This window comes from Bubalus bubalis, chromosome 23 (genome assembly GCF_019923935.1).
Source record: "Bubalus bubalis isolate 160015118507 breed Murrah chromosome 23, NDDB_SH_1, whole genome shotgun sequence".
Classification (NCBI taxonomy): Eukaryota; Metazoa; Chordata; class Mammalia; order Artiodactyla; family Bovidae; genus Bubalus; species Bubalus bubalis.
Window position 1 is genome coordinate 15,207,747 of NC_059179.1, and position 269,815 is coordinate 15,477,561.

General features: G+C 42.3%; 6 protein-coding genes, 3 long non-coding RNA genes and 1 other non-coding gene across 17 annotated transcripts; 4 read left to right on the forward strand and 6 right to left on the reverse strand.

Annotated features, from left to right (window-relative positions):
- Positions 1-450: 450 nt before the first annotated feature.
- Positions 451-21,111, forward strand: FFAR4 (free fatty acid receptor 4). The gene is made up of 3 exons (XM_006071970.4): positions 451-1,017; positions 9,473-9,601; positions 20,451-21,111. Exons 1-3 carry the CDS (start codon positions 451-453, stop codon positions 20,838-20,840), a joined length of 1,086 nt encoding a protein of 361 aa, XP_006072032.1. The 3' UTR covers positions 20,841-21,111.
- Positions 11,183-12,605, reverse strand: LOC123331338. Its single transcript, XR_006547906.2, has 3 exons — positions 12,490-12,605; positions 11,979-12,094; positions 11,183-11,438 (listed from the first exon to the last, which is right to left on the reverse strand). It is a non-coding gene; the product is annotated as an uncharacterized LOC123331338 (long non-coding RNA).
- Positions 21,112-24,366: 3,255 nt separating the features above from the next.
- On the reverse strand, positions 24,367-30,670 carry RBP4 (retinol binding protein 4). Its single transcript, XM_006043495.4, has 6 exons — positions 30,512-30,670; positions 30,176-30,304; positions 29,944-30,080; positions 29,663-29,769; positions 26,249-26,461; positions 24,367-24,697 (listed from the first exon to the last, which is right to left on the reverse strand). The coding sequence occupies exons 2-6, from the start codon at positions 30,284-30,286 to the stop codon at positions 24,660-24,662; spliced, it is 606 nt and encodes a 201-aa protein (XP_006043557.3). The 5' UTR covers positions 30,287-30,304; positions 30,512-30,670; the 3' UTR covers positions 24,367-24,659.
- Positions 30,671-38,721: 8,051 nt separating this feature from the next.
- Positions 38,722-43,180, reverse strand: LOC112581634. The gene is made up of 3 exons (XR_003106252.3): positions 43,050-43,180; positions 42,354-42,566; positions 38,722-38,856 (listed from the first exon to the last, which is right to left on the reverse strand). It is a non-coding gene; the product is annotated as an uncharacterized LOC112581634 (long non-coding RNA).
- On the forward strand, positions 41,589-95,128 carry PDE6C (phosphodiesterase 6C). 3 transcript variants are annotated; one of them, XM_025274330.3, is made up of 23 exons: positions 41,589-42,068; positions 48,698-48,850; positions 48,951-49,040; positions 49,974-50,114; positions 50,795-50,869; positions 51,820-51,884; positions 51,989-52,055; positions 59,184-59,231; positions 63,865-64,014; positions 64,575-64,718; positions 65,857-65,925; positions 71,288-71,434; positions 71,679-71,786; positions 72,295-72,404; positions 74,065-74,152; positions 87,467-87,567; positions 89,244-89,366; positions 89,452-89,515; positions 91,987-92,061; positions 92,177-92,260; positions 92,653-92,806; positions 94,534-94,607; positions 94,802-95,128. In XM_025274330.3, the coding sequence occupies exons 1-22, from the start codon at positions 41,604-41,606 to the stop codon at positions 94,587-94,589; spliced, it is 2,577 nt and encodes an 858-aa protein (XP_025130115.1). In that variant the 5' UTR covers positions 41,589-41,603; the 3' UTR covers positions 94,590-94,607; positions 94,802-95,128. The 3 variants fall into 3 exon arrangements, with proteins under 3 accessions (XP_025130115.1, XP_025130114.1, XP_006043550.1); XM_025274329.3 differs by lacking the exon at positions 94,534-94,607; XM_006043488.4 differs by lacking the exon at positions 94,534-94,607 and having other exon boundaries at positions 89,259-89,366.
- Positions 57,395-58,588, reverse strand: LOC123331449. The gene is made up of 2 exons (XR_006548094.2): positions 58,450-58,588; positions 57,395-57,595 (listed from the first exon to the last, which is right to left on the reverse strand). It is a non-coding gene; the product is annotated as an uncharacterized LOC123331449 (long non-coding RNA).
- A 2,199-nt stretch (positions 95,129-97,327) lies between the features above and the next one.
- On the reverse strand, positions 97,328-136,867 carry LOC102413289 (protein FRA10AC1). Of its 6 annotated transcripts, none has more exons than XM_044935381.2 (15): positions 136,726-136,867; positions 135,880-135,949; positions 133,318-133,394; positions 131,872-131,967; positions 131,715-131,760; positions 127,426-127,502; positions 126,294-126,377; positions 125,616-125,700; positions 119,794-119,839; positions 117,730-117,843; positions 115,847-115,889; positions 113,537-113,655; positions 108,411-108,449; positions 99,807-99,885; positions 97,328-97,513 (listed from the first exon to the last, which is right to left on the reverse strand). In XM_044935381.2, the coding sequence occupies exons 3-15, from the start codon at positions 133,392-133,394 to the stop codon at positions 97,471-97,473; spliced, it is 948 nt and encodes a 315-aa protein (XP_044791316.2). In that variant the 5' UTR covers positions 135,880-135,949; positions 136,726-136,867; the 3' UTR covers positions 97,328-97,470. The 6 variants fall into 6 exon arrangements, with proteins under 6 accessions (XP_044791316.2, XP_006043553.3, XP_006043552.3 ...); XM_006043491.4 differs by lacking the exon at positions 136,726-136,867 and adding an exon at positions 136,139-136,298; XM_006043490.4 differs by lacking the exon at positions 136,726-136,867 and adding an exon at positions 136,120-136,285.
- A 17,817-nt stretch (positions 136,868-154,684) lies between these two features.
- Positions 154,685-154,790, forward strand: LOC112581675. The gene has a single exon (XR_003106296.3). It is a non-coding gene; the product is annotated as a U6 spliceosomal RNA (small nuclear RNA).
- Positions 154,791-172,486: 17,696 nt separating this feature from the next.
- On the forward strand, positions 172,487-212,953 carry LGI1 (leucine rich glioma inactivated 1). The gene is made up of 8 exons (XM_006043486.3): positions 172,487-173,258; positions 173,648-173,719; positions 193,449-193,520; positions 193,622-193,693; positions 204,967-205,038; positions 207,574-207,743; positions 208,016-208,180; positions 211,761-212,953. Exons 1-8 carry the CDS (start codon positions 172,624-172,626, stop codon positions 212,594-212,596), a joined length of 2,094 nt encoding a protein of 697 aa, XP_006043548.2. The 5' UTR covers positions 172,487-172,623; the 3' UTR covers positions 212,597-212,953.
- A 7,005-nt stretch (positions 212,954-219,958) lies between these two features.
- LOC102411307 (mitochondrial intermembrane space import and assembly protein 40-like) lies at positions 219,959-220,979 on the reverse strand. The gene has a single exon (XM_044934944.2). It carries the CDS (start codon positions 220,961-220,963, stop codon positions 220,562-220,564), a length of 402 nt encoding a protein of 133 aa, XP_044790879.2. The 5' UTR covers positions 220,964-220,979; the 3' UTR covers positions 219,959-220,561.
- Positions 220,980-269,815: the final 48,836 nt, after the last annotated feature.

Here is a 269,815-nt window from a genome sequence, read left to right on the forward strand (position 1 = left end):
TTTATTCCCAGACCCCTGAGACTTCTCTGGTGAAGCCTGAAAAGCACAGGACAGAATGATCTCCAGAGTCCAGCTCAAGCACTCCTAAATCAATTTTAACTATATCAGTGGATTAAGGTTGTCCTCCGGGTGCCCTGGCGGATGAAAGGGGCTGGGGAGGCTTTGCGGGGTTTCTGGGGGTTCAGGTGCTCCTACTTGGGCCGAGGGCGTCCTCTACCTAGACTGCCGCCTCCCTCACAGCCCGGTATTTCCAGCCGGTGTCGCTGGCACTTCCTCGTTCCCGCGCGCCCCAGGCTTAGCTTGCAACGCCCAGCTCCGGCGCTGCTCGGGCGGGAGGGGGCCAGAGGGGAGATGTCGCAACCCTCCCCCTCCCTCTTTCCCCGCCTTGGCATTCAGTCACCTCCCAGATGAGCCCGCTCGCAGAAGGCTGCGGGCCGCCGGGTGCCCGGCATGTCCCCTGAGTGCGCGCAGGCGGCGGGCACTGCGCCCGTGCGCAGCCTGGAGCGGGCCAACCGCACCCGTTTCCCGTTCTTCTCCGATGTCAAGGGCGACCACCGGCTAGTGCTGAACGCCGTGGAGACCGTGGTGCTGGCACTCATTTTTGTGGTGTCGCTGCTGGGCAACGTGTGCGCCTTGGTGCTGGTAGCGCGCCGACGGCGCCGCGGCACTACCGCCAGCCTGGTGCTCAATCTTTTCTGCGCGGACCTGCTCTTCACCAGCTCCATCCCGCTCGTGCTGGTTGTGCGCTGGACGGAGGCCTGGCTCCTGGGCCCGGTTGCCTGCCACCTGCTCTTTTACATGATGACCCTGAGCGGCAGCGTCACCATCTTCACGCTGGCGGCAGTCAGCTTGGAGCGCGTGGTGTGCATCGTGCGCGTGCAGCGTGGCGCGCGGGGCCCAGGGCCGCGGGCGCGGGCCGCGCTGCTCGCGTTGATCTGGGGCTACTCGGCGATCGCGGCGCTGCCCCTCTGCATCTTCTTCCGCGTCCTCCCGCAGCGGTTACCCGGCGCTGACCAGGTGAGCGCCGCGGTGTGCGCGCCGGGCAGGTGTCCGGGAAGGGCTGGCAGGCGGAATGCGACGGAGAAGGTGATCTGGGATGATCATCAACAAAAACAACAAAACAATAATAGGCCATTTGTGCATTTAATAGTTGTGTCACCGTGCTCGGTACTGTTAAGTTTTACCTGTTAAATTTCACTATGACCCTACGATGTAGATTACATTAAACGCCCGCCAAAACGTTGTGAGTGGAGTCCCCAAAATGCTTGTAAGGTGCACTATTGCGAGGTTAATGGAGTAACGCGGGCTTAACGGTTAGACAGACGGAACTTGGAAGACCTGGAATGACTGATCACATTATAGTAAATTCTGCTTTCTCGCAGTACTTATTATCGCACGTATTTACAGATGAGGAAGCCAAGGTACGCGGAGAGTGAATTGCTCAGAGTATCTCACCCTTAGAGGAGGAGCTGAGATCGTACTCAGCAGATTCGGTGCGAGGTGAATGAGGGTCTTGCTTTGAGAATCGCGGGCATGTGTGTGTGGATGGGCCGGAGAGAAAGGGCCTTGGAAACCCAGAGACCCAGCCTAGTGCTGCCTCTACAGGGGTTGTCACTTCCTCTCTGGAGTCTCAGTTTTTCTAACTGCAAGACGGAAGGGACTGAACTAGAGGCATTAAATTAGACCGCGGTATCTTACCCTGGGAGTTTTGGATGAAGAGTGACTTCAGAGTATCCTGGGCGCCCGAAATATTCCGAAGATTCTCAAGGCTGAGCCCCTGAGCTTTACTCGGGCGGCGCACCCAGAAATGCCATTAGGATCTTTGTGGTATAGAACAAAGCTTCTGCTTTGTTCACGACATTGGCTCGAGTCTGCTCCAGTCCCACGGTCCGGAATTGCCGGCGCGGGTCTGTTCTCTTCGGTGTGCTGCCGCGCGACTGCAGGCAGGGCTTGCGCGCGCGGAGATTCAGCCAGGACACCAGACCTGGACAGAGGCCCGCGATTCTGGCTGTTATCCCGGCGTTAGGTTCTGTGCGCCTCTCGGGGAGGGCCAGGGACAGAGGTCTTTGAGCCCCACCGGAAGGCGCCTGGGGGGCGGGGGTGGAGGGGGCGTACTATTTCAGGTACACTCCTACTTAACCGGCAAATGACACTAAAAAACGAGGCTCTTGTCACCTCCCAGCCAACAACCCAGACTAGAACTGCTTGCTGACGTGGACACAGGGGTTGTTTGAGTCAGAAGGCCTTCGCACAGAGGCAGGACCTTCCGTGCCTTGCCGCTCTGTATTTTACCCCAGGTATGGCACCTGTGGAGGCTGGACCCTCCACAGCCCTTCCGGGATGGCGGGAGTTTTACCGTAAGATGCATCTGTGGAGATTGGCGTTGGGGTGACCTTCCTTCAGTCCCTTTTGGGGCTGGGCACACACCCCCCCCCCTTATTATTTTAATGCAGATACACCACTTTGGTCTTAAGAGCCTTTGGAGAGGGAGAGAGTGGGCCAGAAGATTAGGGATAGGTGAGCTGGCTGCGGGAGCCATGTTCCCCAAGATGGAACTTGTGGAACGTGTGATGAAAGCCTGGGACAGTCCTTTCCAGCCCTCCATCCTCTGTTGTTTTCCCTACCTGCTCCACACTTCCAACACACACATACCCACACCTCCCAACAAACAGAAATCTCCTGGTTCCTCAAGGGCTATGCCCGGAACATGTAGGAAACCTCTTATTTTATAGGTGGGTCGACTGAGGCTCTGCAGTTAAAGGAATAAGTTGAGAAGAATGAGAATTGGGGTGGGGGGGAAGGGAGGGGGAGCATTAAAAAAAAGAGAGACAGAGAAGGATCTAGTCTAGACTGAACTGAGAGTCAAATTTAAAATTAGCAAAGGCTTGTTTTCTCAATCCTCTACTCCCAGCTTCCTGACTCTGCCTGCCCCCTCCCACTTGGACACTAAATATGGAGGTTTTGGATGGGGGACATTTTCCTACCCAAACCACCAGCTCAGAGAACTAACTAAACCCAGGCGCAGACTGGCTCCCTCCCCTCCAGAAGAACAGGCCAGGGAGACAGTGTCTCTCAGAGTTTTCTGCTTATCTGAGCTCCACCCCTGGTCAAACCCAGTCCCCAGGAACGTGATTATCTTTGTCCATTTGGGCAGTGGGTGCCCAGCAGTCAAGGTGATTACAGTCTCGCAAACTTAGATGAAATGGTAGACATTCTAGAAAACGCTAGATAATTTGGTATTAGGAATGCAGATTTTGGAGTCAGATGATCTGAGTTTGATTCCCATCCCTGCCATTTAGGAGCTGTGAGACAGAGGCAAGTGGTCTCATCTCTCTTATACCTCACTTTCCTCATTTGCAAAATGGGCACAGTAACAATATTACCCTTATTAACATCGTGGTGACTATGTTTAGTAAATGAACTAACACCTGGCACACACAGAGTTAACCACTCAAGAGTTGCCAGCTATTATTAGTCTCCTTATCTTTGGTTATAAATATTTTAAACATTTTTCAAACAGTATAATTCTTCTGATTGCTAGAAAATAAAAGACTGACATAAAAAACAAACAAGCAAAAAAAACACTGCCAGTTTAGGAGAGTGGACACATCCTAGCAACTTAGCCATCACAGCAAGGTCATCCCAGCCTATTCCAGTAGGATTCCTGTCTGTGCGTGCTATGGTCCCAGCAGGGCGTGACCCTCATCGGCAGGTGGGGAGGACTGTCCACCCTGGGCAGAGTGTGCTGCCCATTTATTCTGCAAACATTTACTGAGCACCCCTCCCTCCTGCCCCCACCATGAGTCACATGACCAAGACACTGTCCTTCTCTCCAAGGAGGTGCATGTAGGTCACCCAGCTTCTGGTCTCAGATCCTGGCACAATTCAGTAACCCCACAGTAACCCCACGAGTGGGTGTTCTCATGTTTATTTTCTGAAGGAGAAGATGCTTAAAGTCACAGGATGAACAAAGGATGGAACTGGAAGTTAGCCAGGATCTGTTTGTCCCTCCAGGATCCCCTCCCATGAGTTCACACTTCCGGAGGAGCACTTGGTCACACTGCTCTCTGCCCTGTCCCGGTTTCATTTCAGGCCAATAATGCCATTGTGTCTCTACTGTGTGTGGACTGACTGAGGAGACAAGTTTGCTTACGTTTGCTAATATTAAAGGATACTTTTAAGATACAGGAAAGTAAGTCCATTTCTTGCATGGGTATGTTCTTTCTTCTCAGCTGGGAAGCTGAGAGGAGCAGAGATATATAACTAGGATGCCTAGTTTCTTAAAACAACCTTGAGGTCTTCCATCTTGTTTGAAGAGGTGGGGCAGGGAGAATTATTTACAAAGGGATCCCCAAGGGTGTTCCAGGAGGAGTCATTAGAGAAGCTGACAAGAAACAGCTGAAATCAGGTGGCCTTTGCAGATGAGTCAGCTGGTGGGGGGAGGGACCAGCTCTTGAGCAGTAGATAGATGTCCCCCAGTCTCAGGGGAGTCTTCCTGGAAAGCCATGAGTGACATGGGGGACTGGAGGGATGTTACAGCAGAAGAAACAGCCCACATGTTTGCATGAGATGGAGCTGGAAGGGTTGGTGGAGGCCAACTAGAGAAGGGCCAGGTACATACCCTTTAGGGCATTGGGACTTACAAGGTGAGAGATGACTGGGTCTTGGGGGGCAATGAGAAAGAGCTTGTGGTGAGTTGCATAGCTGTTAAGACAGAACCTGGAGTTCCCTCTGAGTGGAGAGAGAAGAAGGTGGAAGGACAGCTCTCAGGTATCTGACAGCTTGGAAAATGGAGGCTCTGTGCCTGGATACTATGATGCAGGAGGTGGAATCGTTGGGGTGTGACACTGGAGGCTAGATGTGCCTGTGAAGCATCCTATAGAGATGCTCTTGGGGTGGGGAGGCCAGTCTGGGGTTCAGCGGAAGACTGGGCTGAAAAGAGTAGACGGCAGCAGCATCTGCAAAAAGCCACCGTGGAAGTAGATGAGACTGCCAGGGGGAGACGGAGATTGGGACGGGAATACAGGTCACCCCCAAGCACATTTCACACTATTGTACCTGGCCTCCCACCTACATCCTTTCTGACTGGGACATGGAGCTCCAGCCTCCTTGTTCTCTTGGCCAAAGCCCCGTCTTCACAGGCATGGTTGACACTACCCCTCCTGGGTGCCGCGTTCGCGGTCACTCCACAATCCCATCACCGGTAGCTCTCTGGGCACTTCTGGTTCACTGCTCTGTACTGAAGTTTCCTAGTGCTTTTCTCCCCCTTGACTGCACCACAGCCTCCTGGCCCATTCCCTCTGTGGCCTCTCAGTGGCTCAGCCACGGTGGCTTGAGTCAGCGAGTGGTTGGACAAATAGATTCCAGGACACCGTCACCAGCTGAGCCAACTCTGCTTGTGTGGCTCAGTAGGAAAGTAGACCCAGCGCTTTTGGTTTTAAAATTTCCTTCTTAAAATCAGAAAACATTTTAAATGTGCATAAAAATTACAGAGAATATTCTAATACTCACACCCCAACCTTCCACATTTGACTGACTGCCAAACTCCTTCTACAAGTCACAGCCTATGAGAATATCTAGAAGCAAAATGACTTATGTCGAATGGACTTTCCCACAGAAACAAACTTATAACACCATGTTAGGTCTTGGACTGTGGGCCTGGTGCCTGTTCTTTTTTTTCTGAAATGATGATAAACACTGCATTTAAACAATGCTACCATATAAAGCTTTCTAGAGTACATGTAATTAGTCATTTAGTTCACGCAAGCCACCCTCACTGTCTCTTAGTTCATGGATGAGGGTGCCTGGCAGAGTTCTTATCTTACTTCCTTACACACTCCTATCTGGAGTGAGAGCCACAAATCAAAACGTCAAAGAGCATCTTCATCAGTGTCACAGAGAGTCTTCCTGGGTTCATTGTGTTTGTTGAAAAAAATAGCTGTTCAGGTTTCTCAACTATCATGGTAATTTGTGTTTCGTATTTGCTCATCATTTCTCTTACAAATAAACTTTTACTGCCATTTTTTTCCCTCTTATAAGAGTCACATAGATATATTATAGAAAATTTAGAAAATTCACGTAAGTCAAAAGAGTAAATATAACTTGAGTCCTACCTAGAAAGAGACACTGTTAATTTTCTGGAGTGTATCTTTCCAGTCTTCCCTGCCCCGCCCCCCCAGGCCTATTTTAATGAGCACAAGAAAATGACGGAAGCATCATTGTGCTACAAATGCCCACCGAGTCACTCAGTGATGGGAAGCCTTTATCTGTCTTTTCTGAGCATTTCTTAACACCTTTCACCTTCCAATCACTGAGCATCATTATTAGCAAAATATTAAAATTTACCTGGTACTCATTTGTACAAGAAAATCTGAAGGAAAATTTCTCAATATTTTGAATCACGGGGGTTTACATACTTGACATATACCATTCCTGCATCAAGTGTCTGTGTGCTTGGCTTCTTTTGGTCTTTTTTATTTTTAATTGGATTTCCAGTCTTTTCTATGCTTCTCTGTGTGGGTGTGTGGGTAGATACCTGTACATTCACACCTACACATTTTCCTCAACATGAGGCTGATACAGGCATATTATTTAAAGATCTATATTTTCCCCCTAATTTAGAAGGAACACCTTGTTCTATCATTACACATTCTTCTACAAAATCTTTTTAAGCCTGAAGAAATTAGGGCAGACATTCTGGAGAGGGTTTTTGGAAAGAGTCTGGGGTCTCTTGGGGGTTTTAAGAAATGGTTCTGGGGTCATCTGTTTCTCTGTACATTTTCCCATCACAGGCGTAAGAATTGGAGACTAAGTCCCACTCAGGGTTGGAATCTGTTTCTCCTGATTGCCGCTTCAACATATCTGCTGATATGTGTTGCCCACCAATGTACCCGGAGTGAGGGGTCCCTGGTGGGGGGAGGTCTGAGTACAAGCAGAGGTTGCGTGGATTTCCCAAAGAACCATGGTCACACTGCACTGCCAATATTCAGAAGATCCATGAGAGATACAGATTTCTTTCCAACTACCAAAATGTAGACAGCTCTAATAAACTTTCTTCCATCAGGTGTGCACAGCGGGGTGAGGATAGAATAACAAGTTTCTAGAATATTCAGTGCATTTGCAAGTCATCTGAATCAAATAGAAAAAGGAAGCAACATTCTCACCCCAACTGCACCCCCCATCTCAAGGTAGGAAGTGCTAGTCACTCAGTCATGTCCGACTCTTTGCGATCCCATGGACTGTAACACTCCCAGGGTCCTCTGTCCATGGGATTTCCCAGGCAAGAATATTGGAGTGAGTTGCCATTTCCTTCTCCAGGGGATCTTCCCGACCCAGGTATCAAACCCGGGTCTCCGGCATGGCAGGCAGATTCCTTACCATCTGAGCCACTGGGGAAGCCCACCTTAAGGCATAAATATAACTAAATCATTCTTCCCTGCCTGACTTGCCTTAGAGTTTTCTTGGTAGATCCCTGGATATCCTTTATAACCACCCAGCTCTTTGGAGATGATTAAAAATGACTATATCTTTAGTGTTTTAGACTAATATTTTAGGGGAATGTTTCTAAGCCTTAGTTCCCTCCTCTGTGTATTTGGGGAAAATAACTATGCACTTCAAAAAAGGCTGTATTGAACATTCAATAAGATAATGTGTGTAAAGTGTTTCCTGGCCAAGAATAAATGCTCAGTGAATTTCAGATGTTACTATTGTTTGTTAATACCAAACAGGAAAAGGGGTGATTACTTGATTGTATTTTGAGTTCAACCACGCAATTTTGATACATGTTGCTGCTGCTGCTGCTAAGTCGCTTCAGTCGTGTCCGACTCTGTGTGACCCCATAGACGGCAGCCCACCAGGCTCCCCCGTCCCTGGGATTCTCCAGGCAAGAACACTGGAGTGGGTTGCCATTTCCTTCTCCAATGCATGAAAGTGAAAAGTGAAGTCGCTCAGTCGTGTCCGACTCTTAGCGACCCCATGGACTGCAGCCTACCAGGCTCCTCCGTCCATGGGATTTCCCAGGCAAGAGTACTGGAGTGGGATGCCATTGCCTTCTCCTTGATACACATTAGAAAATGATAAAACTTCTGTCCCTTTGCTTAGTCTCCGTTGTTGTTGTTTAGTCACTGTCATATCTAACTCTTTGTGATCCTGTGGACTGTAGCCCTGCAGGCTCCTCTGTGCATGGGATTTCCCAGGCAAGAACACTGGAGTGGGCTGCCATTTCCTTCTTCAGGGGATCTTCCCGACTCAAGGACCAGTGTCTCCTGCATTGGAGGCAGCTTCTTTACCACTGAGCCACCAAGGAAACCCTTTTCTTAGAATAACATTCAATAAATATTGGTCAAATGAGTGAATGATACTGTGGCTGATGATACTGCTTTTGGACAGGGGTTAAGATGTCCTGTCCACCAAAAATCAATAATGTGGTCTTTTCACAGAGAAAGTGTTCTTCAAAATCTGTTCTATGTGTTTGAAAGTGTGAAGGGCTCTTGTTTTCTAAATAGTTTTGTCCTATAGTCAAGCAGATGCTGGAGATTTGTGTTTGGGAGGATAGATAGATAGATAGAAGTCTTTTCCTTAACCTATTTATTCGTTGGAAGAAATTATTGTAGTAGCTCTTGGTAACTATCCAGTGAGTTCCCAAAAGGTTTTGGGGTTTGTAATTAGTGTCAAACATTTGAATTCAACACAATGTAGTGATAGCAAAAGCAGCGAGGTCACAAACCTACACACTCTGCCGTCCCGTCTCAGTGGGTTTATGTCTTTAGCTGATGTCTGCAGCTGCACCTTCGCTTCAAGCCTGTTGGGTGCTTCCCTGCAGGAGAGGAGCACGAGGACAGAGTTCCCGAGTCTGGGCTCCAGCACAGTTCTGGAGTAAGCCATGACTGCCTTGATACAGTTTAGACATTTGAACATCCCCCAAATGACCACTAATGCCCTAATGGAGACCATGTTGCCTTCAGCAGTGTGGCTGTACTGAAACCTCGCTCCTGGTTTTATATGTTTGCGTGTAGCACATCTCTTCCAATCTATGTAAACTTTCAGGGGTCAGATTCTTCTCCTGTAAAATGAAGGATTTGGAAGAGAAGCCTCAATGGCTCTTTGCAGCTCAGTCCAAGGAAGTAGAGCACTGAATCCGGGATCATGCCTTTGGACACGATCCATGTGATGGAGCCATGATCCAAAATCACGCCTAGGTCTCCCCAGCCTTTGGACCCTGAGGCCCATGTGCCTCCACTGGAGAATGGGAATAATAATCACAGTGATTCTGAGGCAAATCACGCTTTGAGGCAAATGACTTGTAAGTGGGGTTGTGTGGGCAGTAGAAGGGATTCTAGGGTTTCTTGTCATACCAGTTGTGTGACATCAGAACACAACAGCATAACAGTGCTAGATAACCTCAACTGGGCTTGAGCTAAAGGCCAAATAAGAATCCCATGTTAAATGACCTTCTCTTCCTTTTTGTATGTAGGAAATTCCTATTTGCACGCTGGTTTGGCCCAGTATTGGCGGAGAAATCACCTGGGACGTGTCATTTGCTATTTTCAACTTCTTGGTACCAGGACTGCTTATTGTGATCAGTTACTCCAAAATTTTACAGGTACGTTTGCTTCAAGCCCAGTGGCTGAACTTCATTCAGGTTCAGATGGAATCTTAGCATTTCTAGGTCAGAAGTTACCTTAGAATTCACATCAGCCCAATCCTGGCTCACTCCCCAGATCCATCCCTCTAAGGGACATAAGTGTGGTATTTTTAAAAAGTTTCATCTTTGTGATTGTTATAATTATTGCTTTTGCTGATCACTAAGGTAATATAACTCATTATAAAAAATTAAAGACATAGAAATATGCAACACAGATACTAAAAATCTTGTCTACCCCCTTTGTTGGCAGTTTAAAGAATATTTTTTTCAGGTTATATTTTATTCATTTATATATATACATACTTATATGCAATGTGAATATGTATATGTACATGCGTGTACATATAAACATACACACACATATATATGTATGTATGTATGTATATATATATATATACACACTGAACCATATAAAATGGTCAACTATTAAGTATCAACTATTTCCATGGTTCAACCATTTTATTTTCAGATTTGAGATCATGCTTTCTACTTTGCAACTCCCTTTTTTTGATGAGGACTATATCGTGACACCTTTCTGTATCAGTTCCTGTATCTCTGCCTCATTATTTGCAATGACTTCATGGTCCTCCATCATACAGATGTGACATAATTTATTTTATGAGCTTTTGGGTTGGGTTGTGTCCATTGTTTCCCTATCACAAACAGCGATGTGGCAATAAAGAATGTACACTTTTAAAAACTTTAATTGAAGGACAGTATAAACACAGAAAGCATATACACACAGCTCACAAACTGACCACACTCCTAGAAGCAGCTCCCAGAAGCTGAGCCTCACCAGAAGGCCCGCCTGTCTCCGTGCATTGCTACCCTTCACACCCAGGGCTTGTGCCTTTCATAAACGCACTGAAACAGGAAATGATTTCCTCCTTCAAGTGTGACCATGTACAGGGATGTAAAAAAGACCTGCCAGCCTGCTTCTTTCTTACCCCTTGAGGCAGCATATTTGCATATGAAATGCTGGCCCAGGCAAAGGCAGCGTCTGCCTGTGTTCACGCTCGCTTTAGAAGGTTTAATACAAAACCTCCGAGTCCTCTCCAATGTTTACAGTTGTTGAATCTTGGTTTTATAGCATATAGTGGGTCATATGGTAAATGAGCATACTGAAGTGGGGCCCTTAGGTCCTGCTTGCTGTCTGGCCACTTTTATGGCCCTTTCTTTGTAGCTAAAGATCTGTGACCTGCTTAGAGGTTTAGAACCCCAAACCGAGCCATCTTCCATCTGAGTCTTGTAGTCCTTGGATTCTGTCACAGATGACCACCACGTTCATCCCTAGGCTCTTTCCCACCAGTTGACTTGTGACCCATTTAAGTGACGCTCCACCTGCGGCTTGTTCAAGGGTGTGAGGCAGATTGAAGCCTGGCACTGAGGTCTATAAGGTGCTTACAGTGGGAGTCTGGCATGTATAAATGCTCTGTGAGCTTTAGTTACTATCATTATGTTAAAAGAAAAAAGCGAGGGAAAAAAGAGAAATGTAGATTGCAGTTTTTTTAAGGTTTATTTATTTACTTATTTCTGGCTGCACTGGGTCTTGGTTGCTGCACTCCAGCTTTCTCTAGCTATGGTGAGCGGGGCTACTGTTCGTTGTGGCGTGCGGGCTTCTCACGGAGGCGGCTTCTCTTGTTACAAAGCATGGGCTCCAGGCGTGTGGGCTCCATAGTTGTGGCGCTTGGGCTTAGTCGCTCCACAGCACGTTGGATCTTCTGTGACTAGGGATCGAACTCATGTCCCCTGCATTGGCAGGCAGACTCTTAACCACTAGACCACCAGGGAAGCCCTGTAGAATGAATTTATTAAAAAAAAAAAAAAATTTTTTTTAACAAGTGGTGTTTACATGTGCCAGGAACTCATCTACTCCTAACCGGAATTACTGATGAGGAAACATAGGCATAGAGAAGTAATTTATGAAAGCTCACACAGCTCATAAGCAGCCATATCATGACATAAACCTAGCAGTCTGGTTCTAGAGTTCCAACACTTTAATTCTTCAGACGTTTGTCGAGGATCTGCTGTGTGAAGTGTCGGTGTGGGGGTGGAGAGTGGTCAAGAGCAGGTCACAATCTGGAAGGAGCTTTAACACAAGAAAAGGAAGGGGGAGACACAATTTTCACTGCTCTGCAATGCAGTGAAACCCATGGTGAGGCTTTGTGTGAAAACACTCTGCAAATTGTTAAAAGAGAAAAAAGAGGGAAAACGGAGAAAGGCAAAGGGCTGTAAAAGACAAAAGGATGTAAAAGAAGGAGACTTGAAAGTGTTGTTTTAATAACCAGTCCTGAATCTGCCCCTTACTTGCTGTGCGGCCTAGCAAGTTACTTACCTTCTTCCGAACTTCAGTTCCCTCGTCTGCAGAATAATGATCAAAAGTCCAATAGTTTCAGATTTTGGTGAGAGACATCGGAGTTACTCATGGTGCGACTGTGGTGAGCGTCACACCTGCTTGTAGCAGGGGATGAAGAAATTACTGCTGCTGTTAATTGTTAGGCAAGGCTGCTCCTCTCATCCTCTCACAGCATGCTGGGAGGAGGTACCGCTGAGATTTTTGAGAGAATGAATAGCAGGGCCCAGATTTGGGGCAAGGCAGGAACTATGACCTGGTGGTGGGGCCAGGCTGGTTGGTTGGCTGGGGCAGGGCTGGGCAGATGCTGGCAGGGGCATCCATGTCTCCTGCTTGGGCGGTCCCACCCCTGAGCCCCGAAGAGGCTGAGAGGGCTCCGATCTGCCTCTATTCACTTATGTCTCACACTACTCAGCCGCCTTCTGAAGAAGGATGACTTCTTCTCTGGAAAGGTTTCCCACCCCCGCCATCTTCTCCTCATGCCAGGGCTCACCTGGAAATATCCTTGAGCCCTGAGGAGCTGGGGGGGTGGTCCTCTTATCCGTCCACATGTAACTGCAATTCCAGACACTGCGCGTAGAAACCCATGGCCAGCCTTCCTTCTTCCCATCACAGATCCCAAGACGGCTCCTGGATGAATCAGATTGTCCGCTGTGACTCACAGTTATGAAACGGCGTTCCGAGCAATGAGTCAAAGATGTGATTTAGATCCCATCACTTCCCTCACACACTCAGGAAAAGCTAAAACTCTCTGCTCAAGGCCCCGTGTGATCTGGCCCTTGCCTGCCTCTCTCTCTCACCTGTCTTCTCCCCCCATCTCCCTTGTGTCCTTGGGGCTGTTCCTCACATATGCCAACACACTCTGCCTCAGGGCCTTTGCACCTGCCATTTCCTCTCCTGGATCTCTACTCCCAGGCTTCTGTGTGGGCCACGCTCCCACTTCATCTAGGTCTCTGCTCAAGAGACTCTTCTCCAGAAAGTCCCCCTCATTCTCTAGTCCCTCACCCTGATTTCTTTTCAAAGCACTTCCAACCATGTCATATTCCATATGTGCATTTTTACTTGTTTATCATCTGTCTTGCCCACTAGAATGCAAGCTCTCCAAAGGCAGAAACTTCATTTTGTTTACTGCCATAGTCCTGTTCTTAAAAGAGAGCCTGGATTATTCGTTGTAGGGGATCCATAAACCCTTACTGAATGAGTAAGAAACAAACTTGGATCACCCTGAAAGGGCCAACAGCAGTGGGAAAACCACAGGACAGAGTCATAAGATACCAATTCTAGTCCAAGCTTTATTACTGCGTGACCCTAGAAAAGTCACTTGATAAATGTGGGCCTCAGTTTCCTCTGGAGCCAAATGGGTCCCAGGGCATTGTTTAACACAATAAAATGAGAGTGCAAATATTATGTTTCGAATAGACTGCTAGACTTTAATACGAAAGAGGTAAAATGTGATTTTGAAAATCACAACATTCATGCAAATATAAGACTTTCAGAAAATTAATTACTTTCCACTCCACTGGTAAAACTGACTGTTGCCCCTTTCCCAGGAGGACTATGACATGCGTCCTCAATTTGCCCCTGTGGGCAACTTGGAAGCAGGTGAGTTTCCAGGTGGAGAACCTGGGCAGAGCCTCCTAGCTTGCATCTCTCTCTCCCTCTGAAGATATTCATAACTGACAGACTGAATCAGCCTTTTTGCCGAGCTTTTTCTGTCAAGAGTGGAACTCTGGAAAATCAATTGAATATCAATGTTAATTAGCTATATTTATAGAGACACAATTAGCATATCATTTGGAGCCACAGGACAGGTAACTTTCCCAGCAGCCCCACCTCACACCTGTCACTTCTTCTAACTCTTAACTCTAACTCAAGCACCGTCTCGAGGCCTGAGAGGCGTTGCTTTTTTTTTTATTATTAATTAATTTGGTTGTGCTGGGTCTTCATTGCTGTGTGGGCTTTTCTCAAGTTTCAGACAGTGGGGCTATTCTTTAGTTGCAGTGCCCAGGCTTCTCATTATGGTGGCTTCTCTTGCTGTGAGTTCTAGGATGTGTGGGCCTCAATAGTTGTGGCTCCCAGGTTCTAGAGCAGAGGCTGAATAGTTGTAGTACAAGGGCTTGGTTGCTCTGCAGCATGTGGCATCTTCCTGGATCAGGATTTTATCTCCTGCATTGGCAGGCGGGTTCTTCCCCAGGGAGCCACCAGGGAAGCCCAAGGTGTCTGTTTCAAATCATCCTGACTTCTATTCCTCACAAGCAGTGGGAAGTGTTCTAAAGGAAGGGTTCCATTATCTTAGAAAATGCTGGATTAATCAAGGTTAAGTGGGCTTCTTTGCTGCAGGCCTTTTCAGAGCCTTTATTATGCTAACAAACTTTGAGAATCTCCAACTCCAGAACAGAGTAGGCAGCACTGCTGAATCTGACTGCAGATGCCTTTTCCCCACAGAGCTCTCTCTGGGCTGGTGCTCCACGGACTCTCCTTTGAGAACAGCTGCTTTCAAGTCCTGCTTTGGGTTGCTGGCTTGCCCTGGCTGAGCGTTGAGAGCAAGCTTCATCCAGGTTCTTCATTTCCGGGGCTGCTCCCACTGCTCAGGGCAATGGCCTTTTCCACGCTCTGCCTCCCTAGATTCCTCTTTCCTCCTGACTCAGCGTGCTCTACATCTCCAGTGGCTTTTTCCAATCAACAGTTTCCCAGGGTAATAGTCTCCAGGCCACTCCCCAGTGCCTTTGATCAAGCTGACCTTGCTCATGGGTGGGGCTTGGTTAATACTGTCACCCAGTAACCATCACCATGGCAAGATGAGACGCTTCCAGGATTTGTGGGACAGCTTGTAGGCTTGTTGGTCCCCCTCCCTTCCCTCCTATACTCCCCGCACCAACACTAGAGTGGAAGTGCAGAATGGGCAGGGCTCCCTTGCTTCTTGCTGTGCATCCAGCACCTATAAGAGTGCTGCCCATAGAGTAGGGGCTTAATAAAATATATGTTGAAGAGAGAGTGAGTGTCTGGCCTGAAGTTGGAAAACCTTTACCTAGCTCAGGGCTTGGAAGAGAAAGGAAATCCATTTCAGCTAAAGGTGAAGGTGTTACGTAGTAAGCACATGGCCCTTCCTTTCCCCATGCTTGGCCGTCATTCCTTAGCTTTGGGGCCTGCTGGCCTGTGATGGAAGAAGAGGTGGGCCCTCTGGAAAGATGGAGTCTGTTGTCTAATGATCAGGAGGGTGTGGATTGACCAAGCAACCCCCAGAGGAGACCCAGGGGGCTGGAGCTGGGTCACCGGGAGTGACCACCCCCACACTCACCTGTCTGCAGCCATGGTCTGGTGGTGTGGGGTGGGGAGAAGCTTCGCTCAGCATGGCCTTCAGGTGCTCAGTGAATGCGAAGGCAGCAAGTCAGACAATTTAAAAGTGACTCTTCAAAGGACTCAGGGGAGAACCCCAAGCCTATTGTCTTAGATGTGTAGTTCTCATACTTTAGAGATTGAGAAGCACCTAGGGAGTTAATGAACAGTGCGCATTCCTGAGGCCACTCGGATCCACAGAATCGATGTCTGAAGGGGAGGCAACGTATGTGCATTGTATTAAGCACCAGTGACCCTGATGGGGGCGGTTGTGGGCCACGTTCCTGGGAGCTCTGTCCTCTGTTCTGGAAGCTGCAGGATGTCCCGGGCAGTGAAGAGCATTCCCCCTGAGGTGTGCTTCTCCACCTTGACCGTGAGACCGTGAGCAAGTCACTTTACCTTGCAGAGCCTCGTCTCTTGTCCCCAGAATAATAGAACATACCTGAGAGGCTTGTTTTAAGGATTAAAGTTGATCCTCAGAAGTTAATCGAGCATTTAATTTGATCTAAAAGTACATCAAGCATTTAGTGTGATGCCAGAGACACTTTAAATCCTGAATGAAAGTTGGTTAGTCATGTCATCTAAAGTAGGGAAGGGAGCAGGGGAGGAGCCACATTTAATTATAATGGGCCCATTTTCCTTCTTACTCCCTTAAAGCTGTGGGAACTGTGGATGGAAGGAAATGGTAGCATCAGTCGGTGCTAAAAAAAGAGCCAACCACATATTCACTTGGCTCATGAGTCAGTCTGTTTCGCTGTCTGCTCATAGTCATTGTCAGGCCCTTGCCAGAGCCCTGGACCACAGAAGCCACAGGGCGGCCCAACCCCCAGGGAGCTGCAGCCTGTGGGACTCAGAGGTAAGAATGATGCTTCAACATCTACCAGAGAATATGTGGCAAGTGCCATGTGATCACCTGAAACAAAGCACTGCAGGATGCCAACGGGAGGTGAACCAGGATGTTCCCAGCATTAGAGCTTGGAGTTACAGGCTGGACAGAAGGACGGCTACTGTTGGAGATATTAGAGGGTGGGAAGGAATTAGTTTAAGCATGGACAGACTGCCAAGGTTTGAAGTCCAGCTCTGCAGCTGCCTAGCTGGGTACTGTTGGGCAATCTCCTTAACCTCTTTGAGCCTCAGTTTCCTCCTCTGTAAAATGGGGATCATCAAAGTACATAAGTCACAGAATCATTGGGAGAATTTAGAGAGATAAGCCAAGTGATAGGCACAGAGGCTTGGCACATAAGAAGTTCTCAATAAATACGAACTTTCATTTACATCATTCACTCAAAAACCTTCTAGGGAATTCCCTGGTGGTCCAGTGGTTACTCTGTGCTTTCACTGCCAAGGGCCCGGGTTCAATCCCTGGTCAGGGAACTAAGATCCGGCAAGCCACGTGGTTTGGCAAAAAAAAAAAAAAAATCTAAAAGACACTGTACCAAGGACTCCATCCTACTTGGCAGAGCAGTGTGGACGGCACTAGCCCCGAGGCTGCTGCTGGAATCACCCTTGTGTGCCCACCAGGCTGCACCTAGGCTATTCAGAAGTGGTACCATTTTGCCCCATTTTGCCTGCAGCCGTTCCACCTTGGGCAGCTGTTACCCTCCCAGGTCTACCATCCAAGATCTCAGATTAACCAGCTTTCACCTGAACACATATTCTAATTTTGATTCTACACAGCAACTTCCAGCTTGGATGTGCCAACATGACTTCTAGCATGTGGGTCTCAGATGGTGGGTCACATCTCCTGGGCAACAGCCCCACTGCAGAGCACAAGAGCCAGGAGGAAGGCAGCCCTGTTGGAGCCATTTATGATATCACTAACGATATCACTAATCTTCAGGTCAGCTGAGCTGGATTTTCCCAGATGGTGGCTTTAGCCATTTAGCATCAGTGGAGTGAACTTCAACAAGCTATTCAAATTTCTTGAGATTCAGTTTCCTCATCTCTGAAGTGAAGATAATAATAGTACAAATCCAAAGAGCAGTTGTGAAGATGAAATGTGATAATTTATAAAATAAATGTATAGCACCGTGCCTGGCACACAGGGAGCTTCCATAAAGCGTGGTGATCACAATTCCTATTATTCATGGTGGGAAGGAAGGGGTTCTGTCCATTCAGTGTCTGTTGCCCAGACCAAAACTATTGCACAGAAGCAATTGCATGTAACCATAAGACAATTAAAATGGCTATCCTTTAGCTGAGGAGGGCGCCACAATCCACGCCACTGTTCTTGCCTAGAGAAGCCCATGGACAGAGACTGGCGGGCTATAGTCCACAGAGTTTCACAGAGCCAGACACGACTGAAGCGACTTAGCACGGCACAGCATGTCCTTTAGCTAGTTAGAAGCATTCTAAAGAGAATATTTTAAGCCATTCAGATCTTAGAGTTAATCTGGCCCCAAATTTGAATGAATCTAATTACTTTCTAATTGTTTCACTTCTTGAGATTCAAGAATCTTAGGGCAATGGTCGTAGGAAGGCCAGGGCAGAGCTAACGATAAGACTTTAGGCTATTAAAATGTCCAGACATGTAAGCACTCTTTGTGTGGCCAGAAGACTGCTCCTGCAGGAAAAGCAGAAGGACACAGGGCCAGACTAAGCAAAGGAAAGTTAGCAAGCACCACAAATGTGGTAAGACATCCAGGGTTGGATCTCTTCCCTAGGACAGAGGTCGTAGACTAGAGCAGAGCATGTCAGGCTAGTAGGTCCAGGGCTCCACTGGGCTAACTGCACCAGCCTACCCCCCACTCCCACCCCAGCCTCTGCGCTCAACCCCCACCTCTTGGCACCCCCAAAGCTGAGCAAGTGATACAGGAGGGCAGGCCTCCTGCTTTCTGGCTGTACTTAGAGGACAACTAGAAATAGGTGGAAGGGCAGGACACTGTAAGTATGCCCAGGGCAGCCTGAGCCTGAGCACTGGGCTCTTTGGAACCTCTGGGGAGGTCAGGCCAGCCCACCGCCCTGTGCCTGGAAGGCACAGTTAAGCGGCAGCCCCACCGCCTCTCTCAGGGACTCGGCTTCTGTAGGGTTTTTGCTCCCTGACATGAATAGTTCCACAGCTCCTGTTTTCAAAGTACTTTAAATCCTCTCTCGGGGGCCTGTTGCCCCACCTGTAGAATGAAGGGTTGGGTAGGCCTTGGCTACTCAGAGTGTGGTCCTTGCAAAGTCAGAATCTACATTTACACGAAGTAGTGCCGAAGGCCTCACGGGCAGAGTGAAGTCTGAGCAGTGCTACTCCAACCCTGCGCAGGCCCACCCAGCGCCCGTACGCTGGTTCTGAGATGTTAGGAAACATTTGTCTCTTCCAAAAATACTAGTTTTACATGGGACAGTGGGATGAGGGGACATGCGGGGCTTTATTTTAATCTGGTCAGCTTGCCTTAGTTGATGGACCATTTCCACATGCAAGGCTGCCCACTGTCAACCAGTAACCAGCCTCTCTGACCGACACTGAAGCAAAACCCTCTAACTGAACAGAACAGACTGGACAGAAGACCCAGACAGCAGTGCCTGCAAGGGCTCCTGACAGAAGAGCCCAGAACACCCTTCTGAACCCACATCACCAGAGTAGCGTGCTTGCCTGCAATCCCTCTGCTCTAGAGCTGACCCTGCTCTTTAGTACAAAATATTAGAGATCCTTGCAGTTCCAGTCTTGGGAATTTATTCTACTGATATTGCATCTAGGTGTGCAAAGATATGTACAAAGATATTAATCCTACCTGTTGTCATCTCGCACCTGGGTGTACAAACAGGACATGGTTTCAGTTTTTCAACACATATCACTAGCAGTGATCTGACCAGTTCTTCTTTCTTACTGGGAGCAGGAATCTTTAAGGACACCTCAATCTGATTTCAGAACTTTCTAGTCACTTTTTTGGATATGCCTGCTTGGTTCAAACAATGTATTTGAGGGCCAGTTTAAAGCTTCCCCATCTCTAGAGCACAGAGCGGGAATTGGGGGGTGGGTGTGTGGAAGGGGAAAGGAAGCGCTGTTTTGTCAGTGACTCCCATCTCCCTCACAGACAAGGAACCTGCATGCTTGCCCGTGTAAGGGGATTGTCTCTCTCTGCTGGCAGTTTCCTCTGGTCTCCATATAGCTGCTGGTGGTGCCAACAGACCTTCATGATTGGAGATGGTTCCAAACAGCTTGTACCTTTGAGCACATACTGATTTTATATACTCAATTACTTAACACTTTCAGAAACAGAAATAACGGGAGAGAGGTGTATCTTTATCTGTTTGGGCTGACATAACAAAATACCACAGACTGGGTGGCTTATAAACAATACCCCCCAACTCCCACCAAAAATATTTCTCCATTTCTGGAGGCTGGAAGTCCAAGATCAGGTTCCAACATGGTGGGATCCTGATGAAAGCACTCTTCTGGGTTGCAGACTGACTTCTCTCTGTCTTCACAGGGTGGAAGGGCTGAAGGAGCACTCTGGGGCCTCTCATAAGGGCACTGATTCCCTTAACCTAATTGGGGCAGCTCCTAAAAACAGCTCCTCATAACATAGCCATGGGGGTTAGCTTTCAACACATGGACTCGGTGGGGACACATTCAGACCACAGCAGTGTGCTTCTGTGAATGATCACACATCTCTCTTCCAGACCCTCCCATTCTGGCCTTTCCAGGTGGGGCTAGTGGTGAAGAACCTGCTTGACAATGCAGGAGATGTAAAAGATGTGGGTTTCATCCCTGGACTGGAAAATCCCCTGGAGAAGGGCATGGCAACCCAATCCAGTATTCTTGCCTGGAGAATCTCCATGGACAGAGGAGCCTGGCGGGCTATAGTCCATGGGGTCGCAAAGAGTCGGACACGACTGAAGTGACTTAGCACAGCACACACAGTACATCAACACTATTTGCAACGTGGATTTACTTTGGGATTCTCAGGAGGCCAGCTGCCCCATTTCTCCAGCACATCCTTAGTGCGGGAGGAGAGTCAGGCCTCTGAAGGAGGGAGCCCTCTCCGCACAAAGCTCCAAAGCCAAACAGTCCCAGTGCAGTGAGGATGGCGGATTCCAGCTCCTGGGGCTTCTCTGGTCCTCCTAGAGCGACACCCGCTGATGTCCTGCCGTAAACCGTGGCTCTGGCTCTGTTTTGTGTTCCTGCAGATCACGAAGGCTTCCAGGAAGAGGCTGACGATGAGCCTGGCCTACTCGGAGAGCCACCAGCTTCGCGTGTCCCAGCAGGACGTCCGGCTCTTCCGCACCCTCTTCCTGCTCATGATATCCTTCTTCATCATGTGGAGCCCCATCATCATCACCATCCTCCTCATCCTGATCCAGAACTTCAAGCAGAACCTGGTCATCTGGCCGTCCCTCTTCTTCTGGGTGATGGCCTTCACGTTTGCCAACGCGGCCGTCAACCCCATTCTCTACAACATGTCCCTGTTTAGGAACGAATGGAGGAGGTTTTTTCACTGCTGCTTCTTCGCGGAAAAGGGAGCCATGTTGACAGACACATCTGTCAGGAGAAACGATCTGTCTGTTATTTCCAGCTAGTTCATTTTTCTCTACAGGCATCTGTGTGTCCCTCTCTGGCCAGCCGTGGTGTGTTTTCAAAGGGAGATCGTTTCCACGACCCTTGGCACCAGGGTACCGGCTCTCAGAAAATGTAACCTATACAAATGCCCATTTTCAGGACTGGTAAATTAAGGGGTGATCATTCAGTATAACAGTTATATCCTGTATAGAAAGATTTGCTGTGGGTTCCTTTTCGATGTGAACTTCTTCGGTGTGCAATATGATTAAATGTATTAATTTTTGTTTGTGATATTCAGCAATCTCATCTCCTATATGTAAAGCCACGCTGTGCAGGTTTCTGAAGTGAGGCTTGGACTCATGACTCAGTCTTCTCCTCCAAAGAGTCACGGCCACCCTCGCTCCCCACCCTGGACCTGCAAGGCTGCAGGATCATACATCAGTGTGAAGAGTGCTTGAGGAGTTTCCAAGGAACAAGAATTTAATTTCCGAGGAATTAACGGTGACTTTGTTCGTCATTGATAATAGGAGAAGCTTTGTCATGAAGTCACAGAGGAGGTCGGATGGCTCTAAACATTTGAAAGTCAGAGCAGGAGTGACTCCCTTCATTGATTTCCGTCAGATGCCTCTTAAGCACGTGCTGTGGTCAGCGTTCTTGGTGGTGGGAATACAGCAGTGAACCAGACAGCCACGGCCCGCGTCCTCATGGAGCTCACTTACCTTCCAGATGGGGCAGAGAAACACCAAACATGGCAATAGATCACATAGTGTTACAGAGCGAATTAACATTATGAAGAAAATGGGACAGTGATGACAATTTAGATGGAGTGTTGAAGGGTCTGGGAAGACCTTTCTGAGGGGTGATATTTGAGCCAAAAGGGCAAACCACAAGAAGGAACCAGTCACGTGAATCCAGGGAATGAGGCTTTGCAGACGGAGCAGACCCTGGTGCTGGTGCAAAGAGGCTTGTGTGCTTGTGGGACAGAAAGACCGGTGTGCACAAAGCGAACTATTGACTGAGCTTCCTCTAGGCCAGGCCCTGTCCTTGAAACCAGAACAGAGGGATGCTCTGCTGGAGGCCATCAATGGAGATGAGAGGGGTTACAGGGCTGGCTTATACCGGGCTAGGGAGGTTACCATCAATATTTGTTCTGTGTTCAGTGGGCAGCCACTGGAGATTTGCATTTGGATGCGGATATGACCTGCTATTTGTTTTTAAATACTCTTGTTGCCCTGTTCAGGAAATGCACTTTGTGGAGCAAGAATGAAAATGGACACCAGTTAGCCAGCTGCCAAAGTAAAGAAGGAAGATGGGGAAGTTGGAGGTGGATGACATTGCTGTTGTTGTTCAGTCATGTTCAACTCTTCATGACCCCATGGACTACAGCATGCCAGGCTACCCTATCCCTCACCATCTTCCGGACATCAATGGGGGATTGTGAGAAATAATCTTGGGCATACTTTGGGAAGGCAGAGCAAACATGACTTATTGGTTGACAGGATACAGAATGTGAGGGAAAGAGAGGATTCAACAGAGACTCCTGACAGCCTTAGGATGGAGGGCAGGCAGCACAAATGGGGAAGGCTAGGAGGATGAGTCCATCCTAAAGGAGATCAGTCCTGGGTGTTCATTGGAGGGACTGATGTTGAAGCTGAAACTCCAATACTTTGGCCACCTGATGCGAAGAGCTGACTCATTTGAAAAGACCCTGATGCTGGGAAAGATTGAGGGCAGGAAGAGAAGGGGGCAACAGAGGATGAGATGGTTGGATGGCATCACCGACTCGATGGACGTGGGTTTGGGTGGACTCCGGGAGTTGGTGATGGACAGGGACGCCTGGTGTGCTGCGGTTCATGGGGTTGCAAAGAGTCGGACACGACTGAGCAACTGAACTGAAGTGAGGAGGATGAGAGGTAGAAGAACAAAGAGTTTCATTTGGGGCATCTGCATGTGCAACCCCAGTGAGAACCAAATGGAGAGCTGGTAGGTGGATGCAGGGCTGTGGGGTACAGGCCTGAAGATCAGTGTTGGGAGTCATCAGAGTGTTTGCAGATCTATGGTTTTATGAAATAAAAAGAGAAGAAACCAGAGCGAGAGGGAACCCAGGGACATGCCAGCACTTGGAAGCTGGGAGAATGGCTGGAACAGTAGCTCGGGGCCTGGTGCATAGTGAGAGCGCACCAATCTGTGTCACCGAGGAAGTTGGAGCCAGTAGTTGTCTGCTGGTTGAATTTCTTGAGCAGCTCACTTTCGAAGTAAGATTTATCACAAGCTTGAGGACAAAAGGACAAGGATCCTTTGTTCATCTTTAGTTAATAAATTTGGTCAATTAAAGTTGCCTTTGAAGCGATGTATGACTGTCTTACAGGTCTCTGGGGTGACAGCCACTGCTGAAGAGCCCAGCTCTGGCAGCCCCTTCCTGGTGAATGACAGGCAGAGCTCTCCTGTGCGTGTTCCCCTGCCTCCTCCCCCTTTGGTGGAAGAACGAAGCACAGTGACTCAGAGCCCTGGGAGCCTCCTGGCCCCTTGATACGGCAGCACCCAGGCAGAGGTCTCTGCACACACGGGAGGTTCCCCGCCTCCAGACACACCTCATAAACGTCAGCCTGGCATCCGCCAGTGTTTGCACAGCTCCTAAGTGCACTAACTGAACCCTCACTTCAGCCCAGCAGGTGGACACTGCTTCCCCATATTTCACAAGAGGAGAGTGAGGCTCAGAGAAATCATACAACCAGCCCCCAGTCACACAGCTAATTATAACTGAGCTGGATTTTGATGCAAAACCAAGACTCTGGTACCAAAGCCTTGATGCCTTTTCAAGATGATAAAAGGCTCTTAGGAGCTCCTGGGAAATTGAGGCACACAACTTTGCATGCAGTTACGTTATATATTTGGAGAAGGAAATGGCAACCCACTCCAGTATTCTTGCCTGGAGAATCCCATGGACGGAGGAGCCTGGTGGCTAGTGCTGCTAATGGTATAAGACACTGGTGTCCTTCCCAGGCCGGGCTACTTCCACCCCCGTCACCCCTTTTCTCGGACACTCCAGGTAGGGGGTGCCATGATCTTCCAACACACGTGGTTTCAGGGTCCCATCTCCTAATTCCCCCAGGGAAGCCTATGACCTCCTCTCCCACAACACTTTGCCCACACCTGAGATAAGAAGTGAGTTCGGGGCTGGACAATAAGGCCTGGGGACCTTTCCTAGAGCTTCCCAGACCCAGGCCTGTCAGACCAGCTGAGGCTGAGCCACCATCCACCCGCCTCACGGGCCTTGGGCTGACTGAGGCTGGAGCTGCTGGCCTGGCCCACATTCACCTCTTTAGGCCTCAATCATTAAGGCCGTCCTGCGTTAATGGGGAAATCCCTTTTTCAGGAAGTTGAGAGAAGACATAGTCATTAATAATGGAGATTAGGTGCTAGAACAGGCCGAAGGTCAGAGCTGGAAGAGAAGAACCCCTCCCGTACATAAAAGTGCACCTACCCCACCACCAGTAGGACTTTTCACTCTTACACAGACGTGGACACAAATAAAAACCCAAATCATTGGAAATGGGTAACTATACATATTTTAATAAGTCAAAGTCTGGAATCCTAAGCCTCAAATGATTCCTTAGAAAACTCCAGAGAAGACATACATTTGAGTACAAGCAGATTCACTGATCCCCATGTATGTTTTTTACGTATACTGAAGGGTTTTTTTTTTTGTTTACAGAGGGGAGGGGAGGGGAGGGGTAGGAGGGGCAGGGAGGGGAGGTGAAGCAAACTAAACTCCTAAGAGTTGGAGGCTGAGTAAGGTTAATGGGAAGTTTCCTAATGAAAGGACACCTTCCATGTTGCTACAAAATGTTTCTTTCTGACTTGCCATCACAGTAACCTGAAATATAGAAAACAAAGCTATTAGTGACAGAAAGATGGGCCCAGTATTCAATGTAGATAGTCACTATCAGGATGGCCGTGGGACTTGGCATTGTTCAAATGCCTCTTGTCAGGGGACAGCTAGATATAGTTGTAATACATCAACATCTTCGAGGTTTTCTGAAACCCTCTGATTTCTCTGGGGGCGACCGGTATGGGCTGAGAGCACAGTCTGCCGTATAAAGTAGCGTTCTTTTTGTCTTAAATTTGCCTCGTTGCATTTCAAAGAGATGAGGGTACCTCCTCCTGACTCAGGAAGTGAGGGCCAAATCAGCCTGGCCGCGGCTACTCCTTCAGCAGTTTTACGGAACGTTCACTGTGCCCTGTGTTATGTCACCAGGTCGTGACACAGGGGATCCAGAGTCACACAACAACCTTGGTTTACATCCAGCTCAGTTATCTACTGAATATCTTGGGTAACTTTCGTAATTTTTTCTTAGCCTCTGTTTTCTCATCTGTAGAAGGTGGATCATGAGAAAACCTACTTCATAAGGTATATCCAGGATTAGGTGAGATGAGGCAGGCAAAAGACTTGGCAGGGAGCCTGGCTGGAGTGAAATCCTTTGCCTGCCCTATATTTAGGCTACCCCCAGCTGAAGCATCAAAATCTTATTTATGTGTTTGGTCTGGGTTCATATCTGTTTGGTATAGTGTGGGTTAGCTAGTTAGATGACCGACAGAGAAGTTCAGTTTTGTTCTCTGTTTTCCCTTACAATTTAGCATTACTTTATTTGGATTCTGAAATGCAGGTTCCCATGGGAATGTCTGTTTAAAATAAAATGTGCAGTCTCCTCCAGAATGCTACTGGGTTTTAAAGCAAGATTAGCCAAGGGTGATATTCATAAAAAGATTCAATGGGGCTTCCCTGGTGGCTCAGACAGTAAAGGATCATCTTGCAATGCAGGAGACATGGGTTCGATCCCTGGGTTGGGAAGATCCCCTGGAACGGGAATAGCTACCCACTCTGGTATTCTTGCCTGCAGAATCCCATGGACAGTGGAGCCTGGTAGGCACAGTCCATGGGGTTGCAAACAGTCGGACATCACTGAGCTACTAACCCTCTGGTCTGGTCAGGGAATCTCAAAAAACGTGAGAAAACCAGCTAGTCAACTTGTCTCTCTTTAAGTGTTTACACCAATGACCACATTCAATGCCCAGCTCTTCACTGGGGCCACTCAATCCCCAAACAATATTAATTTGGTCAGAATGGTTTTTTGGGTAGCGCAGCCAGGAGCAAAATCATGTGACTACTCAGTGGGCCTGAGGTAGCAGATAAAAAGGAAGAGACTGTCCCCTTTACTTAACTTAAAGGGCCAGGGTTTTGGATAAAAAGGTTTTTGCCCACTCCTTCTGCATCAGCCCCATGAAAAGGCCAGTGAAAGATCTGGTTATGAAGGACGAAGACTTGGACTCAGAGGGGCACCCAGGTTCCCCTGTTTCCTTCTGCATGCAGATGTAACGCATCTCAGGGCCTGCAGACCCAGGGAGCCTGCTCCCACCCACCACTCACCGTTGTGAGGGATCAGCCGGTACTGCCTGGCCAGGCACAGCTCCTCCTGCCTCTGCCGCACGACTTTCTGCACTTCGGGGGAAAAGCCGCTGGGGTCTCGGGCAAACACGAAAGAGTAGCTGTCAGCGCAGGTGCCATCGAGGTTCAGGAGGCGGCAGGAGTACTGCACGGCAAAGGTCTCGTAGTCCGTGTCAATGATCCAGTGGTCATCGTCTGCAGGGCAGAAAGCCGCGGGGACTCTGTATCTCCCTCAGACACTCAGATGTCAGGCAAACAGCGCCGGGCCCCAGAAACCAGCCACTTCCCCAAACTGGGTTCAGAAGTTAGGAAGCCGGAGACCACAGGGAGTTCTGACAGCAGTTGGAAAACTGGGACCATGAGAGAGGACCCCTTGGCCTTCACAGGAAAAACTCCTGGAGTTGGTGGCAGGGGCGGGAAGGACCACATTTACTTTAATGACTGTTTCTCTCCCTGATGATAAATGTGATCATATCTTTCATAAGAACAACCAAGAATGTGAACCCATCAAAACCACAGGCTAGACCTGTCTGCTGTTGTCTTCTCCATCTACCCTGACAGCATCTTGTGCCTCTGTGGCTGACGTTGATGGCCACCAACATGTGTGATCCGCAACATAAGCATGCGTCTTTTGCATTGATCTGTATCAGCCAGTTCCCGTTCCTCTCGCTACCCACACTGCCCTCCTGCCTCTCAGTCCACTGGGCGATCTGGTTCATGGCCTTTCTGGCTCCATCCTAATTCTGGCTCGGTGACCTGACTCACTTCTCTCTCCAGGCTGGCAAGAGGGTAGAATCTGCCTTAGGGGCACAAGATGCCCACCTTTTGAATCAGATATTCTTCCTTAGAGAACTGCTCAGAGCTCTCCTGACAGAGGCAGAGTTGAGCCCTTGAAGAATTTAGATTATATTTCTTCCTAAGACTGGGATGTAAGCCATGCAGAGTAAGTGTAAACAAAGGTGGTAATAAGGTCAACAAAGGCAGGATGGGAAACCACGTTCATAAGAATGTAGGTGAGAGGTTTGCCATGGAGAAAAACAATGGGGATAACACCTTTGTTATCCAAACACCTCACATTTGGTAAAACGTGTCACACCTCTACTTAACATTCTTGTTGATATATAACCATGACCAGGGTTTTCTGAGCTTAGTGTCAGTCAGTTACACTGTGGACACTTGCCGTGCTTTCTCAATTATTTTTCACGGCGACTGAAAGTGCACTCTCTCATCCTCATTTTCCAGATAAGAAAACTGAGGCACAGAGAAACTAAATCATTCACCCAGGATCACAAAGAGCAGGACAGAATTGAGCTCCGATCTGACTCTGGAGCCCCCATGCCTAACCTCTACAGCACACTGTCTCCAGGCATTACGTAAACTGGGGGCCACAGGGGATAAGAAACAGATGCAAAGCCTCTGTGTCTTCATTCCACACCCAGGTCATGAAGCAAGTGATGATCTCTGCTCTATTTCATGCCCTGTGCTGGAGGAACGCTCAGCTCCCAGCACTAAGGGTGTAAGAGAGATCTCTAATGCTTGCCTAAGTCACCTCTGGGTGTGCCTCTTGGCTCTGAGAACCCCAGGAATCCCTGCCAAGGAGGGGCTCAGCCTGAGACCAGGCCTTGCAGGAGAGCTGCATCAGAGTGGGTGGGGAGCCCTCTTTTCAGCTCACTGCAGGCCCTCCACAAGGAGGACTGAGCCACTCCTGAACCCCCCAGGCTTTCCCACAGGGCGGGTGTCAGAGGCTGGGGTGGGAAGGGCCAGACATATGACCGCTCAGGGGTGGCCATGTTCATCTGTTAGATAAGATGCAAATTCTAAAAATTACTAATCTTGTGCCCCCTGGTATCGATTTTTATAATCCATTATCAGAAGTTTATCTTTTATCCTAAATAGATCACTTTAGGAAGTTTTGCTGAGTTATTTGAAAAAACTTTTATTATCTCTAAGGATAAAAGCTTTTCCCCTTATTGAATAGTAAGTCCTTTTATATAGTGTACATCAATACTGAATGAGCAATTTGGTAAAAGATAAAATTTCATCTAACACAACGGTAGAGGAAGTCAAGGAGTGTGCGCCCTGAGTACATGGGCTATGTGAAAGGGGCTGGCTCACCAGGCTAAGCGTACCCCTGAACAGGCCCCTGGGGCCTATTTCCCAGGAGAGCTTCAACAATATTTTGTAAAATTGTAAAAGTTGATTGTATTAGGTTCCTGCTGTTTAGGACCACCTAAATTTTGACCTGGGAGCTGGAACCCCTGGCTTCTGACACTGTCTCTCACAAACTTGTTTGCATGACCTTGGACAAAGCACTATCTTTTCCCCTCTCCCCACCCTTTTTTTTTGGCCATGAGGCATAGGGGATCTTAGTTCCTGGGTCAGGGATCAAATCTTCACCCCCTGCAGTGGAAGTGAGGAGTTTTAACCACTGGGTCACCAGGAAGTCCTACCACTGCGCTGTCTTGACTTCGGTTTATTCATCTGCATATTGAACCCCCTTCAGAGTGGTAACTCTCCATCTTTAAGATTCCATGATGGAACTTCCCTGGTGTGTTGGGGGAAATTAAACCCTTAGGTTTAATCCCTGCTGGGTGATCTAAGATCTCACGTGCCATGCAGCTTGGTAAAAAAAAAAAAAGTGAGATTCCATGATATGCCCCTCTGGCCTGCATTCTTCTCTAGGTACCAAGTAGACTCCAGATTTGAAGCTTAGGAGAAATGAGGAAAAAGTAGAAAGAGCATGTACATGCATGTTCCCACAAATTTGTATCAGGTTAAATTTTAGGATGCTTTTCTGAGAGTCCTTAACACTCTGCTCCCCATATGAGTTTCAGGGCTTGGGAGAAAGGGAAAAGGTCACTGTCACCCAGAACACTGTGCCTGGCTCAGACCTCTCAGCACCCAGCACGGGCAGGTAGGGTACCTGGGTGTGAGCCAACCCTGTGTCCTTTGATGAGAGTCTCTGAGCCTTTGCTGGGGCGCCTAGCAGTCAAGCTGTTTCCGGGATTCAGCCCAAAGAAATGGAGGAAACGCAGCAGCCACAGCACCAGGCTAAGCGGTGATGTGAGCTGGGTCTCGAGGAGGTGGGAGGTCTAAGCAAGGGGAAGGCCACACACGCTGGTGCTGGCAGGATGGGTGACCGGCAGGAGGTGGTCAGGTGACAAACCCAAGGTCCTTTTGAGCTTGGGCCAGGTTTCTGAGCTGGGAGAGGGTATGGGAGGTGGTGAAGGGGCCTAGCTACTTCCAGTCTCACCCCTCCAGACTCCAGCCGTGCTGAGAGTTCTGGCTACTTACAGACCATTCTTCCCTAAAGTGCCCCTGGAGAAGAAACCCAGCCAGTTGGCTATGTATGTCTTCGATCCCCCTCGAGACAGTCCTACTGAACTGACTACTCACTTCCTTTCTGGAGAAAGGACGCTACGCCCCAGTACTTCATCTTGAACTTGGCAGGGTCCTCAGTGTCTGTGAAGGTGCCCACCATGTCTGCACACACGTCCCAGTTACTGCAAAAGCCAAGGGGATTCTGAGCCAGGCCGGGCAAAGGGCTTCCTCCCTCCATGCCACCCCGGGCGCTCCCTTCCTGGCCCAGTCGGGGTTTGGCGCTCAGCCTGGGGACCCTGCCGCGCAAAGAGCGCAGCCCCCGCCCTCCCCCACCCCCGCCCCCAGAGGGCACTGACTTTAAGAGACGGACTCGGCCCTTGGCCGTGGCGCTCATGTGGCCATTCTCGTCCACGGAGAACTCGGCGACGATGTTGTCTTGCAGAAAGAGGCCCTCGGGGTCCTTCTTGGCCATGGCGTACCAGGTGCCGGCGAACTGGGGAAGAGAGGAGAGGCGGGTTTGGTGTCCGGGAGCGCCTGGCCGGCCTCTGGGAAACGGGAACGCGGGGCGCCCGGGACACCGGTACCTACGCGAGCCTTGTCGAAGTTCTCCTTGACTCGGAAGCTGCTCACCCGGCAGTCGCGCTCCGCCCGGGCGCTGCCCAGCGCCGCCAGTAGCACCAGCGCCCACACCCACTCCATCTCGCTCGGGAGTCCGCCCTGCGGGAACCGCGCGCCGTGAGCGCCTGGCGGCTGGACCACTCGGCCCTCCAGCACCGGTCCCCAGGCTCCATCTTGCCCGCGAGGGGCCCTCCTCCCGCCAGCGCCCCGGGTTCCCATCCCGCCCGCCCCCAGACCCTCATCACACCCATCCGGGGCCCCCATCCCTCCTGCGTCGGCCCCCGATCCCGCCGGGCCGCCGCTCACTGTCGGGAGCTGCGCGCAAGCCTGGCCGCGGGTCCGAGCGCGCTTGGAGCCAGCAAGGCGAGCGCGCCGCGGGGGCCGCCGGGCGGCTTTATAGCTCCGGGGGGAGGGGGTCGCGCTTTCGTAACGGCGCGGGGTGAAAGACCGAGGGGGAGGCGCCGGGGCCGGCGGGCCAGCACTTGCATAACGCGCCCTGACTCACCGCCGCCCGGGCGCAGGGAGGGCGCCTTGGGGCGAGAGCCTCCCCTCCAGCGCCGCCCGGGGCTGGAGCAGCTGCCGCGCGGGGTGGCCTCGGCGGAGCCTCCGGCGGCGGCGAGCCGCGGGCACCAGCCCTGGCCTAGTTACCCGGCGCCCGTGCCAGCGGCCGCCAGCTGCGGCCTGGGGTGGCCTCGGGGCCCTGTTGCTCTGGCTGGAGGCTCGGGTAGGTCTGGCGGGAAGACCAGACCGTGGCCTCCCAGAACGAGGGACATCTGCGATGCTGCCCGGGTGCGTTAGTGCTCGGGCCTGACCGTGCCAAATTGGCCCCTCGGTCCTCTGAGGACTAGTTGCGCAGGAGTTTGGGACTGTTTCCGCCACATAGTTTTTCATTTTATAAAGGATGTCTTTTACTCTCTTTCAGGGGAGTTGTGGTGCCCTTGGATCAATATTTGTTCTTTAGTTTCAACATCTTTAGAAGTATTAAAACCCTCCCTGTTAAATATTCTCCAGAAACGCAACTCTGGTCAGGAAAGGAAATATTTTAGCCACCTCGGTGGTCGCCTACTTAGTCTGTGGCACTTCGCTCAAACCGCTTTGAAACACACCTACCAATTGTTTATGCTGCAATTTGATTTCAAAGCCATAGTGGCATCTTGTTTTGTTTCCAAACCAGCTAAGGTGAATTGACTGTGAGCGGAGGGGAGGGGGAGGGGAACAAACGTCTGTGACGTCAATGGTCAATTAAGTCGAAATGCTGTGACTGGTTGTGTGATTTTACCAGTGGCACAATTCAGGGCCATGTTTTTCTCTTTCCATTCAGAGTTAGAGCTCCTCTAATCTGATCCAAGCAGTCGGAAGACACAGCTTTGGACTGAATGAGAATTAGGGATAGGGCAAAGAGGTATCACCTTTTTATAAGATTCCTTCCATCAGTTGTGGCCCAAACTGGAAAAGGCCAAGATGAATTTGGTCCATTTTGCTACCGCCAGACCTGAAATAAGAGAGGGTGGAGGTGCAGGAGGGTGGCAGCCCAACAGAGAAATAAAGAGTTGATGGTCTTTGCAGGGCACTGGGATTACTTCTGAGCCTCCTGAAAAAAAATACCTGTGGCTCCTTCCACCTTCCTGTGACCCCTTGGGCCTGTCCCTGCCTGATGGTCTGCTTTTACTTTCCACCTTCCCCTCCACTCCTGTTCTACATCTGAGTCTGGAGGTGTCTCTGGAGTGCCAACCTTGATGCAATTAACTCCTTACTGCCTCCTCCTTTCTGCTAAGAAAGCCCCGTTTCAGGCCCACCAGCTAACTAGGAGCTCTTTGGTGAGGTCAGTTTTATCACAGGATGTATAATCCCAAACAGAACTGCACCTGGTTCAAAATTGGGAAAGGAGTATGTCAAGGCTGTGTATTGTCACCCTGCTTCTTTAACTTATATGCAGAGTACATCATGAGAAACGCTGGACTGGATGAAGCACAAGCTGGAATCAAGATTGCCAGGAGGAATACCAATAACCTCAGATATGCAGATGACACCACCCTTATGGCAGAAAGCGAAGAGGAACTAAAGAGCCTCTTGATGAAAGTGAAAGAGGAGAGTGAAAAAGCTGGCTTAAAACTCAACAATCAAAAAATTAACATCATGGCATCCGATCCCATCACTTCATGGCAAATAGATGGGGAAACAATGGAAATAGTGACAGATTTTATTTTTCTTGGGCTCCAAAATACTGTAGACAGTGACTGCAGCCATGAAATTAATAGATGCTTGCTCCTTGGGAGAAAAGCTATGACAAATCTAGACAGTGTTTTAAAAAGCAAAGACATTACTTTGCCAGCAAAGGTCTGTGTAGTCAGAGCTTTGGTTTTTCCAGTAGTCATGTATGGATGTGAGAGTTGAACCGTAAAGAAGGCTGAGCACTGAAGACTTGATGATTTTGAACTGTGGTGCTGGGGAAGACTTGAGAGTCCCTTGGACTGCAAGGAGATCAAATCAGTCAATCATAAAGGAAGTCAACCCTGAATATTCATTGAAAGGACTGATGCTGAAGCTGAAGCTGTAATACTTTGTCTACCTGATGCAAAGAGTGACTCATTGGAAAAGACCTTAATGCTGGGAACCATAGAAGGCAGGAGGAGAAGGGGACAACAGAGGACGAGGTGGTTGGATGGCATCACTGACTCAATGGACATGAGTTTGAGCAAGGTCTGGGAGATGGTGAAGGACAGGAATACCTGACGTGCTGCAGTCCATGGGGCTGCAAAGAGTCGGACACGACTGAGCAAATGAACAACAACAACATAATCCCAAGCAGCTCCAATAAGGTCTGCTTCAGAGCCACTCCTGCAGGGACACTGTGCCCATACATGTAGTCATTCCCTATGCTCCCTAGTTATAGGTAGGGTCCCTTTCTATCTCCTGTCCAATGGGTGGTTCTCCTCCTTGACATTCCAAAATAGAGGTCTATCCACCTCTCCTCCAGTACCTCCAGTGCTGGAGAGCTCCTGGCTGAGCCCAGTTGCCTTTGGACTGTTATGACTGCCAGAAAAGTTCTCCCAATACTCCCAGCCCTTGACAACTGTTTCTTCCAGAATGATTCTTGTGATCCTTGCTTATGCTGTATGAAAAATAAATATAGGGGATTTCAGTGCATTTTTACGGGGATTGTTTTTGCAGCAATATGTTTTAATGTATTCGTTTGATGCTTAAAAGTTGATATAACTGTTCTTCCTCCCCCACCTCTCTCTCTTTTAATGATATATTGTAACCCTCGGTGTCCCAGATACCAGCAAAGAAAAACAGTTTATTTTGGCATTCTGTCTCGAATTTCTTCATGATTACAAACATGTGAGTAGAGGTCAACTGGTGTTTTTAACTTTGGTTCTTTGAAAGCTATCTCATAAAATATTTTTTTTCAAATATGCATATATGTGCGTATAAGATCCACAGGAAAACTGTTCACAGTGATTACCTGTGTGATAGGATTAGGGATATTTGAGAGTTTATTGTTGATTTCTACCTTTTTAAAAATATTTTCTAAATTTTCTTACAGTGAAAATATTTAATCAAACAAATACTCTCTTTGCAGACTTTTTTCTTCTAGAAGTAAAATTATGGTCTAAATTACATCTTGTGGGCTGTATATAATATACACAAAAGTTCATTTCCTTGTCTACATCATGGAGAGACAGATCATATTTCCCTCACCTTGGTATGCATCTCACCCCCAACTTTTCCACAGGATTTATCAAGAGACTTACACAAAGTAGATGCTTGATCAGTAGATATTGACTTAATTTGTTTTACTGAAATCAGTCACTTTAAGTAAGCTTTATAAAATATGTATTTAAAAAGACCCAGTCAGAGGTCAGTCTTTCTAAAAAGTAATTTCCCGTATTTATTAATTGTAGCAGGGAGGGCTCGCTGTCCTTTCACCTAAAAAGTTTTCACTCCCCTTCCATGGGGGCTGGAGTTGTTGCAAAAAGACCATCCTGCCAGAAGACAAGCTCCCTACCCTGCCACCACCCAACTTCCTACAATTCTATAAGGCCACATGCCTATGTTCTGGTCAATGGAATGTAGATGAAAGTGCTGTGAGTCATTCCCAGATGGGGCTTTTAAAAGCTGCCTATCTAATAGTTAGTCTTTGCTGTCTTCCCTCATCTGCAGGCTGGTGAAGCCTCTCAGCCTGAGGACCCCACCCATGATTAACTTTATGTGAATGAGAAATAAACTTCCATTTGATTAAGCTGGTGAGATTGGGAGTTACTGTAACAGGAGCTGGTGTTACCTTAACTAATACAGCAGCAAGTCATTAACTCCTAGGAAATACTGAAAATGTTTTGCTGTAGTTAAAAAAAAGGACAAATGTGAGAAATTTGTGTCCTTAGCCTCATAAGAATTAAGCATGTCCAACCAGCTCCATGTTGTGCAAACTGATGTTTATATCCATATCTTGACAGAGAAGCCAAGAGAAGTTATAAACAAGGAAGTCGGGTAGCATTTATCTTCTGACTGCATTTAAAAGATGCCAAAATAATTGGTGGGAAAAAGGACAGTTTAGCCAGTGTTTTCAGGTACAAAGAGTCAAACTAATTTTTTTTAATAAGGACTTTTCCCCAGGGGTTATAAAGCCATCAGTCAGTTTCATCAATTTAGTTGAAAGTAACATGGATTCCACCATATAAATTATCTGTGAGATACCTGGCATACCCATCAATTACGTGCAGGCAGAAACTGTCATGAGAGCAAATGTGCCAGGTGAGAGGGACCTTTGCAGGGTGACTACTGGGGTATACCTGAGGCCACTGCTATTAGGGGGTGTCTTTGAGTGATGCATAATGGCAGGAGCAGAGAATTTGGCTAAAGTGGAGCTGAAGAGTGGGTCCAATATGATGATTCAAAATGCACTTGGTTAATCCAGCATATTATTGTTAGTTTTATGACAGTACTTCAACATTATATGAATGTTATTAATACTTTGGCTGTTAAATAAGCATTGCTTCCTGCAGAAATAGTTAAGTGTAGTGGAGAATTTTGGAGAAGGCAATGGCACCCCACTCGAGTACTCTTGCCTGGAAAATCCCATGGACGGAAGAGCCTGGTAGGCTGCAGTCCATGGGGTTGCTTAGAGTCGGACACGACTGAGCGACTTCACTTTCACTTTCATTTTCATGCATTGGAGAAGGAAATTGCAACCCACTCCAGTGTTCTTGCCTGGAGAATCCCAGGGACGGGGGAGCCTGGTAGGCTGCAATCCATGGGGTCGCGAAGAGCTGGACATGACTGAGCGACTTCAGTTTCACTTTCTTTCCCAAGCACCCTCACCTGTAGCCTGTGAGAACAGCCTTAAAAGCTTTGTTTATGAATGATGAATTTCTTTAATATCGTTGTAGATACTTTAGAAAAATCAGGTAAGCAAAAGAGAAGGAAAAAAATTATTAAATTGAATTCCACCACTTTGGAATAATCACTGTTAACATTTCTTAGGTATACTTCCATATATTTTTATGTGTATGTGGAATCATACTGCAATAGGATCTTGCAATTTACTGCACATCATAAATATCTGTCCGTATCAGTAAACAGAGCTTTACAATAGGATTACTCATTAATGTATGGTTTTTTATTTTATGACTATAATGCCACTTATTTACTCAACCTCATATTACTGAATATATAGGCTATTTCTAATCTTTTCCTTTTATAATTGTGCTTTTGGTGAATGCCCCTATAACTACATTAATCATATACATCCTTAATTACTTTTGTAAGATAAATTTATAAAAGCTGAATTGCAGGGTCAAAGCTTATACACATTTTTAGGATACTTGATAATAAACCAAATGCAATATAGCCTCTTACTCTGTATCCTAATGTCCAGTGTTTCTTTTCTCCAACTGACATTTTTCAGTTCAGTTCAGTTGCTCAGTCGTGTCTGACTCTTTGTGACCCCATGGACTGCAGCATGCCAGGCTTCCCTGTCCATCATAAACTCCTGGAGCTTACTCAAACTCATGTCCATCGAGTCAGTGATGCCATCCAACCATCTCATCCTCTGTCGTCCCCTTCTCCTCCTGCCCTCAATCTTTCCCAGCATCAGGGTCTTTGCAATGAGTCAGTTCTTGGCATCAGGTGGCCAAAGTATTGAAGTTTCAGCTTCAGCATCAGTCCTTCCAATGAATATTCAGGACTGATTTCCTTTAGAATGGACTGGTTGGATCTCCTTGCAGTCCAAGGGATGCTCAAGAGTCTTCTCCAACACCACAGTTCAAAAGCATCAATTCTTTGGAGCTCAGCTTTCTTTATAGTCCAACTCTCACATCCATATGTGACTACTGGAAAAACCATAGCTTTGACTAGATGGACCTTTGTTGGCAAAGTAATATCTCTGATTTTTAATATGCTGTCTAGGTTTGTCGTAGCTTTTCTTCCAAGGAGCAAGCATCTTGTAATTTCATGGCTGCAGTCACCATCTGCAGTGATTTTGGAGCCCCCAAAAATAAAGTCAGTCACTGTTTCCATTGTTTCCCCATCTATTTGCCATGAAGTGATGGGACCAGATGCCATGATCTTAGTTTTCTGAATGTTGAGGTTTTTTTTTTTTGTTTTTTTTTTTTATTTTATTTATTTTTTTTTTTGAATGTTGAGTTTTAAGCCAACTTTTTTTACTCTCAAGAGGCTCTTTAGTTCTTCACTTTCTGCCATAAGGGTGATGTCATCAGCATATCTGAGGTTATTGGTATTTCTCCTAGCAATTTTGATTCCAGCTTGTGCTTCATCCAGCCTGGCATTTCTCATGATGTACTCTGCATATAAGTTAAATAAGCAGAGTGACAATATAAAGCCTTGATGTACCCCTTTCCCTAGTTGGAACTGGTTTAATTGTTCCATGTCCAGTTCTAACTGTTGCTTCTTGACCTGCATACAGATTTCTTAGGAGGCAGGTCAGGTGTCTGGTATTCCCATCTCTTCAAGAATTTTCCACAGTTTGTTGTGATCTGCATAGTCAAAGGCTTTGGCATAGTCAATAAAGCAGAAGTAGATTTTTTCCTGGAACTCTCTTGCTTTTTCAATAATCCAACGGATGTTGGCAATTTGATCTCTGGTTTCTCTGCCTTTTCTAAATCCAGCTTGAACATCTGGAAGTTCATGGTTCACATATTATTGAAGCCTGGCTTGCAGAATTTTGAGCATTACTTTACTAGTGTGTGCTGCTGCTGCTAAGTCACTTCAGTCGTGTCCGACTCTGTGCGACCCCATAGACAGCAGCCCACCAGGCCCCGCCGTCCCTGGGATTCTCCAGGCAAGAACACTGGAGTGGGTTGCCATTTCCTTGTCCACTAGTGTGTGAGATGAGTGCAATTATGTGGTAGTTTGAACATTCTTTGGCATTGCCTTGCTTAGTGATTGGAATGAAAACTGACGTTTTCCAGTCCTGTGACCACTGCTGAGTTTTCCAAATTTGCTGGCATATTGAGTGCAGCACTTTCACAGCATCATCTTTTAGGATTTGAAAGAGCTCAACTGGAATTCCATCACTTCCACTAGCTTTGTTTGTAGTGATGCTTCCTAAGGCCCACTTGACTTCGCATTCCAGGATGTCTGGCTCTAGGTGAGTGATCACACCATCGTGGTTATCTGGGTCATGAATATCTGGGTCAAGAACTTTTTTGTATAGTTCTTCTGTATATTCTTGCCACCTCTTCTTAATATCTTCTGCTTCTGTTAGGTTCATACCATTTCTGTTCTTTATTGAGCCCATCTTTGCATGAAATGTTCCCTTGGTATCTCTAATTTTCTTGAAGAGATCTTGTAGAGATGAACCTTCATGTCATTTCTTACCCTTAAGAGTTTGCAGGGTTCAGAATCCCCAGCTAGACTTTGAGGCCCCAGTAATCTGGGCCCGCCCATACCTTTCTGGTTCCTCTCCCATTAGTCCCCCTGTTACTCCACCCTCCATGCCATTGCTTCTGCCATTGCCACCCCCTGGCTCACACTTGGACTTCTTCTCTATTTCCATCTACTCTAAACATGATTCCATATCCATATCACATAAAGTCTCATAGTCATATGTATGTACTTCACTTCCGGCTTTTAATTCTATTATGCTCTGTGCTTCATGATTTTCTTAAAAAGAATTATTTCGTTGTGCCAGGTCTTAGTTGGGGCACAAGGCATCTTTGTTGCTGCATACGGAATCCTTGTTGTGGCATGCAGAATCTTTTTTAGTTGTGGTATGTGGGGTCTAGTTTTCTGACCAGGGTCGAACCTGGGCCCCCTGCATCGGGAGGCACTGGACCACCAGGGAAGTCCTACGTCATAACTTTTCATGTTCTAGTCTTATCTCCTTTACCGCACCACAAGTTCTTGTAAAGCTGGAACCAAGGCTTATTTATCCCCTATAGTCCCTGAAGTAGAAGTGTAACAGGATTGATTCGGTTATGCCGTGGAAACAAACAACATTCACGTCTCAAAGGCTGAACACGAGAAAGATGTATTTCTCACTCAAGCTACATGTCCATCTCAGGTCAGCAGGGGGCTCTGTTCCATGACATCCTCACTGGGATCCATGAGGCCCCTCCAGCTGGAACTGGGAGGGAGCAGGGAGAAGCGGGGAGCTCCCGGGCCTCACTGTGGCAATTGATTGTTCCTGCCTGGAAGAGAGGTTTAAGCTCACAACCCATAGGCCAAAATTAGTCACATGGCTCTACTGGGGGTGGAGGGCAGAGAAGAATAATCTTTCCATACAACTAGCAGGGGAGGAGAATCAGAAAAAGAGGAACATGGAGTCTCTACCACAGGAGCTAGCGTATGTCTTGCTTATGATGGGCCACCAATAGACATGTGTTGAAAGAATAACCAAATGAATGAACCTAGATGCAGTCATCAAAACATAAGAACGCTGACTGTGATGGCATATGCTTCATTTTAAATTCATTTTCATTTTTTACAAGTAGAGGAATGTAAACATATATGAGCATTTTGTTTTGCCCATACACAGATTTATACCTCTGAAGTAGAAATACCTCATTATATCTCTGAGGTATAAATCTGTGTATGGGATATGGATATGTGTTTTCTCTGTGTGTGCATGTAAAGAGGGAAGGATGGCATCAGGGAATTGTGAGCACACACGTGCTTTCGAGAGAAGTAGGAACTGCACCGTCATCTCATGGAACAACCAGGGATGAAGAAAGAGTGCCCTCAACTGTGTTAGAGGAAGGTGGATGGTAGTCCCATTGGAGTGACTCAGCTGCCTCAACTCCTTTCTCTTAGGAAATAAACCTCTGCATTATTCTACTTTTTAAAAAGCATATGTGTGTATATATATATATATATATATATATGTTACAAAGTTTTTTTGGCCTCACTGTGTAGCATGCGGAATCTTAGTTCCCCAACCAGGGATTGAACCCATGCTCCCTGCCTTGGGAGCCCAGAGTCTTAACCATTGGACCACCAGGGGATTCCCCTATGTTACTGTAATTATAATGAGATGCTAATAGGATATTATGAAATAAATAATATTCTTAGGAGGACCATCCTGAGACTGGACTTGGGCCTGATGGAGGGAGACGCAAGAGAGTGCTTGACAAGACCCTTTGAGGGAGCAAGTGGACTCAACCATAGGAAGTGACGCAGCTCAACAAATGCCAGTGCGGATTCTGTTCCCCTGGGAAAACCATGTTCCCATCAACAGTCTCTCAGTTCGTGACCTAGACACTGCAGCCTCGGTGAATCTCTTCTTCTTTTCTATCTAATATGACCGTTATTACCCTAGCAAGGTAAGCTTTAAGTCTAGAAAAATAAATGAAACCCATAGCCATGCTGTTTTTGAAGTGGATTTAAATGTGGGTGTAACTAACCTTTAGAGTCACTGTAACTCTTAGATATATTTTCATTCAAGAGAATTCACCATATAAAGTTTGCAGTGTTATTGAAATGCTTAAAAGACCTTTGACTGAATTTGAATCAGCCTGTAGATAGCCAAGGAAACTGGTTCATGAAATGTGTAGTTCGGCTTATTAGTTGCATAATAGTGTTTAAATATTTGGGAAAATGTGCTTAATCAATGTAAAAACTTAGTAACCTGAACATTAAACAAAAGTAAGTAGTGGTTAAGTGTTTTTTCCTATGCCAAAAGGCCCTGAGGTGTGAAAGATCCTAGCAACAGACAAGACATGTATTATCCAGTAGATTTAACTGACTGTACCTTGGAGCAAAAAGGCATGAGATCTGGTTATTACTATTGAAAACAAAATCCAAACTAATATGCTTAGCAGGAAAACCCAGTTGGCAGCTGCAGGGGTTGCCTTTTATGATCGTGTCTTTTGACAAGGATTATTGTATTAATATAAGTTGTGGCTTGATCAGGCTTAAATTGTGGGCAAATATTTTTCCATGTTCAGTTCTCTAGAATAAGCCCAAGGTCTGTTCCCATAAACCATTTCTGAGGTCAGGTTTTTAAATGAGGGGAACGGAGAGGTGAGGATTTTAGAAAAAGAGCAGGCCAAGCAAGCTGGCCGATTACAGGACTTTTAAGGAAAGGAAAGATTAACATTTGATTTTATGTTGTGTTATGCTAAACTCTTTGATCTCCCCTAAATGTTCCTTTACGTTGCCATATAAACAAACAGACATTTCTGAGGTCTAAACAGTTTCATTTCATAGAGCTCGGAGAAGGCAATGGCACCCCACTCCAGCACTTTTGCCTGGAAAATCCTATGGACGGAGAAGCCTGGTAGGCTGCAGTCCATGGGGTCGCTAAGAGTCGGATACGACTGAGCGACTTGACTTTCACTTTTCACTTTCACGCATTGGAGAAGGAAATGGCAACCCACTCCAGTGTTCTTGCCTGGAGAATCCCAGGGACGGGAGAGCCTTGTGGGCTGCCGTCTATGGGGTCACACAGAGTTGGACACAACTGAAGTGACTTAGCAGTACCATGAAAGAACAAGTATTGTTGATGCCTATGTAATATAATTAATGGATATCCCCCATTCTCCTTATTGCCTACAGCCACCAAGGTTCAGCTATTTTTCTGGAATAGTCAGTTTGACTTGTCACTTGGCTGGCTGATCTAAGATGCTCTGCAGATTCTCTGAGGACTTATGAGCTAATAATGCTTAGGGATTTCGTGTCCTGAAGAACTCTTTAATCCCATGCTTCCTGAATCCCACTCTAAGCCAGGGCCTTCTGTCACATCCCAAGAGTTACAGGCCAGTTTGAAAGCTCTGCTAAACAACCTTTCTCCTCGGCCCCTGGGGGGTTCCTGCGAGGTGCCCCTTAGGGCTTTCCTGGTATCTTTGGCCAGGATGTAGCTCCTTCTTGGCACTCTGCCTCTGGTGGTGTTCTGAGGGTCTCTTCCTTTCTAGACCAGAGCAGCACAGCACGCCACGCCATGGGTGAGATCAGCCAAGAGACGGTGGAGAAATACCTGGAGGCCAACCCTCAGTTCGCCAAGGAGTATTTCAACAGGAAGTTGCAGGTGGAGGCGCCGAGCGGCGGAGCACAGGCACCGGCCAGCGCCTCCTTCCCCGGCCAGACGCTGGCGGAGGAGGCGGCCCTGTACCTGGAGCTGCTGGAGGTTTTGCTGCAGGAGGCGGGCAGCGTGGAGCTGGCGGCGCACAGGGCCCTGCAGAGGCTGGCGCAGCTGCTGCAGGCAGACCGCTGCAGCATGTTCCTGTGTCGGGCCCGCAACGGCACGCCGGAGGTGGCCTCCAAGCTGCTCGACGTCACCCCCACCTCCAAGTTTGAGGACAACCTGGTGGTCCCCGACAGAGAAGCTGTGTTTCCGTTGGACGTTGGGATAGTGGGGTGGGTTGCTCACACGAAGAAAACCTTTAATGTTCCAGATGTGAAAAAGGTGAGTGGTCTGATGGTGACACTGGAGTGGAGAGGAGGTCTTGGTGGCCTCGCGGAGGAGCATGGGAAAGAGGGGGTGAGGGGGTGGGGGTGGGTCCAGGCACCATCCTTGTGGCTGTGGTTTGGCTATAACCTGGGGAGTGGGTGGTGGAGAAGAGGAACCCCCAGGCCAAGAGTGGCTAGATTTAGCAAATAAAATGACTAGATGCCTAGTTCAATCTGAATTTCAGATAAACGGTGGATAATGTTTTAGCGTTATATCCCCTGTAATGTGGGGCAACCTTACCTGGGCATGGGGCGGTCCACACCTGCTTCTGCACACCTCTTCTGTCCTCTGGACACTGTTCTGACCAACAGGGTAAAGCAGGCCACTCACTGGGGAGATCAGCCAACAGGCCAGATGCCAAGACCCCTGAACTGCTCCCCATGCCTCTCACCCACAATCCTTTGAAGACTCTCAGGTCTTTGGGGTGAACTGGCTCAGGAATGATTCTCTCACCTATAGATCAAGTGTGAAAAAAGAAAAATGACATGAAATTTCAAATGTTCCCATCTGGATCATAAAAAATACATGAATTTAGGTGATGATTAAGTGCAGTTGGCCAACTCAACCCCTCCTAATTCAGATCTACCAAGAATTTCCAATCCTGTAAATGGGACATTTGAACCCTCCCGAAGACCAGTTGAACACTACATAAATTATTGTGTTTTAAAAAGAACGTTCTCCTTCCAACTAAAATGCTTGTTCATCTAAGAAAAATTAGAAAATACAAATGAAGAGGGAGGAAATGCAAATCACCCATAATCTCTGCACTCAGTAGTGCCGAGGATCCCAGCCTGAAGTTTCTCCTGCCAGCCCTTTTCCTACACATGCGTCCTGTCATTTTGCTTTGCTGTTAACAAAGGGGAGAGCTAGCAGATGATGGAACAGAACTGACTGGGGGCAGCCCCTGAAACGCTTACTGTGTAGAGGTTTACTTACGTAGAGGGCAGCTGGAGGCTGGAGGATAATCCCCTATGCGCCTCCTGAAGCTGATTACAGGAGGGGGGCTGTGCGGATCCACAGGAGGTGCAGAGGTTGTCAAACATTAGCAGCACTCAGCAAACAGCCCCAGGGGCAAGGGTTGCTGTTAGGCACTGGAGGGTCCTCAGTCTTTACCACCCCTCCCTGCAGTGCATTCCGTCTGGTTTCAGTAGGATTTTGGGTCTGCTGCAGCTGCTTCTAGTGTATAAAGGGCCTTAAGGCAAAGTTCTTGGACCCCAGGGAGGAGACTCTGCCTGTACATCCTGAAGTTTTCTCATGAGAATATGCTTCTTGCAAGTCTCTGACTGCGGCCATCTCCAAAATGATGAGGATAGCAAACTTAAGAAAGTGACATGCAAGACTTTTTTTCAGAAAAAAGTTTTTGTTGTTTTTAAAGGAGAGATGGATAAAATGACTTCTGGTGTATGTGTGTTTGTGTGTGTGTGTGTGTGTGTGTGTGCGCTCAGTCTTGTCCAACTCTTTGCGACCCCTTGGACTGTAGCTCGCCAGGCTCTTCTGTCCATGGAATTTTCCAGGCAAGAATACTGGAGAGGGTTGCCATGTCCTCCTCCAGGGGCTGCACTGGCAGGCAGATTCTTTACCACTGCGCCACCTGGCAAGCCCTAACTTCTGCTATGCTCCTTTATTAATGAGCCCAGTCCTGTCGAGGACAGAATGATAGAAAGGAGTTGCTTAAGAGATCAGGTGGCCTGGGTCTGCTGCTGTCCATGATGGACACCCCATAGGCACAGCGGTGGTAAAGTGGGGGAAGGGTCACTCAGTTCTCCCTTTTACTGAGTATGTGTGAAGACAGATGCCCTCCCGCCTTCCTGAGCTCCCTTCTGAAAAGGGACAAAGACCTCATTTGCCCTTCATTTCTACTGCTTCTGAGCATTTTTTCCCCCTCTGAGAATGGTGCTTTTCAACTCTGGAAGCACATTAAAATCAAACTGGGAGCTTTTTTAAAAATACAGATGTGTGAGACTCTCACTAGACCAATTACATCAGGCTCTCAGAGACTGGGATGCAGCCAGGAGTATGGTTTAAAAGCTACTCCGGTGATTCTAATAGGCAGCCAATGTTGAGAACCACTGGTCTTCTGGGTGAAGAGATGCAAGAGGAGGAACTGAATTTCAAATCAACTGTAGACGATTAGATGGAAGGGCTCCTGGACTGTTAGTTTAAGTCTTCCCTTGGGCAGACAGGAAGTTGAGTCATGGGGGCTGCGTCTCTCCCAGGGTCCAGAGTATGATCGGTGATGAGAGGGACTGGAGAAGACGCAGCCTCCTGGCTGTGTTCCCACGCTCACCCCACCCTGCAGCCCTGCAGGCTCACCACACTTAAGTTGTTGTGGTAAAATCTGCAGAGAAAGGAGTTAGAAACCACTGTTTTAAGTGACGTTTCGACCACCTCTTCACCTTTTCATTGCACTTGACGCTTGATGAAGATTCTTCTCGTTCTTGATTTCACTTGATTCTGGCAAAGACCTCGTGCAGAAGGCCAGGACTGTATTTTTATTTCTATCCCGTGTATGTGAGAATCTTCTCCAGGTCAGTTAGGCACAATGTGGCGGATCTAGGCTCATAATCCGGGTCTTGCAAGGCCGCCCTTTTTCTTTGCCACAGCCCTGACCACACACAACTCCTGCCTGGTTGGCAAGTGTGGGCACAGGGAGGGAAGGACTGCCTGCCCACAGACGGAGAGGCAGAACTGGGTACTCGCAGCCTTGGCAGCAGAGAAGCCACATGGTGTCAGGTGAGAGCTTTGGCATCAGATGACCTGGGTACAGATCCAGGCCTGAGACTGGATGAGGGACTGTGTTTCTCCATGAGAGAAATAGAGGGAACCAAATCACAAAGTGCCTGACTCCCAGGAGGTGCTCAGTAAATGACGGCTATGATCATATTAATGTCCAGAGAGTTTGGGGGCCGGGTACAGGTGGCCAAAACCGGGTCAATGGTCACTGCCTGTTTTTAAAACAGGTTAAAGGCAGGGAAACTTAATAACAGGAAACTGTGACATATCCTCATCAAGTTAATCATTTCCTATTCTATTGGGAAAGCTGGTGATTAACTCTATGGGTGGTTCTCCTGGCAGTGGTTTAAAAGAAAGCCATGTGAGAATCCTAAGTTTTCAATAATTAACAGGGTGCTTATAGCTTGCACTTATAGCTTTCCATCCTTGTCTCCTGACTCCGGATCTCCAGATGTTTGATCAGAATTTAACAGTGCTAAGATTGAGGATCCAGGCAGCCCTCTGCTCTAAACGTTCCCAGTTGCCTTCATTGACTTCTTTGAAGAAAAATCATTGAGGGGACTTCGTGAATCCAAAAGATACAGGATTTACTCACAGAAACTTTACCAAGGATTGTTTGAACCAATGAAAACACAAAACCAGAGAACCTCGCCTCACCTACCCTGAAATTTGATGGATGGTTTTATCCAAGATTTTCAGATATGATGATAAGCAAGTATTAAGTTTTGAAACCTGTAAGTCATTTTCTCAAAACATTCAGTTGAATGTAAGAACATATTCTTGTGTTTAGAATCTAAAATAAAATAGCATCAAGTTTTGAGGCTGCAGAGTAAAAATGTGTTAGCCAAGAAATGCTGCCCAGCTCCATCCCATGGTGCATGTTTTGGGCATTTTGGTTATTCCTTCAATGCCCAGCATCACTGTGTAAATGAAAGTGATCACCTTCTATAATGGATAATAGGTTAGGAGGAAAATGGACAGCGAGCCAGCCTGGGCTATAGCAGTGGATTAAGAGAAAGAACCTGTCAAAGTCTGGAGGTGTCCTGGACTGAGTGAAGATGCTGCATGAGAAAGTCACAGATACAGCAGTTAGGAAAAAACATGGCTCTTGTTGGCACAGGGCAGAGAGCTAGCCCTTAGGAGCAAGCATGCTTCTAGGCATAGGAGGCCTGCATTAGCTAAGAGCATCTAATTTCTTCAGTGATTGGAATTGGTTAGAAAAGCTAGAAGCAGAAGCCAAATGATGGGGCTTCCCTGGTAGCTCAGACGGTCAAGAATCTGCCTACAACGCAGGAGACCCAAGTTTGATCCCTGAGTCATGAAGAACCCCTGGAGAAGGGAATGGCAACCCATTCCTGTATTCTTGCCTGGAGAATTCCATGGACAGAGGAACCTGGAGGGCTGCTAGTCTGTGGAGTCACAAAAAGTCAGACACAACTGAGCAACTAACACATCACATCATCATTGGAAGCCAAATGGCAATGCAAAACCTGAAGGACTTCTCATCCAGTGAAAGTAAAAAAATGAAAGTGGAAGTCGCTAAGTCATGTCTGACTCTTTGTGACCGCACGGACTATCCAGTCCATGGAATTCTCTAGGCCAGAAGACTGGAGCCTTTCCCTTCTCCAGGGGATCTTCCCAACCCAGGGACTGAACCCAGATCTCCCGCATTGCAGGCGGATTCTTTACCACCTGAGCCACAAGGGAAGCCCTGTCATCCAGAGAGGCCCCCAAAGTCCCAGGTTTGGCTTCCTAGTATTTATTGAGCACCTACTATGTGTCAGACTCTTTTCTAAGTGCTCTGCCCACACTATATTATTCTCTTTTTACATCAGGTATGATAGACAGTAGATAATATCCAGTGTTCCCATTTTCAGGTTAAAAAATGAGGATGCAGAGGGTAAGTAGCATGCCCAGGGGCTCACAGCTAGTGAATCAGGAGCTGGTTTCAGCCAAGGACATCTGACTCGGGAACCTTCTTCACCATTATGCCATGCTGCCTCCTACATAATTAGCTGGTTTCTGGGGTTCCACTTTGGGAGGGTATAGAAGAAGTCTGGGGTCAAGGGCTGCATCTGACCTCCTTAGCATCTGACATTTCTAAGGATCCTCTACGGAATCAATTCATCCACTAAAAGTATAGACTCCTGGGGAAGCCAGTTTCCACTTTAGGAGATTAGAATTCAGCAGGTCTGCCATGAGGTCTGCAAATCTGCATCAGTCTGCAGGTCTTTCAGAGCTTCAGCCCAGGTCCCCTGCTCTGAGTAGGGCTGTGATTCTGTTGCCCAAGCAGTCATTGTGCCCTGATGGCGATTCTGGCCCCAAAGTCACACACCAGTGGACTTTTCCAGTTTTACTCTGGGAAACTGAACAGAGTCCAGCTGTTTATAGAAGCACCACCCACATGGGGAAATGAACATAATACAACTTGTGAAAGGAGGACCACATTGATTTTTGGCCACTGAATCTCAAAGTCAGGTGGAAATTTCAGTTGAAGTTTCAAATGATGAAGACTCAAAGAGGAGTTAGTCATGACCCAGAGCAAGCAGAATCTATACCTGACCACAGTTGCTCTCACTTACAGCTAATAAGATAACTGCTATCCTTGACCTTCTTCCAAGCCCTTCCATTTGTGTGTCTCTCCAAACTCATCACTCTGCCCTCTACATGCTTAGTGAATTAGAGTCGTCCCTTGCGTCTTCTACTTGAAGTTGTATCTAGGATGATCCATTTCGTTTTCCCCTAGGAAAGAAATAAAAAATACAAATGAGAGATATTGACTTGATAGAAAATGACTTCCCTAGTGGTTCAGTGGTTAAGACTCTGCGCTTCCACTGCAGGGGGCAGGCACAGTTCCCAGATCCCTGGTCTGGGAACTCAGATCCACATGCCGTGCGGTGCAACCTAAATAAATAAAAATACTTAAAAAAAAAAAGACTTTGAAAAACTGTTAAATATCTGGTGCTGTGAAGAGGGTGGTAAGAATTCCAACATTTTGTAAAAGTAACTGGTGTAAGTTAAAACTTCATGTACCTGTAGATACTGCAAAAGACATTTCCATTTGGGGACTCCATCAATAAAAATAAAAGCAAGGGTGATTAGTGCAGTATTGTTTGCAATGGGGAAAACTCTAAACAGACTAGATCAGTAGATATTGGTTGAGCAGAACTGGAGCCCCCGCACTGTGGAATAGCATGCAAGAATCTGGAAAACTCGTTCATGTCCATATGCACCAGTCTGGAGGGAAGTCCATAAGATAGTGTTAAGTGATGAATTGCATAAAATTAGGAGAGAAAATTTTATTAAAGAAAAAGAAAATGCTTTGTCCAAGCATAGAGAAAGGCATAGAAAGAGACACACTAAGCATTGTAATACAGATTTTTTCAAGTAGGTGAGATTAGGGGGCAGTTAATAATTTTTTCCTTATGATGGTTGGGAGGTTTCAAGGGCAAATTTTACTTTTGCGATTAAAAAGAAGAGCCCTGTGGAATCCCAGCTGTGCTCTCCTTAGAGAACGCACTTCCTCCCTGTTATAATCCTGCATCCTTGCCTCCCTTCCCCTTAGAACCTCGCTTTCCGTTTGGTCACAACATCACCTCTTTCCTCCTGGCCCAACCCTAGCCTAACCCGGAGAGGCAACAGCTCAGGTGGGAAAGCTCATTTGGAAATGGGCCATTTCATTCTATGCTTTATTCATTCTGTCTGCTTGCGGATGGTGGGGTGGGTGGGGATGTTGGCTTGGGACCATTGTCCTGCGACCTGGAGAGGATGGTCTGTTGCCCTTCCTAGATCTACATGTCATGGTTTCGTGCTGCTTTGTCAAATGTCAAATGTGTGAATGTATCTTTCAGAACAGCCATTTTTCTGACTTCATGGACAAACAAACCGGGTATGTCACTAGGAACCTGCTGGCAACCCCCATCGTGATGGGCAAGGAGGTTCTTGCTGTGTTTATGGCAGTTAACAAAGTAGACGCGTCTGAATTTTCCAAACAGGATGAAGAGGTAATGCTAACCCTGGGCATCCCTTCCGACGCTCAGTAAATTTATTTGTTGTGTAACTGAAAGATGTCACACCTAATTTGTTTTTCTCCGCCATCTGTAGGTCTTTTCCAAATACCTCAGCTTTGTTTCTATCATCCTAAAGCTTCATCACACCAACTACCTGTACAATATTGAATCCCGAAGAAGTCAGGTAAAGAGAAGGTGACAGTGACTATTTCATGCTGACCTGTTTGACAAAAAGACCCCCAGAGGCGACAAGCGCAGATCCTTGTAACCACGCCCTGTGGATCAGATCCCCAGACTTCCATTCCCGGTGTCCTCTTGTGGCCCCCTCCCCGTCACCTTCCTGCCCCTCTATCTGTAGGCACAACTGGCTTGCTTTCTTCAGTCTAGTCCTGGGCAGCTGTGGTTTCTTCCTCTTTGAGGTGGCGATGATAATTACAGTCCTTACCCCACGTGGTTGCTGTGAGTATTAAATGGTCACTAGATGAATTAGTTCACATAAAGCTCTCAGCAGAGCTGTGTATTCCTGGTACGTAGTAAAGATGCTACATTGAGAAGCAAATCGCTCCTCTGTTGCCTCCTTGAGCCAGAGGGATAAAGAACAGCACTGGTAGCCAGGATACCTGAGTTGAACTACTCTGTGGACCTTGGTTTCTTCATCAGTACAATGGTGGGAGGGTGGTTGGGATAGAGGACTTCCAAGGCCCTGGCCCGTGCTAACTGTCCAGGGCAGGTAACCTTTGACTAGCTCAGGACACATGGAAGGAGGCAGGTGGCTTTCTTCCCACAAGGGCCAGCAGTAGCCAGTGGGCCCCCAGTACTGGACCCTCTGCCTAGGAACTGCCTCTGCATTTGTGTTAGATTACTTGCCCTTTGGAGCCAAAACATTTTGGACATGGTCATGGCTTTCATAAACACACGGCTTTGCAAAAGGTCTGCTCATCATCCCACCCTGAGACTCTCGGTAGTTTGTTCAACACGTACATATGCAAAAATGGAATTGCATTGTTTGCTCACATGTGTTCCTTTTATTTGATGCATCTCCTGTTTTCTTCTGACTAATGCTCCTCTTCATACTGTATTTCATTTTGATTGTTTTCTTTGTAATACCTACTTTCAGATTCTTATGTGGTCAGCCAACAAAGTATTTGAAGAGCTCACAGATGTTGAGCGACAGTTTCACAAAGCGCTCTACACTGTCAGAACATACCTGAACTGCGAACGATACTCCATTGGGCTTCTGGACATGACCAAGGAGAAGGTCACTGTTCCATATGTTTTGTCTCCCCTACCACCGGCTATAAAATGCACATCACATGAGATGCAACCCATTAAAAAATGGATACACTATGTGAACTACCGATATAGATCTTAAGAATCAGTCCCAAGAAAGTATGGTACTTTCATCTTTTATATAAAGTCAACTTAAAAATCATCAATTACATTTTACATGGAAAAGAAGAAGGGAAAGTGAACTTTTTGGAGTAAAAAAGTATCTAGACTTGGCTTTTCCATTTCCTAGCTCTATGTGTCTTCAACAAGTCTTTTTTTCTTTTTAAAAAATTAATTAGTAGACCATATTCTTTTAGAGTATTTTTAGGTTTACAGAAAAAAATGAGCAGGAAGTTCAGAGAGTTTCCATACATGTTCTTTTCCTTCCTCTTGCCCTTCCTCCTTCTAACTATGTGTCAGGGTAGGTGCTCTGTATTATTCATTTAATCCACATAATGACTCTGTAATACGCATTTTGTTATTGTCTCCGTTTTACAGATTTAAAAGATTGACTTGTTTACAGTCACAAGTTCATAAACAGCATTACTGAAAAAGAGATTTAAAATTCCAGAATTATAAATTAACATAAAATATGCAAACCAATGGCACTCAGATATGGTAGGTAACAGGACAGTTTGCTTAATAGTGTTTAAATATATTTGCCTTCAGGAATTCTATGATGAGTGGCCAGTCAAGCTTGGAGAAGTCGAGCCTTACAAAGGTCCAAAGACACCAGATGGCAGAGTGAGTGCAGACATCTTTGTTGATGATATCTGTGCCTGGTTTTAGCAGCTGTGTGTAAAGGAAAGAGCGCTGGCCCAAGAAGGACTGGGCTCTAGTCCTGGGACTTCCTGGAGGACCTTAGAGAAGCAGAAAGCACTGGACAAGGAGTTTGAGGTTCAAGTTTCAGCTCTGCCCCAACCAGCTGGGTTGCCCTTGCCTTCACTCGTTTAACTTCTCAGTTGTCTTTTCTGTGACACTAGGGTTTGGTGGATCAGTGCTTCTCCACAGGGAGGGAGCATTAGAGCCTCCTGCATAGTTTTTAAAACACACTGTGCCCAGGCCTTTCTTCTGACATGCTGGACTGGGATCTGCAGACAAAGGTTGGCTTAGATTTACTTTCCCCCTTGATTGCAAGTTTCATAGGAAGCTTGTTCCACCACCATATCCCCAGAATACAGGAAAGGGAAGGCAGGGGACGGAATGTGTAGGTTCTTCATCTGCCCAAAGAAGCAGAGAGACTAGTTCTCAAGTCCCTTCCAGCTTTGACAACGTATTCACAGAATCCTGCTTCTTAGGCACCCATTCAGAGTGCTGGAAGGGGTAAGTGCACTGTGCAGCTGGGAAGGGAAAACACTGGCTGAGGTTGAGAAATCCCATGATTTGTTCTATGGAAGTATTAGTCCGATATGTCTGGACAACAGAAATTAAAAGAAAACCGAAGGTTCTCCTAGAAGTTGTTAGGGTGTATTCAGCTTTCTAAAATTAGTTCAGCTGTTTTGTTCATATGATAAGTGGTCAAAACAATTTCTAGTTTTATTGTAAGCTTGTAATTAGGACATGAGGAGCTTGGTAATTTATGTTATGTGAAGAAATGTGGTTGGGAAATAAAATATTTAAATTAAAAAAAAGTTCATTAAGGAAAAAAGTTTGGGAGGTAAGATTTTTCTCATATTCTCTCTCTTTCCTCTTAGGAAGTCATCTTTTATAAAATCATCGATTACATTTTACATGGAAAAGAAGAGATCAAAGTCATTCCGTGAGTTTTGCCATGAAGCAGCTGCAGGAGTTGCCTTTTAATGTTTGTATTCAGTGCATTTCTTTGCATAGCGATGATTTTATTTTCTTCTCATCTTCCTCAAGGACACCTCCCATGGACCACTGGACTCTCGTTAGTGGGTTGCCAACATACGTCGCTGAAAATGGATTTGTAAGTTATTGAACAAATTTGAATCTTAAGTAATATTGGATGAAACTCTCATTAGCTAAGAGATAGGAACAATTGCCGGAGAAGGCAATGGCAACCCACTCCAGTACTCTTGCCTGGAAAATCCCATGGACGGAGGAGCCTGGTAGGCTGCAGTTCATGGGGTCGCAAACAGTCAGACACAACTGAGTGACTTCACTTTCACTTTTCACTTTCATGCATTGGAGAAGGAAATGGCAACCCACTCCAGTGTTCTTGCCTGGAGAATCCCAGGGATGGTGGGGCCTGGTGGGCTGCCGTCTATGGGGTCGCACAGAGTTGGACACGACTGAAGCGACTTAGCAGCAGCAGCAGCAGCAGCAGGAACAGTTGCGAAGGCAAGAATGCACCAGGTAAGGGTAAGATGGCCACTTTGGCACAGGACACAGGAAAGAAGAATCTTGGCAGTTGGAATGTATGTGAACTAGAAACTCCTCGACTCCGCAAGAAAATATTTAGTCAACACAAGAAAGACAGATCCATCTCCCAGCCTCTTATTCTGCAGCCACACAAATTTCAGACATCCTTGTAGCTCATGACTATGATTCATGCTGGGTTTAATTTGACCTTAAATATAGTTCCCCTTGGTCACGACTTTTGAAACTCGGAAAATTACTGACAAAAAGAAAAAATATATAAGGAAAGGACTTTGCCATTGATTGCAATGCAAAATGCATTGAGTTGATAGTGGAGGTGAAGATTTTTGCTCTGGTCTCTCATGTGGGGCGGGGGTGTGGTGGGGGGGAAGAGTAGGCCAGGTCTGGCTGAGAGAGGTCAGGGGTGGGAAGACAACAAACAAGAGGTCTCTGGTGGGTCCCATAGACCTCAAGGTCAGGGGACCAGTAGCTTTCCCACTTGGCCTTGACCATACTCTCCTTCCTTTTCATGGCTGACTTCTCTCCCTAGTTGGGCTTCTCCACCATCTGTGTCATTTGTTTGGCATCAAGATACCTCCCTGCAAGAATGTTCCTTGTTTTTTACGTTTCTTTATGTTGGCATCTTTCCTTTCCCCCTTCAAACTCAAGTTTCCAAAAAACTATTTTTATAGCATGTATTTGCATGGTTGTTTTTCCTTTAGTGTTGTCATTGTGTTCATGCATCTTCATTATTTAGTAAATGAGCATGTGAATTACAGTGACTTAGGGGTCACAGGGGAAGTGAAACAAAATTTAGGTTGTTTAATGTTTTTTCTTTTACTGTGACAAATTTGCCTCTGCTTAGTGTGAATATTTCTGGATTCAGAATGGTGACAGAGTAAGGAAAATTCTGTTGTGACTGCAAGGTAATCTTTCTATGTAGTGATGCTTTACCCTAGGGTTTCAGGGAGGATGCCTAATTCTGGGCTTGTTGGTTACCGGACAAAGTGGCCTCACCAAGTGACATGATCTCGTAGTGCAGAGACATGTTGAAGGGGAAGAAAAGAAAAAGGAGAGACAATTTTATGTCTTTTAAGAGTAATTAGCAATATATACCAACAAATATTATGAAATAATTGAAAAAAATTATTATTATTTTTTTTTGCCGAACCGCACGGCTTGCCTGGATCTTAGTTCCTGACCAGAAACTGAACCTGATCCCCGACAATGAAAGTGTGGAGTGCTAACCACTGGACCACCAGGGAATTCCCGTTTTTTTTATATATAACTGAACTATTTTTAAATGTCATTCCTGGCCTGGTGGTACTGACCAAAGTATTCCAATTCATTCCTAACTGAATCCACAGATACCACAATTTTTCAGCCTCACTGAAATAGCCAAGTAGCTTGGCCCTTGGCTTCTGTCCTTTGGTTTCCTAGCAGCCCATCTATCAAACTCCATTTGGGGTTTTTATCAAGTTTGATATTCCCAAAGTTGCCACAGGTGGTATAAAGGAATTTATGCACCACTTAAAATTTTTTTTATTGGAGTATAGTTGATTTACAATGTATTTGTTAGTCTCTGCCAGACAGCAAAGTGAATCAGTTATACTTGTACATGCATCCATTCTTTTTTAGATTCTTTTCCCATATAGGTCATTACAGAGTATTTGAGTAGAGTTCCCTGTGCTATACAGAGGGTCCCTGGTACCTATTTTATATATGTGTGCTCAGTTGCTCTGTCATGTCTGACTGCCATCCCATAGACTGTAGCCTGCCAGGCTCCTCTGTCCATGGAATTTTCCAGGCAAGACTACTAGGGTGGGTTGCCATCCCTCTTTCAGGGGATCTTCCCAACCCAGGGATGGAACCCACATCTCTTGCAAATCCTGCATTAAGAGGCAGATTCTTTACCACGGTGCCACCCGGGAAGCCCTATTTTACACATAGTAGAGTGTATATGTTAATCCCAACCTCCCAATTTATCTCCACCCCATAACCATAAATTTGATTTTTACATCTGTGACTCTATTTCTATTTTGTAAATAAGTTCATTTGTACTATTTAGATTCCACATATCAGCAATATCATATGATACCTGTCGTTTTCTGTCTTATTTCACTTAGTATTATAATTTCCTGGTCCATCCGTGTTGCTGCAAATGGCATTTTTCTTTTGCCCCACTTTTTAAGCACTTCTTCTCTCCTAGATGTTTCCCAGGTAAAGATTTTATTGTCCAAAAATCAATTTGGAGAAAACTAACGCACCAAAGTTTAATCCTACACAAGCTTTTGACACCTAAGTCATGAGCACTCTTTCAGGAGTGCAAAATTATATCAGTTAAGCACTTAACTTGTAGCTTGCAAAGATGGAAACTTCCAAGTTACAGATGTTCTGACTTTGATGAGGATATTTAACCATGAGCCTGATAGTTATCTAAAGAATTCTCTTTGTTGGAAGAAAAAAGTTTATAATAATAAGTTTGTCATCCCTGATGACTTCAATAAAAGGAGGAAAAATTAGAACATGAGAGAAAAGATCTTCCCAAATACAGAACTTCAGGGACTCATGAGAAATCCAAAGTATTAACTCCCAGAATGTTCATCAAGTAGCTAGAAATAGTGATGAGAAAAAACAAGGATGGGAAAATTAGTCTCAGTTTTTTCTAGTTGTTTTAACTGGAAGAATAAACCTAAAGCTAATTAGATGGAATTAATTCCTTCCCATTAAAATTGCAGTATTTTTAGGGTAATATCATTGAGATTAAAAAGCAGATCAATTGAAAATTTGGGAGAAATAATAAACAAATGGGGGAGAAGGCAATGGCACCCCACTCCAGTACCCTTGCCTGGAAAATCTCATGGACAGAGGAGCCTGGTAGGCTGCAGTCCATGGAGTCGCTAGGAGTCAGACATGACTGAGCGACTTCACTTTCACTTTTCACTTTCATGCATTGGAGAAGGAAATGGCAACCCATTCCAGTGTTCTTGCCTGGAGAATCCCATGGACGGAGAAGCCTGGTAGGCTGCAGTCCATGGGGTCGCACAGAGTCGGATGCAACTGAAGTGACTTAGCAGCAGCAGCAGCAATGCAACAAAAGCCAACTCATTGAATGGTTCATTTGCCAAGTCATCAATTTGCCATGTAACCAATTTGCCAGAATCGATTCCAAAAGCTGTGGAGGATTTTTTTCCCCCAGATTTTGTTTCTATCACAGATTCACTGCTTTTGCTTTACTGCTGCCTTTCACCTCTCAGCTCCTGCCCTCAGCCCCACCCCTGACGTTATCCTTTCTGCTGGCAGCCCAAGACTGATGGCAAACTCGTGTAAATCTAGTGTAAGGCTGCTGCTGCTGCTGCTAAGTCGCTTCAGTTGTGTCCGACTCTGTGCGACCCCATAGACGGCAGCCCACCAGGCTCCCCCGTCCCTGGGATTCTCCAGGCACGAATACTGGAGTGGGTTGCCATTTCCTTCTCCAATGCATGAAAGTGAAAAGTGAAAGGGAAGTCGCTCAGTTGTGTCCGACACTTAGCGACCCCATGGACTGCAGCCCACCAGGCTCCTCTGTCCATGGGATTTTCCAGGCAAGAGTACTGGAGTGGGGTGCCATTGCCTTCTCCGCTAGTGTAAGGCATTTCTCATCAAATCACTCATTAGACAAATTAGCATTCCCAAAATGATTTTCAGAGGACTGACCTTGAGCCATTTTGGGAGACTCCAGAATTTGGGTGAACATACATCCCAGTTTGTACGGGACAACCTCCCTTTACAGTGTTGTCCTTGTGAGTTTTTAAGTCTCTCCTTTCACTCCCAGATGTGTCACCCTGTGCTATATATTTCAAAAGGCAGGATCTGTTAAAAACATAATTTCTGTGTATAGAACAGGATTTCTCAAACTTGTGGACTCTACTGACATTGTGGGCTAGTTCTTTGCAGTGAGGAGCTGTCCTTTACACTGTAGGGGTTTTAGCAGCCTCCCTGCCCATTAGATGCTAGTCGCACCACCCTGCCTGTGAGAATCCAAACGTCTCAGAAGTTGCTAAATGTCCTCAGGAGGATAATATACCCCTGACTGAGAAGCACTGGTCTAGAGGATGATATCAAACATTTCAGCAGACCCAGCCAGAGCAGCGCCATTCCTGGGGGCCACTTGTGGGTGATATGACGGTGGGTTCTAGTAAAGAGAGCAAACGGCCCTGACTCAGGATCCCTGGGTGCCATGACTCAGTCCGGCTTTGGGCAAATCCCATGGCAAATCCTTGACCTTGGGCAAATCCCTTGATGTGTCTGGGTTTTAACATCATCATCTGTAATAAGAGGTTGTTGACTTATTTAAGAAATGAAACACTAAAAAATCTTTAATAATAATAAAAATGATCTGGAGTTTTAATTGTAATTATGATGTTCCTCCAAATTGCTTGAAACTTTTCCATTTAGCTTTTCAAACTTTTCCCTTGATGTTTTTTTCACAACCCCTTGTTATAAAGGCAGGCTTTTGGATGAGCTATCCCAGAGGCCCTTCAGTTGGACCTCGCTGAATTTAGGGAACACGTGCCCACAGAATTCTCATTAGTAAATCCCAGCTCTGAATGAGAAACATTAGACTTCAGTTGAGTGACTTTTTAGAGTTAAAAACATTAGAAAATGAAAATTAGTTTCTAGAGTTACATTTGTAGAATTGAAGCAAGAAATGCAGGATCAAACCAAGCTAGAATCAAAATGATCTGTAAACTTAGAGAGAGACACGGGGAGGGTAGAGACGATTTTTGAATATTTGAACACTGAGTTAAAAAAAAAGCTTGGCCTCAAGGACCTTGATCCATCTATAGATATTCTCTAAAGGCCAAAAAGCCTGGACCAAAGTAGATACTGCTGACGGTAAGGTCAGAAAAGAGAATTAAGCTGCTTTTTGTCTCTTTGACACACACGTGAAGGATGCTCAGCCAATCAATTCATGTTTTTTTATTCAGATTCAATCATAAAATTAATGGATAGCACAAGTGATTCCTTAAATTCTTAGGCTGATATACTAACAAAAACTTTGAAAGCTGGTCACGTTTGCTTCGTAAGAGTCGTCGGGTAAAGAATCCTCCCGCAATGCAGGAAACACAGGAGATGAAGGTTCAGTCCCTGGGTCAGGAAGATTCCCTGGAGAAGGAAATGACACTCTAGTATTCTTGCCTGGAAAATTCTATGGACAGAAGAGGTTGGAGGGCTACAGTCCATGGAGTTGCACAGTTGGACATGACTGAGTGACTAAGCACAGCACATTTGCTTTCTAAGAGTAAGGGGGAAAAAATGGTTGACGTGGCTCAGCCACTCCCAAACAGCACTTCCCTTGGGTGGAGGGGCCGGCAGAGTTAGTACCATAGAGGGAGAAGCTGGCTCCCACCTTCCATTTTCAGGAGTTTGGTGAGCAACTTGTTAATCCCAGGTCAGTTTGAAATCCCCCATGGTGGGTGTATTTACAACATGGAAATTGGCAAATGATGCCAATTAGGGCTCCCCACTCCCAACACCAGGAGAGGTGATTCCAAAAGCACCCTCACTGGAGAGCTCAGTCCTCCTGTTATCCCGTGAATTAAAAAAAGTCACTTAATGTCTTTGGGCTTCTGTTTCCCACCTTTGGAAAGAAAAGCTTAAACAATTATTAAACTGCCTTCTAACTTTAAAATGCTATGATTTAAAGTATCTAATTTTGGTGAGAAGAATGATGCTGTCTTTTATTAAGACCCATTTGTGGGTTTGACCTGATAGAAGGATAATTCAAAATGAACAAAAATGGAATGACTCCTTGTCCTTATGGATGTGAGCAATCGTCTCTGAATTTAGTACTTAAAGCCATGTCTCATAGTGAATATTTACTCTGGTGTACCTAAAAGGCTGTCTGGTTTTTTCCTCCAGCCCTTAACCACCTTCTTCCAACCTGGATCCCACATCAGAAAAGAAAAAAAAAAAAAAAAAGGAAAGAAAATAGAGTCTTCCCAGAATTGCTGCCACACCTGCCAGGCCTTTCTGCCTTAGCTTCCTCCTCTTCCTGGTCTGAGCAGCTAGTTGCTTTGAATTTGGAAGTAGATTCCTTAGAGGCAGGAAGAGTAGGGAGGCGAAGAGATGGGGTTAAACGTCATCCAATGTCTTACTTAGCAGAAGAAAAGCCAACAGTTACCCACCCAGGTCCTCCGGCTCTTTAATCAATCGCAATTGATCAGAGGCCAGAGGAGGATTTCAGGCAAGGCTTTATTGGCACTCCTGTTGCGGGCAGGAGGGAGCAAAAACAAGAAACAGGTTGCTCCCTGGGTGGGGCGAGCTGGTGCCTTAATTGCGGTGAGGTTAGGGGCGGGTTGGTGGGTTGGGCCAGAGGGTCCGCCCACCCCCTTGGCTGTGCAGTGTGCCGGGGTCAGCGCTTTTGCTCCCCACATCTCAGAAATGGCCATTGGCTTGTGACGTTTTTTGTATCTTACTGTTTACATTTTGCCCCAACTGGGAGTGCATGCAGTTATTTTTAGTCCCTTTCTCTGTATTCTGTTGCTGGAGGAGACGTTTTCTCAGACGTAAGCACTCTGGTTAAGGGCCGGTGCCCATCTGTCTCAACTTCAGCGTGTTGTTAGCTCAGTTAGTCTCGCCAGGCCCAGAGTGAATAATGTGCTTGCGAGCGCTGGAGGCCTAGGGAGGAATCCCTTGCTCCCACGTCCTTCCTTCTTCTGGTCTGTGTCTAATGGCTCCGTTTGCTTTCCAGATCTGCAACATGCTGAACGCCCCGGCGGATGAATACTTCACGTTTCAGGTAACTTCCCTTTGCCACCACCCCCACCCCCGTCAGTGCAGGGAGGAGGGGCGGCACTGCCCCCACCCCCCAGAGTCCGCCTGGTGCTTGGGGGTGACCAGGAAGCACGCACAGGGCTTATGTCCTGCTTACCCTGGCTGGCCACCACGTAGCAGGTTCTTCAGGCAAAAAGGAAGGGGGAGAAGAGAAAGGGGGGTGAGAGAAGGAGGTAGGGTGTTTGTCACTCTGGCATTGGCGGGTGGGGGGGTTTGGGGGTGGCGGGGGGGGGGGACTGTCACTTCTCCGTTCTCTCCCATCCCTGGTCATCTAGTGGTCTGGGCACAGCACAGGTGCTCAGTAAATGGTCTCCGCCTGAGTGATTGGCTGAAAACATCGTACCACCTGGATTCAGCCCTCTACAGGTTTCTCACACCCTTTCCAGCGGCTTATCACCGCCACCGTTAGGAGGAAAAGAAGTTTCCTGTTGAGTTCTTGGGGGCTCCCCATGCTGTCAGACTTTTGGTTTTAATTTTTCCTCCTCCAACATCCAAAGATGCCCATCCCTACCTGTCCCCTCTCTCACCCCCTCTCCACCTGACCACTGGGACAACCTGGCCTTTGGCCCCACAGCCTCTCCTTTTCTGTCTTTTAGCCCCTGCTGTTCTGTGTCCTGTTTTAACAGGCGTGTCCGGGGAGACCTGTCTAGTCAGGAATAGAGACAGCCTTCCCAGTGGGGACCATTAGCGGCTGTCTTTCTATCTATACAGATACACCCACAGAGCCGCTTCTCTGCCCACACCAGGGTGAAGGTGACCTGGGGTTGGGGGCAGAGGCTGAGGGGTGTTTCCTCAGCAGCAAAAGTGTCCAGGCTGGAAGAACCTGTGGCCACTTGCTCAGTTTCAGGGCAGGTTTCCCTCTGTTCTCCCCGCTCATCCTTCTGCTCGATGACATGGAAACATGCAGACACCATACTCAGGCCACCATGCCGTTGTGAAAGAGTTAGCAGGGCCGAAGAGGATTCCTAGGACCCATGGTGCTGGTTGGAGGAGTCTGGCGCCTCCCAGGAGCTGGCCTGTGTTAGTATCCCAGGGCCAGGAAGTGGAGCCTCCACCCTAACAGTGGATTTCTGAGCCCAGCAGCCATTGGATGGTCATCCTTCCCACAGTCAGAGGCCTGAGAAGTGTGTTTTCACAGGCACTCCACTGATGTTTCTTGTGGGAGCTGGGAGATTCCTATGGGCTGGAGGTTTACCCTAGGTGGGTGCCCAGCCTCCTCTGAACCATCAGAGCCCTTGTTCCAGCTCCTTCCTCCTTGCAGTCGAAGGCCTGAGTGTGACCACACTGTGCCCAGCCCTGGCCCCTCTGTTTATGGTAATTGCATGCACAGGCAGGAAGAAGGGGACATGGACTCCGTAAGGTGTCTGAACCTTAAGCAGTCATTGTCTGGACAGGGAGGGCAGTAGAAGCAAGCTGCACTCTGAGGTGTGAGGGCCTGTGCTTTCTGGGGGCTTCATGTGGCTTCCATGGGAGCAGCCATACGAGGGCTCTGATGGTTCAGAGGAAGTTGAGCACTCACCTGGGGTAACCCTCCAGCCCACAGGAATTTCCCAGTTCCCCAGGAAACATCAGAGGAGTGCCCATGAAAACATGCTTCTTGGGCCTCTGACTGTGGAAAGGATGACCGTCCAATGGCTGCTGGGCTCAGAAATCCACTGTTAGGGTGGAGGCTCCACTTCCAGGCCCTGGGATACTAACACAGGCCAGTTCCTGGGAGGCGCCAGACTCCTCCAACCAGCACCATGGGTCCTAGGAATCCCCTTCAGCCCTGCAAACTATTTTAGAACTGCACTGTGGCTGGAGACACTCCCACCCAGCCCTCCATCCATCCAGCCCTCCATCCTTGGACTGGGGTCAGGACTGCATCTCGGGGTGCTCTCAACCTCCCTCTCCATTTTCCCTTTTTGCATCATCCCAAAGATCAGACTCAGGAAAGGGCGTCGCTTCTCCCCAAGCCTCCACCGAACCCGGCCTCCCCTTCCCTCTCCATCTGCTCACACCCACCTCCATTCTCACTGGTCCCTCTTGCACCTGAGAAGTGTAATGGAAAAACCAGTGATTCAAAGTGAACTATGGTTGGAGCAAACCTGAAAAGGCAGTGGTTCTCAAACTATGTTCCCTGGTGGCATGATGTATTCGCTTCTTGTTGCTGCCATAACAAGGACTACTCAGTGACTTAAAGTGACACAACTGAGTTATCTTACAGTTCTGGAGTCAGAGGTCTAATATGGGTCACACTGGGCAAAATGCAAGGTATTGGCAGGACTGACTTCCTTTCTAAAGGATCTGGGGGAGAACCTGCCTCCTTGTCTTTCCCAGGGGCTAGAGGCAGCCTTGGCTTGTGGTGCCCTTCCGCTTTCAAAACTAGCATCGCATTGGCCTGACCTTGCCCCTGTTGTCGTATGTCCGTCTCTGATTTTTGACCCTGACTCTCTTCTACTTGTAAGGATCCTTGTGATTACATTGTGTCTACCTGGAAAATCCAGGATAATTTCCCTATTTTAAGGTCAGCTGACTAATAATCTTAATTCCATCTGCTGGTTTAATACTCCTTCCACATAAAGTAACTTGTTCACAGATTCCAGGCATTGGCAAGTAGACATCTTTGAGGTGTTCCTTGAAGTGAAGTAGGTACTTCTTCCTTTAATATCAATTAAAGTGATCCCAATTCACAGAAGAAAAAGGATATAGAATATTCTCAGTCTTAAGTTTTTGTCCTACTTTTCTTAAGTGTTAAGTCCCTCCTATCACTTTTCTGTGAACAAGCTCCAATTTAATAGCAAAACACATGAATGTGAACAGGTAATGAATTCGTACTGAAAAACAGAGGCAGTAAAACTTATTTTGGAAGCTTTTAAAAATATATGTACACCCAGGTGCTTATGGTTGCGAGGTTATTTTGCACACAGGTAATAACACTTTCTGTTATTGATTTTGTCTCTGATCTGTGTGAGGGTATAAGTATATAAATGTTTCATAGTATTTTCCCAAACTGAAAATTTTGAGAACGACTGTGCTCTACTTTTTCCCCCCAGAGCTTCGACCATTAGGAAGCATGAATTGAGGCTTGGTTTCTTTGCTTCTCATTCCAAGCATAAAGAATTGGAGAAGGAAATGGCAACCCACTCCAGTACTCTTGTCTAGGATTCTGGAGAATCCTAGGGACAGAGGAGCCTGGTGGGCTGCCATCTATGGGGTTGCACAGAGTTGGACACGACTGTAGCGGCTTAACAGCAGCATAAAGAGGAGCTCTTCAACTAATAAGCAGTTGTTTATTGAGCATCCCTTATATGCCCAGGTAGAATTCAACAGTTTATGGAACTGCTCTTTGGTTAGAAAATAGCCTCAGAGACAAAAGCCAACAGTTCAAAGCATTTGCAAAGTACCTAAGTTGTGTGATCCAGGCTAAAAGTGCTGATGGAATTCTGAAAAAGGAAAGTTCCACGTGGGTGAAAAGCTAGAGAATCCTCCCTGGGAGAGGCGAGACTTAACCTGCATCTCTGAGGATGAGTAAACAAGCTGAGAGCAGGCAGAAGGAGGAGCGGTGTGGTGTGCTGGGGACTTGGCTGGCTTTGTTTTGTCGCGTGCTGTGCAGATGCCACGCGATGGCTTTCAGACTTCTGAGGACTTCAGAATCACCTGGGAAGCTTATTTAAGACACACTCCCAGAGATTTATGAAACTGGCTAAAAAAGAAAGATCTGTTGCCCTTGATTCTTGGCTGACACTTTGAGAAGCACTCCTGAACTTCTGTGTGTGCATACCCTAACACACTGTTATCTCGAGGTTGGGGACTGTGACTTCTTCACCTCTGCACCTCAGCAGCTAACCCAGGTTCTGAAACATCACGGGACTTGACAGACGTTTACTAAATGGAACCACACCACAGGACAAAGGACGATCTTGGTGGATCAGTCAGGAAAACAGAAACCACATTAGGTGTTTCAACAGAGTTTAAGGAATTAGCTAGATAGGTATTGGAGGACAGAAAAAGTGAACAGGGAGCACTGAGATAATAGAGGTAAATGCTTCCCATCCTAGGGCTGGGAAGGGGATCAAAGAGAAGAGGGTAGGGTTGTCACAATATAGACACTTGGTTCTAGGATACTTAGTCAAATGTACAAGAGTGCTTTTATGACTGCATAGTTCTAGCCACGTTCTGTCACAGCATAGGAATTGTGCATCGAACACCCCCAAATTATTCTTTATCTAAATTGAAAGCAACTTAAGTGGGGGATAGCAAGGGGATGGCTATAATGGGGTAATGCAAGTGGATTAATTCTTGGATTAATTCTCTCAATTCCAGGGATGTTGTACATAGCTACATATGTGATGAATTTGCATAAAAACAGCCCTCCACACCCCCACACATGCACAAACACATACAAATCTGGTTAAACCTGGTTAAGCTCCATGGATCATACCAATATGTGTTCCCTGGTTTTGCTAGTGTACCATAATGGCACAAGATGATACCATGAAGAAAACTGGGTAAAGGGCACATGCATTTCTCTGTACATTTCTCTTGCCACATCCTGTGAATATATAGTAATTTCAAACTAAAACCTGAAAAATAACCTGTGTCTTTTTTGTTTGTAGAAAGGACCTGTAGATGAAACTGGCTGGGTCATTAAAAATGTCTTGTCCCTGCCTATTGTCAACAAAAAAGAAGACATCGTGGGCGTAGCTACATTTTACAACAGGAAGGATGGAAAGCCTTTTGATGAATATGATGAGCACATCGCTGAGGTGAGTGCAATTATAAAATAATGGAGGGAGATGAAATTCATGAATAGAGGATGCATAATTGTTGTTCTGGAAAGATGTTTCCAAAGTGTAATTAAGACGTGAGTCACACACGCTTGCCGTCAATATGTTGTTATTGTGTCATTTGTTTCCTGATCTCCATAAAACTGCACTGTTTTCTACCAAAGTGTGAATGTTTGACTTAATCAAAATTCTTTCCAGTAGTAGGAAATTGGAGAAAAGGTTTCTCTCCCTTTTTCCCCCTCTCCTCCTTGCTGTCACCCCCAGCCCTGTCTGATTCAAGTCATGCTTTACCTGATTGGATTTTGGTCATCCCCTCCTCTAATAAAGTATCCATGGTGCATGAAGCACTTCCAAAACAAGGGCTTAGCCAATTTTATTGTCTGGGGCTGACTATTAGTATTTTTTTCTTAGATTAAAACAAGAAACTGGGTTTTTGATTGGGGAAGAAAGATTGCTGGATAGGAGAGCATGCAGACTGTTGCCTCCAAATCAATTTTCCTTTAATTTTAGAGAATTGAATCACATTTTATCAATTTCAGACTCTCACACAGTTTCTTGGATGGTCTCTCTTAAATACTGACACTTACGAGAAAATGAATAAGCTGGAGAACAGAAAGGACATAGCCCAAGAAATGCTCATGAACCACACCAAGGCTACGCCTGATGAAATCAAGTCTATTTTGGTAAGTGAGGAATTCAGTCCTACGGAGATTAGATGCTGTTTAACCATGGCTTCTGGATTTCACTGAAGTACCCAGAGGTCTGACAGAGGAGAATAAGTTTAGTCTTGGGCTGAGGAGGGGGAGACAGAGAAGGAGGGGTCAGGGAGAATTTGGGTGGTTCATAGTACACAGACCCTTACTGAATGTCCAGACTGCTTGGTTGGAACAGCTCTTTGTTTAAAATAGCTCTGTAGAAGCTGGAATAGTTAGGTCTAGACTGGACTATTAGCACAGAAAAAAATATTTCCATGGGGGGAACCGTCAGCTGTTGGCCATGTAATACTCTATAACAACCGTAACCTCTCAGTTGTATATGACAATAGGCATCTATTTCTCGTGCATTTATGGGTTGGCCAGGCTTCGACTGATTTTGGTTGGGCTGTAAGCTGTGCATTTGGTTGGCTCTCTGCATCTGTCATCCTTGATCATCATACCTGATAGATGTTCTTCTCATGGTGATGACAAGTGCCAGACCGCAAGCCCAGCTGTGCAAGCTCATTTCAAGTCTTCCCTCATATCACATTCACTAAAATTTTCAGTGTACAAACATGACCAAATCAACATCATGGGTGATTGGGGAGCCAGTAGGTATTTGCTCGAAGTGTTCTAATCACCACCAAATGAAGGGGAAATATCACACACCCATGATCTCTATTCCTTTATTTCCCTAGCTTTCAGAGAATGTGTGATATAGTTTTCCTGGGGTGTTTTTGTTTGTTTTTGCTGGGTGGTTTGAGATGTAAAAGAAATTTGAGAATTTGATATGTTGAAGATGAAAATGTCTGGGGAAATACAGGGAAATTGCTATAAACTAATAGAAAAACAGATGTAAGCCACTCATTTTTCTCGCCTACGTGTGAACTATCAATGTCTCCTTCCTCTCTCTCTTTGAGACAGCTGCTGTTACATTTTGGAGGATAAGAAAGAGTAATTGTTTTTTAGAGAAAATTCTACATAATCCAGTGCTATAGACCTTTGTATGGCACTTTGTCATGGGACTCATTAGAGCATGCTTTATTTTAACTGATTTTAAGAGTAAAGGAATCACACAGAAATCGACTTTATAGGAATTTCACACTTCTTTGCTTTTACATTTTAGAAATTTAAAGAGAAGTTAAATATAGATGTAATTGAAGACTGTGAAGAAAAACAGCTTGTCACAATTTTGGTAAGTGTTTTACTTCTATCCTTAATGCCTTTTAAATAAAATATGGTTCCCTGCTTTTCTTCCTCTTTGTCCCCCACAGTGCAGTCCACAAAGGTAAATTAGAATCACAGCTAATCTAGACCACTGCACAAGAGAGTTCAGGCACAGACTCTAGGGGATAGCATGGCCTGGTTTATTTGAATAGCTTTGGATTACACCATGGCCACCCTTGAAGATGTGGCAGAATTACAGGTAGACCCTTAGAGGCACCGTTATCATTTCTGCCATCTCTAGCTTCTCTTCTGGGTCCTGGAGGAATTCTTTCTTTCCTGTTGTTGCCACTGGGTCACCCCTATTATGTCCAGTTGAAATAACTTCTCTTCCAGTCACTAATCCTGTATTTTGTATCTACTATTTAAACTCACCCAAATTTTCTTCAGTTAACTGTTAAACCCATGAGGTAAGTTTTTAATTTCAGAGCTTCTCTTGTTCAGTTCTAGGATGTATATTTAACTTTTTTATTTAAGATTTCAACTCTATGCTGAAACTTTGTCATTTTTTCTACTTTCTCGCTCTTTTCATCAATCTTCTTAAACTTATTTATCATAGTGATTTTAAATTCTCAATACCTGAATCACCTATATGTCTGATTCTACTGTCTATATTTACTCTTGAGTTTTACTCATTTGATCATTTTAAGGCATACTTCATAATTTTTTCATTGAGAACCAGACATTGTGGATAAAAACTTGGAGGGGCTCTGGGTGATGTTATCTTTCTCTTCAGAGGGTTAATTTTCTTCTGGCCGGTGAAGGAGCTGGTTTTAGAGTTCGTTAGGGATGGTCTGTCTTAGGTTTGCCCTTGCTACTCGGGTAGAATCTTTATTTCTAGAAGGTGGCCCTTCTGGGGTCCCAACGAAAAGCCTGGGATATTTATCAAGGCCCCTAGACCTTTGAATTTCAGAGGCTTGAATACAATCTGTCTGAAATTGAAGTAATGTCACATTTGTTTGCCTCCCTAACTACCCTATTCTGTTTTCCACTGCCCCTTTGCGATCTGCATTCTTTTCTTCTGAGCTAAGATATACTGAATATCTCACCTTCCCATCCCCATCTTTCATGAGCTCTGTCTCCCCGTCCTGGCCCTTGGCTGTATCACCACAGAGCCAGTGGCCTTTGACCTCTATGTTTTGACACCTTGCATGTTTTCGTGTTACCTGAGGCTCTTCCTCCTTCTCTCACTCTCTTTGACTTAACTGGTGAGCACTTCCCTCTCACATGTAGTCCAGAAGATGACCCTTCCTTCTGCTCCTTTGCCCCCAACAGAACTCATCTTCTTTGTAAAACAAAGCTTTAATTGATATTCATGACATGTTAGAAATTTTCTAGTTCTCTGTTTAGAGGAGGGAAGGGCCTTATGATGGAAAAGCAATAAAATGGGCAAAGAATCAGTAGCTTTACAACAAAATGGCTTGTTTTGAATATAAGATATGCTCTAAAGCTCATCCTAAATCATTGCTGCATGTAACTTAAACAAACACAGATTTCAGAGGGGTTCTCTGGAACTATCTTGGCATAATTTCCAAGCAGCATAAATATATATATGCACCTTTGTGACCCCATGGACTCTACAGTCCATGGAATTCTCCAGGCCAGAATATTGGAGTGGGTAGCCTTTCCCTTCTCCAAGGGTTCTTCCCAACCCAGGGATCAAAACCAGGTCTCTCGCATTGCAGGCAGATTCTTTACCAGCTGAGCCACAAGGGAAGCCCAAGAATACTGGAGTGGGTAGCCTATCCCTTCTCCAGCAGATCCTCACAACCCAGGAATTGAACTGGGGTCTCCTGCATTGCAGGCAGATTCTTTACCAGCTGAGCTATCAGGGAAGCTGAACTTAAGAAACAAATATGTATTTCAGAGGGGTACTCTGAAACTATCTTGGCATAATTTCCAAGCAGCATAAATATATATGCATCTTCACTTACCATGATTTTCTCCAGGGATACGCTTTAATTCTTGGCTCGGGGAAGGCGTGGCCCTCTTTTATAGGCGTAACAGCAGGCGTGTGTGGCTGTGCTGGTAAGGACTGAGCAAGCAGCACTGCAACTTGGGCAGAGGAAGTGGGGAAGGTTGTCCCCCTTCTTCCCCCTGCTTACTGGGACATTTCAGGTCACTCACAGATGCTCTGTAGCTCCTGTTTACCAGACCATAGAAGATGTAGAGAGAATATCCCAGAGAAGTACCTCATTCACTCCTCCTTCACTGAGTTTTTTTTTTTTTCATTCATTCACTAATTATTGAGATGCACTATGATACCAGAAACTGTCAAGTCCCAAGGGCAAAAGATAATGTGGTCTGGTTCTTACCTGGCTCAAGAAACCCCTTGTTTATTAGACGAAAAATACAAGCAATGACACTGCCTTGAATGGACGGGTTCATAGGGTGTGAGCACCAAGGGCCCTGGGGAAGCCGAGGGCCTGACTCTCCTCACAGAAGGTGGTGGAGAATGAGATGAAGGCCATGGGGTGTAGGCCTGAAGGGGACACGGGAGCTGGGTGGGCAGAGAGTGATGATGCGGGCTTGGCGATGAGAAGGGAAAGCAGGACAGTCCAGGCCAGGGTAGGGGGACACAGCTGGTGTGGCCAGACCCCAGCGAGTGGAAGAGGGGAGCAGCCTGTGAGGCCTGGCAGGGAGGTGGGGAAGACCACACATGGCAGCCTGGCACACTGGGACCCAGGAAGTGACCTGATCAGATGGTCAGGGGTCTCTGGAGCAGAGGGAGCGAGCTAGCCTGGATGCAGGAGGCCAGTGGGGCCATGTTACAGTCACATGCAGTTACAGAGAGGGTGACTTCTCTCAATCTCTCATGCTCACCGCCTCTCATTCTCAATCTCGGCTGTGGGTTCCATCAAAGAGGAGAAAACCAGCCTTTGGTGCTAGAGTTCCTACTTCTCAGACCAAGCAAAAGCCTTTATTTCTATCAAGCTCTCTGTATCACTGTTGTATGACTGCTGTTCTTCAAAACCTGTGATTTCTGTATTATAGTATTATTACAATGGTTTGCCTATGTCTGCAAATTGGGCCTGGGAGTCATAATTCTGAGAACTTCTTAACTTTGTTTCTTGCTAAAAATGCACACTTACATGTTAGTATGACTGACCTTGTAATGCTTTAAAAAATGTTTTCACATTTGATCTTTACATAATACTCTGAGAACAGCAGGGCAGAGGTGACTTCCAGCAGGGAGGTTCTGTGGCATGGGGCACCCCTCACTGCACCCCACAGTTCTTGGTCTGATTTTTATATGTGCTTATTTTCCATTTCTCCCCACAAGAATGTGCATTTCAGGGAGCAGTGACATTGTTTTATCCATAATGCCTACAACACAAATAGGAACCAATAAATGTCTGTTGGATAATTAAAAAATGAACAAAAGGAAAAAGGAGCTCCCATGGGCAAGGAATCTGGGAAGTTCTGGACTGAGAGAAAGTGACGAGAAGAAGGAACAGTGGAGGGAGGGCTAGAGGCCCTGTGAGGAAGGAGCTTTGGGAAGTGCTACTAGGGGCTTCCCTTGTGGCTCAGCTGGTAAAGCATCCGCCTGCAATGCGGGAGACCTGGGTTCAATCCCTGGGTTGGGAAGATCCCCTCGAGAAGGGAAAGGCTACCTACTCCAGTATTCTGGCCTGGAAAATTCCATGGACTGTATAGTCCATGGGCTTGCTAAGAGTCACACATGACTGAGCAACTTTCACTTTCCCTAGGGGTCATGTGACGAATCCCCTCTAATTGTCTTTGACACGTGAAAATAAAATTGGTACTGCTTTTTCATTAAAACAACAAAGACAAAAATGTTACTATTGTTATCCGCGTTTCACAGATGAGAATACTGATGTAGCTAACCCCAACCCAGAAGTGAACACTAGTTTCCTGGCTCAAAACTATTGCTTTGCAGGAGAGAGATCGCTGCCCAAAGTGACCATCTAAGAGTGGCCTTGGGGAGAGGGGGTTCTTCTTCCTTGGAGAATCTGGAAGACCCTGCAAAGAAGGGCAAAGGTGTGAGGGCCAGCTCTGACTTGGGAGTTAGGTGAACAGATACCATAATTGTATTTAAAAAAGCCATATAGCATTTGGTGTTGAAATTTGTACAAATAGAACATGAATCATCCTATGGGCCAAGCCTGAACTTTCTGAGGGATGTGACCTTAGCACAGTATTAAGGGTTTACTATGGGCTCAGTGAACACCCACGGAACTGAACTGCTCCTGCACGTCCGTCTGCTGGGCCACACAGCAGACTGTGTGCTTCCTTCTTTCTTTCTTTCCTCGCCTGCTTCTTTCTTCATGTGGGGTTGTCTCCGCCCTGCTGTCTATCATATCAGCTGAATACACACCCCTCCAGAATCTCACCTTTCACTATCTGTATTTTTAACCACTTCAATAAGTTAAGTCCTTAAAGGCAAGACCCACATTTTTGTTTCCCAAGCCATGTTCGTGAAAAAACAGTTCAACTGTTTTTCATCTGGTCCTAAATCCTGACAAGGGGTGGGTTAAATGAGATGTCTGCCGGTGTACCAGGACACTGGGGACATTCATTCATTAATTCAATGAACATTAACCAAGCACCTCTGTGGGACAAGCCCTCAGGTTCTGTTACCGCAGCAGGTAACACACCATGATCCCATCCTTAGGGAACCCACAGACTAGTGGGAAAGCATCACTGAACAGGTAAAGAAAATATGATAGAACTGAATCAAGCCATCATTTACTGTTTACTAAATATTTCTAGAAAGGGAAAAAGAGAAGTTGAGTATTGAAAATGGGTTGCTGCTGCTGCTGCTAAGTGGCTTCTGTCGTGTCCGACTCTGTGTGACCCCATGGATGGCAGCCCACCAGGCTCCTCTGTCCCTGGGATTCTCCAGGCAAGAACACTGGAGTGGGTTGCCATTGCCTTCTCCAATGCAGGAAAGCGAAAAGTCAAAGTGAAGTCGCTCAGCCGTGTCTGACTCTTAGAGACCCCATGGACTGCAGCCCACCAGGCTCCTCTGTCCATGGGATTCTCCAGGCAAGAGTCCTGGAGTGGGTTGCCATTGCTGCTGTAATTCAACATTTTATTTTGCATCAGAGAAAGAAAGTAGCCTCTGGGGTCTGCTTTGGAATTGAATGCGTCACGTAGAAAGCTTCTCAGGATGGCTGAGCCCCAGTTTAACCATCTGGAACCTGAGGGTCGTTGTGCAGGTTTGTTGTGAGGATAATAGGGGCGTAACCCAGTACTGGGTACGTAGAGGCTCAGGGGAGTGCATGTGGCATCACTGCATTGTAATTTTGTGTCTGACTAAAGGGATAAAAAACAATGTAAACTGGAACCTTTGGTCCTGGTTTCAACAGAAGGAGGACCTGCCAGACCCACGGACTGCAGACCTGTATGAATTCCGCTTCAGCGACTTGCCCATCACAGAGCACGAACTGATTAAGTGTGGACTTCGGCTGTTTTTTGAAATAAACGTGGTGGAGAAATTCAAAGTACCTGTAGAGGTTAGATGGTGTTTAATGTAAAATATGGTGTGATTCTGTGGCAGTTCGCCACTGTGTAAAATTACCTGTGGTTCAAACAGATTCCCTGCAGTGTGGATCTTAAATTATCATTAACTTTGTCAATATATCCGCTTAAACCCTGTAAACAAGGCGATCCTATCTTTTCAGATAAGGTTGTCACAGACCTTCTAACCTTTAGAATTCTGTTCCAAAGTCTGAGTGGTGTTGTCTTCTTTGGCGGCAGGTTCTCACCAGATGGATGTACACGGTGAGGAAGGGGTACCGGGCCGTCACGTACCACAACTGGCGACATGGGTTTAATGTGGGGCAGACCATGTTCACTTTGCTGATGGTAGGTATGGAGCACAGCAATTGGTGAAAACCTGCGTGCTTCCCTCCTGAACGTGGTGAGAATAGATACAGGCTATCACATTAGATCTGTAATTTTGGAATTCATGGATACAATCCCATAAATCCCCAAATCCTCTGGAGATGATGCCAGGGCATGTGGGTATCCCTGGGCGCTTGACTGGATTATAACTCTGACACTCATGTACTTACGTCTTTCAAGGAAAAAATTCAGTTACCTGCTAGGTTTGTAACTGCCCAGAATGAGCTACAAGAAATAAAACCAGTTTGGGACTTCCCTGGTGGTTCAGTGCTTCCAATGCAAAGGGTCAAGGTTTGATCCCTGATCAGAGAACTAAGATCCCACATGCCACGCAGTGTGACCAAAAAAGAAAGCAAGCAAGCTTGCTCTCAAAACACAGCAGACCCCCTTCTCCATCAGGGACAGGCCTCGCTGCACATGCTGCATAATGTATTAATGTAAGTGAAAATATATGTCTATTTTCTTTTAGACAGGAAGACTGAAGAAATACTACACAGACCTTGAAGCCTTTGCCATGATTGCTGCTGCCTTCTGCCACGACATTGACCACAGAGGCACCAATAATTTGTATCAGATGAAGTAAGTGAACATATGCTGCCGCATCGATAGTTCTGGTGCCCCTACCTCATTTGTAAATGCCTTCACTTTTTCAGCTTTATTTCATCAAAGTATTGAATTCATACCTTTAGGTGCATTGATCTTCGACTTGCAGTTGTACACCCTTGGGTGACACCCCCAACTCAAGCTAGAGAACGTTTCTTCCTGGGCTCACTACCTCTCATGTTGCTCGTCCTTGTTCCTCCACCAGCTGACCTTGCATCTTAACATCATCACCACCTTCCCCTCTTGCCTAAGAAAAGAAGTGCAGGCTCTCAGCTCGGACAGATTTGTATTTACTGAGTTCACAAATTATTTAAACTTTCTAAGCTTTGAGTTTCTCATTGGGAAAATAAGAACTATAATAATGCTACCTAACACTTAAGGTCACTGTGAAGATTAAATAAGGCTATGCATACAAAGCAGTCAGCTCACGGTTGGTGCTTGGTGGTTAATGATTATCAGGTATTATTATTATTACTGTTACTATGTCATTGGCACTTTCAAAATTGGTCAGCAATGCCATGGCCAACCTAGCTCCTTGATAGTGACATTTAAGAAGCTCTGTCTGCCTTGGCTGCGCTATATCCTCATCTCCTACACATAACCCACTGCCCACAAGGTACCAGAGGAAGTGAGACATTTTAGAGAGAATGAGCTTTGGAGTCTGGGTTTGTGGGATCCAAACACTTCTTGTTAAGTGATCTTGGGTAAATCACTTAATGTATTCGAGATTCAGTTTCTTAACTGTTAAATGGGTACAATATTGACCTCTCAAAGACTGCTGTGAGAATCACCTGAAATTGTATGTCTGAAATTACATAGTAGATGCTCAAGAAATTTACTCAGTGAATTAAGCAGTGACTTTTCACCTTCAGCAACTCTACCAATCAGGCTTTGCCCTGAAGTGGGGATTCCCAGTCTGGGTTCGGGCAAGACACATCTTCCTCTAAGAGCTCCAGCCCATGCTGGCTGTTCCGCATTCCTGAATGCAGGTTTCCTGACAAAGACTGAGCTCTCTTCTGCCCTCCTAACTGCTTCAGCCAATTCAGTTTCAAAGGAATGAATGTTTATTGAGCACTTGTGTACTGGGAGACCAGCTGAGAACTTGATACCTATGGCCTTTTTGAATCCTCGTAGCCCTCCCACCTGGGAGTTACTATTGTTCCCCTCTTTTACTGATGAAGAAACAAATCCCAAACAGTCAAATCTAACTTGCCATAGATGAAAAGAGAGTAGCCAAATGGGATGTGGCATCTCTTCTCCAGGTTTGCAGAAGAGATGAGACCACATCCCAGACTTCTGCTTTGGCCTGGTGTTGGGAGTCTGCATGGGTTCTATCAGCGATGGGCGAGCTGACCTTCTTCCTTTTCTTTCCGTGAGAGAAACTTTGTAGTTCAAGCAATTAAATCATTTTATGCATTTAACAAATTAGGGTTTTTCTTAAAAAGATTTTTTTTTAAAGAGCATATTCTTCTGTTCTAAATCTAAAAATTCTTTTCCAATATGTTACTTTCAACTGTTTCACAGTCATTAGGGGAGAGGGAAGACATGAAAAAAAAATCCTCAGATTGCAAAGATTCTGTACTGTGTGATCTTATGTGTCATCTTTAAATAGCTAAAATGACCCTTTTCCTCCTAGGTCCACATCTCCGCTAGCAAGGCTTCACGGCTCTTCCATCTTGGAGAGGCACCACCTGGAGTACAGCAAGACGCTCCTGCAGGATGAGGTACGTGGGTCTCTCTCTCTCTAGGGCAGCTCACAAGCTCTGGATCAAAGTGCTAACCCACAGAAAATGCTTAGCAAGAGGATCATCCTGAATGCTGGTGGCTGACAGTGCATATACCCTTATTGAAGTCAATTGATAGAAATGACTATATTGCGATAGTTTTTGAACAATCAAATTGGAAGTAGCTGAGATAGAGGAGGAAAGAGCTATGAAAAGTCACAGAATCTCTGTGGGTCTGTAGAGTAAGAAGAAAAAGTTTACCTTGGGTACATATGAATGTAAAAAGGGGAGGCTACACAGCCACTGCTTTTCTTATTCATAGGGCATGTACTGTTAAGGCATTGTCTGGATCTTTGAGACAGTCAGGTGTTGGTAGTTTGGGGGTAGCCATGAAAATCAGGCTGTAAGATCAGACAGCTGCCATCAGAGGCACTGAGTCAATGAGGGAGATGTCCCATTCAGGAGTGGGTGGGGCATAGGAGAGAAGAGGGGTGGGATCAGGGAACTTTTCACGGGAAGTGGGTTAAGCTTGGTCCTGAATTCATTGTGATTTATACAATATCATGTACTACTAACTTTCGATAAAAAGATTTTTCTTTTTATTGATTTTATTTAAAGAGTATATAGGCTTGTTGGAAAAGTTTTGAATATAATCTAGTTATGCTTGAGAACAAATCTGAGAAGATTCTAACTCAGAATGAATCATTGTTAGATAGAAGGGAACATTCTTCTGTCTGCACAGAGAAATTGTCTAGAATCACACAAACTCATTAGGATAAATAAGCCCTTGGGAGACTGGAGCTTTTTTCACTTTTGATAATAATTGCTTATTAAAGGCTCAGGGGAAGGGGTACAAGGAAATATGTCCAAGTTTCAAGATAATATTACATTCTTCTAGGTAATCAAAAGCCAAGTGGGAAAAATTTGTAAGGGCAATTAGGCAGAAAAGTGGGAAAAGAAAACAGACTTATGGCTTAAATATTTTTAATAGCCTGTGATTGATGCAGCATCCAGACAGGAGGACAGAGACCAACTGCACTGAATTATCGATTTCACAGGGCAGAAGGGGGCAGGTGGTTAAAAACACATCCTGGGCTGCTTCTCCCACTTACCAGGCTCCCTGGGGATTGGATCTAGAAATCTGCATTTTTAGTAAGAGTTTTCATCACTCTCGTGTGTAGCCAGGACCTGTTCCTGCAGTAGTATCATAAAAAGAATGAGGATATCTGTTCTGTGAGAGTTGGAAAAAATAGAATTGAAAGTAGTTCACAAATATGATAGTAACTTGTTATCCACCCAGTTTGTTAAGGGTCTTGCCTTACTGGTTGGGATGGTCTTATGTTTTTGAGTAAGGATCTTCCATATATCCAGTTGATTACATATACCACAGGCATGCAGTATCAAAAATAATTAATTTTACGTTTACCTACTAATGCAAAATACATTCTAAAACCTTTATAGCCAAATGTTTAAATGCTTAACTATGGAAGGGCTCCTAGTAGCTCATATATTTTTACTTTCTTGGATTTGAGAATTTAAAATAGAGTTGTTGTTTCCCATCTTAATTTTTCAATGTTATTTACTCTGCAGTCTGAACTGGTTTTCATGGCTAGATAAAGGCTTACTCTTTTTAAAAAAGAATATCGCATCCTAGTAATCCATGCCACCTTGGCAAGGACCTATCTACAATGCTATTTGACCTGCTAATTGCAGACTTTTAAGGGTTGTAAATAGAGTCACTAGGCAATAAATGCAATCACAGAGCTTTTTATGAGCAGGCAAACTGAATGCTGAAAACATGAAATTTTAACATCAGATGTTCTTTTCACATTTTTGGAAGACAGTACAGTTCTTCTGTTTATTTATTGTATAGAGGAAATACTTATATTTAAAACTTTAATTTTTTTACATAAGGCAAATCCCTATCTAGCAATTTTGCCATTTTGTAGGCATTACTCATTGTGTTTTATATATTATCAGGCTTTATGTCCCAGTAGAGTTGGATTCCCTGCTTTGAGGACAGAACTGTCTGTATTCTAAACTAGTCAGGACACCTTATCTTTGACAAAGGAGGCAAGAATATACAATGGATTAAAGACAATCTCTTTAACAAGTGGTGCTGGGAAATCTGGTCAACCACTTGTAAAAGAATGAAACTAGAACACTTTCTAACACCATACACAAAAAATAAACTCAAAATGGATTAAAGATCTAAACGTAAGACCAGAAACTATAAAACTCCTAAAGGAGAACATAGGCAAAACACTCTCTGACATACATCACAGCAGGATCCTCTATGACCCACCTCCCAGAATATTGGAAATAAAAGCAAAAATAAACAAATGGGACCTAATTAACCTTAAAAACTTCTGCACATCAAAGGAAACTATTAGCAAGGTGAAAAGACAGCCTTCAGAATGGGAGAAAATAATAGCAAATGAAGCAACTGACAAACAACTAATCTCAAAAATATACAAGCAACTCCTACAGCTCAACTCCAGAAAAATAAATGACCCAATCAAAAAATGGGCCAAAGAACTAAATAGACATTTCTCCAAAGAAGACATACAGATGGCTAACAAACACATGAAAAGATGCTCAACATCACTCATTATCAGAGAAATGCAAATCAAAACCACAATGAGGTACCATTTCACACCAGTCAGAATGGCTGCGATCCAAAAGTCTACAAATAATAAATGCTGGAGAGGGTGTGGAGAAAAGGGAACCCTCTTCCACTGTTGGTGGGAATGCAAACTAGTACAGCCACTATGGAGAACAGTGTGGAGATTCCTTAAAAAACTGGAAATAGAACTGCCTTATGATCCAGCAATCCCACTGCTGGGCATACACACTGAGGAAACCAGAAGGGAAAGAGACACGTGTACCCCAATGTTCATCGCAGCACTGTTTATAATAGCCAGGACATGGAAGCAACCTAGATGTCCATCAGCAGATGAATGGATAAGAAAGCTATGGTACATATATACAATGGAGTATTACTCAGCCATTAAAAAGAATACATTTGAATCAGTTCTAATGAGGTGGATGAAACTGGAGCCTATTATACAGAGTGAAGTAAGCCAGAAGGAAAAACACCAATACAGTATACTAACGCATATATATGGAATTTAGAAAGATGGTAACAATAACCCTGTGTATGAGACAACAAAAGAGACACTGATGTATAGAACAGTCTTATGGACTCTGTGGGAGAGGGAGAGGGTGGAAAGATTTGGGAGAATGGCATTGAAACATGTAAAATATCATATATGAAACGAGTTGCCAGTCCAGGTTCGATGCATGATACTGGATGCTTGGGGCTGGTGCACTGGGACGACCCAGAGGGATGGAATGGGGAGGGAGGAGGGAGGAGGGTTCAGGATGGGGAACACATGTATACCTGTGGCGGATTCATTTTGATATTTGGCAAAACTAATACAATTATGTAAAGTTTAAAAATAAAATAAAATTAAAAAAAAAAAAGAAAAGAAATCCACGTTTTAACCTAATGAATAGGGGTTAAAGCCCTTGTTAGCCAAATTTCTCAGAATATAAACTTTAATACTACAATGTACTGTCAAAATGACAAAATGTATTATTTAGCATAAATAACAGAACTTTTTTTATTCAGAACATTTCTTCATAAAATTTATAACTTCAGACTTAAATTGAAGAAAGTAGGGAAAACCACTAGACCATTCAGGTATGACCTAAATCAAATCCCTTATGATTATACAGTGGAAGTGAGAAATAGATTTAAGGGCCTAGATCTGATAGATAGAGTGCCTGATGAACTATGGAATGAGATTCGTGACATTGTACAGGAGACAGGGATCAAGACCATGCCCATGGAAAAGAAATGCAAAAAAGCAAAATGGCTGTCTGGGGAGGCCTTACAAATAGCTGTGAAAAGAAGAGAAGCGAAAAGCAAAGGAGAAAAGGAAAGATACAAGCATCTGAATGCAGAGTTCCAAAGAATAGCAAGAAGAGATAAGAAAGCCTTCTTCAGCGATCAATGCAAAGAAATAGAGGAAAATAACAGAATGGGAACGACTGGAGATCTCTTCAAGAAGATCAGAGACACCAAAGGAACATTTCATGCAAAGATGTGCTCGATAAAGGACAGAAATGGTATGGACCTAACAAAAGCAGAAGATATTAAGAAGAGATGGCAAGAATACACAGAAGAACTGTACAAAAAAGATCTTCACGACCAAGATAATCACGATGGTGTGATCACTGACCTAGAGCCAGACACCTGGAATGTGAAGTCAAGTGGGCCTTAGAAAGCATCATTATGAACAAAGCTAGTGGAGGTGATAGAATTCCAGTTGAGCTATTCCAAATCCTGAAAGATGATGCTGTGAAAGTGCTGCACTCAATATGCCAGCAAATTTGGAAAACTCAGCAGTGGCCACAGGACTGGAAAAGGTCAGTTTTCATTTCAATCCCAAAGAAAGGCAATGCCAAAGAATGCTCAAACTACCACACAATTGCACTCATCTCACACGCTAGTAAAGTAATGCTCAAAATTCTCCAAGCCAGGCTTCAGCAATATGTGAACTGTGAACTTCCTGATGTTCAAGCTGGTTTTAGAAAAGGAAGAGGAACCAGAGATCAAATTGCCAACATCCGCTGGATCATAGAAAAAGCAAGAGAGTTCCAGAAAAACATCTATTTCTGCTTTATTGACTATGCCAAAGCCTTGACTGTGTGGATCACAAGAAACTGTGGAAAATTCTTCAAGAGATGGGAATACCAGACCACCTGACCTGCCTCTTGAGAAACCTATATGCAGGTCAGGAAGCAACAGTTAGAACTGGACATGGAACAACAGACTGGTTCCAAATAGGAAAAGGAGTACATCAAGGCTGTATATTATCATCCTGCTTATTTAACTTCTATGCAGAGTACATCATGAGAAACGCTGCACTGGAAGAAGCACAAGCTGGAATCAAGATTTCCAGGAGAAATATCAATAACCTCAGATATGCAGATGACACCACCCTTATGGCAGAAAGTGAAGAGGAACTAAAGAGCCTCTTGATGAAAGTGAAAGAGGAGAGTGAAAAAGTTGGCTTAAAGCTCAACATTCAGAAAACGAAGATCATGGCATCTGGTCCCATCACTTCATGGGAAATAGATGGGGAAACAGTGGAAACAGTGTCAGACTTTATTTTTGGGGCTCCAAAATCACTGCAGATGGTGACTGCAGCCATGAAATTAAAAGACGTTTACTCCTTGGAAGAAAGGTTATGACCAACCTAGATAGCATATTGAAAAGCAGAGACATGACTTTGCCAACAAAGGTCCATTTAGTCAAGGCTATGGTTTTTCCAGTGGTCGTGTATGGATGTGAGAGTTGGACTGTGAAGAAAGCTGAGTGCTGAAGCATTGATGCTTTTGAACTGTGGTGTTGGAGAAGACTCTTGAGAGTCCCTTGGACTGCAAGGAGATCCAACTAGTCCATTCTAAAGATCAGTTCTGGGTGTTCATTGGAAGGAATGATGCTAAAGCTGAAACTCCAGTACATTGGCCACCTCATGTGAAGAGTTGACTCATTGGAAAAGACTCTGATGCTGGGAGGGATTGGGGGCAGGAGGAGAAGGGGACGACAGAGGATGAGATGGCAGGATGGCATCACCGACTCAATGGACATGAGTTTGAGTGAACTCCGGGAGATGGTGATGGACAGGGAGGCCTGGCGTGCTGCGATTCATGGGGTCACAAAGAGTTGGACACGATTGAGCAACTAAACTGAACTTCATGGTAGCCCATTGTGACTATATATAGGCAGGATGGTTAGAAACAATGTTAGAAAAAGGGGATCTCACTATCTGAACTATTTTTTTGTTGTTGTTAGAGTTATCTATTTGAGTTTATTGAAGTGTAATGTTTTTACAATAAGCAGCATCCCTTTAATGTGTTATTCATACAAATTCTATGAATTCTGTCCCTACACTTGGGTAGATTTTACCCCACCACACTCAGGATACAGAAAGAACACTTCAGTCATCTCCTTTGGGATGACAAAGGAGACTGTTCCTGGGAGTCTATCGCTGGATACAGAACACTTCAGTTCTGTAGTAGTCTATGCCTCTGTCCCTTCCCAGCCCAAAGCAAGCAATGAAATGTTTTTAGTCACTAGAGATTCATTTGAATCTTCTAGATTTTTATATAAATGCAGTCATCCAGTAATTACTCTTTTGTGGCGACGACTTTCATTCAGAACAATAATTTTGTGATTTGTTCATTTTGAGCGAATGAGCCAGCAGTGATTCATTACTTTTCACTGCTGAGTGGTCTTGCATTTATCTTAAATGAAGATTTTAATTTTACTTCAGTTTAATGGAAGAAACGTTTTTTAAGGGAAGGAATTACAGAACTTCAGAGAACTGTGTCCATAATCACAAGAAATATTAGTTCTTCAGATCAGATCAGTCGCTGAGTCATGTCCGACTCTTTGCGACCCCATGAATCGCAGCACGCCAGGCCTCCGTATCCATCACCAACTCCCGGAGTTCACTCAGACTCACGTCCATCGAGTCAGTGATGCCATCCAGCCATCTCATCCTCTGTCGTCCCCTTCTCCTCCTGCCCCCAATCCCTCCCAGCATCAGAGTCTTTTCCAATGAGTCAACTCTTCACATGAGGTGGCCAATGTACTGGAGTTTCAGCTTTAGCATCATTCCTTCCAAAGAAATCCCAGGGCTGATCTCCTTCAGAATGGATTGGTTGGATCTCCTTGCAGTCCAAGGGACTCTCAAGAGTCTTCTCCAACACCACAGTTCAAAAGCATCATTTCTTCGGTGCTCAGCCTTCTTCACAGTCCAACTCTCACATCCATATAGAGAACACTAAAATCAATAACCAGTGGTTATGTGTTACCTTTTTACCATCTCTGAACTCCCTGCTATAAAACATGAAACAATTTGAATACTTACACTGCTTCCCACATCTCTACTTGTTTCGTAAGGTATTTATTATGTTTTTTTTTTTTTTTTTACTGTTATCAGGATTTATAAAATTAATTTATAATTTCCTTATGTGTCTGTTTTTTTTAAAACCAGAGCATTTATTGCATGACTAATGGTCAAAATCCCTAAGATGAACTGGATGCTGCCCCAGCGGCTCTCCTGGGTTAGGTGTTCTCCCAGAATCCACGCCTGAATCTTCAGGACACTATTTGTAGGTGCCTCGCTCAGCCGCCTCGGTGGTGTTCCATCTGTAGCCTTGGCGACTCCAGTCACATTTCCTCTTCTGCCTGGTGGTGTTGCCACAGTGGTCCTAGGTCGGCTTCTGAGTCGGAGGCCTTGGAACCACAGTCTTACTTCCACATGACAGTGTTCCCTTTGTCATCTCTGTTGTATGGTTGAGACCAAAGAGGCGCAATTGTTTATTCCTACTTCTATTTTTATATGGGCCTGATACTTAGCCTCAGACTTTTATCATGGCTTGTCCATTCCTGTGTATTTTGACTCATATCTTAATTAGCTAGATTTTTGTCATCTGGTAGTTTTTCAGTCTCTAAGCTAAGTACACACCTACAAAGATCTGTTTGTTACATTTTTGAAAGTCAGTTTGGAAGAATATAAAGGTTGTTGGGTCATTACTTTCTTCTCAGAAACTGGAGGACTGTTTTTTGGTGTTAAAGAGGTATAAATGGCTGATTTGATTTTCTCCCTTGTAGGCGACTTTGTTTTTCTGAATAGATGTTCATATAATTCTTAATTCTTCATATTTTAGTAACTTTGAATGTATGGGTGATTCTGCACCTATTTTTTCCTTGTTATAGGTTACACATATCCATAGAATCCATTCTTTTTAATTTCAGGGAAACTTTTTTTTTCATTGTATCTTTGAACATTTTTCTAATACATTGGGAATATCAATTATGTATATGTTGAATCTCCTTGCCATTTATGTTTTTATATTTTTAAATATTATTTTTCCTTTAATTTCCTCAAGACTGTGGACAATGTCCCTTACTTATTCTATTTGAGTAGCTTTACTGTGGATTATATTGCTTTTATATTCAATTCCATTTTCCTCATTCTAGTACTAGTTTTGCTAGTTTATTTTTAATTTTACTGCTGTCTCACAATCTTCCCTTTGAGTTCTTGTGGTTTTGAAACTATAGGTATTCGTGTGGATTTTTCATGTTCCATTGGGTATTTCCTTTGATGTATTTTTCATTTGCCTTTTGTGTTCCTTTCTTCCATTGTTATTTTCTTAGTTTGGGGTGTGTGCATGCTCAGTCATGCACTGTATTTACATATTCAGTCAACTACTCTAAGACCTTTATGTGACTTCTGATTCAGAGTTGTTACATGTGGTGTGCTGTGACTCTCTAGTTCATGTCTTTTTGTGAACACATCGGTGTATTTCTGTTTGGTATGCACCTGGAAATAGAATTGCTTGGCCATAGGGTGAGCATGGAGAAGGCAATGGCACCCCACTCCAGTATTCTTGCCTGGAAAATCCCATGGATGGCGGAGCCTGGTAGGCTGCAGTCCATGGGGTCGCAGCGAGTCAGACACAACTGAGTGACTTCACTTTCACTTTTCCCTTTCACGCATTGGAGAAGGAAATGGCGGCCCACTCCAGCGTTCTTGCCTGGAGAATCCCAAGGACGGGGGAGCCTGGTGGGCTTCCGTCTATGGGGTCGCACAGAGTTGGACACGACTGAAGCCGACTTAGCTGCAGCAGCATCAGGGTGAACATATGTTCAACCTCAGTGGATGCTGACAAGCATTTTTCCAAAATAGTTGTATTAATACACATTCTTACCAGCAGTTCCAGTGGCTCTCCATCATCTCCAACACTTGCCACTTTCCATCTTTCTCATTTTAGTCACTTGGGGGATGCACTGATTTGTGCCAAATAGCATTGATTAACACATATAAAATATAATTTTTTATATTAACCTTTTGAAATTCTGTTTTGGGACTACCTTTGTTCTCAACTTGATTTGTAGGAATTCTTTATTCTGGTTTATGTATCTTTCATACATATGAAAATATATATCACAAATATTTTGTCCCTGTGAATTTCCTTTTTATTCATGTTGGATTTGGGTGAAAATGAGTTCTTAATTTTAATGTAGTCCATTTGATCAGTTTTTTAAAGATTAATTCTTTAGTTATATAGTATTATCTTTTGCCTATTCAAGGTAATGAAGGTATTTTATTGTTCTACCTTTCTCATTTAGATCCACATTTTACAACTTATCTTTATATATGGTTTGATGTAGAGATCAAGATACTTTTTCTGTCCATGTGAAAATCCAGTTGACTCAGCACCATTTATTGACCCACTTCATTTCAGTGATACCTTTGTCCTAAACCAGGTAACTGATTATAATGGACTGGTTCTGCATTCCCTATTCTATTACACTGGTCAGTTTGTGACTCTTTTGTTAATACGTCATCTTAGTTACTATAGCTTTATAATAAAGCCTTCCTTCCAGTACCAATTCACCAGTTTTGTTCTATTTGAAGATTGCTTTGGCTTTTATTAAGCCTTTGTATTTTCATATAAATTTTAAAAGTTTGTCAATTTACACACACACATCCACAAACTTGGTATTTTGGTTGGGACTGCACTCAATCCATAGGTTATTTTGTGTTCTTGTGGTCTTTATGCAGAGGTTTTACACTTGTTTTCCTCTGAAAACTATTCATTCCTTAGTGGACCTTGCCATCTGCTGTGAGGGGAGGGCAGGAATGCACTGAGGACAGCCTCAGCTTTCTATTTATTCAGACTGTCTCACCAATTCTATTTCTTTGGTCTGGAGAACCCACCTCTTTGATTTGGGCTTTTGGGAAGGCTCATATTAAGAAAGCCTGTGAAGCTACAGGGTCTGTGTTAGGATCTGATCATCGATGCCAACCTTCCTGCCTTCATTCCTTTTTACCCAAAGCATTCTCTTTGGCACAGATGACTAAGTAATAGAAGTCAGTGCAAATGTACAGAATATTCTCCCCATCAGCTCATCCTCTGCTGCTGCTCTGTGTGTCAGACTGGATTTTTGAGGGACATCCTTCCTTCTTCCGTGCTCTGTCTACATTCTAAGACCCTTTGCTCCAATTAAAAGATTACTGGCTCTGTTAAAAACAACTGCATGCATGTATATATGTTTAATCCTCAACTTGTTCCAAAAAGTTTTTAATGGAGCTTCCAAAAATACATGTAACATTGAAGAAAAAATGAGGGCTAATGGGAAAATAAAAATAAGATGAAGTATGGGGCAGGCCCACAATGTGTACAGTGAGAGGTATAAATATTTATTAGACATGGGCCATAAATTTGGTCAAGGGATTTCTAATAACTAATATAAAACAGAAACAGGATCTTTTATGTGAATCTATATCCATGGCTGAAAAAGAAACTACTTACAAGCTCTTCTTTTAAGAACTTTTGCTAGGAGAGGAGGAAAAGAGGAAATAAAAAATAATACTGAATTAAGAAAGGGTTTTTCAATTAGAGACTTGTCTAGTAAAAATGAGTGAAGGCAAAGTGAAAATCAGGAATATTGTGCTATCAACAAAGGAAGCAGTACTGAATAGTTGAACGTACACCCTTTTTTCTTAAGTATACTAATTTTAAAAGTGTGTCATCTTTTAAAAAAAAATGCGGGGAGGGAGGTGGGCGGGGGGTTCAGGATGGGGAACACGTGTACACCCGTGGCAGATTCATGTTGATGTATGGCAAAACCAATACAATATTGTAAAGTAATTAGCCTCCAATTCAAATAAATACATTTATATTAAAAAAAAAAAGAAAAAATGCAACACTGATTTACTTTGTAAAGTGAAAGAATGTTTGCCATTCAGTCTGCTTTAATAGAGCTGTTTTATTGTTCTGGATTAGAAAAAGGTATGACTTAAATGGAGTACAATGTATTTTCTCTGTCTCTCTCTCTATATATATATATACACACACACACAGCTTTTTTTCTCACACACATATATTTAGCAAATAGCAAAGTATCCAGGTTTAAAAATAAAATCAACATGTATTAAAAGTAATTGGTGCATAAAAAATATTGATACTTGTGGTCGCTGGTCGTGTGGTCTGTAGTCTGGCACTTGGTAGAGACAAGGTCTATCCTAAGGGAGTGTTTATTTAAATTTGGCAGCCTGCCTTGTGTGTCCCCTCTCCCCATTCTATAATGTTCTGGCTCTTTTTTTCTGACTTTTTTAGTTAAAAAAAAAAACGTGTACAACATGATGTTTTGATGTATGGATATATAGTAAAATCATTACTACAGTCCAATGAATTAACATATTACCTTTTTGTGCGTGGTGAGAAGACCTGAGATCCACTATTTTAGCAGATTTTTTCAGTATATAATAAGGATGAAAATGACATATAAAGTGATTAAAAGTGTGCTACTAATAATTTGTCTAAAAATTTAGGGCATTTCCACACATGATCCCCTTTTTTCTCCTTAGTACAGCAGTCAAGAATGACTTGAAGTGCTACTGGACCTACAAAATATGTGTTGGAATTACATACTACACATTACTCTGGGAAACATTTAACGTGCATCGGTGAACAGATAAGGACAATGACTCACTGATGTAAATACGCCACAGGGTCACCACCAACCCAAAGGCAGGCCACCAGAGTACCCAAATCAGGGAGGGTTAAGTGGGATTAAAATGCCAGACAGCCCACTTACTTGCCCTTTTCCTGGTCAGTCCAGACCAGTTAAAAATAACCTATATCCAGAAGATTTGGGCAGAGATTACGCCCAAGGCGCTGCTGAGGACTGTCTCTTTCAAGCAAGACATGGACTTTGATCTAGACAAGTTTTCTTTTGTTTGTTGTAGTTTGGAGTATAATTCAATTGCCATGTCTTCTATCAATTTAAAAAGTCTAGCTATAGTTGCTATTATGAACTCATTATCACTGCTGTGTAAAATGCCATTTTTCTTGACTTCAAAGTTATAAAAAGATGACCTAAGTGGAGGCTGTATTATGCATGCATAATTCTAGTCCATTTCTTGCTTTCTAGTATTTCAGTCTCCTGGAATGACAGAGCTATATTTGTTCTTGGGTTTGGAAATTCTAAACTGGGGATAACTTCAGAACTTACCAGTAATAATGATACAGCAATAACTAAATTGTGTAGCAATTTACTGTTTCTAAATGCATTCCTGGTTGTCTCATCTGCATCAACATTCCACAAATATTTACTGATCACAGGTTGAGTGCCAGGCAGTTAGCAGGGCAGCTGCTGTTATCCCCATCTGAGAAAACAAATACTTACAGATGTTACGTGAGGGGTCCAGGACGCTACAACTACCACGTGGGGAAGCTGGGACCTGAACCTGGGCCCCTGACTGAGTCAGTGGAGCGCCCGCTATACCGGCTCTACTGTGTGCTAGCTGTTCAGCCTTGAGCATGTTTCCTGACCTCTCTCTGCTGTGGTTTGCTGTGTCACTAAGAGTTTTCATAGAGCACTCAGAACAGTGCCTGGGGAGTGGGAAGCCTTAGGTGTCTGCTGCTTTTATTTGGTGCTTGACCCAGTGTTCTTTTCTACATTATGCTGCCTCTGTCTCTACATAGGCGGAGAGACTGTTTCCTCCTTTCCAGTGGGATTTTTCTGTATTTAACTGTTGACTTCATTTGTCACTGCACATCTGTCTTTGGCTTGTATTCCTAAAAATGTTCTTTTTGGAATATCTTATCTTTTAAAAACCACTCCCAGATTTACACTCTTGTTTTCTGGAACACAAAAAATTGAGGGTGATCCATGTATGAGGAGACTATTGGTGGGAAACTCTTTGAAGAAAGGTAGAAATAAGTTATTGTAAAATAGAATTGCAAGACTTCATTTTAAAAACAACTTGGAAGATTTACTTTTTTCCATGTGTGAGTACTATTGTAATCTGCAGCTTCTGAAAGCTCTCCAATAGTTTCTAGAATCACTCTGAAATTATCTGGTAAATAATTCAACATGTCTAACAATTGGACAAATACCAGATATTCTTTATTAAAGTTTCTCAATTACTACGGAAAATTTTAAATCTATTGTTTTTATTGCAATGGTCCTGGAAGAAAACTTATATACTGATTACATGAATATTTGCTAATAATCTGTTTTAAGAGTTTAAATTATCTTAATCAAAGTATAAGTAAAGAGGTAACTTAATCCAAGAGAGAAAACTGAAAGCAAGAAAATTAAGACTTCGTTTATCTTCTTTCTATAATAAGATGCTCTTATTAAGCATCATAGGGTGGTTTGTTTGTTGAATCAAAGGCAAATTAATGATGGCACTTTATTTTGAATTTTAATCTTAGAGTTTAAACATCTTCCAGAACCTAAATAAACGCCAGTATGAAACAGTTATTCATTTGTTTGAAGTTGCGATAATAGCGACCGACCTGGCTTTATATTTCAAGTAAGTACAGAACTCCCTATACTCTGTGTGGTTCCGCCTTCCACGGTCCACGGCCTTAAAGTTTAGACATTTATTTAGAGACACATTTCTTCATTTTCTTTTTGGATTACTAGTAAATACCCTTAAGATAACTGATGGTGGATTTGCTGGACATCTGGAAACATATTTTAAAAGTTAAGCCCCTAATATTAATTAGTTTGTTATCTGAAGAAACTTCAATTGAAGAATATGCATCAAAGTAGATACACTGCCAGAACACTGATGCTATAAAACCTCACACGGTGCCTTTTGACCTGGGGAACTCATCATAGTTCACAGTCGGGTATTTAGAGTTGCAGGCTCAGACATTTGATCCTGCCAGAGTCTGAGAGCTGAAAAATCTTAGTGATGCTGATGCACATTAACAAACTAAAAAAATTTATGAGTTATGTACAGCAGAGGCATTAACCTATTTATAATAATAATGATGATTACCAAGGAGACCAGATACTCCAAGCGTCTGTACATTTTCTTGTTGGTGAACTATAAAGTAAAATGCATTAGGACAAAGTGAACTAGTTACAGGGTCTAAATAGTTAACAACTTGGGCAGTATTAAATTATGCCTCTCCAATCCTTCATTAAAAATTCAATTATTAAAAAGTTCAAACATGAAAGCAGATACTTAGAAATAGATAAGTGATATCCAAATAGCTATAGCCCAGATTCAACAAATGCTAAGATTTTGTCTTAGACATCTTTTCAAGGAAAGTGGTACAACTGAGGCATTCTGTACTCACTCCATCATGAACGCCACACCCCCACCCCACTTCTTCACAAATACCACTGTCTTGGTATTGCTATGTATTCATCCTTCCCATTCATGTTTTCTATGGCATTACTAAGTGTTTAAAATTTTTCCATAAATGGTATCATACTGTATATACCTTTCTGCAACTTGTTTTTACACAACATTTTAAAGATTTAGCTTGGTGGTAAATTGAGATCCAGGTCATTCTTTTTAGATGTATATTCAACTGTGTGATTTTATCATAATTAGCCATTCTTCTATTCATGGATATTTAGATTATTTCCAATTTTTCATCACTGCCTACATTGTATATCTTTGTGTATATGAGTTTCTGTAAAGTACATATCTAGAAGTGGGATTGCTGTAGGGTTTGCATATCTTCAATTTTATACCACACGTCAAAACTCCTGCACTCCTTAGTAGATATGCCAATTTAAACTCCTACCAGCAGTGTTACAAGAGTTCCTATTATTCCATATCTGGACTCTTCTTGATCTGGGCATATTTAAATATATTTATTAATGTGAGACAGAATATTATTATTCACACTTATAATTTTGTACCTTTTCATATATTTTACGTTCTAATATTTGGTTAGTTTTATACTTTACAATGTCTCATCACAACCTGTGGCCTTTGTTATGATCTTTTTGTCACATGTAGCTCTTAGTTTTAATGTATTTAAATTTACTTTTTTTTTTTTTCCTTTCTGACTTGTGATTTTTCTGTCTTAAACCCTTTCTGTATCAAGGTTACACAGCCATTCCCTCTTCTCCTCCCTGGGTCCACAATGTGGACAACTGATGCAAAGTGGGAACATGAAACCTGAAAGGACATATTAGAGACACTTTAAACCTCTGGTCCTATATGCTAAAATTGTCGCACAGTTGTCTCTTTTTTAGGAAGAGAACTATGTTTCAAAAAATTGTTGATGCCTGTGAAAAAATGGAAACTGAAGAAGAGGCCATCAAATATGTAACCATTGATCCAACCAAAAAAGAGATTATCATGTGAGAAGTCAAATTTTTATTTTGCTTTTGGCAAAAATAACTTGTTGTCTATTTCTATTTTAACATGTTTTGTTTTCTTTCACAGGGCGATGATGATGACTGCGTGTGATCTGTCAGCTATAACCAAGCCCTGGGAGGTACAAAGTCAGGTGAGTGGTTCCCATTTTCTGTCAGGGCCTCGGCTCTGCCTAGGCGCATGAGACAGTGAATGTGAGGGTATCTGGCAACCTCAGAATTTAATTATAACCGTCAATTACATGACTATATATTGTATAAGCAGTTACCTTCGTTACCCTGGACCTGTCCTCTGAAACCATCAGTTTATAATTTACAAAGAAGAAAAAAGGAAGTTAAGAAGTTAAGACAAAAGTACAATGTTCCCTGTTGGGTTTCTGTTAAGAGAAGAAAAGCAAACAGCTTTCAAGAGCTCACAAATGTCAGTAGGTCATTTGATCACGCCCAGGACAAGGGAAACAGAAGGAACCTTAGAAAGAAAATGCTTTCTGGAAGGAATTCCTGTTATCACTGGACAGGCTGTAAGAAGTGCACATAAAGTTATTCATGGAGCATCTGGGTTTTGGTAGAGGAGATAAAGCATGCAGCAAGGGTGAGTCATCAGCCTTCATCCCTCAAGGGCGGTCTTCTCCTAGTCTCCTCTTCAGTGTGCTGTCAGCCATGGAGAAGGGAATGGCAACCACCCCAGTATTCTTGCCTGGAGAATCCCAGGGACGAAGGGATTCCGTGCATGTTCAGTTTAAGGGCGTCTTCTAAGGAAGGTCTTCCCCACCCTTGGGGAGTGTGGGGAATGAGTGGGAGCCATCTGCTTACCACTTGGTTTCCTGCTAATCGATGAAAGAATTCTCCCTCAGTTAACTCATAGGGAGAACCCTAAGCAGAAGAGGCCAGAATTCCCTGGGTTCAACTGTAAATGTGGATTGTATCTGTTAAGATAGAATAGCTGGGCTCCAAACCAAACACCTGTGCTTCCTCCTCACTGACTGCCTGCTCTTCCTCCTCAATTCTTGTATCTACAGAGTCACCCAAGCCACAAACCTGGGCTCAGGCTTGAGTCCATGTCCCTCATTCCAAAACTATTTCTGTCCATCACTCTTTACCCTCTTAGTTCTTACTTTCCCTCTTTCATCAGAACTATGGTGGAAGCCTCCTCAGTGATCCTCTCTTAGCATGAACTCTCCAACCTTTCTCTGATTTGCTGCTGGAATGCTTATAAATAGAGCTCTGCTTGGCTACTGCTTTGCTTAAAAAGCCTTCTAAACTCCCCACTGCTGGAAGTTTTCAACCTTTTTTAAAGAAAAAAGAAATGGTCTATTTTCCTTGCACAAAAAGCTGTACATAGATCACTTTTTGTAAGAGGGAAAGAGCAAAGTTACTGTACTTTAATCTCTCTTGGCATCCACTTTTGTACCACTTGTGCACTTTGGAGGGACTGTATGGCTCAAAGAAAAAGAACTACTGGCCCAGAGAATCAAGTTAAACTTCCCAGCGAAGCTTACATGGTTTGTTGTTACCTGTCCTTAACTCATACTCCCTAATTTATTTCTCTTATTTCCCATGTTATTGCCTCACACTCTTAAGCTCCTACTCACACAAGCCGTAAACATTCAACTTTATCTGCACACTCTTCCCTTTCTTCTTTACTGGCGAGCTACTAGTCTTCCTTGATGATACAGCATAAATGCAACCTCCCTTATCTTTCTCCTTGATCCACAGCAGTTGATAACTGTTGATATGATAGAACTTTCCACATTCTTTACATGACTGACTTCATTAGACTGTAAGCATCTTAAAGATCCAAGTCACATCTTAACTCCTCTTGGTAAGCCTGGATCATGCCAATGTAAGGCAGCTAGAAGGTGTTCAACAAGCTTGATAAATATGGTTTTTAAAAAACCATATAAATTAACTCTCAAATATCCCTACAACATAATCAGGTGAAAGTGAAAATGAAGTCACTCAGTCGTGTCCGACTGTTTGCGACCCCATGGACTGGAGCCTACCAGGCTCCTCTGTCCATCGGATTTTCCAGGCAATAGTACTGGAGTGGATTGCCATTTCCTTCTCCAGGGGATCTTCCCAACCCAGGGATCGAACCCGGGTCTCCCACATTGTAGACAGATGCTTAACCATCTGAGCCACCAGGAGTTATTAATCAGGTGAAGTGGTGTTCTAAGCTGTGCATGTATGTGCATAAACACATAGGCAGATACATGCTAGATGCTGGCAGATGATAAGCAGGACAAAAGGAGGATCTGGGAAGCTTTGGAGCTTGAAGCATAATGAAATAGAATTAGACATCCTCCCTTCTCCCCTTTTTATTGTTGAGAGGTGGGGGTAATAGCAGCTAGAAGATGGGCACGCCCAGAATGAGTCTACCACACTGAAGTAGGTAGAGAAATCCCCCTTGTCCATTTCAATATAATCTGTAAATAACATCATTTTAAAGCCAAAGAACATATGGTATGACAATACCTCAAGCATTAATTATAAATTCTGTCCTTAAATGTTACTCATCTAAGGATAAAATGGTATGATAAAATGCAAATTCTGTTAGTAAGTCATGAATCATGACTGTCATGAATCATGTCCTCCCTCTTTGCAGGTAGCACTCCTGGTTGCAAATGAATTTTGGGAACAAGGAGATCTGGAGAGAACAGTGCTGCAGCAACAACCCATTGTAAAAACCTTGACATAAGAACGCACTACTGATTAAAAATTATCGACACAAATCAGTCTGTTTTGTCCACTGGATCTTAGAAAATTATCTTTAAAGAATTTCTCTCTCTTTCTAGCCTATGATGGACAGAAACAAAAAAGATGAACTACCTAAACTTCAAGTTGGATTTATTGACTTTGTCTGTACTTTTGTATATAAGGTAAGTAAACAGATTATTTGAGTGACATATATCATTTTCTGGATGAGAAGTTTTCTTTCAAACTGTAACTAAAATCAAAGTCACCCTCATCCCTCATGGAAAGTCACTAAGGGTGTCATCATTTCTCCAAGGTAGTTTGAGGTATTACCCTTATCTTTCCTCCAAGGATGCAGTGAAAGGTGAGAGAACTCAGGTGTAAGCAAATTGAATAAACTTACTTAGGTGAGCAGGAAAGACAAGAGCTACCTTTCCCACTTACAAGGTACTGAATTAATCTCATCCTAACAGCTCTGAGCACTGTAATAATTCTTTAGGGCTCCTTCTCTGCGTATGAAAGGTACTGAAAATGAACCAAATGATTTAAGTAGTTTCTGACCTAAAATTCTCTCTAGGAGTTTTCACGGTTTCACAAAGAAATCACACCTATGCTGAATGGTCTTCAAAACAACAGAGTGGAATGGAAATCCCTAGCTGATGAGTATGATGAAAAGATGAAGGTAATTGAAGAGATGAAAAAGCAGGAAAAAGGAAATACGACGGAAAAAGGTTAGATGGAATCTGTTTTGGCTTCTTGTAAAGTAGCTGGAAGTTCAGCAGAGCTTAATCTCACATGACAAAAGCATAAAAAGTAAATGCAAACAGGAAATTTGCTTTACTGCCCACAGACTGAGAATTATAAGAAGCTGATTAGTGGTTTTCAGGGTTTTTATCCCCTTGAACAAGATCTTACTTTGTAATTCAAGATGGAATTGCTTGGTCCAGTTGAAGTTGGGGTTAGGGCTAGGTTTCTTCATCCACTCAGTAAAGTGGCTCCTGAGGTACCTCTGCAAAATACTGAATTTTAAGAAATAATATGAAAACCATAGGATTAATGGGATCAATCAGGTTTAGGTGAGAAAATAATTTTAGCCCTAACATTCTGTATTAGCTGTAAGACTTTGGGCATCTTGCTTAACCTCTCTGAGCTTAAAGTTCCTCTCCTTATAATGAGAAAACTTTACAGATCTCCAGCCTCATTTCCAGATCTAAGGAAGCCCTAGATGTAAAGATGGCCAGCAGAGTGGGGTGACTTGAAGGTACCCTAAGACTCTGTGCCTCAGCTGTTTCTCCTTAGTGCTGTTTATCCTGATGAAATTTCTACTCCTGAAGTCACTCTGTTAAGTTTAACATAATCTTCAGAAAGCCTCTGTTAAGATGCTTACGATCACCTATTAGTTCATCAGATGACTCAAATGACATCTTGAAAGTGGAATACTAATGTCATCGTTTCGTATTTTGTCTCAAGAGCTCAAGACTTAAAAGGTTTTGTAGGAAATTCTTATTGTTTAAAGAAACCATCTCTGTCTGGAAAGGCCTTGTTAAAAAAAAAATGCAACATTCTTTTTAGACGGTTCATGTGTTTAGTGATATTTTAAAGAATTCAGAGGGAGAAAGCATTTTGCTTAAAGGGTTGAGGATATCATTCAACAGAATAAAAATAGGAGTTCCTGACTCTAGGATATACATTCACTTAAATGTTTAGTGGCTGTGTATTCTGTACAAGGCCCTGTGTTAGGCCCTGGGGAAAGATGGGGTCCTTATCTCCAGAGCTGACCACCTGGTAGGGGAGCGCCAAGTGAAAAATCGATTATTTAACTATAATTATCAGAAGAAGCATACTTGGGGCATCAGGGAAGTCGTTCCTGAAGGATGTTTATGCTACACTGAAGACAGGCTTCTTCTAAGCAAAGAAAGGAGGAAGAGTTTTAAAGGAAAGGAGAGGAAAGAATAGGATATGCACAAAGGCCGTGAAGTGGAAATAAGCTTGGTGCGCTGAAGAACTCGAAAACTGGTGTAGCTGGAGTCTAGAGAGCAAAGAGAGCAAAATACCAGATGAAGCCAGGAATGCAGGCAGCTCTGCCAGATGGGTGTGTTACCCTGAAGGCCTCCTTATGGATCTGTCCTCTACAGAGCACGGGAAGTCCTTAGAGGGATGGATTTCAACATGAAAGGATTAAGATCTGAGCTGCACTTCAAAAAGATAACAAAAATGGTTATTTTTACTGAGCAAGTGAAAAGCAAAAAGTTATTTCTTAGTACAGTTAATCTTTATCCCAATTTTACAATGAACACTATATCAAGCCCTTTAAGTGGTTCCTGACTTTTTTTTAAATTTAGTATTCGGTATATTGGATATGGATCTCTATACTTTATTTGCATAAAAATTACTTCTGAATTTTCTTCCTACTACACTGAGAAGTCTCTGTAAACTAAGAATATTATTTTATCTGCAGGCAACACAAAGCAACAACTCAGATTCCCAGACTGGATAGTTCAGTGGTTCTTTTGAGAACTGAGACATTAACTGGTTAGTCATTTATTAGATTTTATTTTCTAAATGGACTAATTTTGAATATGAATTCAAATTTTTAAATGGTCAAACTCTTAGTACTTGATATAGGTTAAAACTATGAATTAGGCTATATAGTTACTCTAATATTAGGAAAAAACTACTATATATCCACTGATTCCTGAAAATATTGCTTTTCTCCTTTTTCCTAGCTGTAGAAGATTCAGGAGGTGGTGGTGATGACAAGAAATCCAAAACATGTCTAATGTTGTAAGACAGTCCAACCGGTCTAAATTACAAATATTGTTTCTACATTTGAAGAAAACTTTAAAAAAGAACATCAGAAAATTTCATTCATCAAACCATCAAGTAACAGAGACTCTTCAGGAAGGCTACCCTGTGACTAGCATAAGAAAATATACTGCTAGCCTGAAAGCCATGAGAGTAAAATAAAGTTCAACAAAAGTGCAAAATAAGACAAAAATAAGTGCATTTTTGGTGCCAATTTGTTTTAAATTAAAAATAATATAATCCTGAAACTAGTCACCAATTCTTTTTTTAAAAGATCTTATTAATTGTATTCATTTACTAGGGTTACTATAACAAAAAAGCTGCCCCATACTGGGTGTCTTAAACAAAAGAAAATTTATTTTCTTGCAGTTCTGGAGACCAGAAGGCCAACATTAAGGTGTTGGCAGGGCTGGCTTCTCAAGAGGCCTCTCTCCTTGGCTTGTCAATGGCCGTCTTCACCTGGTCTTCGGTCTCTTCCCTTGTGCGTCTGTGTCCTATTCTCCTCTTTTAAGGACACCAGTCATACTGGATTAGGACCTACTCATAGGACCTCATTTTACTTTATTAGCTCCAAATACAGCCACATTCTAAGGTACTGGGAATCGGGATTTCAACAGGAATTCAGGAGGGACACAATTCAACCCATAACATGATTCACACCTCACATCCTTTTCTGAACCAGAAATCTCTCATCAACATGTCTTAATGTAAGAGCAAATACAGTACAGAATGTATAATGTATTTAAGTACTATATAAGAAACAAAGAAAAAGGATATTAAATGTTAGTCCACCTGAAATGCTTATCTCTTTCCTCCACTTTTTACTCTTGATAATGAAACAGTAAACAGCACTTCACTTGCAGCAGCAAGTACACCTGAAACTAACAATGCTGTACATCAACTATGTTCCAATAAAAGATAAAAATTCAATTAAAAAAATTTAAAACATCATCTTGAGGCCTTCTCAAAGACTCCTTTAAATATGACTCCAATTATCTGTCACTGTGTATGAATGGATTAAACACCGTGATTACATTTAATGATTTAAATTTACAAATGAACTTGATGTCCATAAACCATACTTGCAATACCAAATATATGGATCTATTTTAAAAGGGTCTTTGAATATTCTTCCCAGTCATTGTTTAGTTTTGCAGGAGTTTTATATTCTGATGACTACTAATTTTTATCATAAAAATGTTTTGGCTTCATATATTCTATTAATAACATCAGTTTTCCTGCTGGATATTTCAACACTTTTTCCTCCGAAATCAAGATTCTTTTTCACTAAAAGTAGTGAGAAGAAAAAGACACAACAAACTATTTATTTGTTGGTTATCAACAATGATTTACTGTTTTCTGATGGTTTAGAAATGACGAGTTATTTCCTAGCTACTTCCTTCGTAGAAATGTCTAGCAGTGTCTCATGTATAACAGTGATCTAATAATTAATGAATAATAACTTTAATAAAAGGAAAATCTGATACTATTTAAAAATAAGATACTATAAATACCTGTTTTACAGTTTAATGCCAATAATTCCATGTTTAAATGTCATTTAATTTTCAACAAAATACCTGTTTTCTATAGGTCCTCTCTTACTCACCAAATCATGCATCTTTTCCAGTATTCATCACTTTGCTGTTTGTAAAAATGGGTCTGACCTTTCGGAAAAAAATCAATAAATCCTTTTGAAAATTTGATGAAATCTATGGATCCTTTCCCCCTAAAACACACACAATCATGAAAGTTTACATATCGATTGTAGGCGTGTTTAGAATGTCTTGAAGCACATCCATTGACTCTTGGGGGTATGGACCCCAAATTACATTTTATAATATATCTCTGCATATAAGTATATCCATTATGTATGACTGTATCTGAGACAAGCTCTATGCATACAGTATTGTTCAGTTAAATTATATTACAGCATAATCTTTACTGGAGAGTCAACTTTCATGAACACATATGCTGCTTTAGATTACTGGAATCTCATTTGGCCTCCTGTGCTATTAATTTACTTTATAATAAATTACCCATACACTGGGGAATTAAATCAGATTATAACAAACTCCCTTAAGTGGCAAAGGTAAGAAGGAAGAGAAATGTAAGGAAAAAAAGAAAAGGTAGCTAATGAAAAAAACAGGTTCTCAAGAGGGGTGCCTGTGTGTCAAAGGAAAGTAAAGAAGTTGAAGACATAATTAATCTACCTTATAATTTTGTAAGACCCCAATAACCCTAAAAGTTTAAATAAACTAATTGAGGCAAGGGAAAATAAATGTGAAATCAGTGGGGAAAAAAGAAAAACCCATAAAAATAGGAACAATGGATCTCTGTGAAGTGTACTAGGTCCATCCTTGAGCTACAGATGGAACAGAGTTGTAGGTAAGCAACTGAAAAAATATGTAAGAGATAGGGAAAAGTATCTCCAATAGAACTGAAAATACTTTCAAAGCATCTGACAATCCATCCTAGATGGATCTTTTATTTCCAAAGACAAACCACTCAAGTTGCAACTTGTAGACAAAACTTTTGTGAAGAATTTCAAAGTACACTTCACATTAAGGAATGTAGGCATCCCTCTTTCATCTCACAGAAATAAATCTTGAAAATATTCATCAAATTCTTCTTCCCTATTTAAAAGAAAAAGTATACATATTGATTAAAATCAACAGAGAAAAAAATTACTAGGTGACACATTATATGAAATTAAAGTAATTCAAACCAACATACTTGCTAGTTCTTTTATATATATATATTTCATGATTCAGCTATCAAGTAATTCTTGGCTTATATAATAATCATAACTAGGCCCAGACTGATTAAAGCGTTGTATATGGTGGCATGTATCCCTAAACATATTTATACCTAAGATTTTACTCTGAAGTACTTCGTGTTATATCATTGCTTCTCTTTACTTTTTTGGTTGACTTTATTACTTACTCTGTTCATTCTCATTTCAAATTAATGAAAAAACTATTTTAAGGAAAAATACAAATCTTACTCCTAAGAATAGGGACGATCTGCTTAGGCTGCAGGTTTTATTACTCTGAGAAGAGTAAATATGTATTTGTGGCAGTGAAGATTATATCTACAAGAATAGAACTCTGAAAGGAGATACTAAATTATAATATATTAAAATATGAAAATTAAAGTACTAAATAAATATTAGTGCTAGGAGCCCAGAGCAGTACAATGAAAATAGCACAGGTTTTCAAGTCAGACAGTATTTAAGTCCTAGCTCTGTCAGCTACTAGCTAGGTAAGCAAGTTATTTAACTTCTCTGGGCTCAGTTTCTTTATCTATATAATAAAGAACATTACATTTCCTCAAAGAGCTGTTGTGACGATTAAGTGTATGTACAGTTGCTTTTCTTCCTTCTGGGAACAGAGACTCAAGCTACACAAATTCTGCCTACCAAACTCTTTAGGAAATGTTCTTTTAGATTAGAAATTCACAATGAGACTCCATCATTTTGTTTTAAGTGACTGTGACGGATAAACCCCCACAACCATGTTCAAATTAAAAAAAAAAATGAACTACAGAATCAGATACAGTTGATTTAAGAATTACCTACAATTTGGTATTCTCCATGCTACTGTCCCTTTTCCCAAGCATGACAGCAAAATGCAGCTGAATTTTTAAAACTGTAATAAGAACTTAGACGTATGAAATTAGCTGAACCTCTGTGTGTACTCAGATGTTAGTACATGATGTCAAGTTTTTATAAGGTCACAAAGAGCTCTGGATTATGGAACCCCTCTTAGGCTTTACTTATGGATCTTTACTGCCATAAAGGTGAGTGGACTCTGAGACCTATTCTTTCATTTTCAGCTCTTCAAGGGGAAATTTTATGGTCAAAAGTTAAGTTGATAGTTTGACTAGGATAACAATAACTTTTTAGAAATCTGATCTATAATGACCACTCATTTTGGAATTCTTTATTTGGCAAGAAAAAAAAAAAATCATAGAAAACAATCTTTTTTTTTTTTAAAAAGGCCTCTTTTCAACACACTTGAATTCTATTACACTGAGAACATATTATACAATTAGCAAGATGTTTTATCATCAAGTGTGAATTATGATTGATTCAATAAATCTCTTATTATGAACTAAGAAGACTGGATTAACAAAATGGGACTAAAATTTATTGAGCACGTATTATATTGGTAGGTATTGTACCAGGTGCTTTATATTCTTAATTATATTAAATTTTCATAATAAACTATGTAGTCAGTATTATTTTATCTTCTTTCAACAGATAAAGCTCAAGTGGTGAACATCCCACTATATAAGAGCTGATAATATTCCAGCCTATATCCCAACAGCTCTTCCAACCAATAACAGAGAACAATGCATGTGTCGAGTTGTCTGTCTTTGGGGGCAAGAAAACTTTGACACCTGTATGTATCTTTGAGGAATTCTCCTGTACAAATTTATGATAATCAGAACATCATGGATAGGCTCTAGAAGCTAGTAAACAGGACCTCTCTGAAAGAACCTAAGTGAAGTCTGCTGCTGCTGAGTCACTTCAGTTGTGTCCGACTCTGTGAGACCCCATAGATGGCAGCCCACCAGGATGCCCCGTCCCTGGGATTCTCCAGGCAAGAACACTGGAGTGGGTTGCCATTTCCTTCTCCAATGCATGAAAGTGAAAAGTGAAAGTGAAGTCGCTCAGAAGTCTTGGGGGTCATTTGTTAAGGGAAGATGAGGAAAGAATTACTCACCAAGAGGGAGCTGGGTAAATTGGCTGTTCGTGGCCGTAAACAACGGCTGGGAATAAACTGATCTCATGGTCCTTAGCTTTAAATCAACATTCATGATGCTAAATTTTTCATTAAGTTATCAAAAATGGCTATGGTCATAGCTTTCTAGACTGACTGTAGAAGGTATGCAACATTATTTTCTATTAACATCAGGACTTACTGTGATTTTTCATCTGTCTCTGGTAGTGGGCCCTTCCAAAGTTCAGACTCTGAAGCACTTTCTTCCTCATCAGAGTTTCCTGTTTATTTAAAAGAGATTTTTTTTAAATGTGCATATTAAATTTAAAACACATTTTGAACTATCCACCAATAATGCAATTAACTTTGGATTTAACTGTGGTCTAGCTTCAATTTTTATGGCTCTCTGAAAATTTAATTCACTTTTCCAGACTAATAAATTCTTTTGAAAAATAATAAGCTGAGATATACCAAAGAGCCTCAGCAAATAGACCAAGGATTTAAAGTCTCATGGGAAACTTCTCTAAGTTATAGTGAGTTAAAGTAACAATTCCAATATTAACTCTATATTATAAAGGGAAATAGAGTTATATTACCTCTTGAAATATAGTTGTCTTTAACTTAGTTTCTTCTTTTTATTGATACAAAAGACATACAGGTTAAGATTTTTGTAAAGACTATATTTACATTAGGATCAAGACCTCAAGAACTGAACTGGTACACAGGACTACCTAGTAAAATTATGAAAAAAACAATTTGTCAGATTTTTAAAAAGCTAATGCTGATTACATTAACTAGAAGTCCAATTCAATGAAGAAACAGCTCACATACACTGTTAGGAGTAAATACCCTTTCCTTGAGGAAAATCTGGAAATATAGATCACTTTAGACCCTTGACTGGCAATGATGCTTTAAGAAATTTATTAGAATAAACAAGCTCCTCAAATATATATATATATATATATATATATATATATATATATATATATATGAAGATATTCATTGTATAATAGCAACAACAAAAGAAAACAACTTAAATCCCCACCAATTACGGATTATGGATTTGGTTAAATAAATACTATATGGCTGTTTAAAAAAAAAAAAACCCTTAAAAAAAAACAAAACCATTAGCATATCTGTGATAGAACACTATGTATGCTAGATCAAAATTTGTAAAAGTTACAGAAAGCATGCATAGTATAATACAATATGTATTAAAACATTATATCTACATACATATATATATATATATTATATATATATATAAGTGATAAGTTTGTGAATAACCAAACTTAACAGTGATTGTATTACACGTAGGTCTGGGATATTTTTATTCTCTCAGTTCAGTTCAGTTCAGTTGCTCATCGTGTCCGACTCTTTTCGACCCCATGAATCACAGCACGCCAGGCCTCCCTGTCCATCACCAACTCCCAGAGTTCACACAAACTCATGTCCACTGAGTCGGTGATGTCATCCAGCCATCTCATCCTCTGTTGTTCCCTTCTCCTCCTGCCCCCAATCCCTCCCAGCATCAGGGTCTTTTCCAATGAGTCAACTCTTTGCATGAGGTGGCCAAAGTATTGGAGTTTCAGCTTCAGCATCAGTCCTTCCAATGAACACCCAGGACTGATCTCCTTTAGGATGGACTGGTTGGATCTCCTTGCAGTCCAAGGGACTCTCAAGAGTCTTCTCCAACACCACAGTTCAAAAGCATCAATTCTTCGGCGCTCAGCCTTCTTCACAGTCCAACTCTCACATCCATACATGACCACAGGAAAAACCAAAGTCTTGACTAGACGAACCTTTGTTGGCAAAGTAATGTCTCTGCTTTTGAATATGCTATCTAGGTTGGTCATAACTTTCCTTCCAAGGAGTAAGTGTCTTTTAATTTCATGGCTGCAGTCACCATCTGTAGTGATTTTGGAGCCCAGAAAAATAAAGTCTGACAGTGTTTCCACTGTTTCCCCATCTATTTCCCATGAAGTGATGGCACTGGATGCCATGATCTTAGTTTTCTGAATGTTGAGCTTTAAGCCAACTTTTTCACTCTCCACTTTCACTTTCATCAAGAGGCTTTGTAGTTCCTCTTCACTTTCTGCCATAAGGGTGGTGTCATCTGCATATCTGAGGTTATTGATATTTCTCCCAGCAATCTTGATTCCAGCTTGTGTTTCTTCCAGTCCAGTGTTTCTCATGATGTACTCTGCATATAAGTTAAATAAGCAGGGTGACAATATACAGCCTTGACGTACTCCTTTTCCTATTTGGAACCAGTCTGTTGTTCCATGTCCAGTTCTAACTGTTGCTTCCTGACCTGCATATAGGTTTCTTAAGAGGCACTTCCAAATTTTTTTATTATTATTTTAAACAATAATCATGTATTACCTTTAAAGAGCAGTAAAAACAATAAAGATACTTGTATTTTTTAAATACAACAAAACAGATGTTTCAAATGTATCACCCTATATAATCAACTAAAAATTATCAAATACTGCAATACATATCATGAGACAATAAAATTATATGCCACAAAGTAATTATGCTAGTAAATAATTCCTCTCCAATAATGACCGTTAGTCTGGAAAAGAACTGACACCAATTTGTCTTGTTGATACAGAATGTCCCTTAGTTAAACTCAACACAAAAATAAAGCAGCACTGATTTGCCATGGTGATTCTAGCCTTTCATCTGTTGGACTTTGATGCTTGAATCAACAAGTGTATCTGAACTTTGGTTCTAACTGATTCTAGCACAAATTCTAACAAAAACAGAAAAAAAAAGGCGGGGGGAAGGGGCTGTACTTCTAATGATCTACACACAAAGATGATAAAATTATAAAGCTTTGGGAGTAAGCTTTGTCATTTCCTACTCCAGGGGATCTTCCCAACCCAGGGATCGAACCCTCGTCTCTTGCTTCTCCTGCACTGGCAGGAGGCTTCTTTACCACTAGTGCAATCTAGTAATTAGATATTATCGATTCATATGTCTCCTGCATTGGCAGGCAGGTTCTTTAACACTAGCACCACCAACTCAACGACAGCCAGCACTGGAACTGCCAACGTCCCAAAACAACATTCGAAAAAGACAAAAGTCTCCTGCTCTTTATTTTTATGAAAATTCACTAACTGAGCTAACAAAAAAGATCTTCACAACCCAGATAATCACGATGGTGTGATCACTCACCTAGAGCCAGACATCCTGGAATGTGAAGTCAAGTGGGCCTTAGAAAGCATCACTACGAACAAAGCTAGTGGAGGTGATGGAATTCCAGTTGAGCTATTTCAAATCCTGAAAGATGATGCTGTGAAAGTGCTGAACTCAATATGGCAGCAAATTTGGAAAACTCAGCAGCGGCCACAGGATTGGAAAAGGTCAGTTTTCATTCAATCCCAAAGAAAGACAATCCCAAAGAATGCTCAAATTATCACACAATTGCACTCATCTCACACGCTAGTAAAGTGATGCTTAAAATTCTCCAAGCCAGGCTTCAGCAATACATGAACCGTGAACTTCCAGATGTTCAAGCTGGTTTTAGAAAAGGCAGAGGAACCAGAGATCAAATTGCCAACATTTGCTGGATCATTGAAAAAGCAAAAGTTCCAGAAAAACATCTGTTTCTGCTTTATTGACTATGCCAAAGCCTTTGACTGTGTGGATCACAACAAACTGGAAAATTCTGAAAGAGATGGTAATACCAGACCACCTGACCTGCCTCTTGAGAAACCTGTATGCAGGTCAGGAAGCAAGAGTTAGAACTGGACATGGAACAACAGACTGGTTCCAAATAGGAAAAGGAGTACATCAAGGTTGTATATTGTCACCCTGCTTATTGAACTTCTATGCAGAGAGTACATCATGAGAAACGCTGGGCTGGAGGAAGCACAAGCTGGAATCGAGATTGCCAGGAGAAATATCAATAACCTCAGATATGCAGGTGACACCACTCTTATGGCAGAAAGTGAAGAACTAAAGAGCCTCTTGATGAAAGTGAAAGAGGAGAGTGAAAAAGTTGGCTTAAAACTCAACATTCAGAAAACTAAGATCATGGCATCCAGTGCCATCACTTCATGGGAAATAGATGGGGAAACAGTGGAAACAGTGACTGACTTTATTTTTCTGGGCTCCAAAATCACTGCAGATGGTGACTTCAGCCATGAAATTAAAAGACGCTTACTCCTTGGAAGGAAAGTTATGACCAACCTAGATAGCATATTAAAAAGCAGAGACATTACTTTGCCAACAAAGGTCTGTCTGTAGTCAAGGCTATGGTTTTTCCAGTAGTCATGTATGGATGTGAAAGTTGGACTATAAAGAAAGCTGAGTGCCAAAGAATTGATGCTTTTGAACTGTGGTGTTGGAGAAGACTCTTGGACTATAAGGAGATCCAACCAGTCCGTCCTAAAGGAGATCAGTCCTGGGTGTTCATTGGAAGGCCTGATGCTGAAGCTGAAACTCCAATACACTGGCCACCTGATGCGAAGAGCTGACTCATTTGAAAAGACCCTCATGCTGGGAAAGATTGAGGGCAGGAGGAGAAGGGGACGACAGACAATAAGATGGTTGGATGGTATCACCGACTCAATGGACATGGGTTTGGGTGGACTCCAGGAGTTGGTGATGGACAGGGAGGCCTGGTGTGCTGTGGTTCATGGGATAGTTGGACACGACTGAGCGACTGAACTGAAACAGCTAACAAAAGCACAGAAAAACTAATTAGGCCTAATAAAGTTATCATCACGGTGTTATCCTGTTAATGTCAGAAAACAAACCTACCAGGCTTTTTAAAGTGGACAGCTAATTTCAAAAGGCCTTACCACCAGCTGTTCTCTTGTTCCTGCTCAAGAGTACTTATCATATGCAAGCTTTCCTACACCAGCTTTCTGCTATCAGACAATCCAGTTTTACTAAAAAAATACAATTGGTTTAGAATAACATTATAAAATAACTCTCTTTGATAGAGGACATGCTGAAAAGTGACCAAATATCCTTAGAGAATCAAATTCTACAAGATTGAAGGTCCCTTTTAGCCCTATGAGGGCTTCCCAGGTGGTGCTAGTGGTAAAGAAACTGCCTGCCAATGCAGGAAAAGCAAGAGACTCAGGTCTGATCCCTGGGTCAGGAAGATACCCTGGAGTAGGAAATGGCAACCCACTCCTGTGTTTTTGCCTGTAAATTCCATGGACAAAGGAACCTTGAGGGCTACAGCCCATGGGGTTGCAAAGAGTTGGACACGATTGAGCACATGTGCATGTACACACACATACACACACACGAATCTAAAATATCTAGTTCCCTGAGGGTAACAGAAACTACAAATCACTTCTTTGATAACTGCTACAACCTGCCAGAGGTGGGAACGGTGTTGACAAGGAAATAACAATTAGAAGACTGGGCAACATAAAATAGATGCTTGCATTTGCGTCAGCATCAAATCTACACAGTAATTATTGGCAAGTGGCGATCACAATTTAAGTCACTGATTCTGTGTTGGAAGGAGAGCGTGGAGGTCCACCTCTTAACCAATGAATGAACATCTTAGTGTAATAACTCCAGTAACAAGTGGCTGTTTAATCTACACTTAAACACCTCACTGCTTCATGAAGCAGCCCATTCCTCCATTCCATTCTTCAGATAGTTTTAATTGACAAGTTTTGCCTTAAATTAAGGCAAAAATCTGTCCATGGGCTATTTTTATCCACAGACTCTAGTTCTGCCAAGCAGCCACCAAAAATGAGTCTCCTACATAGTAGCAGTCTTGCAAATATCTACAGTTTCTATGTCTACCTCCTTACCCCTTCCTCTTCACTTTGTTCTAAGCTAAACATCTAAGGCTCCCTCAGCCTTCTTCCTATAAAAACATCTCAAGTTCTGGCAATGCTGATTGTTCTATTCTTGACCTGCTTTAAGTTTTCAATGTTCCTTTTAGAATGTAATGCAAACTGCATATAATTTTCCCTACATGCTCTGAATAATAAAAGCAGGTTTATCATCTTGGTTTTTCTGGATATTATATACCTAAATAACTCAGCTTACTGAAGAAGTGGCAAGTCTCTAACTATGAAAACAATGGACAGGTCAGACTTTTCACAGACTTTTGATCCGACCTACTGCAGAAAACAAACACAAAATCTAATGTCCAGTATTTTCTTTTTCTCTGATATAACGATAATAGCTACAAATTATCAAAGACTTACTTTATAATAGAACATGCTTTACATGTCTATTATTTCACTTGACTCTGATAATAATCCAGTGACATCAAACCTCTTTACACCCATTTTACAGATAGAACTGAGACACATATCAAATCATTTGATGTGAATTTGTATAATATATGTGTCAAAACTGGGGTATAAAGAGTAGGCTTACTTCACTGATGAAAGTTACTGATGATATAGGTAAAAGGACATACACTCTGGTGTTATAAACCTGTGTTTAATCATAGCTCTGCCATTAATCAGCTATCTGACCTTAGGCAATTTAAGTAAATTCTCTGGGTCTTGCTTTTATCTACAAAATGGGATATTATGTGTCCATTACTAAAATTAAATGTGGTACACAACTAAACCATTTGCAATTAAGACAATTAACAAAAGCAAGTTAAAATTCTTTTTCCCCATAGAAACTGGGCTTTTCTTTTTAGACTTGGTTTTAACAATCAATATGTTACATGGGGGTAAAAGGGTAACTGAATATTACCCAAATGGAAATGAAATATAGAAAGAGCAAAATCTGAGTTCTAAAATTGCCAAGACCACCTAAGACAGGTCACTGATGACCTGAGAAGATATCTGGGTTTGACAAACCCTAACAAGGTACCTGTCTCCTACTTGAAATGGTACTACTTCAAGAACCAAGATAAGGCAGATGTTGTTCAGACTGACTACAGTGTTCTCCCCTCCCTACCACTAGAAGTCTGACCTAGCTGAGGAGAGTTGACAGACTTAAGGCTCTCTCTGGGAAACAAGGGAGGATTCAGAGAGCTGGGGGAGGTAGGGGGAGGACAGTGGGAGGGAGAAGGAATGAAGACAAAATGAAAGAATGAATATAAATGGCAAGTAAAGACCCTTCCCCCAAAGATTACTTTAATGAAAAACTGGAATTGGAAAAGGACAATCTTTTTTTCTACATTAAATTGGACTTCACACCTCTAACTGCAATGTATAGTTGGAAATAGGCAAAAACTATAAATTTTCCCATTTTAACTTGTTATGCTTTCTAAAAATATATATACTTACTACCCCATCCTCAGATAGCTTAACATGTCTGGCTATGTTCTATATGATGTCAGGAAACTTAACCTAATTTTGAAGAAGCAGCTGCAGATAGATTAGGATTGACATAAGAAAGGAAGTATCATTGCTTTATGACACTTCAAAAATGTTGAAAACAAAATGGTGTGAGTAAAATAATTTATAAAGAATATGTTATATTCCTAAACTAGAGCAATGCCTCCACTGATATCTCCCTCTTCAGCAAACTTTTAAACAATGAATATCTTAAAAATTTTATTTTAAAACAATTTCTGATTACTGAACACTTAAAAATTCCTCTTAAGAATTATATACTAAAATGCTAATACTTAATTTGAAAGGTGGGATTTACAGTAGTTACTTCCTGAGTTTGCCACATAGACATATTCCTTGAAAATCAGAAAAAAAAAAACAAGTTTAAAAATTTACAAGCCGAGAAGTGTCAAATCTCTGAATTTCTATACATCTGCTGCTGCTGCTAAGTCGCTTCAGTCATGTCCGATTCTGTGTGACCCCATAGATGGCAGCCCACCAGGCTCCCCCGTCTCTATATGTCTAGACACTATCAAATAAATTAGATATTCTATTGAAGTACATTTTACTTTTAGACCCTAAGCCTATTTACTGTAAGGTCTTAAAGAAAAATTCGAGATTGTATTACTGTTGAGATGCAAGATTATTGTTTGTTATATACAAATGGATGCCCCCTTTTATGAACCCACAGGAGATTCTGCTCTCAAAACTGCCTGGAAAAAGCTGAACGCCCTGTGAGTTCTCTTTAATATTGTATGGGTACAATTAATCATTCTACTATCCTTTCTTTGGTTTGGTTGTTAGGAAGAACAGTGACAAATTTGTGATCTACCTTTGCAATTATGCAAGACTTTTTGGTAAACATTTCTCTGTATTAAATTTACCTCTAGCTTTACTTTCCTACGCTACTTTATTTTTCCATTATTTTGACTTCACCTTTAAAAAAAATCTTATTTTATTGTAAACCACTGTGAATACTTTTTGGAATGCTGCAGGGAAAAAAACAATAATAAGATTTGTAGTAAATATTCAATGAAATCCAATCTGGTGAAAACTGTAGGATTTATTAAAAAAATTGACCAGTAACAACCAGTTGCTAACATTCTGCTTTCTATGCATAAAACAGAGATATTTAATTTGATTAATCAAAATCACCAAATGACAGATCACTCATTCTTGTGCAATATAAGCAACATTTCTTAAATGTGAATCCATCTCCCCAAATTCTTTTTCTGTCCCAATCTTATCCCTTTGGTTCTCTTCCTTCACACTCTATAATGTGAAATCAAAATGTGTATCCACTCTACTTACTGAAAAAAAAAATTGTGCTCTTCTATACTTGAAATCAGAAACTTTTAAATGATTTAATTTGGGGAAGAAATACACTTTTGGTTTTTTTCCTATGATTTTTCTCACATAGTAGAAAAAAAAATTACAGGAAAAGTCCCAGTTTGTGGGAAACACAAATTGCAAATAACTTGAATCTATATATTTTTATTAAATAAAAACTTGATACTTACTGTTGACAGAACTTTCTGATTTCACTGAGGATGAATGCGCTGGGAAAAACAAAAAATGAATGTGATTAAAACAAAAAAACCAGCACTGTTTTGTCAAGAATCACTTTGCAGTGGTGTAACAGCCATAGCTATATCCAGAATTCTTCCGAGTAGTCTAGTTTACTTTCTAGTCAACTTTATAGTCTAGTAAACTTTACTTTATAGTCTTGAAGGAAAGCACTTCACTGTCTTTTAATCTTCCCTGTTCCTTTGACTTATCTCCCTAATTAAAATGTTAGGTCCTTTTTTGCTGCTGTGTCGCTTCAGTCGTGTCCGACTCTGTGCAACCCCATGGACTGCAGCCTACCAGGCTTCTCCGTCCATGGGATTCTCCAGGCAAGAACACTGGAGTGGGTTGCCATTTCCTTCTCTAATGCATGAAAGTGAAGTCGCTCAGTCATGTCTGACTCTTAGCAACCCCAAGGACTGCAGCCTACCAGGCTCCTCCATGCATGGGATTTTCCAGGCAACAGTACTGGAGTGGGGTGCCATTGCCTTCTCCTAGGTCCTTTTAGGCAGGGGTATTTTAAGCTCTTGTATAGGCTGGAATACCTAGCATAAAACTTAAAAAAATAATAAACACCTATAAAAAATATCTCATATTGCTGGGGGGAAAGCTCATAGATTACCTACAATATAACCAATATTTTATCTACAGATTTTCAACATCCAAGAGCAGTTTACAAATAAATAGTTTTTCTTAATACTTTTTTGAAGATCATATGCAGGTAAGAATTCACAGTAATTGAAAATCACACAAAAAACTATGTCATAAAACAACATTTGAGTTCCACAATGGTTACCAGTGAGAGAAACAGAAAAGTACTGAAAATGTATTAATTAAAAAAAAAAATTATCATTATATATACAGTGTCCTGCTGGAAGACCTCAGGGGAAATATTTCTGAAGGCTGCTAAGTCAAAAAAGAACATAACAGAAGGAGAGTAACAATTTCTCCAACCTCTCTGGATGAAAAGTCAAAGTCGTTCAGTTGTGTTTGATTCTTTGCAATCCCATGGCCTATACAGTCCATGGAATTCTACAGGCCAGAATATTGGAGGGGGTAGTCTTTCCCTTCTCCAGGGGATCTTCCCATCCCAGGGATCGAACCCAGGTCTCCTGCATTGAGGGTGGATTATTTACCAGCTGAGCCACAAGGGAAGCCCAAGAATACTGGAGTGGGTAGTCTATCCCTTCTCCAGGGGATCTTCCTGACCGAGGAATTGAACTGGGGTCTCTGTATTGCAGGTGGATTCTTTATCAACTGAGCTTTCAGGGAAGCCCACCTCTCTGGGTAGATCTCATAATTAGTCTAAGTTGTCACACGAATGATCCCTTAAGGCCAGACAAGAGGGTGTGAGAGACACAGGATAAAGATTCCAAAGAAAGTCAAGGCCTGGAGTGCCTCAAGTGCTTTATGTTATTGTGTCTTTACTCCCACTTATTTCCCAGTCATCAGAAAACAAATAAAAACATGGTTAGCCTTCCTGTAGCAAAAGAAACATCCTCTTCTCTGTCATTTTCTCTGTCATGTAAGGAACATGATACCTGCTTCCAAGTGTCTATTATCTTAAAAAAGGCACACAGTTGGAACTAAAAGGAAGAAGTTGTAGGTTTGGACTAAATGTTAAGAAAGCCTGCTAACAATTACAACTATCTGAAATGTAAAGGAATATTTTGGATAATGGGTTCTTTTTCCCTGGAGGTGTTGAAGCTAAAGCAGAACAAGTACATGATAAAGAGCAGAGCATCTCAGACTTTATTGTGCATATGAGTCATCCTGGGAACTTGAAGTCAACTGTAATTCAGGAGATCTGCAAGGGTCTGAGGTTATGCATTTCTAACAAGCTCCCAAATGATGACAATGCAGAGGACCATATTTTGAAAGGCAAAACCATAGAATATCTTTCCAATCATGATTTCCAGGGCTGATTTCTGATGTTCCCTGCAACACAGAAATTGGCTGACTTCACTGACTCCCTCAAGCACTGTGCTTAGGAACTGGGGATAAAGAATTAAATAAGTCACATAGTCCTTTCCTTAACAGAAAATAAATTATTCCAAGAGTGGTATGTATTTCTAAAGGAGAGTGCAGGGTGCTGCTATCAGAATGTGCTAACAGGGTACTAGCCTTGCCTGGAAAAGTAGAGTGAAAGGAATCAGACAAGGCCTACTCAAGAACTGTTCTTGGGGGCAGGGTGGAGGTGGAGGATTAAGATCTTGAACTTTCTACCAAGACAGTTTACCTAAATATCCCTTTGTGTTTATACCTGCCAAAGGAGACTGGTCCTCAAAGTCCAGTTATTGATCTTTCTTACATTTTCTCTGTTGGTTCAGCTATCTAGCCATCCAATTATCTACCCATTTACCTATTTAACATTCTGTATGATGGTAACCTGAGTTATGGGAGCTGACGGGATCACACAGGGAGAACAGAGAGAAAAAAAGGTCTTTAAGAGCCCTGAGTAATTGCAACACCTAAGGGTAAGACTGAGGAGAAACTATAGTCTAAAACATCTGGGGAGAGACCAAAAAGACAGGAAGAAAAGTCAAGAAAGCAGATTGTTTTGAGGAATGTTAGCAGTCCAAAGGCAGCTGAGATATTAAGCATTTATTAATTACTATTCAAGTTTGGGACAAATTAAGGTGGCCTGGCAAGAAAGTATCACATCAAGATCAACCTAGTTACAGGTGATCAATCACAAATATCAAAAAATTAAAGAGGTTTATATGGTCCTCCTAAAGTTTGATAAAATGTTGTCATTTTCTGCTTTATACCAAAGCTGAAAAAGAAAGAACTATATCCTATACTCTCTATCAAAGATGCTCCAAATAAAGAGTAAATAAGAAAGATGTCTCAATTCCACTTTGCTTGGGTTTTCTGTCTCTGAAGTTGCCCTGAAACAATCTTCAAAATGTTTCGTTTTCTTATTCTTTATTATTTATACCTAACATGTGCTAGTGGGGTGCTGGGGACAGAGCAATGAACACAGCAGACAGAATTCCTGCCCTCTTGTGCTTTTATGTAATTGTCATATGTGTAATGAGGGAAAAGTTCTAGGGCTGTGACAGCATTATAAATGGGAGTCCTAATTTAGATTCGTGGTTAGAGAAGGATCCCTGAAGAAGTGACATTTAAGCTTAGAACTCAAGGATGAGTTAGGATGGGCCTGGAGGTTTTAGTGAGAGAGGAAGCAGCATCTATGCAGTCCTTAAATGTACAGAAGTTTGGCATTTTCTAGAAATTGAAAGGCTATGTGGGTGGAGTGTGAAAGTAACATGAAGAGTAGTGAGAAACAAGCCTTGTACGCTGGATCATTTAGATCCTTTGGGCTTTGTCCAGACGTTGGTTATATCTTAAGAACAACAAAAAATCACTGCTAGATAGAGAATGGATTAAGGAAAGGGAGGTGGGATGGCAAGACAGTGGTGGAAACAGTAAGGATAATATAGTAGTAGCCTAGATGAGAAAACATGGTTAGTTTGAATGAGAGTAGAGAAAACTTGAGAAATATATAAACTGGGGTAAAACTGATGAGATTTACATAAACATGGAAAGAGGAGTCTGGCAGGCTAGAGCCTGTGGGCTCACAAACAGTTGCACACAACTGAGCAACTGACACACACAAGGATAATTTTCAGACCTCTGATATTCGCTTTTAGGTTGACAGACATATCAGCTACTGAAATACAGGACACTAAAGGAAAAACATCTTTTAAAGAAGATCACATGAATATATAACTTGAGGGATGCAACCTCATCCTAAGTCACGAATATCCAGCTATGTAATTACCTGTTTTGGAGGTACTGAATAAACTTTACATTGTAGGGATTAATTCTTTAATTTGGAATATTCAATGACTAACATGATGTCATATTATGACATAAACATATTATATAACAGTCAACGTTACAAAATCCTCAAATAGAATACATTAAATATTTTACTGGCACATAAGGATAAATTAAAAACTTTTAAATCTCAAATGAGATTTTCACATTTATTAAAATTTATTTTGAAGTTTAGAACATGATTTATAGACAAAAAAGACATTCTGTTTCAATACCATTTCTCAATAAACAGTAGAATACCAGTATTTTTCTTCTCATCATCTATCAATTTTACCAAGTCTAAAACTTGGCAATACTGTATGTTTGAATGTATCATGACATGTTGGAAGGAAAAGATGTACATAAGAATATAACATGTCTAATGATCTTCATAGCTGGAGGAAGGGAGCCCTCTCCTGTTCAAGTATTATGTTAACACTGGCTGGAATCTAATTCAATCTACCATTACCTACCTAATTTAACAATTCACTCTAAGTTACAGTTAATTTGACTCTATTACGGACTGAAAAAACAACCCACAGCAACCTTCATAATAACTATGTACCAAGTACTATGCAAACGGCTTACATACATTATCTGAGCTAAGGTACAACTACCATGACCACTGTCTAAACTAAGGCACAGTAAGGACTGCTGAGGAACAAGTAAGCAGCTGACTTGGATCTGAATTTAACAATTACTTACTAACTGTATGTGCACAATACCATGTTAGGCTGAGGACACATACATATAAATCTCTATCATTTCAAGAAGCCCATTAGCTAGGGAGAAAAATCAAACAGACCATGATAATTGAAATCACAATGCTATAATTTTATACTGACTTATAGATTAAGTACTGATTTACAGTGTTCAAAATGCCTTTCACGTTCTTATTTGATTCTTCACCATAAGCACCAGCAGTACAGAAACCAGGTAGTCACATCATCACTATGTAGGTATATGGGGAAAGTAAACTCAAGAAATTCAGTAACTTGCTTAATGTAACATGTCTATAACTAACAAATCCAGAAATCAGAGTGCTGTTACAATATTATACCATTTGCAAAAATGAATCAAAACTGACCTTGTTACTATAAATTTGTCTCTAAATTCTCCAACCAGTTTCCTTTCAAATACCATAAAACAGAATTGTAAATGCATTCACTAATTAAATTCTTAATTTGAGACATATGGCAGATTATCCTTTATGTTCAGAAATATGAGTAAATATTATATTTTAATTCCCACTTACCTTTATCCTTTGTCTTAGAGGTCTCTTCTACAGAAGATAATCTGGATTTTTTATGTGTTGACTCTTCAGAATCTTTTTCGGCTTTATCTTTTCTTTTTTTTGACTTGATTTCTTTTCTCCTTTATGTTGAACAATATAAAATTAAAAACAACTTTTTCAACTAAGCTTTACAAAAAATAAAAATCAACGGGCAAAAAAAGTTAAATTAGTTGAAGTAGTCATTTAAAATGTAATTTACATAATAAGGAATGCTTAAATGAGTCTGTAAATATTGTAGGTTAGTATATTACTTTAGCCACTTCTATAAGATTACAAAGTCCGAGACAAAAGTAAGGTAATGTGCACTCGGAGACAAAATTATTTTTCATAAATTCTATATAAAACCTTAGTGAATATAATCATAGTTTTACTCATTTCCTTTTTAGATTCTATTATTTTGTTGTTGTTCAGTCACCCAGTCGTGTCTGACTCTGTGACCCTATCATTTAGCCATTCTAAAAAATTACAAAAACAAATCTCATTTCCCTCCACATAATTTATTATCTATCTACACTTTGAAAAAACACATAGAACAAAAGAAGCCACTGTACAGTTCTAAACCAGTAAATAGAAAATTATTCTCTTAATAATAAAGGAGAATAAAATAGAGGTATAATGGAATGAGAATGGAAGGGCTTATTGTTAACTCACACGTCTTTAGACCACTTATCTTTTCACTGCTACGGCTTTACCTTTTTTGTTGTTCACTAAGTCGTGTCCCACTCTTTTGTGACTCCATGGGCTGTAGCCTGCCAGGCTCCTTGGTTCATGAGATTTCCCAGGCAAGAATACTGGAGTGGGTTGCCACTTCCCTCTCCAGAGGATCTTCCAGACCCAGGGATCAACCCCATGTCTCCTGCACTGGCAGGTGGGTTCTTTACCACTGAACCACCTTGGAAACCCCTTATTTTAGGCCAGGTTTATAAGGCTGTCAGTACCATAGCTGGCAAGTGATTGATGTTAATTGCAGAGGATAAGGCAGTTGGATGGCATCACCGACTCAATGGATGTGAGTCTGAGCAAACACTGGGAGATGGTGAATGACAGGGAAGCCTGGTGTCCTGCACTCCATGGGGTCACAAAGAATCAGACATGACTGAGCGACTGAACGACGAAGAAAAGAAACATGAAATAGGAAAAGGTGATAATGCTGAAACTGAGACTGGGAAAGAGGATGAAGAAACAACAGAGAGGATTACTTTCAAGAAACTTATTTATCAAAACTTTCAAATTAAGATACTTATACCAAATACTACAATACTGTTTAAGACAGTAATAACTTGAAGTTTGAAACTCAAGGTCAAAAGAACATCTTTGGTATCTTTCAGAATCATTGATGGAGAAGAGAAATCATGTAATCTGAAAAACATTGCTAATTTTAAGAATTAAAAAAAATTTTACTTATTTTTAATAGCTAAATACTAGATAAGGGTCATTCACAACACAGCTGATTATAAATATATATACATTTTATAAAGTTGCAGAATCTTATGTTAAGACTTTCAAGCATTATTCAGAACATGAAACCCAACTGCCACAATCATGCCAGGTCATACAGATTTTGCTTGAGCATCTTCAATGCCTGGGATTTCATTAGGCTCTGTTTACCATATGCCAGACACTGTGTCAAGCATTTTATATGCATTTTCATTTAATTCCCACAATAAGCTTAGTATCCTCTTTTTAGAGATAATAAAATTGAGTCTTATAAAGGTTAAGCAGTTTTCCCAAGCATATGACTAGTAAGTGGGGCAGCTGAGAGGAATATACAGGGGTCTGATTTCAAAGCCCATGATCTATATATGCTGCACGTTGCAGAGCACTGATCCTCCTCCCCTACTCAATACGGCAGACAGTCTAGCTCCTTCAGTAGGAGCCTGACTTTAAACACTGAAATGAATATCGAGGTATAATCCTTTGTAAGAATGATAAACTCTGTTTAAATGAGATGTAGGAATCACATTAAAAGACCTGATTTAAAATATAGTTTCTAAGAATATTTCAGTATGTGAACACTGATTTCAAAACAAAAGTTCAGCATCTGCCTACTACTCTGCATAGGCCTTCACATTTAACACTGCTTGGCTAGAGTTAGGCATGATGAACATTCAGTTCCCTGGTTTATGTGGTCATATGGCAATGCTGGATTGTGCATACACTCCACTAATGAAACCATCAACCACTCAAGTTTACTTTAGACAGCTAGTGCAGGTAATGACGACATCCAAGACTACTAAAATTAACAACCACATTTTAAAAAGATCATATTACCTGTGATGAAAATTTAATTTAAAGGAACATTCTTGGCATAATCCTAAAAAAAAGGAAAAAAAAGTAACACCACTGAACTGCTAAATTTTTTATCACTGCACTGCTACTTTACTTTTAATATCATCAACTGTCATGTTTCTTTACATTCTTTCATAGTAACAGGGGAAAAAATAATCTAAAGAAAAAATCTGATTCTCTTCCACCTCAAAAAAAAAAAAATATATATATATAATAAAAACTGTATTAGAATGCTTGAGAAATTGAAAATATTCTGCCACTGCTTTAGAAAACTATGCTGTCAATTTATTCTAAAAGCAAACTGTTTCATTCATAGGCAGCATTAATGTGTATCTCAAATCAAAGACATCCAGTATTGGAGAAGGAAATGGCAACCCACTCCAGTGTTCTTGCCTGGAGAATCCCAGGGACGGGGGGACCTGGCAGGCTGCCGTCTCTGGGGTTGCACAGAGTCGGACACCACTGAAGCGACTTAGCAGCAGCAGCAACAGTAGTGTGGGTATAGTCACCTCCTCTGAAGTACTCTAAGAGTTTTTCAAATGGAAAAGAGATTTTGAAAAAGTTTCACAATTGTTTCTTTTTTACTTTAATCTCAGTTCACACTAGGTGACTCTTCCTCATAAACACTTACAGGAGGAGCTCGGAAACCAGTCTTCTATTGGAGTACACTAAGTAGCATATGAAATTAAAACATGCTTCCTCCTTGAAAGGAAAGTTATGACCAACCTAGACAGCATATATAAAAAGCAGAGACATAGGCCCATCTAGTCAAGGCTATGGTTTTTCCAGTAGTCATGTATGGATGTGAGAGTTGGACTATAAAGAAAGCTGAGTGCCAAAGAATTGATGCTTTTGAACTGTGGTGTTGGAGAAGACTCTTGAGAGTCTCTTGGACTGCAAGGAGATCCAACCAGTGCATCCTAAAGGAAATCAGTCTTGAACATTCACTGGAAGGACTGATGTTGAAGCTGAACTCCAATACTTTGGCCACCTCATGCGAAGAGCTGACTCATTTGAAAAGACCCTGATGCTGGAAAAGATTGCAGGCAGGAGAAGGGAATGACAGAGGATGAGATGGTTGGATGGCACCACCGACTCAATGGGCACGAGTTTGGGTAAACTCCGGGAGTTGATGATGGACAGGGAGGCCTGCGTGCTGCAGTCCACGGAGTCACAAAGTCGGACACGACTGTGCGACTGAAATGAACTTTAGTAGCATATGGGGAAATCCTTGACCTCTACCTGGAGGGGGCAGAACACTCTTACAACACATTTATTTAGGAACCAGAGAAAGTTGTTAACATGATGCAGAGAAGACGCTGACACACAAAAGACTAGCTCAGGAAAAAAAAAAGGATGAGCAACAGATTCTAAATATGCGTATTAAGAGAAAATGCTATATTCTGGGTTATAATCCTAAGCTTTTAAGACAGATATCGCAAACACTTTGCCCTCCTAAATTTTTTTTCTTTTTTGACACAAAGAGAGCAGATTTATTATCTATACCATAACAATATGGCTATTAACTAATGTGAGATTTTACAGTGCCTTTTCTGATATCACTCTGACTCCCACGTGGCATCTCAATCTACACTGACATTCTCAAATGAACAGACAGAGGTCTTCATTTTACAAATTACTGGTATACATTTGGCATTAGCACTATTTCATCTAAATGTCATGGAAATGCTGAGAAAAAAGTTTCAGGCTCAAAAGTTCTTTGCAACTTTAGCAAGCTCTGAGAAAAAGAGAGTTTCCAAGATACCTTAAGCATTTTAAATTGAATCTTAAATTGCCTATATATTTTCAATCTAAATTACTAAACTTTGAAGGAATCAGTCACAACCCATCTAAAGTCATCTTACTTAATTTAACAAGTGCATTTCTTTTTTCACCATGCTCAGTATAACCAAAATTAACTTCCCAACTCTTTAAGCCTTCTTTTTTATCACAAGATTTATTTCCACAGCAAAATTGGCCTGCAAATAAAGGAAAGAATATTAGCTATGGTGGTTGGTGACAATATTTATCTACAATCAGGTATTATCTCTGAAATTTATTCAATGTACATTATATACATGACATAAATTCTTAGTTTATAAAGTCAACGTCAAAAAACTGAGCACAATAATTATGGTATGTTCAAAAGTCAAATCAAGTTGCTGAATGCACTGTTTTAAAAAAAAAAAAATCAGTTCTGGAATTCTTACTTGATAAATAGTTGACTATCAAGTTAACTGTTTATATTTAAAAACAGATTTTTAGTGACTCTAAGTGAAGGAATCTTACACTTTGGAAAACGGAAGCACTAAAAAAGTGTACTCACTAATACCTTAAATGAAAAAATGTATTTTCCAAAGTACATGCACTGTACCTGGGTCAACCTTTTTCAATATTATTAACATTGATACTTTAAGGTATTAACATATGGTATTTATTTTAAGCACCAGCATAAAACGACATTTAAAGCATATTTTAAAGTGTTATAGCATTTTGGGATTAAGTAGAATAAGTAATCAAACTCGATGTTCTAAATTTTAGAATCACATGACACTAAAATCAACATTACATACTCACTGTATATTAAAAGCTCTGTAAAAAAGGACTAATATTGATGATCCAAGAGGGAAAAAAAAAACTACTCAATAATTATTGACTTTCATAAAAAGAAAGATCAAACTTATTTGTACAACCTGAAAAAAAACCCACTTATATCTAAATTAATTGTACCAATAGGAACAAATCTGAACTTTTCATTAAAAAGAAATTAACAAAATGAATTTTGAAAATGATCAGTCCAAAGGCTGATAACTTTTCTAAACTGGCATTGTTTTACTCATTCCAAATGAATAGTTCATTAAATCTGTACACATTGAACAATTTGTCTATCATTAAAACACAAGATTATAACTTCAGGAATCACAGCAAATAGCTTTCTTTCCCCTTCTCAATTAAAACTTTTTTCAATTATATGAATTTAGAGAATGTCCATTAATTTTTTTAAAAGGCAGCATTACTTATCATCACTTAAAAATTCCACTCAATAAAACCACAAAATTTTAAAACTGTGACAGACATTTCAATTAGGTAAAAGCACAACTAAAATGTAATGATAATAAAAGTTAAAAAAATAGCTTTAAAATTATTCTTTTTCCTTCTCCTCTAGAGTACCTTTCAGGCTGATTATAATTTATGGAAAATGTATATAAACCACACTGATGGCATAAATGTGTATCATTTAAAAATGAAACCTTTATTTTCAGTTTAAGAGGTTTTTAAGTTACTTTAAATTATTTTCTTAATGAATGTTCCTATATAGTTTTCAGAAGCATTAACACTTAAAATGCAATGCTCAATAAATACTTAATTTTATAACACGAGACAGTATAGAGATACTACATTTTCAGAAAAATTTCATGAATAGATTACAATGCATAGAAAATGCTACTGACTATCTACAAAATGCTTGGTCTTTTGTTCTAAGACTAAATATTTAGACTCAAATTCAGTGACTCCTCAAAGTAAACTAGCCTGTCTAAAAATTCTATAAGGGTCAAAGTAATATTTAATTTCTACTTGCAAAATGTAGATTTGACTAGAATACAGTAATACCAACTCATTACTCCAAAAATTAATTAGGAGAAAAACTCAAGTCTTCATCTATTGATAGTTTCCTTGCTAGGAAGCTTTTAACTTTTAAACATTTTTTACTTATCTGCAACTTAATATCCTAAAAGTAAAAATTCTAAAGGTAAAACCCACTAAAGGATTATATTTTGACCTTTGTCAGCAACATATCTTTAATACACCTTCTCTACTTTTATTTTGTATTTTGTAGACAATCACAATAGGAATAATCTTACCCAATGACTTCGATTCAATAACAAAATAACTGTATCCTATTAAAAACTGAAATTAAAAAAAATTACCTTTTCCTGAAATTACTTCTTTTTCTACTCGCCACCTAAATCCAAACTGATGAGGAAAAAAAAAAAAATACATGTATGCCAGAGTAAACTTAAACATTATTTAAACCATATTTAAATCTTAACATGGAGCCAACAACTGACAATATGATACTTATCTAAAAAGTAAACATAATTCCCATCACAATAGTTTTTTCTTTCCTTATAGGATTCCCGGTACTTAAAAATACATCTGAATAATTACCAACCTGTTAAGAAACAATCTTCTTTACTTTTAAACTTCCTATTTAAAGTTATAGGTGCCAGGCACAAGGTATGTAATAAAAAATAGATACTGATCTATAACACTGATAGGAAAAAAGAAGTACAGTACAATAAAGAAACAGAATACTGGAATACAAGAGAGTATAGTCTTTGGAGTCAGATTGTTTGGGTTTATGTCTTAGTTCTACCACTTGGGATTCCCTTCTGGCTCAGAGGGTAAAGAGTCTGCCCATAATGCAGGAGACCTGAGTTCGATCCCTGGGTCAGGAAGATCCCAAGGAGAAGAAAATGGCAGCCGACTCCAGTATTCTCGCCTGGAAAATCCCATGGATGGAGAAGCCTGGCGGGCTACAGTCCATAATGTCACAAAGAGTTGGACATGACTGAGTGACTTCATTTTCTTTTCTTTCTTTCTTTCTATCACTTGGACTCGATTTGGCTGTTTGGAGCACCCTGAAGGGCCTGGAGTGTGACCCAGGCCAAAACTGGGGGTGTGCACATAAAAGAGCATGGTTCCACCATGATTACATGCAGGGACTTCCCTGGTGGTCCAGAGGTTAAGAATTCACCTTCCAGTAGAGGGGACATGGGCTTGATCCCTGGTCTGGGAAGATTCCACATGCCACAGGGCAACTTAGGCCTGTGCATCACAACTGCTAAGCCTGTGTACCAAAGCCCACGAGCTGCAACTGCTGAGCTCATGCCCAACTCCTGAAGCCCATGTACCCTAGAGCCCTTGCTGTGCAACAAGCCAGGTCACTGCAATTAAGAAACCCATGCACTCCAACCAGAAAAGCCACTGAAATGAGAAGCCTGTGCACCACAACCAGAGAAAGCCTATGTGTAGCAACAAAAGACCCATCAGAATCAAGATTAAAATGAATAAATTAAAAAATGCCTGCAGTGTTATTTTAAAAAATGATGACATAGAGATTAAACAACATGCTACAAAAAACCAATGGATTAACAACGAAATTAAAGAGGAAATAAAAAAAAATTGAGATTCACAACAATGAAAATATAACCATACAGAATCTATGGGATGCAACAAAAGCAGCTCTTAGAGGGAAATTCACAGTGATACAGACTTTCCTCAAAAAAACAAGGAAAATGTCAATTTAAAAAAAAAATTATTTTCTTCCTAAAGTCATATGGAAAATTCTGAAAGAGATGGGAATACCAGACCACCTGACCTGCCTCTTAAGAAACCTGTATGCAGGTCAGGAAGCAACAGTTAGAATTGGACATGGAACAACAGACTGGAAAACAGACTTTTCCAAATAGGAAAAGGAGTACGTCAAGGCTGTATATTGTCACCCTGCTTATTTAACTTCTATGCAGAGTACATCATGAGAAAATGCTGGGCTGGAGGAAGCACAAGCTGGAATCAAGATTGTTGGGAGAAATCTCAATAACCTCAGATATGCAGATGACACCACCCTTATGGCAGAAAGTGAAGAGGAACTACAAAGCCTCTTGATGAAAGTGAAAGAAGAGAGTGAAAAAGTTGGCTTAAAGCTCAACGTTCAGAAAACTAAAATCATGGCATCTGGTCCCATCACTTCATGGGAAATAGATGGGGAAACAGTGGAAACACTGTCAGACTTTATTTTTGGGGGGCTCCAAAATCACTGCAGATGGTGACTGCAGCCATGAAATTAAAAGACGCTTACTCCTTGGAAGCAAAGTTATGACCAACCTAGATAGCATATTCAAAAGCAGAGACATTACTTTGCCAACAAAGGTCTGTCTAGTCAAGGCTATGGTTTTTCCTGTGGTCATGTATGGATGTGAGAGTGGGACTGTGAAGAAAGCTGAGTGCTGAAGAATTGATGCTTTTGAACTGTGGTGTTGGAGAAGACTCTTGAGAGTCCCTTGGACTGCAGGGAGATCCAACTAGTCCATTCTAAAGGAGATCAGTTCTGGGTGTTCATTGGAAGGACTGATGCTAAAGCTGAAACTCCAGTACTTTGGCCACCTCACGCGAAGAGTTGACTCATTGGAAAAGACTCTGATGCTGGGAGGGATTGGGGGCAGGAGGAGAAGGGGACGACAGAGGATGAGATGGCTGGATGGCATCACCGACTCGACAGACATGAGTTTGAGTAAACTCCGGGAGTTGGTGATGGACAGGGAGGCCTGGCGTGCTGTGCTTCATGGGGTCGCAAAGAGTCAGACACAACTGAGCGACTGAACTGAACTGAAAGTTAGCAGAAGGAAGGAAATAATAAAGATCAGAGAGGAAATAAAATAGAGATTAAAAAACAGCAGAAAAATCAGGAAAACCAAGAGCTGGTTTTTGAAAGGATAAACAATATCGACAAACCTCTGGCCAGGCTCACCAAGAAGAAAACAGAGGACCCAAATAAATAAAATAAGAAATGAAAAAGGAGAAATAATAACTGATACCATAGAAATAAAGAAAAATCAAGTAAGTTATAATGAACAACTACATACAAACAAAATGGACTACTAAAAGAAACGGACAAGTTTCTAGAAATAGACTGCAAAAACGGAATCAAGATGAAACAGGCCAATCACTACAAGTGAAATATAATCTGTAATTTTAAAAACTCTTTGCAAACCAAAGTCCAGGACTGGATGGCTTCTTGGGGGAATTTCACCAAACATACGGAGAAGAACTTACACCAATCCTTCTCAAACCCTTCCAAAAGACTGAAGAGGCGGGAATGCTCCCAAAGCCATCCTATGAAGCCACCATCACCTTGACACTAACACCAGACAAAGACATTAACAAAAAGGAAAATTACAGGACAGTATCTTTGATGAACATATTATATACATAGATGCAAAATTCCTCAACCAAGTATTAGCAAACTGAATCCAACTACACATAAAAAGGATCACACACCATAATCAAGTTGGATTCATTTCAGGGTTACAAGGACAGTTCAACATATGTGAATTGATCAAGCTGATACATCAACAAAAAAGACAAAAACCACAAGATCATCTCAACAGATGCAAAAAAAGTATCTGATACAGTTTAACATCAAATCATGACAAAAACTCACCAAAGTGGGTATAGTGGGAAGATACATAAACATAATACAAGTCATTTGTGACAAACCCACAGCCAATATAATACTAAATGGTGAAAAGCTGAAAGTTTTCTTGCTAAAGCTGGAACAAGACAAGGATGTACACACTCATCAATTCTACTCAACAGAGAACTGGAACTCCTAGTCACAGCAATCAGACAAGGAAAAGAAATAAAACATATCCAAATCAGAAGGGAAGAGGTAAAATTGTCGTTCTATGCAGATAACATGATACTCTATACAGAAAACCCTAGACTATACAAAAACTATTAGAACTGATAAATGAATTTATCAAGGCAGCAGGATACAAAATTAACATAAATCTGCTGTATTTCTTCATGCTAACAATGAAATAACAGAAACAGAAAGTAAAAAACAATTTCACTTAAAATCACATCCAAAAACAAACTATGAATAAACAATCAAGAAAGTGAACAGATTTATATGCTGAGAACTACAGATTAACAAAAAAATAGAAGATGATTCAATAAAAATTGAAAAATATCCTCCACTTTTGGATTGGAAGAATTAATATAGATAAAATGGCCATACTACCCAAAGCAACATACATTTTAATGCAATGCCTATCATATTACCCACAACATTTTTCACAGAACTAGAACAAATAATCCTAAAACTTATATGGATTCACAAAAGACTCAGAATTGCCAAACTAATCCTGAGAAAACAAACCCACACACCTATGGTCAATTAATCTTTGACAAAGGAGGCAAGAATATACAATGGAGAAAAGACAGTCTCTTTAGCAAAAAGTATTGGGAAAACTGGATAGCTGTAAGAAAATCGATGAGGGTAGAACAGTCCTTCATACCACACACAAAAAACAAATTCAAAATGGCTTAAAGAATTCAATACAGATGATATACCAAAAAAATTCCTAGAAGAGAACATAGGCAAAACATTCTTTGAAATAAATTGTAACAAACTTTTCTTAGGTTAGTTTCACAAGGAAAAAGAAAAACAAAAATAAACAAACGAGACCTAATTAAACTTAAAAATTTTACAAAGCAAAGGAATCCATAAACAAAATGAAAAGACAATCTACGGAATGGGAGAAAATATTTGCAATGATAAGACCAACAAGAGCTTAATTTCTAAAACATACAAACAGCTCATATAGCTCAGTAACAAAAACTAAAAAACCCAATGAAAAAATGGGCAGAAGACCTAAATAGACACTTCTCCAAAGACAATATACAGATGGCCAGCAGGCACATGAAAAGATGCTCAACATCACTAATTATTAGAGAAATGCAAATCAAAACTATGATTAGGTATCACTTCACATCAGTCAGGAAGGCTATCATCAAAAAATGTACAAATTATAAATGGTGGAGAGGCTGTGGAGAAAGGGGAAGTCTTCTTCACTGTTGGTGGGAATGCCAATTGGTGCAGTCACTGTGGAAAAACTACAGAAGTTCCTTAAAAATCTAAAAATTGAACATGATCCAGCAATCTCACTCTTGGGCATTATCTGGAAAAAACAAAAACTCTAATTCAAAAAGATACATGCACCCCAATGTTCATAGCAGCACTATTTACAACAGCCATTAAAAGAATGAAGGAATGTCATTTGCAGCAACAGAGATGGATATTATCCAACTATTAACCTACATATTATCATACTAAATAAAATAGACAAATGTATCATTTAGATGTGAAATCTAAAAAATAGTACACATGAATTTATTTACAATACAGAAACGGACTCATACAGAAGAACAAATTTATGGTTACCAAAGGGGAGTGTGGGGAAGGGATAATTAGTATAAAATTATAGATACACACCATCATAAGTAAAATAGATAAACAACAAAGACTTATTGTATAGCACAGGGAACTATATTAAATATATTATAATAACCTATCACACAAAAGAATTGAGATAAAATATATACATATAACCAAGTCAATTTGCTATATATCAGAAATACAATATTGTAGATCAACTGTACTTCAATTAAAAAAATTACTTTAATATTAACTAAAATAGAATATAAAGCAGGAAGGGCAATTTGCCATTACTGACAATGATGAAAGCTAGTTTTACTAGAATAGACAAAGACATTAATATAAAAGAATATGTGCTTCTGCTGCTTTATAAATGGTGATCAGTTTGAAAAATAAAGCCTACCAATTTCAAGCATCATTTGTGAAACAAGACAATACTGTGCACTGTCAAATCATTCATTATAATCACTAAGGGCTCTGGATTAGAGTCAGGATAAAACAAGATCCAGTAGCCACTGGTGTTTAATTTTAGACTTTTCATGTTTCAGCTCACACAGAGGCACCCTTGACTTAGAGGCCCTTTGTAAATTCCATAGGTATAAAGGTTAATTGGTCCAACTGGTATTTCATAGATGCAGAACCACCTAGACTTGAATTAGCATCTTAAAATAATAATATGGGGCATACACTACATTAAAAAGTAATACTGTATATGAATAAAAACCTATAAAAACATGGAAGGCATACCTTATTTTCTTTGTATCTGCTGAGATCTGCTATGCAGTATTCCTTGAATAATTTATCATAGTATTTCTTTGCAAGTCTCTTCTCCCTAGATTCATTAAAAAATTATAAATCTTTTCTTTTAAATATAAATCTTATATATTTAGAAATTCAACCCCTGTTCACTACTTGGAAGCAATGTCAAAAAAAGGCATATGATATAAATATTAATGTCTTAAAAGAGGTCTATTATTTACATGTGCATAGAATATGTGAATATTAACTATTAGTAGTGGGCACTAGGGAGGGAAACTGGAAGGCTGATAGTCAAAGATGAGAAGGAGAAAATCTTTACTTTTTATCTTCTGTAGTGTTTGAATTTTTAAAACAATTTTTCGGTTTTACAGTTTCCCAAAATATTTTTAAAATTTTAAAAGAAGCATATTACAACAAATAATATTGTAAACATGTTATAAATTATTTTTTAAAGACAAAGTCAAGCAATGAGAAGTTAAAATTGTTAACAATTACCCAAAGAATCAAACCAAATTCAATAATTGGAGGCATGGTTTTATGTCCTTGATTCAGAACTGTTCCATTCAGGGGCCAAATGTTTTGCAGGTGGACAAAGAAAACACTCAGGGAGCAGGAGAGACAGGACTATAGCATTTGATCTATTATGTCTGATATGGCTACAATTACCAATTCATGTCCATTTCATCCTCCTCATTCCATAGGAATCTATGATTTTCTCGTATAACATCCATGTCTGTCTTATCATTTTCCCTGAAAAACCAATTTCAATGTGAACACAAAATTAGTCAAATTTAAGTTAAACAGTTGTGTAAGGTTTTGAGCACCTGTGTAAACGTAAGTTACATAAAGATAGTTTTATATGAAGCATATATATGTATATATTTATTAAAAGTAGTTCAGTATTTTCAAAAGGCAGTTATAAAAAATGTGCTGCTACACAAACAACTTGAATGCATAAGGGATCCACCCATTTCAAGTGCTGGTCCAATTATACAAAGGGTGGTAAATTACCAAAGCTAGAATGAGAAATCTGGATAAACACTAAATGGACAAGGAAAATGAATGAAAATTTAAGTTTCAAAATCTGAAATCAGTCAGTAACACCATCCTATTGAGATCTAATTTTTAAAATATATGAAGAACTTCTCCATAATTTACTCATTTTACTACAGCTTCTTAGGAAGACTGAGTAAACAAGGAAGAGATCTAAAGATGATTTTTTAAGATGACAGCAGTTTAGGGGTAGAAAAAGGGATTGTTGGAGAACATAGCCTAAATTGAGAGAAAAGTTTGGGATAGATGAGCTGGTATGGAGTTTTTTAGGGCTTTACCAACTCAGAAAATCGTTAAACCAAGAGAGTAAAATCCACACAAAACTAAGAGGCTCTGAAAGAAGAGCCTCAGATATAAGAAGAAATTTCATGTGTAGGAAATATTAGAGTGAGGTCTCTTGTTTGTCTTACCTTTTAAAAAGCAATCCAAACCTGAAGTTTAAAAAGTTCATTATTTCAAAAATTCTTGTGGAAAACAAAAACCACTGAAAATCAGGCACCTAAGTATCCCTCACATATGCTGTTATTGCCCGATCAGATCTGGCTCAGCAGGCCAGATCTGGCCCAAGGCCTGTTGCCAGAGAAATTAGTTCTCAATGAGCTGGCTGGCTAGAAGCTACGTATGGCCTCTCCACTGATGATATGACAACAAAACCAAAATGGAAAGCAGGAGAAAATGAGAAGACACAGTAGCTGCGAGTCTTCATACCCATCTTCCATTGTAAAATACACTTCATGACACTTACCCCAATCGTCTGAAGTCTTCTTTTTTGCCACCATAATATAAAATATAGTCATTTACAAACTTTGTATGCCTTTGATACTGAAATGCAAAAAATTAAGGATTTTATTTGCTCAAGAGTAGTCCTGTGTCAATGACATATTAGTGAATAGGGGGAAAAAGCATAATGAGTCCACTTAATTTTTTTAAAATATGCAAATACTATACATGGTTATGGGCTTCCCTGGTGACTCAGAGGTTAAAGCGTCCGCCTGCAATGTGGGAGACCAGGGTTCGATCCCTGGGTTGGGAAGATCCCCTGGAGAAGGAAGTGGCAACCCACTCTAGTATTCTTGCCTGGAGAATACCATGGAGGGAGGAACCTGGTAGGCTAGATGGTTATAAATAAAAAATCTAACAGGGTAAATATTAAACGGCTAAGACTGAACACTAGAGTAGAGGGACTTTCACTTTCTATCAAATACTCTATATTGCTTTGAACATTTTCAGGCAATAACTCTGCAGAGAAGGACAGTTTCCTATTTTATTGCTGAACTGCATACAGCCTCACACCACCATTCATTTTAATCATTATGATATGAAAAATAAATTATAGTTTCTAAAGTTAAAGGCAAGGAGAATTTAACTTCCATTATTATAAAATATAATTTAGCTATTTTGGTAACAATAAAGACTCCAAAATAGAAGATGTAACTTTTCTAATATTAAGTCCTGAGGCTTTCAAAAAGAATATAAGAAATCAGATGTTATTTTTTCTGCTCTCTTTTAATATCCAATGAGCTACAGTCATGTTTATTTTCAAGGCAATATAACAAGATATATGAGCATTTTACTTCTTGTTTTAAAAAGCTCAATGGTATTCTCTCTAGAGCTGAACACACACGACAGAACTGCCATCATACTGTCTGTGACCACATCCTCTTATGTTTGCTTCCCTAGCAGCTCAGTAGTAAAGAATCTGCCTGTATTGCAGGAGATGTGGGTTACATCCCTGGATCAGGAAGATCCTCTGGAGGAGGAAATGGCAACTCATTCCAGTATTCTTGTCTGGGAAGTTCCATGGACAGAGGGTCCCGGCAGGCTACAGTCTATGCGGTCACAAAAGAATAGGGTGAGTGAGTGACTGAGTGACTAACATTTTCACTTTCACACCCTATTATACTAAAGATAAACAGTGATTTAATCGATCACAATGTGTACTAATAGAATAGCGAATCAAAACATAATTCCAAAATGGGCAACAAAGCAATTTACATCTCAGAAAAGAAAGAAAGAAAAACTAGATACCCAGAGATCTGGGTTCTAGTTCTCAGTTTATCACTAACTGGTCATGTGACACTGGCGAGTCACCAAATCATTCAGGACTCGGGTCAGCAAACTTTTTCTGTAACTAGTAAAATATGCAGGCCATATGGTCTCTGTCAAAACTACTCGGCTCTGCCATTTTAGCATGAAAGTAAGCACAGATAACATCTAAATGAATGAACATAGCTGTGTTCCAAAAAAACTTTTATTTATAAGAACAAGTGGTAGGTGGGACTTTGCTTCCAGGAAGATGGAGCAAAGATGTACAGTTAACCCTTAAACAGGACCTTAAATAGAGGTACCTACCTCTGCTAGGTCCAAAATCTGCATATAACATACAGCTAGCCTTCTGCATTTGCAGATTCAACCAAGTGCAGATCGTTAGTATCACAGTAAAATAAATACCCTTACTTACACAAGTAATATAGTAAAACAAAAATCCTTATATAAGTGGACCCACACAGTTTAAACCCTGTGTTGTTCAAGGGTCAATTGCACTTCTTCCTGTTCCTCTCACTGAGAACTAAATACCTTGGAAATTATATATAAAACAAACATAAGAAGACTCTGAAAGGTAAAGAGAAGGCAGACCAGCTAAGAACCTCAGGATTCATGGTATGACATGGTAGTGAGTTCCCCAGGTTTTCTTTTGTCTTAGTAAATCCTAGACTTGGAGGCAAAGAAGCTGGCAACATGGAGATACCAAAAAAAAAAAATTCCAACAAAGGGCTGTTCCCTCTAACAAAATAACCAGGAGAGAGGCAGCCTAACAAGATAATTTGTAGGCAATAACTACTCTACTCTAGCCAAACATTTCAGAAAATGTTTGACCCCAAGCTCCACCTACTCCAGAAAAGGGTATCTGGACTTTCACCCCATCAGACAGTAACTAGATGCCCCAACACCTCCAACTGAATGGTGTGTAATAGAAGGCACAGATGTTGAAAGTTAAAGGAACAAGGGGCAGATGACATCCATGGGAAAGCTAACTTACTGGGTTAGGAGATAAGTAGAATAAATAAATTGGTCACAGGAACTTCTATAAACGATCAGGAAAAATAAAGTGAAACTGGTATCTACAGAATAGCAAGTATATCTAATTGCCACCGTCTCCTTCTCTCTGTCCTGACAATAGTTATAAATATCCCAAAATATTTTCATTCTCCAATACTTCCAAAGGTAATACAGATGTCTAGTGGTAGCAGCTAGTGTAATTAAGCCCACAGTCTTACCAAAAAGTTAGGCTAAGACATAGCTATAACAGGGAAACAAGGTATAGCTTAAAGACAGCCTTAAGTTATGCCTGAAACTTGAAGCCACAACAGGCCTGAGATAGTTCACAAACAGATCTATTATTAAATATCAGTTTTATAAGAACTTAAAGAGCTAAGAACCAGGTCAGAAAAGAATACGAGTTAAGATGAGACTAAAGATAATAGTATAAAAAAGAGAAACGTCGATAGCTTGGCAAAAACAGGTTGGAAAAATATATGCAAATTCATGTACTTTGTAAACCTATTTATAGGAAATTAGTAATATATTTTATTATATTTTGTTTCTAAATCTTTCTTACATATTAGTAAAAAGAGAACTGTACTCAAAAGTATAAAAGGCAAAATTCCACATCAATAAACACTTATAAAATTTACATCTAACTTCACAAGATTTTATGAAATAAGTAAAGTATAATTCTGAAAGAGATGGGAATACCAGACCACCTGACCTGCCTCTTGAGAAACCTGTATGCAGGTCAGGAAGCAACAGTCAGAACTGCACATGGAACAACAGACTGGTTCCAAATAGGAAAAGGAGTACGTCAAGGCTGTATATTGTCACCCTGCTTATTTAACTTCTATGCAGAGTACATCATGAGAAATGCTGGGCTGGAAGAAACACAAGCTGGAATCAAGATTGCCGGGAGAAATATCAATAACCTCAGATATGCAGATGACACCACCCTTATGGCAGAAAGTGAAGAACTAAAGAGCCTCTTGATGAAAGTGAAAGAAGAGAGTGAAAAAGTTGGCTTAAAGCTCAACATTCAGAAAACGAAGATCATGGCATCTGGTCCCATCACTTCATGGGAAATAGATGGGGAAACAGTGGAAACAGTGTCAGACTTTATCTTTTTGGGCTCCAAAATCACTGCAGATGGTGACTGCAGCCATGAAATTAAAAGATGCTTACTCCTTGGAAGAAAAGTTATGACCAACCTATATAGCATAGTGAAAAGCAGAGACATTATTTGGCAACAAAGGTCCGTCTAGTCAAGGCTATGGTTTTTCCATTGGTCATGTATGGATGTGAGAGTTGGACTGTGAAGAAAGCTGAGCGCCAAAGAATTGATGCTTTTGAAGTGTGGTGTTGGAGAAGACTCTTGAGAGTCCCTTGGACTGCAAGGAGATCCAACCAGTCCATTCTAAAGGAGATCAGCCCTGGGTGTTCTTTGGAAGGAATGATGCTAAAGCTGAAACTCCAGTACTTTGACCACCTCATGTGAAGAGTTGACTGATTGGAAAAGACTCTGATGCTGGGAGGGATTGGGGGCAGGAGGAGAAGGGGACGACAGAGGATGAGATGGCTGGATGGCATCACCAACTTGATGGACATGAGTTTGAGTGGACTCCGGAAGATGGTGATGGACAGGGAGGCCTGGTGTGCTGCGATTCATGGGGTCGCAAAGAGTCGGACCTGACTGAGCGACTGAACTGAACTGAACTGAACTGAAAGTATTAGTTGCTTAGTCATGTCCAATTCTTTGCAACCCTGTGGGCTGTAGCCCACGAGGCTTCTCTATCCAAGAGATTCTCCAGGCAAGAATATTGGAGTGTGTAGCCATTTCCTTCTCCAGAGGATCTTCCTGACCCAGAGATCGAACCCAGATCTCTCCTACATTGCAGGCAGATTCTTTACCATCTGAGCCACCTGGAAAGCAACAGACTTTAAAAACTGTATTCGTCATAAAACCTAGGAATATAAAAAGGATACAGCATCCATAGCTATGAGATGAAACCTTCTATTTTTTGCTTCTTCCCTGTTAAGAAAAATTTTAAACAAATTCAAATGTCTATATTTAATTAATATAATCAAACAACCAACATATTAAACAAAGAAAAAATAAGTAATTTAATTTGAAGTATCATACCTATCCAGCAATTCTGCTGCAACTTGTTTATGAACCACCTTTCCATGTTTTTCTTTCTGAAATGGCTTTTTGAGTAGTAAATCATCTTCAACTGTCCTGGTTTGTTAAGAAGAAAAATTATTAGAAGAGTTCATTCTTTGCAAAGGGTGTTTCCTGTTTCTTTATTAGTATTATTATTATTTTTTTTTATTTTCTTAATTGGAACATGTTTTAAAGAAGTCAACTCTTATTAAAGATTCATTGATCTTTAATGAGACATTTTATGTCTTCTTCAACACTTTAATTAATATCTTAACTTAAATATTTAATACCTATAAAATGGAAAAGACCAGACTAACAAATGCATGTGCTCTGGTGCCATATCATCTAGGGTCCTTGGTTCAAATTTTGGCTCTGTCATTTACTATCTTAAATTACTTAAATCTTTGTGTGCCACAATTTCCTTGTTTGCAAAGTAGAGATAATAAAGCTTTCAATAATTGATAACATGAAAAAAGAAGGGCTGATTACAGATGATATACATTACAGGTGTTCAGCTCTAGTTAGATAAACAGGTATAATCCTAGAGTATACAAGAATATCCAATTAATTTGCTCAAATTATATTCTAACAAAACAATATCTCTCAATGAAAAATTCTGAAAATGCAAAACATTTTCATTACATAAAAATATAATTTATTACATAATTATTTCTATTCTTTTGGTTATCCATGAAGACTGAGTACCCAACAAGAGTGTCCAGTCCCAATTAGTTGCTTAATATATGGCTTGAGTGTGAAATAATAAACCAATTTTTGTTAAGTTTGGTTACCATGAATCAGTCAACCACTCCTAAGTTAACAGCTAAAATTATTATCCATTAAGCACTGAAAGCTGAACACAATACCCCTAAACACAGCTACTCCACCAAGACATAGCCTCCTTTTAAGGGTCAGGCTTTATCTGCTACCAGTTTTTATCCCTTTCATTCAATAAAAACTTCCATGTACTCCTGCTTCTGGCCACTTAGTCTGCTTATTCACCGAATCTTAAGAATTGCACTGCATCACAATCTCATCCTCCACACTAACCTCATTTTGAAGTCAAGTACTAAAAAAGGGACCACCAACCAACCAAGCGCCTTCTTATCTATGACAGTCTCAAGTACAGTCCTTGACAGCTGAATGAACAGTACATGCAATACAGCAATTTAAAAGCTTTAAATGATTTCCTTTGTTTCCCTTTCCACAAATCCCTTCACAACATAAATATTACTTTATCTTTCACACAACTGTTCTCAAATTTTAGAGTCAATTCATTATAGTTTAATGAATAAAAATTCACTCAGTAGAGAGCATTGTTGTCTTCACATGTAAACACAATCCAAAAACTTTAAATATTATTTATTTATATCTCATCTCAACCTAGAAAGGGCTGGCAATATAGATCAATAAAAAATTACTTACCTTTTTTTCCTTTTGCTAGATTCTCCACAGTGTTCATCATCACTAAAATCAGAGTCATAGCCTCCATGACCATGCATCTATAAAGAAGTACAGTCAGTTACTTAGATCCTAAGTTATACATACATAGTTTTGGAAACAGAAAAGTTCAAATATAAGTTATCCTTAAAAGTCACAATAGTTTTAAAAGATTGTGGTAGGTATACCAGGGGCTATCTAGCCATCTAAAACTCTCACTCACTTTGAAATAACAGACTTACCCTTTAGAAAATGAATCAATATTTTCCACCTTAATACCAACAAGGGAAGCTACTCTTTTACCTTTCCCTTTAAAACAAGGTCTAGAAGCTGCCAAGTCAGGACATACAAGGTTCAGCAATGTGTTACTTCTATTTGATTCAGAGTAACAGTTGCTGTGTATTTATCATCAACTTTGTTCCAGACATTATATTAGTTTCTTTACAAACACTGCTTCTAATTCTGCAAGTTAGGAACTATAACCTCCATTTTATAGATGAAGAAATCAAGGACAAAGTTAAGCAAATCAATTATACAGAGGAAATATATGGCATGGCTAAGGTGATCTACTCGATTCTTAAGCCTATGATCTCAACTATTACAAACTGCCTGTCTGGAATATGCTAACATTTTGATTACTACATTCCATTAGACTTACTGGATTTGTGAATAGCACATGAGCAATTGATAAAAAAATTCCCCAACTACTTTCATGAGTTCCTTTTTCTTTTAAACCTAGTTTCTTCAAGGTAAACCACCTTGTCCTTTGCTCTAGACAACTCTCTCTTGTTTCTATTCATTTTTAAATAAAAATTCCTAGGAATACTAAAAGATCTCAATTGTCACTCAGATATGTTAGAAGCAGCTCCTGGTTTCAGCATTACATTGAATTAGGAACGTAAATTAACAGGGGAGGAAAGGATAATTTGACTATTTGTCATAAATACCAATTCATACAGATATGAGGAACCAGTCCAGATCAAATGATATGTCAAATTTTAAAAATTCTAATATTCACTACAGCAAATACAGTAGAAAGAGGAAAAAACTTCCTAATCTTCATTGCACTAGATCCAAGACAAAATATATGTTTCTAGTCATGGCTTCCTTGAATAAATTACTTCATCTCTTTGGGCTTCATCTGCTAAATAAGGTGGCTGCATCAAACAATCTTTAAATCCTTTGATTATGATCTTTATTATTCCGTTTTCAAACTTAAGTGTATGGGTGTATATTTCTCTTCCCTGTCCCACAGAACTCTAGACAGGAAGGCCCTAGCTAAGGTTGAGATGGTTTAGGGCAGTTCCCACTTTACTCTTGCTTACATATAAGACACATCTGGATCTCACACACCTTTTATCATGTAAACTACTTGCTTCAGCTGTTCTATCACCTAGATTCAAACCATACCAGCCTCTCGCTCCTTATGGCCTCACTTTTTTCACACCCTGATGGGGGAGACATATTGTCGGGAGCTTAGAGGTAAGTTCTAGGGTCAGCCTGCCAGAACGCAAATCCTGTCTCGGCACTTTTCATATCTTTCTTTGGGCATGCTCCTTAACCTCTGGGAGCCTGTTTCCTCCTCTATCAAGTGAGGCTAGTAAAAGTACCAGTCTCACAGGGTTAGTCAATAAATAAGCTACCATATATAACGAGTTTTAGAACAGTATCAGGTACAGTTCAGTTCAGTCGCTCAGTCGTGTCAGACTCTTTGCGACCCCATGAATCGCAGCACGCCAGACCTCCCTGTCGATCACCAACTCCCGGAGTTCACTCAGACTCACGTCCATCGAGTCAGTGATGCCATCCAGCCATCTCATCCTCTGGCATCCCCTTCTCCTCCTGCCCCCAATCCCTCCCAGCATCACAGTCTTTTCCAATGAGTCAACTCTTTGCATGAGGTGGCCAAAGTACTGGAGTTTCAGCTTTTGCAGCATTCCTTCCGAAGAACACCCAGGGGCTGATCTCCTTCAAAATGGACTGGTTGGATCTCCTTGCAGTCCAAGGGACTCTCAAGAGTCTTCTCCAACACCATAGTTCAAAAGCATCAATTCTTCGGCGCTTAGCCTTCTTCACAGTCCAACGCTCACATCCATCCACGACCACAGGAAAAACCATAGCCTTGACTAGAGGGACCTTTGTTGGCAAAGTAACGTCTCTGCTTTTGAATATGCTGTCTAGGTTGGTCATAACTTTCCAAGGAGTAAGCGTCTTTTAATTTCATCGCTGCAGTCACCATCTGCAGTGATTTTGGAGCCCCCCAAAATAAAGTCTGACACTGTTTCCACTGTTTCCCCATCTATTTCCCATGAAGTGATGGGACCAGATGCCATGATCTTCGTTTTCTGAATGTTGAGCTTTAAGCCAACTTTTTCACCCTCCACTGTCAGGTACTGTCAGGTACAGTAAAACCCTATTAATGTTAATTACTCTTGCCGTCATCACCTTGTTCCCACACCCTCCTACCCTTGCACCCCGTCTCGTCTTTTATTCTCATCCATCGCACACCCATCTGAATTCATTGACTGCATTAAAAAGCTCACTCACTTTAGGCTACGAATCAACTGACAAGGACCGAGAGAAATTCGAGAAGGGAGACGCGGGGTGTTTCTAAAATCTGCCATTAAAGAAAAGAAAACAATAATCAACTAGTAGCACTGGAGGAACAAGTTTCGAGGTCCTTCTCCCCGACCCCAAATACACTAGAGGCCCGCCTCACACACCCCTTCCCCTCCTCCCTGCTCTGCCAAGTGAGCTCGCTGAGTCGTCGTTCCCTCTTTGACCCACGTCTGCAGCGACAACCCACGGCCTGAGCGAGCCGCTGCAGCACCAGCCACGTCGCCCCTGCCGTGAAGCCTCTCCACAATAGCCACCACAGTTAGCGCCACCGCCGCCGCCGCCGCTCCCCGCCTCTCCCTACGGGTCCCGACTGGTCGCTGCTTCCGGCTCGGCTAGGCTGCGTGTGTCACTTAAATGACACCGTACCCGGCGCGCAGACCTTGTGCTACAGCTAGAACAGCCCCGGGAAACAAAGGGACTGGAAGAACAGGGCCGGGAGGGAAGGCAGAGGCTTCCGGCTTCCCCGAAGTGGCAGAATTCGTTTTTTTCTCCTGGGCTTCCTTTCATTTTCCTCTCGGGAGCCTAGCATCTAATATCGCGTGGCACTGCTTACACTAAGCCCACGCCCCTCGTTTGAAAATTTGTTTCGTTGTAGGAAAAAAAACTCTTCCTGAATATCACTTGCCGTCCTCTTTCTAGTAACCTTAGTAACGCCTCCTCTCAGCACCCTCGCTGAGCGTCTCAGTCTCCGATCTGCCTTCTCCGCCACCCCCCCGCCCCAAAACGGTTCTCATAATTAGAACAAAAATAGCTTTTCATCGCTTCACCACCCACACAGTAGATGCCATTCCAAATGTAGTCCTGATGGCAGAGGAGCTCATCGAATATGCCAGGAGAGAAAGAAGAAAGAGTGGGTAGGGCCGATTTCACAGGCTCGCAAATTCTCTGCAGACAAGTGACTTGGCACAGGTGAAAAGGGATCTAAATAGTTACTTTAAAAAGAAAGAAAAGAAAAATTGCAGACGGGAAACATTTTAAGCTCTGCCGTGTTTTTCCTGTGTTTTATCTTTTCTAAATTATGATGCCCCATTCTGTTTTTGCAGCTTAGTTACTGGGTTCGTGTCTTATCCCCGCTCCGGCTTATGCTATTCATCTGTGCTTCCTCCTTGGTACCCAACACGGTTCCTTGGAAATTACGCGCGTCAATTAGATATTTGTTGAAAACTGAACTGGCATGCCACTGACTTTCACGAGGGGCTCATTATAGCAAAACCTTAGCACATAACACTCACCACTTTACATCTTTTGAACTAAATGGTAGATAACAATATCTATCCGTTCAAGCCACATCTATCCCTGGCAGTAAATTACAGATTCATCCTGCTTTACACATGCAATGAATATGATCTTTAAAAATCTGTAAGTTAAATTATTGTAAATTCCATTTCAAAATGCAATCGGATTAAACTTCAATAAAACGTTTATTAAAATATTTAAAGCGGTACAGCAGAAACCAGTAAACGTTGTAAAGCAATTATCCTCCAATTAAAAATAAAATTTAAAATACTTAAAACAAGAGGAAGCTTCATGATTTAACATTAAACTATATTGAATTATTTTGTCAAGAAGTTCCTTTTTAAGTAAATATCTGAAATATCTACTCAGTTCTTTTATTTATTATTGATAAAACCAAACACATCTGTGCTAAGTTGCTTGCTAAGTTGCTTCAGTCGAGTTGGTCTCTGTGCAACCCTATGGACTGAAGCACCCCAGGCTCCTCTGTCTATGGGCTTCTACAGGCAAGAATACTGGAGTGGGTTGCATGCCCTCCTCCAGGAGATCTTCTAGACCCAGGGATGGAACCCACATTTCTTATGTCTCCTGCATTGGCAGGTAGGTTTTTTACCCCTAGCACCACCTGGTATTCAATTTACTTTCTACCAATATTGGATCTTTAATAGCATTTTCTACCATTCTTAGTGTTTTTTTGTCTGTTGCTTCATTTTACTCTTACAACAACCTGTGCTGCATGCAGTATTATTAGCCCCATTTTGCACCTAAAAAATAAAAGCACAAAACTCAGCCACAGGCCTGGTGAGAGGCTACAACTGGGAATACTTATTTCTCTACAAGACCCGGTTTTCTCTGTCTCTCTATCAAAATCTGTCTTTCTCTCTCTCTCTCTTTTTTAACTCACTAATTGCATGAGAAATAGCTTCTGGTTCTAACATTGGAAGAATTTCAGATCTGTTGTTACCAGATCATTCAGCCAAAGATTTGCATTTCTCTGTTTGAGGCAGCAGTTATTGAAAGAGAGAAAATAGAAAATGTATGTTAGTTAGGGATAGATCACATAATATGAACCAAAACCAATTAATAGAGGAGAGACAACCTACCCGATCAGGAAATCTCAAGTTAGCAATTACAACTCAACAACTGAAAAAACAACAAATATTTATCATGTGTCTGCTTTGGACAGAGCACTGTCCTAATCATCAGGGTTACAAATATGTAAAAGTCACTCCTTACTCTCCAAGGATGAATAGTAACAAAGAAAGAGTATGTAGAAAAATAACAACAAAATAGCCTATCAATATGAAGTGCCTGGTAAATGGCATGAACCTATGGTTTCCAATCTATAAAAGATACTGTTTTTATGAATATGAAAATTTATATGGACACCAATGTTGTATAACTCAAAGCAAAAAATACTACAATAGGTATGTGGTGGGGGTGAGGGAAGTTGGTCCCCACTCCACTCCATCACCCTTCTCCCCTACACACACACCCTTATTCCCTGCCACTCCCAATGCCTGACAGTGGGGTGGGGTGGTGGGAATGCTGCTTTGAGAAACAGTATAGTAAAGAACTCCACTTCAAAGTCAGCCAGACCCACAATCAAGTCAGGTTTCTGTCACTTACTAGCTAGGAAATCTTGGTTGTTGCTGTTGTTTAGTTGCTCAGTCGTGTCCGACTCTTTTGTGACCACATGGACTGTAGCCCTCCAGGCTTCTGTGTTCATGGGATTTCCCAGGCAAGAATGCTGGAGTGGGTTGCCATTTTCTTCTCCAGGGGATCTTCCCAACTCAAGGATCAAATATGCATCTCCGGCATTGGCAGGTGGATTCTTTTACCACTGGTCCACCAGGAAGGCCCAGGAGATCTTGGGCAAGTTTTTAATTAAGTCTTAATTTCCTCACCTATAAAATGGAAATAATAGTACTACCTATCTCATAGTGGGTTATGAGGTTTGAAACAAAACAATGCAGCTAAAATGCCCAGAATGATGCATACTTCATATTAAGAATATAATAAATGTTTTACTTGAGGAAAGTAGCATTTATTGAGGAAATTATTATTTTTTTTAACTTATTGGCTGCATGTGGGATCTTAGCTCCCTAAAGTGAAGTGAAAGTCGCTCAGTCGTGTCCAGCTCTTTGCAACCCCATGGACTATACAGTCCATGGAATTCTCCAGGCCAGGATACTGGAAGGGGTAGCCATTCCCTTCTTCAGGGGATCTTCTCAACCCAGGGATCAAACCCAGGTCTCCCACATTGCAGTTGTATTCTTTACCAGCTGAGCTATCAGGAAAGCCAGTGATCAAATCCACATCCCCTGCATTGGAAGCATGTAGTCTTAACCACTGGACCACCAGGGAAGTTCCTGAGGAAATTCTTGTGATTTAACAATTAACTGCTTCTGGAGGATGGCCTAGAAACAGATCCACATTTATATAATATCATGATTAATGGCATAGGTTTAAGTATGAACTTCTTAGTAAACAGTTCTGAGCAAATTTAATATTATGGTAAAAAAAAAACCCACCCTCATTCCTAACTTGATTCACACCACACATATTAGTCACCTTCAAAAATAACATAGGAAAATCTCTTCATGATATCCCAGGATCTCTTCCTTAGGACAGGAGAGATTTTCTTACCTAAGATATACAAAGGGCTAACCACAAAGTACAAAAATAAAGTACAGGCTTCTGTTCATTTAAAACACTTTATTAAAAAGTGAAAAGTTAAGTCACAGAGTGGGAGAATATATTGCAGTAGACAAACTGTCAGATTATACGAAGAACTTGAAAAATAAGGGAAAAAAAACAATAGAAAAGCTAGCTAAAGGCTTGAACAGACAGTTCAAGACGTCTGAATTGCCAGTGCACATAAAATGAAGTGCTCGTTCTCACTAGTTATCAGAGAAATGAAAATTAAGAACACAATGCACACCATTACACACCGAAGAGAATAACTAACTGGAGAAGACAGATCTAGTACTGATGGAGATATGGTATGACTACAATAATTTTATGCTGTTGTCGGAATGTAAATTGGTATAATCACCTTGGAAACTATGTTTGATAGTACCTACTAATGCCAAATGTATATGTCCTATGTCTCATATGTTCCACTCCTCAGGGTACTTTCAACAGAAAAGTGTACATATATTCATCAAAGGACCTGACTTAGAAAGCACCAGCACTATTTATAAGTAAAAAACTGTAAGCAACCCAAACGGTCAGCAGGATTAGAATAATTAAATAAATTGCAATGTATTCACACCTTGGAATACTATACAGCAATAAAAACAAGGAAATGACAGCTATATGCAGCAGCATAGATGAATCTCATCAATGTGATGCTGAACAAAAGAAGCTTTGTGTATGCAAAAGAATACCTATCTCACAATCCTATTCATATAAAAAACAAGATCAAAAGTAATCTGTCTGTTCCAAGTTAGGATAATGATAACCCTGGTGGGCATACAGGAGGTGACTGGAAGCAGCCACAAGGCATAGTGGGAGGGGACTTTTGGGGAAATGGCAATATTAATATTCTGTTTCCTGCCCCTGGCATTCACTGCACGAGTGGTTCATTTCTACTTATGACTTGTGTACTTTTATGTTTGCAAGTTATGCTTCAATAAAGAGTTTATATTTACTAAATTTAACTGTTCTCAGAGGTTTGTAAAACTTTAATTGATCAATGGAAATTTTGGCAATTTAAGTGATTTCAAGCATGGCAGAACAGGCTGGGGAGTAGATAGATGGGATTTCCTGGGGTCTCAGAATTCACACCACATAAATGCTTGCGTAGTCAGAGATGAATTTCCTGTAGGCACAGAGATGGAGACAGACAGGGGGCTCTGTAAGTGCTGAGAAAGACTCTAGTCAGCACCCAAAGGACTGAGAGTGCCTGGGCCTTGAACTCTTGGCACAGTCAGCTGTACTTCCTGTACATTTATAAGCCAGGATCTGGCAGAAGGCAACTCTGCAACCTCCGACGTACAACTCAGCCCATGAACTGAGACCCAATCTAATACTTCTCTTTGCAATACAGTCAAAGGTCAGCCACTCACTTGTGAAAGTGCCTGGAAGAGGCAACGGGAGCACGAATACTGTGGCTGGATGGACAATGGGAAGCAGAGTGGAGAGACAGCAACATACCGCTTAGCCAAATGAATTGATTGTCATTTTTAGGCCTGCTCCCAGGAGGCAAGAACAGAGACAGGATGTCTATAAAACCCCTCTCCGAGGAGTGGTGGATAAGGAGCCTTCTGATTAAGAGATAGGGAGACACTTACCAAGTCAATGAGATGAGAAGCAGAGACCAGGGATATTAATGTCACTGGAAAACTGATGGATTTATGTTTTGTCATATAATATCTGTTGGTATCAAGATTTCAGGTCTCATTCAGGAAATTGCAAAGTGGGGAGACTCATTATAATAATGAAAGTTGATGGCTGCTGTAACTCTGGATCCTTCTTCAAGAGCTGACTGGGCCTACAGTCACGGGAAACATAATCCCCCCACTCACTGAGGCTATAGAGAGGGAAAGAAAACCTCTACCCTTGTAAATTCTTCTGGCTGGCCTAAACATTAAATTGATGAGATAGATTACCAGGAGAAAGTTATATTTAAGTACATATGTACAGGGTTTCATAAGAATACATATCACATGATTTCACAGTTCATGAATACAAGTTAAATGTGTACAGAGCATGTTGTATAGTCAAGTGAAACATCCAGGAAAGTACGTTTGTTGTGTATTTAAGGATACACGCTATCATCATTATGTTGTCAGGCAACTGGATGTAAATAGTAAGCAATTTTCCTAAATAATGTCTTAATTAACATATTTTCTGAAAGTAAAACCCCTTTTACTTTTAGCTCTCCTGATACTGAAGGTGATAATTGGTTGTAGGAAATGAAATACTTATAGACAGAGAGATAACCTAAATGACTGAATAGGTTCTGAGACACAGCGGTAAACAGGAGATGGGGGCACTCATGCCTCTCCTTACTTGGGCCACATAAAAAGCAAGAGCACTCAAGTAATACTGGGATCCATAAATAGAACTTTCTCAATGGCACACTTTATTATCAGGAATTTTTTCAATAGTATAGGAAGCATAAAATAGAAATGTAGGCCAGAATTGCTAGAGCAATCCATTTTTCTAGAGAAGTTAACAAGCTGAATTTTTAGATTCAGTATTCTGAGTTTTAACACTGGCATCTAATTCATGTTTAAAAATCAAAGCAAACACACTTTGGACCGAAACACTTCTGTGAGCTGAATGCAGCCCATGGGATGCAGATTTCCAAGGACTAATCCATACACCTGAGGACTGCATTTTGGAGGTGGTAGTTTGGAAGCAGAGGTTCTGAGTCTGTCTTGGATGAATCTCTTGGTAATAAAACAGGCTCTTGGTAAGTCATGCATGGACACTCCTTCAAGAAAGGAATCAAAAGCCTTTGGAACACTTTGGGAAGGAGGCTCACAGCCTAGTCACACCAAGGGGTGATCTACACATCCCTGCACAGAAACATATATACCAACTGAGAAGCCCCAGGTGTCACCCGGGCTGGGCACGTGGAACTCACATCCCAGTGCTCAGTGACGATGCTGAATTTTGCCTGAGCCCTTTGCTCCTGGAAAACAGTGCCAATTAAAGGGATTCCCCAGTTTTTATGATATGGAAAACAGCTCGCTGCAAAGAACCACTCTTGCCCATATGACTTAGATAAGGCTTAGATGCCTCCTGTTTAACCTATGACAAAGCTACACACAGACCCTCCAAATTCCCATTGTCTCATAAATGATGAGTTGAACTGCTCACCCCCACTGATCAATTGGATCAAGATGCTTGTTAACCAAACTTCGGTTCAGCTTCTTTCCTTCCTCCAAGCCCCTGAACTTTGGCCCACCCTCAGTCTGAGGCAGCACACAGAGAACAGACTGGCTTCAGCATAAAATTTTCTCTGATCTCATGTCTGATCATGCCACCCTTCCACTCCAGTTTCCCACATTTGCTTCTCTCTAGCCCTGTTCATGCCCCTCTATTAAAACAAGACCAAATCCTTCCCTATCACAATAGTCCCTTTCCCACCTGGCAAAATATTTTTGAATAAAAGTTTCTCCCAACTAAGTCCAGATTTGTTTTTTGTTTGACCATGTCATTGTGCATCCTATGTTATCTTGCACAGTTTCTGACAATAAAGTGTGCTGCTGAAAATGTTGTTTATGAACAGAAGTACTATCTCATCAATGATGCCCTCTCACAGGACAAGAATTAAGCCATTGCTGAAGCGCCCCCAAGTCACTGGACAGTGAGCTGCTAGATGTCAGGAGCAAGGTTGCTATCTGTCTTGGTTTCCATGATACCACACTCAGTTTTTCTTTCTCACTCTATGTCTTCTCAGGATCTGATTTTCTGCAGCGTTGGGGCTGGGTGTTCCTCTCTCCTTATACGATCAGTCATTTCCACGGCTCAGAGGACCATCTACATGCTCATGTGCCCCAGTTTATAGCTTTTTAATGGCTTAATAATATTCATTGTTATCTATCGATCTATATCACATTTTGTTTATCCATTCATCTGCTGACAGACACTTGGGTTGTTTCTACCTTTTGGCTATTGTGAATAATAATGCTATAAGCACTGGTATACAAATATTTGTTTGAGTCCCTGTTTGAATTCTTTTGATATATACCTAAGAGCAGAATTGTTGGGTCATATGGGAATTCTATGTTTAGTCTTTGAGAAATCACCATCTGTTTTCCACAATAGCTACCATTTAATATTCCTGCCTTCTCCACATCCTCACCAACATTTGTTATTTCCCCTTTTTCTTCTTTTCTTTTTTGTTTATAGCCATCCTAGTAGGTGTGAAGTGGTATCTCATTATAGTTAGATTTGATTTCCCTAATGACTAATAATATCAAGCATCATTTCACATGCATTCATCATTCTATATCTTCTTTGAAGAACTGTCTATTCAAGTCCATTGTCTATTTTTGAGTTGGGTGTTTTGTTGTTGTTATTGTTGAGTTTCAGTTCTTTATAGATTCCAGATATTCATCTTTTTTCAGATAAATGATTTGAAAATATTTTCTCCCATCATATAGGTTGTTTTTCACTTTCTTGATAGCATTTTTTGATGCCTGATAGTTCTTGCTTTTCTTAAAATTCAATTGAAAAAGATATTTTTAAAGGCTAAAATCATGACTCTTGTACAAATATAAAATGAACACACATCAGAGATTTTACTTACCTAAGTTATGAGGCAATAAGCAAAATGTTACCCCCCAGATCAAAGGAGAATGCAAAGAACACATATATAGGCAATCAGGAAAATTAATATAAATTTACACATGGATGCAAACCTGATCAATATCCACAGGGCAATAATCAGTTGTACCTCCACCAGACAAAACTCATTTGCATCACTACTTACAGGAATCATTTGTATTGCAGTTTTATATGACTTTAAAAGTTGTATAAAATAGCTCAAAGACATTGAAAGTCTCATAACTTGATTGGGTGCTAGACAGGATACCTAGTAATTCATTTTGCCTTTTTCAAAGTCTTTCATAAATTATCCTAATGCCACCTCCAGGCCACCCCACATTGTTATCCCAGCGGTGAGGTGAACCAGCTGTTCTCCAACTGTCTGAAGTCTTTCAGCACTGGGATAGCTACTGGGGGCAGTTAGCTCAGGTCAAGAGCTAATCACCAAGTGCCAGGTGGTGGAGGTGCAGCTATCCAGCCACTCTGGCTACAAACACTGAGTACTTACTGTGAGCCTGCATTATGCTACAAGCATAGTGAGGAACAAGGCCAACTGGTCTCTATCCTCTTGACGTTTACTGTCCAAATGGGGACAGGAAGAGCAAATAAATAAATAAGTACAATAATTACAAACTGTGATAAATGCAATGAAGGGAAACAGCTTCCAACACAGAGAATCACCCAGAAGGGCCTATATAAGTAAGGAGGGAGTCAGGACTAGTTTCTCAGAAGAGAACATTTAAGCTGAGACTTGAAAGATGAAGAGAAGTCAACCATTCCGAGTGTGGAGCGTGGCAGAAAGCCAGCCAAATACCCTCTGCTCTTCTAGGGACAGGTCTGCAGCAGCTGCAATTACTGTTCACCCCTTGGGCTTCCCTTGTGGCTCTGCTGATGAAGAATCTGCCTGCAATGTGGGAGACATGGGTTTGATCCCTGGGTTGGAAAGAACCCCTGGAGAAGGGAAAGGCTACCCACTCCATTATTCTGGCCTAGAGAATTCCATGGACTGAGTAGTCCATGGGGTCACACAGAGTCGGACACGACTGAGTGACTTTCACTTTCACCTGCCTAGGTACACAGGAGGCAAGAAAGAACAGGCCTGCCATTCCAGTGGTATTTTCAGCTGCCTTTGAGTCTCAGGTTCAAACAATTTCAAGGCAAAGAGAAGGGGCCCTCTTCCCTTCCTCTTAGGTCCCAGTTTCCGTCTAAATCCCCCCTATCTGCTAAGTGAAGCTTGAAATGTCTTCATCATGCAAACAACAGTTAAACCCAAGTTAAACAAAAAGAGAAAAAAAAGGCTTTAAAAATGCAAATGAGTGGGAGAATTAAAATATTAGTGTAACTGTGTAAAATAACCAGCTCTTTTGCTGAACTGGTTTGATTAGAAAGCTTTAAAGGATAGGGATCTTTGAGGCAAGAGGAAAGACCAAGGGTGATGTGGGGTGATGCGGCACCGTAGTCAATGTCACCGGCCCCACCCGTTTGTCCACGGCCTGGGCCACAGTTCATCATGTTCCAAAATCATGTCCTGCTGCTCTATGACTCTCACCAGGATGCTGGCACGAGAAGGGCAAGGCTGGGAACCATCTGCCCAAGTTGAGTGCTGCGAGTGGACGGGCTCACAGGGACAGGAGAGGGAGGAGAAGGCGGAGGGCAGAGTTGGGGCATTGATCTGGACAGGAGACGGAGAAAGGCAGACTCAAGAGCCCACAGAGCCAGAGAAAAATGTTGTATCATAGCAACTGAGGGAAGTGTTTAAAGAAAGGAAGTGGCCAGTTATGTCAATACAGAAGGACTGCATCTCAAAATGTATCTGTCACTGGGAACACCCACCTCAGGACCATGTGGGGTGGGGGTATGGGGGTGTGTTATTACAAATTCAGATTCCTAGGCCTCAGCCATACCTGAACCTCTGTCACTGGAGCTAGTAATTGTCATTTTTTTAGGTGCTCAGAGATTCTGATGTATTTTCCAGGGTGGTGTTTAAGCACGTGGGATGTGGAATTAGAGCTCGGTCTGATTCTGGTTCTTTCACTTAAACTGTTGGGCAAATTATTTAACTTCTATGAGCCGTAACTTTTTAAACTCTCTAATAATACCTTCTACATAGAATTGATATAAAGATAATCTTCACGTGAGATTATATACCTGTATGCTGCTGCTGCTGCTGCTGCTAAGTCGCTTCAGTCATGTCCGACTCTGTGCGACCCCATAGACGGCAGCCCACCAGGCTCCCCCGTCCCTGGGATTCTCCAGGCAAGAACACTGGAGTGGGTTGCCATTTCCTTCTCCAAGGCATGAAAGTGAAAAGTGAAAGTGAAGTCGCTCAGTTGTGTCCGACCCTCAGTGACCCCATGGAGTGCAGCCTTCCAGGCTGCTCCATCCATGGGATTTTCCAGGCAAGAGTACTGGAGTGGGGTGCCATTGCCTTCTCCAATATACCTGTATATATATATATATGTAATGTGTGTGTGTGTGTGTATATATATATATATATATATATATATACAGTGCTTAGTACAATGCCTGGAAAACAGATGGAATTCAATGAACATTAACTGCTATTATTACTTAATAAAGAAAGGTCACTTGATTTGGGCAGAAGGGTAATTTTAAAATTTCCAGATAGCTTCCCTAGAGCAGCTTGGGAAATTTCTGGGAATTAGAAAGGAAATACATGGATAAGAAGTAGAAGCAATGAATGAAGATCAAGTTCAAGCTCAGGAAAAATTTGCAACAGGAGGAAAGACATTTGGGTTGCTAGTTAGAACTGGGTAATGGTAAGAGAAAGGTATTACTAAAATAGCAGTGATGGGAGGGTTCTTAAAGGATGGTGCAGATTGAAAGCACTAGAAGAAAAGAGATTGGGAGTAGGAGCTAGTCCGGGAGAAGATGGGACGATGGTTCAGAGAGCAGGTAGTGGGGGGAGTGGGGTGGGAGGCAGGGAATACAAGTTAGAGAAGCTAACCCATTTCCCCTGAAACATGAGGAAAGAATCCAAGCAGGAGTTTACAGAGTGTGGACCGAGGTCCAGCAGCATTAGGACCACCACAGTTTATTAGAAATGCAACTTTCCCTCTCCACTCCACACAGACCTACTGTGTCAGAAACTCAGGGAGGGGCCAGCAATCTGTGTCTTTATAAGTCTTCTAGGCAATTCAGTGCACCTGGAGTTTGAGAACCACTGAATCAGGGAATAGCTGAAAAGGCAGAGATGTCTGAGACAGAACTACGTAGTGCCTTAGGCAAGACCACGTGCTGAGCGATAAGGGCGACGAGGGGACTTAGTGGAGGCTGAAGGCACGGAGAAGGAGGTCTGGACACCTGATGTAGGTGAATGCACAAGAGTCAGACATACACACAAGGACTGCCAAACTACAAGACGCCACAAAGAAGTTTAGGTTTTACAATGACAGTGCATCTGAGGGGACTAGGAAAATAATGCCAAGTATTCAAAAAGCAGGGTGTATGGACTGAGGAGCCTGGCAGGCCACAGTCCATAGGGTTGCAAAGAGGTGGGCACGACTGGAGCACACACGCACGCACACACTGAGATATTTATGATATTGAAAGACTAAGCATTTGCCCAGCAATAATAGGGGAAAAGTTAGCAGAGTCCCAAGGCATTCATTAACACTTTGTGAAGACTATGAGACAATGAGAGAAAAGATCCATGATACAATGCTGAATGGCTGCACAACGACAATTACGTTTGAAAAAAGGCACTCTTGGGGGAATGACTGGAAGTTTTAAATCCACAGATTACCAAAGGCCACTGAGGCCACGGCTATGGCTATTAGACTTGCCCTCATGGAAAGGAGGGGCTGTTGTTAGATGTAGGTACCCAGTGAGGGGTGTCTGGATTAGCTGGGCTTTAATCTGGAAATTGACTGCTGTGGGGTAGCATAGGGGACCACGAGCAGCTTTCTGGCGGTGGCAGTGCACAGAGCCAGAGCAGACAGGATGGGAGCATTTACGCTTATTCAGAGCTCCTGAGACCACGGACTTGTTTGGAGCAGAGAAATGCTATGGAGAATACCAGAAGATGGCTTTGAAAACCAGCACGATGACATCTCCCAAACCAAAACCTGGGACCCAAGACCCGCCAAGATTACAGATGCCCCTAGGACTGTGGGCCAACATATTAGAATCTGGGCACTCTAAGCTAGTGTGAGACCAGGGCCATCATGTTAGATCAGCAGTTCCAAGAGATCATTTACAGTTGGAGACCTCAGTCCCCAGTCATCTTAGAGATAAGGAAAATTAAAGGCAAGGGAAGTTTAACATTTTGTAAAAAGCCAGGGCTTCCCTGGTGGCTCAGTGGTAAAGAATTCGCCTGCCAATGCAGGAGATGCACGTTCGATCCCTGGGTCAGGAAGATCCCCTGGAGAAGGAAATGGCAACCCACTCCAGTATTCTTGCCTGGGAAATTCTATGGACAGAGGAGCCTGGCGGGCTGTAGTCTATAGGGTCACAAAAGAGTTGGACACGACTTAGAGATTAAACAACAACAATAATCGCACAGCTTTAATGCTGCAAAGGCCAAGGCTAAGGCGAGGTCACCTGTTTTAATACCATGCTTCCTGGATGAAGGACCTAGAACCCCAGGCTGAGATGAGATGCTACAGGTAACAGGGACTCGTACTAAATCACCACACAGGGTGAGTGGAGTGTTTGGGGGAGGACAGTGATGTGTGAACAGGACAGGAAGAGTCTGAAGGGAGAGGGTTACTGGGGGGCCGGCAGCAACCTCTGTGCGTGGGGCCGATTAGGGCCTGGGCCCGATTCCTGGCTGTGAAATGAGACAGGAGAGAACCACAGAGAGACGTGCTGTCCCCCATGCCACACCTTCCCCAGTTTCTTTCTGTCTGTTCCTCAGAACTCACTTCATTGCATTCAAGGCTTATCTGTGGACCTCACTCAGCACAGACTTCGGCCAGCGTGTTGGTCTTTTAGACATGTTTTTGCTTGGCCATGCTCTACTCTCTTCAGGGCCAGGGCTATACCCATTGGGAACTAAAAGGAATCAAGTCCCCTGTAAACAGTGAGTGGCTCTGAATTTAACGGCTTTCTACAAATGATGTGGCATTTAAATAGGATGCTGAGAGGCCGAGGTGTCTCACCCAAACACCACTCTTTCTGTCTCAATTCCAGCACCTCTGATATACCCTCAGGTCTCCAGTATCCTTTGCTCCCATCAGCACAGGGTGGGAGGCATCACATGTAGACCATTTATACTGAAAGGGATCTTGGGGGTCACCCAGGCTAAGCCCCCTGGGAACACAGGTGAGCCAGGTGGAAACAAGACTGGAACCCAGGTGTCCTGATGCCCTCTCTGAACTACAACTCTTCTCTCCTCTTTCATTCCTACTTTCTGAAATGCAATCTGAAATAAAGTTCCAAAAATTTAAAAAATTTCAGTTCAAAATTGTACTATATATCTTTCTGTATATATACACACACAAATACATGTGTCTGCGTGCATGCTAAGTCACTTTAGTCATGTCCGACTCTTTGTGACCCTATAAACTAGGAGTAGCCTACCAGGCTCCTCTGTCCATGGGATTCTCCAGGCAAGAATACTGGAGTAGGTTGCCATGCCCTCCTCCAGGGGATCTTCCTGACCCAGGGATCGAACCCATGTTTCCTGCATCTCCTGCATTGGTAGGCAGGTTCTTTATCACTAGCGCCACCTGGGAAGCCCCCAAGTGATCTCTTAATCTAGTGCTATTTTGTGCACTAAATGACTGCAGTCGCGATCTACTCTTTGCCCCACCTGGACTGTAGCCTGCCAGGCATCTCTGTCCATGGAATTCTGCAGGCAAGAATATCGGAGTAGGTTGCCATGCTCACCTCCAGGGGATCTTCCGGACCCAGGGATCGAAATTGTGTCTCTTATGTCTCTTGCATTGGCAGGTGGGTTCTTGCCTACTAGCACCACTTGGGAAGCCATGTATATATACAATTTTATATATATATATATTCACACATAGATTAGAGTCAATAGAAGGAGATAAAGAGTAAAGGTCAGGTAAATGCATAGAAATCAAATATCACCTCAAATACAGTAATCGAACCACATCCACTCAGTTAAATCACCTTAAGGCATGGGAATGAAGACCTTTTATGCTATATCTGCCATCAGAAGTGACAGATCCACGTGCTTTTCTTAATCGTATTGCTGTTCCTCCCCTCCGAGCTGCATTGTGTTGCTCCTTGTTCTTGTCTCACTTTTCTTAGGGACCAAAACTGCCGAAAGGAAAAGACCTTATCTTTGCATGCCTCATGGTTCTTGGCATTGTTTGGGGCAACAATTGTTTGTTCTTCATAAGGTTCTGACACAGTGTTCACTCTTCATAAACATTTTTTCTAATTTATTATTTAGTTTGGTTGTGCTTGGTCTTTGTGGCTGCGAGAGCTTTCCTCAAGTTGTGGCGAGCAGGGGCGACTCTGGTTTAGGTGCATGGGCTTCTCATTGAGGTGGCTTCATTTACTGCAGGACACAGGCTCTAGGGCATGCAGGCTTCAGTACTTGCAGCGTGTGGGCTCAGCAGTTGCGGCTCAGGGCTCTAGGGCACAGGCTCACTAGTTGTGGAGCACAGTCATAGTTGCACGTGGGATCTTCCAGGACCAGGGATCAAACCCATGTCTCTTGCATTGGCAAGTGGATTCTTTCCCACTCAGTCTCCAGTTTATGAAAGGGAGGCCCTTTCATAAACATTTGCAGAATAACAGGGCATCAAATAACTTGCATCTAATATTTTCGCAATATTTCCCTTCATCACCTAAAGAAGAAAAGTCCAATAGTAAAAGGGATGTGCCACCTCAACTGGCGAATTTAACAACCTACTTTTTAAAAGAAAACACCTGAGGAAGCTATGGGCTCAGACCTACAATTCTGAAATCTAAATCACAGGAGAGTCTGAAAGGTTGAGTCAAGTCTTGGGGAACAAATTAAAAATTAAACCCATGGCAATTTGGGCAGAATCAAATAACATGTTAACTTGCCCAATCTCTCTTTCCATAATCCATGAGTTATTTTGAGGCAAAAACAAAACAAACAAAAACACCTCAGGATTGTGTTCATTTACAATATTTGTCAGAAAACTGCCTGTACAAGTCAGAGAGGCAGAGCAGTTCCTAGACTCTTCTCAGATGCTTCAGCTAAAAAGTAAAGTAAGCACCAGTGCCAATAATTGGAAATGAGGAGAGAAATTATGCCAAATACTTGGCACCAGATGCAGCAATAAAGTAAGCACCTGCTTTATGCTTCATCTGCTGGCACCCCTCCCTACTTCATTTAGGCTGAATTCTGGATTTTTTTTAGAATAAATGCACCTCATTGCACAAGCACACAAACCTCTTTTTTTCCTTCTTATTTTTCTTTCTTTCTTTCTTTTTGGCTGTCATGAACTGGGGCAAACTGGAAGGAAGATCCCAACAAGGACAGGGTAGTAAAGACACTTAAATTTCTAAAATCTAGGCGGCAGATGTAACCAGGGCAATCGGCTCTGGTAGGTGAGGACCAATGTGCGTTGCTGTACCGATCACACCCTCGCAGGGAGACCCTGTAAATGAAAATGTGGATTCGATTTCTGAAAGCAAGATTTCTATTGGTTTCATTCTGAACCTTAGCTATGGCAACCAAAGCAAGCTGCTCTGCAGAGATTTAGGCTAAAAAAAAAAAAAAAAAAAAGGTGCCATCAAATAGTTCTCGACCATTATCAGCACAGGATAGCATGCGCATCAAATGACATGTGAACGAGGCGACAGTGCTTTGAAAAGTTGAAAGGATTATGCAAATGTGACATAGGTATTAATATTAAAAAAGTTTATTGAAATCCATCAAATAGAAACTAGACAGTAAGTGTATTCATCCCCTGGAAGTGATTTAGCACTTTCAGAGCCCTGAGCGAACATTTCCTTGTTCCCTTTTATCTTGTCTGAAAACGCTGGCTAATGATGCTACATCAGAGGCAACTGAGAGGCTTACATGAGACTAAATGAGATAATGCATGTGAAGCACCTTGTTCCATGCCACTTTCATAAAAGACACTTAATAAACATGAATTGATTTCAAGGGGGAAAATCAAGCACATTATCCTGAGAAGTCTTTGTACTATCAGCCCACCAATAGATGCTTCACATTAAATTACAGGTTTCCGAGACAGAAAAATGGAAAGGTCATCCTCAGCAGTACATAATCAGTGAAGCTGACTGCTTCTCACATGTGGAAAATAGATGTGAAACAAAGACAGCCATCCTTCCATTTGTAGGTTTCAAAGTAGCAATTTCCTTCTTTCTATACTGATTTCTGCTGTTCTGTTTAGGGGGAAATGTTAAACTGCACTGATTTGTGCTGTTCTGTTCAGGGGGAAATGTTAAACTGCTTTTGAATTCCCTCTAACAAAGCCAGATACCCACAAAGGAGAGATTCTGAGACCGGAATAAGAACAAGAGCTCCAGGAGAACAGAGTCCAAAGTGCTTAACCTGTTAACTGTTAATTAGTTAATGTTGCCTGACAGAAGAAGAAACCAGAAAGTCGGGTCAGTGTACCAAGGGGCTCTGCTGTCTGCACTGCTTCACATTAATGTAAAGGAGTAAAGGTCAGTTGTCTAGAGCGAGCATCTGTTCATTTTGGATACTGCTACAACACCAAAACAGACAATTACTGATATCCCTAAGAGATGCTTAGGGAGCGTCGAGAGATGGTGCCTTTCTCTGGGTCCATGCCCACCCCTCTGCACCAAACAGACCTGTGCTTCTGGTGTTACAGCATGCGTGTGGCACAGAGCTTTCAGTTTACACACACTCATACACAGAGCAACCTTGTCCCTAATGCATGTCCACAGTACCTGGTGATTGGATCAGCAGGACCAGCATCAGCTTTATACTTTTTCCAGAACCCTTTCCTGAGTCTATTCTCTCTGAAGAGCCTAAAATCTCCAAGCTTGAGTTCAAGGAGATAACACTTGAACAGAACCCCAAGGATGGGGAGGAGGAAGTGGAGATGGACAAACTAGGAAAACAAATAGTATCACTAAAGACAGACTAGGTTTTTGACACCAGGTTTCTGGCATGTTGAATGCACAGGTCTCAAAAAACAATGGCAAGGGAAAGGTGAATAAAATAGAAATGGGGTCAGGGAAGAGGGTTATGGGTACACATAGGGAGGGGCTGATGGATGGTCAGAACCTGGGGCAGGGGTGTGTCCTTCCTTGGGCATCACATCTTATCCAACCCATAGTCCTCCACAGGGAAGTCTCCTTCTGTCACAATGAATGGCTTGACAAAGATGCCATACTTGGCCTGCTATTCAAAGTATTATTTCCCATTCTGTAATCATTTTCCTCTAGTGACTCCTCATGGTGGACACCAATCCAGCAGCCAGCCCTGAAATCTGTGAGTCCAACATACATGATGATTCCCCAATGAGGGGGCTGCCCAGGTATCTCCCCCTCACATTGCTGCCCATTAGCACAGCACCAGCCTGAGCCTTCTCCTCAGTGAGGTACTGGGTAATCTTGGCCTCAAGCAACCATCATTCAGCTGGACATTTCAGGAAGCAAACTTCATTCAACTAAGAAATTTCCATGGAATTTATTCAGGAGCAGGGAGCTGGGATGTCATAGAAAGGCAAGGCCATTTTGGGTGGGTCTAAAGTTGATGAACATAGGGAAATACAGAGGGGTCAACATTTTTAAAAGTAGCCATTCTTTCTTTGGGATATAAAGATACCCTGGAAAGATGCCATTTGTACCACATTTTAGACTTGGGGCAAGAGATCAGAATTTATCACCACCACTTCTGTGGTCTTGCAGAGCAGCAGTCATGTTCTTGGGATCTACCAAGAATGTATCATACCAAGAACTTATCCAGGTTCTACCACTCACTTGCTATGTGCTATTAGGCAAGTTATTTCACTTGTCCAAAACTCAGTTTCATCTGTAAAATGGGAGCAATGAATTGTTACAGAAGAGGCTAGTGTTCACTAAGGCTTGTTTCCTTTCCTTCTTGGTTGGATGCCTAGTGGACATTTCCCAGCCTCCCTTGCAGTTAGGTAGGGCCATCTGACTGAGTTTTGGTGGATGGAATGCGGGCAGAAGTGATACATTCTACATCCAGGCCTTGACTGTAAGAACCTTCCCATGGGCTCCTCCACTGTGCACTCTCTCCCTCTCTCTTCACCTGCTGGAGGATACAGAACTCCACGTGCTCACTTTGGCAGCACATATACTAACACTGGAATGATACAGAGAAGATTAGCGTGGCCCTGTACAACGGTGGTATGCAAATCCGGGAAACATTCCATATTTTAAAGAACACAATTTGCTTTCTTGAAGACTGTTCTTTCCTTTTTTTCTTATATATAAACTGATTTTTAAACACCCCATCTTAAAAAATAAAAAAATAAAAAAAATAAACACCCCATCTTGATTGAAATGTGTCTGTCTAAAGAGATCTGCTAATATTTGCTTTTTAAAAGCTGTCCACTATTTATTTAGGGGGAAAAAATGAAGCCTGTAACTGAATTATATGTACAAATACAATTTAGACCTGTGGATTGGGAATTATTTTCAAAAATTAGCTATCAATCTGGTTTCAGAAAACGGTGGTTTTTCTCTTAGTATGTCGTTGTTGCTTAGTTGCTAGGTTATGTCCGACTTTTCGTGACTCCGTGCGTGGACTGCAGCACACCAGGCTTCTTTGTCCTTCACTATCTCTTGGCGTTTGTTCAAATTCAGGTCCATCGAGTCAGCAATGCTATCTGACCATCTCATCCTCTGCTGCCCCCTTCTCCTTTTGTCCTCTCTTAGTATATAAGTAAACAAGATGCAAAGTAAGAATGTAAGCAGTTGTGATTCATTACAAGCAGTTGGAGATAACTAAATCCTAGGGATAATCATTTGTATTCTATTTCGAAGTCTTCTTTTATAGTTTGAAAAGCACTTTGCACACAGTTCTTGTATATACAAGTAAAGATGCAATTATAGGATGTAGTGTTACTGCTTTGTTTAACAAGAGCCTCATTTAAAATTTAAGATTGACAGCTATGGTATTTGTTTAATGACTTGCTTCTTTTCTGTTTCTGTAAAACTAAGTTAAAAATAAAAGGTTAATGAGGAAAAAAAAAAAAAAAAAAAAGGACTCCAAGGTCCTGGGGAGGATGGGGACAAGAGTAATCAATTTGTCTTTACCTTATTAAGTCACTGAGATTTGGAGATTATTTGTTGTGGCAGTTAGCCTACCCTGACTAACAGGGCAATTGTGAGGATCAAACAAGATAATTTATTTATAAGCACAGTGTCAGGAACACAGTAATGTTTAGCAAGTAACAGCTATTTATTACTGTGTGATATCAGTCCTACTTTAGGTACATAGACTTTTCCTCTCCATCTTTCCAATGGTACTTTTTCCCTTTCATCCAGTGACCAAGGCATCTCTGGATGTCCATCTCTGCTTTTTTTGTCTTTAAGCCTGATCGCAGTGTTAACGGGCTGCTTCTCTCTGGACCTTGCTCTACTAATAGCATTCCCTTATAAAAAATATGGGGATAAAGGGGATGCTTCTATTGACATGATAATGGTTCTGAAATGAGTCAGAAGCACAAGGCTGTCCAGTTGGCACCATTCATCACAGCTCCATTTTTGCTTTCCCTGTCTTTCTGTATGAAGGCTACAGCGCTGAGAGTTAAATTTGTTTGAGAACTGACTTGGATGAGCAGCACAATCTGCTCCACTGGAGTAAACATTTCATAAAAACTGCTCCTGTCGAGTTTTCGCGAAACTTCCAAATTTCAATTAGAAATTGGAGAATCAGATGGGTGCAAAAGAAATTTAAGGTAATGAAGAAGAAAGTGCTCATACACTAAAGTTAAAATCAATAACCATATGACTAAGTGGCCACTTATTATAATTAGCATGAGTTGAGGAGTTCTAGGGGCTCCTCCTGTGATCCCCAAACATTTCTATTGCATGTTGGCAATGCTTGAAAAGCTGTTCATAGCAACCTTTCCCAATCACACATCACTTTATGTGATCTCTCTTATCACACAATTCTCTTGCAAGGTAGGTTTATAAATATGGACCTCAAGACTCTGTGAAATCATCTGTACAAGATTACACAGGTGTAAAGGACAAAGCAAAGACTTATCATGTGTCCTGGCTTCAGGACTCTTTCCACAACACCATGATTGCCTCCACCATTATTAATACTTCATTTCTTTGGATTAAATACATCTCCTAAGAAATTGATCATTCAAATGAAACCTTACCTGAATCTCAGCATATAAATGGAGTTGTTCTGGCTGAAGGGTGTTTATGGGGAGAAGAAGCAGGGAGAGGGAGAGTTTAGAGAAGTCCATGATAAGCCTAAGAACTACAGCCCAAAATCCACTAGGTTAAAGCTCTATCACCTATTTCAAAACAATTGGTCTTAGAAGAATCTCTTGCTATCATTCATACTTTGTAATCTATCAGACACTTCCTACCATCTGAAACAAAGAGCTAGAATAATAAATTCAGATTAAAGGGCTCTGTCAGTCAGTTATGACAAGGTGGGAAGGTGAGAAGGAGTAAATAAAAGGTGAAAACCAACCTGACATTTGGCTTCAGGTTTGTTCTGCCCATCGAGGGAATCAAATTCCTCTGTAACCAACAGATTAATATGCTTCTTGAACCTTTGTGCTTTAAAACTGCTAATATGGAAACAGATAAAACCTATAAATAAAAAAGCAAATTACAATCCAAGAAGGCCTTATATACCTTAAAGTATGATCTTTATATTCTAGAAATACTAGAATTCTTTGGACTTGTCACAGTATACTCTGCTATAAGTAAAAAATATGACTCTTAAACATAGAATGAACACATGTTAGAGATTTATTAAATTCATTAGTGAAGGGTAGTAAAACTGATTCCAAAGAGAATTAGAGGAATTGCAATTACATAGCATTGAGGAAAGACTGTTGACATATGATGGTTGGATTAGACACAAAATTGCTTGCTCTACAAGCAATAGAACCATAACTTGAGGACTATTCTTTCTACCTTTCAGAATTCATTTATATCTCTACTGGGTACAAGTTTATAGGTTCTGATGTAACTTCAAAGTGGCCTTTGCTATGCTATGCTAAGTCACTTCAGTTGTGTCCGGCTCTGTGCGACTCCATAGACGGCAGCCCGCCAGGCTCCCCCGTCCTTGGGATTCTCCAGGCAAGAACACTGGAGTGGGTTGAAAGTGGCCTTTGGCCAATTGTAAACAGAAACTCAAGCAAAGGTCCACTCTTCAGCCTAGATCATTCAATAATTCTTGGTAGTCCTGGTAGAGTGTTTCATTCTGACACTGAGAAGACAGACTGCCCTCTCTTTGCCTTCTTTCCGAGTTTTGAGTCCTAGTGGCTCAAGTTGGGCTCAAGTAGGTCAAGTAGGGGTGGGAAGAATTAGGAGATGGGGATTGACATATATACACTATTGATACTATGTATAAAATGATAGTATCTATAGGGCTTCCTGGGTAGCTCAAATGGTAAAGAATCTGCGGGCTATGCAGGAGATCCTGGTTCAATCCCTGGGTTGGGAAGATCCCCTGGAGAAATGCATGGCAACCCACTCCAGTATTCTTGCCTGGAGAATGCCATGGATGAGGAGCGTGGTGGTCTACAGTCAGTGGGGTCACAAAGAGTCGGACATGACTGAGCGACTAACACACACACATGAAATAGATGCCTAATAAGAACCTAGTGTATAGTACAAGGAACTCTATTCAAGGTATTGTGATGACTTGAATGGGAAGGAAGCCCCAAATGGAGGGGATAATATGTGTATGTATGGCTGATTCATTTTGCTGTATAGTAGAAACTAACACAACAGTGTAAAGCAGCTATACTCCAATAAAAATTAATTAATTAAAAAAACCCAAAACGGTTCTGTCATTCCCTTCTCGTTTTCTGGGGTCAAATTCCAACCTTTTTGGGTCATCATTTCTACTGAAACAAATGAGTATAATACAGGCCACAAGTCACAGGCAGCAATGTAAAGCTCTTAGTTCTTCCAGAATGAGAGCATAAAGCCAAGTAAAACTGAGCCTTTCAAAAGGGATAAGACAAAACCAGCAAGTCTGAAATCCAACATCATGAAGTTTAAGTCTCCAACATGAGCAGTTGAGTTACATGCTTTTTCTCTTAATTTTAGAATCATAAAGCAAAACAAACAAAAAAAGCAGTCAATAGTCTCCTTGAAAGAATGAAGGAGTGTCTCTTTTAAGAAAAAAATAACTACTAATAAGTATTTGGGGAATAATTCAGGCATAAAGTAGAAGCAGAAGGAAGAAGAATAATCATATTTTCAACTTTACATTCTAATAAACAAGTCCCTCTCTGGGCAACACCTCTCAGACTCACTGCCTTCTGGCCCAATTATATTCACCTTGCCTGAAACATAGAATTAGGCTTGTTTCATGTCCTAACATCCTTTTTTTTAAAGCCAGTAGGAAGGGTGCTCTACCATGGTTTTGTATGCACTTTTGTTGTTTGGTTCTGAAAAATTCAAATATATCTCCAGAGAACATGCTAAATAGTTAAAATCATACTCAAAAATCTTCTGGGATCATTTGCTTCTGTATACTTTTTTTAAAATTGAGAAATAATTGACATATAAGGTTGTCTGGTTTCAGGTGTATAACATGATTCCATATTTGTATATACTGCAAAATGATCACAAGAAGCCTAGTTAACATCTGTCACTATACATAGTTACAAAAATGTTTTTCCTGTGATAAGAACTTACAAGATCTACTCTCTTAGAACCTTCCAAATGCACAACACAGTGTTATTAACTGTAGCTGGTACAGTCAATAAAGTATGCATCTGCATATTTCATATTTAAATTTTGCCCTATGCATTTTGGTTAATCGCAGTATGGTATCTACCATACACAAAATGAGAAAAACAAAGGCTTTCCAAGCCTTGATTTTTACAAAGTGTTTCTCCTTTCTGATGACAGGAATTAGGAAGTTATAGAATGTTAGTGCTATAAGGATGGAGAAACTGAGGACTGAGGAAATTAAATGCCTTGTCCGAGGCCAAGCAGCCTCTCCAGAGTTCTTAAATCTGTCAGTTTGTTCTGGATTCTGTGTGAAGAGCATTCAGCTTCCCTGAGTTAATGGATTATTGATTAATGTTCAGAAAAATGCACAAAGAAGTTTTTTATGTTCCCCACTCTGAGAACTTCTTTTATTCTTCCTCAGTGGGAACGCTCCAAGCATTCTGGCCCGGACAATTCTTCCTTGTGTGTGTGGTGGAGGTCCCAAGAGTTTCAGGATGTTAGCATTTCCAGTCCAACAACTGCAGCCAGGGTGAGAGCAGAAATGCCCTTCTCCATTTCCAAACACTTCCTAAGACAGCAGTACTGTCTTTAGTCAATATCCACTGTCATATTCTGAGACCAAAACAATGAAAAGTCCGCCCTCTTTACCCTGCTCTCGCCAGTGTCTCCTGTAATATTTTTCTCACTAAATACTTATTCCTTTCTTCTTTTCAGGTTTTCTGAGCATCTATGAATAACTGTGAGTGATATTATCCATTCGCCAGCTGCAGGCATATGGTGCAACACGAATCAGCAGGCAGCTAAGTGCTAGGTTCCTCAGGGCACCCAAATAGGGCTTCCCAGATGGCCCAGTGTAAAGAATATGCCTGCCAATCCAGGAGATGCAGGAGAGCAGGTTTGATCCTTGGGTCAGGAAGCTCCCCTGGCAATCCACTCCAGTATTCTTACCAGGGAAACCCCATGGACAGAGGAGCCTGGTAGGCTACAGCCCATGTGGTCACAAAGAATCGGACATGACTGAGCAACTGAGCAGGCACGCAGGGCACCCAAACAGCTATTATCTACTTATGTTTGGATGTTCAAGAACCTGCTCAACACTCTCCTTGCCTTTCCAATAATTTACCCTCCAGTAGGATTTCTGGCAGAGGCAGGTGACATGGACGGGACCCTTAAAGATCATCATGCCCAACAGCTTCCTTTGAAAACAAGAAGATGTCAAGAGCTGTGCCCAAGGACACACAACTCACCCATGACAGACCAGATCTTAGCCCATTTTTCTTCCTTCCATGCCCCAGAGACAAACTTTCCATATGCCACAGCTCTTCCAAGGATCAATCCCGGTTACACACCCAGGCTAGCACAAAGGCTCAACACACATCACCCCACTGGGATTCTGTACTTACGCAGCTCTCGCCTGCAATGGTGTGAGTAAGCTGAGATCATCTTTGTTTGAAGAAACCACTCTGAAAGAAGGAGACAGTGCTGTGGAGTGATTAAGAGCACGGAATGTCTCAGTTTAGAGCCTAAGATTAACCTCTTAATCTTGGAGGCTGGCTGCCTAGCCTCTGTGCCTTAGGTAACTCATTGATAAACTGGGAGTCAATAATAGCCAAACTATGTATGTTATGATTAAATGGAGTAATAGTTCAAAAGCGCCTACAACAGTGACTGGCACATTATAAATGTCGTCATCAATGTTAATTATCATCATCATCATCACCTCATCATCAATTACACCCTTTTGACTCCCCTGAAAATTTAGCCAGGGAAAGAAAGCATGGCTGGTTCACTTTCTTCCACCAGCATGAGCCAGAAGGGGCTCTTTCTTTGGGGACATAAGCGATGGTCCCCAATCCATGGCTAATTCTGTTTCTACTAAAAACTGAAGACTATTATGAAAATGTGTAAATTCAGTATACTTAACTTTGGGAATAGAAATTGATCAAAATAAAGTTTTGGTTTTTTTTTTTTAAGAAGTAAAGAAAATTACCAGTCCACAGTTCTCTTTTCTCTTTCATAAGGCCATTTTAGCTGCTTTTCCTATTGAGTGATTATTCAACCAAGGAAATAAAAAAATAAATCGTGGGTCCTGCCTTCAAGGAGGTTTTCATAAGCAGTATAGTTTGCTGCCTTTATCCTGTTTACTTAGGTTTCACTCTGTGATGGGCTTGAAATCTTGGTAAACTAGGTAGTGCCTGGGCTGAAATTCCACTGGGTTCACTGACCCTCCTTCTCTCTTCCTTGCAGACCACCACTCCTAATGGGGTGGTTACCCAGCAGCTTCCATGCTGCTCCCAGTTCTCTTAGAGCCCAGTCAGTTGCTTCCTATTGCAGAGTGGCTAGAAAGGGATATTAAGTATGTCTTTTTATTTTCTTTATTCTGATAGTTTGACATCCGGGCCCTTGCTGACTTTGGAGAGACTGCAGGAGACAGGAGAGAGATAGGAGATTGGAGATCTCCTCCCAGGGATAGCCAATTCCTAGAGATAGTAAATGACTCACCTGCAAACAAATCTTTCACATGCAAACCAACCAATGCAGAGTCCATATTTCCAACAACCTCCTCTGCTGGGCTCTCACATCCCGGACCACTAATCAACTCAGGGACAGGTACCAGATTATTAGAGACAGCTCTGATGCCCCAAAGCCCACTGAGATTATTCAAACTAGTGCAGTAAAGCTCTTGTCCACATGTTTCTTCACTTCCTCTGCCTCCTGACCGACCCTAGTGCCTCCCCATCCGGCCCCTCTGCATGGTGCGCCATGCCTCCTGTTCTATACTTCAGGAAACTGAGACCACAACTTCATTTGTGATGGTCATTTCCATGTCTGAATATCTTTTTCTTTTACTTGGAGAATAATTGCTTTACAAAGTTGTGTTGTTTTCTGCTGTACAACAACTTGAATCAGTCATAGTTTTACATATATATATATATATATATATATATATATATATATATCCTTCCATCTTGAGCCTGCCTCCGCCTCCCATGTGCCTGCATTTCTTACCACACCTAATTAAAACAAATTTTGGGTACCCTTACAACAAAGGGAAAGAAAACAGAGGAGGAAGAATCAGAGACAAGAGCCAGCTGGGGAGGGAGGGTAGAATTCAATTCAGTAAATAAGATCACAACCTCTAATACTCATCTCAAATGCTTTCATTGACAGAATTTCACCCAGCCTTTGACAAAAGCCTGTGAGGTCAGCATTATTAATCTCGTTTTACACACAAAAAATTGAGACCCAGAGAAGTTAAGTGATTTGACCAAGACCCACAGCCAGGAGTGGCAATATTGGGATTGGAACTAAGATCTATCAGATTCCACAATCCTATGGCAGCCTTCCAAATAAACAGAAAGAGAATAAGAAGGGACTGTGGCTGTCTTTGATCTTTTAAAAAATTTTTAAAAATATTTATTTGGCTGTGCCAGGTTTTAGTTGTGGCTTGCAGAATCTTTGTTGCAGCATGTGGGATCAAGTTCCCTGACCAGGGATCCAATCCAGGAGCCCTGCATTGGGAGCACAGAGTCTTAGTAAGTCGCTCAGTTGTGTCTGACTCTTCTCAACCCTGTGGACTGTAGGTCGTCAAGCTCCTCTGTCCATGGGATTCTCCAGGCAAGAATACTGGAGTGGGTTGCCATGCCCCACTCCAGGGGATCTTCCTGACCCAGAGATTGAACCTGGGTCTCTTATGTCTCCTGCAACGGCAGGCGGATTCTTTACCACTAGGGCCACCTGGGAAGTTCCTTAGTCAGTGGACCATCAGGGAAGTTCCTGTCTGCAATCTTGTAATTCAAGTATTCATTCCATTTGCTTCTAGCTCATGGGTTTACAGAACTCTCTGAAGACGGAGACTTTGTCTTGTGTTACCTTGCCTTCCCCACTGCTTGGTGCAGAGTAGTGTATTCACAAGTACACGTTTAACTAAGAAATGAAGAGAAATCAAAAGTGGGCAGGTAAATAACTCCAAGCCCCCTAGGAGCCCACTGACTTCCCCTCCCTTGTACTTGGCTCTGATGCACCAAGAAAACATTGGCATCTTGAATTGATAAAGGAAGTGAGATGCTTCCTACACAAGAAACTGAAGCTTATGTCAGAACAATTTTAAAAGAAGTGGTCAAAAAAAACCTTTCTGTAGTCTTGAAGAGCTTCAGGCCAGAAAAGCTCTCCTGGTCTGGCTTGCATCTGGCCTGTCTTTTCTTACCTCTGCTTAAGTAGTGCACTTTTGGGATTGAGAAGTTGCAGCTAAGTTTCTCAGAATGCCTAAGCATCTAACTACTCTTCTTTACAGATGGCTGGGCCTAAGATTAACTACTAGTTTCCTTTGTTTTACCAAATAGATGTGATCTACCATCACATCTACATTTAGCTGTAATATGCAGTCTATTTTTCCATTGACCTCTATCCTAAAATTGGAGATTAATTCCTGTGCTAAAAACAGCACATTTTATTTGCAATCAATGGCAGGTAGTAACTCTTCTCTGTTATCACTTTTCAAAACTGAGCTACTCACAGTTTTTCTGAATAGGTTGGCCCTACTGTGGGCTTAAAAGCTTAAATTTGGGAATCAGACAAAAATGGGTTGAGTCCCAATTAATAGTAGCTATATGACTTTCATCTCCTTATCTGTAAAATGGGGTGATAATAATACTTACCATACAAATTTGTTGAGAAAAAGCAATATATTATTCAAATACATAATTATATAATACAATATTATATATTATTTATATATTATGTAATGTATATTATATGTACAATATACATTATAAATATATAATATTGTTAGTGAACACTAATATAGGGAAAATGCTTTATCTATATGCCTGGCACATAATCAGTATTCAATATGTGGTAGCTAGAGTTAACACTTTTGGGGAACCTCTCACATTGTTGGTGGGAAGGTAAGTTGGTGAAGCACTATAGAGGTTCCTCAAAAAACTAAAAATAGAGTTGCCATATGATCCTGCAATCCCTCTCCTGAGCATATATCCAGAGAAAACTGTAATTTGGAAAGATACATGCATCCCAGTGGTCATAGTGGCATTATTCACCACAGCCAAGACATGGAAACAACCTAAATGTCCAGACTGACGGAGAAACGGATAAAGAAGATGTGGTTCATACATACGATGGAATATTACTCAGTCATAAAAGAATGAATGAAATTATGCCATTTATAGCAACATGGATGGACCTAGAGATTATCATACTAAGTGAAGTAATTCAGAAAGAGAAAAGCAAATACCATTTGATATCACTTACATATGAAATCTAAAGCATGGCGTAAATGAATTTATCTATGAAAAAGAAACATACTTATAGACCTAGAGAACAGATTAGTGGTTGCCAGTGGGGAAGGGGCTTGGGGGAAATGGATGGATTGGGAGTTTAGGATTAGCAGATGCAAACCATTACATATAGGATGGATAAACAACAAGGTCCTTCTGTATAGCAGAGGGAACTCTATTCAATGTGTTATGGTAACATATAATGGCAAAGAATCTGAAAAAGAATATATATATTTTTATTTATATACATGGTAACTGAATCACTTTGTTTTATACCTGAAACTAACACAATATTGCAAATTAACTATACTTCCATAAAATACAATTTTTAAAAAAGTGAGTACCTGTAATTGTTCTATTCTTGGCTGGGCATTGTGAACGTTTGCTGTCTGGGCACGAGGACAGCATCTTTGGCTTCTGGTCAAAATTCCCTTCTTAGCCACCCTCTTCCTCAGCTGGATAGTATATTCCTTCTTTCTCTCCAGCTCCTGTTTCTCCTCCTTTGATAAAGGAGAGCTTTGTTCCAGCTCCATGTTCCTATAGCACTTTCACACATTAGTTAAGTGACTATTTACTGAGCAGTGTTTCTTTTTTTTGGCTGTTGCTGCATTAACAAACCACCCCAAACTTACTGGCTTCAAACAGCAATCATTTTATTTGCTCACAGCTCTTCAATCTGGTCTGGGCTCAGTTGGAAGTTTCTTTTTTTGGTCTTGCCAATGGTTACTCACTCTGTGGCTGCATTCACCTGGTGGATCCATTTGGGGCTGAACTCAGCCCGGAGGTCAAGGTGACAGGATCTCTCTTTACAGACTCAGGATTTCTAACTGTCTATATGGCCTTTTCACAAGGAGCCCGACATTTTACATTGCACCTCAGGGTTCTTAAACCCCCAAAGCAGGAGCTGTTGCGTCTTCTTAGAACTCTGGCCTGGCACTGGAACAGTATCACTTCTGTCACATTTTGTTGGTTAAGGAGAACCAGCCTGGCTTCCAGGGTAGGGGGCACAGAGCATGGACCCTGGGAGGTGTAGTTCATGAGTGCCACTAACAGGCTGAAAAAGCACATTCTAACACTTTGCTAGACTTGCTGGTGAGCATGTCAAACCAGGTTCCAGCCTGGAGTTTACCCAAAGCAGGGGTTCTCAAAACTTGAAAGTGTATCAGAATCACCCAGAAGCCTTGTGGAAACACAGATTGCTGGGCCCCACCCCAGAACCCCAAGAATTTGTATCTCTAACCAGTTTCTGGGTGATGCTGATGCTGCTGATATGAGAATACACTTTGAGAACCACTGTTCTGGGGCCGCTTCAGCACTAAAATAAATCCCCAGAGATTTTAATTCAATTGGTCTGGGGTTAGATATCTGTATTAAAACAAAAAACAACCATTTCCTAAGTGATCCTAATGTACAGCCAGGGCTGAGAACCACCGCTTTTAGAGTCTAGTCTGTCTCCCTCTTTTTTCTTAAAGCTTCCTTGAGCTAGTCACAATTTGATTCATCTTTATGAACACATCTGAATATTTCCCTTCGAAAACAAGGATTTTCAAATTTTGCTGTACTTTAGAATTTAATGAGATTTTTAAAGTCTCGAGGTCCAGGTTACACTTCAGACTAATCATATCAGAACCTCTAGGAATGTAACCTAAGCATTAAGTATCTTTTTTTAATTCTCTAGGTGATTCTGAAGTGCAGCCGAGTTTGAGAATGGGTGCTTTAAACACCCTTATTGCCATTTTCCCAGTACACATTTCTAAATTAAAAACAGCCCTTCCCATGATAATCTCCAATGTTTTCCTTCAAACACTAAAAACTGCAGAGGATATTTTAACCTAGAATCTTACCTTCTCCTCTATCAGCTCCCACTGATATCTGCACTCATGCTTCCATTGCATAATCATAATTTAGGGAAACCGGATTTCATCACATTTGCCATTAAAAAACTTCTTACCCAAGACTGTGAGTAACTTTTAGTGAGGAAGGGGTTAAGAAGGTAGGCCTGTTGCATGCTGGGAACTGTAGTTCAATAGCACTGCCTAGTCAGTGAGGCAGCTGTAGGCTTGAGCGCTTAGTCCCTTCAGTCATGTCCGACTCTTTGCGACCCCATGGACTGTGGCCCACCAAGCGCCTCTGTCCATGGGGTTCTCCAGGCAAGAATACTGGAGTGGGTTTCCATGCCTTTCTCCAGGTGATCTTCCTGACCCAGGGATCAAATCCATGTCTCTTATGTCTCCTGCATGGGCAGGCAGGTTCTTTACCACTGGCGCCACCAGGGAGGCACTAGGAGTTGCCAAAGCAACATGCAGTAACCCACATGTCCTTTAGAGAGGCAGTGTCCAGTAGTGACCAGTACCTTGGGCATAAGAGTCAGAATGCCTGGGTTAGATTCTATTGCCACTCCTCACCACTGCTAGTGGTAAAGAACTGGCCTGCCAATGCAGGACGTGTAAGAGAAGCGGGTTCGATCCCTGGGTTGGGAAGATCCTCTGGAGGCGGGCATGGAAACCCACTCCAGTATTCCTGCCTGGAGAATCCCAGGACAAGGAGGAGCCTGGACAGAGGAGCCTGGTGGGCTACAGTCCACGGAGTCGAAAAGAGTTGGACACAACTGAAGTGGCTTAGCACACACGCACGCAGAGGAAATAAATCCCATAGGCCTTGCGGCATGGCCAAAAAATAAATCAAAATAGATAAGCAACACAAATTTACTGCAAAAAAAAAGTCTTACCTCCATTTTACCAGTGTGGAAAATGAGGCACAGAGAAGTTAAGCAACTTGCCCAAGGTCACACAGCTAGTAAATAACAGAGATGATGTTGCAATAGGCCTGACTGCTGCCCTCAATCGGTAAATGAAATTTACTAGAATTGAGATCAACCTTTCTCTGCCATTTCAGATTCCTGGGATGGGTGAAGATCTTTAACATCCTGTAGGGTAGTATTTTCTTTTTCTCTCTTCTTTTTTTTAGAGAGGGAGGTCATAAACCAACTGTAAGAAATATCTTTTACATTACAGCCTTGTACACACACACACATACACACATGCACGCACACATATACATACCCAAAGAATGGAAACTAAAACTTCACAAGGTAATAGCTACTCTTTTTTTTTTTTTTTTTAATTGACTTGCGCCAGGTCTCAGTTGTGGAATGTGGGATCTAGTTCCCTAAGCAGGGATTGAATCCAGGCCCCCTGCATCGGGAGCACAGACTATTAGCCCACTGGACCACCAGAGAAATCCCAACAGCTACGCTTATAGGTGTAATAAAGTCCAATTTTAGATTCAAAACTATTTTATTTTTTAAAATTCTGTTTTCACCTACTAGACTGATTTTGCAACCCACTAATGCAGCTGACTTGCCACTTCAAAAACCCTGCTCTATTGAGAAAGCTGCTTAAACTGACACCAGTTTGCAAGTCTGAGTGTAAAAGGAGGCAGGGCCAAGCTGGATCTTTTAAGGCTCATAATAATGATTTGTTTACTTGCACAATGTGTGTTTCCTAGGTCACACCAGCCTGAGGGGAAAACTGGGATCAGAACTACGGCACAGGCTGTTCTCGCTCTCTCTGCTTTCATCAGCTCTCTCAGAATTGCCAGCCCCTCCTCAAAGACCCTTTCCAGTTTCTGAGGATGCCAGGGAACATTGCACATGCGCTCTCAAACATCTTCATTTTCCTTTCTTTTGCTTAGGCTCCCTGCTGGGATCATTTGCCACTTCCTATGTCTGTGGGCCTCTCAGTACTGTGGGATGCTAAGCATGAGTTGCTCCTGGTGGAAAATCCAATGATTTGGGGGATGTCTGAGCCATGGGCCTGGATGGGGACACGGTTGGTCTCATTTCTCTATAGCAGCTCTGGGTGCCAGAACACGGTGTTTAGTCTCATACCGCCCATAAAAAATGCCATGATATCCACCAAACTAGAGAAAACACCCTCTGTTACAGGGATCCCAGAGTAGATTCTTCTTGTACATGTATGCTCAGTCGCTCAGTCATGTCTGACTCTTTACGACTCCATGGACTGTAGCCTGCCAGGCATCTCTGTCCACGCAATTTTTCCAGGCAAGAATACTGGAGTGGGTTGCTATTTCCTACTCCAGGGGATCTTCCTGACCCAAGGATCGAACACACATCTCTTGTGCCTCCTGCACTGGCAGGTGAATTCTTTACCACTGCTCCACCTGGGAAGCCCAGATTCTTCTTACACCCTCAAAATTACACATGTTCAAGGGCAATGGGTTAAAGAAAAAAAAAAAAACCCTCCATCCAACGTTCATTCATAACCATCTTCTTTTGGACCAAGCCTGGTGCTCCCAAACTGGAAGGGAATTCTTTCTTCCCGAGGAGGCTTTTTGGTTCCCTCACGTGTAGAGGCTCTTGGCAAGACCACAGTCTGTCATCCTGCTGGAAAGTGCCTGCTTCCTAGAGTGAACATATACTTAAGATAAACTCATTTTCATTGGAGAGCTTGGCTTCCCACATATTGGAAGTCACAGGTTCAGAATTCAAGTCCCGCTGCAACGATGACAGCGATGATGGCGATGACAGACCATCCCCATGTATCAGACCCCGTGCTGAGCACTTTAAATACATTATTGTCTCTCATTCACTCCACAACTTTACGTGTGGGACTTCCCTGGTGGTCAGGTGGCTCTATGCTCCCAGTGCAGGGGACCTGGGTTCCATCACTGGTCAGGGCACTAGACCCTGCCTGCTGCAACTAGAGATCCCAAGGGCCACAACTAAGACGTGGCTCAGCCAAATAAATGAATTAAATATATTTTTTTAAAAACCAACTTTATATGGTATGCAGTATTAAATACACTCCCCATTTTACTGGGGAGTAAAACTGGCCTAGAAAGCTGAAATAGCTAGCGCATGGTCACGTGGCTGGCCAAGTGCAGAGCCAGCCCTGGAGTCCCTCAGCTACTGCTCCAGAGCTGGAACTGGGCAGGGAGCCGGCCTTGGCCAGGCCTCCCCCACCTTCCTGGGCCTCCTTCCAGCTCTGCTTTCATCCTTTCTAGGCACCTCTCCCAAGGCACCCCCGTCATGCACAGGTGGGTTGCCAAAACTTATATAAACTTCCAAGCTGGAGGAAACCCCTCTCAGGGAGAGAAGCATCTACCCTCCCACTTTCCATCCCCTCTCCGTGTCCTACCAAGGCTTCCCGGAGGAGGGCAGGGAAGCTTGGTCAGCAGTAGGAGCTCCTCCCTAGGCCCCTCAAGACATCACTCTTGCAACAACCTGCCCTCCTCTCACTAGTTGCTCCTTAGACCAATTCTGGCACCTGGAATGGTTCCTCCTCCCTAAAAGAATACCAGTTATCTGTATTACACAGTTCAATTGGTGTCTCATCTCGGTGGGTGTTTTAATTGAATGGGGAATTCAAGTCTCAGCTTTAAATGCCATACAAAAAGAAAAAGTTACTGTCTTTTCAGAATGCCCATTGTCATTTGTCCTTAGAACAGCCCCCTCACCCTCCGCTGTGGTCCTTTTTCCACTTGAACTGACAAACTGAACTGCCAGATAAATACAGCTGTGAAGTGAAGTTATGGCAATGCTTTCTTTACCTCATTCATTTGCCCTCCCAGCTTAACCAAGTCAGACATGAAAGACTGCTCACCCTTTCATATCTACAGAGTACAGAGCCAGGGGCTGATCAAGCCATCTTGATAGTTGGATACATTTGATAGTGAAATGGAGGGAGGGAAGGATCCTGTTTCCCCACAAAAGAAAGAAAGTGTAGTCTTTCAGTCCTGTCTGACTCTTTTGAGACCCCATGGACTTTAGCCCGCCAGGCTCCTCTATCCATGGAATTCTGCAGGCAAGAATACTGGAGTGGGTTCCCATTTCCTTCTCCAGGGGATTTTCCCAACCCAGGGATCGAACCTGGGTCTCCCGCATTGCAGGCAGATTCTTTACCATCTGAGCCATGCCTACAGGGATCAGTTTAACTAAATATCTGCCAGAGGTTCACCCCACACAGAGTGGTGGCCCTGCCACTCATTGTCCTTGTGACCCCTCAGGACCTCAGTCTCCCCATGCAGGGATTGCAGCTGAGAACCCTGAGGTCCTAGAAAGTTCTCAGGGTCTTTACTTTATCGCTACCAAACGCATCACTTACAAGTCAGAGAACTTAAGGTGTAGGTGATTGTTTGATTAAAAACCATCTTCTATAACCATTTTTGCCACATAATTATTCCACGGAGCAAGTTACCACTGTGCACTTGAAGCAGGTTTCAGTTTACAAAAATCTGACTTGCAGCCAACTTTTCAGTGACACTTTTACTGTTTCAAGTGGGGCTTGCCCCCTGCGTCACGGTTTCTAAAATCACTGTGATAAACTCCCCCTCTCCATGGAGCCTGGACAGGGAAGCAAGAGTAAGATGCATTCCAAAATCATTACTTCTTGTGGACTGGGTTCTTTCTTTTCTTGTTTTGTGGAAAGTAAAAAAAACAAAAAACCATATTTACATGTGCTCCTTCACCACCACCACTCCCCCACCTCCTCCCCACCCCCACCTCCAAACTGGTTTAATGAAAGCAACCTACAGGTCCTTTAGAAACACAAACCAGATTCTATCCTGTTTGCCTAGAACTCTGCAGAGGCACCCTCGGTCCTCTGGGTGGCGGCCAGGCCTTCCCAGATGCTGTCTGCTCACCTGGGATGCTCCCGCCAACCCTCTCCATCATGCCCCTTACCTTGCAAGTCAGCTCCATCATTGCCTCGGGAATTGTCCCTGACCTCCTTCATGATAACTGTGAGGAGCCGTTTGGAATTTTTTGGGATGAGCATGTGTCGACCATGGCGAGCCTCCGTGCTCTGGCTGTTCATGAGGGCACGCTGGTTGTACATGGTGGTCTGCACGGTGCTATCCAGGCACTGGATTCCCTCATGAATCTCTCCCTTCGTGGAGCCTGCAGTCTTCTGGGTAAACAGACAGCAATCAAATAGGGGAATGACCATGACTGCCACCGCCCTCCCTTCACAGAGCTTACAGAGAAGTAAATGAGGGGTTTGTGCTCTCTACGATGAGAAGGAAAGGGTGGACTGTCAGTGACTTAAGCTCTGTGTAGGGGGAGTTTAGGTCATGATTGCACCTTGGCTTACACAGTCCATGTACTCCTTTCAGTCTGAAAAGCTGAGAAAAAAAGGATGGTGGACCGACATCCCTGGCCAGCTATGCCAGCTTAAGGGATGGTTGCCCACCACGTGGAAAGAGGCCCAAGCATCTATTTCTTACCCTAAGAGCCTCCCCGGGCACATAGATAATACCTCTCTGCCCCAGAGCCTGGGCTCTTGTTTAAATGAATTTCCTTCTCCAAGGGTGCATCCTCTTTCCCATCACGTGGGACAGTGGCATCCTATAATTTGGATTTAATGTTTGTAATATATATGGAACATCTGTAGTGTCACGTCCATTGTACAGATCCAGAGACACCATCAGCTAGTTCACAGCAGAATCAGACCCTCAAAAGCCTGGTCTTTGGCTCGTAGGCTGGCATTTTTCCCACCCCTGTCTCAGCCTCCCAGGCTCAGCCAGACCTTTTCCAGAGCCCTGGAAGCCCAAGTCGGCTGCCTCCTGCTGGCAGGGACTTCCTTCCAGGCTTCTGGTTCTAGTGCTGAAGAAGGGGGAGTGTGAGGTGAGGAGGGGGTGTTAAGACACAGAGGCAGTCAGTGCTTCCGTCTCCCTCCTTCACACGGGAGAAGGGAACGGCTCACACATGGGGGAGGGTGGATATGAAAATCAATAATTTATGACAGTGAAGTGTCAGAAAAGTATTTACTCACATTCATTCCCTGAAAGTCACATTCTCCATGTGTTGTTTGTCTTTCAGCGACGGCATCAGTCAGGTGGACTCAGCAAGAAATACCAAGGTTTTTAGCCAAAGGTTGCAGAGGGAGAGTTTCATTTCACTTCATTTTTCCAGCCAGGGCTGGCTCCGAAGCTGGTTTTTCTTACTAGGTTGTTTGCCACACGGAAAAGCAAATTCCCAGAGGTTTCCGAGATTGCTGAGATCCCAGGCAAGATGACTGCTCCCACCCACCCGCCCACCCACCCACTAATAAGACATAATGCCGTCCTATTTTTGGTAACAATTAAAGGGCCTCCCGGTGCAAGCAGAAAGCTGTTTATTCTCTGTTACATCACTTCGCTTTGCCTTCGAAGGCTGGTCTGTGCTCTGTGCTTTCGTGGTGATGCAAGTCTGCTCTCTCCTCCAGCCGTTGGGTCCCTCCCATCTCGCAGCACCTCACAGGTCTCTTCCCCAGCAGTGCCTCGCTGGAGCCAGGAGCGGCTCACGAATCAGCTGCAGGTCCCTGTTTTGAAAAGCAGAGAGACAGAGGCAAAGGAAAAGGGTGGACTCTTATGTGACCTGATCTTAGAGCAAGACAATCACCATCTGAATTCCAGAAGCCCTGTTCATGTTTGGGGATATTTTTTCGACTGCATGGAATCAGAGAGAAGCCAAAGGATGGGAAATGCCTGCATCCCCCTGAAAAGAATTGCTTATTGCCTATGTCTCTTATCTGCGCTTCTGCTGACTGAGGGGAAGAAACCAGCAAAGCCAAAATGCCCTGCCGTGTGTACTTGTACCAAAGATAATGCCTTATGTGAGAATGCCAGATCCATTCCACGCACCGTTCCTCCTGACGTTATCTCATTGTAAGGCCCGTAAGCATTTTGATATCTAATTTACGATTTAAAAATTCCAGCCGATGTATTTGGGTCTTTGTATGTATTGGTAAAAGGGCATGGGGAGAGAGATTCCTCTTGCACGCCTGGCTGTTTGACAGAGCTAACAGTCTGCTGCATTTAGAAATTTTGATTCTTATTAGCTGCTACAGAACATGCTTAGATATCTTCCACTCCCCGAACATTATTATGAGAAACCTGCAGCAGATTCATGCCTCCTACTTCAGCTGGCAAGGCACAGTATCATACTTCATGAAATAGTGTCAAATAATGACTGTTTTGCTAAACCGGATTAACATAAGGTTTGTTCTGTGTTCTGTGTGTGTGTCTCTTTGTTGTTTTGTTTTGTTTTCTTTCAGATCCTTTGTGAGATCTGGTTTTACTGAAATCTCCGAAGGGAGTTTTTTATTCACACCATCGCTGCAGCTCTTGTGAGAAATATTTATATCATGACTATTTTTAATATAGCATATATTTAGATAAGCCCTCTAGTAAAATTATCTCAATATTAATTTTGTCAAATGTGATTATATTTCTGGAGAGGAAAAGAATTATCAGTAAAGTGAGAGGTAGATGGGCTTGTTTGCGACCTGACACCAGCGTGCAGGTTGACGCTTGCAATGGTAAATTTGCTAACCTGTAATGCCGGCTACTCTCATGGCTATTTGTGAAGTTGTTGGAATGTTGTAACAGTGATCCTCACTTCAGTCTCCCCTTTTACTTTCATTTTTGACTTGGGAACTTTGGTTATTTTACCCTGGAGTTTCCGAATTAGTCAATACAGAACCCAGCATAACATATGCGCTCAAGATGTTGTCCTGGGGGACCTGGGGCGGCTGCTACTCTGTATGATTTACCATGTGGGGAAGAAAAATCTCAGTTCTTTCTAGGTAATTCCTTAAAATATTCATTCTTGAGTGACTGCTTTCTAATCTCACCTGATTTATAACTCGTCTCCTTATAAGGAGGGAAAGAAAATATTAATATAGGATAGTGCAAAGGATTAGTCTTTGCTGTGTGCTTTGAGATAGCCATGAGGGAACCACATATTCAATCTATGTCTGAAAAGAGTCAAAAAATAATATTTGACTAAGAAATCAGATCTTTCCACAGGCATAATGTAACACGGATAACTTGTTCTCATATGTAATGTTTGGCAGTTGGAGTGCTAGTTCTCAGAGCAGGACCACACAGGGGACAAGAGGTCCCCTGGTGCTCAGGTGTCAGGCCACAGAGTGGCTTGTCATTACCAGTTCCAGGGGGGGAAATCAGCCAATTGTCCATCAACTGAGTTGTGGTTATCTTAACTGCATGATCCAGGACTCAAGTTTTTTTGCTTGTTTGTTTTGTTTTAGGGTTTTTGTTTTCTTACCTTACTTGGCCATTTTGGCTATTGGAAGTTTTACATACAGAGAGGCAAATTGCATGGATTTGAAATGAGAGAGACCTGTATGTAAATCTCACTCCACCACTCCCTAGAAGCTAGACATGTAATTGTGTGCAAATGACTAAATCTCTCTGAGCCTCAGTCTTCTCATCTGTAAAATGGAGGTGATGACACTTTGAAAGGTTGTCATCAGAAATAAATGAGATTTAAGTAGACAAAATGCTTGGCGTAGGATATGACAAGTGGTTACACATTTTATAAATGGTAGGGTTTTAACTTTTTACATGAAGCTAAAAAAGCTAGAAAAATCACTTAATCTATTGTTTTGTCTATATGAAATCCCCAAACTGATTTGACTATTCCATTTTGCAAACCTGATCAAGTGTTTTGACATTATGTAATAATGTTGACTAATATCCTTCTTCTAGCTAATGTCTTTGAATGATTAACAATTGAGTAGAATATTCCTAAGTGATTATCTGTTTGACTGACAGCTAATAGTTGATTAGGGCAATGAACAAATTAGTTTGTTTAGTACATCAAACAAATTCAAAAAAGAGGCAAAGTCGTCAATGCCGGGATCCTTTCATAGGATAAGAACTGGTTGTATGTGAGAAGGTGATTGATTGTGACTGTGTTATTATTTGTCAAATACGCAAATGGCTCATTTGAAAAGCATCCTCTCCCCAGGATAATTAAATAGATCAGTTCAAGAAGTGTCGTTTGACACACACTACTGACAACACCGGACGGTTGTTAGTGGTGACACGGAACACCTGGATTGATCGACCTCATCAGTTACCACCTTTCCACTTTGTTTCCGCTGGGTGGACCCGGCCTCAGCAAGCACAGATGCTGGACAATGTTATAGAAATAGTTACCGGCTGCTGCAGGGTAATGCGATTACACGTATTTAGAATCACAGAGGGAAGCCAAGGAACTGGTTTTTAAATAGCCCGCACCGAGTGTGTGTGCCATGCCCCTGCGTTCCATGCTCCAAGTTCCTATGGAACATTCCAACCCTTATTTCTAAAAGCAGTTCAGGTTTCAGAAATAACAAAAGGGCGAGTACTTTTTGCCCTGGATGTCCTTACTTAACTCACATTGGCTAAACTCAACACGGCAGGGGTCAAAGTTTATCTCTAATCTCCAGGATTCTGTTTCCTAAAGATTTTGCTCCCCATTCTTCCTGTCCAATGTTCTCTGTTTCCTCCTGTCCTTGGGAAACGGTCTAATAAGTGCATTTTCACTGAGGACGAAATAAATGAAAAGGCTCCAAGTATGAATAATGCCATAATCATAACAGTGGAGGGAATGCATGCTTCGCAGACACAAAGAGTTCTTCTGTGGGATGGGGCCATCCAGTGCCCTGAAAACTCCCCACTGGAACATGGAGACCCAGGGGTCTGATTTGCCTTTGCATGACCTTTGTCATCAGACCAGACCTGGATCCCACCAGCCATTGCTTGGGGTTTGCAATGCATTCTAATAGCATTTGTGACTGCAGATTACCAAACAGACCTGTCATAGTTTGTGAAGAGATAAGCTTCTGAATCAATTCTGCTCCATTGATATCCAAAGACTATTGGTTTCTTGCTCAGTTGTGGAAAAAGAAAAGACCCATTCCCATCACCCACCCTAAAAATCTGATAATTTCATTATGGCCCCAAATGCTTTTTCAGACCTTCTGCAGAAGTCATGATGAAAAGTACTTTGTGAAATGTCAGCCTGGGGTACTGAGGGAAACAGACTCAATGCCTCCTTAAGTTACATGTTCTGGGGGAGAAGATCCTGGTAGGCCGTGGCTGGCAATGTGTGTCAGAGAACAAGAAAAACAAAAGCCCACACTCTGTAGAGAGGAGAGAAAGAATAAAATTATCCAATGAAATTTCGTCAGATTAATTATATGAGCCTTTTTTAAAAAAACACCTATGGTTTTAAACAACAGCAAAAAAAAAAAAAAAAAAATCTTTCCCCAGCAAATGTAATTCCATTCATGTTTTCCATAGGCCTGCTGTGAAACTTAACCAATGGGAATGATTATTCATTCTACTTTGCTTTCAGTGAGAGGGAGTGGTACTTGTAGTGAATGGAATTTACAGAAATGTGTTTTCACACTGGACAGCCCTGTTCTTCTCAACCACAGACTAAAATCCCCAATGATATGGGCTCATTACAGAAGTAAAATTCAAATTTAAAAGTATAAAATGTGAACACATTGCCATTTGTTCATAAAATTTTTAATAAACTAAAGCTATCTAATAGAACTCTTCAGAGAGTTCTATTTGCAGGGAGTAACAGGGTTCAGTTAGTATCATGCACACACACAAAATCTTTATATAAGAAATCAGGGTAGCTGGAAAATATTCTATTTATTCCAATGAAGTCTGATCTTGTTTGAAGCAATAGAACTGATCCCTCTCTGGGGTGGGGGGGGAGAATATAATCATTTCTTTTATTAATCAACACATAAATATATAGTTCATAAGAAATCAAAACCCAAAAAACCTAATAGTAAACAGCATGAACAAGACAAATAATAAGTCCATCCTTACTATAATTTTATCAGTTAGTTCTTAAAAATATTTGTCCAGGGAAAAATGTCCATAGCCTATATCACCTTCACAGTGATTGGCCTCTTTATCTATTTCTCTTTACATGACAAGTGTTAAGAAACATTTCATGACCTTCAATGATTACTCAAGCCAAACCTATCAGCTAAGAGGGCTTCTAGAGGAATCACTGCTTGTGGATGAGTATGTTTTGGTTTGTGCCCAGGTGATGGCCTACAATGGACCAAGAAGTAAAAATTTCAATCATCGGGGCTGTTTTGTCTACAATCTGACCAGTGACCCATAGCTCTGATTTTTAACTTCTTACTGAATTGTTGTGACTGTGCACGCAGCCCCGTATAACAAATGTTTTCTCTGAAAGTGTATTTCATCCTCTCAGTTATTCAACCAGGAAAGTTGGAGTTACCTCTTCAGGTCCACTTTCAACAGGAAAAGCCCCCCATCAAACTGCGTAAGAATCTGCCATCTCCTCTTGACCCCAGGACCATGATCCTAACTGAGGCTGCAGTCACTGTTCCACAGGCTGCTGGGGGAGGTTTGACACTGGTCCCCCTGCTTCTGGACCCCCTTCCTCCCCACCTCCATTAGCATTACCTTCCTGAAGTGCAGATCTCACCCTGATACCCTCATGCTTGGAAGCCTTTAAAGGCTCCCTAGAAACAGAGAAACATCTGAACATCTGAGTTCGTATAAACAGAATTTGGCTATTTGTCTAGGGTCATCTGTCATAGTAGCAATAGCACACACACACACGTGCACACACACACACACACACTCACCACAAGCTCCATCCATGCCAGCCTGAAGTACCTCATTCCCTGACCTCTATTTTCTCAAGTTCTACAGACTTTTCTGATTGTTTCTAATTCTTCCCATCATTTTTAGAGCTATTTGTACCTGCCCTTGTCTCTAACAGAGGGTTCTCAATAGCCATGGTCCTAGAAAGGATGTTATAAGCTTAGATTAAGATTTTGCTTATTATGTATTTGTTGAATTCAATTCATATTTTCATAGATTTTATACTAGAGACTTCTGTCTTCCTATCAGTAGTTTCAGTCATGTTCACACTTCCTTTTGTTTGATATATGCAATCAGATTTCACACGAGCCAATAGTGTGGAGGTCTGGAATGTGGGCTGAACCAAAAGAAAGTGTGAAGAGGTATTTGCTCATGACCTTATGATGTCAAACTTCTTCAACAGATGTTTCCAGTGTACCAGAACTTAAAAGACAAAGCATCCAGAATCTTTCTTTAGACCCACTGCCTGGATCCCTTTTGTCTCCCTCTGATTTCCTCTAGGTCTTTGACAAGCACAGACTCTTATTTGCCACCCTGGTTGTCTCTCAGGTTGGACTAGCCTCTCTCCTGTGAAAGGTCAAACTCCTCTTTTATCTGGACATCCAAAGAAAGATGCTGATTAAGCATTATTAAGATGGAAACCAAATTTGTGAACACAAAGATAGTTTCCTTTTTATTTACAGTGGCTTAGCTAAAACAAGTGTTTATTCATTGTATAGCTGCAAGCAGTAACAAAATGAAAGCAGAAGCCTCCCATTTCAGCACAAGCTGTTTGGGATTCTCCTGTGCTGCAGGCACCGCACTGGGCTTTGTGGGAGATACACAGATTAGTGACAGGTCTCCCTTCCTGCTTTGACATGGCAGCTCCAAGTTGGAGGTGAGCCCTAAGAGGTAAACTCTATTTTGCCTGTATTCAAAGATATGATAAAGAAGTCTTGATAAGCTCTCTCATTTTGTTCAAAACGGTTGATTGGTGATGATGGTGACTCTTGCCCACTGTTGAGCTTAAGGCTGAGAGAGGCTACATTACCTGCATCTATTAATACAAAGTGGGCCATAATCATAGTACCTGTTATACAGGATTATAGCCAGGATTAAATGAAATAATACATGTAAAGCACTTGAAACAGTTCCTATAACTCAATAAACATTAGCTTTTATTATTTGTTCTGAAAATCACTTTAATTTGAATGACCATAACATCAGATTAGCATCTGATTGTGTAGGCTGGGTTTGCCTACAATGCTAGCTTTAAAATTTCATTGTTCTACACATAGGTCTGCATCAGAACTTGCTAAGAAATCTTTCTTCAAATACTTCTCACAAGACAGGTGAACTGTTTGCCCTTCTGAGGATGGGAGGGGAAAGAGGAAGCAGAATCCTCTCACTCATGAAAAAAACAACTGGCACCATATTTTGTAAACATGTCAGGTTTTATTAAAAATAATTAACACTGGCCAGTCTTAAGATGAGTAGTTCTGTGATAAGATGGAGAGAAACCTGAAGTAGAGATCAGGAGACATGAGACATGGTTTTGAAATACAGTTCAGACAGTAATGGACTGTGTGACCAAGTATCCCTGGATTTCAGATTTTATATGTGTAAAATACCAGAGATAGATTAAAACATGGTTCTCAAACTCAAATGCCCAATGGGGGTTGGGATGATAAGGTAAATGAAAGAAACAGTTGAGTATAAGACAATAGGGAGTGGTAGTGACGGGGGTTAAACCAGAGAAGACATGTCTTACCTAAAAATGAATCTTCAGTTCCAACTGATTATTGCTGATGAGAATGTGCTACATGAAGATGGGTCATATTTTTTTTAATTTTCAGAAGAAGGCAGAAATCTGGAGGTAGATTTTTAAACAGAATAAAGACCAAACAAAACACACATAACTGGCATTTTTGAGACCTTCATGTTCAATTAACTTACGTTTCTTTCTGCTTAAAAATGCTATTGTATTCTGTTCTACAAACAGGGTACTTTAATATAATACAGAAAATGACCTTGTTAAGGAAATGGAAAAATTTATTGTATCAGTTCTAACAAACCACTAAATTAGATTGTTTAATGAAAGAGCTTCACATTATGAAATTGGCTATTACAAAACTATTAGTAGAATAATAATGTAGTTCCCAATTTCCCAAGCAGGTCCACTGGGACTTTATCAGGACCCCCTGTGGTGGTTGATGATAAAACAGTGTTTCAATATCCCTCCCACAGGGCAAGGACTGGAAAGGAATTGTTGAGGCCATTTAAATGGCAAGATGACAGGTGTTTACCTGTGTAAAATGTGATTAAAAAGCAATGAGCCTTTATGGGGGACTTCCCTGGCAGGCCAGTGGTCAAGACTTCACCTTCCAATGCAGGGGGTGCAGGTTCTATCCCTGGTGAGGGAGCTAAGATCCCACATGCATCTTATGGGATAAAACCAAAACATAAAATAGAAGCAAATTGTAACAAATTCAGTAAAGATGTTAAAAATGGTCCACATAAAAGAAAATCTTAAAAAAAAACAAAACCCGAGCCTTTAAAAAATAAACAGACTAGAATTTATATATACAAGTAACTCTTGACTTTCAGAGAATTCCTTACAGGAGATCAGAGATTCCTCCTAACTTTGCTTCTATAGCTAAACATTTCTAGATCTTTGAGAATTGTCTTCATTGTCAGTTTACAAGTCATACAATAAAATCAGACAAAGTTTTGTTAGGGGACATTTGTCACTTGTATTGCTTGGTGCTAAGCACTTTATCGGTCTCATTTTTTATTCATTATCACAGTAACCCTGTGAGGAAGTATGATTATGTCCATTTTGCAGATGAAGCACTGAGTCATAGAAGAGTTAGGTAACCTCTGTGATGTCACACCCCTCATAAGAGGTAAAGTCGGAGCTTAAATCCACATCCTCATTTTTAACTACATCTGTCTACTTCCTCTTGAACATGAATAACTGGGCTTAACTTCGTACAGTTTTGTTCCCCAAATCAAACCCCCTCTCAGAGGGTCAACTTTTGCCATTAATGAGGATATTCGGAGGACTGTGTCCTGATCCCTGGAGACAATCACTGAAAAAGAGTTTCAAAAGCCCTTTGAAAGGGTGGCAGCGTTGCTGGCAAGAACATCGAGTATCCCTAGGATTCAGCTCTTATTGGTATGTGTAGGCTCTAGTCTCCCAGCTTTAAAAAAGAGAGGGACAGAGACACAGAAAAGGGCAAATGACAAAGAACTTATATACTTTAAAGTTATACCTTAGACAAATGTTTTCTCATCTTGTGTCCTGTGGAACATGTGTCCTGAAAAAAAAAAAAGTTCTGTGCTCAAATAAATTTGGGAAACTGCCCTTTCTATTCATGCTTGGCTACTCTCAATGTACCTTGGCTTAGAAAACCTCTGGAATTTCTTTTTGTTGTTTTCTTTTTCTTAACCTCCAATAGGATACTGGGAATCTACACTTTTGGTGTTCATTTTATTTATTAGCTTAATTATGAATACCTTACCTTGCTCTCAAGAGGCTTGCTAGCAGAACTTAGGCAGGTAGAAAGAATCTCATCTTAAAGGATACATTAAACCATCTGTCTCCATATAAGGAGTGACTCAGACAGCTTTGTTAGTGTGGATTCATTGAGTGCGATTTTCTTTGAATGTGCCTCACTGCCAAGCTCTCCACCTGATCAAGCAGCGTGTGTGGCACACACGGCTTCTTTGGGGACCTCCCAGTGGATGTTTCATCCTTCAGAGTAAGTGCAATTCTCACTTGCAGCCCGTTCAACAGGAAAAAGCCCCTTAAGCTTGAATTTATGCTCTCACTATTTTTGTTTTAAGAGGGCTTCCTCAAGCTATTTTTCAGATGGCTAATCCAGCATTTTCCTGGGTATATTCATTGTAGTTAAACTCAATGATAAAAGGGTCCCATTATCAATAAGATAGGGAAACTGTGTATTTAAATCCCTTTTGAAGAGTCTCAGTTTACTTATGGATAGGAAGATTCCTGGAATTAGGAACCTCAGTTAACTTCACTTACCCAATTTACATGAATTTGTTTGATTTTTTTCCTCTCTTGCTGTTCATGTAAAACCTCCCAATCGCATGAAGGCCTTGTGTTCCCCACATTCTGGGAACTACAAGGCAAGGCTAATCTAGATTTGTAGCAGATCTGGGATCTGCTGGGACTAAAAAGAGGAAGCAAAGCCTTGCCCCTAAGCATTACGACTGAGCACAGAATCCCAGCTCTGCCAACTACAAGCTTCAAAGTACTTTACCGCTCGCACCTCTGGTTTCTTTGTATTTTAGATGGAGACTATAAAGCGTATATTATAGTGTTCACTGGAGGATTTAAATGAGTTCCTAGTAGCAATCTGATAAAGATGAGGTTTGGCATATAATAGTCTTTAATTGGTACCCCACTCCAATACTCTTGCCTGGAAAATCCCATGGATGGAGGAGCCTGGTAGGCTGCAGTCCATGGGGTCGCTAAGAGTCGGATAGGACTGAGCGACTTCACTTTCACTTTTCACTTTCATGCATTGGGGAAGGAAATGGCAGCCCACTCCAGTGTTCTTGCCTGGAGAATCCCAGGGACAGGGGAGCCTGGTGGGCTGCCGTCTATGGGGTCGCACAGAGTCGGACACGACTGAAGTGACTTAGCAGCAGCAGGCTTTAAATAAAATTGAAGTCCCTTCTTTGTTTTTTAGGAGCAGGGAAATAACAGACCAAATATATAAACTGCATCGGGAGGGTGGGCTGTGACTAGTTTTGCCAACTCTTAGAAAGGAAAAATTTGATTATTCTGGGATGAAAGGTAATGAACTATAAAACCAAAGGGGTGGGTCTATGCTCAAATCAAATCCATGCTCTAATGTGCAGGCTAAGAATATTCCCCCAGGGAATCCTTGCAAATCTAAAATCTACATTTTAAACCTGGCCCTGCTGCTGTCAAAAGTTGTGACCTTGAGTAAGTCACTCACTTTGTGGTCCTTGCTTTCCTCACCTGTAAACCGAGGAATTGAATCGCATATCTCTCTAGGCTGCACCCCACCGCCTCATATTTACATGGAGCAAAATTAAGGCTATTTTCCATCAATCCAGGTAGAAGAGGTCTACCTAAGGGTCCTCTGAGTTACACTGAAAATGTTTTCCAAGGATGAGAGTCAAAAAGAACATAACGTGCTCATATGTGATGCTTCCCATTTTAATGCTTTCCTATTTAAGAGCCTATTTAATATATTCAAATGTAAAATTATTCACGTGGCACTTAGAATGTGTGCATTCAACTGAAATGAATCATCAGCCTGTTATTAATTATTCAACCAGCCCTGTTCTTTTGAATAAAGGAGACTGTTAGTAATAACTAGAAGGTATGAATCATTTAAGCATAGGCAGTTCTAAAAAGTTGGCCAGCCCTTCCAGCTGTGCCCTCAAATCTCTAACAACTGTAATGTGCGCATCTTGCTCTCTCATTTACATGTATTGCACATATAAACACCAGGCACACATATGTATACAAAATGTGCTTGCACACACTGCCCATGGTGCCTAATTCCCTAGATGAGGCTCATAACAGTTCTCTTAGGCAGTTGGCAGTCTCACTGAACCTCAGTTTCCCTCTCTGCGTAACTAATGTTCTTCACTAGATCTAACAGCTCTTCCAGCTCTGATATTTTATGTCTGGGCTGTTTGCTGAGATACTCTTTGGCAGAAGCATTGAAGAGATGCTCTTATATATTATCTCACATAATTCTCAGAATCTTCCAGGTAGTCTTTTTGTTATTACCATTCCTCTTTTAATGGATGAAGAAATAGATTTACCTGCTTGATATACATGTACATAATAAAAGCGGCAGCTAAAAGCGTAGAACCCAGATTCTCTATTTTGTATCTAATCAATGCCATCTCTAAGCGATAGCCTGAGGCTGGCTGCTCACTCTTCATCCAGAGTAGCCCTTACAGAGCGGAGATTGTATGGGAAAGCCCCCTAAAGCATCTCCCCTCCACAGTTGAAAGAATCTGCTTTGAGCTGTGAGACAAGATGCAGACCACTTGTGGCCAGCGTCAGTTCTGACGGAGTTAAGATGTCACAGGTGACTCAAGGGAGTCTGAAGAAGTGTCATTAGAGCCAGGGGGCCAGTCTGGCTTGAGACAAGGGGAGATTTTCCCAGCAAGTTTACTCCTCCCATTCAACCCTCTGCAGATCTACCTACCCAAGACTCCCACTCCTCATGCAGAGCCCATGCCTATTCCTCCATGAATGAAGCCTGCAGCTCTACAAGCCCAGACTCACATATCTTTCTGGTTATTTGACAGCACAGAGAGCAGAAGCGATATGCTCAAGGCCACACGGAGGATTTATGGCCAAATGGGAAATAAGGCTCAGGCTTTGTGATTCCCTCTTCAGGGTGCTCCTCCCTGGTTCCTAGAAAAGGTGTGAAGCCAAGGCAGGAAACTGCTTTAGCAGCCCTTTAGTCTTGGCATCGACACATGTCCCTGCCCAATCATTTCACTCTTGTGGACCCCCAGCTGGACATTGGGCAGCCTCAGCCTTGACCTCCTAATGTAGTTAGATCCTCATTCTGTGATCCTCTGCTTCTTCCTTTTCTCCTCTACTGCTGACCTCAGCACACCAACCTCCATGCTAACCCTATCACACACTTCTCTGTTCCTTTTGAATTAAGTGCTTTTGTTCCTAGCTTTTCAACCAAGAACGTCCTAACAACCTGACGGCCTTGGTGTTCATTTATTGCTTATAAAGAGATGTGACCCACTCCTACAGACAGGTGAATGCAAGTAGTCAGAAGAGAAACTGGAGCTCAGGGTTGGCAGGCATTTTACAGATCTCATCCTCCTTAGTCCCAGGGCAATGTTAATTTTGACTCATGAAAACATTTTAAAAATATCATCAATAGGGAATTTTAAGAATATTATTCTAAATACTTGTTGAAATCAAATATGCAATTTTAAGAGACTTACTGCATGCTTTAAATAGAGGCAAAGTCATATTTCTAAAAACTTTCATTTTAAATCAGAAAGAATAAAAATATATGAATTGAGCATGAAACAATACATCTTCTAAGGAACTCAAGAGAAAATAAATAATTAGCATATAAAATAATAAATTAGGAAACAGTAGGAATAGTAAGTAAATTCAAGATTTCATCTTTGGAAAAACCCTATAAAATAGCATATTTTTGAAGGAAGTAATATGTACACTCTGTCTATCAGATCTAGTCCCTTAAATCTATTTCTCACTTCTACTGTGTGGGTCACAATATACTGTGGAAAATTCTGAAAGAGATGGGAATACCAGACCACCTGACCTACCTCTTGAGAAATCTGTACGCAGCTTCCCTGGTCCCTAGAAGCAAAAGTTAGAACTGGACATGGAGCAACAGACTGGTTCCAAATAGGGAAAAGGAGTATGTCAAGGCTGTATATTGTCACTCTGCTTATTTAACTTACATGCAGAGTACATCATGAGAAACACTGGGCTGGATGAAGCACGAGCTGGAATCAAGATTGCAGGGAGACATACCAATAACCTCAGATATGCAGATGACACCACCCTTGTGGCAGAAAGTGAAAAAGAACTAAAAAGCCTCTTGATGAAAGTGAAAGAGGAGAGTGAAAAAGTTGGCTTAAAGCTTAACATTCAGAAAACTAAGATCATGGCATCCGGTCCCATCACTTCATGGGAAATAGATGGGGAAACAGTGGAAACAGTGGCTGACTTTATTTGTGGGGGCTCCAAAATCACTGCAGATGGTGACTGCAGCCATGAAATTAAAAGATGCTTACTCCTTGGAAGGAAAGTTATGACCAACCTAGATAGCATATTCAAAAGCAGAGACATTACTTTGCCAACAAAGGTCCATCTAGTCAAGGCTATGGTTTTTCCAGTGGTTATGTATGGATGTAAGAGTTGGACTGTGAAGAAAGCTGAGTGCTGAAGCATTGATGCTTTTGAACTGTGGTGTTGGAGAAGACTCTTGAGAGTCCCTTGGACTGCAAGGAGATCCAACCAGTCCATCCTAAAGGAGATCAGTCCTGTGTATTCATTGTAAGGACTGATGCTGAAGCTGAAACTCCAATATTTTGGCCACCTGATGCAAAGAACTGACTCATTTGAAGATACCCTGATGCTGGGAAAGATTGAAGGCAGGAGGAGAAGGGGACAACAGAGGATGAGATGGTTGGATGGCGTCACCGACTCCATGGAGCTGAATTTGAGTAAACTCTGGGAGTTGGTGATGGACAGGGAGGCCTGGCATACTGTGGTCCATGGGGTCGCGAAGAGTCAGACATGACTGAGCGACTGAACTGACTGAACTGAATATGTACACACAAGTGGGAAGGGCATTAATTATTCAATGACAGGCTTTGGCAAATTTGAGTAAATATCTAGGAAGGAATCAAGGCAGTGTCTCACCTCACATCATAGATAAAAGCAAGCTCCAAATAAATTAGAGCTAAAAAAGAAAAGTTATAGAGGGAGGGTTAAGTAATATTTCATTAATATCAAGGTAGGAAGAAACACTTTAGGAACTACAGCAAAGAAAGAATATGTAATAGACATTGATATATTTTGTTAGAAATGTAAAATGTCTGTATGCTAAAAATCATGATTCAAAAGGCAAATCATAATCAGTAGGGAAACATTCAGCATCAGATAAGAAAGGAAAAGAATAGGTTATATCCTTAATAAATAAAAGGTGCTTAGAAAGGAGCAAAAATGGTGAAAGGATGATTTCATAGAAAAAGAAACAACTAACTATTCGTAAGGATGTGATAATAGGCATTTCTATATTCAGAATTGAATACGTAGTGTGATACAAGTTAGTAATAAATAGAGACATAAAAACCATGTATAATCCAACAATGCCAGCTTAAAAAAATCTATCATAAGTCTACTCTAAGGAAAGAAATAAGGATACGGAAAAATACTTGCATGGGAGAGTAGTCATGGTAGTGTTATAACAGTGAAAATTGGAATCAACAACAAAAAAGTTAAATCCTGAAATATTTATAATACAAGACTTACTCATCTGTTAACATTTTATATTGCAAACTTGTCATAAGAAATTGTTCTTGAAAAAATAAGTACATGAAAAGGAGGACACAGAACAATAAAAATTATTATTCTAATTTTATAAATTTTATAAATATATACATGCATATATCATATAGGTATTATGTATATTCATATCTTTGGGTAGTATGGTGACAGTCATTTTTATTGTCTTCTCTAAGTTTTTCTGAGTTTTCCAGAATTTTTACACTGAGCCTATAGTATCCTTAAGCAGAATACACCAAACTGCATTCATATTTTTTAAATTCTTTTTTTTTAACGTGGAGTATAACTGCTTGACAATGTTGTGATAGTTTAGATTTTTTAAAATTCTTGACTTAAAAAAATAGTTTTGAATCTTACCGTGACTTTTAGGATACTTATTTTGAATAATTAATTCCTTTTAAAAAAGGAATTATAATTTAATGAGATTTCTTAAATCCTCATAAGCTGAGTAGTGTTATTATAGTTGTCTGTCATAATGGGAATGCTGTGTCATTATGTGATCCGGCTCCTATACTGAGAGACCACCCAAGGTGTGGAAAGGGCAGTGGACCAGGAGTCTTGGGTCTTATGATCTTGGTCAAAGCTTTTAACAGCCCTCTGGGCCACAGTTGGCTCCTGTCAAACAGCTATTAACACCTACTCTACCACTTTCACAGACTTGTTTCAAAGCCCCAATAAGAAAATGCAGCAGCATTTTATGAAACACAGGTTATTGTGGAGGCCACAATGATGATTTAAAGAATGAGCTATTGCCTGCACGAAATTGATAGTTGATGTGTATGGTTTTAAATCTGTTTCTTGTCAAGGAAACATACCAGGTGTCGCTAGTGGTAAAGAATATACCTGCCGATGCAGGATACACAAGATATGCAGGTTTAATCCCTGGGTCGGGAAGATCCCCTAGAGTAGGACATGGCAACCCACTCCAGTATTCTTGCCTGGAAAATTCCAAAGACAGAGGAGCCTGGCAGGTTACAGTCCATGGAGTTGCAAAAGAGTCAGACACAACTGAGCAATCGATTGATCTATGAATGGTCTTAAATCTTTCTTGGTAAGAAAACATACATTCCCTTCGTTGCAGAGGAAAAGAATCCTCCCCACCCTTCCTATACTCCCTTGTTTTCATACTGAATTTATGAGACTGATGGCTAAGATACAGAAAGGTCAAGGTGCAGCCTTGTGACCACCTCCACCAACATTCTAGGGAACATTCTTGCCTTTTCCCCTTCCTAAGAAGAAAGAAAGTGTCAGAGACCTCAAATGTTCCCACAGGCCCAGGGGCAGAGGACACATTCTACATTATCCCTGAACAGACCCACAGGATGGCTGTTGGGCAAATCTATGGGGTGAGATCTCTGATTTGGAGCTCAGGGTAAGGAGTTTGTTCAGACAATACATTGATCCCCACCCACCCCTCCGTGTGCTGCCGTTGTGAGGACAGTCGTCAAATCTGAGTTACGGTATCATGGACCCTTGCTACCTGTAGTTAGGTGCATGGGACAATCTACAGCATCTCTGTGTATCAGAGCTCCTGTTCCAGCCACACCTGCTACTAGAAGCAGAGGTCCCCTTGGTCGCCACAGGTAAAGGAAGGCTACTGTAACTGACCAGAAAGTTTACCATATGCAGCCCTGGCTGCATATAAGAGACACCTGGGGAGTTTTTAAACATCCCACGTTCAAGCCACATCACAGGTATAGAATTTAACCAGATAAACCAGAATCCTTGAGGGTGAGAACATGGTAACAGTATTTATAAAGCTCTCTAGGTGATTCCAAGTGAAGCTAAGATTGAGAAGCACAGGTCTAGGATCAAACACAGATCTGGGCATCTCCCTGATCCAGCCTCACACACACAGCCCTTTGTGAGGTCTCCTCCACATTCCACTGTCTTCTGAGTGCACCCTGCACACAGAGCTGACTCAACCCTAAGGCATCTTTCCTCCTTCAGCTCCTCTGCTGGATGGTTCCATCTCTGTGATTCCAAATTCTCAAGAAGGGATTCATCTTTAGCCCAACTCACCTTTTTGAACCAGACTAGTTGGGCCATGGGATGCTGACCGACCTCAGGATCAGCTATTCTGGATGAGAAAAGGAGTCCTTCTTGTTCTAATAGTTTAAGAAAAGTGATAGAAGTCATGAGGTATAAAGCATGGCCACACGGGTCTGCCCCAGGTCTGTTGTACATCAAGATGAGGTGGGGTGACATAGTTTCCTTTAACAAGGACTATGGGATTCTTTACCATATCTGGCTCAATAACAAATTATGATATTGAAATCAAACTTTCTAAAGGAACCTATAAAAATTAAAGATGGGCATTTTACCCTCTTTATAGAACAGGATCTTTTTAAGTCTTAAGTATACACTGGATAATAAAATGGATAGCCTGTTCAACCGACTATGTTTAGAATGTATGTATAAATGTACAAATCTTTGCCCATGGAATCCTTGTCCACAGAAAATTACAATTGAATTTAGAATCTAAGGACTAACATATTCAATATTATCTTAGCCAGAGGAATTTGTTTTAGCTTTTACAAGAAAACTTTTTATTAAAATTTACATAAAGAAAAGTGTGCATATCCTAAGTGTACATCTTGAGAGTTTAAATTAAGACTTAATTTTTTAGAGCAGTTTTAGGTTCACAGCAAAATAGAAGAGAAGGCACAGAATTTCCCATAGACTCCCCACCCTGACACATGCATAGCCTCCCCATCCCCTACATCCTCCACCATGGTAGTATCTCTGTTACAACTGATGAATTTACTTGATCAGCCAGAGTCTAAACTAGGGTTCAGTCTTGGTGCTGTGCATACTATGGGTTTAGGAAAATGTATAGAGACATGTATCCATCATTATGGTATCATACAGAGTATATTCATTGCCCTAAAACTCCTCTATGCTCTGCCTATTTATCACCCCACCCCTTTCCTCATGACTTTTTATAAAGTGAACAACCCTTGTAACCAGCACCCAGGTCAAAAAACCAAGCATTATCATTACCCCAAAGACTTCCTCTGTGCCCTCTTCTCATCTCCAAGATGTAAATGTTCTCTTGACTTCTGCCAGCATAGGTTAGTTTTGCTGGGTTTTCTTCTTTATGTAAGAGCAATTATATAGGAGGTACTTTATTGCATTTTGGCTTCTTATCCTGGATTTAGGTTTATGAGATTCACCCATATTTTCGCATATCGTTGTACTATTAGCCAGAAGTTTTGATCTCTAAAAACGAGTTCAGCAAACAGCTTTCAGCCAGGAACTGTGCTCAGGACTGAGGACACAAAAATCAACAAGGATAAGTCCCTGATATAAGGAACATTAAACCTAGTAATGTAGTAATGACCAGAATTTAATGTAAAGTAAATTCCTCTTTAACAAATATTTATTCAGTGTCCACTACGGGAGAGGCACTATTATAGGTGCTGCTGCTGCTGCTGCTGCTACTGCTAAGTCGCTTCAGTCGTGTCCGACTCTGTGTGACCCCATAGAGGGCAGCCCACCAGGCTCCCCGGTCCCTGGGATTCTCCAGGCAAGAACACTGGAATGGGTTGCCATTTCCTCCTCCAATGGATGAAAGTGAAAAGCGAAAGTGAAGTCGCTCAGTCGTGTCCGACTCTTAGCGACCCCATGGACTGCAGCCCACCAGGCTCCTCCGTCCATGGGATTCTCCAGGCAAGAGTACTGGAGTGGGGTGCCATTGCCTTCTCCAGTTATAGGTGCTAGGGATAAGCAATGAATGAGCAGATAAAAATGTTAGCAAAAACCCTACTTTATTTTTCTGACATGTGTGGGCTAATTCTGGCCACTTATATCCATATCATACTCTGTTTTGCATCTGATTCAACATAAGGAGAATGAATGTTAGAAGTCATTTCTTGCAGTGACTTGAAGTGAGCAAGTTTTAAGTCCCTGGGACAGTTTGCAAGCCAGTGAACACAGGAGGTATTTCTCTGTATCTATTTCTGCCTTATTTCATCCTCCCCCTTCTATCATTCTGCCTATACAGAATGAATAAAGAATAAAGAATTTAAAATAAATTTTATTAAATTTAATAAATTAAAAAGAATTTAATAAAATTTTAATAAATTAAAAAGAATTAAAAAATAAAAGAATAAAGAAAACTGAACACTGAAGAATTGATGCTTTTGAGCTGTGGTGCTGGAGAAGACTCTTGAGAGTCCCTTGGACTGCAAGGAGATCCAACCAGTCAATCCTAAAGGAAATCAGTCCTGGGTGTTCATTGTAAGGACTGATGCTGAAGCTGAAACTCCAATACTTTGGCCACCTGATGCGAAGAACTGACTCATTGGAAAAGCCCCTGATGCCAGGAAAGATTAAAGGCAGGAGTAGAAGGGGATGACAGAGGATGAGGCAGTTGGATGGCATCACCAACTCAATGGACATGAGTTTGGGCAAGTTCCGGAGTTGGTGATGGACAGGCAAGCCTGGCATGCTGCAGTCCATGGGGTCGCAGAGTTGGACACAACTGAGCAACTTAACTGAAGTGATACAGAATGAAACGAAAATCTGGAACCTAAGGAAGACTTTGGATGGTAGCTTACCTTGGAGTAAGGCTGAGCAATCTTCTTGTTTCCCAAAACCATGATGTAAGAAGAGACAATTGCCAAAGTTGTGACTGAAATCATAAAAATTTGAATGTTTTGAATAACTCTGGGCATCTAATATGTATGATTTATTCGATAATGTTGACTTCACAGTCTAGTAAATCATTTGAGAGTAAAGCTATAATGTTGGAAGTAGAAGGGATAGAAGAGAATCCAACATCATTCCAGGGATTATAGCTTAGGAAGAAATGCAAGACATCATCTGGTTTTATTTGGTTTACTTTCTCTCCCTCCCCATTTTTACAGAAAATTTCAAACATACACAAAAGTAGAAATGATAGTAAAAATAAGCTTCCAGCTTCAAAAATGACCTCTTTGTGCTCAATTTGTCTCTAACCCACTGTTATCCCTTCCTCTCATTATTTTTAAGCAATCCCAGATGTCAAATAAGTTATTTACACCTGTTCAGAAGGTGAGATCTCATAGTTTTAATCCCCTTGATTAACAGGCTCAGAGAGGGTTAGTCATTAAGTTGGTTAGTGCAGCTATTTTTAACCCCTACCCCTCAAAAGTAAAAGTTTACTAACAGAGAATACTGGATTTAATGCAATTAAACAGTGTGTATGAGACATGAATTGTCAAACTTCCCGTCTGTCCCATGATAATGGCCACATTTTGGACACTAGTTACAAGTGAAAAACGAGGTTTCCTCATATAAGAACCTTAACATGTAGCCTGAATGTCACTTGAACCCATTATAAGTTGTCATCAGTACATGTAAAACTTTATTTTCAGTTTGTGTCAACACTTTATCTGATGAATTCCATAAATTAATAGTCATTCTAAAAAGATAACTTTGTATTATTTGGCTTGTAATCACCACTGTTAAGCCTCTGATTCAGAAAAAAAAAATTCTTCGAGGAATTACGCAGGATGTGGGAAACTGCTGATTGATGTTTCATGAGTTATTTCGAAACCAAATCCCTGTGGACACTGAAATTTCAAATAAATTTGTCCAAGTAAACGTGTTCTTTTTCAATTATTTAGTAATAAAATGGGTCTGAGACTCTTCCTAAGCCTCAATGTTTCCCATCTTCAGCCTGCTCTACTTTCAAAGAAGGTTAGTTGATTTTTATTGAACCAGTGTCAATGGCCGGAGAAGGCAATGGCACCCCACTCCAGTCCTCTTGCCTAGAAAATCCCATGGACGGAGGAGCTTGGTAGGCTGCAGTCCATGGGGTCGCGAAGAGTCGGACACGACTGAAGTGACTTAGCAGCAGTAGCAGCAGCAGTGTCAATGGCTTATCTACTATGAATAACATGCACAACCAGACATGGAGCTAGCTTTCTAGGTCTCTCAGGTTAGTGAGTATGATACCATTGTTTGGGCTGGTCAGAATGTTCCAGAAGTTTCAGAGCAAGAGGGAAAGATTCTGCTAGTGTCTTTGCCATGGAAACCTACAACATGTTGATTTGGCTGCTTTGACTGGCATACTTGGCCAGTTGTGTCTCAAAATGTTACCCAGGGCATGTGACACTCATCCCTATGAGGAGTGGAGCACAAGGCACCCACTCATTGAGTGTTTGATGGGATAATTGATGGTTAAAAAAAGCTACAAAAATTACCTGAATAAATAACACTGTAAAAGGCAGGGATCCAGACATTTTTCTGTGCACAACTCCCACTCATTTCTCTGAGAGATAAAAGCACCAAAGTTTGACAATCTGTCAGTTTAACCATTTTCACTGTGTACTTTTTCTGGGCAGGTTATTCACATCGAACTCCTTTGATGTGATCAGTGATGATGCTTTCATTGGTCTCCCACATCTAGAGTATTTGTAAGTAAAATAACCTTTTTTTTTTTTTTAATGTAATGATATAGGACAAGGGCTCTGAGGTTCTACAGCTGTCTGACCAAAAATATTATAACCTATTGCAGATTCATAGAAAACAACAACATCAAGTCCATTTCAAGACATACTTTCCGAGGACTAAAGTCTTTAATTCACCTGTAAGTATGAACGTTGCTATCACATTTTAAGCTTGCCAATGGACAATGCAGTTCGATAATCTGTGGTTAATATTTATCATAGATAACCCACTTTATGGGTATCTATGAAAATTTAAGAAACCTGAGTGATTTCTCTCCATGCACACTTGCCTTTTCTCCCTGTCTTCAGCCAGTGTGTCCAGGAAACCCATTCCTATTAATATTAGCCCAACCAACAATAATTAGGAAAATATCCTAATGCAAGGAAATTATGTGAATGAAATAATGTTTTTATTCACTGCATCATTACTCAACTTCATGAATTGACTATATAGTTTTTGCTGTTTCTCTTTTTCTGTATAAGCCCTGATTTCATATACATTTAAACATATACTAGAACCACAGGCCACGTCTACACAGCACCTGAACAACTTTTTTATGAGTAAAATATTTAATTATTCAGTGGGTGATTAGAGCTCCATCAGTTGTTCTGAATAGGAAATAATTTTACCTTCCAGGGAACAGAGACGTGTTTGGTTGTCACAGCTAGGGGATGTAACTGGGATTTAGTGAGTGGAGAACAGCCGTGCTGCTGAACATCCTGCAATGCATAGGAGAGCCTTGCATCAGCCTGGAATGGCACAGTGCTATGCCTCAGAAAGCAAATACGAACTGAATAACTCATCTCTCTTATTTTCAACTACACCCTACACACACACACACACACACACACACACACGCACACACACACACATCTTTAATGAAAATAGACATGGGAAGAAACGGCACCAACATTTGTTGAGTGTCTACTACTACAATGGTCAGTACGCTTTACATAAATTTTCATTTAATTATCTCGACAATCCTGCCAGATAGGCAAAATAACCCCCATTTTATTTTTTAACTCCCACTTTAGAAATGAGGAAACAGCAGCTTGGAGGGGATGTATGACAAGTAAACGGACTAGTTAGGGAATTATGATAACATCAGCTCCGAGGCTGAACTGTTGTGGCTACTCATCCATTCAACAACTGTTTCTCAAGTTCCTAATATGTATCTCATTAGTGTTAGATAAAGAGGCAAGCCATCTAAGCATCACAGTCATTCTGTCCATTTTAACCTGTTCTCTCACAGTAGCTCATTTCTAGCTCTGTTCTAGACCCCAGGAGGTACCAGGTAACGAGGCAGGGAAAAATGCCTGCCCTTTGATCCTTTATTCTGGGGTGTCCACATGGTCTCGTGCTGTCTCGACTAGTTCCTATCTCTACTGTTACTTGGATTTGCAGCAACAGGGAACTGATGGCCCTATGTATTTTACAAAATCACTACACCTTTCAAGGCTTCTGTATATAGTCATTATAAAAGGATGAGGAAAATATTGTCTATAAAATAAACAGCAACACTGCTTTTCACACCAATGTCGTAAGTGCTGCAAAATTGGCTGTGTATGGTGGGAATGCTGTGCCATTTGATTATAGAGCCAAATGCCACCAAGCCTGAACTTTCAGACGAAAACAGATAAATGGAAGCTCATGACTTCAACCTGAGATCTACTTGATTCACATAAATCCATTCAACACAGCCTGTGACTAATGGCTGAGCATCACGAGGGGCTGAAGGGAAAACATAAGACCCCACGGTTCTCTCTGGAAACCTGGACAGAGCCTTGCCATAACCCTTAGTTCACTCAAGTGCTCAAGTGTGTCTTCTCTCCAGCCTAAAGGCCTACCTCATCTGAAAAGAAGAATGGAAAGAATGGGAGGGAAGGACAAAAGAGAGAAAAAGGAAGGGAAAAGGAGAGGAAGGTTAAGGAAGGCAGGAAAGGGAGGAAGAAAAAAATTTATACAACACTCTAGTGAAGAACATCCATTTTGTTTGACCAGAGCTCACTATGTCCATCAAATGAAATGGAAATATAAATTTGGGTCATTATGAGGCCCCTTCTTTAGAAGTGTGAAGAATATAAGAAGGAGGCATTGGTACAGCATGTACTTATGTCTAGAAATGTTCAGGCTCAAGTGAAAGCATAATGCAGCCCTCAAAGAAAGAGGCATGAATCTTAAGGATCAAACAGACAATGAAAGGGAAGTTCCTCTGAAATAATGTGGGACCAGGTTCTGGAGGTAGGAGGGAGGTGTTAGGAGGGAACAGGTCAAAGTTGATTGAATATGACCCTTAGATTTCTTGCATTTTTATCAAATAGTTAGGTTGATTCAGTGACTGTGCCAATAAGAGACTGTTTTTGAGCTACAAAAATGGCATTGCCATATGGTTCATCCTAAATAGTCTCTAGGATGTGCCACACAAATTTGAAGAAAATCCAGCTCCAACCTGGAAGAGCTCAGTCTAGCACGAGGAATTAGTCAAATATTTTCTCTCTAAGTGCCTTGTCCCCACATCATGTCCTCCTTTCTAATTATGCTGTTCTTCCAGGGGTACTTCCTTCCTTCCTTTTTTCTTTTCTCCTTACCTTTTTTTTTCCTTTCAAGAAGAGGTAGGGAAGATTTAAAGCCCAAATGTCCCTCTGACTATTCAGCACATCGAGTTCATTTTCCATTATTAACCACTTATACATACAGTTGACATTTCCTTGACCCATTAATTTTCTTTTTAAGATTTTAGGTTTCAAAGTGCACTTTTCTCCTCCTCAGACCAATTCTTCTCAATTAAAGGCATTCATTCAAGTAGCAAAGAATTATCACCCTGCCCTCTAACCCACATGAAGAGTTTACAAAGCTTTTCATGTTCTAGACCTTATTACAGTCTTTTGATGACCTTATGAAAGAGATAAGGTGGAGGGTTATGGAGAAAGTAGCATAGACATATATACACTATCAAGAGTAAAGCAGATAGCCGGTGAGAAGTTGCTGTATAACACAGGGAGCCCAGCTAAATGCTCTGTAATAATCTAGAAGGGTGAGAAGGAGGGAGGGGAGGCAGGCTTGAGAGGGAGGTGATTTATGTATCAGTTCAGTTCAGTCGCCAATCGTGTCCGACTCTTCGCGACCCCATGAATCACAGCACGCCAGGCCTCCCTGTCCATCATCAACACCCGGAGTTCACTCAGTCTCAAGTCCATTGAGTCAGTGATGCCATCCAGCCATCTCATCCTCTGGCATCCCCTTCTCCTCCTGCCCCCAATCCCTCCCAGCATCAGAGTCTTTTCCAATGAGTCAGCTCTTTGCATGAGGTGGCCAAAGTACTGGAGTTTCAGCTTCAGCATCATTCCCTCCAAAGAAATCCCAGGGCTGATCTCCTTCAGAATAGACTGGTTGGATCTCCTTGCAGTCCAAGGGACTCTCAAGAGTCTTGCATTGTTGTATGGCATAAATCATCACAACATTGTAAAGCAATTTTCCTCCAATTAAAAATAAATTAAAAAAAGAAACAGAGCAGACACTATCCTTATTGGCAAATGAGAATTCAGAGGTGTGCCCTGAGTTTAAGCTGCTCCCCAGTTAGTAGTGGTAAAAGCCAGAAGTTTTCCAAGATCTTTAATGAGACCTCTAGTGCCAACTCCACCATGTCAATTATAGAAGGACCAGAGAGCTTTATGGATGGCTAGGTCCTTCCACAGGACATGATCTGAGAAGCAAACACAAATGAGGAAGGAAGAGAAGATCCTGAAGACAGGAGCCCTACCCTCACTCTTGGTCTCCAAATGTAATTAGTTGGAATTAGACACATACTTTTTTTGCTGGCTTTTTAAAAAAAAAATATATATATATTGTATTGGAATATAGCTGATTAACAATGTTGTGATAGTTTCAGGTGGACAGCAACAAGTCTCAGCCATACATATACATACATCCATTCTTCCCCAAATTCCCCTTCCATCCAGGCTGCCACATAACATACTCTCAATAGTATGTAGAATACATACGCACTTTTGTAGTATGTACAATAGTGGACATACACTTTTAGATCCAACTAGTTCCCACTCTGGCTTAACATTAAAGCTGCTCCAAGGGAACTTGTGAGCATTGATATAAATTCAGTTCATTCCTAAAGAAGCAATGAACTTACCTCATCTTCTTATACATCTGTCTCAGTAGACTTGCCTTCTAAAGAGACATTTTTAGATAACTGAAAATTTACTATACAGACTCCCCTCTCCTTTAGACCAACCCCTCCCCAAAAGAGAATTCCTTATATTTAAGTCCTTACAAATCCTGTCAAATTCCAAGAGCCTCTCTTGATTCTTCTAAATGACTGTCCTAATAGTATACATGATTAAGTGTTTGAATAGTTCATATATTTCAGAAAGGTTTGAATTTTTCTGGTAACCATGTATTACTTCTGAAATCAGGGGGAAAATGAATTAAAAAATAGTTTATGGCCAATGAGGACAAAATTTCTAAACATTTTGTATTGGTTTCTGTTAACACCCACAATGTTTTAGTAATGATTCCCTTGGGCATCACAGAAGTGTCATGGTGGCTAAGGTCCAGTGGAGGAAGGCTTGTTCGCATGTGTGTATAAAAACATTTGGGGAAAATTGTCATCGATCTGTACATGTCATGAAGCAACTACTGGTTGTTCTGCAACGTGGAGGTTCAAAAGACATACACGCAGTCCCCCAAACTGAGGGCATCCATGTGTCCCCAGTTAATCAGGCAGGATGTCCTCACTTCAGCCTTCACAATGACAAGCATGTATAGGGGGCAGCGGGATATAGTGGCTGAGGAGGTTGTCTCTGCCACCAGACTGTGTGTGTTCAAAGCCAGGCTTTACCCATTAATAGCTCTGGGACATCAGGCAGGTCATTAAGCTTCATGGTGCCTCCAATTTCTTTTGTGTAAAACAGGAGTGATAACAATCATCTGTAAAAATAGGGGTGGAAAATAATAAGATACTTAGGAACACCTAGATTGTAAGACAGACAGGAGATTAGGCCAGTTACTCTACGTAAAGTACCTAGAACAGAGCGTGGTATGCAGCAAACACCATCATGTAGGGAAAAACTAAGCCTCGCTGCCTAACCTCTACTGATTCTGGACCAGGACTTCAAATGCTGCAGTGTATTTATCCCCTTTAAACATTTTGTATGAAATTAAAATAACTGCACTTGAAGTACTGCAAATTCAGTGAGACACCAACTCAAGCTGAGAATCTGCACTGCAGGGAGGCTGGGAGCACCCCAGATGGCCGTGGGCGAAGCTTTCTTAGCAGCAGAGCCCAGTGGCACTGAAACAAACGTGCTGTCTGAGCCAGTCTGGTCTGCCTCAGCAAGAAGACTTTCCAGTAGGTTCCATACTCCATAATTAGAGGTTTTCTCAGGTAAACCATGAAAACACCAAAGTGGAGCGAAAGTGAAAGTTGCTCAGTCGTGTGCAACTCTTTGCAACCCTATGGGCTATACAGTCCATGGGATTCTCCAGGCCAGAATACTGAAGTGAGTAGCCGTTCCCTTCTCCAGGGGATCTTCCTAACCCAGGGATCGAACCCAGGTCTCCTGCATTGCAGGTTTATTCTTCACCAGCTGAACCACCAGGGAAGCACGAAGTGGAGGGAATGGTCATCATTTCCATTGGGAAGGAAAGCCTGCCTGCCATTAAGAATGCTTGACCCTTCTCAGCCAGTCTCAAGGCAGCTGGGTGTTCAGTTGGACAGTTTCCCAGGTATTTTAAAGGATGTTTCTTAGGTAGATTCTGAATCAGGACCTAGAGAATGGAGCTTAGTTGTAGACACACTTTAAAAAACCCTCCTAGGAGAACCTTCCTGGTGATCTAGTGGCTAAGATTCCAATGCAAAGGGTCTGGGTTCAATCCCTGGTGGGAAACTAGGTCCCATATGTCACAAATAAGTGTTCACATGCTGTAATTAAATGACCCCTCCAAGATCACTGCAGATGGTGACTGCAGCCATGAAATTAAAAGATGCTTACTCCTTGGAAGGAAAGTTATGACCAACCTAGATAGCATATTCAAAAGCAGAGACATTACTTTGCCAACAAAGGTCCGTCTAGTCAAGGCTATGGTTTTTCCTGTGGTCATGTATGGATGTGAGAGTTGGACTGTGAAAAAGGCTGAGCGCCGAAGAATTGATGCTTTTGAAGTGTGGTGTTGGAGAAGACTCTTGAGAGTCCCTTGGACTGCAAGGAGATCCAACCAGTCCATTGTGAAGGAGATCAGCCCTGGGATTTCTTTGGAAGGAATGATGCTAAAGCTGAAACTCCAGTCCTTTGGCCACCTCATGTGAAGAGTTGACTCATTGGAAAAGACTCTGATGCTGGGAGGGATTGGGGGCAGGAGCAGAAGGGGATGCCAGAGGATGAGATGGCTGGATGGCATCACTGACTCGATGGACGTGAGTTTGAGTAAACTCCGGGAGTTGGTGATGGACAGGGAGGCCGGGCGTGCTGCCATTCATGGGGTCGCAAAGAGTCCGACACGACTGAGCGACTGAACTGAACTGAACTGAATGGTGCAACTAAGGCCTGGTGCAGCCAAGTAAAAAAAAATGTAAAGGAACCCTCCTAGGGAATTCCCTGGCAGTCTGGTGGTGAGGACTTCGCCCTTTCACAACAGGGTTTGAACCCTGGCCAGGAACTAGAATCCCAGGCTCAGAGGAGGGAGGGAACTTTCTGAGTATCAGGAGCACGTGATGTCAGGGTAAGACAATGGTAATTCACAGGGCTTTGCAGTTTCTCCCTAACTCGCTGTCTTGGTGTACAGGGCCTGAGACGCATTCTCTGCCCTTTTCTCTGTCTAGATTGGTGCCCTTTCTCTTATCCATTCAAGCCTGTCCCATTTATCCACTCATTCATTCAATCATTTATTCATTTAAAAGCAGCTGTTGAGGACTTACGTTATGTCAGGCACTGGGGTATAAGAAAAACATCCTTCTAGTACTCACTGCAGAGTAATCCTAGAAAACAATTAACATCAATGAAATGTCTCACTTCCCTGTCTTCACTTTCCCAACCAATTCTACCCTTTATCAGCTACCCAGATACAGTGCATTCTTCAATTCAGTTCAGTACAGTTCAGTCGTGTCTGACTCTTTGAGACCCCATGAATCGCAGCATGCCAGGCCTCCCTGTTCATCACCAACTCCCGGAGTTCACTCAGACTCATGTCCATCGAGTCAGTGATGCCATCCAGCCATCTCATCCTCTGTCATCCCCTTCTCCTCCTGCCCCCAATCCCTCCCAGCATCTTACCCCTTAGTAAAACCTGTAGTGAAGCACATTGACTCTTTTTCTTTTTTTAATTTTGGAATTTTTAAATCTTTTTTTTTAGACCAAAACAAACAAAATGCAGTTCACCCATTTATCCCACCCCTCAACCCCACCTCTAACAACCATCAATTTATTCTCTGTATCTATGAAGTTCATCGTTAACACCCTGGCTATGTGAGGTCTACAGCTTTATTCTTCGGGCAGAAAGTGGAACTCTCAATTCACCGGCTCTTTCAAAGAACTGAGTTGGGCAGCAAGGAAAACAGGTGTCTCTTCCTTGGTAATCTTAATGGCTGCAGTAATTCAGGACTAGACTGTTTTATCATTTCCCTCCCACTGTCTTAAAACCCAGCCTACTCCAAGCATGCATCCTGAAGCCAGTTTTACTTTGTGCTGGTGTCTGGGAGAGGGATATCCACTTAGGAGAAGTTAGCATAGGGACTGGAGGACACAATTGTGCCAGCAAATATATTGAGATACATAACTTGAGAGTGACTCTAGACTGGTCCAAGACACCAAGAAATTTCTTCATTCAACCACCAGTCAGTAAAAGGAATTGTGGAGATGTTCTCTTGCAAAATCTTCTTTAGCGGCATTTTCTCCCCATAGAAAAGAAATGCAAAAAAGCAAAATGGCTGTCTGGGGAGGCCTTATAAATAGCTGTGAAAAGAAGAGAAGCGAAAAGCAAAGGAGAAAAGGAAAGATATAAACATCTGAATGCAGAGTTCCAAAGAATAGCAAGAAGAGATAAGAAAGCCTTCTTCAGCGATCAATGCAAAGAAATAGAGGAAAACAACAGAATGGGAAAGACTAGGGATCTCTTCAAGAAAATCAAAGATACCAAAGGAACATTTCATGCAAAGATGAGCTTGACAAAGGACAGAAATAGTATGGACCTAACAGAAGCAGAAGATATTAAGAAGAGATGGCAAGAATACACAGAAGAACTGTACAAAAAATATCTTCATGACTAAGATAATCACGATGGTGTGATCACTCACCTAGAGCCAGACATCCTGGAATGTGAAGTCAAGTGGGCCTTAGAAAGCATCACTACAAACAAAGCTAGTGGAGGTGATAGAATTCCAGTTGAGCTATTCCAAATCTTGAAAGATGATGCTGTGAAAGTGCTGCACTCAATATGCCAGCAAATTTGGAAAACTCAGCAGTGGCCGCAGGACTGGAAAAGGTCAGTTTTCATTCCAATCCCAAAGAAAGGCAATGCCAAAGAATGCTCAAACTACTGCACAATTGCACTCATCTCACATGCTAGTAAAGTAATGCTCAAAATTCTCCAAGCCAGGCTTCAGCACTATGTGAACTGTGAACTTCCTGATGTTCAAGCTGGTTTTAGAAAAGGCAGAGGAACCAGAGATCAAATTGCCAACATCCGTTGGATCATCGAAAAAGCAAGAGAGTTCCAGAAAAACATCTATTTCTGTTTTATTGACTATGCCAAAGCCTTTGACTGTGTGGATCACAATAAACTGTAGAAAATTCTTCAAGAGATGGGCATACCAGACCACCTGATCTGCCTCTTGAGAAACCTGTATGCAGGTCAGGAAGCAATAGTTAGAACTGGACATGGAACAACAGACTGTTTCCAAATAGGAAAAGGAGTATGTCAAGGCTGTATATTGTCATCCTGTTTATTTAACTTATATGCAGAGTACATCATGAGAAACGCTGGACTGGAAGAAGCACAAGCTGGAATCAAGATTGCTGGGAAATATCAATAACCTCAGATATGCAGATGACACCACCCTTATGGCAGAAAGGGAAGAGGAGCTAAAAAGCCTCTTGATGAAAGTGAAAGTGGAGAGTGAAAAAGTTGGCTTAAAGCTCAACGTTCAGAAAACGAAGATCATGGCATCTGGTCCCATCACTTCATGGGAAATAGATGGGGAAACAGTGGAAACAGTGTCAGACTTTATTTTTTTGGGCTCCAAGATCACTGCAGATGGTGACTGCAGCCATGAAATTAAAAGACGCTTACTCCTTGGAAGGAAAGTTATGACCAACCTAGATAGCATATTCAAAAGCAGAGACATTACTTTGCCAACAAAGGTCCGTCTAGTCAAGACTTTGGTTTTTCCTGTGGCCATGTATGGATGTGAGAGTTGGACTGTGAAGACGGCTGAGTGCCGAAGAATTGATGCTTTTGAACCGTGGTGTTGGAGAAGACTCTCGGACTACAAGGAGATCCAACCAGTCCATTCTGAAGGAGATCAGCCCTGGGATTTCTTTGGAAGGAATGATGCTAAAGCTGAAACTCCAGTACTTTGGCCACCTCATGTGAAGAGTTGACTCATTGGAAAAGACTCTGATGCTGGGAGGGATTGGGGGCAGGAGGAGAAGGGGACGACAGAGGATGAGATGGCTGGATGGCATCACCAGCTCAATGGACGTGAGTCTGAGTGAACTCCGGGAGTTGGTGATGGACAGGGAGGCCTGGCGTGCTGCCATTCATGGGGTCACAAAGAGTCGCACACGACTGAGTGACTGATCTGATCTGATCTGATGTAGGGAGACAGTCACAGTAGTTCACTTGTATGGTCAGTTTTCTAAATGCTGTTTTGGGGCAATGTTCACACGAAAGCAGTCCACATACCAGCTACCATCCTGAGTTACCGAATTTTTTTTAACACTCTTATAATATAAGGTATTATTACATCCACTTAAAAATGAAAAAACTGAGTTGCAGAGAAGGTACATAACCAAAGTCACACAGCCAGTAAATAGTGGAGTCAGGATTCAGACAGCTCAGAATGACTCCAAAGCTATGCCTTTCATCACAAAATGGACTGTCACTGAGACTGAAACCTTCAATTCAGTTCCCTTTCTTCTGTGCCAAGGTTCATTGAAAAAGTTTTCTAATCCAGTCTAGCGGTAATTTCCAAAACTCAGAAAAACAACATAATTAACTTAAAAATAGGTTTTAAATGTCTTTAATGCTTGCACTTGAGAAATCTCGTACTAATTAGAATAGGTAGAAACAGAAGACTCTTGAGAGTGTTTTAAGATCAATTTGAGAGAATTTTCAAGAGCTTTGGAGGCCGACAGCATAGGCTCCTTTGTTTCAGTTTTCAATTTTTATTGTGAAAATTAAAACCGCTTCTAAGGAAAGTATATAACATGTATATGTATGTATGCATGCTCAGTCGCTTCAGTTCAACTCTTTGTGACCCTATAAACTGTAGCCCGCCAGGCTCCCCTGTCCATGGGATTCTTCATGCAAGAATACTAGAGTGGGTTGCCATGCCCTCCTCTAGGGGATCTTCCTGACCCAGGGATTGAACCTGAGCCTCCTGCACTGGCAGGTGGGTTCTTTACCCACTGAGCCACCTGAGAAATGCAAGTATATGTATAGTGCTGATTAAATACAAAACACCAGTACCGAGTCACCCTTCCTGGTTATACAGTATCTGCTCCCGGTTACGTGCACATTTCTGCAGTGTGGACGCATGACCTTTTCCTGGATAGTATCAGGACTGTTTTCTACTCGTCACTCTTGATTAGAATCAGAATCATTTTAGCAATACGTGGAAGAACAAATAGAGAAGGAGAAAACAATTCTTGTGATAATAGAGAAAGAACTGGAAGAAGGGAAAAAAGGAGATGATTAAACAGGATGAATGGATGATTGGATAGGTGGATATTTATGAGGAAGCTATTTTCTAAGGAGGCATGAATGAATGGAGCTAAAAAGGAAAAAAAATGTAGAAAAAGAACAGGAAAAAAGAGTGGGCTGGAGTCGGGGGTAGTTAGACAGGCCTCCAAGTTTGAGAGCTGTGGGTTCTAAGAGCTGGTGGTTGAGCTGCTCCTGGAGCGAGTAGGGGGAGGGAAGGAGGGTAAGGGTGGCCTGAGTGTGAGGGGAGAGTGCATGGAGGCTACAGACATGGGAAGACAACCCTTAGTTGTCTGAGAGTGTCAGGCTCACATTCAGTGCTAAATAGAAAGACCGATGCCCGGGCATTATTTTGTTACTGGTATTTTGGAGTGTTTCCTTGTTCATTTTGTTTAATACCATAATACAAAAAGGGCCATAAATGCATTTATTTTGTTTATGACTACGGTTTACGTCACTCTTTTTTTTTTTTTTTCTTCCCAGGAGCCTTGCAAACAACAATCTCCAGACTCTCCCAAAAGATATTTTCAAAGGCCTGGATTCTTTAACAAATGTGTAAGAGGACCTAAGAAATCACTGATTAGTTAATTGATTTGCAGTAGTTAACAAAGATGTCTGGTGTTGATTATTAAAATTTTTAATTGGCTTTAAATTAAATGAGAAATTTAAAATTTTAATTTGTCTTAAATTTTGAATTTAGTTGGACTACTGTTTGAGTCTCCTAGGGTTTCTTCCACTATAGTTTGAAAACATAACCGTAAGCTTTCCTTTGATAAAGTGTGTGTCTTTATGGGAGGGACTGATGACAAGGAACTTTGGGGGGAGACGGGGAAGAGGAGAGCTAGATAGAAATTTCAAGAAGCCTTTTTTTTTTTCTCACGGGGTTCAGGAAATGGGGCTACAAAGGAAAAACACAAAGAAGTCTGCGTAACTGACAGAAAAAAGATGAAAAGTTACACCCATGGGTTGGTCAGTCAACAGAGAAATGGAGCAGGAAGTGGGGGAAGGGAGGAAAGTTTGCCTTTTCTCTCATTAGACTGAACAACAACCCTAGGCTTAATCCCCAGGAATTTGGCTTAAGCCCCAGGAAGGGAATGAACTTAATTATTTTTGACCCTTTTTCAAACAAAAGAGCTTTCAAACTTTGACTTTTAAGCCTCAGAGTGAAAGATCTTTGTAAGGAATTTGTATATTTTGCAGTAAGCAAAGCAAGTAATGTATGCCTAACCGTCTCAAAAGCAATTTAGCTTCAATAAGTGCCTTCCAAAACATTAGAAAGGTATTTAAATGCCGCAAGGTAGAACATAGGAACAAACAAAAGACGTGTGAAAACAAAAGAGTTCATATTTATCAGGTCCTTTGCTATAGAATATATATTCAACACAACTTTTCTCCAACAAAATTTGAGTCAAGTATTCTCTCCTAAACCCAGTATTTAACATCAAATCAGCCAGCTAGTGAAAAACTTTCTTTGTTCCTTGTAGTTCTCCGCCAGCCCCTCCTCCATGTCTATTACCCCAATTCCTAAAAGATGGTTTATTTCCAAGAGAGTGTCAGAATCAGGACACTTCCAAAGAGTCTTGGACAGACCACAGTTATCCACTCTGGTTTACAATAGATCAGAAAAGTTGACACTCATTATTTCTGGGTCAGAGTAGTCTTGGGATATGAAGTCAGTCCTGCAAATGTCTTGCAAGTTAGATAACTCCATGGCAGACTTGAGGATATAGCTTATTTGAAGACCCTCTGGCCCAACCTTATGTCAGTCTAAACCCCACACTAGCAAAAGAAAAATCACTTGAAATGGGCCCAGTTTCTCCAAGGAATCTTATCATGGGTTTGGCCTACCTTGATATGCCCAAATCAAGAATTATTTAAGAAGTGCAAGGATCCATGCCAATATGCCTTTTAGTAGATATCTTGGTTTTCTTTATTCCTTAAAACACATTTTTAAGTGCTCCAACACTTAAAAATTATTCTTGTACTGTGTGAAAAGTAGACAATACCTATCTTAGGAATTTATGTGACAGAGATGAGTTTTAGGAAAGAGATTGGGTTTCTGAACAGAAACAATGCAAATAAACAGAGAACTGATGAGTTGGGATCATATGTGGAAATTTAAACTATTCATGCTGTGCAGTTTATTACGGGCATGAGCTATTGTATGTCTGCATTAACTCGGCTGTATCTAAGTCATTTCCTATTAAAATTGAATTTGAAGACCATGGAATAGGATCAGGATTAATTACATCTGTGAGGAAGAAGAAAAGCAAACAGCTCACTTGATTTAATTAAATATAGTCCAACAGTCACTACATTCTGTGTTTCAGAACCTGTGTTGCCCAGTATGGTGGCCGCACACTTAAAATGCAATCCTAGTGTGACTGAGGAACTGAATTTTAAATTTTACTTAGTTTTTAAAAAAAATCAAATAAAAAACGAAATTTAAGAACTGATTTTTCTGTTCAATTATTGGAAAACTTGTAAGTATGCTTGGAACAATTTGGGTGTATGAATCTTTTTTTTTCAACTGTGAATTTTATTAAATCTAAACACAAATCAGGAACTTCTGCTGAAATTTTATTATCCAAATTGAGATATACTGTAAGCATAAAATACACATTAGACTCCACAGAGACTTAATATAGAAAAAGCATGCAAAATATCTCATAAGTAATTTTTATATTACTATATGTCAAAATGATAAAATTCTGTATTGGGTTACATAACATATGATATTAAAAATAATTTCATCTGTTTCTTTTTACTTTTTTAATGTGTCTATAGAAAAATTTTAAACTACATATGTGGTTCACATTGTATTCCTATAGACAGCACAGCTCTAGACTGAACTACCTTTGAATCCAAGAGGGAGTAAGTTATGAGGTTCCATTGACTGGAGTGGCTTGCAAGGGTGCACTGTGGTCCTCTCTGAGCCCAAAGTGAATGATCAGACAGGTTCAAGGTAGATTATGAGGCATGATATAAAACCAGGTGAGAGCATCCTGCTCACATAATTGCTATGGTAAGAGTCATGCCTGTGAAGGAAGGACCCTTGTATATCAAAAGCAGCTGAAGTTTGTCTTTCAGTGACCTGAGAGGTAATTCATTTAATTGTGACTGTAAACTGAAGTGGCTGGTGGAATGGCTAAGCCACACCAATGCAACTGTTGAAGACATCTATTGTGAAGGCCCTCCAGAATACAAGAAGCGCAAAATCAATAGTCTTTCCTCCAAGGATTTTGATTGCATCATTACAGGTAATGTATTCCAAATTATTCCATCTTGTAAAATTAAGGGTTACATTTTTTTTTTTTTTACATATGCAGGAACTGATATTTTTTATACATTAAAAACCAATTGAGCAATTTAAAGATATTATGAACCATTAAAACTTCATGTGTTTAAAAGCAAAGTAAAATTGCCATTTCACTGTTTCTCTAGAATAAATGTATTTCTTATGGGCATTTGAGATCTAGCCAACGAATGAGGCATTAGCACAGCTACTAATCATCATTTTCAATTTTTGCAGAGTTTGCAAAGTCTCAAGACCTGCCTTATCAATCACTGTCCATAGACACTTTTTCTTATATGAACGATGAGTATGTAGTCATCGCTCAGCCTTTTACTGGAAAGTGCATTTTCCTTGAATGGGACCATGTAGAAAAGACCTTCCGGAATTATGACAACATCACAGGTATGAAAAGGCTGACTGTATTTTGAATGGAAAGTTAAACTGCTTGGGTCAAGGGCAAAAGGAAAAGATGAGTGGTATCAGGGAATGCTTTGGGCAGGTTTGTGGTTTAGTCACTAAATCGTGTCCAGCCCCTGCGACCCCATGGACTGTAGCCCACCAGGCTCCTCTGTCCATAGGATTTTCCAAGCAAGAATACTGGCGTGGGTTGCCATTTCCTTCTGCAGGAGATTTTCCCGATCCAGGGATCAATCCTGTGTCTCCAGAACGTTAGGCAGTTCTCTACCAGTTACCAGGTTTAGAATCCTTTGAATCGTAAATCTACCATTTGAGATTGTTCCCTAAAGCTTAATTTCCTCAGTTGTAAAATGGTAATACTAATACTTAACTTGCAGGGCTGTTAGTAAATAATGAGAGCACATGTTCAAGAAACTTAGCATAGGACCTATCTTAGTAAATGTGCAATAAAAAGTGGGTTATTTTTCTTGAAAGAAAAAGTACTGGACTAAGAATTATGAGTTCTATCTAGGTTCTGCCACAAACTAGTTAAGCCACACTCTCACTGGGTCCATTTTTTTAACCACAGAATGAGTTTATTTTAGACTGATGAATCTCAAACTTTGTTGCAAAAACATTACTTCTGCAAAATGTTCATGTATGACTTGTGACATAAGGGTTTTATCGTCCAGTAAATTTGGGACCCATGTCTCCCTCTTGGAGATTCATAATAACACACGTTAGAGGCTCTGAGAAATCCTGCAGTGAGGACATAAACCTCTTTCTAATATTTTTTGCATTTAATTTGATGATGGAAATCTTTTTTTTTTTTTTTTCATGAAAACTTTTACTTAGGTCACTTTTACTTAGGTCTTAAGTTTCTTCCTCATTTCAACAACTTTTAAGTGTTTAAGTCATAAATTAGAACATGAGGCTCCCTCTGAAATCACCTTCACATCAGCATTAGCTTCTAACACCCTTAAACTTGTTTCTGAGAGTACTCCCACATCCACTTGACAGGGCTGGGATAGTTATAACTAGATTCTGTTGGCAGTCATCAACCCTATTGCTCAAAGGATCAGGACAGGTTTGGGTCTCGCCTAAGACTGAGGTGCCCAGATAACTGAATCCCCTCCAAACTGAGACCCTCCTAGAATCCTCTTTCCTTCTCAAGGAGAAAGGCTATGCTTCCCTTTCTCCTGAAGCCCCCTCAGTTCTCCAGTGGATTGCAGCAGGGCTTTGTGCAGTCTAAACCAGCTTCTTCTTACATGTGTGCTGCTGCTGCTGCTAAGTCGCTTCAGTCGTGTCTGACTCTGTGCAACCCCATAGACAGCAGCCCACCAGGCTCCCCCGTCCCTGGGATTCTCCAGGCAAGAACACTGGAGTGGGTTGCCATTTCCTTTTCCAGTGCATGAAAGTGAAAAGTGAAAGTGAAGTTGCTCAGTTGTGTCTGACTACTAGCGACCCCGTGGACTGCAGCCTACCAGGCTCCTCCGTCCATGGGATTTTCCAGGCAAGAGTACTGGAGTGGGGTGCCATTGCCTTCTCCGACATGTGTACAGTCTCTCAATTGCTATGAATGAATCTTTAGATAAGCACTTGAAAGAAAAATGAGTCATATATTTGCAGACTTCCAGATGACATCATCTAGTCCAGGATGATGAATATATGTCATATACGCAGTCACTATCCCCTCCCTCACCGCATACAGACATTGTTAATTTAGCATGATGTTCTTTCTTGCAGAGGACAGAATCCTTCTTAATACAGTTCTCCAGGGAGTCCCAATCAATCAGTCGATATTGGTACATGATTGAAAACTAGTAGCCATCTCTAAGGAAAAGGGGATGGCACCCCATCCCATGGACGGAGGAGCCTGGTAGGCTGCAGCCCCTGAGGTCCCTAAGAGTCGGACATGACTGAGTGACTTCACCTTCACTTTTCACTTTCATGCATTGGAGAAGGAAATGGCAACCCACTCCAGTGTTCTTGCCTGGAGAATCCCAGGGACGGGGGAGCCTGGTGGGCTGCCATCTATGGGGTCGCACAGAGTCGAACACGACTGAAGTGACTTAGCAGCAGCAGCAGCAGCAGCCATTTCTAATCTAGTTCCAACTTTCATTGTATAGAAGGGAAAACTGAATCCCAGAGAAGAGATTTTCTAAAGGTCACAGAATCAGCTGAGTCTTGAAAAGGGTCATAAATAGAATAATTTTGCCTACGCATACAGCCAATTAATAGAAAGAGTTGATGCAGAACTTACTACCTCAAAGTCCTTAGAGCTGCAGTTAGAAAAAGCCTGGGGCTAGATCTGCCTTGCTGTCTTTGGGCTTCCGAGAACCAACCTCCCTCTAGAAGATCAGAATCTATTGATAACTTAAACTCTTAACAAAGGATACTGACCTAGGCTTCTGACAGACCCCCATGTAGTTTTCTGAGATTTCCCAAAGTAACTTTCAGGAGCATCGCCCATGACTGTACCCCTCTTTCACTTTTCTTAAGGATTCTTCTTCTTTCTCTTCTGCCACTCGTGACCTAAAGCTTCAGAAAAATCCCAAGTGACATCTGTCATTTCTTAGGGGAAAGTTAGTCGATTGTAGAGCCAGAAGCCATTCATCACAGAGAACACAGCAATTGAAGACAGAGCCATGAGCTGCCCAGGCCACTGCTCAAGACTTGGCCTTGAGGTTGTCCTAGAACCTTGTGGAATCCAAACCCAAGGTGGAAGCCCCAGTACAGCTAACTCCTCACCCTGGGTTAAGTTAAAAGCATAGGGACACTGGTAGCCTTGGGCTCGAATCCCAACTCTGCCTTCTAGCAGCATCGAACTTCTCTGACTTTCAGCCTGCTCACCTGCAAAAGGAAGGGTAATAATAATATTTATCTCTTAAGATTGGTGGGAAATTTAATGAGATGATCTGGCAAAGCATAAAGTAGGTGCTCAATAAATGGCAGTTTCCACTAGAATGACTATGACTGACTCATGATACATCAGGGAAAGCAATGATCCTTTTCTATAAGAAGTGAGAGGAGAGGGAGCTCCCTGACAGTCCAGCAGTTAGTACTCACTGCTTTCCCTGTTCAATCCCTGGTTGAGGGAACTTAGATCCATGTGTGGCTTGGCCAAAAAAGACAAAGCAGAGGGACTTCACTGGGCATCTTCCCTGGCAGTTCAGTGGTTAAGACTCTGCACTTCCAATGAATGGGGCACAGGTTCAACCCCTGGTGGGGGAACTAAGCTCCCACAGGCCATGTGGTGCAGCCAAAATTTTTCTTTTAAAAATTAAAGACAATGAAGAAGAAGGAGAGGGAAAACTCAGGCTGTAGACATGTGTCCTGAATGTCTAGTACACATTGGATGTGATAAGACAACTCTGTTGTTGGTAACAAGGCTCCATGAGGCAAAAAGGCACCGTCTTGTTGCCACTGGATCTGATTAAAAAACTGACTTTGCCTAATCAACCAAAGAAATCTCTTATTTCAGGCTGAAACAAGGTTTTGGTGGCAGCTGCATGGCCTCAGCCTGTGTATTAACGGCTCCAAAAGAGGACGGCCATCCTCCTAATCTCTCACTTGTCTTTCCCAGGCACGTCCACGGTAGTCTGCAAGCCTATAGTCATTGAAACTCAGCTCTATGTCATTGTGGCCCAGCTGTTTGGCGGCTCTCACATCTATAAGCGAGACAGCTTTGCAAATAAATTCATAAAAATCCAGGATATTGAAATCCTCAAAATCCGAAAACCCAATGACATTGAAACATTCAAGATTGAAAACAACTGGTACTTCGTTGTGGCTGACAGTTCAAAAGCTGGTTTCACTACCATTTATAAATGGAACGGAAATGGATTCTACTCCCATCAATCTTTACATGCATGGTACAGGGATACTGATGTGGAATATCTAGAAATAGCCAGAACACCTCAGACTCTCAGAACGCCTCATTTAATACTGTCCAGTAGTTCCCAGCGTCCTGTCATTTATCAGTGGAACAAGGCAATACAATTATTCACTAACCAAACTGACATCCCTAACATGGAGGATGTATATGCTGTTAAGCACTTCTCAGTGAAAGGCGACGTGTACATTTGCTTGACGAGATTCATTGGTGATTCCAAAGTAATGAAATGGGGAGGCTCCTCATTTCAGGATATTCAGAGGATGCCATCACGAGGATCCATGGTGTTCCAGCCTCTTCAGATAAATAACTATCAATATGCAATTCTTGGAAGTGATTATTCCTTTACTCAAGTGTATAACTGGGATGCAGAAAAAGCCAAATTTGTGAAATTTCAGGAATTAAATGTTCAGGCACCAAGATCATTCACGCATGTGTCCATTAATAAACGCAATTTTCTTTTTGCTTCCAGTTTTAAGGGAAACACACAGATTTACAAACATGTCATAGTTGACTTAAGCGCATGACACACCAACTTCTGTGGCTGCCATCAGTAACTTTCTACAGTACATGATCCGGATGAACTCAAATGCATGATGACTCTTCTTTTCACACTTGCAAATGAATGCCTTTCACACATTGAGACTGCTAGAACCAAGCACTACCCGTATCTCCATCCTTACCTGTCCAGTCCAGTGGTGTGGGAAGTTACCTTTTATAAGACAAAACTGAATTGTGTAACTGTTCTTTGCAGTGAAGATGTGTAAATAAGCGTTTAATGGTATCTGTTACTCCAAAAAGAAATATGAATATGTACTTTTCCATTTATTTATTCATGTGTTCAGAAACAACTGCCAAATAAAATGTTTACATTTTCTTTCATATCCCAAAGGTAATTATTTACAGGAGTTATTTTATTCTTGGTGATAGTATATTGAGTAAAGAGTTTTATACAGTGGGGATATATTTGGATTGAGAATTTATACAGTAAATAATGATTGAAGATGAACATTCATATTGATTGCCTATCATTTATTATCGGGTTGATCAGCTGAGTTTGAACATTCAAACGTGTCTCTAAAGCTCATGGCTTTGGGGAACACTTTGGGGTGAAATAGTGACAAATGGAAGAAGAGTAGACAAATTTGCCTGTTACAAGATGGCTAATTAGACAGTTAGGCCCATCCTTTCCTATCTGATAGCTCCAGCTATAAACATCATTTGGAGAATTTATAGAAGCTAAATTCAAGATTTTGGATTTTTAAAACCTTCTTCAGGGACTTCTAAATGTCTGACTCTCGAATCACCTGACAGCTGACAGAGATTGTAACCTTACAGCACTGGCATCAGACGTATCTGCTACAAAGGCCTCAATCTGACCAAGGATGCTTTGCTTCCAGACGTCAGTTCTGGCACGTTACTGACATCCTGCTGAGTGCCCACAAGGCTCAGATCTGACTTTCTAAATTCCTGCTCCTGGATCACATGGTATGTTAGCACTCAGCACGATGCCTTTGATAGAGTACGGTCTCAAAAACTACTTTTGAAGATGCACATGTTATAAACTTAATAATAAACGTCACAAGGCCCTTTGGTCTCATCAGTCATATTTACTGAGTACCTACTAATGGGGTGTCTTTTCTGTGGTTTGGGGAGGAAAACTGAGGAATAGAGCATAGTCGACCTGTGGGGCCTTAGAAGACTAACAGGGTGATTAGGACACAAAAAACTACAGAATAAGCCGTGAGTGCCAAATATCACCTAAGCATTCTGATTTTAAGTATCAAAGGAGTGTCCAAGATGAGTTCCTGGAAGAAGTGGTCCTTGTTCGAACATAAAGGGAATAGATGATTTCAAAAGGGAATCCGGGCAGAGGAGATATTCTTGGCATGATTTGGTTCTGTGTGCTGCTTTTATGGAGGGGATCAGAGCTTCTTCTGGCTTACTGTTCCTCAGACTCTCTTGCTGAATGACTAGAGGGGCAGGTGCGTAGAAAGCAACTCTGGCAGCATGTATCTGGCAAATTTGAGGCATTAAAGGTACACATAATAGTTACATAGTCTCTGGGAAGCAACACCTTGGGGAGTTATGCATAGGAATAAGATTCCTTTACCACATGGGGAAGATATCAACTCTGACATCAGGGTTACGGGGGGATGAGAAGAAGACTCACCCACTCCCAATCCCGCACATAGGGAGATCTGGCCTTCGAATGTCTGACTTTCTTTGTTCCTTTGTCCGATAAGCAGCACATGTATGTTAGGGGGGGCTTCCCTGGTGGTGCTAGTGGTAAAGAACATGCAGGAGACTTAAGACTCGCAGGTTCGATCCCTGAGTCAGGAAGATTCCCTGGAGGAGGGCATGCCAACCCACTCCAGTATTCTTGCCTAGAGAATCCCATGGATAGAGGAGCCTGGCAGGCTACAGTCCATGGTGTTGCTAAGAGTTGGACACAACTGAAGCAACTTAGCATGCACCTCTGTTAGAGAACACCTGCTTGGTACTGATTGGGTTTAAGTCCTGTCCTGTCATGTACTGGCTTTGTCCACAGGCAAGTTACATGAGCTTGCTGAGCCTCGGTTTCTTCATCTGTAAGGACAACGATGCCTACTCCAAGGACAACAGAAGGATTAAATGAAACAAGGCACACATGGTGAATTGAATTTTACAAATATGGCCACAACGATATTTCCCATCCTACATGCTCTATGAGAACCTTGCCGTAACCCCATCAAGACATGATGCCTAGTTTCTTGATCCTTCCATCTGGATGGCCTGGTGACTGATAAAATGTAGTGGAAATGATGCAGTTTGACTTTTGAAGTGAAGTCATAAAAACAATGAAGCGTCTGCCTTGTGAACTGGGAGGATCTCTTTTGGAGGCCTTAGCTGCTGCATACAAAGTCCTATTAGCCCAAGGCCACCACTCTGAGGAAGCCTAAGCTTTGGTCAACAGCCCCAGATGAGGTCTCAGCCAACCGCCACATCAGCCACCACTTTTGTGAGCGAAGATATCAGCTCTCAGCTGTCAAGTCACCACAGACTGGCAAATATTCTCAACTGAAGATCCAGAAATCATGGAGCAGAGACAAGCCATTCCTATGATGCTCTGTCCAAATTCCTGACCCACAGTATCTATGAGCATAATAAAATCATTATTTTAAAAAGCCAAGTTTTGGAGTGACTTTTTAGCAGCAATAGTCAGAATAGCACATGACGTGCTTAGCAGAGAACAGCACAAAGCGGTAAAGACTCCACCTGCAATGCAGGAGACACAGGAGACAAGAGTTCGATCCCTGGGTTGGGAAGATCCCCTGGAAGAGGAAATGGCAACCCACTCCAGTATTCTTGCCTGGGAAATCCTCTGGACAGAGGAACCTGGCAGGCTACAGTCCACAGAGTTGCAAAGAGTCGGACACGACTGAAGCAGCTGAGCACGCGAGTACCAGTTATTACTAGTGGGCCCCACACCCAGAATATTGTCTGCTTTGGAGTCGTGTTCTACCTTATTGCCTCGATGTAATTCTAAATTCATTTCTAAAGGCTACCTCCTGTTTTCTATATGTTAATGGTGTTCAGACTCTGCCAGGCACTCTGCTGACTTCAGAGATGCAGAGACTTTGGATCTAGATTCTGGCCATTTGCTTTAATAGAGGCATTGATTATTTAAGTCAGCAAAGAAACTGTCTAATTTACCTCGAAACTGAGACCCACAGATGTGAAGCAAGTTACAACCCAGGCCTCCTGACCCTCAGTCCAGTCCTTTCTCCATTACATGGTGCTACCTTTCAAAATCTAACCCTCTGATTGGAACCTGGGGTTGCAGATGGGGAGGGAGGTGAGGAATGAGGAGGCTGACTGAGAATATAAATTCAAGAAAGACTGAGAAGAAGGACATGTGGTCAGATCCACTCTTGCAGGAATTGACTTTTCTGAGAGCTGCCCTCTCTCCCTGTACCCCTCATCTACCCTGTACTATGCAACTGGGTCATTTATACCCAGCCGTAAATGATTGAACACCTAAATCCCAATCTAAGTGCCCAAAACAGAAGCTGGGCTGGCTCAGCCTGAGCCAATCCCTCCTCCCTCCTGGATATCTGGAACTAGAGCAGCAGAGTCTGAGTCAATTTGTCCCAGGCACCATACCTGTAAGGGGATGATCTTAAATCATGTTCTCTTGAAGCAGGGGGATTTACTGAAGGAGTGCTCTTAGGTAAGGGACAGGGAGGAGTACAGGGCAGGCAAGATGTAAAGATGTACTTTCAGGAGAAGTCTAGCTTCAGCCTGAACCCAAGGGGATCTCTAAAGCATGAATGAATTGTACCACAGAGTGTGTTCTGCCTTGAGGCAAGGAGGGTGGACATTTATATCCCCCATCTGATGATCAGTGACCAAAGAATGTGGGGGCATAACCTCTCAGGCATCTCCAGCTGAGAAGTTTCCAGTTGGCTAAGGGCAATCTTCCAGAGACGGGAACCAATGTGAGCAGCCATGCTACAGGATGAGTTCACCAACCTAGCAAAGGGCATCTGGGTGGGTAACCAAAACCATATGCTACAACAATGGTGTTTGAGGCCCCACTCCAGTTTGGAGCAGCCGCAGTGGTCTACAAACCAGAACAGCAGAGGAGAAGAGAATGAAGCCAAAGCACAGAAAGAAGCAGGAGTGAGAAACTACATAGTCTGAGGGAGAGAGGGAGGGAGAGGAAAAAGAAGGGAAGAAGAGAGAAGGGGTAAGAAAAGGGAAAGGGAAAAGCAGAGAGCAGAAAGGGAGGGAGGGAACTTTCCTAGTGGTCCAGTGGTTAGGAATCTGCCTTGCAATGCAGGCAACACAGGTTCAATCCCTGGTTGGAGAACTAAGATCCCACATGCCATTTTGAGCAACTAAGCCTGTGGGCTGCAGTCACCGAGCCCAAGCACTCTGGAGCCACCGTGCCACAACTAGAGAGTCCATGTGCCCACTGAAAGGTCCTGCGGGATGCAAGAAAGACCCTGTATGCTGCATCTAAGACCCAACACAAATAAACCAATTAAAAGGAAGGGCAGAGAGAGAATGGGAAGAAGCCTGGGAGGGTTGGAGTCCCAGCTTGGGTCACCTGAGAACCAGACTCTGAGAAGTTAAGTATTAGGTAGTACCTTGGAGACCAACACTTGGAAGGGAGAAGGAATTAGGATTTGGCAAAGAGAGCCACTGAATTGTAATGCAGTTCTAACACAAGCAACCCTGTAGGAAGCTCTAGAGCTGAGATGTCCTTTCTCAGTTTTCCCAAGTTGGGCCAAGGGGATCAGACCTTTATATCTCTATCAGAGGTGTGCTGTCCCTGGAAGAAAGCATGGCCTTAGTGAGGCTGGTTTTTTTTCAGCCAAGGCAATCTTCAAAGAGGGCAGACGGTAGAGACCCATCTTCTGGTAGTAGTTCCAGAAGCTGGGGAAATAAGTCATTTATTCCTGAATGGGGATCTAGGCAGCACAACACAGCCTCCACCCCAGAGGGAGGCAGATGAAGAAGGCTGTGGGAGAGGGGAGGGGGTGAGGCACCCTTATTCCTAGTGATTGCCCATTTTCCACTCCATCCCTCATGAGATCCAATGGTGTTGTTCCCTGCTATTGAATTCCTTGAGATACTCCTGTAGCCTTCTATTAACAAGCCACTACATACATACACACACATACACATTTTGTTTTATATTACTTTATGTGGCTTTCTGTACTCGTCACAAAATTATTTTCAACTAAGTCAGAACACTTAGGCACAATGTACTATAATGTAGATACGATGGCAAGTACTAGATATTTCTGTCTCTTTTCTTTCTGCTACTTACAGGTATACCTACACCTATGGACACAGAAAGTTCAATTTCATTGAAAAAGTTTATTGACCACCTACTATGTGCAAAACACTATGGTATACAACTCAAAGCAAAAATGAGCAAGAAATTGTCCCTACACTTAAAGGATTTGCATACCACTGGGGCTTATTTCTGTGATATTGAATGGTTTGCATTGGAAACTAACAGAGATCATTTTGTTCTTTTTGAGATTGCATCCAAGTACTGCATTTCGGACTCTTTTGTTGACCATGATGGCTACTCCATTTCTTCTAAGGTATTCCTGCCCGCAGTAGTAGATATAATGGTCATCTGAGTTAAATTCACCCATTCCAGTCCATTTTAGTTCACTGATTCCTAGAATGTCGACGTTCACTCTTGCCATCTCCTGTTTGACCACTTCCAATTTGCCTTGATTCATGGACCTGAGATCCCAGGTTCCTATGCAATATTGCACTTTACAGCATTGGACCTTGCTTCTATCACCAGTCACATCCACAGCTGGGTATTCTTTTTGCTTTGGCTCCATCCCTTCATTCTTTCTGGAGTTATTTCTCCACTGATCTCCAGTAGCATATTGGGCAGCTACTGACCTGGGGAGTTCCTCTTTCAGTATCCTATCATTTTGCCTTTTCATACTGTTCATGGGGTTCTCAAGGCAAGAATACTGAAGTGGTTTGCCATTCCCTTCTCCAGTGGACCACATTCTGTCAGACCTCTCCACCATGACCCGCCCATCTTGGGTTGCCCCACGGGCATCGCTTAATTTCATTGAGCTAGACAAGGCTGTGGTCCTAGTGTGATTAGATTGACTAGTTTTCTGTGAGTATGGTTTCAGTGTGTCTGCCCTCTGATGCCCTCTTGCAACACCTACCATCTTACTTGGGTTTCTCTTACCTTGGAGGAGGGCTATCTCCTCAACATAGCCCCTCCTGACCTTGACGTGGAATAGCTCCTCTAGGCCCTCCTACCCCCACGCAGCCACCGCTCCTTGGACGTGGGGTAGCTCCTCCAGGCCGCGGCCCTGGCCTAGGGGTGGGGTAGCTCCTCTCCTCCGTTCCTGCGCTGTCGCAGCCTGGCACTCTCGGCCGCTGCCCCCTGACCTCGGACGTGGGGTAACTCCTCTTGGCTGCCGCCCCTCGGGCATGGGGTCCTTCTGGCTTCTGCCCCTGACCTCGGACGTGGGGTAGCTCCTCTCGGCTGCCGCCCCTCGGGCATGGGGTCCTTCCGGCTTCTGCCCCTGACCTCGGACGTGGGGTAGCTCCTCTCGGCAGCGCTCTGCACGCCGTCACAGCCCCCCGCATGTCACGTATGGATGTGAGAGTTGGACTGTGAAGAAAGCTGAGCGCTGAAGAATTGATGCTTTTGAACTGTGGTGTTGGAGAAGACTCTTGAGAGTCCCTTGGACTGCAAGGAGATCCAACCAGTCCATTGTGAAGGAGATCAGCCCTGGGATTTCTTTGGAAGGAATGATGCTAAAGCTGAAACTCCAGTACCTTGGCCACCTCATGCGAAGAGTTGACTCATTGGAAAAGACTCTGATGCTGGGAGGGATTGGGGGCAGGAGGAGAAGGGGACGACAGAGGATGAGATGGCTGGATGGCATCACTGACTCGACGGACGTGAGTCTGAGTGAACTCCGGGAGTTGGTGATGGACAGGGAGGCCTGGCGTGCTGTGATTCATGGGGGCCACAAAGAGTCGGACATGACTGAGCAACTGAACTGAACTGAACTGGGGCTTATTTCTAAAAGGCAGCCTGCAGAAAAATTAAAGAGGCAAAAGTAAGTCCTATACAAGAAGTGACATGTGACTCATATTTTCCCCTTTTTGCCTGTAGGTCTATCCTGATGGTGCCCATGTCAATTTTCTCTCTCTTTTTTTTTTTTTCCAGGTAAAAACCATGTTTTCCTTTTAATTGACGCTGTTTCCTCTCTTTGCTCACACTCTGGTAATGATTAGGTCCCCAGCTCTCAGGAGCACTGCATCTGGACAGCCTGAGACAGAACCAGTGTGAACACGGTCCCAGAGCAGAGCTTTGGGAATAATAAGAACATCAAAAATCAGCCTTTCTTTTCACTTACAAAGGGATTCACTCAGAGGGTCCAAAGCTCTGCTTTCTAACCACAGAAAACCTGGAGCTCAAGGCAAAACTGGAAACCAGAAGGAACCGGAAATGAAGCATAGCGCCTCCTCAAATTCTCCAGGCCTGATCATCTCATCTCTGCTTACGAGGAATGGCCGCACCCCAGCATTTGTAAGGGAAAACGTTTTGTTTCTATTTCACTTTCCAACTGGGTATAAAATCTACTAAAAGGAACACAAAAGAATCAAAACAAATCAGCTCACTCACAAGAGTCCCCCCCAGATACAGATTTCTGGTTGCTGAGATGATTCAGCACGTTATTTCCAAGTGGCAAAATTCAGGACAATCTGTGAACTCAAAAGTGGCAGCTACGTTCACCGACAGGTTCGTGTGAGACACACATATACACAACCCCATTTTTCACTGTAAATACGGCAAGGGGCCAAGACCCCCGATCAGCACAATAACTTATTTTGTACATTACAGTGCACAGAACAACGGAGGGAAAAGACACTTTCTTGGAGAGGTTCGCCTGGGCTCTGAAGGCGGCTGGAGCCCAGGGCCCCGGCCTTCATTAGCTCTACGCCGCCGCCTCTTTGGTTGTGCTGGCCTCGGAGGCAGCTTCCTGTAAGGGGTCTGCTGGCTGCTCCTCCTCCTCCTCCTGGGGGTACAGGTCTGGGTACTTCTGCATGCACTCCTGCATGGCCCAGAACTGGTTCACACAGTCCGACCCCTTGACATCCTCCTTGCTGTAGTGGAAGCAGGAAAAGGCCGCCTTAAACTGTTCCCCGCACGGGCCACTGGCCATCCCCCCAAGGCACGGGCAGTTCCAGTTGATGTCTCCGTTTGGCAGGATCAGTCCATGCTCCTCGTATGGATCATTGGGGTCATCGGCCACCAGCTCTGTGTTGCTTGGAGTCTCATGGTCTTCTTTGGTCACAAATATGATTCGATCCTTCCCTTCCTGCTGGCAGTAGGCCATGATGCAGCCCGGCTCTCCGACCTAGCGGCGATCGGCGATCGCGGCGGCAGCCTCACGCTGTGACCTCTCCGCGCAGGGGAGGGCGGCTCGGAGGCCCGCGCCGACCCGCCCCCCAGGCCTGCCCGCCGCGCGCCTACCTCGGCGCTTCCAGTTCGGCGCTCCCAATTTTCTCTTTAGGGCAGTAAACAGAGCAGGTAACACCATGTGTTCTAGACTCAAACAGACCAAGTTTGCATCTCATTGTGGCCACTTATTAGTTCCATGACCCTGTGTAAGTTAATCTTGTCTGTAAAATATGAATAATGATCAAATAGAGTCGATTTGTTGTGATATGTACTGTTGTCTTCTATGGTGTACAGTATGCTTTTTCCTGGGGCTTTCCTGGTGGCTTAGAGGGTAAAGCATCTGCCTGCAGTGCAGGAGACCTGGATTTGATCCCTGGGTCAGGAAGATAGAATCGGGTTCAGAGGGGTTTATTGTATTGAGGCTGTGTGATGCTGGTCAAGTTTCCTCAGCTAGCAGAAAATCATTCTCAACTACTAGTGGTCTAGTGAAGAAAAGCCTAATCCCATTTCCTGTCTTCAAACCTTGTCCGAACTTAATGAGTATTTAAGAATTATCTGTGTAAATTCCCAAATACACATGACCATTTTGCAACCCCAGTTTCTGATCCCTGAGGAGACACAGTGGTCAGGAATCTTTTGGTTTTCAGTTGCTGAAATCCAGCTGAACTAGTTTAAACATCAAAATGCATCTAGTTTCAGAAAAACCTGGACTGGATATGAATATGATATTGTCATTCATCTGTCTTTCTCTGACTTTTGGCTCTATTTTCCTTCATGTTGACTTCTTCCTAAGGCAGTCTCTCCATTCTTGGCAGAAAGACACTCCCGGCAGCTCCGATGTTGCCTCTTGCCAGTTTTGTTGTTGTTGTTGTTTAGTCACTAAGTCATGTCTGACTCTTTTCGACCAGATGGACTGCAGCACACCAGGCTCCCCTCTCCTTCACTGTCTCCTGGAGTTTGCTTAGATTCACGTCCATTGAGTCAGTGATGCTATCTAACCATCTTATCCTCTGCCACCCTCTTCTTCTGCCTTCAATCTTTCCCAGCATCAGGGTCTTTTCCAATGAGTCCGCTCTTTGAATTAGGTGGTCAAAGTATTGGAGCTTCAGCTTCAGCATCAGTCCTTTTAATGAATATTCAGGATTAATTTCCTTTAGGATTGACTGGTTGGATCTCCTTTCACTCCAAGGGACTCTCAAGAGTCTTCTCCAGCACCACAATTCAAAAGCATCAATTCTTTGGTGCTCAGCTTTCTTTATGGTCCAATTCTCACATTCATACGTGACTACTGGAAAAATCATAGCTTTGACTATACAGATTTTGTCAGCAAAGTGATGTCTCTGCTTTTTAATATGCTGTCTAGGTTTGTCATAACTTTCCTTCCAGGGACTGAGTGTCCTTTAATTTCATGGCTGCAGTCACCATCTGCAGTGATTTTGGAGCCCAAGAAAATAAAATCTGTCACTGCTTCCACTTTTTTCCCCTTCTATTGCCAGTTTAGCCATGCCCATAACCTCTTTCTCAGTAGTTCTAGCAAAGGTTGGGGGCTGATGCTCATTGGCCAAGTGCCCATCTCTGAAGCAGTTGCTTTGGTTAAGGATAGAGTGCTCTGATTGGCCAAGCTTGGGTCATGTGCCCACTCCTGGAACCCATGGATGAGAACCACATGGAATGACAGTAAGGTAAGAGCAATTCTCTAAAGTAAAACTAGAGTGCTGTTAAAAAAGAAGGAAAGGATGCTATACGGGTAAAATAACAAAAGTCATCAGCAAGAGGTGTGATCTCTATTGAGATCCTCTACTTAGAGAAAAACTTACCAGAGGACAAGCCACACCCTCAGATGTGTTTAGAATTCTTTCACTAAAAGGTTTCAGAGAGCGCTTCCAGCTCTTATTTTGTGAAACTTGACAAAACAGAACCTCCTATCTTTGTCTATTATTCATGATGATTCATTGTTACAATTTCTATATACATTTAAAAATGGTGTTCTCTCAAATATTCTGTTTTAAAATATTTAAATGGATAACCTTTATTTTAAAAGGATGTTTTCCCAAGAGAAGTCAAGCTGCCAATTCTGATTTAGTAGCCACCCGTCCCTGGGAGATGAGACCAAGTGTTCCTAGATCACTTTCTGTTCTCCTGGATGTGTTTCCATTTCAGATCAATCTCCATCTGGCGAGGGCAGCTCTCTCCTTGCTCTAATTACCTTGAGGTTGGTTTTGCAGATTAAAATCTCAGAGGCTCCTTGGTGGCCCAGGACTTTCCCTGACTAAGCTTTCCCATAGGTATCTCGTCATCTGCTGGAAATGATTATAGGTCAGTCTCAGCAGAAAATAGAACATTAAGCACTGACTTCTGTTAATACTGGTTCCCCTATCTGGATGTCCCTCAGAATCAGTTGGAAAGCAAACTAACTATACAGATTAACTAACAAACTAACTAACCATACAGATTCTGGGGACCTCACCTCAGATTCACTAAAACTGAATCTTCAAAGTCTGGGATCCAGGAATTTTAATTTTTAAACATCACTAAGGTGATTCTTGGAGAAGGCAGTGGCACCCCACTCCAGTACTCTTGCCTGGAAAATCCCATGGATGGAGGTGCCTGGTAGGCTGCAGTCCATGGGGTCGAAAAGAGTCGGACATGACTGAGCGACTTCACTTTCACTTTTCACTTTCATGCATTGGAGAAGGAAATGGCAACCCACTCCAGTACTCTTGCCTGGAGAATCCCAGGGACGGGGGAGCCTGGTGGGCTGCTGTCTATGGGGTTGCACAGAGTCAGACACGACTGAAGCGACTTAGCAAGGTGATTCTAATATTGATAGCTCATTTCCAGTCCATTAACTGGGACCTTGGGGCCCCTAGTCTAAATAACCACACTGGATTGACCAGTGATAGATCAACAGCACCAAGCCTGTGATTACAAAAGTTGGCCCAAAACTCTAGAACATGATGGCTTCAAGTACTGCCTGGGGTGAAACATTTTAAGATTCTTTTGGCCTCAATTTTCTCTATAATTTATTGGAACTGGACCAGGTCCTTCCAGTTCTGAAAGTTCTGTATCTCTGTGTTATTATGGGGAAAAAATTAGCTTGGATGTTAGGAGATCTTGGCCCAGTACTGTCACTTTTATATTTCTGTGACCTTGAGAAATCATTTTTATCCTTGGGCCACAACTTCCTTTCTTTCAAAGTGAATTTGGGGGCTTCTCTGGTGGCTCAGTGGTAAAGAATCTGCCTGCTAATGCAGGAGACCTGAGTTTGATCCTGGATTTGGGAAGATTCCACATGCTGCAGAGCAACTAAGCCTGTGTACTACAATTACTGAGTCTGGGCTCTAGAGCCCAGGAGCCGCAGCTGCTGAAGCCCACACCCCCTAGAGCCCATGCTCTGCAACAGAGAGCAGCCCCTGCTTGCTGCAAGTAGAGAAGAGCCCACATAGCAACAAAGACCCAGCACAGCCAAAAAGAAATAAAATTATAAAAGTGAATTTGTTGGAGTACATGAGTTCTTTATTTTTAAAATTTAAAAGATTAAGATAACAATTAAGTCTGAGATAATCCTTCAGAATTATCTGCTGAGACGCACAGTATGAAGTTGATGAGGATGAGCACGATATCCTGTTGATTTGAATTTGCTGGGCTGAGGCTCTGCACGCAGCATTTGGTATGTTGGTGTTTAATGGATATGACATTTCACTGCACCAAATGGGAATAGAGTATTTTTAGCACAGAATTCATCAAGGTTTAGTAAAAAAGACTTGTTCTCTGAATGGAGTGTGAACAAGCAGAGATACTATTTTGAAAGACCAAATATAAAGGCCCCTTCCTCTCCACTATCACAAAATAGTCATATGTGCACTTATTTTCACCACAAAGCTTGAAGAACTTACTCCTTTCTATATCTCCTAAAAGGCAGTACTCCATCCAATACAATCGCTCTGCCAGCTCACACATATTCCTTCTGTATTTATATTACCTGTAAGTGCATGCTCAGTCACTTCAGTCGTGTCCGAGTCTGTGACCCCATGGACTGTAGGCCACCAGGCTCCTCTGTCCATGGGATTCTCCAGGCAGGAATACTGGAGTGGGTTGCCAGGCCCTCCTCCAGGGGATCTTTCCCACCCAGGAATCAAACCCACATCGCTTATGTCTCCTTCATTGGCAGGTGGGTCTTTACCACTAGCTCCACCTGGGAATCCCCATGTTACCTGCGAACTTATGTTAAATGGGCTAAAAACACTGTTAATCATCAAAAGCTACCACTTACTGAGCATTTATTCTGTGCAGAACATGTATTGAATGTTTTACACATATTTAGTCATCCAAGCCTTGCAAAAATCTCATGATTATCACTGTTTTCTAGAGAAGGACATGACGTTCAGAAAGTTTCAGAAGTCTGTCTAAGGCATGTAGCTAGGAGACAGCAGAGCCCAGATTAAAATCCAGGCCTGTATTTCACAGACATAGAAAATGAATTTGTGGTTACCAAAGGGGAGAGGTAAGGGAGGAGGGACAAATGAAGGGTATGGGATTAACAGATACAAGCTGCTGCTGCTGCTGCTGCTAAGTCACTTCAGTCATGTCTGACTCTGTGCGACCCCACAGACAGCAGCCCACGAGGCTCCCCCGTCCCTGGGATTCTCCAGGCAAGAACACTGGAGTGGAGTGCCATTGCCTTCTCCAATGCAGGAAAGTGAAAAGTGAAACCGAAGTCGCTGAGTCCCGTCCAACTCTTAGCGATCCCATGGACTGCGGCCCACCAGGCTCCTCTGGCCATGGGATTTTCCAGGCAAGAGTACTGGAGTGGGGTGCCATTGCCTTCTCCGACAGATACAAGCTACTGTACATCAAATAGATAAATAACAATGATATACTATATAGTACATAATAACCTATAATGGAATATAATCTGCAAAAATACTGAATCACCATGGTGTACAACTGAAGCTAATGCAATATTATAAATAAAATATACTTCAATTAAAAAGGGCTTCCCTAGTGGCTCAGCTGGTAAAGAACTCACCTGCAATGCAGGAGAACTGGGTTCGATCCCTGAGTTGGGAGGATCCCCTGGAGAAGGGAAAGGCTACCCATGCCAGTATTCTGGCCTAGAGAACTGTATAGTCCATGGGGTCGCAAGGAGTTGGACATGACTGAGTGACTTTCACTTTCCCTTTCTTTCAATTAAAAACAAAAACAAATCCATCTGAAATCAGAGCCCTAGTGATTGGCCACTGTACTTGCATCGACTGTTTGGGGTATATGGTAGCCCTTTGGAAGAACTCAAATATTACTGGCTTAAAATAATAAAGGTTTCTGTCTTCTTCATGCTACTGAGAGTACTGCTCCAAGTCATTATAATCTTCATAGGCTGATACATGTTTTGATGGAATAACTACTACATGAACATTACTCTGTATCAGAGGTGAAAAGAGCCTTGACAAAGTGTGCACTGGCTGCTACTACTGTTTTTATTGCAATTCCTCTATTTGACTTTTTAAAAACCTATTTTCATATAATACTTAAAAAACTTTTTAAAAGGAAAGTTTTCCCAAAAATGGAGATTCAGGGGGACTAAGCTCCCTCACTGCCCCACCCCAGCCGTCTCTTAGAGATGTCACTATTGGTTTGATGAGGATTTTGCTGTCTCATCCCCCTAATCTAAGGTCAATATGCCCTGTAGTCATCAGTGATATGAACCAGATGTTCATGCTTACAATATTTACACTGGTGTGGGGGCAGAGCACAGACCACTTTTAAATGCACTCATCTGCTAAACTGCTCTCTTAGGACAAACAAAAATGGCTACGCTTAGGTGGATCCTCCCAGAAGTTCATCCCAGTTATCTCACTGCCAGCCTGCATCAGTGTGCTGGGAAGGATTAGAGGGACCAGCCCAAGACTCTGAAGAAGTCCACATTCTAAAATAAGATTTGACATGTATTAATGGTCCCTGATAACCCAGTGTGTTGGGGCATCTAAACCTAGTCTCCTTTATTCAGGTACCTAATTTTACTGCCATTAGTATCTTTCCAAATCTTTTCCCCTTTGCTTTCTGTTTAAAGGGTCAACCCGTTGCTGATATTTGAAATTTCTGCAGTGCTCAGCTACCACTTCAAGGATGCTGTAGCAGATAAAGTGTAACAATAATTATTATGCTGTAGTGAGTGACTGTGTTGCTGCTGCTGCTGCTAAGTCGCTTCAGTCGTGTCCAACACTGTGCAACCCCATAGACGGCAGCCCAACAGGCTCCGCCGTCCCTGGGATTCTCCAGGCAAGAACACTGGAGTGGGTTGCCATTTCCTTCTCCAATGCATGAAAGTGAAAAGTGAAGGTGAAGTCGCTCAGTCGTGTCCGACTCCAGCGACCCCATGGACTGCAGCCTACCAGGCTCCTCCGCCCATGGGATTTTCCAGGCAAGAGTACTTTGTGTTGAGAGGCCCCCAAATAGGAACTATCACAAAATGTGGGGGCAAGGTCAAGAGATATTACCATCTGACAACAAATCGAATGAGAGGCAGGGCAGAGTTGATGAGCTCAGACATTTTCTGGTCACATTTCAGGGTCCTTCCCAGAAACAACCCATTATCCTTGATAATGGGAGCCAGAATCACTCACCGAGCATGTGAGATAAACTCTACCTGGAAGCTGCAACATGGCTTTCTGCCATGCTCCTTAATAACAAGAGGGCTTGGTATCTGTTAAGGACTGCTGAGGAAGGAGAGTTTGGAGGATAAGAATTGCAGTTTTTGCGGGGAAGGGGTGATGCGACCCAACGGTTAACAGGCAGTACAAGCCCACTGTGGTCAGCAGAGGGCAGCAGAACCAGACTCCCCCTGCAGGTGGCCCCAGAGACTGTGTGGCAGCTGCTGGGAACATCTGAGTTCCAGGAGATCAGGTCCACAAAGGGTGGTCCCTGGAAAAAATACAACTGAGGTGGGAAAGGAGGTTTGGAGAAAGAGATTTCCTTTCCTGAGACTTCTGGAAATTCTAAGAACAGACTCCAGGGGCTACCAGGGTTCAAGAACTAGAATAATAATTAAAATTTTGCTGAATAAATTTTGCCAAGGTCTTGCTTCAGCCTGTTGAAGAAGGCGGGGGGGAGGTGGGCAGAGAAAGAATCTGAGACTGAGGAAAGATATTTAAATAGCATCTTGCTTTAGTATTATAAACATAGTTTATCAGGGGGAAAGTGACACCCCAGAAGGTCTGTCTTTCTTGAAGCTGATGTTCTGAAATCAATCTTCTGGTGCGCCTCCTGAGAGACTGGATTAATCCTCCAAAGCCTGGTCATCCCAAGAGGAACCATCAGAACAGCAAATTGGATCATGCAGACCTGAAGGCTAGAACATAAACTCCTAATGATTCAGCCAAGATATAAGCAATTAATTAAATTCAGTCTGAAACAGCCATGCATCCTACCCTGCAGGCCTTAGCAGATTTATCTTTGCTTCACCTGGGTCACCAATGTCCACCAGCCTCACAACAAAGAGAGAGAAATAACATCTTCCCAATAGATCTCCTACCCTCCATCCTGTTCTCCAGAGGGTCAGTGTTCTCATTCAGGTGATGCTGAGCATGGTGAGGGTCATACAGTCAGAGAGAGGGTCTACTTGTTTCCCTCCCTTTCTTCTTTGGTTAAGCTAGAGATGACTATTTGTAATTGAATTTTACTGCCCTTAAATATCGAAGAAGGCAATGGCAACCCACTCCAGTATTCTTGCCTGGAAAATCCCATGGGCGGAGGAGTCTGGTAGGCCGCAGTCCATGGGGTTGCTAAGAGTCGGATACTACTGAGCGACTTCACTTTCACTTTTCACTGTCATGCATTGGAGAAGGAAATGGCAACCCACTCCAGTATTCTTGCCTGGAGAATCCCAGGGATGGGGCAGCCTGGTGGGCTGCCGTCTATGGCGTCACACGGAGTCGGACACGACTGTCGAGACTTAGCAGACCCTTTCCTCTTAGGATGAGCTCTCTAGCCCTGCAAAACAGGCAGGTGCCAAGCACCGCCCCCCACCCCAACCATGCTAGCAGATCCTCGTGAGAGATCCTGGAGGAGAGAATCCTGGGGGTGCAAAGTAGATGGGCTGCCTTAGAACCAGGGTCAGCTGACCTTTGTGCCCACAGAGAGGGGTGGAAGAGGAGGCTCTGAAGGACTGGGAGCTGTTGGCCACATCCTCTTTCCCATGTGACTCTTCTCCCCTGAAGTTTCCTTGCTGCCACCTTGCCATCCTTGCCCACCCCCTACCCCATATGACTTCTGGAAGAGGAAGGGGGCCTCTCCTCCTGTCTCAGGCACAAGCCCTCCTGTCCAGGGTCAGAGCCTCAGCGCCCTGCCTTCTGCATGATCCCAAAGCACAATTGGTGAGTGGGAGGGGGCTGCCTCTCCTTGACTCCCACCCCTAGGTCAAGCAGAATGGCTGGCCTGTGCTGCCTCTGCACACAGGAAGTCACCCTCCTCCAACATATTGGCTTGAGGCCTCCCCCTCCACCTAGAAATCTGGATCTCCTTTGGGCAGTTTTCTATAAAGTCTGCAATAATCTCATATAAAAAAAAAAAAAAAAAAAAAGGGCAGCAGCAGCCCTTAAATATAGAGAGAAACATCGAGCATTGTGTGTGTTGGGTCAGTTACCAAGTATCACTCACAGTTATTGTTAGTTGAGATGAGTAATGGGTCAGATCAGTAAATGAAATTTTAAAAAATATTTATTGATTTATTTGGCTGCACCGAGTCACCGTTGCAACAGCATGGGAGATCTTCAATCTTCACTGTGGCGTGCAGAATCTTTAGGTGTGGCATGCAAACTCTTAGTTGCCGTATGTAGGATCTAGTTCCCTGACCAGACCCCCTGCATTGGCAGCACAGAGTCTTAGCCACTGGACCACCAGGGAAGTCCCAAAGGAAATTATTTTGATGACACTTTGTTAGTCTAACTAGGCAAAACTGTTGCTGTCAAGTCCTGGCTCTAAACCTAAAGAAAATTCTGCCTCCTTCTACTCAATTTCTTCCTCTCCCCAAGTCCTCTCAACAGAATCCTATTTTGGGGACTCTTTTCAAGCAGAACTGGAGGAGAATAACACAGAAACTGACAGATTAGGCTGAAGGAGCGTGTCCAAATTTGTGTTTTGGAAGAGACCCAGAAGCAGCTGTGTTAAGGGCAGTGGGTGGGGGAGGACATGGGAAATCTATGAAGTGTTTCTGTCGGTTACAGCCCTTTTGTGACATTAAAAAACAATGTTGCTTGACTGTATTCACTTGAAACAAGTCTTCTTTGAGAATGGGCCCTATGAATCATAGTTTCCATAGAATTACAGGAGAAACTGACATAATTTGGCCTCATCCTTTGAACAAGCATTTGCATAATCAGAGTAGGTTATCCTAAATCTGATGAGGAATGTGGAAAACAATCCAACTCACAGGATCTCAAGTTACCCCCAAATAAAGCAAATGGGAAGCCAAATACTTATCAAAACCCTGATGTTTCTGATCTCTTCTATGTTATCACACCTAAAGCTTTCTAGAGTCATCTTTGCAGCTTTAAAGCTGTTGGAGACATTTCCACGCCATCTCTCTTGGAAAGTTTCTTCTTCCGGGGCCTTTGGCTTTGACATCTCCTGGCTGGGCTCTGGCTGCCCTTTAAAACCTGGCTGGCCAGGCTGTGGTTTTCTCTTTTGATGTCTCCCCCATAGGACAGGACAGGAAATTCCTTTTTCCATCCTAAATGGACACTTCTAGTTTGCAGAATTGGAGTCATTTAAAGAAGAAAACAGTTGTTAACCGTAATTACAGCCACAAGATCCAAAGGCATGTAGTTAACCAAGTGTTAAAAGTAGATTTAGGTTTTACACCTAAATAAAGCATGGGATGGGGAGTGGCTTTTCCTACTAAAGAAGGAAAACAGAAAGAATAGGTAACATCAGCTAGAGAAAGTCTCCTGGTTACAGATAGAAAAAAAAAAATGATATCAGAGATGCTGGGGTTCTTTCTTCCACCATCTCCCTGTCTGTCTGTTTTTCTTCATGGAAGGAGGATTAGGGCAGAGATAACCAGGAAGAGATGGAATTCACTGGGGAAATTATCTCAGAAGCAGGCTATGGAAGAGAGCACCACAGAAACAGCTCCCTGTGTAACCATGGTGATGAGCTGAGGCAGGAAGGGGTGGGGAGAGATGGAGCCAAGATCCAATGTAGACAGAGGGCAGGAGGGTATGCGGGGTGGGGGGACACTTAGGTCACAGGGGAGAATGACAGGAACTATGAGTCTTTTCAGCTAAATTCAGGTTTTTAAAAGAAAGAATTTATTTATGACTGTAATCCATTGAGAAGGCAGGATGAATATTATATCATGGGTTCTTTTTACATTTGGAAAGGCTTTTAAATGTTTCTTTGGATGTTAGCTATTGCAACAAAGCAAGATGAGTAGTAAATGGTGAAAAGTTGTAGCTAAGTGGCGGGAGGTGGGTGTCAGGAGGGTTGAAGAGGAATGCAGACAAACTCAGAGTGACCTACAAGCCCAGAGACCATATGTCATCTTGCCTGAGCACAGCACCCGTCTGCCTCCTAGAGGCTGGAGATCAGCTCCCTGAGGCTGAAACAGCAAAACCAAAGCCATCAGTGCAGGATGGCCAGGTTTAGGGAAAAAACCAAAACAAAACAGAATGCCCAGTTAATTTTGTAAGGAGATCAAACCAGTGAATTCTAAAGGAAATCAACCCTGAAGATTCACTGGAAGGACTGAAGCTGATGCCGAAGCTGAAGCTTCAATACCTATGACCACCTAATTCGAAGAGCTGACTCATTGGAAAAGACCCTGAAGCTGGGAAAGAATGAGGGTAAAAGCAGAAGAGGGCAGCAGAAGATAAGATGATTAGATAGCATCACCAACTCAGTGGACATGGATTTGAGCAAACGCTGGGAGATAGTGAAGGACAGGGAAGCCTGACATGCTGCAGTCCATGGGGTCACAAAGAACTGGACACGACTTAGCGACTGAACAACAACAGTTAATTTTGAATGTCAGATAAAGGGCAAATGATATTTTAGTATTTTTGACAACCCTAATAAGGGTAGCACCCACTGATTAAATATCTCTTCTTGATCTCTCATCCTTATATATTTATAGAAGAAAGGAGGAGAGGAAGGAAGGGTAGAAGGAAGGGAGAGAAATTATGAGCCCCAAATGGTTAGTTTTTAAATACCTATCCACACTCCATCCCTTCTTGTGCCTCTGCCTTTTCAGTATCACAGGATATTCCTTAACCATTCCCCACAATATGTCTTCAAAAAATCAAATCAGAACAAAACCAACATACAATCAAACCAAACCTCTCCAGTTTCTACAACCTCAAATTGTCTTTGGGCGCTAACAGTGTATTTCAACATGCCTTCCAGCCTCCCTCGTGAGCCTCTGCACTGACTTCACTTCTTAACTTTCTTGCAGCTGCCATAGCTGCACTTATCAGTTGACTCCACCTCTGAGCTCCCTGACTGAACTTCTCTCAGGGCTTTTAGGGCACAGTTCTTAAGGTGTCTGCTAATTAAGTGACAGGTGTCAATACGTCCTGTCACAGTAACATTTCAAAGGGGTGTTTCATAAAACAGATCAATGTCTGTGGTTCAAGACATGGTGAGTGGTCATGATGCTCTTTGATGGATTTTTTCACACATCCCATCTCAGCTCTCAGCTTCCATACCCTGTTGCCAGCCCTAAACTAACACCACCATAGAAAACACCAGAAACAAGACAAGAAATTGGCTCACAAATCATCTTACAACTTCAGCCAGATCATGCCACTCTGTTTAAAACCCTCCATTGCTGTCTCATTACACTGAGAATAAAATAGAAAATGTTCACGGTGGGCTGTAAATTCTGTAGGACTTTCCTCCGCCCACACATCTCACTCTATTCCAAGCCCCCTGCCAGCCAGTCACATGGAAACATTTGCTGTTCCTGGAAAATGCCAGGTCTTTCCCTGTCCTGGGATCTTGCATTTTCTTTCCCTTTTGCCTTGAATGCTTCCCCCTGCCCAGCTCTTTCATGTGGTAAGTCATTCTGATCCTTTAGGATGCCCTTTTGGCGTGCTAAGAATATTCTGTGTATGTCTCCAGATTTGTATGCTTTGCTGTATGGACATCAGGCCTCAGCAAAACGTAAAATATAAAATGGACCACCTAGAATAGTTCACTTCCACAACATGCTCTTTATTTACTTATCAATGATCACAATCTGATATTCATGTTGATGTGTTTGTTTAATGTCTGTCTTCCCCATAGATCAGGCGTTGGCTAAATGATGGCCCACGACCAAATCCAGTCACCATCTGTTTTTGTAAATTAAGTTTTATTGGCACCCAGCCACTCCCATTCCTTTCACGTCATCTACGATGGCTTTCGCATTACAGGGGCAGAGCTGAGTAGTCCTGACAGAGACTGCATGGCCCCATGAGACCTAAAATGTTTACTATTGGTGCTTTCCCCCTAAAAGTTTGACAACTCCTGCTCTAGACTGTAAATTTCACGAAGGCAAGAACTATATCAGTTTTCTCTATGTGTATTTTCATGGTCCAAACAGTGCCTGCAACAGACTCAACAAATGTCGGCTCCCGCTATGCCTCCTTCCAGCCGACCCCCAGTGCCAGCTCCTAGTTTGCCCTTTTCCTTATTGGAGCCTGGCTCCTGGCCAGTTGTCCACAGGTGGTAGGTTCCTGCCATCTGCCATCCCCTCCTAGTCCTGCCTCCTTGCTCTTTATCTCCAATCTGGTGCTACCTGTGCCCTTAAACTGAAAAGTGATCTGATCATAACAAATAATCCCATAACCTAAAAGCTTCCTCAGCTGTTTGGGACCCATCAGACCATGTTTTGTTATCAACCACTTTGTGGTGTTCCAATCCATTCTCTATAATCACAGAAAGCATGCCTATTTAAAATTTCACTCTTTTATTTTTCACCTTTTGGGGCAACATATTTACTTAGGTCTTTTTCTATTATAAAAATGATCCATCTACATAACATGAAATTTGGAAATATAGAAAATAAAAGGAGAAAAATCACCAAGAGACAACCATTTTTAACACTTTGGTGGCATTTCTTCCCATTCTCCTTTCTATCTTTTTATTTATTTATTTTTTTAGCACACTTGTATGAAACAGCAAAAAATGGCTAAAGGCAATTTCCCCTCTTGTGTTATAACAAGCATTTTTTACATTATACATTCTTTGTAAATTACTATTTTTCAGAAGCTGCACAGAATTATATTGAGTGTATATATTTATGAAATATTTCCCTATTGTTGAGAAATATTTATAATATATCCAGATTTTTATAACCAAAAATAATTATGAACATCTTTTTGCACGAAGCTTTTTCCTTTCTTTTGGATAAATTCCTCAAGTAAATTTCCAGAAGTAGAAATACTGGATCAAAGGACATATATATTTTTTGAGTTCAGATACATGTTGTCCTCATTTTTTAAAAAAGGAGTGAAAATCTCTGGATAAATGTCTCAAAGTAAATGCACTCATGATCCTATTTCCTGTGCTCCAAATCCATAAGAATAAGAGGTAAGAGGTCAAATATATGCTTCTCCCAAAACGTTGATGCAAGAGGAAAGTCTCAGCAGCTCAATACTGGAGTAAAACTTAAAGAACAAGCCACGTGTAAAACCACAGCTGTAGGCAGCTGGAGCCAGGCAAGCGGGACTGGGGCTGAACACCTCCCCAGAAGCCCTAAACACACCTCTGCAATAGGAATCTGAGCTGGGCTTGCCGCCCGAGAACAGTGGGTGATACAGCTCCACCCAGGCATGGAGAATTGTAGTAGAAACATACTACTTCCTCAGGGCCAGTGTCCACAGCAGAGTCCGCTCTGTTCTGTGCCATGTGAACTGTGGCGAGCTGTCACTCCAGAAATGGGGAGCTCTGAGCTGGGTTGAGTCTGGTTAACTCATGAGACCACGGCTGAGGCAGCTAAGAAACAACCCACAGACGAGGGACCTGCGGGAGAAAATCCCCATGCAAAACGCGCATTCCGGGAACGGGTAAGAAACACATTCAGCACAATGAGAGGTAGTCACAGAGGACAGATTTATACTCTGAGGTGACAGAGATACAAGAAGAATCTGAAAAGAACTTTGAAATGAATCTGTCTAAAATCTTCAAAAACAATAAAAGGTAACATTAATAAAATCAGAATAAGGGATTGTGAAACTGGAATAGGTAAGTAATTTAAAAAAACATTAAAAAATTATCCACCCCTCAACTTAAAAATAAAGCCACCCCTTAAAGGAACTGTACTTCACAACATTGACAGAAGAGGGTGATCTTGAACCAAGAATGGCAAATTACTCCAACTCCATAATGAAGCAGTGTAAGCCCACACAAAGTTACTCTAAGGGGTTAAAAATGAGAATAAAAAAATCTCAACTGGAGAAAATTCTTACTAAAAAGACACAAAATTCCAAATGGATTAACATATTTAAACAAGCATTTGGAAATATGAAAAGCCACTTTAAATAAAAAATTCAAATATTTCACACCACAACTAGAAAGAGCCTTCTGTCACAGTGAAGACCCAGGGCAGCCAAAGGAAAAAAAAAATCAAATTCAAGAACAGAAACAGACAAAATGATAGATAGATAGGTAGATAAAGTGATTGAACAATCAGTTGACTGAACTTGGGAAAGAAAAGACAAAATTATGTTAGGAATGAAGGCTAGGTTATAAGTATCCAACAGAGAATAGACTCAAATGAAATTTTAATGAAGAGTATTGAGGAGAGGCAGAAAAATAAACAAGAGAATAGAAATGATATAAAGAAGTAAAAGGATTCAGACAGAAAGTAGTTGACACAGAAGACAAAATTAAGGATACAAGTCTTTGGAACTCCTGAAGAACACCTGCAAAACAATGGAATGCAATTTATATTTAATCCTATCATCCGAAATGGAGATCTCTATCCTGTTCGCATACTGGAAGACTCAATATTGTTAAGATGTTAATTCTCCCCAGACTGAACTACAGACTTCTCTGTGGAAAACCCCCTGAGTCTCCTTTACTCTCATGCAACACTTCTGCCATGGGATGTGCGGGTTTATCCCACACCCACCAGTTTTCCATTACCAGCTGGGTGTCCTACAGTTCAGTTCATTTCAGACACTATGTGCATGGAGTGAGTGTCAGATCCCCTAAGTTAATGTCTCAGTCCCCCATGTGCCCACTTTAGATGTCAATTGCAAGGCTCAGGTTGACCCTGGTACTTCTGACTAAGCAGCAATAAATCAGAGTTCCCACAACCACCTCTGCAGGTTTGCTGGACCACGTGGCAGAACTCAGGGAAACGCTATGGTTGCTATTTTATTATATAATACAGGACATGATAAAGGATACAGATGAACAGCCAGGTAAAGAGAAGCATGGGCAAGGTCTGAAAGCATCCCAAGCATAGGAGCTGGCATAGGGATGTGTTCACTGACCCAGAAGCTCTCTGAATCCTACACTTTGGGGATTTTTATGAGGGCTGTATTGCATATGCATGGTTGATTATTAACTCAATCTCCAGCCCCTCTCCCTAGCATGGTGAGTCCCTACATCTCTCAGGGAATTCTGCCCCATTCCTACACTGTACTAAGATGATAGAGTGCAGAAAATCCCATGTCACACCATCAGCAAACTCTGTGTGTGTGTTTATTCTCATATAATGTTAAGCTTTTAAATGTTTTAAGCATTTTTTTTTTTTTTAATTTGGAAGACCTGATGATTCTATCACGAACAGTTTTCTGGAGATTCTTATGGCCTAGATGAGCTGTTAACTTTGAAGTTGCTATGGGAACTAGTGTTTTTGTTTTTGTTTTTTTTTTTAAATTATTGATATAGAGGAAAGAAAAGCTGTCATGATTATCTCAAGGGAGAACAAATGAAGCACTGGAAAATATGAAAAAAGTGAAAAACCTAAACATAACCAAGTAAAAATAGCCCTCCCACATTTACTCATATTGTATCAATAGAAAGCTCTCAGAAATTCTGCCATTTGGGGAATAAGAGCCTTATTTCTATGGATAAGGTCAACTGGTACTTGTTGGATGGATGAATAAATGCATGAATGAATGGGGAATGGGAGACAAGGTAACCTTGGGATGGTGTTGGGTAAATAGGTCACTCTTTACTGTTCCTATGGATTCTAGGAATTAAAGAGGTTTATCATCCAATGATTAGCCACTGATTCCAGTTTTTCATCAGCTCTGTTTCTTAAAGCTTGAGAAATTTCACTATGAATCTCTCATTCATTTCTCAGAACTCTATTTTCTGGGCTGAGGAAGTTTGAAAGCTAGGCTCCTGTAATGGACACAGGGATGGTGAAGTCACAGGTCCCCATTCAGGGAAGGATTTGCCTGGCTGCTGGGAGTGCTATCCCCAGAGAACCTCCATCTCTCAGCTCCTTCCGGGTCAGCCTTGCCTACAGAGAGCTCCTTTGCCTAAGGTTACACCCTTCCAGGGGCAGCTTATACCCAATGATGGATGGAAGCAGGGCTATGCAGTCCCAGCCATTTCAGCCCAACGTGGGACAACTCAGATGCTTTTGGTTGCCTGTAGTGTTGGTGGAGCCTGTCGGGCCTACGTCTTAGTTCTCCTTCTCTCTCAGCTCCGTCCAGCTTCCTTCTCATCCCTTCCACATGTGTTGATCTCAAGGGTGATTTCTGTAAACATCTGCACACTGAACTTCATCTCAGCGTGTGCCTGTGGAAGACCCAAGCTGCAACAACTCCTACTGCCCCTGCCACCTAGCATGGCCAGATAAAACACGGAATGTCCAGTTAAATGTGAATTTCAGATAAACAATGGATAACTTCTTAGTACAATCTTCCTCAACTTAAAATGGAGTTCAGTTCAGTTCAGTTCAGTCTCTCAGTTGTGTCTGACTCTTTGCGACCCCATGAATCGCAGCACGCCAGGCATCCCTGTCCATCACCATCTCCCAGAGTTCACTCAGATTCACATCCATCAAGTCGGTGATGCCATCCAGCCATCTCATCCTCTGTCGTTCCCTTTTCCTCCTGCCCCCAATCCCTCCGGGCATCAGAGTCTTTTCCAATGAGCCAACTAAAAGTACTGGAGTTTCAGCTTTAGTATCATTCCTTCCAAAGAACACCCAGGGCTGATCTCCTTTAGAATGGACTGGTTGGATCTCCTTGCAGTCCAAGGGACTCTCAAGAGTCTTCTCCAACACCACAGGTCAAAAGCATCAATTCTTCAGCGTTCGGCTTTCTTCACAGTCCAACTCTTGCATCCATACATGACCACTGGAAAAACCATAGCCATGACTAGATGGATCTTTGTTGGCAAAGATCTGCTTTTGAATATGCTATCTAGGTTGGTCATAACTTTCCTTCCAAGGAGTAAGCGTCTTTTAATTTCATGGCTGCAATCACCATCTGCAGTGATTTTGGAGCTGAAAAAAAATAAAGTCTGACACTGTTACCACTGTTTCCCCATATATTTCCCATGAAGTGATGGGAGTTACATCCAGATAAACCTATCAGAAGTTGAAAATGTCATAAGTCAAAAATACATTTAATACACCTAACCTACCAAACATCATAGCTTTAGCCTAGTCTATCTTAAATGTGCTCAGAACACTTACATTAGCTGAAAGTTGTGCAAAATCATCTAACACACAGCCTATTTTATAACAAAGGGTTGAATAGCTTGGGACTCCCCTGGCAGTCTAGCCGTTGAGACTCTGAGCTTCCACTGCAGAGGGTACAGTTCTGACGTCTGGCTGGAGAACTAATATCTCACATGCCATGCAGCCAAAAATTAAAAAAAAAAACAAAAAACTTAAGTGTTGAATATGTCATGCAATTTATTGAATACTGTACTGAAAGTTAAAAAGAGAATGACTGCGAGTGTATTGACGGTTCGCCCTCGTGGCTGCCTGGGAGCTGTCATTGGCAAGCATCACTAGAGTATCATACTGCATATTCCAAGTACAAGAAAAGGTAAAAATTCTAAGTACAGTTTCTACTGGATGCAAATTTCTTTCTCATCATTGTAAAGGCAAAACATCGTAAGTTGAACCATTCTTAATCAGGGACCTTCTGCATGAGTATGTCTCAAATATTGTTTTTCTCAACCCCCTATGCCTAATATGGTGCTTGGTTTAAGTAAATGTTTGTTGCATGAATGAGAATGTTAGGATCTTATAATAGAGTACCATATTACACAAAGAAGGTAGAGGTGGACATTGGTTTCCTACTTTCCATTATGCAAGTATTTCTCAAAATGTCCTCAGATAAGCAACATTCCAGTTATCTGAGGATGCTGGTTACAGATGCAGATTCCCAGGCCTCAGCAGCTTTAGTGAACAAGGACCTCTGGAGCCTATCCCTAGCAATCTGCATTTGTAACAAGCTACCTGGGAGTTTCTCCTGCTCCCTAAGGTTTGAGAGTCTTCCACACTGATAACAGTGGCCTTGAACTAAAAAAGCCAGTTTTATCCAAATTGAGAAGGCTTTTCTGTGTGGTCACCAAAGAACTCTAGAGAGTGGGGGACAAGCCCTGTATCTTTCCTTTTCCTCTTGAGTCTCCTTTGGGTGGAAAGTACGTTCTTAGACCAGGCTGATTGTTGTAATCTTTGGAAGAAGAGTTGTATAAGAATTCAGATGTACTAAGTCAGAGTGTAATATGATGAGCTCGGCAGGGGCTCATTGTAGCCAGAGTGGCTGGGAACAATATTAGGGAAGAGATACTTTGAATGATAGGCAGGGTTGCATGGGCAGATTGGAAAGTTCTGAGTATTCTAAAATTAGAGACTCTACAGGCTTAGCAGAGGAAGCATGGTGTGGGGGGTTTGGGGGGAAGCATTCTCTGTTGGATGGATCCTGAATTTCAGTGACACGTTGCTTCAGGATCTGGGTGGCAGCTTCAAGATTATTCCTCTCTAGCTCCAAAACATGTCGTTTTTATTTTTTTACCTGTTTTCTATCTTTGCCCTCGTGATTGTACAAATTCCATGAGAACTGGGTCTATGTCAGTTTTGTTCACAGCTGCAATCCCTCACCTAGCATTATTCCTAACATTCCTTAAGTACGCCATACAATGGTTGGTAAATGAATGAGTGAACTTACATTTTTTTCACTGAATATCAAGAACATTGTTAATCCATAAGAGAAACATAAGCACAAATGCTATGATGATAGAAGTACCTATGCCCCAGGGGCTCTTAATGTACTCTGTTCCTTGAAATTCATGTGGACCGTTTTGTGAATTCTGAGCTGCATTTGAAAAGCCACTGACAAGTTCTGTGGAAGAAAAGACAAAAGTTGAGCATTTGCAAAAAAATTTTTAAATTGAGCATTTGCAAAATCTTTACCAAATTGTTGCCAGGGTTTTATGATTTGACATTTAGGGGAAAATCAGCAAGTCAGTCTATATCCAACATAAGTTCAAGATATGACAGGTAATAATTATTCATGAACATTACATTTGAAATGTTCAAATGAAAAAAAAATCTTTAGACAGATGTGTGTATTTCTCTTGTATTTTATCTTAGAAAAAATAGACTTAAATGAGTCTTTCTAATAAATAAAAACTCACTTTTAAAACTAAATAAAACTTGCCACAATCTATATGTTCAAATGAAGCATTTGTTAAAATTTATGTGGAAAAGAATTCAAATTCAATTAATCACTAAGAAGTCAAGAGTTTAGTCAAGGATAAAAGACCTGGAAAATAGAATGTTAAAAGCTCCCGCATGTCGATGAAATTACATACCACTTCGTAACATTTAAGATTATAATATTTAAACTTTTGGTTATCTGCATCTCTAGGTTTAATTCTCCTATGTGTTGAATGTCACAAAAGGTCATTTCTTTGAATCTGCAAAGAGCAGAATTTTTCTAAAAATAGGCTAATAGGACCTGTACATCCTTTACTCTTATGAAGTCTATACATCTATAATTAGGCCTTGCTTTTAAGAAAAAGGAAGCTAAATTATCTGTGCTTTTTAAAGAAATGTTTAGAAATTTGGTTAAGGTTGTCAATCTTATAAGGTGATTAACGAGCTTAAAGCAGGATATTTAGGCTTCTATTATTGATGTTGAAACGTTTCCCTTTGTTCTTTTATTTTTCATCCCTTTCCTTCTAGCCTTATGAGTTATGGGTCTCTGTTCATCACTAGATAATGCCTCAGTTTCAGAGCCACTTAGTTACTTACAAAACTCAGCACAACTCATTCATTCAACAAATATTTTTAAGTGCCTGCTATGATCTAAAATTTACTCCAGAAATAGCATTAAACAAAAACACCTGGCTTCTTGGAGCTTGTATTTTAGTGATGAAGACAGACAATGAATAAGATAAATAAGTAAAATATGTACTCTTGCTGGAACGTGATGGGTGCTAAGGAGAAGAGTAAGCAGGGAATAGTACATAGGAAATCTGTGCATCAGGGGATTGAGGCTGGAAAAGGCCTCAAGGAGAGATGCCATCTGAATAAAAAGTGAGAAGCAGGTCGCAAAGAGTCGGCCACAACTGAGCAACTGAGCACACACTCACAAGAAGTAGATAGGGGCAGGCTAGGAAGATAGAAAGCACTCATACCTATTGAGTAACTGTACCATGGTCTATGAGTTTCTCAGCTCTCATTGTGTTTGGAATATCTCTTCCATTTGGGGGGGATAATGTGTTTACTCTGTAGAAGTCTTGTCCCTTCTCATAACTCTTGAATGATGTTCTTATTCACAGCCCAAAATAGCAATCCCAAATCAGCAGATGTACATATTTATGCCCCCAAGAATAAATTACTCTGCATCGTCAAAAAATGGCTGGATATGTAGCCTGCATTGGTGGAAGGGAAGTATCACCACCTGCAGCTGCATGGATGTGGCACAGTATGAAATGGAAGGAATCACAGAATTCCAAAGAGAAAGCAGAAGACAAAGGTCTTGCTATTGGGAGTTAAGGGTTTACACACAAAAATAATGTCAGGGAGGGAGAAATCTCCCCCTCAATCCCTCTTTAGTTCTCCTGGCTGGGCTAATACAATTGATACAGACAGATGAACAGGGGGAAACAACAGACTTTAACCTTGTGCTGAAGGCCTCATAGAAACGAACCTAAGGGGACTTCCCTGGTGGTCCAGGGGCTAAGACTCCGTGCTCCCAATGTAGGGGGTCCAGGAGAAGGCAATGGCACCCCACTCCAGTACTCTTGCCTGGAAAATCCCATGGCCGGAGGAGCCTGGTAGGCTGCAGTCCATGGGGTCGCTAAGAGTCAGACATGACTGAGCAACTTCACTTTCACTTTTCACTTTCATGCATTGGAGAAGGAAATGGCAACCCACTCCAGTACTCTTGCCTGGAAAATCCCATGAGCAGAGGAGCCTGGTAGGCTGCAGTCCATGGAGTTGCTAAGAGTCGGACACAACTGAGCGACTTCACTTTCACTTTTCACTTTCATGCATTGGAGAAGGAAATGGCAACCCACTCCACTGTTCTTGCCTGGAGAATCCCAGGGACGGGGGAGCCTGGTGGGCTGCCATCTATGGGGTCGCACAGAGTCGGACACGACTGAAGCGACTTAGCAGCAGCAGCAGCAGCAGCAGGGAACTAGATTCCCACATGCTACAAGTGAGACCCAGAGCAACCAAATAAAATAATTTGAAAAAGAAAAGAAATGGACCTAAGAAATACCCAAAGCAGGCAGCTTTTATAGTTTTTAGACAAAGAAACAAATTTATGAGGAATTGACAAGACAAAGAAATTTGGGGCTTGGGTGCCCAAACAGTGAAGACTCTAAACAGAGTTTGGGCTTGGGGTAGTGAATTAAAGTAACACAGTTTTTTTATCTGGGCTTCTCAGTCCCAAATTCCTTCAGGGTGTCCTTCTATCTCCACAGGCAGGAAGTATACCTTTCACATGAGAGATTTATTTCCTGCATTTAGGGCAACAGAGAGGAGGAGCAGAGTGTCCCTTTGACATGGGCCATTTCTTAAGTAACTCCTTCGAAATAATCAATATGCCATTGAGGCATATTTTGGGGTGGCTGACCTTGGGTCCCCACAATACCAATAAAACTGAACTGTTAACTAGCATTCAGTTCTGGCACGTTCATCTGTGGACTTTCTCTAGCCTTATCTCGTGTGCATACCCCAGCAGCATGCTGTTCTTGGTACAAACTACCGTCACAAGGAACTGAATGCTCTCCTAGGTCTTTGTGCTTTGCATGTGCTCTTTGCTTCTGACCTTTTGCATCCTATTTGTTCTTCCAAGACTCAACTCAAAATTTCACCTTCTCTATCAAAACCCATTGAACTATAACTCTTAAACTTGGTGCACATCACACTGTAGGTGAATTGTATCTCAAAAAAATAAAAGTGAAAGAAAAAACTTCACCTCCTCCAAGAAGCCTTCCTGGCACAGCCTCCCCTCCCTCTCCCCCATTCTCCCCCAGAAGGTTTGGCCATGGAGCCTGGAAGTTCCAGAGTCTGGGAGTGAGCTTCCCATGAGCCCATGCGCCAAAGGGAGGGCTGTTAGTGCCTCTGGTTATTATCCAGATGGATTATTGCCTCTTTTGCCTACTCCACATTCCTCCTCCTGTATTCTTTCATGCAGATAGATAATTTCAGCCTCCTGGGGTTTTGTTCACTATAGAATTACTATGAGTCAGGAGGCATTTTTAATATTTCTCCCTTTTTTGCTAACTTCTAGGAACACTAATTCAAACTTTGCATTATAATTCAGACATGTCCCATCCATTCATCCATCCACGTATCCACCCAACCACCCGTCCACCCCTCTCATATCAGTTAATAGCACAGGCTGTGAGTCCCACAGACTAGGTTGAAATTATGGCTTTTTCGCTCAACTGAGTAACTTTGACCAAGTTACTTAAGTTTTCTGAGCCTCCGATTACTCTGCAGTAAAGTGGGATAGTAACAGTCTTTATTTTTGAGAGTTACTGGAAGAATTAAATGGGTTAATGCATTAAATGAGTTAGTACATATAAATGCCCAGCACATAGTGAGAACTCAGCAATTCATGGTAAGCGTTTATTCACTAATCATTCCCGGCATATCATATGTCAGAATTGAATTTGACACTATGGAAAAAAAAACAATAAATAAGACAGGGATCCTGACCTCATGAGCCAAGTTTACAAGTAAAGGTTCATAGACAGACAAGTACAACAGAGTGGATTGATGGTGTGATGGGGCAAGCCCCCAAAGTGCCCCTACCTCTCATGGGGAGATGAGTCAGTGAGACCTCCCAGAGGTGGAGATAGTTGAACCAAGTCCGATAATACCGGCCTCTTCTATTTGTTCCCTCAACTTCAGCATCACATTGATCTCCGTACTTGACATTCTTATTCCTGGTCAGTGTCCTGAATACCCTATGCCTGATACCCAAGCCTTTCCCCCCAAGAGTAGGCAAATAAGAACAGCAATAGTCATATTAATACAGTGATGACAAATGTTCTATTTCCTATTTCATTTCAAAGTAAAAGCAAAAGTCTTTGTACAGCCTTCTAAATCCCCTACCATCTGGTCCTCATAATTTTCTCTGACCTCTCCTATCACGTCCTTCCTTCTGTTGACAAAAAATTAGTCAGTTTAGATCAGAAAGGAACGGAAAATTGTATTCAAACCAAATTAAAGATTATAACCCAGGAACAGCATCTCAGAAAATTTCAAGAACTGTTCGTCCTGTCAGACGTCAAAGCATAGTTTTACAGATTTTTGAAACAGAGAGCTATATTTTAAATGACAGAGATAGTTTGCACAACTCAGATCTGTAAGTACAAAATGGTGGGTCATTTATAAGATCAGTTCAATTCAGTTCAGTCTCTCAGTCATGTCCGACTCTTTGTGACCCCATGGACTGCAGCACTCCAGGCTTCCCTGTCCATCACCAACTCCCGGAGCTTGCTGAAACTCATGTCCATCAAGTCAGTGATGCCATCCAACCATCTCATCCTCTGTCGTCCCCTTCTCCTCCTGCCTTCAATCTTTCCCAGCATCAGGGTCTTTTCCAATGAGTCAGTTCTTCACATCAGATAGCCAAAGTATTGGCGTTTCAGCTTCAGCCTCAGTCCTTCCAATGAATATTCAGGCCTGATTTCCTTTAGGATTGACTGGTTTGATCTCCTTGCAGTCCAAGGGACCCGCAGATTCTTTACCAGCTGTGCTACCAGGGAAGCAATGGCCTTTATCTCAAAACAATTCATACCCTAAAGAGACATTTTGGAATGGCATGTTCTGTTACCCTTTATTGCAGGGCTTGATCCCCCATTAAATAGTAATTCTCTGAAAGTGCAGTACCTGAAGAATTATTCAAAGTACCCTATGTCTGCCCAGGTTAATGCATTTTAAATTGATTTAAATCTTCACCCATTTCCCATTTGCTTTCATTTTATTAGGATAATGAGAGCTCCAGAGATGTTTTGAAATGGAACTCATTTAAAATTCCTTCTCTGTATTTGAGCCTAACCAACTGAGTCCTAACTACTGGAACTAGCAAGGACTACTTGAGAAATTTGGACATCAAACATAGTTACATCTCTGCACTTTTCTAATGATTTTTGGGGGACCCCTTCTGCCTTTTTAGCAAGAAGCACAGTATCTTGTACCTGAAATTATCTAAGAACCATGAGGGGAGAGTGGAGAGTAGGGGTTGGGGCATCTCACTTTAGCCTAAAAGGAACTCAGTGCAGCTTCTACACTTCTGCTGTAGCAAGGAGTGTATGTGTGTGTTAGTCGCTCAGTCATGTCCATCTCTTCGTGACTTCATGGACTGTAGCCTGCCAGGCTCCTCTGACCATGGGATTCTCCAGTCAAGAATATTGGAGTGGGTTGCCATTCCCTTCTTCAGGGGATCTTCCCGACCCACAGATTGAACCTGGGTCTCCTGCATTGCAGGCAGATTCTTTACCATCTGAGCCAGCAGGTAGCAAGGAGTACTTGTATGAATCATATGTTTTAAATTTTTCTTCCTTTCCAATGCTTTGACATCTTGGGACCTTTCTGACTGCCCCTCCAAGGGTTAGCAAATTCCTAGAGATAATAAAGACTTCTGCTGCTGCTGCTAAGTTGCTTCAGTCGTGTCCGACTCTGTGCGACCCCATAGATGGCAGCCCACCAGGCTCCCCAGTCCCTGGGATTCTCCAGGCAAGAACATTGGAGTGGGTTGCCATTTCCTTCTCCAATGCATGAAAGTGAAAAGTGAAAGTGAAGTCGCTCAGTTGTGTCCGACTCTTAGCAACTCCATGGACTGCAGCCTACCAGGCTCCTCTGCTCATGGGATTTTCCAGGCAAGAGTACTGGAGTGGGGTGCCATTGCCTTCTCCGATAGTAAAGACTAGGGGGGATTAATACTTTTCATATGCAAACTAACCAGAGACAGTTCCTACACCCAGAAGCCATGTAAATTATTCAACTAGCCAATCCTCAGCCTTGCCTATTTCTTCTAGCACAAACCACAATAAACTACATTTTTCTCAAGTTCCTTTTGCTTCTAACCAACACTGGTACTTCCCCACTGCTATGGTAAGCCATTGCCCACTTCTCTTGGGAACTGTAACAATCAAATCTTTTCATCAAAAATCATCTCCTGATCAATTGGCCTCCTTGTTCCTGAACAACAATAAAATTTATATTTTAAAATCCCACAATCTAGTGAGTCCAGCAAACTATGGCTTTTCACTGTCCAGGACATCAGAGTTAAAAATGGGTCTTAGAAAGTCCAAGAGATCATGCTGGTCTCCCACTGACAAGACGTCAGGGTGTTCCAGATCTCAACCAAGATGGCAGAGCCTAGCTGAGCCGAGGATGCCCCACACCTGGGCTCCTAAGAGGGCAATGCTCAGAGTTTTCAGCTCACAGATCCAGGCACCTCCTGGGAGCAAGTCCAACCTGTGAAAACCTGGGATCTGGCATCAGCCATCCTGGGGACCCATAGCTATCTTGTGAAAAGGCTGCATTCAGATGATACACTGATATAATCCAGTGATTTATCTGGAGGAGAGTAGGAAAGTTCCTGTCATCTCTTTTGCTGTAAAAAAGAGGACCCCCCCAAAAAAAAACACTACCCCAATTTTATGTAGGCATTTCACAACTTCTCGGATCACCTAGTTTATGAAGGAATAGCTTGTAATAAAATAGCCTTTGTTCCTCCTCCATCAGTGGTTTCCTGTGGCCTCATCACTGGATTCTTTCCATCCTTGAGAACTCCCCTTCATCGTACCCCCCATCCGTAGTGGCCAAAGCTCCCCAACTGACCTCTTCTCTTCTAGTCTTCCCCTAAGCCACCTATTGATGCCCCAATCTTGGCTCCTCCATCAGCCTCCTTCTCCTTTTCTACACCCTGGCTCATTTGAAGTTCCCTAAGATCTCGAGGCTTAGCTTTCAGAAAGGCTTTGGAACTAGTGTCAGGCCCAACACTCAAGTTTGAGGGGCCTGGGCTGCTTCGAGGATTGTGCTGCAGAGAGAAAAAAATTTCCTTCCACCCTTTCTAGGTTCTTCTGGCTGGTCTAAGAATTGCCACAAGATAGAATAAATGGAGAAAAGAAAACAAAATTTCATCACACATGTATGGGGGCCTCCACACACAAAAAATGAGACCAAGGACATGTTAGGCAATTGAGGCCTATATGCCATAGTGAAGAGAAAATCAGAGTGGAGTTGGTATCATTAAGAGCTCTCTACAACTGAGCAGGAAGCTATTGAAGTTCAACCTGTGCACAGGTCTCAGCCTGGGAGGAATCTGACCTTTTGACCACTTATTATCCTAATGAAAGTATTAGGGGACGCACACTGATGGAAACCGCCCACCCTGGCCAGGCACCATAGTAACCATTTGCATGAGTTGTTTTATGACAGGAGATCCTGATAAGGAACTAATAAGGCACCACCAACCGGAAGAGTTTGGGAAAGGTCGAAAGGAGACACCGCATGTCCGCCCACTTCCCAGAATCCCTCTCGCTAGCATCCATCTTGGCTGAGCAATGCATGGGCCACCAGGAAAGACTCTGAATTAGAATGATTGACCAAAGACCACCCGGAAACTAATCCCATCACCATAAAACCCGAGACTGCAAGCCACACGGCAGAGCAGTTCTCCTGGGTTCCCTTACCCTACTGCTCTCCACCCGGATGCCCTTTCCCAAAAAAATCTCTTGATTTGTCAGCACATGTGTCTCCTCGGACAATTCATTTCCGTTAGACAAGAGCCCAGTTTCGGGTCCTGGGAAGGGGTCCGCCTTCCTGCAACAAAAGTATCCAAAGTATCTCCAGAAACTCAAGATACCTATCAGATCCTTATTCTAAAATAACTGTGACAGTCTATTTACTTATCTGACCCCTACCATTAAATGACTTGTGATTACTGAAGGACAGATATTTTCTGAATTGTAATTCTCACCAGGCAAATTTAACAGCCTCGTGGCTTTTTGTCTCTTTAAGCCCCATGCTCATTCTCTTCCCGACTCTACTTCTGTGATAGGGAAGAACAAATCTGACTCTATATTGGATCTGTGTCTTTTACTTTAACCTTTCTATTCTATTGCTTTTGCTACAAGTCAGTCACTAAAGGGATGTTGCCTATAGCTTAAAGTATACATAAACGCTCCATCTCCAAGAATCCTGCCTCCCATGCCTGAGTTTAAGTTAAATAAAATATCTTCATTTAGTTCACAGAAAACATCCTAACCAGGCTTCCTGTGAATGGCTGAAAGAAAGAAGAATTTAACACATCCTTTCCTGAGTCTGGCCGGAACCAGGAAACATTTCCAGCAACTTACTGACTTTTTACTTTACCTCCTAATCTCCACTCTTTGTTCCATAAAAGAAACTAGCATCCAAACCTGGGCGTCCAAACTGACATCCCAGAGGACTGTCTAGTTTTGCCACCTTCTCAGTCTGTTGGTTTTCTCAATAAAGTCGCTATTCCTCACCCCGCTAGCTTGTCTCTCAGTTGAGCGGCGTGTTGTTGGGCAAGCAGTACAAGCTTGGACTCACTTGGTAACATTTGGGGGGGGTTACCTGAATCTGTGTTTCCTGAACTGCAATCCTTAAGACCCTAAATAAACTCTTTTCTTACTTGTAGTCTCCTGCATTCGTTTTTGATTGACACCATCTGAAAGAAGCAGTGGTAAGATTTGGGGACTTCAAAGGTGAGGAAGGCAATTAACATGGAGCTGGAAAAACAAACGTTTGGGAAACAAAGGGCTGCTCTGCCATGCAGAGACAAAGGACACAGGGAGAATTTTTGTCTGTAAGTCCTCCAAGATTTCCCACCAAGGCCTAGCCCACACTCTTGCAAATATCTCTAATGATAGTGCTCTTCCTAGACCAAGTTCTTTATCTAAATTAATTTAGACAGCTAACAGGGAGGTAAAAGAAAGGACTTCTTGAAGCTTCTGTTGCTTTAAAATAACCAGCCTGAAATAATCCTCACGCTAAAGAGACACATGTCAGGGTGGCAAATTTTGCTCTCCTACAATATTAACAGTGACATGGGTTTTTAACGGGCCCGAGAACTGAGTCAACATTTAAACAAGGAGAAAGTGTGTCCCAGGGTCCAAACAGGGACACATAAATGACATTTCAGAGCATCCCAACTCTCACACTCATCTCTTCCATAAAGACTGAGAGAGCTCATCAATAGAATGGGCGTACCACCTCTATGATCTTCCTTGGCAGACTTGAGAGAATGGACCAGGCTGTGTCTTACACTTCCAACAATGATACAGGATTAAAGCTGAACTCAAGAGAGGTTCATCTCTTGCTGTGAAGAATTTCTCATTGAATGATTTATGGAAAGTTTTGGGAGTAGGGGTAGTTTGACACTGATTTAAAGGATCCCTGTTAATTCAAGGGTCAGAGTAGGGTCAGAATTTGGAGAGGGAGGTTGGCCAAGGGCTTGGTTGGACTGGAGAACCCGAGGAACACAAAGGGATCACATGGTGACTAATTAATTTCTTGCTTCAGCATTTCCTTTTTCTCAAATCCAGACCCTATTGCATCTCAATAGTCTCAAAGTGGCCAAACGCCTTCTTCCAAAGAGCAGTGGCTTGCCACCTGCTGGTTTGCATTAACATAAACTATGCAGCCACTTTCTTGTTCTAAAGCCTCTCTGTAGGGTTCAGCTTAAGAAAGGAGGAATTAATTAACTGAATTAGCTGACTTACTGCTCCAAATTCTGTTAAAGGGAACTAATCTTGAAGGAGTCTGTAAACAGTTCATTTACACATTTTTTTTTTTTTTTGGCCTATTGCGCAGCTTGTATGATTTTACTTCTCTGGTTAGAGACTGAACCCAGACCCTCAGCAGTGAAAGCAGAGTCTTAATCACTGGACAACCAGGAAATTTCTAATTTTTGTCATCTTAAAGGATTCAGTGAGCTTTTAAAATCCAAAGGCCTTAGTTTAGTACAGTTTGCCCTGAGTGAGATGTTAAACATTGACACCAATGCACAGCTCCTTCTCCCCTGCTTATTATAAATATTCAACCAACCACAAGGATTGTTCTTTTAGGGACATTAAATTACTAAATGCCAAGTTTTATTTTCACATTTCTGTTTTCATTTTGCTAATTATCTCTTCACAGAAGCTTTTTGTGACTAGCCTTTATCAATGAAGCTGAGTTTAAAAAGAACTTTTGTTTCTACAAATCACTGGACTGGAGTCCACTCAGTGGCCTTGGCAAAGGACTGGGGGTGGGAGAGACAGTGACTGGGGAGCCTGGGATTAACAAAACCTGGTAAACAGAGAGGTGTTCATGGAACTCAGATGTTATCTGTTCAAGTCCCAGCTGGGTGGGATAATATAGTCAGACGATTTATTGTTCAAACTGGAGGAGGAAACAGACAGAGCTGGACTCCATCTTAGGCCTGTTCATGCGGTTCATGCTCGGCCACCTCTCCAATAGACTTTGAACTCTGTGCTTAGTGCCTATGGAAATTACAATAGAAGGATAAGACCCCCTCTGGACAGGGGAATCTTGAAGATCACATCCAGGTTACTCATTGCCTAAGAGAAAACATACTCTAATCACCCCTGCCTCCGGACAGGTCATAAATTCTTTCTGTATCTATCAGGATGTATCAGGCTTATATAATCATTAACTGTTTGAACACCTAACACATGAATGATGGGGTTATTGTGATTGTGTTTATCCTTCCTTTGTTTTGTTTTATGTAAGTCTCAAGGAAATTGGGGTGGTGGGTTCGGACACGTACACATGGGGTATAGAAGATTTTCACAAATGCTGGTCGGGGTCCTGGGCTAAGAGGAGACTCTGCCTTGGGCCCGCCAGTGTAATAAACTGCACTCCACTATCTGCATTGTCCTTCTGAGTGAGCTTGTTTCCCGGAACGCGTGGCTATAACAAAACCAAGGCACTTATGAGAGTAAAGGGGACTGCTAGCTGCATGGGATGTCAGGACAAAAGAACTGAGACAGGAAAATCAGGATGCATAGTCACTATGCTGTTATCTGAAAAACAGCACTTGTCTCTTGGTGAGTGTGGAACCAAGGCACAGCCAAGTCAAAGAGCCAGAGGAGGGAGGATTTGGTACTTGCAGCAAGTAAGGAAAGCAGTGGAGATCTTCCCCAAATCAGTGGCTCCATGAATAGCAAACTGGGGAAGCTTCAAGCTAAGGGTACGTCATATTAATAAAGGGACTCCGGTGGTCAACAGGGTCCAAACTTTCAGTTCAGTTCAGTCACTCAGTCGTGTCCGACTCTTTGCGACCCCATGGACTGCAGCACCGCAGGCTTCCTTGTCCATCACCAAGTCCTGGAACTTGCTCAAACTCATGTGCATCAAGTCAGTGATGCCATCCAACCATCTCATCCTCTGTCATCCCCTTCTCCTCCCACCTTCAATCTTTCCCAGCATCAGGGTCTTTTCAGATGAGTCAGTTCTTCACATCAGGTGGCCAAAGGATTGGAGTTTCAGCTTCAGCATCAGTTCAGTTCAGCTCAGTCGCTCAGTCCTGTCTGACTCTTTGCGACCCCATGGACCACAGCATTCTAGGCCTCCCTGTCCATCACCAACTCCCGGAGTTTACTCATACTCATGCCCATTGAGTCGGTGATGCCATCCAACCATCTCATCCTCTGTTGTCCCCTTCTCCTCCTGCCCTCAATCTTTCCCAGCATCAGGATCTTTTCAAATGGGTCAGCATCAGATGGCCAAAATATTGGAGTTTCAGCTTCAGCATCAGTCCTTCCAATGAATACTGAGGACTGATTTCCTTTATGATGGATTGGTTTGACTTCCTTGCAGTCCAAGGGACTCTTCAAGAGTCTCTTCCAACACCACAGTTCAAAAACATGGTTCAGAAAAGGTCAGAGTCATCATTCCTTAGGTCCCAGCTGATCTGGTGGGTGAGCACCTCAGGCTAATCTTTACCACTGAAACAGAAATGGGAGTCTTTACAACTGATATATTATCTTTGCTATTATCACTTCTCTTGCCTGATAACAGTCATTTGCTTTCAAATTCTTTTGTTCCCTTAGGATCATTACTTACTGAAACCAGTTCAAGTGCAAACATTGTGGCCAGGCTTAAACTGCAAAATAGCTTAGGCCAAAAATGGTTTCTCTTATGTCAAGAAAGATGGGCACAATAAAGGATAAAAATGTAGAGACCTAGTAGATGCTGAAGAGATCAAGAAGAGATGGAAAGAATATATGCAAGAACTGTATAAAAAAGATCTTAATGAACCGGATTACTATGATGATGTAGTTGGTCACTCAGAGCCAGAGATTCTGGAGTGCAAAGTCAAGTGGGCCTTAAGAAGCACCGCCATTAATAAAGCTAGTGGATGCAATGAAATTCCATTTGAATAGCAGAACTATTCAAATCCATAAAAGGGGGATGCCACCAAGGTTTTGCATTCATCATGTCAGCAAATCTGGAAGACCCAGCAATGGCCACAGGACTGGAAAAGGTCAATCGTCATCCCAATTCCCAAGAAGGGTAGTACCAAAGAATATGCTAACCATCCGACAATTGCCAAATGGGACTCATTTGGACTCAATGGACTCAATTAACAAATGGGACTCATTTCCCATGCTAGTAAGGTCATGTTTAAAATCTTGCGTGCTAGACTTCGGCATTATGTGAACCAAGAACTTCCAGATGTCCAAGCTGGGTTTAAAAAAGGAAGAGGAACTAGAGATCAAGTTGCCAATATTCTCTGGGTTATAGAGAAAGCAAGGGAATTTCAGAAAAACATATATCTCTGTTTCATCAACTACGCTAAAGCCTTTGACTGTGTGGATCATGACAAACTATGGAAAGCTCTTAGAGAGATGGGAATACCTGACTACCTTACCTGTGTCCTGAGAAACCTGTATGCAGGTCAAGAAGCAAGTTAGAACCCTGTAAGGAAGAATTGATTGGTTTAAGATTGAGAAAGAAGTATGACAGGGCTGTCTGCTATCACCCTGTTTTTTAACCTATATGCTGAGCACATCATGAGAAATGTGCTGGATGAGTTACAAGCTGGAATTAACATAGGCAGGAGAAACATCAACAACAGCAGATATGCAGATGACACCACTCTAACGGCAGAAAGCGAAGAGGAGGTAAAGAGCCTCTAGATGAGGGTGAAGGAGGAGAGTGAAAGAGCCGGCTCGAGATTAAATATTAAAAACACTAAGGTCACAGCATCCAGCTCCATTACTGGATGGTAAATAGAAGGGGAAAAGGTGGAAGTAGTGACAGATTTCCTCTTCTTGGGCTCCAAAATAACTGCAGATGGTGACTGCAGCCATGAAATCAGAAGATGAGTGGTTCTTGGTAGGAAAGTGGTGACAAACCTAGACAGTGTGTTGAAAAGTAGAGACATCACTCTGCCAACAAAGGTCTATAAAGTCAAGGCTATTGTCTTCCCTGGTGGCTCAGATGGTAAAGAATCTGCTTGTACTGTGGGAGACCTGGGTTCGATCCCTGGGTTGGGAAGATCCCCTGGAGGAGGGCATGGCAGCCCACTACAGTATTCTTGCTTGGAGAATCCCCATGGATAGAGGAGCCTGGCCAGCTACAGCCCATGGGGTTGAAAAGAGTCAGACACAGCTGAGCGACTAAGGGCACATGGTCTTCCCGGCGGTCACGTACGGTTGTGAGAGCTGGACCATAAAGAAGGCAGAATGGCAAAGAATTGATACCTTCAAACTGAGGTGCCTGAGAAGACTCCTGAGAGTACCTTGGACAGCAAGGAGATCAAACCAGTCAGTCTTAAGGGGGATCAACCCTGAATATTCCCTGGACGGAGTGATGCTGAAGCTGAAGCTCCAGTATTTTGGTCATCTAATGAGAACAGATGATCCATTGGAAAAGTCTCTGATGCTGGGAAAGATTGAAGGCAGAAGAAGGGGGCATCAGAGGATGAGATGGCTGGGTGGCATAACTGATGCAATGAACATGAACTTGGGCAAACTCCAAGAGATGGTGAGGAAGAGGAAGGCCTGGGTGCTGCAGTCCATGGGATCGCAAAGAGTAGGACACAACTGGAGAACTGAACAATATGTCAAGAAAGCCATGCTTGGTTTTCTTCCTGGGAACTCTATACCGTCTGCTTACAATGCTTCCTGTCTCTTTAGCAGCTTGTCATTGTGGAAAGTCATCTGACATTTCTGAGCCCATTTCTCAACTTTACAATGAAGACAACTTTGTCCTACAGACCTTTCAGACTCATTAGTCTTGGAGACACACATTAACAAAACTTTAAAACTTGCAAAAACATGATATAAATATGAGGTACTACCATAGTTGATAAAGCCAAAACAAGTTTACTGCTTGCTCCTGAGGGAACAAATATACAGACAGCAGCCTGACCATGTATAAAAATAGAACAATCTGTGGCAACCTGCTCAGGAAACCAACTCCTTATCTACAATAAGCGATGTAAGAGGCCAGTCTGCTATAAGGCAGACTTACAAGAAGTCAGCTTGCTTTCTCTAATGAGAATCCAGGAAATTAAAGAATAATCTCTGTCATAATCAGCCCCAAATGGCCAGAACTTGATTTTAATAACTGCAGCTTTCCTAATTTTTATCCCATTAAATAGATTCCAATTTAGGATCTATCAGAGAAAACCAAGTATCTACCTTCACTGAGTCACACAGGATGTTCTGCTTTTGTTTAGGACGTCTACAGTTTGCTCATGTCAACATCCTTCAATTAGCATGTATATGAAGTCTCCCTTATTTTCCCCCTAAAAAGCCTTGGCACTCCTCTGCCTGTCTTTGAGTCTCTGCCAAAATACAAGTGACAACTGCTGACTCCCTTACTACAGCAAGTTCTGACTGAAGAGCCTTTGTTTTTCTCTTGCGGCTGGTCTTTATTTCCACATCTGATATTTGCATATGGGACCTCAGGTCACAGGATATTGAATGGAACACTCCATGTTGTCTTGAAATTGTCAACAAAGCCCTAAAGCTGAGGGAAACAGGAAATATTCCCAGAGTATCAGAATTACCCTACGGGAGGGATGCTGAAGCTTCTCAAGCAGGGGTATGTGCATTTCCTGTGAGGCATTTGATTTCACAAAGTTAGCAGAGCTTAAACCTTCTCAGTGGTACTCTTAGTAGGCAGCTGCCTGCCAGTGAGAGGACCCACTGCCTGAGGGTAAAGGTCAGAAAATGTGATGCTGGAAAACATCATCTAACCTTGGGTGCATGGTCATTCAGAATAGAGATGCATTTTCCATCCTCTCCTGCACCTAGAAGTGCTACGTTCTGGTGGATATGGTATGCGGCATCTATGCAGTATCAGTTCAGTTCAGTTCAGTTGCTCAGTCAGGTCCGACTCTTTGCGAACCCATGAATCGCAGCACTCCAGGCCTCCCTGTCCATCACCAACTCCCAGAGTTCACTCAGACTCACGTCCATCGAGTCAATGATGCCATTCAGCCATCTCATCCTCTGTCGTCCCCTTCTCCTCTTGCCCCCAATCCCTCCCAGCATCAGAGTCTTTTCCAATGAGTCAACTCTTTGCATGAGGTGGCCAAAGTACTGGAGTTTCAGCTTTAGCATCATTCCTTCCAAAGAAATCCCAGGGCTGATCTCCTTCACAATGGACTGGTTGGATCTCCTTGCAGTCCAAGGGACTCTCAAGAGTCTTCTCCAACACCACAGTTCAAAAGCATCAGTTCTTCGGCACTCAGCCTTCTTCACAGTCCAACTCTCACATCCATACATGACCACAGGAAAAACCATAGCCTTGACTAGACGGACCTTTGTTGGCAAAGTAATGTCTCTGCTTTTGAATATGCTATCTAGGTTGGTCATAACTTTTCTTCCAAGGAGTAAGCTTCTTTTAATTTTATGGCTGCAGTCACCATCTGCAGTGATTTTGGAGCCCCCAAAAATAAAGTCTGACACTGTTTCCACTGTTTCCCCATCTATTTGCCAAGAAGTGATGGGACCGGATGCCATGATCTTTGTTTTCTGAATGTTGAGCTTTAAGCCAACTTTTTCACTCTCCACTTTCACTTTTATCAAGAGGCTTTTTAGTTCCTCTTCACTTTCTGCCATAAGGGTGGTGTCATCTGCATAGCTGAGGTTAGATGCTTTCATTTTCTCTCTCATTTTCATAGTCCCTCCTCTGCCTTCCCCAGTTCTAGTGGATGCAAAGCAGAGTGGGAAGAAGTAAGAGTAGTTTTCCATGGAGAAAGAAATGACTCCCTACCCATTAAGGTTCTCCTGGCTGGTCAGTTTGAGCAAACACTAGGAGATAGTGAAGGACAGCGAAGCTTGGCATGCTGCAGTCCATGGGGTCTCAAAGACTTGGGCATAACTGAACAACCACCAACAACAAGATTAACAGGAGAAAATCAAACAAGTTTAATAAAATGTATACATGGGAGAGACCCAGAAAAACTGAGTAACTCACCAAAATGGCTGAAACCTTCATCTTCAGCTAAAGACAAAAGGGGATATTGTGGGTAGTGGTTTGGGACTTCAAAGGGGAGGAAGGCAATTGACATGAAGATGGAAAAACAAGTGTTCAATTAAAAAAATGTTGCTTGAAAAAAAACTTTGAATTAAAAAAAATGTGCTTGGCCATGCAGACAGAGTGGGACATAGACAGGAATGTTAACAGACCTGCTATGTTCCTCCCTATCTACCACCACAGTTCATTCTATAAATATCTCACACCTAGTTCATACTGTAATGATCTATAGCAGTGATAGCTCCCTCCCTAGAACAGGTCCTCTATCTAAATTCTTTTAGGCAGTTAGGGGGAAGATCAAAGCATTTGTGTGTGTGTTTTGTTTGTTTTTGTTTTGTTTTTAGTTGTTTGGGCCTTGATTATTTTCAGCTCAAAATAATCTGCCTGCCAAAGAGACACACCCTGGGATGGCAAATTTTGCTTCCCTGCAGTAGACGTGTCCCTCTACCCCATGCAAGCCCCCTTGGTCATTCAAGCTGGGGAGGAGGGACAGAGCATTGAGTTGGATGTGAAACTGAAGCTTCTCACTGGGCTGGACTCAGCTTGGCTTTTTAATACCTGAGTGTGATTAGGAAGCTTTGGGACCCACCCAAGGTGTCATTAAGGAACAGAAAATAGGTGCTTAGTGAATATTTTAGTTCACTGGTCCAGATTCTCATATGCTCCATTTTCTTAAAATAGGACACTCTTGTAAGTTGCACAAAATACTTATAGATTGGGGCAGGAGCAAATGCCAAAACCAAGGCCAACTTCTACCAAAAAGGGCACCAGTAGCCAAAGTACATCATTTTAAACTTCAGAATGCTATAGCTTGAAGGATCCTGGGCTACAAAACTCTTGGTTCTTCTTTATCATTGAATACACAGATTATAGTAGTCAAATAAATGGCTTGTGGACCAATGAATGGATGATCCTGTATGAAAATTATTTTCTTAATCTTTTCATCTAGCAGGCAGCTTTTCTCTTCAAACTTTCCCCTATATTTTTTAATGTTTAAACGGCAATTTCTATACATATTTCCAGGAAAACGTAAGTCTAGAAATGGAATTACAGATTTCTAAACACTAATAAAGTAGATTAAAAACTGATTTGTTTCACACAATTTAAATCTTTGAGTTTAAATGTAAAGAAGACTTAAGCTACCTGGGGAGCTGGCCAAGCACGCCGTGTCCGAGGGCACTAAGGCTGTAACCAAGTATACCAGCTCCAAGTAAATATAATATGCCTAGCCGCTGTTAACGGAGAAGGCAATGGCACCCCACTCCAGTACTCTTGCCTGGAAAATCCCATGGACGGAGGGCCTGGTGGGCTGTAGTCCATGGGGTCGCTAAGAGTTGGACACGACTTCACTTTCACTTTCATTTTTGTGATAGATGCTGACACCTACTGGCCAAATTTGATATTAAATGCTTGAAATGTTTTCATCCCCCTCCGCTCCTCCTGGAAATGTTCCCTGTTGGAGGGAGAAGTTTGGTGGAGGAAGCATTATCAAGCCAAACTTGGGTCCACTCTCCTGCACACAGTAAAGCAAACCTACTGACTCCAAGTTGTGAAGGAAAGTGCCCTGCACCAAACAAGGAGTCCAGGGCAATTGGTCCTCAAAACCCTCCAACTCCTCAATCAGTTTCAGGGAAGCGTTTTCAAAAGCCCCGTGAGAGAGGGGAGTCATAGGGTTTGTGATCAGCTCTGGACAGTTCTCTGATTGGCTGGAGGTGACTCCTTAGGCTCAAGTGGGGCTGTGTGCTCATGGTCATCACTTGGTGGGGTTTTTCCCTTGTGGCTCAGCTGGTAAAGAATCTACCTGCAATGAGGGAAACCTGGGTTTGATCCCTGGGTTGGGTAGATCCCCTGGAGAAGGGAAAGGCTACCCACTCCAGTATTCTGGCCTAGAGAATTCTATGGACTATACAGTCCATGGGATCACAAAAAGTTGGACACGACTGAGCGATTTTCACTTTCACTTAGCATCTGTAAAACAACTCAGGATGTGTGCTTCAGATACCGTTCTCTAGGTACTTCAGAGGGGAGCTAAAGCATAGGACATGGGGACAGGTGTCTGTCTTGGGAAAACCGCATAGGGTCCTACTCCCTTACAGAAGGGGAAAAAAACCGTGGCTCCAGAAGAACAACCACTGGGAAACAGAAACCCAAGAATGGGAAAAGAATGAAGGAACAGAATCTTGGGGTGGCTTCTGAAATGTCATCTGATTGACCCCAGAACTCCTGACCTGCTGTCATAAACCCTTTTTATCCCTGAGTTTTTCACTTGAGGTTCCAAGTGCACAGTTTCATTTTTAAACTAGACTTTGGAAAACAGCCACCCTCCAAGCCACCAAATAGACATGCCCCTGGATCCTTTTCTGCATATCCCCATGGCACCTGATCATCAGCATCAACACTATTTGCTGAGACGTTCTGGATGCCTACCCTGTGCCACCGTACTAACTGCTTTATAAGTAGACAGACCCTGGAGTTAGGCTAGCAGGAGTCCAGTGCCGGTTCTGCTCTTTAGAAGTTCTGTGACTTTATTCAGGGGACTTAATCTCTCTCTCCTTGTCTCTAAAATGGAGATAACAATAGAGCCTACAGCATACAGTGCTTGTGAGGTTTTAAAGGGTTTACATATGTAAAGTGCTCAAAACAGTGCCTGGAAGTCCCAAGTGCTATACAAATGTTAATTATTGTTACTTTGCTTTTTCTTTACAGTAACAGTCTGAAATAAATACTGTTATTTTCAAAATTAGGAAAAAATTTTTGGAGGCTCGATAGGAAGGGGATGTAAGTATGCATATAGCTGATTCAAACCAGTCAATCTTAAGGGAAAACCAGTCCTGAAGGTTGGAAGGACTGATGCTGAAGCTGAAGCTCCAGTATTTTGGTCTTCTGATGCGAACTCAGCCGACTCACTGGAAAAGTCCCTGATGCTGGGGAAGATTTGAGGGCATCAGAGGATGAGATGGCTGGATGGCATCACTGATGCAATGGACATGAAGTTGGGCAAACTTCAGGAGATGGTGACGGACAGGGAGGCCTGGCCTGCTGCAGTCCATGGGGTCATAAAGAATCGGAAAACCACTGCGCGACTGAACAACAACAACAATATAGCTGATTCACTTTGTTGTACTGCAGAAACTAACACGACATTGTAAAGCAACAATACTCCAATTAAAAAAATAAGAAAATTAGAAAACTGAGCCTTAGTTGTATGAGTTGGAAATGCTTTCAGCCCTTCTCCTACTGATAACTGCTAACATCATTCCTTCCCTCCCATCTTCAGGCTTAACAGTAGTACTGGCTTTCTACTACCAAGAGTCCCTTCTTGATTTTCCTAACCCTGGCGTGACAAATTATTATATTCCATCTGTCACTTGCTCGAGTCCTGACAAACACCTTATATTTACAGTCTCCCATAATACTGTTTTATGTATAGCTTCAGTTCAGTTCAGTCACTCAGTCGTATTCAACTCTTTGTGACCCTGTGGACCATACCATGCCAGGCCTCCCTGTCCGTCACCAACTCCCGGAGTCTACTCAAACTCATCTCCATTGAGTCGGTGATGCCATCCAACCACCTCATCCTCTGTCATCCCCTTCTCCTCCTGCCTTCAATCTTTCCCAGCATCAGGGTTTTTTCCAATGAGTCCCATAGCATCTTCCATTCTTAGCCATTTCACCTCTTCCTCTTTTCTCCTTTCTCTAGTCCAAGCTTCTTTCCCTGGTTTTCTGGCTTAAATGTGGAACAAGGTACCACTAAAAACCCACTTTCCCAGGTCTAGTATCCCCTTGTCAGTCATTTGCAGATCTTCCCTGGTGGTTCAGTTGTTAAAGAATCCTCCTAAAATGCAGGAGACCCGGGTTTGATCCCTGGGTTGGGAAGATCCCCTGGAGAAGGGCATGGCAACCCAGTCCAGTATTCTTGCTTGGAGAATCCCATGGACAGATGGAGTCTGGCAGGATACAGTCCATGGGGTCACAAAGAGCTGGACACAACTGAAGCGACTCAGCACACATCATGTGCATATAAAAAACTAGCAAAGAGTTTGATGACATTTTATAAAAACGTTCACTCTATCACTCCATGGTTTGAGCAGAATATGATTAAGGCATATATTCTTGGAGGTTTTGGAGCAAGTAACAGTCCAAAGCAGTGTTTTCAGACATTCAACTTTATGACTTAATGAAGGATAAATTCATAGCATGTGGTACTGGCAAGACTCTCAGAGGCAAGGAAAAGAAGTCTTGGAGGTTTCACAGCTTGATAATGAACAGTATCGTTAACAGAAATAGAGAAGTCAGGAGAGAAGCAGCAGCTGCTCAGGATTTTGATTGCGAGTGTCAGAAATGCAATCTGAACTTCTATGGACAAAAATGGAGACTTTATTGGTTCATGAAACCAAACTGCAGAAAAAGCAGGTGTGACACGGAGTCTCAAAAACATGTGGCAGCAGGAACCAGAAGTTTATCCCATTCTCCATCTGCATCTCTGTTTCTCCCATCTGGGTTCAGGTCATTCGTGAAGCTGGAATACATCTGCCAGCATTTCCCAGGCTCACATTCTCCCCAGTCTCACACCAGAGATGACAGTTCCAATAGAAAACCCCCTGGAACACTCTGATGGATCCATGGGGTCACATGCCTACGTTAGTTGGCGGGAAGAGGCAGAGCACTCTGCTTAGTTAGCAGTGCCCGCTAAAACGACAAGATTGGTGGGTAGAGCAGTTCCTCAAATCAAAGGGAGGCGACATTTGCAAAAAGAAATGGGAGTACATGCTAGATAAATAAAGCAACTGGTGTTTACCATAGGGGACAGGCAGATAATGTTTGCTTCTACTGACATTTAAAATTAGGTAAACTAGTATCAACCCCTAGATCACAGAGTCACATAATCTCAGGGTCCCATAAAAGTCATCTGATCCCACATCCTCTCTAATGTATTCATCGTTTTGGTAATTTTCTGAACAATTGATATTCCAGCAGGCACTCAAACAATTCACCCTCTCCTTAAGCCCTCTGGCCATTATAAAATGTTTCTGGTTGTTACAAAGTTGTTCCTTATAGTCAGATGAAAATCTATTACTTTATTACGCTACCTGTGAGTCAATGGCCACTCCTTCCCTTGGTGGTAACCATAATGAATCACTTCTGTTGTGCACGTTTGAAGAGAGCTCTCATTTTGCCTAATGAGTCTTTTCTTCCCAGGCTAAGTATCAATTTACTCCAATTATTTCTCATGTGGCATGAAGAGTAAGTCCCTTTGGACCTTTGTTCAGTGAACTCTTTCAACATTCAACAAATGATTAATCATGCACTTGCTTTGTGTCAAGCAGTAAATTAGACCTTGAGAATAAGGTGATGAGAAAAACATGACATTCTTCTTTTAAGGAGATTTACAATCTAGGAGGAGAGAAAAATATTGTGTATATAGTCACACAAAAAAGTGACAACAATAAAAAGTATTATAAAGAAAAACTATTATATGTTTCTCTTAAGTTTCAGTGCTCAGAATCATACAAAATGCTTCATGCATGGTCTTGCCAGTGGTAATAGGGAGTGGATTAAATATATCCACAGATTCTTTGCCACTGTCTTTAAAAAGTTGCCTTGAGTATGAACTGAATTTGTGACTTGCTTTTAATGAATAGAAAAAAAGCAGAAGTGACAGAATGCCACTCCAGAGATTAGCTCATAAAAGGCATTGTAGTTTTCTGCTTGCTTTTTTTTTTTTTTTTTGGATCACTCCCTCTGGGGAAAGCCAGCTTCTATGTCTTGAGAAAACCCCAAAAGCCCTAATAAAAAACGTATGGTGAGGAACTGAGGCCTCCAGACAACAGCCAAATGTGCAATTATAGAAGGTTCCTCCAGCCTCAGACAAGCCTTCAAATGACCACAGCCCAGCCAAAAGTTTCATTGCAACCTTGTGAGAGACACTGAACCAGAAACACCCAGCAAACCAGTCCTAAATTGCTGACCCACAGAAACTGAGATGACAAATACTTGTTTTAAGCTGCTACTTCTGGTAGACAGAATACCTGAAGAACTATGGGTGGAGGGTCGTGACATTATACAGGAGGTGGTGATCAAAACCATCCCCAAGAAGGAGAAATGCAAAAAGGCAAAATGGTTGTCTGAGGAGGCCTTACAAACAGCTGAGAAAACAAGAGAAGCAAAAAGAAAAGGAGAAAAGGGAAGATATACCCATTTGAATGCAAAGTTCCAAAGAATAGCAAGGAGAGACAAGAAAGCCTTCCTCAGTGATCAGTGCAAAGAAACAGAGGAAAACAACAGAATGGGAAAGACTAGAGATCTCTTCAAGAAAATTAGAGATACCAAGGGAACATTTCATGCAAAGATGGGCACAATAAAGGACAGAAATAGTATGGACCTAACAGAAGCAGAAGATATTAAGAAGAGGTGGCAAAAATACACAGAAGAACTGTACAAAAAAGATCTTCACGACCCAAATAATCATGATGGTATGATCACTCACCTAGAGCCAGACATCCTGGAATGTGAAGTCAAGTGGTGCCAGAGTCCAGCTCCAGGAGCCAGGGATTCAACCTAAATAGATAAACGGTGTTGGCGAGTAATGAGACAACCTCTCAGTTTTATTTTGGACTGCCTATTTATTTCAAGTTTAAGATTCTCTTTTATACTTTTACAAAAACTTTAGGCCAGAGGTTTGACATTTTCAGTTTCCCCGCTCCCAGATTTATTATCCCCATAAATCACTGTTGCTCTTCAGAGTTCCTGCTTCAGTGATTCTCTTGGAATCAGCCTTATCATCTATTATCTACCTCCTCTAATGTGTCCTATAGTTAACTTGTGATTACATTGTAACTCATGCTACATTCCTCAGTTTACTACTTATCTTCCTAAATCCTGTTTGCCTCTAACATCCTGAGCTCACTATCTCTTAACAAGGCTTCTAGCTATAGTGTCTCTAAAATTTCCTAACCTCTATAAGTTATAGTAAAATATGCTAACTTTACAACATTCCTTAAATCTTTAACTTCTAACTATTTTAATTATTTCTAAGCCCTAAATTCAGTAACCTCCTTTGCCATAAACATTTTCCTCATAAATAGGCTTCAGATAGCAATCTCTCCCATGGCCTCGAGCTGCGGCCTATGTGCTCATCCTGGAACACTCTTTTGTAAAAGTCCTTAAACAAATGTCAATGATTAAGTTTATGAATTATTTTCTGAGCACAGCTGCAGAAGGCTTTGTGCCTTCTCATGCTCCTCTCAAGAACAATAAGCACCTTAATATTCCTTTGCAGTCAACTCAGCCGAGGAGAGGAAAAGACAAGTCAGAATTATAAGGCCTAACTCCTTCATCCCGGGACCGTGCCTGCAGAATGAGGAGAGGGGTCTGGGGCCGTGCCTCCATTTTGTCAGTAATGCCTAACGTGGCTTCCAACAAAGTGGGCCTTAGGAAGCATCACTAGGAACAAAGCTAGTGGAGGTGATGGAATTCCAGTTGAGCTATTTCAAATCTTGAAAGATGATGCTGTGAAAGTGCTGCACTCAATATGCCAGCAAATTTGGAAAACTCAGCAGTGGCCACAGGACCGGAAAAAGTCAGTTTTCACTCCAGTCCCAAAGAAAGGCAATGCCAAAGAATGTTCAAACTACCACACAATTGCACTCATCTCACACACTAATAATGTAATGCTCAAAATTCTCCAAGCCAGGCTTCAATAGTATGTAAACTGAGAACTTCCAGATGTTCAAGTTGGATTTAGAAAAGGCAGAGGAACCAGAGATTAAACTTCCAACATGCATTGGATTATGCAAAAAGCAAAAGAGTTCCAGAAAAACATCTATTTCGGCTTTATTGACTATGCCAAAGCCTTTGACTGTGGGGATCACAACAAACTGTGGAAAATTCTGAAAGAGATGGGAATACCAGACCACCTGACCTGCCTCTTGAGAAATCTGTATGCAGGTCAGGAAGCAACAGTTAGAACTGGACATGGAACAACAGACTGGTTCCAAATAGGAAAAGGAGTACGGCAAGGCTGTATATTGTCACCCTGCTTATTTAACTTATATGCAGAGTACATCATGAGAAACGCTGGGCTAGATGAAGCATAAGCTGGAATCAAGAATGCCAGGAGAAATATCAATAACCTCAGATATGGACATGATACCACCCTTATGGGAGAAAGTGAAGAAGAACTAAAGAGCTTCTTGATGAAAGTGAAAGTGGAGAGTGAAAAAGTTGGCTTAAAACTCATGGCATCTGGTCCCATCACTTCATGGGAAATAGATTGGGAAACAATGGAAACAGCGACAGACTTTATTTTGGGGGGCTCCAAAATCACTGCAGATGGTGACTGCAGCCATGAAATTAAAAGACGCCTACTCCTTGGAAGGAAAGTTATGACCAACCTAGATAGCATATTCAAAAGCAGAGACATTACTTTGCCAACAAAGGTCCGTCTAGTCAAGGCTATGGTTTTTCCTGTGGTCATCTATGGATGTGAGAGTTGGACTGTGAAGAAGGCTGAGCGCCGAAGAACTGATGCTTTTGAACTGTGGTGTTGGAGAAGACTCTTGAGAGTCCCTTGGACTGCAAGGAGATCCAACCAGTCCATTGTGAAGGAGATCAGCCCTGGGATTTCTTTGGAAGGACTGATGCTAAAGCTGAAACTCCAGTCCTTTGGCCACCTCATGTGAAGAGTTGACTCATTGGAAAAGACTCTGATGCTGGGAGGGATTGGGGGCAGGAGGAGAAGGGGACGACAGAGGATGAGATGGCTGGATGGCATCGCTGACTCGATGGACGTGAGTCTGAGTGAACTCTGGGAGTTGGTGATGGACAGGGAGGCCTGGCGTGCTGCGATTCATGGGGTCGCAAAGAGTTAAACATGACTGAGCGACTGATCTGATCTTATCTGAAATGATTGGGGAAGTCATATCAGTTATGGACATTTACTTGTGACTCTGCAGTCTATTTATGATGCATGACGGGGCTAGTGTTAGTTTAAGCCTCCCACAGGTCACTTTGCCAAACAAAGGAGATGCCGAGGCAGCAGCACCATGGAGTAGCTAAACTCTCAGTAAAAATTTTCCCTGGAAGTCTGAAAGATCACCTCAATGGTCAGACTCAATCACATGAACATCCTTAGCTGGAAGGGAAGCAGAGAAATTGAATATTTGGCTTTTTCAGACTCGCACTCAATGGAGAAGAGGGCTGGGAAATGCTGCTGGGTAGGCAGTTAATCAACAGCATGTGCCATAGGTAAGCACATGGCCCAGACTAGCCAATCAGCACAGTCCATCCTCCCAGTCACAGGAGAGGTACTTGGATGTTTGGATCTGTGATTTTCTGTGGATCCTTGCAAGTCAGAAATACTGTGGCTATTTTGCCACTGGCAGCAAGGAGTCTGCCTGAAACTGGTGCCAACACAGAGGGAAAAGAGGTGAGAGGCAAAGAGAAGCATATTCATGTTGACTCATCTGAGCGCTTTGTTACTGACATTCCTGAGCCAGCTACACTTCTCGGACCTGACGTTAATGTGAGCCAATAAATTCCAAGCCCAGTGTGTTACTTTAGTAACTGCAATGAACTGTGTTTCCCAGTATTCATACCTGGTATAGTCTCTCGCCTTGAATCTGTGCCAGCCTACTGCCTTACTTTAACCAATAAATTATGGTAAAAGTGATATTGTGTAAGTTCTGGCCCTAAAGCCTTAAGATTACAGCTATTACACTCTTGGAAACCGGCCACTGTAAAACAAGTCTAACTACCCTGTGCTGTGAAGAAGCCTAAGCTAATCATGAGGAAGAGTTATATGGAATAGAACTGAGGAAACTAGCTGTATTAATTAGCCAGGGTTCTCCAGAGAAACAGAGCCAACAGGATAAACAAGTATATATAGATTTAAAAAGTATTTATTTATCTGTTTATCTGGCTGTGTCGTGTCTTAGTTGTGGCATGTGGGATCTAGTTCCCTAACTGGGGGTCAAACCCAGTGTCCCTGCATTGGGAGCATGGAGTCCTAATCTCTGGACCATGAGGGACATCCCTAGAGATTTATTATAAGGGATTGGTTCACATGACCATGGAGGCTCAGAAGTCCCATGATTTGCCATCTAAAAGCTGGAGGCTCAGGAAAGCTGATGTTTTGTTCCAGCTCAAGCCCAAAGGCTTGAGAACAAGCAAGTGAAGTGAAGTCGCTCAGTCATGTCCAACTCTTTGCAACCCCATGGACTGTAGCCTACCAGGTTCCTCTGTCCATGGGATTTTCCAGGCAAGAGTACTGGAGTGGGTTGCCATTGCCTTCTCCAGGGGATCTTCCTGACCCAGGGATTGAACCCGGGTCTCTGGCATTGTAGGCAGACGCTTAACCCTCTGAGCTACCAGGGATTGAGCCAATTCTACCGTTAGCAAAGCCAATGTGATAAGTTCCGGCCAGAGTCTAGTGCCCCAAGAACCAGCAGTGTTAATATCCAAGGAAAGCAGATGGATGTCACAATTCAAACAGAAAGAGCAAACTTGCCTTTCCTCTGCCTTTTTGTTCTATTCGGGCTTCAGGGGATTGCATGAAGCACACCCACATTGGTGAGGTTGATGCTAATCTCTTCCAGGCACACCCTCAAAGACACACCCAGAAATAATATTTTATCAGTTATCTGAGAGCATGCCTTAGCCCAGTCATGTCATCACAGAAAGTTAACCATTCTTCTAGCTGAGAGCAAGAACTGAGGCTCCCAACTGACAACCAGCACAGACTCGCGGACCACGTGAATGAGCCATTGTGGAAGTGGATGTTCCACCTCCAACTGATAAGCTTTCCCCTGAGCCCCGTCCACACTGCGAATAAATAAAATGGTTGTTATTTTAAGCTACTAAGTTACGGAGTAGTATATTACATAGCACTAGACAATTGACACTTGATATATGCTTTTCTTCCACTCATCGAGTTATTTTTAGGATTAAATGAAATATCATATATAAAAGCACCTATTAATGCTAAAGATTCTTGCCAACTCTCAGTGACCACTGCTTTCCCAATTGCCTTGCAGAAATCTGGGAACACCGCCTCCAGCATAGCCTTGATTTTGAAGCTTTGCAAATCATCAAATCAAATCAAATCAAATAAGGTTAATTTAACTAGTAAATTCTTATTGACTCCCAGTGATCACTGCTTTCCTAAGTGGGTAAAGGATTCATTAAGTTTCTATAATCTTATAATTCATTAAGATTCTATAATCTTGCCATGGATAAAGAAAGGCACAGAAAGCCATCTAAAACTCAGTTTTGTCCATTCCTACATTTGATTCTTGTTTATTTCTCTTCCCTTCTTTCTCCTATCCCACCTCCTCCTCTACCTGCCATCTCCAGATTAGACAAAGTTTCTCTGACCTTGGCTCAGACTGGTTCTACTTGGCTCTAAGAGAAGAACATTTACCGGTGCTTCTCCCATGGGCTGCCTGGGCATGGAGGAGGTTTCCCTTCCAGGACTGAGATCCTGGATAAGTTTTGAAGTTTTAAACGTGGCTGCTGCTGCTGCTGCTGTCTCTTCAGTCGTGTCCGACTCGTGGAGGGGACCTAAACTGCCTCTCTCCAGTACAGTCCCAATGGGACAAAACAGTAGACACTGTAAATAAGATTGGGGTTCTGAGCTTAGTGGGGAGAGGACTGGAGGCAAGATCTCAGACTAAAAGTGGCTGTGGTGTGGGCACGTGGGCCCAAGAGATGTTTCCTGAGGACTTCAACACCCATGTATGTATGGGGACAGAAATGATTCCCCTAAATTCAATGTAGGCATAGTAAAGGGCAGCAACAATGCCAGGGGGTTCATGTGGGCCTGGTATGATGTTGGAAACCAGGAGCTCAGTGCTCCTGAGAAGGTACCCAGTGAGCCAAGGTGGGGATGATGTCTAGGACTTTTGTGGATTAACAGCTAAAGACCAGGTGAAAATGAGGACTTCCTAGCACATGCCAGCAAACAGAAACCAGGCATTTGACTTGGCCCCATCCCCACCATTCTCTCCAGTAGTTAAACACTCAATACCAATGTTTGGTGTAACACTGGGAAAGTGGTCTGGCAATCACTCAAATCCAGACAAGGGCTTATAATAGAAATCAAGTTCATTTGTGGGAAGCTAACTGCTCATATCTTGCATACCTGAGTTTGTTAATCAAACATATTTTCCAGGATTTTGGTAAAGTAGTTTGCAGGTATATTGCCGGTATTCAGATCTGACCTCTGCAGGTGCTATCACCCAATGCTACCATGACATGGGCACTTGGCATGGCCCAGTTGATTCAGATCATGAAGGTAGAAGAGCTCACAGCCAGCAAAGTGGCACTGACCGGTAGTCAAGCAGCTTCCCAAGTCCAAGATCAAGTTCCCACTGGCCCCTTGGGTCTTGCACAGCACAAGGCATGCTTATCAAGAAGCCCAACACCTCCTTTTAGGTGTAAGGCCCTCCCCATCCCTGATCGGGCCAAATAAATTCCTTGGGGGGAAAAAACAAAACATGCTGTTCACCTGGGGAATATGTAAAAGAGAGATCTGAAAGGTGGGTAGGAACTAGTTGAATGTATAAGGAGGCATGATGAAAGTTCCAGGCAAAGCGGGGACCATGTATTCTCTTGTTTTCAAAAAACTGTGTAGTTCATTTTGAATGATGTCCCATCCAAAAGAAGTTTTATTTATATGTTCTTCAGTGCTATTAAAAGGACAATTTTCAAAAAGTTACACAAAGGCAGTGGTTTCTGGTTCGTAAGATGTTTTCTGCTCTCTGTAATATTATTGCCTTACCCAATCTTGCAGAATACTGCAGACCACTTTGAATGATATTGTTT

Coding starts and splice junctions, on each gene's coding strand:
- FFAR4 (XM_006071970.4), top strand. CDS start 451: ATGTCCCCTGAGTGCGCGCAGGCGGCGGGCACTGCGCCCGTGCGCAGC. Junction 1,018..9,472: donor GGTTACCCGGCGCTGACCAG/GTGAGCGCCGCG, acceptor TTTTGTATGTAG/GAAATTCCTATTTGCACGCT. Junction 9,602..20,450: donor GTTACTCCAAAATTTTACAG/GTACGTTTGCTT, acceptor GTGTTCCTGCAG/ATCACGAAGGCTTCCAGGAA.
- RBP4 (XM_006043495.4), bottom strand. CDS start 30,286: ATGGAGTGGGTGTGGGCGCTGGTGCTACTGGCGGCGCTGGGCAGCGCC. Junction 30,081..30,175: donor AGAACTTCGACAAGGCTCGC/GTAGGTACCGGT, acceptor TCTCTTCCCCAG/TTCGCCGGCACCTGGTACGC. Junction 24,698..26,248: donor CCGGCTGATCCCTCACAACG/GTGAGTGGTGGG, acceptor TCTATATTTCAG/GTTACTGTGATGGCAAGTCA.
- PDE6C (XM_025274329.3), top strand. CDS start 41,604: ATGGGTGAGATCAGCCAAGAGACGGTGGAGAAATACCTGGAGGCCAAC. Junction 64,015..64,574: donor ATGATGAGCACATCGCTGAG/GTGAGTGCAATT, acceptor TATCAATTTCAG/ACTCTCACACAGTTTCTTGG. Junction 92,807..94,801: donor AGGAAATACGACGGAAAAAG/GTTAGATGGAAT, acceptor CCTTTTTCCTAG/CTGTAGAAGATTCAGGAGGT.
- LOC102413289 (XM_044935381.2), bottom strand. CDS start 133,394: ATGCATGGTCATGGAGGCTATGACTCTGATTTTAGTGATGATGAACAC. Junction 127,503..131,714: donor ATCTCATAGCTATGGATGCT/GTATCCTTTTTA, acceptor TTTGCATTTCAG/TATCAAAGGCATACAAAGTT. Junction 117,844..119,793: donor AGAAGTAATTTCAGGAAAAG/GTAATTTTTTTT, acceptor CTTTATTTGCAG/GCCAATTTTGCTGTGGAAAT.
- LGI1 (XM_006043486.3), top strand. CDS start 172,624: ATGACTGCTCCCACCCACCCGCCCACCCACCCACTAATAAGACATAAT. Junction 173,259..173,647: donor CCTCCTGACGTTATCTCATT/GTAAGGCCCGTA, acceptor GTTTTCTTTCAG/ATCCTTTGTGAGATCTGGTT. Junction 207,744..208,015: donor TTTTGATTGCATCATTACAG/GTAATGTATTCC, acceptor CAATTTTTGCAG/AGTTTGCAAAGTCTCAAGAC.
- LOC102411307 (XM_044934944.2), bottom strand. CDS start 220,963: ATGGCCTACTGCCAGCAGGAAGGGAAGGATCGAATCATATTTGTGACC.